General features: G+C 55.6%; 3 protein-coding genes across 6 annotated transcripts; 1 reads left to right on the forward strand and 2 right to left on the reverse strand.

Annotated features, from left to right (window-relative positions):
- Window positions 1–8,386: 8,386 nt before the first annotated feature.
- Window positions 8,387–55,005, reverse strand: ERI3 (ERI1 exoribonuclease family member 3). 2 transcript variants are annotated; one of them, XM_078867713.1, is made up of 9 exons: window positions 54,871–55,005; window positions 45,730–45,847; window positions 40,353–40,523; window positions 38,856–38,972; window positions 37,819–37,878; window positions 34,834–34,925; window positions 29,581–29,653; window positions 23,571–23,667; window positions 8,387–9,570 (listed from the first exon to the last, which is right to left on the reverse strand). In XM_078867713.1, the coding sequence occupies exons 2-9, from the start codon at window positions 45,799–45,801 to the stop codon at window positions 9,491–9,493; spliced, it is 762 nt and encodes a 253-aa protein (XP_078723839.1). In that variant the 5' UTR covers window positions 45,802–45,847; window positions 54,871–55,005; the 3' UTR covers window positions 8,387–9,490. The 2 variants fall into 2 exon arrangements, with proteins under 2 accessions (XP_078723839.1, XP_078723840.1); XM_078867714.1 differs by lacking the exons at window positions 8,387–9,570; window positions 23,571–23,667; window positions 29,581–29,653 and adding an exon at window positions 30,293–30,444.
- A 457-nt stretch (window positions 55,006–55,462) lies between these two features.
- On the forward strand, window positions 55,463–165,152 carry LOC144941162 (E3 ubiquitin-protein ligase RNF220-like). 2 transcript variants are annotated; one of them, XM_078867716.1, is made up of 13 exons: window positions 55,463–55,956; window positions 73,909–74,916; window positions 140,140–140,269; window positions 145,242–145,290; window positions 149,873–149,971; window positions 150,837–150,879; window positions 154,044–154,090; window positions 155,150–155,298; window positions 159,668–159,782; window positions 160,160–160,258; window positions 161,647–161,711; window positions 162,547–162,634; window positions 165,046–165,152. In XM_078867716.1, exons 2-13 carry the CDS (start codon window positions 74,097–74,099, stop codon window positions 165,058–165,060), a joined length of 1,719 nt encoding a protein of 572 aa, XP_078723842.1. In that variant the 5' UTR covers window positions 55,463–55,956; window positions 73,909–74,096; the 3' UTR covers window positions 165,061–165,152. The 2 variants fall into 2 exon arrangements, with proteins under 2 accessions (XP_078723842.1, XP_078723843.1); XM_078867717.1 differs by lacking the exon at window positions 55,463–55,956 and adding an exon at window positions 73,672–73,705.
- A 73,105-nt stretch (window positions 165,153–238,257) lies between these two features.
- Window positions 238,258–253,519, reverse strand: RPE65 (retinoid isomerohydrolase RPE65). Of its 2 annotated transcripts, none has more exons than XM_078867718.1 (14): window positions 253,456–253,519; window positions 251,141–251,223; window positions 248,739–248,889; window positions 247,319–247,426; window positions 246,700–246,841; window positions 245,772–245,919; window positions 244,012–244,093; window positions 243,739–243,871; window positions 243,164–243,303; window positions 242,063–242,192; window positions 241,419–241,533; window positions 240,678–240,772; window positions 240,152–240,263; window positions 238,258–238,429 (listed from the first exon to the last, which is right to left on the reverse strand). In XM_078867718.1, the coding sequence occupies exons 1-14, from the start codon at window positions 253,464–253,466 to the stop codon at window positions 238,269–238,271; spliced, it is 1,611 nt and encodes a 536-aa protein (XP_078723844.1). In that variant the 5' UTR covers window positions 253,467–253,519; the 3' UTR covers window positions 238,258–238,268. The 2 variants fall into 2 exon arrangements, with proteins under 2 accessions (XP_078723844.1, XP_078723845.1); XM_078867719.1 differs by having other exon boundaries at window positions 253,415–253,496.
- Window positions 253,520–286,921: the final 33,402 nt, after the last annotated feature.

The following is a 286,921-nucleotide window of genomic DNA, read 5'->3' on the forward strand; positions in this document are numbered from 1 at the left end:
CGTCCCAGGTGCGTGACGTCATTTATGGACGGCCCCTAACAACAACAACGTTCTGAGCGTAAACGCCTTCCTCTCGCGACCCGACGCCAATTGCGCAATTGGAATGTGATTGAAGAAACAAAAATGTTGTTATAATTTTTATTTTATTGTAATCCCACGGTGATCGCGTTTTCGGGATTACGATCCGATCCGCGGCTCCGTCCTCGCCGTTGGTCCCTTGAAGAGTTAAGCGAAGACCCAGCCTCGCGATTTTACATTCATTTATGTGAGATACTCAGTCGTAAAAAGAAGAAGCAGCAGCAGCAACAACAACAACAACAACATAAGGTAAAAGCTCGGCTCGTAAAATCGTGTGCAGGGCCGGACTGAGCGACACGGTTACGAGCGAGAATGTAAATGTGCAGCGGCAGTCAATTGTGCCCCACGTGTCACAGCGAACGTTTGTCTGCGGGGGGCATCGGAGGAGGAGGGGGGGGGCATGGGGGTGTCTACCCCCCCCCCCTACTCACCCACCACCAACAGCATCACAGAGCGGTGATAAGCCGATGACTAAAGAGACACGTGCTGTCGCGAAGTTCATTACAGACTGTAATGCGAGAGCACTTTTTTTTGGATTTGTTAATTTTTTTTTGTTGCGAGAAGATGAGGATGGGGAAAGTGATAATTCAGTGCATTCCGCACGATGATGACTTCATTATCGTGAGCAGCCAGCCACGGTTCGTCGTGCTCCACACATCATCGACGGTGGCTCTCAACACGACGCACAAGGGGCAGCATCAGCGGCGACGGGGGGCATGGGATTTAACAATTAAAAAAATATAAAAGCCACTCGAAAATGTAGTAACGCTCTCCTAATTAAGTTCAGTAACACGAAACACAGAACTTAATTTACTTTGAGCAAGTATGGGTCCCTAATCGCGGCGTGATGGTGAGATGTTTTGTGCAGAGATTAATGCCAGAGTTCACCTATGCCATTCTGATGATAATAATATATCATTATAATTGCGCCCTTTATTTGGCAAACAAGGACTCACCGAGTGTCAAGCCTCTGTTTCGGCATGCACCAGCATCGCTACGTTTGGCCAATTCCGCCACCTCTGATTAGCACGGTTGGATACGTACGGTGCGAAGGAAGTTCAACGTACACACATTTCCATAATTCCACGAGCGAGCGTTTGGAGTCGTGCGGAGTGCCCGGAGAAAGTCCACCGCGCACACGAAAGGATGGCACCGACAGCTCTGCATAGGCGGATTCAGCAGCTGATATTCATAGGCAGTCTCCCATCCAGGTACTAACAGGGCTCAACTCTGCCAAAGCCTCTAAGATCCTGCAAACTCAGGGCGATTGGGTGATAGGCAGCGTGACAGGAGAACTTGCGACAAGTCACAAAGCCAACGTTCTTGCTTGGATCCTACACCATCGCTATAGACAGATCCATTGCCCACCAACTTCCAGGAGACATGATCAACAACTTCAAGGAGACGTGACCAACAACTTCAAGGAGACATGCCGCTGTCGAGATGGTCCGTGCGTGCAGTTGCGATGGCCGTGGCTGGCGATATCCAGCCGGATTGGACATCTGAGAAAACTACTGGACATCTGTGAACAAAAAAGAGCTTCATAGCTCATCAGATTCCTCGCCGGATACATAAAGGCTCTGGATGTTGAACTTACAGACCGCAGAGATGTCCCCTGCCAGCCTCCCTGCGTGAGCCGGGCAGCGTGGCCCTTGGTACAGCAACTCACTCTGCAACTGGCGGAAGATAATGACACGCGAGTCCACAACTTTAAAGTTGTTGTTGTACTTTTATTAATTAACGGAGCCTGAAACGAAGTGGTGGGCAGCAGAGGGCAAATTCAGTGAAACGTTGTTGCGATCCCACGTCCAGCTCCCCACACCTTCACAAACGAGCGCTGACCCCGCGTGGTGAAGTATGGTCAAACATCCCCGCCCCCCACTCACGACGCGGAGGATCGTCGGAAGGCGTTGGGAGGGGGGGTATCGTCCAGCAGCGGACGGACAACACTTCTGTACATGTACACTGATAGTAATAATCATGTTTCACCTGAGGACGGCTGCTTGCATTGTGGCCGAAACGTCGTGAGAATTATTTTATAATGTTTTATTTTTATTATTTTATTACTTCCCTTCTACGTGACTTTACCGAAAGAACCAAGAAGGAGTAATAATCATAATCATCACAGCGACCCTTCGGTTGGCGGCTCACGTTATTCGTGGACTGCGACCCTCGAATGAACGCGCGGCGAGGCCGTGACCGCCCTGCCCAACGATCCGCGAGTCAAACAAAACCACACGAGAAACTGGTGTACGGCAGCCGAGAGCAGCCGTGGCGAACGCCGTCGCAGGAGCTCCAAGTCACATTTTTGGCGCAACGGGCACGTGGCCGACGACGACGCCGCGTGAGCGAACGAATGAACGAGGATCGCAAATCACGACGCGCGCTCGTCACGAAGAGTCTCGTCCGCGTTCCTGGCGCTCGACGTTTGGGGGCTCTCGGAGCGATTGAACAGAGTCACGTGGCCGCCACGCTCGCGTCATTTACTAAACACAACGGGGCGAGGAAATCGATGGGGGCATTGATCAGGCTGAAACTAATTAATTTTCAGTGAATTGGGTTGTTTCCATCAATTAATCTTAATTTGGAGTAAGGGCGCTGGGACGGAACGGCACGTGAGCGTAATAGGTCCGGTGACTGATGGCCAGTGCTTTTATATCTTAGTTAAAGCCATTTCCTCATAATATTGCGCGAATTAATCAATGCCTTTCATCGCAGAACAAAGCGAGCGATAAAAACACACACGGGCGCGAAGTGAGCAGGGGGAATCGCGTGCGGGACACCTCGCAGCAGCAGCACCGCCACCCTCGCTCGCTGCAGCGGTTCCATCCGAAATATCCGAGCAGAGCAGCTGGCGTGGGCCGTCGGAATTTAAACACGAGCCACGCGGTGCCCTTTCATCCCGGCAATAATAATGATGACGACGATGATCACGACCATTGTTTACACGGGAAAGCATCGGCAAACTTTTCGTGTTTGTTTCAGGAGTGTTATTACTGCTTCTCCATTTGGGCCTTCATTCAATCAATGCGGAGTTATGATTATTAAACGGAGTGATAAGAACCCGCAGAACACCCACGCGTGCGAGGAAGGCAACATTCCATCCGCGTACAGACGGAATCAACAGGTGAGAGATGAGTCCACTTGCTGTGCCGCCTTCTCCCGGCCAGCCAGGGCACGGGCTCCTCCCTCGACACCGATGCGAATGGAGTTTCACCAACAAGTGTTGCGAGGATCCACCAGCCGTCGCCTCCAGCGGCGCTGGGTTAAAGGCAGACACGTGCATAGCCACAGCCACCACCGCCACCACCACAGGCCGGGGAGCGAAGCTTCTGAGCTCCAATGAGCTCACTTGTCTGTAGTTGAAACTCCCTGGCGCCAGCGTCACATGCGGCGGTGCGTGACAGCTTGAGCTCGTTAAACTTTAATGTACAGCGATTGCGGCTAATAGCGTAATCGGAGGGGGGGGGGGGGAGAAACAACTCCCTCCGGAAAAGTTTCTCATTTGATTTCACTTCCAGACGAATATCCACGGAGTTTTGCCAACTTGACCGTGAACCCGCTGGTGAAAGTCAAACAGAAGAGGCGGCAGTAATGATCGCTGCCGTGTTCGATTGTTGAAGGTTGTTTTGCGGAATTGTGTCTTGCAGAGGGGGCTAAGTGGTAATGTTCTGGCCTGGTACCCATTACGCACCTATCAGCTATTGCCTCCCCCCCCCAACTCACCCCACCACCGTCAGTCAATAGCCTTTATCGGCTAAACAAAGACAACAGCGTTAAAGAATTTGAGATAATTTGCTTAGAGATTAAAAAAAAGACAAAAGGCAAAATACAGCCCTAAACTAATTAGGAGAACACGCATCGAATGAGCGCCCATTATCAGCGTCGTGGCGACCAAATCACACAGAGCGCGGTCGATCTCATCGGATCTCAAACGCTAAAGAGATCTGATCCCTGTTCGTGCTTCCATGGCGTGGTGGGGTGGGTGGGTGGCGTGGTGATGGAGGGTGATGGTGGGTGGATAGGTTGGGTGATGGTGGGTGGGGTGGGGGCTTGAGAGGAGTCGCGAGTTGGCGTTGAAGCATCGAGTTTGGTTTCGCGGACAGAGTCGAGGTTTGAATTTGACCGCGGACTGAATCCACCTGTGGAGTTGCGAGCGAGCGAGAATTCCCTGCCGGGCTCTCCTCGCTCCCATTGCCTCTCGCAGGCCGCTCCGAGCTTCGGCGCGGCGGCTCGCTCCCGACAAACATTCTTGGGACTCGGCGAGGCTCCCCACCCCCCCCCCCCCCTGGGGTGAGTGAATTGCCAGCGACACCTGCGGGATGAGCGCAGCGTGCGGAACACCCCGGGGTGGGGGGGGGGGGTCACAGTGGCCACGTGGCTGGGATGCTGTGGCCCACAACTTTCACTTTGGGGTGTGGTTCAGTGGCCGTCGTCGTGGGGCATTCATCACCCCCCACGTCCCCCCACGGAGTGAGTGAGCCGGTGTCAGAACCCAATGGGATCCCCCCCCCCCCCACAGTCAAGGCACGAATGTGCACCCTGAGCGGCGGCTCTCCACACCGAGCTGCCAGGGCTACGCTGAGTGGGACGCCGCGAGTCCCATCCTCCACCCCCCCCCCCCGTGGGCTCTGCATGGGATGCGATGCGAGCAACGGGAACGTCGGTCCATGGGCCCCAGGCGAGATGATTCTTCACCTGTTGGTGCTATCTATATAAAGTACCGCTGTGAGATCCGACAAGCTGGGGGGGGGGGGGTCATTGGGGTGAATTTGCTTGTAGTTGATCGGGGAGCGGTCGTTAGTTTTGCCAATGGTTTAGTTGATCCCGCTCGGCACGTGCGAGTATTTTTTTTTTACAAATGACGTTCCAAAGGAGTGGATAGCCCCGCGGATGCCGAGTTGTTTTAAAAAAAAATTCTTCAGTCTGGTGGAGATGGCACCGCGCAAACGAGCTCGTTACAGGAGCCAGGGATGGAGTTGACCGTCGCTCGCCACTTTGCTTTGTCGGATGCAATTCCATCGACTTTTCGAGCAGAACAAAAGCCTTTGGGAACGTGTTTACATCCCACCGAGAAACAACAACAACAACAACGAATAACGAGGCCCTGCTCGAGCGCGACAAATTAGAGCGGGCACGCGCGCTGGTGAAAATTAAAACGGCGGCGCGGAGTGTAACACACGAATTGTCATCGTTCGCGGCGCCAAATTCTCATCACGAGTTTCGTTTCCCCGGCAGCTCCCAGGCTACCAGCGCACGCAGAGGCAGCGACGGGCGGAAGGAAGTGTCGTTGTGGAGAATATGAATTAGAAAATACAGCCAAGACGATAAGTACCCTGCACATATCGGTCTCTGTATATAATTAAGCTTTTTATTGTTTGTTTGTTACACAAACGCATCGGTCCCACGGCCTTCTGGGAGTAATTCCAGTGACGTTGAGTCAGCCCAAGCAAAACTTGTTTTCGGCATACGATGTCTCAACAGCAGAGTTATGCTTGCTTGAATCATAGTGGGTGGACTGGAGAGACCAGGCATAACGGTTGGACAGATGTTATGTAACGATGTGAGATACCCAGGCGCACACGCGGACTGCAGAGAATGTCGATGTGGTTACATTCGTAACAGCTGCGGTGCTGTCACACATCGTGGCAATTCATCGAATCACGAGGGCGGAAACGTCACTGGCTTAGCACGGTGACGAGACATTAACGACCTCGCCTGGTATGCAGGAACGCGTGGGTTCGATCCCGACCCTGACGCCTGCTGCTGTATATTTGGAGTTAGCGGTGTGTATTTCTCTCCCCATGGTCGTGTGGATTTTTCTCCAGGTCCTCCGATTTTTCCCTCCGCATTTCGAAACACGCATTTAGAGTGTATGGCCGCTCTGCATTCACCACGCGGTGATGAGCCACTTCGTCGGGCTGTCATTTGTGATCGCCATGCCGCTTCCGAAAAAAGAGCTACACATACTCTTTGGTTCTTTCGGTAAAGTCACGTGGGTAGAAAATAAAACAAAGCACGACGTTTCGGGCGCAACACAAGCGTCCGTCACTCGCTTGTGTTGCGCCCGAAACGTCGTGATTTATTTTATTTTCTACCCACGTGACTTTACCGAAAGAACCAAAGAGTATGGATCCGTGCAGTCACGAAAGCTTCAAATCAGAAGAGCTATACAGCACGGGTGGGCCTGACCTGGTAAAATCTAAAATAGATTACAGTTGTTATAGTCACAGTAGCCTCAGTGTGGGTTGGGGTTGTTAGACGATAACCGCCGGTAAGATTGAAAACCGTTTTCAGAAACCGGTTCGGAAAGTTAGGGATCTCGGAAACCGATTTCAGCGGATTTTTTTTGTAACGCACCGATTGGCGCGTGTGATGGTACAAACCGCACGGCGGCAGGCTTCATGGTGAATCACGTAAGGGGGTGTAAGGGGGTGTAAGGGGGTAAAAACTCGAGGCAAAGGGGCAGCCCTAAAACAGCCTGTTCACGCCACTTCTGGCGGAAGGGGGGGGGGGGGCCTCCGCCAAGCTTTGCAGGATACTTGGTCTACTCTTCCACGCTGAATAGGCGACCGGCGGGCCGTGTCGATGCAACATCGACGCTGCCGGGTGGACGGCCGGAGGCTTGTCGAGGGCGACCCCGTTGGGACTTCTGAATAGGACCCTAAATGAAGTCAAATAAAATGAAAAGTTCTAAACTACATTTTTTTCCGGTAAACATCAACACATTATTTTTTTTACATTTTCGGAGACTCAACGGGAAGGGGTCACGAGGTGGGGTGGGAGAGCGATCGCCCCAAATGTCCCCCACCCCCCACCCTCTGGAATCCACCTCTGATGGTCAACACCACCACCCCGAGTTCGGCTCCCCGAGTCTCGGACATTTCCACGGAGCCGTGAGGTTCGCGCACGAGGAGTGGGGCGGGGGGTGCGAGGAGGAGGCGATGTCTCCGTAGCCGGCGCGGAGCTAACGAGGAGCTTCCCGCACCGACCTCGCCCCCACCCCCGCATCCACCTGCACGGCGCGGCCCGCGCGCGACTCAAATAATCAAACAATAATCAATTATTGAGTAGCGCCGAGGCCCCTGCAGCAGCCGCCGCAGCTGTTCTATCTCATGCATGGTGTAAAGTGCAATTTGTTCCAGCGACAATCTGTCGCCGTAGAACAAAAAAAAACCACACACACACGAGGCAGCGGTGATTATATAAAAATTTCTCTCTCTCCGCCTCGTCGCGATTTCTCATTATTGAGTCTCGCAGTCGGTGGCCGGCATGGATCGGGGGGGGGGGGGGGGGGGCGCGCCTCCACGAGACTTCATGAATTTTTCAACACTCGTTGAACATTTTCTTATTCTTACATCCACCATCGCCCCCCACCCCCTCCTTACCACACCCCCCCCCCTCCCTCCCAGAGCAGAGGCGACAGGATTTAGAACGCCGGCCACAGCACCTGAGTCGATTGAAAATTTAATGAAGCTGCGCAAATCGGCTGCTGGTGAAGTTTTGAGCGGAGAACTTTGGCACGTGACACACACGGGGCAGCGCTGCAGGGCGGAGGCGCGCCAACCATCGCACTGCAGGAAGAGAGAGTGGGGGGCGCATCCACCCCCCCCCCCACCTCACTCACTACCCCATAATAACCCGCGGGCAGCAGCTGCGTTAACAACAACAATGTTCTCTGTTTATCCAAGGAAACCATGCTCGTCTCAATGCTCTTTTCGATTGTTTTTCCACATTTCATTTGGCCCACAATCACTTTCTCACACCGAGCGATTCCTCTCGTTGTAAGCGCCGCATCTGTTCAGGTGCCTCGAGATTTACTCGCGAGACCGCCATGGTCTAAAATGAAGACGACGATAATTTTTGGGAGGGTACCTGCCCCCGGGATTGTGTGTGCCCAATTCCATTTTGCGGTCTGGCTTCATGTTGCGAAGAAACCCACACGTACAAAGGAACAGAACGAAGCTCCGCACAGAAGGAGGCAATCGCCTTGCTGCACCGCCATTGATGGCCACCTTGCAGGCCCAAGAGTTTTTGCAAATGTGTGTCACATCCACCAAGTCGCTCCTCCAAAGCGCCGGATTACAGGTTTGCGCCACCGTGCCTCGCACGAATATCTCTAAGGAGGGCACAGCCCCAGTTCTCACGGCATCGAAGAAGACTGCTTCAAAAAAAGGATTTAGCACGGCCCTAATTACCACAGTAGGAATGACAGCGAATATTACTGTGCCGATAACAAATGACACGCACACAGACACGCCGGCGAAACACCACACGGTGAAATAAAAGTTGATAATTACGGAAAAAATATCGCACCAGAAAATATTTAATGCCGCGATCAGCACTTGCACAAAAAAAAGGGATTACATTAGGGCTGTAAGCGAGGAGTCATTATTTCTTGTGAAGAGGCGCGTCTGTGATCAGCAGGCAGCACGGTGGTGACGAGCAGCGCAAGTGGCAAACCCACCATGTCCACTGGGTCCGTTTACAACCTCCGTAAATGGGGAGCCGCTGCGTGTTCTCGTTCTCGCGGTCTCGCGGCTCAAAGACGCGCCAGCGAGTTTCCGCTCACGCCGCTCCGGCGCGTGACCGTTTTTTTTGTTGGTTTACCCGGCGAGCGCTCTCGAAGCGCCGCATCACTGCGCTCCGCTCGCACGCCGCCGTCCGGCAAACTCGCCCCGGTATCGCTTTGCCGCGTTCGCTTTAGCGGCGTGTGACGGTCACCGCAGCCTCTGGCGGCTGGAGGGACCACGTGAAGCCGCGGTGCACGACAACAAAACGACAGCGCTTCCGACCCGACGCGATTCGATGCGACTATCTTGGGAATCGGCAATAAATCGATGCCACGTGGACACCGTCCGAGGTCGGGTCCCACGAGAATGGGCCGAGACCAACCGGGTGGGGGGATGCCTCCAGCCTCGTCCCCTCTCGGAAGCCCAAAGAGGTTCAATTAATTATTGGACAGGTACCCACCATGCAAGCCAGATGCTATAGGCTGCGGACCTACGCGTGGGGCAGCGGAGGAGAGTGCAGCAACATCGACTGGCGCACAGTGCTCCCTCGCTCTCACGGCTGCACTCAGAGCCGTCACCGACCCGCAAAATGACCAGCGTGGTGAAGCATGGCGCCCCCCACCCCCCACGACCCGCACAGCACGCGGGCACTCATCCAGCAGTGGATAGATACAAGAGCTATACATGTACACGCAGCATATAAAAGTGAGCCGCGGTGTCTGTGCGTGTGTTGTGTTTATTTTAATCTTCTGTGCATATCGCACTTTCGTTTTTTTCCGGGTGCGTGCGTGTGCGTGCGTGTTCCTGCGTGTGCCTGCGTGTGCGTGCGTGCCGCCGCAGTTGACCACGAACATTGCGGCCCAAGGTGCGCTGGGCGTCTGCGACGCTAAATGTGCGCGTCAGAGTTGAGCCGTCGCCTCCAGTGTCGCTCCGCGGCGCGCCAGCTCCTTCAGGATGGTGGCAATATTCTTGCAGTCGTCTGAAAGCAGAAAATAAAAACAACGCAGGGCGGGGGGGGGGGAGCGGGGGGGGGGGAGGACAGTGGGCCGGGGTGGGGGTTGGGGAGGGGGGAAAAAGCGAAAAAATATCACAAATTAAAAAAAGACGTGTTGCAGAGGCGCACAAAGTGAGTGGAATGTTGTGTTGGCGCTTAATCTCGCTCGTGTGTAAAGCATCCATTGGAGGGTATTGTGACAAGCCACACTGCCGCTGTTTTCATGAGCACTTGTAAAAGCCGCACTGCTTCGAGTGGAAAGTCTCTCATTAATTTGTCTTTGGATAATAATAATACATCCGAAACGTGCAATGTTGATAATTAGAATGTTGTTTTCATCTTCTCTCGCACAAATTAGACGAGACTCTCGCTGATGACGCGTAACGCCGAGCGAACAGTTCCCGAACATCTGCCGGTTATTAGACCGTTACGCGCTAAGCAAATAATACTCGGCAGCGCTAACGCGGTGGGCTGCGTGAGGTCCCAGAGCGGACCCTGGCCACGGCACCCCCCCTCCTCCTCCTTCCACCCCCCCCTCCGCCTTCCCCCACCGAGCCAGCAGCAACCAAATGAGGCCCCCCCCCCAACAAAAAAAAAATGATTGTGTTTTGGGAATAATCTCTGAAAGCTGAAAGCGAAACATCTCTGTCGAGCCGGAATTAAAACATCTGACCGAAGCGCGAGATAGCGGCGGTAAAACAGAAACCCGCGGGACACGGCAGGAGCTGTGCGCCGCGTTATCAATCGGGCGGGCCGTCTAGCGCCTGTTACCGGCGTTATTACAGCCGGGGCCGACCCAACACCCGATCTCCTCTTATCTTATCACTTTCTCTCTCTTTTTTTTTCTTTCAGAAAATTTCATCCACGGAAGAAGAAGAAGAGAAAAAAATGTAACTCGCTCCGGGGGAGAGGGCGGACGGATCAGCTGTAATCTGTTGATTTCGGCAAATTTTCTTTTGCCGTCTGTCAGTAATAAGGTGGGCCTGCTAAATTTGATCGGGTGGCGAGGGCCGCAGGGGGTAACGGCGGGGGGGGGGGGGGACCACCAAAGCCCCCGGACGGAAAACAAGCCATCGCAAAACGAAGGCATTTCACCCGCCGCCTCGATGCCGTGCGCACACACAGACGCGCACGCACGCACACGCGCGCCAGCGAGCAGAGTAAGAACACACAACGGCAGGAGAAATGAGATAATGTAATGTATCCAGATTGATTGTTGGGCTTTAATACACAAATAGCGTGATAATGTGATGGATGCGGTGTGCGGGCCCGGGCGCTAATCTTTCTGGGCACATCAAAAGGAATCATAAAAAAAAACTCTCCGTAATTATCGGCTTACTTTTACTCACCAACATTCCCAGTCAAGAGTGCACACAATGCCTGCCACCGCACGTCGCCCGCGAGTGATTACGCCGTCACTTACAAATGTATTTTTGTATCCATTGGCATCACTATTAATTAACGATTGAATGTTAAGCCTGATACCCCCCCCCCCCCGCCGTGCCGATTTCGGCCCCCCCGAACCTCCGCGCTTGGGCCGCGCACGCGTCCGGTCGGGTGATCGCCCGACGGAGCGCTCGCCGGCCCTCCGGCACTGCCGCGGGGGTACGGTGGGCGACCCCGGGGGGGGTGGCGGGGGGGGTCCCGGGGTCCAACCAACGGCCCCGGCCGCCGCCGCCCCCCCGCCCGCCACGGCACCGAGATCCGCCGCTTCGCACAAACATCTTGCACTAATTGGCGCCGTCATTTACGACAAAAAAACAAAAAGCCGCATCAACACGGAAACTTCTCGGCTTGGTTATTAACGCGCGCAGTTCTGAACGAGACGTTGCGTTTCTCTCCGTTTTAAATAGATTTTTTTTTGAATGATTACATTTTTTTCAGCAGTCACGAAGAAATTATCACACTGTTCAAACGTTAGTCATTAATTATAGAAATAAAGCGGGGCGCTATTAAATAGTTTAATTAAATACAAACACTGCGCATGTGCAGATACAGGGGCGTTTTGTGTAATTTACTTGATAAAGAATTACGTTTGGAAATGAGAGACAGTCGAAAACACACGCGCACAGGTCTGTGAAACCCGGTGGGTGCATTTTAAAACGCGGGCGCGCGTGTACGCAGCGCACGCCCCAGTAGCTTCGCCAACAGCACTGAAAGATTATGAATGTGCGTGCGTGAATCGGTGTGTGTGCACGTGCGTGCGTGTATGCTTGTGTGCGTGCGTGCGTGAAGCACTATTTCTTTGTGTTCCGCTCCGCATGGCGGTGCACACGGCGCGGCGCTTGGCAGCCGGCTCTGACAAGACAACCGCAAGACGATCACACGGCGTCGTAGCGGAGCCTGCCCCCTCCCGAGTCAGAGATCACGGCGAATATTTCGGAAGCTAAGGTCGCGGTAATCTCTGCTCGCTTCTCCGCAAACGTCATTTGCCGTCGCGGTGCTAATCCGATGAGGACGATAACTTATCAGCGGATTCGCAGCCCGGCCCCTGTCCTGCCTCTGTAATTTCTAGGGCTTCGGCGCAACGGTTGCGACCGCCACTCCATGAAAAGAAAAAAAAACGAACGACCTGCTCAACCGCACCTGCAGGAAACTTCAAAGGCGCCCAACATCAACAAATCACGCACCGAGCCCCCCTTTTGAAACGCACGCGGACGTGCGGATTATAAAAAATAAAACATTCATACCCAGGGCCAGAGCCGCGCGGCTGTCACGGCATCAAATTCTTAATTTTTCATAATCACGGCAGTAAAATCTCTCATTTGCTTTCATGAGCCCGAACGCTCGCTGGCGCCACGCGTCTCCGCAGCCTCCGCCGACGCTGCTAACGCGCACGGCGCGGAAAACTTTTTTGCGAGCGACAGTTTACGAATTAGCGCCAGGCGCCTCGCTTCTCTTGACAGACGCGACCAGAGGCCACGGGCTGCACTAATTGGAAATAAAAGTAATAAGGAGGGTGGCGGCACAGTCGTCATCGCGGCTCATCCTCCACGACGCTAAATTTGGTTAAAGGTTAGCGATTCCTTTATGAGAGGATGATAATTGGCCTCCAATCAGTTTGGCGGAAGAGGCTCGCTCCCTCCCCGGCACACCACTTTGCAATTATCTTCCTGTAATTGCCACCCGTGACTCGATTTGCTCGCCCAAGGCTTGATAGAAATTTCAGCACCTCTTCCGCGAATTTCTGACCGGCGGATATCTTCGCTGTCGCGAGAGTTTATTTCGAATCCCGAATTAGCGTTAATTACAACACACTGGAGCACAAGGCCATCTCCGATGCCCGTGCCGACAAGCCCCCCTGCTGATGGGGATGACTGGAGAAGACACTCGCTGCGCTCAAGCCGAGCAGCCAGGGCACCCACATTCTTGAATGTGAAACTAAGTGGACTTCTGTTTATTTTTTTTATAAATTACAATTTTTTATTTTTTTCAATTGGAGGCATTTAAAAATTCAAGTGATCGTACAACTACGTCAGGGCTAATAAGAGTGTTACACATTTTCATCTCTTAAGCACTTATTCGTCTTTGAAGCCATCACATTAAAGAAAACGAGCCTACATTTTTCGAACCATTTCTCCTGATGTTGCATTGCAGTAAGTAAGCGTGGCTTCATCGCCAGACCGTTATTGGTTTTTAATTTACAAACAAGCGCAGGGGATCTTTAAAGCGCCGCAAGGCCTGGGGGGGGGGAGGGGAGGGTAATCCACCGTAATGGGAACGTGGCTGCCCCCGACGCCCTTTAGCCGTGACAGCTCCGGCCTCCAGGCGCCGCCGTCACTCTGAGCGACCGCTCGCTCACGCGCCGTGTCACGTGTCACCCTGTCACGTGTCGTCACCGTGTCGTCACCGTGTCGCGTGCACACGCAGGTGCCACGCTCGCTCACATCTTGAGTGGCACCTCTCCACAAACGGTTCCCCCCCTCGTCCGGTGACCCCCCCCACCACCCCCCCGAGTCCGGACGGCGGACCGTCGGTTTGTCACGGTGCCGATGGAGGAGGCGGTCCGTGCCGAAAGGCCTGCGTGGACGCAGCAGCGCGCACGACGGGGTTAAGGGGAGCTCAGCGACGTGTCACGCCCCGCTCGTTTACAAAGAGATGCCGCGCACGCACGCACACGCTCCCCGAGCCGCTCAATAGCCGCCCGCCCGACCCACAATGCAAACTGACAAACAACCACGGCGTGAACAGATTGGCTAATGTAATTTATTTGTCAAGGCGCTTCTTAATGGGCCAAAAATAATATGAAGAAGTGAAATAAATTCGCTAAGCCGCGGTGATGGAAACAACAGCGGGACGCGCCTGATGTAGAAATTGCGTTTGGCCATTTGTCTTTATGAGCGGCGGTTATTAATGGCTCGGAGGTGAAGGCACGGCACCGCCGATAATGCAGGCTGCGCCATAATCACACCCCGCGCGGCGCGTGGCGCAAATAAATAAATAACAACAAACACGGAGGGAGACAGCAGCCGGCAACCCAATAAGAGGGCAGAGTGTGGCCGGGACGTGAGAGGTGCCGTCACTATTTATTAAGAGCTTCCCGCACCGGGCGGGAGCCGGGCGGGCATTAGGCCGGCAGGCGGTGGAGTATAATTCATCACGTAACGGTGCGTAATTGGCCACATTTCACACCACATTACTTCTCCACCGTATTTATAGTGGCAAAACGTGATTGCATTTTTTTTTCTCTCTCTCCTACCCAAGCCAAACGCCTCGCCGCCGACTCCTCACCGTGTCTTGCGCACCCCAACTACAGACTTGCCTCGGTACCCACCCCGCCCCCACAATCACCCCCCGCCGCCCCGACCAGCCCAGCAGCGCCGTAACTATCGATCCCGCGCAGGCAGCGGCTATGAACGCGTAAATCGGCGGCCACGAGCGTCGCCGAAAGTCCTCCCGCCACCGCCTTCGCCGCGTCCCGCGAGATGACGCTCGCTCGCACGCCGCGTCCGCACCGGCCCGGCACCCGGCTTGGAGAGGAGGCGGAAAAATTGGCGTTGGCGCGAGCGGGAAACGGCGTGGATGCCGTCGCAAGATCCGGCGGCCGGTCGAGGGGAGTGGGCGGAGCGCGGTTGGGACGGCGCTGGAATCGGACTCTTAAAAGATTCTCGCCGGGGGCGCCGCGCGCTCCGTTCGGCTTAAACGACGCGGCGCGGGAACCTGCAATCACCCGCGCGGGTCGGCCCCCCCCCCCCCTCCACCCTCTCGGCGACATCGGCAAATCAGCATTACGGAGCGAAGATAAGGCGCGTTTACCTAAATACGGTAATACGCGTATTGACGCGCCGCCACCACAGCCGGCGTAATAATCTGAATGCGCGCAGCCAATACGGGGGCGCGTCCGGTAAATGGAAATTTAATGCCGGCCGCGACGTGCCAATGCCTTCACGTGTCCGGCTAACAACTCTGTAGCGCACGCCCGCTCTGAGGTGGGGGAGAGAAAAAAAATCATTAGGGTTCCTCCGCAGAGGTGCCAAATCGTGATCTTCCAAACACCTTTCCAATCTACCCTGACATCTAAATCCATGACATTCCCCTTCAGTAAATGTTTGGTCTGATGAGATTTGTTCCTCATCAATAACTTATCAATCTGACCCATCAGCGCCACTGGATGATAACAGCATTATTTTCCAGTAATGGAATAAAGGGGCCGGGATTATTGCGTCGTCGGAATCGATGGCCAAAACCATTAATAAGCAGTCGTCAATAAGCCATCACGTTAAGAAGCAAATGATCTTTGACTCGCAGTAGATTACACTTGCAAAGGCCGCCCAGGTTTTTTTTTTTTTCCCCCCAACAATAAAGGCCGGGTCATCTCAGGGGCAGAAGCAACTCTTTCTTATCGGTGGTAACGGAGCCGTGGTAGGGACGGGGAAGGGTGGTGGCGGGGAGAGCTGCCGCGATTTGGAAGTCGCGTCTCAATTAGCCCCGGGTGAGCGGCGCCCGCGCAGCTCGACGGCTTCGCCGGCACCGCCGTTGAATCACCCCGCGGTTGAATCACCCCGCGGTTGAATCACCCCGCGGTTGAATCACCCCGCGGTTGAATCACCCCGCGGTTGAATCACCCCGCGGTTGAATCACCCCGCGGTTGAATCACCCCGCGGTTGAATCACCCCGCGGTTGAATCACCCCGCGGTTGAATCACCCCGCGGTTGAATCACCCCGCGGTTGAATCACCCCGCGGTTGAATCACCCCGCGGTTGAATCACCCCGCGGTTGAATCACCCCGCCGTTGAATCACCCCGCGGTTCAAGCCAGCAGCTCCCTCCGCCGCAGAGCAACGCAAACAAAACCTCCTCGCAAGTGGACGGCAACGGACGCTTGCCTCGCGCCGGCGAGCGACCCGTGATTACGAACGGGCGGGCGCGCAGGAGCGGGATTACTGGTACAACGTGCTTTTTGTGTTTAGTTTGTTGTCCTTCCCCGCGCCTCCAATTAGCACGGTTGGCCACGTACGGTGGAAAAGAAGGTCGACATGCATGTGTGTACACGAGCGATGTCGGTTGGTGTTGGGGCTCACGAAGCTCCTGTTTCAATTCAAAAGAAAAACCCCACGATGACCGAGGACTGCCCAGGGGAGGAGGGGTGGATCTTGAATCAGAGTCTGAAGGTCGCGAGTTCAAACAGCGGTCAGGGGTTGCTTCCCCAGCTCATCATTCCTCTGGGGTGGATAAATCAGGCACTACGAGCGCTGCGAGAGGTGCGGCGCGTGGTGGGCGGAGTTTGAACTTGGACGAGAGGTGCAGTCAAATTGGATAAAAGTGATCAATCACGGCGCTCGGTGACATTCCGCCAGACAGGAGACGTCGGGACGGTGGCAGCTCCGGCCAAAGCTGGGGAGGCAACGACGCCCGGCGGAGGGCGTGGGCCACGCCGTCGCTCGAACCCGACTCCCCGGACTTCATCAGCGAGTGCTCGTGATGCGAGCGAGTGACGATTCTACGTTGCTCCCGTCTGCCAGATAATGATTGCGCGGCGCCACGATGCACTGCCGCACGCAATTAAACTCCGGGCGCTCTCCCCGGTCACGGCCGCATTTACATAAACGACCGAAAGCCGCGCGACCGCCTCCCGATCACGCCGATCAGCGGCCAAGCCCAGTTTGCCCGGCGCAAAGTTTCGCATTTGGCGAACGTCGTGACGCGGGCATTGACCCACCCGCGAGGTGAAGGCCGCGATATCGATTAGGGAGCGGCAGCCGGAACCGTCAGCCGGTTCCCTCCTCCATCCCCGCCACCCTCGCGTCGCCGTCGCCGCTCCCGCGCGCGCGAGGAATGCCAATGTTTTCACCCAGACGGCGGGAGAAGCCATTTGTCTTATGAATAAAACACGAACACAAAGCTGGGACTGCAAATGAGCCCCGCGGCGGACACCACAAACTATCGCCGCGACGCGCAAGGCGCGTCAACCCGGGCGAGACCCAACGCCCGCCCGCCCGCCAGTCCCACCCCAGGTGACCCGTGACCTTGGCCAACTCCCTGCTCCGCCCTGACCTGCCGCCCAAAAGAGGGATGGAGCAAAAGTGTAAGGGAGCCAAGTGTGAGGGAGGGAGTCTGTGGCGGAAATAGCAAACAGAGGCCTCTGATCATCAGCCAAGAGGGTGAAACGTGTGTGGCTCCCACACCCCTCCCCAACCCCCATTATTTGTGGGAAGCCCGCGGGCAAAGTAGGCGCGGAGCGAGCCGCCGGCGCGCGCTGTAATTGCGCGCAAGTTTAGTGCCGCTCTGTGCGGGCGACACCTCTGGCTGCCTACGGAGTGCCAGCGCACAGCCAAAAAATGTCCTCTTTATAGACCCCGAGCCCTCCCCTGCATCTCGTCGCCCGTAATTAATCTGTCATCCGGTGCGGCCAGACTGCTTCATTAACTCTGACGACAAGCATCATCGTATGGCCTAAAGTGGGCGCGCTCTAATTAGTTTCAGTTCATTTGTCATTTTCTCGTTACTGCCGGAAAATAATAGGACGCCCAGTGCGCGCGCGTGCGCGCGGGCGCCACATTACGCGCGTAACACGCAGACCCCACGGCTCTCCGCTTGGCGCTCGCAGCCTCACCCGTCGCCCCCTTCCAATCTCGGCAGAAATTACGGCTTTATTCTGCGCGCGTGATTACGCCCAAATCGGTCGCGCAATTAAGACTTGACTGCCGTGCCGAAGCCGCTTAATTAGTTACAGAAGGGCTCGTTAGACAGCTCGGGTAGTTTAAAATATAACGATCTGTTTATGCTCGGAATCGGTGGCAGGGACATTGGCTTTTGAACTGGAACGGCGGCTAACAAGGAAAACACTTTTGTCTTTGGCGGAAGGGGGGGGGGGCGGCGATTGCCGCTACCGTGGTGGGGGGGGGGGGGGGTACCAACGGGGGCAGTGGAACACTTTAAATTGCAGGCGCACAAAGTAATTGGGAAATAATAGCGTTCGCAAGTTACCTGCATTCACGGGAACAAAGGGTGTTAATTTGAATCAGCGCCAGCCAAGTTGCATTTCTGACGACGGGGTAATTTTAATGAGTGTGTTTTACACACCGTTAATGCTAATCAGTCTCGCGGCAAAACGTGCAGGGGACGGCGGAGCCTGTGAACTCTGAAACATAGCGACACGCGGCGCCTAACGTGCGTTCAAAGGGAGGGAAAAAAACGGCAAATTAACATTTCAAATGTACAACAAATACGCAGCCCGCGACTATAAAGTATCTCGAGCCGCGTGAATGACTGATATAATATAATCCCACGGCAATATTTGCACTAAAATATGATTAATAAATAAAACGTAATATATTTTGCGCATGAATAAATGATGGGCATGCGAATGGTGCCGCTTCCCCGCCCCCCCCCCCCCCGTGACTACGGCGAGGACCCCGCGACTGAGACGGCGGGAAGCGACCGCGGACCGATCCCCCCCCCCCCCCTTCTCACACCCTCCGTTGTTTTTTCCACGTCCCTCGAATTTATTTCCGCTCCCCACCGCTCCCCTGCCGCTTTCTACGGAGTCGAGCGCGTCTGGCGCTCCTGCGGACGACGACACAAAACGACTGCGACCCCACTGCCTCCCCCCCAGGTGCACGACAAGTGGACGCGCGCACGCACACCGACCTCTACGACCCGACAAATGGGATACGGTTTTGTTTTTAACAAAAGTAAGGCAGGTTGTTTGTTTCTTTCTTCCTCTTCCTAACCGCAGCGGCGCTTGCCTCGAGACGCGAAGTAAAAGCGGCCGTGTTTGCACGGAGGGGGGCGCGGCACTCCGAGCGACGATGACTATCATCATCGCGCGCGCGAGTCCTCGGGCCGAGGAAACCGCAGAGGACAAACTCCGCAGTGCCACTCGGCGCGTGTCTCAAAGGGGCTCCGAAATCTTTTGGCCGTCCGCACCCAGCCACCGCGCACACGGCGGGTGGAGCCTTCCAGCGTGCAGGCGGTGCAACTGCACCGGGCGCCACGCCACCTACGCTCCAGCACTGGACCGCACAGACACTTGCGGAGAGACACGAGGAATGTGCTTGCACAGTGGCGTAGCTATCGAGGGTGCGGGCGGTGCGACTGCACCGGGGCCCAAGGGCCAGCGGGCCGCAGGTGCCGGGTTACGAAGATGCGGGAAGGTGAACAGGGCACCCCCCTCCCATCGTTTCATTCCTTGCACCGGTGCCCGTGTCAACCGCACTGTGCCATCGTCCGAGTCGACAGCGCCTGGGTGGAGCCTGCAGGCGTCGCCCTGTCTCGGGTGAACCCCACCCCCCCCCCCCCCCCGAACACCCCCGCCACCCTCTCGACCACGGAGTGACAGCGAGGAAGGCTGCAACGTTCCTAATCACCATTACTGCCGCTGTAAGTATTTGAAATCAGGGCCACACATTGGCGCACGAGGGCGCGGTGGAAAAGCAGACACTGGTCAGGAGTCTGGAAGGTCTGCGGAGTTTTGGGCTAGCCAGGCTGGAGGCTGTTACTTAGGCCTCAGGCTTGAGGGCGGAGCGCCGGTTTCATTTGACCGGTCTCGGCGGGGAGGGCGCTCCAAGGGGAGACGCCGCCAGGCGGCCCGCTGGCATTACCGAGCCACAGGCACACGGCAGCCTCGGCTCGTGCTGCACGGCCACGCTCGCACCGGCACGGCCAAGCAAATCGAGGTGCATAACGAAGCAAGGCGATTTTGTGCTTTTGGCGATAATTTCAACCCAATTCTGCTCTCGACATCACATCATGAGAAGAGGTGCCCATTCGGAGCCGTCGCAGTGAGCAGCGGGGCAATTTATTTATCAGCTTTCCACTCAGCGATCTCTGGCTGAACAGTGTTTTTAATGCACGGCAGGGTCTAACAGTCTTTGTGTTCTAAGCTGGGTGGCAGGTGAGCTGAATCACCCTTTTGTGTCTTAATTTATGAACGCTGACAAGAGAAACCGCTCTTTGAAAAAGAACTGGCCAAACATTCCAAGGCTGGACTATCCTGAATAGGGCTTAATATCCTGAGGATTTCCAGTGTAAATGAAGGACGTTTTGACTTCAAGCTTTCGTGACTGCAGGAATTCATATTCTTTGCATCTTTCTGTAAAGTCACGTAGATAGGTTTTCTTTTAACCTACCTACCGACGTGACTTTACCGAAAGACTCAAATAATATGAAGGACGTTTGTTTAATTAATGCTTGTTTTTCATTTATTTATTTGTTACCTACGTGACTTTACCGAAAAAACCAAAGAGTATGAATATTTTCCACCTCTTTAAATCAACGATTTGTCACGATTTGGGGTGGCGATGCGATTTAAGAATCGATTATATGTTTAAAATAACGTATCGACGCCTCGAGAGGCAATTACATAAAGCGTATACGGGCTGATAATGATCGCTGCACACGAGGAAGATTTGATGGTTGCATCATGCACGTTAGGAATTGATTTTAATTGCTATGGCAATGTATCGTTACACCTCTAATTATCATTACATTCGTTTGAAAACTGACGATTGGAGACACTGTGAGACGTACGTTGGTGTGGGCCTCTCCCCGCCCTCGAAATAATGAGGGCAACAGATCACGCGCACACACACACACACGCACACACTAGCTTGCATGCATACATGCACGCAATGCACGCGTCCCCTCTTCGTTCTTTTGTTTAGAGGCAATGCCACTCCCTGTTGTTTGGCAGTTTTTTGCTCCAAGTAGAGGACTGTCCACCCTCGTGGTGACTGGAGCCAGAACGAGCCCACCACAGAGGCCCAGGCGGTACCGGTCCATCTCCCGACCGAGGAATGGCAGCCTCTCCTCCGCAGCGAGAGTTCGAACATGCCACGTGGCCAACCGCAGGAGTCTCGCACCAACGCATGGATACAAACATCCCCGAATAGCTTTACCAGACTGTTGGTGTAAGTGCTGTTAGCGATCACCTATGAAGGCCAGTAAGGTACACGAGGGGGTGGGTGGCCAGCACCACGCCCGGCCGCCTTTGTCTCCCGAGTGGCGATGTTTACACACTGCACCAGGTAACTCATTTGAGGCTGAGTCAACCTAGGGGAGGCCCATGACCGGTACAGAGGTGTTGGCCCTAAGCGGGAATCGAACTTGGGTCACGGGGTTTGTAGCGCAGCGTGCCAACCGCGACACTATCGCTCTCCACAATATATGCATACACACGCACTAAGGCACTCACGCAGTCACTCACGCAGTCACTCACACGTGCACTCCAAACTCCCACGCACAGTCGCCCACGCGCGGGCGTGACACAACAACCGCCAGCCGCCACTAAGCGGCGGTAATGTCACCACAATGCTTGTGCCAGACTAGGTGCATCTTGAGGCGATCATCTCAAGTGTGGAAGACTGGCCCAGGTGTTACAGTTGCAGGTTATGACGCAAACACACACACGCTCTCCTGTCAATCTCATCACACGTGCGGCCCTGTGCTCTCCCTATGCAGTATTTGGGACAAATTCTGGCCTCTCTGTCCAAACGACACCAAAGCCGGCCGGGAGGAGTAGGTCCTCGATGGAACCCACGGTGCATCGCAGCTCTGTGATCACTCCCCGTGCCCTTGGCGCGATCTAGAACTCGCACGGAGGACGGTGCTGCGACTCCAAGCCTCGACGGCGGAGGCAATTGCGCGCAAAACTCTCGGCTGCGAATAAAAAAAAAAACACCCACTCGCGCACACACTCGCTAAACTACGGCAGCCCCGGCCTGAAAATCACAAGGGAATTAACAAAGAGACGCCGCACAATAGCGTTGCTTGCACAAGGGTTAAAAAAAAAAAACCCCAAACCCAATTTGTATGCCGAGGCTGCTGCCCCGCCGACAGCTTCATCATTAGCCGGCGCCGGAATTCCATTACACGTAATATTTGGGTGCGAGGGACGGTGGGACAGCGGCGAGTGGCGAACGGAGCCACCCCGCACCGGCGGGCACGCAGGCACGCGGCGGGTTATTTTTTTTACTACAATCCGTGCAAAAGAGCAAACGAGTTTAACAAGGCAATTACATCGGTGCTGATGAGTTACACGATAGGAACAGCACCCCGAGCCCGGCAAAGGATAATACGCTGTCAGTCATTAGCGTGGCGCGCGGGAGCCTTGTAGCGCCGCGACCGGCGCCCCGCGAGTGCGCCGGCAAGTGGCAGCCGCGGAATTCGAAAATAATATGGCGCCAATTAAAAAAACTTGGCCCCCGTGGTAATTGGCTGACCAGAGCATATGCATGAGTGGCAGCCGGGGCTGCCGGTGTCACGCCGCAAGCGCCGCGACGCCTCTCTATCACGCCGACGCTCGGTGAGAGAGAGAGGGAGGGAGAGCGGCGGGCTCGGCGTGCCCGGGCCCGCCGGGGTCGCGCGGCGACGGCGAGCGGCGCGTGCGGTCAGCGGTGCGCTCGCGGCCATTACCCGGAGAGCGTCCGGTGACAAATTGGCCGTTTAAGCCGCTCGCGCCGTCGCCCAAACAGCGGGTAGAGGTTACGGTGGCGCTGGGGGGGTGGGGTGGTGGGGGGAGCGGTGGTGGGAGGGGGGGGGTTTCCACCGAGCCCCCCACTCTGCGCTGGGAATGAACAACCTTGTGGTGACAGGGTGGACTGGCGTGGCAGTCTCCCGCGATCGTGGAACGCGGAGGATGATTTGCCCGATAGACGTGCCCCCGCTCCCCGATCGGAACCGCACGCTAGCAATCGCTGCGCTAGCAAAGATACAAAAACACTAAAAACTATATAGTTGTGAATTTAAATCCAGTTGCGTATAAACACAGAAGACGTTATTTAGAATAAACGTTATTTAGAATAAACGTTATTTACAAATAACGTCATTTAGAAACAACGTCTTCTGACGCGGCACCGTGATATCAGGAGAGGCCAAAGTTACAGCGAGCGTGCCTCAGTGCCGACTGCAGTTCAGCGGTGCGTCAGTCGGGGTCGTCTCGAGTGAGCAGGCTGGGCTCGGTGGGGGGGGGGGGCTGATGTGGAACCCACCAGGTGAAGATGGGAAACAAAACTCACGACGCATTACGAACCAGTGACAGATTGGGGGGGGAGGGGGGGGTGGAGGGAAAAAAATAAACCCAATATAAAGAAAATGAGTGGACATTAAGAAAAGTAAACAAAAGTGACAGCGTGCAGCATTGTTTATTCATCAAAGGGATTTTTTTATAGTGATTTATTTATATATTATTTATAGTGAGCGACTTGTTCTATTTCGCACTCCTATTGTTGTTTTTGTATTGCGTGCCGTCGCAACTCGCTGACCCGCCCCAAACTGGACATCTGTTCAAAAACGAAGCTTCACAGCTCAGCGGAATTCTTCCTGCAGCCTGAATGAAGACTCTCATCCGGATCGTGACGAGCGCGGACCCGCAGTTCGGCCGCCTTGCCAACAGGGGCCTCTCACGAGCCGCCTCCGGTGGCCGCCGCGGGCTCCAGCGGGCCGGCGGCCGCGATCCCCGACCCGGCAAACTCGAGCGGGACCTACGACGGCCTCGCCGTGTCGGCCGCTCTCGTCGGGGGGAGGGGCGACGATGGACAGACTCACCTATCCCGCTGTGCAGACGTCCCTCGTGCTGCAGGCTGAGCCCCGCCATCATGTCGGCGATGCCCTTGGCGTAGCGGCCGGCGGAGGCGGCGTACACCTGCCAGACGACGCGTGCCGGGGGGGGGGGGGGGGGGGCGTGTGGGGTGGGGGGGAAACGCCACTTAGGCACGGCCCTAATTCAAAACGAGCGGATCAGGGTACATTACAGACCAAATTTCTTTGCGGCTGAGAAAACCCTCCAATCCATTTCTCCCCCTGCTGCTTGTTTGAATTGCTTCGGGGCAGATTTTTATAAAATTCAAGCGGGCGGATAATAGGCTTAGCAAGCGCATAACGTGAATTGCACCGATGTAGAGCGTGCATCTCACGCTCTGACCCCGAGACAGAAAAATCGACCGCTGGATGCGAGGTGAGGGTGCGTGTGTGTGTGTGTGCGTGCGCATTGTGTACGTGCGCATGTGGCGGTGTGCATCTGTGCACGGGTGCATAATTGCGTGCGTGCGTATTGTGTGCGAGCATGCATTATGCGCGCACGATTGTGTTCGTGTGTGCGCACGCGTGCATTGTGTTGATGTGGGAAGCGGTAGCGTAGCGGTCAGCGCGCTGCGCTACGTACCCAGCGTCCCGATTCCCACTCACGGCCAACAACGGCGATGAATATCTGAACCGGCCCTGAACCGAGTAAAATGCGGAAAGTGAAGCGAGTTGCTGCCAGGTCGACTGCCGTACCGTCGCAGATACAGACCCCCCCCCCCAACCGCCGCTCGGCACTCTGGGAGGGAATTGTTTTTGCGTGGGCCGCGACGTCTCCTGACACCGCCGCTCGGTGGCCGCGGACAGCCCAAGCCGCGCCGAAGCATCACGGAGCCTTTCGCAATATTGTGACACCGCCCGCGCCTCACGGCACACTCCAAACACCGGCCCGCGCTCCCCGCCCTCTTGACGTCCCCGTGGTGTTGTGTCACATCCAGCCGTCTCGCCTCCACGGCCGGTGACTCATCCTCGTTCTCACTTTTTCTTCTGGAGTTGAAAGCGGCATGGTGAATAAACACCCCTCGCTTATTCGTCTTCTTCTTCTACGGTGCTGCGTGTCGCCGGGGCGAGCAAGTGGCTTCTGGGACGGCAAGAAAAGTTCCAAGTTTTCGACGGGGTCGGTTGCACGTCGACGAATTTTCTTTTCTCCAGGACAACCGATGCCTTCTCCAAGACGAACCGCAGCCTCTTGGTCGGAGCAGCGACCGATGAACGGAGAGCGAAGAGCACCGAGCCAAGAAGCAAATCTGTCATTGCATTGATAGTAGTATGATGATGATTTGAAAAATACTGTGATTTAGCCGTCCATCGATCAATGTATCTTGCGGACAATCATAACCCCCCAACCACTCCTTTCAACAGTTTCTGACCACTCTCCAAGGTCAGGTGATGCCACCTTAAAATAAATATCTATCATGTATTTTTTGCTTGTTACTTTGCTAATCCTGGACACACCTTCACCAAACCCACTCCGAGCGGTGTGGTGAAGTATGGTCACACAATCGCCACGACCCGGCACGGCATGGGGAGGGGGGGAAGAGCAGACCTTCATCCAGTAGTCGATTGACAACGGGCTGTAAAATGAGAGGAATGCTAATCCCTGGCGTTGCCTTCTGGTTTGCTCTCGAGCCCGTAAGTGGAATGACAAACATCTCCCGCCGATGCATCTGCAGCCACCACGGCGGCGGGGCGATTATTTCTCCCAGAAATTAATTCAGAAACACCCAAACTGCACGCGACCCCTTACAACGTTGGCAACGTTCGCAGGCGCGCGCAACTTTTCCTCCAAGGCCCCTCGCAACAACAACAGCAACAACAACAACAAAAAATCCCCACCACTCCCGGCAGTGCATTTCGTTTTTCAAAAAATCCGCTCGGCAGATGTGTTCACGCACGGCGGCAGAAGCGGGCATATGCATCATTAACGCGTGCAATCTGCTCCAGATGCATTCCTCAGTCATCATAATAATAAAAAAGCTGGCAAATCAAAGCAAAACTTGTCTGCGATCGTGAGCACCGTAAACAAAGACCCCTGCTCGCTCGCTCGCCACCCGCCAGCCCTCGCCGCCCCCGCAAGCTGCCGCGATGGCCCGGTCGGCTTGGCCCTCGGAGAGAGAGAGAGGGGGGGGGGCCAGGTGGCACCAATATCAGTCGGCTCGTTAAAGGGGACCCCTGCCCCCCTCCCTACCCCACCGCTCTCGGCCGGACAGCGACGACAAAAGCTTCCGCCTTTGGAGCGTCAAGAAGCCCATTTCCGATTCTGCACGGCTGTCTAAGTTCGCCGTCCCCGGGGGAGGGAACCTTTTAACACGGCGGTCAGCCTGGCGTGTCCAATGTTTATTAAAGGTGGTTAAAGCGGTTTACTGTATGCAGGCTCCACGCCCGCACACGCGGAGGGTCGGGGGGGGAGGGCCGCCAGGGAGCCCGGCACCCGCTCCCATTATCCATCACCCCCAGCGCCGCCTGGCCCAGCGCCGTCATCTCCTCATCAGTGCCAGCGCCACGGCCAGCCCGCCTGGCACGCTTACCGGGCTGCCCGGTAAGCGTGCGGCCCAGACGCTCGATGATTACCACACCCACTACCCCGGCCACAACCATCATTCCAGCCACAACCATCACCTCAGCCACAACCATCATCCCAGCCACAACACATCACCGCCACAACCATCATCCCAGCCACAACACATCACCGCCACAACCATTGCAACTACACCGTGCCCTTTCCACAGCCACTGCCGGTCCAGCGACCGCGTCAGGACACCCTGGACAAAAAAACCGCACCGGCCACGACCGTTGCCGCAGCCACACCACGGTAGCCTCACCACAACCACCGCTGAACCACAACACCTCACCAAGCCACCGCCCATCTTTGTGGAATGGACCCCCGATTCATTTATTTGTTTATCCATCAAGCAGCAGAATGGGAATTACGCGATCAACCACGAGGGGCCATTTCAGATTGGATATTCAGCAAGTGCAATTACAATAACAGCGATGGGTATACGAATTAAGTGGGGGGCCCACGGTGTCAGTGAGGCGGGGTGGGGGGGCCGCTGAGGAGCAAGACGCTGTGACACGAGGATGTGTCAGGGAGAAGGGGGGGCGTGTTTGTGGCCACGGGGGGGACGGTGGAATGAGCCCCTCCCCTCCCCCATGCCAACACCCGTGCCCTACACTTCCCCCCCCCCCCTCGCTCGATGCCACCGTGCCCTGCGGTCGCGTGTTCGGTTTGAACGTCTCGGTTTCCCCGGTAATAACAAGCACAATAAGCGTGGAGGTTATGGGCTTCAAACTGTGGTATTTTCAAACTGCCGCCGCGGCCGGAGGCAGCGTAACGATGCCGCGTTGTTTACAACAGAAATAAACGAATTCGGTGCAGAAAAATGTCGAAACTTTTACAAAGACACCTGAGAGTGAGAGAGAGAGCGAGAGAGAGCGAGAGAGAGAGCACCGACGCGGACGCACAAAGCCCACTCGGAGGCACTCGGAGGCGCTCGGGATAAACGCACGCGCAGACACGCGCGCAACACACCGCCGCCACGTTCACAGTTGGGCGACTCTGGCGAGGGCCGAGCGGATGATGGATAACAAAGAACGGATTTCTCCTGCACCTCTAAGCTCACTCATGTGCCTCCCGCGTGCCGGGTGGATGGATGGATTGGGATGGGATTTGGGAACAAGCGAGCTGTTTTTTTCCCCTCTCCCTCCCTCCCTCCCTCCTCCATCCGCGATTGCCTTCGGCCCTCGTATCTAAGGGCAAAATCCCCAAACCACGCACAGCTCCCTTCTGCCACGGCCGCCCAGACACAAGCGGGCATCAATATGGATCGATGGGGCCGGCGACCCGAGCCTTTGACCCCTGCCCAGGCCCTTGTGACGGATTTCTGTTTGACGTGACCGGAGAGAAAGGGCCGGGGGTGTGTGGCGGCGGCACAATGCCGTTAATCGGCAGGGCAAAGCTAATCGCGCAGCTGATAAATGATGGGAGCGTCAGGCGCGTTTTTAAATTCGCACGATCGACGCGGGCGCCCTGTCGCGCCCTCCCATCCCCCCGCACGGGGCGACCGGAGCGGGCGTCGCTGTGAAGTTGTGCGTATGTACGTTGAACTTCTTTCGCACCGTACGTAGCCATCCGTGCTAATCGGAGGTTAGCACTGTCCGTGGCAACACGGGGACACGAGACGCTCGCTGTGTTGCCCTTCTTGTGCCCGCCTCGATACCCGCCACCGAGTTTAGCCCCCCCTCCCCCCCACCCCTTGACCCGGTGTCTTCCACGGGGCCGGTGTGCAGGGCGCTCACAACGATGGCGATGTCACCTCGACACCTACGGCATGCCGGGATTCCAGTTTTGTTTCGACGTTGAAAGCGATGCCTTTTGGTTCGCGAGTTACTGTTGGTTTCAGGCCCGCACGTATTCGTCTTCGTGGCTGTGCATTTGCCACTTTGGCTCGGGGCGGATTTGGTGGTGAATGTCTCGTTAGTGTTGTGTTTTCCACGGCCTGATGCGTAGCGGCTGAGCAAGTCAATGTTGAGACGGAGGCGAGTTCAGGGTGGCATTTACTTGCGCGTGCAGCACACCACAACCAGAGATCATCCACGATTCAAAAGCTAAATAAAACAAATATTTTACAGCTCATTCCTGGAAGAATGGTACCCCCAAACTATGCTGGCTAGGGGTTTGTTGGACCATACTTCACCACGCTGGTGGTTAGTGTGCCTCGACATAATTCGCCGCCGACGCTAGCTGTGGCTGGTCGCTGGGCTCCGAGCACAGTGCGCTATCCGCTGCGCTACCACTCCATCTCAGTTTGGATATTTAACGTGAACAATTTACGGACCCACCACTTGTACGGTCGCCTTCACAACGGCTAACGCCGTGACATTTGTTGCCGGTGTAGCCAGAGCCGCGCTCCACCGTGATGATCACACGGCTCACGAGTCGATTAGGCCCAACGTTACTCGCAGCAGACTGCTACGGAATCAAGGGAGCCTAACAGCGGATGAAAGCGGACGCGTTCTCAACACCGCGGAATTCGACGGATTTTTAAAGAAGCTCGTGGCGCCGTGCCTGCGCGCGGTCGGGTCGAGCCGCGCTGCTCGTGCCGAGTGGAATTGCGTCGAGGAGCGTGCGGTGGGCGGCCCCGACGACCGCGAGCCGTTGCCGTACGCGCACACACGTATGCACGTACGCGCACACACACACGCGCGCTTTGTGACGCAACACCGGCTGCTTGAGAATGAAGAACAATAACCCCGGCACGATCCGCACGCCGGACTGCCCGCCGATCGCCAGCGAACGCGACTCGCGACAATGCCGCTCCCGCCGCCGTGTCCGGCGTTCATTTGAGGCACGGCGGGGAGGAGGGCGGCCCGCGCCAACGCTTCGGATTGCAACGTCGGCGTTGTCACGCCCCTCGTCGGCAAAGCCCCAATAAAGAAAGTGTTTAGTTAAAAAATAAAACCGCACCAAACACATATTACAAAGATCCCCCGTATACCCTTTAACAGACTGTTGGGGCAAGTGCGGTTAAGCGAGCACCTACAAAGGCCGGCACGGCACACGAGGGGGCGGGTGGCCAGCACCACGCCCCTCGTATAGCCTCTCCGATACTGATGTTAACAAACTGCGGCGGGTCCTCATTGGAGGCTTGGCCAACCTAGGGGAGGAACAGGACCGGTTCAGATACCCGTCGACGCCGTTGTCCGCAGGCAGGAATCAAACTCGCCGGGTTCATAGCGCAGCTCGCTAACCACTACGCCACCGCTTCCCATGCATGTACACACACACACACACAGAGATAGACACGCACGCAAGCGCGCGCGCACGCAAGCAGAAGGCGTGAATACGTGAATGTCGCGGGGCGGCACGCCGGCCGGCCGTGCAAGGATGGGAGAGCGCCGGCAACGCTGGCAGCGCGTTAAGCTGGACGCCGCGACACCCAGCACCCTTAATTGTCGTTCGCTCGTTCGCTCGTACCTTCTTAATGTTGATCCACGAGCGGTAGCAGTCCCTCGGCTGCAGATTTAAGTGGCTGCATTGTCCCGGCAGCCTGGATAATCCGGCCGACAAGAGATTGAAAGAGAGAGCGAGAATAATAAAAAAATAAAATTCAGAGCGGCGTTAGATGTTTAAACTCCCCCGTTAGAACGCGTCCAAATCAAAGTAACTGCACTAAGCTGCAAATGATATGTTTGCAAATAGCCCAGCACTCTGGCGTGTTATTAACCATAAACCAATTTGGAACGATAACATAAAAAAACACACAAGATGCAAAAGTGCTTAGTGTCCAGGTGCGATGAGGCAGTATTTATTTTATGACCTTTAAATTATGTTGCATTAAAAAAATAACAAGTACATTAGCAAAAGCCACAGTGCTTAAAAATGGTGTAATTATGCGGCATTCCTTAACCTCTATTTAGCTTAATTTACAGCCTGCTGCAGGAGGCCCGCTCTTTATAGCTCTGCTTAATAAACTATCGTGTCTCTTATTTATCCGCGTTGCTTCATCAATTTACAGCCGCATTTGATCAATTATTAATGGCGATGAGCGGAACATTAGCTGTGCCCTCAGCCTAGGTCACCTGTCTGCCCCCCCCCGCCCGCGCCCCCTCCTGTCCTGCGCTTTCCCGCCCACCCCCCCCCACCACCACCGAGTTCCCGAAAACAAACGGAGCCATTACGAGGAGCGTTCTTTAATCTGCGGCGAATAAATATTAAAAAAAATAGACGTGTCCACGCTCGACGGCGTAAAGAACTCGCCGGCGAGGTCTGCGACGGCCGTTTGCCGGGCCGTGCCGCGATCGCTCCTCCTCCTGCGCGGAGGCGGTGGCAGGTGCCGCGCTGCTACGGGAAGCGGCGATGGAGCCGCGGTCAGCGTGCGGCGGAGGGGGCATTGCCGTGATTGTCCCTAACGCTCGGCGCATACGACGGGCGCGCGCCTTGCCCGGCAGGGGACAACCACGCGCACGCGCGGCACTGATGATGGCGAGAAAGAGAGAATTCTGGTGTTGCCGTGGACGGCGGTGATGAAGGTGGTGATGAAATGGGAATGGTTTTCGTTGCAATTAATGCCGGTGATGGTGATGACGATGATATTTGATGATGAGATTTATTGAAATGGCGACAGATTATGACGATGATAATGGTAAAAAGAGAATTGTTGCAATTGCTGTAACTGAAAATAATGGTGACAATGATGATGATGATGAAGAAGGTGCTATGGCAATGAACTGCAACGATTCACTGTGACAATTTCTCTTTACTTTCTAACAAAAGACTTCGGACATCAGTCAGGAAAAAAAACTCCCAGCTCCTTCCATATCATATCTAATCTCCAGGTCCCTATTTAATTTTCTGTTTTCTATATCGGATTTCGAGTAATGTAACCCTTTTCCCACTCTCACTTCTATTAATTCCAGGAGTACCGCGGTTCACGGCTTCCGTGTTGGAGTGCTTGCGACGCGCCACAAAAACAATTTACTTTACGGGATTGCTTTCCCTTCCCCGACACAAAAGGAAGCCCGGGTTTCGCTCTGGACCGAGAGCGGATTTCTGAATTTCTGCGTTAACCCCTTATGAAACGCACTGACCCGTCCGGCTGAAAAAGGGGCAGGAAATGGACACCGTAATGCGGCGAGGTGGCGCCCACAAAGGCCGCGCAGATTAAAAGTGGCATTACGCCTGTTGGATTTGGACGGCCGCGGCTAGAGAGAGCGAGCGCGTGCGCGCGCGCTCGCGAAACGTTATCACGCGGCTTCGCCATTGTGGGCCCGAGCGTTCCACTGGCTGCCCGCTAACAGGGACCGCGGCCCCATCGCCGGGGGCTAAGCCGATTTTCATTTGCGCCGGTTTCAATTTATTAAACCCCCTCCTCCCACCGCCGCCACCGCCCGCGTGCTCCGTCGCGCGCACACACGACGCGCCGAGACGGGGGCATCGTCGGGGAGGAGGAGAGCGAGCCGGGATCCACCGGGGCATGAAAGCGCCCGACTTAAGACCCTAACACGTGTGCAATGAGATCAGACGGCTGGCAGCGATCTACCGCTGCCTGGGCCGTCGGCCGTGCGCGACCACAAAACGCCTCTCAGCCGCGCTTCGCCGCGCCCGCCACGCCGCCCGCCACGCCGCCCGCCACGCCGCCCGCCACGCCGCCCGCCACGCCGCCCGTCCGTCCGGACGGCCGGCCGGCGGGGGGGGAAAATGTTCATCTTAATCCGGCTCTCCCCGCCGCCAACCGCGCCGCTGACGGCTTAACAGATGGCAAAGCGGCACTGCCGTGACTTGAGGGGCACCGAGAGCTCCCGCCGGGCGCGCGTGGCCCCCCCCCCCCGACCGCCCTGTCCCCGGCACACGGCGATGGCCCGGCACCGGCCGTGACGGCGTTATTACAGTTAATGCCACTGCATGTTCATTTCGAAAGGGAATTAATTTGAGCCCCATGCAGCGACGGGGCTCACTAAAGGTTATTTCAAGCTGAAAGGAACGGGTTTGTGTATTTTATCTTACGACATAGCGCTAATTCCTAAAAGTCTGCACACTTCACAGCGTGTTTGTAGGGAATATGATGACGCAAAGATGCACGCACACACAATCTCACCTACAAAGACAAAGATCCCTCGTATAGCCTTAACAGACTGTTGGGCCAAGTGCTGATAGCGAGCACCTACGAAGGCCGGCACGGCACACGATGGGGTGGGTGGCCAGCACCACGCCCGGCCACCTTTGTCTTCCCATTGCTGATGTTTTCCATTTGCACCGGGTGTTCAATTAAGGCTGAATCGGCTTAGGGGAGGCATAGTCTGGGTTCAGATATGTCGCCGATGTTGGCCGTGAGCGGGAATCGAACTCTGGCCGCCGGATTGGTAACGCGATGCATTAACCACTAATCTACGGCACGCCACAACACACACACACACACGTATACTCACACAATGTCATTAACACCCTCTCCCACACCGCCTTCAAGTAAACAAAATGACTCATACACACACACACTCTCTCGAAAACACCACACTTACACTCTCCCGTCGCTCTCTCTCCTGGCTCTCTCCTCGCTCTCTATCGTGCTATCTCTCCTGGCTCTCTCTCTCTCCTGGCTCTCTCTCTCCTCCTCGCTCTCGTAAGGCGTGCGAGCCTCACGGCGAGCGGCTGTTATTCGCGAGCGCTAAGTGACAAAGGCCGCCGCCTCGTCACGACGGTACGGGGACGAGCGCGCGGGGACCCGGCCCGGTCCCCGGTAACCCCGCCCCCCCCTCCCTCCCAACCTCCCCCCTCCCGGCCCCCCCACAGAGACACTCATTGTACCCAGAATTAAACCAAGCAGAGCGGAACAACAAGACCACCCCCCCGCGCCCCCCCCCCCCTCTCCCGCCACCGCGGTGAACACGGTCGAGGTCCCCGGGAGATCCCGATTAAAGGATCCCCGTCTACCCGACGCACACCCTCCTTGTCTGTTTACACACTCTGGGCGATTACCGCGCCAAGCCCATTGCAATGTTTCTTTAACGATCGTTTTACTATGGAACGGTAGGGGATGTTTTATTACCTTTTAAAAAAAGAATTGCAATTTGTCCGCGCGGATTTTTCGCGAACCGGGAATGTATTTAAGCTTCGTGTTTATTCGTGTCTGCGCAAACTACGCGATCTTGCTTTCTGTAACGACGACGTGTTTCTGTGGGGGGTTTGGGCTCCGTTGGTGCCGTGAGTTGTTTTGTTCTCTCGCTCTCTCGACTTCTCCGTGACCCAGCTCGCCGCCCCCCCCGCCCCTGCCAGCGAGGGTCTCGAGGCCTCCCGGGGTGCTCGCCTGGTCAAACAAAATCAACTTGAAAAACCTGCGGTGGCAACCACCAAAACTGATTTCTACTGATCCACTAAAGGAGAAACAAAATCAATTGGCAGATAATTCACCTCCACCTCGAACACACACGCATTGTTGCACACATCCCATCAGCCACGCCGCCTTCCGGCACTGCCTATAATCAGCAGCATTGATTCAGTACACGCGAACCCTGCGCCCGTGTATCAACATCCAGTGTCTCATTAGCAGTGACGCCTGCCCGAACCAACGCTGGCAAAACTGCCAAAGGTTTATAGGCAAGAACACCGTCTCTCGACACATGGCATAAGCGTCGAGGAATACAAGTCGTGGGCCGTGTCACTTTTTAGTCTGCACGGCGACGCTAACGGTCGCTGAGAAGACTGGGGGGCTTGGGTCGGACGCGTCGCTCGAAAAACACTGCCCAGGGGCCGTTAACTTGAATTGCACTTCCCACCTTGGACCGCGCTGCCGCCGCACAAATTGTCCGGTCGCTCGCGCAGAGAGACAACGACCCGGGGGCACGAGGAGGATGTCACAGACGAGGAGGGAGCCACAGACGAGGAGGGAGCCACAGACAAGGGGGGAGCCACAGACGAGGAGGGAGACACAGACGAGGAGGGAGCCACAGACGAGGAGGATGTCACAGACGAGGGGGGAGCCACAGACGAGGGGGGAGCCACAGACGAGGGGGGAGCCACAGACGAGCGGGGAGCCACAGACGAGGAGGATGTCACAGACGAGGGGGGAGCCACAGACGAGGGGGGAGCCACAGACGAGGAGGATGTCACAGACGAGGGGGGAGCCACAGACGAGGGGGGAGCACAGACGAGGGGGGAGCCACAGACGAGGGGGGAGCCACAGACGAGGAGGATGTCACAGACGAGGGGGGAGCCACAGACGAGGAGGATGTCACAGACGAGGGGGGAGCCACAGACGAGGGGGGAGCCACAGACGAGGGGGGAGCCACAGACGAGGGGGGATCCACAGACGAGGGGGGAGACAGCAGCTAGGCGGTGAGCCAGTGCCAAATTCCGCCCCCCCCCCCGACGCAAAGCTCTGTGGTTCTCTATATATGAAGGTGTTTTGGGCCAATGAATGAGTGTTTACATGTGGAAGGAAGCAAGAGCGTCCAGAGAAAACCCACATTTGCCAGGGGGGGCGGAGGGCGGGGTTAGGTACTCTATCCCATACAGATGGAACAGGTGGAGTCCACATTTTGCTGGACTGCCTTCTCCTGGAAAGAAGGGGAGTTTCACAACAACATCCGTGCCGTGATCCACCAACCCTCGCTGCTGCTTCCACAGCGCTGGATCACAGCAGCGACGTGCAGCAGCAGCGACGTGCAGCACCGGCGCCCGGCACCAATAACACAGAGAAGGGGGTCGTCGTCGTCCCCCCCCCCCGTTGCTCACATCACTTTGAGGTCCCAGTCGCCACAGGTGACGAACACGGACTTTGTCTCCGGATCCAGGAGGCCCTCCTTCTCCATCCACTCGTCCACCATCTGCAGCGGGCGAGCGATAATATAATTATTAATTTACTGCACGGCCAACGGAGTCCCGCGCCTCGCACGCGTCACGAGCGTAAAAGAAAAAAAAAACGATTTTAATTGGCGAATCGAATGATCGTTACAGCCTCGTGGGGGGAGAGGAGGGAGGAGAAAAAAAAAGAGCTCGACAGAGAGAAAGAGAGTGGGAGAGAGAGCGCAGGAGAGAGCAGGAGGAGTAGGAAGAGAGAGGGCAGAGAGAGGGGGGGCAGAGAGGGGGGTAGAGAGGGGGGGGGGGGTTACGTAAAGCAAAGCATAAAAAATTAAAACAAAAAACTAAATGATGAACGAAGCAAAGTGCCGAATACACAGAGCATCTTCTTGTTTCCTCTGATCGTAAAAAAGGAGAGAGAGAGCAGGAGAGAGAGAGAGCAGGAGAGAGAGAGAGCAGGAGAGAGAGAGAGCAGGAGTGGGTATGTGGGGAGGCAAGAGAGCAAGCGTGAGGGTGAGTGTGCTGGGGCAGCTCCTCCTGCTGGCGCTGTGGAGCGGTGCAGTGTGGAGGGTGAGGAGCGGTGCAGTGTGGAGGGGTGAGGAGCGGTGCAGGGTGGAGGGGTGAGGAGCGGTGCAGGGTGGAGGGGTGAGGAGCGGTGCAGGGTGGAGGGGTGAGGAGCGGTGCAACGTGGAGGGTGAGGAGCGGTGCAGGGTGGAGGGGTGAGGAGCGGTGCAGTGTGGAGGGGTGAGGAGCGGTGCAGTGTGGAGGGGTGAGGAGCGGTGCAGGGTGGAGGGGTGAGGAGGGGTGCAGTGTGGAGGGGTGAGGAGCGGTGCAGGGTGGAGGGGTGAGGAGCGGTGCAGGGTGGAGGGTGAGGAGCGGTGCAGGGTGGAGGGTGAGGAGCGGTGCAACGTGGAGGGTGAGGAGCGGTGCAGGGTGGAGGGGTGAGGAGTGGTGCAGTGTGGAGGGTGAGGAGCGGTGCAGGGTGGAGGGGTGAGGAGTGGTGCAGTGTGGAGGGTGAGGAGCGGTGCAACGTGGAGGGGTGAGGAGCGGTGCAACGTGGAGGGTGAGGAGTGGTGCAGTGTGGAGGGTGAGGAGCGGTGCAACGTGGAGGGGTGAGGAGGGGTGCAGTGTGGAGGGTGAGGAGCGGTGCAGTGTGGAGGGGTGAGGAGCGGTGCAACGTGGAGGGTGAGGAGTGGTGCAGTGTGGAGGGTGAGGAGCGGTGCAACGTGGAGGGTGAGGAGTGGTGCAGTGTGGAGGGTGAGGAGTGGTGCAACGTGGAGGGTGAGGAGTGGTGCAGTGTGGAGGGTGAGGAGTGGTGCAGTGTGGAGGGGTGAGGAGCGGTGCAGGGTGGAGGGGTGAGGAGGGGTGCAGTGTGGAGGGTGAGGAGTGGTGCAGTGTGGAGGGTGAGGAGCGGTGCAGTGTGGAGGGGTGAGGAGGGGTGCAGTGTGGAGGGTGAGGAGCGGTGCAGTGTGGAGGGGTGAGGAGCGGTGCAGGGTGGAGGGTGAGGAGGGGTGCAGGGTGGAGGGGTGAGGAGCGGTGCAGTGTGGAGGGTGAGGAGGGGAGGCGGGTGACGTGTGGCCCTGGCGGTGACGCGTGCGGCGCTGTCCGTGGTGCTGGTGCCCGCGTGTGCCCGGCCCCCACGCTCCCCCCGCTGTTCCAGGCCTCCTTATTTATCGTTGCGACGCCTCTGCCTTTGAATCACTGAACGGTTTCTCAGAGGGTCATTTTAATTCATTTGATTTTTTCTCCACCCCCCCACCCCCAATCGTCCACCAGTTCCCCCCCCCAAACCCCCCTCCCCCCAACCCCCACGCGCAGTTAATTGAATGATTGATAAGTTCTCAGCGCGGAGAGCTTTGCGCCCATCCGTCACGCCAGACGTGGGCACTCGGAGAAGCCAGGTCTGGGCTCATTTGCTTAATCAAAGTGTGGTTTAATTAATCTCCCGTGCACGCCGCATCGCCGCGCTCCCGCGGCGGGCCGCTCGTGCTCACGGCGGGGTAATAACCCGGGGCCCGCCGCCAGTGCCGACGCAGTTGCGGCAACGGCCCCAATTAATCTATTACCACTGGGTGAGATGGGAAACGTGCCGGGGGGGGGGGGAGGGGGGCTGCTGCTGCTTTATTACTCCTTTTATTGTTATTATTTATAATTTAGGAATGCCGAGCTGTAAATGGGAACGGGGGAGGCCATCAACGGGGGCGTCGGAGACCACGCTGCTTGGGCGACGCGACGAGAGGGGACCGTGTGTGCCGACGCGCCGCTGAATCGGGGACACGCGCAGGCGGGCGGGGGATCTCCGTCGCGCGACCCTGACCGCCGACCTGACCTTTGCGCCGGGGAGATTCCACTGCCCTCGTCATCTTAACGGAACAAATGTCGCGAAAGTCGGGGAGAAGACGCCAGAGGGAGGGCGTCGAGTTCAACACCAAGTCGGGTCTTCAGAGCGCATAACTGCTGCCTCCCCCCAGCCGCCAGTGGTGTTGACTCCCTGCTCCAGGTTCAAGAGCGTCCTCTTCTCCAACTGACGGCTGTCTCGAACGACGACAGGCGTCAGAACAGGAGACTAAAAATCCAAACGGACCTCTCGCAGAGCAGCGAGTCCCTTTGTTTTGTAGAACGGCCATGGAAGAAGAGAACACAGAGCTACCTCTGAGATCCTTTTAAGTGACGAGTGGTCCACAGATGAGAACCCAAGTTTACTCAAGAGCAGCCACTGAAACCCTAATTCGAACCCAGGATCCTCAGCGTCCATGACCTCTGAGTCACCCGGCGGCAGCGGCGGCGGCGGCCACCTCTCACAGAAACCCGACTCGACGGACGGACAGGGAGGGAGACGTTGACGGGACAGAGTGAGGTTTCCGCACACGAGACAGCCGTGGCAGGTCTATCTCGTCCCCGTCGCAGCGGCGCGGTTACCTGTAGCACCTGGTCGAGCGTGGGGCGCCCATCCACCATGTCCTGAACGATCCCTGTGAGCTGCGGCGATCAATAGCCGGGGACAAAGCCATTACCGCCACCAATTCCGCCGCTACAACCACCACATAATTTCAGCAGATTCCCAAAGTCGGTATCTAAAAGGAATCGATGCATCACAACGACAGTGTTTATTGATATGTCGTAAATATGTGGTCGATTCCGTTGCATGTTATTATTACGCGGTTATAAAATTGGCCATGATAGATGAATGAAAAACATTACCTGCGTAAAAAAAAAGAGAGAAACTGCCGTCCAGAAAAATTACCCTCCCACTTCTAACGCCTCTTCACCCCGAAACATCTAACAAATAATATCTCGGCGTCGGCATAATTTTTGTGGCGAATAACGCACGCGCATCTTACAACACGTGCGCTTCCCCCCCCCACCCCCCTTTTAATAAAACATTCAAATCTCTGCATAATTTATCCTGGGTAAATTACGCTTCGTGTCCGATGTAAATTCCCTCTCCCTCCTCCCACGCCGCACTCACTACAACAAAGCGTCCGAGACACAAACTGCTCTCAATAACAATGACTCGGGCAGTAACAGTAAAAACAAACCGTGCGGGTTACCGCTGTAGGCTTGCTGCTCTCACAGATAAGCCACGGAAAGGCACGACCTGTTAATTTCCTGCCTGTTGCCCGTTCGACCTGACGCCTGCTGGTACATTTCGGTAATCGATATCCACTCTTTAGTGCCTTGCTCTGTGTACCTTTCGCAGCCCGCGCGGCATAAATCAATCCTCGCTCGCCGCGTCGGCAGCATCGCCGCGCCGGGCCGAGCGCAAACAAAGGCCCAGCTTGCAAATTGGTGTGGCGGCCAGTCCCCGCCACGGCACGCGCTCGCGCGCACTCGCACGCGAGCCAGAGAGCGAGCTTCTAAAGCCGTGCCGCGTTTGTTAAGATTTCAATTAGCGCGAAAGGTGCGATGGTGGCGGCGGCGCGACGGTGCCGGGGTTTCTTAATTCGCGCACCCACCTCGGTGCAGAAGGCAGAGAGCTGGGGGTGCGCGGTCGGCCGGACGTACGTGTGAAAGGTTGACTCGACTTCCATCGACTTCCCGTTCACTCTCAGGATGGGAAACTCAATGATCTCCTGCGCGGGGAGGGAGACCGTGAAACAATACAGCCTTCACAGCGTGAGCGATCGTGCGGGCGCTGGCGCCGGATCAACGCCCCGGGCTCGCGAGTGGCGGCGCTCCTGAAACAAGCGGAGAGGGCGCAGGCTGTCTTGTCGCGCCGCTCGACCGTGCGGGAAAACGGAAGCCGCTGGAGGGCCTCCCGATCGGCGCTTCACACCGAAGAACGCTTTCACGTTTAAAAAAATAACATGCACGATGGACACCAAGAGCGTTACGGCGATGAGCAATGCACTAAAAATCATCGCGTTAAATCTCTGCTTTAAAAAAAAAAAATTGCACAATGGACGCGCTTTGACCTCTGCCGGTGTGTCACCTCCGAGGTCGACACGTGGAGCCACCAATTATGTTTATTTATTTTATAATTTAGATTTACTTCTGCTTACCCTGCAACCTGGAATTGATTAAACTTAGCGTTGAATACGTTGCCTGCTGAACAACAATCGATGTGATAATAAACTGTTTATTGCCGTTTTTATTATTACCAACATCATCATCATCATCGTGGTGGTGGTGGTCGTCGCTTACACGGAATTTGTAAAACGCCTTGCGCGCCAAACACTGCATCTCAGAGCTCTAATTATTGCCGCTACGGCAATTTAATGCAGTCGGGGAAATCTTAAACGGCTCGCGCGAACCAGCCGCGCTGCCGCACACCGCCGACTCCCGTTGGCTCCCCCCCCACCACGCTCGCCGCTCAAGCCTTGGGCAGCGGTGCGAGTCGCGCGTTTAACGCGAACTTTGCTCCGCGCGCAGCTCCCATCGACCGACGCGAGCTGTGGCCACTGTTGGCGCACGTCTCTTAAGAAAACCAACACTGGAGGTGACTCAGAGCAGTATTAATGCGAAAATTCACATTAAACTTAATGGGCCGTGTTAGCAGTGCTGCATTTGCTCACGTGCACACACACATAACCATAATCACCATAACATAAACACAGAGAGAGCAGGCTAACCTTTAGGGCAACGTCACTTCCCCAGTGCAGACGGAACGGACAGCGCATATAAAATTACCCCTCCGGAGAACAGTGCTCTGCCAGAGTGCAACAACTCTATCCCCCCCCCCCCCGAGACGCACCGAGAGGAGCGGACGGATTCAGGGCGCACGAGCAAACCAGAAACAATCGCACTCATAATGACCGTCGTCAAAAGTCAAGACTCCAATTTAACCCGGGGCGTAATTTCTCACCGAATATTTTCTGGGTTCCTTGGTAAGCCGGTACACGTTAAGTGGCACGTGAGTTGTAGCCACGGCCAAAGCGTGAGGTGTACCGGTCGCGGTGTGCCGGATCCGGGGACATGTATCGGTGCAAGCCCGGCTGCCGGCGACCTCTGACCTGCGGCCGTGGCGGCGCGGCCTTGTCGCACGTCGCCTCGAAGTCGAGCACCAGGAAGTGGTGGAACCGGTGCACGGAGGGAGTCGGCGCGCGGGGGCCCCGGACCCTTGCCGCCTCGACCAGGTCGACCATCGTGGGCCCTCGGTGGACGCTGGCGGAGCCCAGCGGAGCCTGCCCGGCACACGCGCGACCACGCTCAGCACCGACCGGGACGCAGCCTCAACCAAAGCGCGAATCATTCCACTGGGCTTGTGACGATAAACCCCAAACTGCCGCTCCCCCAATAACGGGCGATTCAATTGTCACTCGACGAAGGCCTCCTGATGCTATATCAGTTGGGAGGGGGGGGGGGGAGATGTTTGGCCATACTTCACCACGCTGGTCAGAGCAGATTAGTAAAGCGGGAAGGGGAAGGCCCTTCAGTGGCGCCGATATCGGTTGCCACCGACGTTAGTCGTGGCCGGGAATCGAACTCGGGTGGCCGAAATCAGAACGCAGTGCGCCGCATCACCGCTCCACCCCGTGCTATACAAATTGAAAATAAGAGATTCTCTCGATGCAACGCACGCATCGCAAAGCAGGAGAACCGATTTTTAATTTTAAATCGATGAAAGGATCGTGACGTGTGTGTGGTTTCTACGGGGACGAGATTGTGAGATTTAGTGACCAGCACGCTAACAAACACTCGCGTACGTAGCAGATGTGTAACCAATGTCATGCCGGTCAGGTCGGACAATCAAGACACTATGAGTCTCTATTCTCATGGAGATCTGGGTGATGATAGCGGTACAGCACATGCATTACACAAGGTTATAAACAGCACCGTAATAGACACAAAACAACTCTAATATAGTACTTAACATCAACCGAGGTAAAACATTAAGCAGTACAAAGTAATAAATAGTATTTAGAATACGAGCAATAAGAGTCAAATTCGTATTTATGACATACATGTTAATGTCACATGCGAGCACCCCTTCACTGTCACGATGTCTCACCCCGTATTAATTTCTTGCACTTGGCACTCTGCGAGCCGTTACAATTTATCGATTTATGGCGACTCAGGTCTCCTTAAAAAAAAAACAGACAGACGTACGGCTTCAACAGCCTTCTTATCTGGCCCTCGACAGAGTTTAAATGTACGTCGAATTCCCACTCGTGCAAGACGCAAGCGGACACAGCCACCTCTCGCCCTTCACCCAGTCACGGCCGGGCGTGGAAACCCGGGCGCGTAGACAACGTAAGTGTGTAAACAACGCGCGGTACGATCACCAAACAGCGTATGCAACGCACGCGTGTGCCACGTACGCGCGTGCCACGCACGCACTCGCACCGTCTAGACCAGGGGGGTCCCCAACACCCGGGCCGCGGACCGGTACCGGTCCGTGGCCTGTTAGGAACCGGGCCGCACAGCAGCAGGAGGTGAGCGGTGAGTATGCGCGTGGCCCGCCCCCATTGTTTTATTATTCACCACTTCCGTCTGCGCCTCTTTCCCGCACTGCGCACTCGTCTCAGTCACAGTTTTGGTAAGCCCACAGTTTTGGCAAGCCAAAATGAGTAAAAAACAAACGTCGCTGGAGAGCTTCATCTGAAAATGGAGAAAGACCGAATGATGAACCCCCCCCCTCCCCGGTCCGTGAAACCGGTCCCTGGTGCCAGAAAGGTTGGGGAGCGCTGCTCTAGGCAGCTCAAGGGGACGGAGGCGGCGCGGGCGACGGTTGGGAGCGGCGGTTGGGAGCGGCGGTTGGGAGCGGCGGTTGGGAGCGATGGTTGGGAGCGGCGGTTGGGAGCGATGGTTGGGAGCGATGGTTGGGAGCGGCGGTTGGGAGCGGCGGTTGGGAGCGATGGTTGGGAGCGGCGGTTGGGAGCGGCGGTTGGGAGCGATGGTTGGGAGCGATGGTTGGGAGCGGCGGTTGGGAGCGACGGTTGGGAGCGGCGGTTGGGAGCGACGGTTGGGAGCGATGGTTGGGAGCGATGGTTGGGAGCGACGGTTGGGAGCGGCGGTTGGGAGCGGCGGTTGGGAGCGATGGTTGGGCGCGGCGGTTGGGAGCGATGGTTGGGAGCGACGGTTGGGAGCGGCGGTTGGGAGCGATGGTTGGGAGCGATGGTTGGGAGCGACGGTTGGGAGCGGCGGTTGGGAGCGGCGGTTGGGAGCGATGGTTGGGAGCGGCGGTTGGGAGCGACGGTTGGGAGCGACGGTTGGGAGCGGCGGTTGGGAGCGGCGGTTGGGAGCGATGGTTGGGAGCGGCGGTTGGGAGCGATGGTTGGGAGCGATGGTTGGGAGCGACGGTTGGGAGCGGCGGTTGGGAGCGATGGTTGGGAGCGGCGGTTGGGAGCGATGGTTGGGAGCGGCGGTTGGGAGCGACGGTTGGGAGCGACGGTTGGGAGCGGCGGTTGGGAGCGACGGTTGGGAGCGACGGTTGGGAGCGGCGGTTGGGAGCGATGGTTGGGAGCGGCGGTTGGGAGCGATGGTTGGGAGCGGCGGTTGGGAGCGATGGTTGGGAGCGACGGTTGGGAGCGGCGGTTGGGAGCGATGGTTGGGAGCGATGGTTGGGAGCGGCGGTTGGGAGCGATGGTTGGGAGCGATGGTTGGGAGCGACGGTTGGGAGCGGCGGTTGGGAGCGATGGTTGGGAGCGACGGTTGGGAGCGGCGGTTGGGAGCGATGGTTGGGAGCGATGGTTGGGAGCGGCGGTTGGGAGCGATGGTTGGGAGCGATGGTTGGGAGCGACGGTTGGGAGCGGCGGTTGGGAGCGATGGTTGGGAGCGATGGTTGGGAGCGATGGTTGGGAGCGATGGTTGGGAGCGATGGTTGGGAGCGATGGTTGGGAGCGATGGTTGGGAGCGGCGGTTGGGAGCGATGGTTGGGAGCGGCGGTTGGGAGCGATGGTTGGGAGCGGCGGTTGGGAGCGATGGTTGGGAGCGATGGTTGGGAGCGACGGTTGGGAGCGGCGGTTGGGAGCGATGGTTGGGAGCGGCGGTTGGGAGCGGCGGTTGGGAGCGATGGTTGGGAGCGGCGGTTGGGAGCGATGGTTGGGAGCGATGGTTGGGAGCGGCGGTTGGGAGCGGCGGTTGGGAGCGATGGTTGGGAGCGGCGGTTGGGAGCGGCGGTTGGGAGCGATGGTTGGGAGCGATGGTTGGGAGCGGCGGTTGGGAGCGACGGTTGGGAGCAGCGGTTGGGAGCGACGGTTGGGAGCGATGGTTGGGAGCGATGGTTGGGAGCGACGGTTGGGAGCGGCGGTTGGGAGCGGCGGTTGGGAGCGATGGTTGGGCGCGGCGGTTGGGAGCGATGGTTGGGAGCGACGGTTGGGAGCGGCGGTTGGGAGCGATGGTTGGGAGCGATGGTTGGGAGCGACGGTTGGGAGCGGCGGTTGGGAGCGGCGGTTGGGAGCGATGGTTGGGAGCGGCGGTTGGGAGCGACGGTTGGGAGCGACGGTTGGGAGCGGCGGTTGGGAGCGGCGGTTGGGAGCGATGGTTGGGAGCGGCGGTTGGGAGCGATGGTTGGGAGCGATGGTTGGGAGCGACGGTTGGGAGCGGCGGTTGGGAGCGATGGTTGGGAGCGGCGGTTGGGAGCGATGGTTGGGAGCGGCGGTTGGGAGCGACGGTTGGGAGCGACGGTTGGGAGCGGCGGTTGGGAGCGACGGTTGGGAGCGACGGTTGGGAGCGGCGGTTGGGAGCGATGGTTGGGAGCGGCGGTTGGGAGCGATGGTTGGGAGCGGCGGTTGGGAGCGATGGTTGGGAGCGACGGTTGGGAGCGGCGGTTGGGAGCGATGGTTGGGAGCGATGGTTGGGAGCGGCGGTTGGGAGCGATGGTTGGGAGCGATGGTTGGGAGCGACGGTTGGGAGCGGCGGTTGGGAGCGATGGTTGGGAGCGATGGTTGGGAGCGGCGGTTGGGAGCGATGGTTGGGAGCGGCGGTTGGGAGCGATGGTTGGGAGCGGCGGTTGGGAGCGATGGTTGGGAGCGATGGTTGGGAGCGACGGTTGGGAGCGGCGGTTGGGAGCGATGGTTGGGAGCGATGGTTGGGAGCGATGGTTGGGAGCGATGGTTGGGAGCGATGGTTGGGAGCGATGGTTGGGAGCGATGGTTGGGAGCGGCGGTTGGGAGCGATGGTTGGGAGCGGCGGTTGGGAGCGATGGTTGGGAGCGGCGGTTGGGAGCGATGGTTGGGAGCGATGGTTGGGAGCGACGGTTGGGAGCGGCGGTTGGGAGCGATGGTTGGGAGCGATGGTTGGGAGCGATGGTTGGGAGCGACGGTTGGGAGCGGCGGTTGGGAGCGATGGTTGGGAGCGATGGTTGGGAGCGGCGGTTGGGAGCGATGGTTGGGAGCGGCGGTTGGGAGCGATGGTTGGGAGCGGCGGTTGGGAGCGATGGTTGGGAGCGACGGTTGGGAGCGATGGTTGGGAGCGATGGTTGGGAGCGGCGGTTGGGAGCGGCGGTTGGGAGCGATGGAGGAACCGTGGAGGAGCGGACGGCGGCGGCAGATGCAGCGCAGGGCGAGGGCCAACGGGGGGCGCCAGATCCGGGCAGGAGAAGCCCGCGACGCCGCGGCGACAGTCGATCCGCGCACGGTGCACGGCGCGACACGATCGGGAGGCCACGAATTGAACACAAATAATACAAGGAAAGAAACTCGTTCCAGATGTGTACCGCATTTTAATTTGAGATGTGTTTAGTGTTATATGGTGGCGGCTTAACTTTACGCGCGATTGTAGACCAAGCCTGCTGCTGCTGCTGATGATATAAAATGAATGCGTTTGGATCACGGAAACTTCAGCGTGTGTTTGGGGAGATTTTGCAGCCGTTGTAGGTTTTTTCCTCAACAGATTTTTACATCGATAATGCGTGCTTCAAAAGCACATCGAGTCTCGCGCTGAATTATGATCACAGAATATAAATTATGCGCATGCGGCGATTCATCACGATTAAATAAAAAAATCGATTCTTGTTTGGTCTCGTTTTTACGGTCTTATTTGTATTGCTCCTTGATCTTTCCTGTTACCTTTGAGCAGTTTTGGTTGCTCCACAATTCTGAAATTAACATCAACAATCAATTTTCACACGCATGGATCGTGAGCGCAGTCACAATCGGTTTCAATTAGACGAGTTGATGAACCATTGCTTGCTTAGCAACCAGCATACCTGTCAACCCATACGGTTTACCCGTATTCTTGTACAGGGTTGTGACCAATAAGGTCTGAATTGGTCTGTAACAAGTCGGCACTGATGATAAGGTGTTGGACAGGTATGCAGACCAGTGGCGATTCCCAAAATCTGGGCTAATCATCGCGAGTCGCGCACGAACCACGCGCTCCCGCGCCCCGCGATCTCTTGACCCGAGCGACGATCGCTCCAGCAGGGGCTCTGGGGGACAAACCCACCGTGCGCGTGTGCAACAGTCGGCAGCAGAAGGCGGCGACGGCCCTGGATCGGAAGGCGGCTCCAACCAGCATCAGCGGTGGCGGCGGCGGCGCCTCTTGGCGTCGGCGCGAGTCACAACTGCCAACAACGAAAACGGAGAACTGAGGATCCTCGCAACGGACTCATCACTCGCTGCTGCCGCACCGGAGCACGGCGTGGAAATCTCAAGAGACAAACCGAGAAACTAGCGGCGATGCGCGAGCACGGAGGGAATAAACTCACCGTCGTGGGAGTGAGAAAACGAGAACTGCATTTTACATGGAAAAGAATTGTCCCAAAATTGTAGTTTGATATTTAGGTTATATAATTAGAATTTTAAATCAGTTCATGGGCACGCTCGTGTTTTTTACTTTCTTAGGCATCGTGTGATACGCGATGTCCACAATAGGGAACCGCTGGCACCGTTTGTCAACTTTTATTAAATGTCCCAGTTTTATGGATGTCCCAGTTTTATCAACGTCACGGTCAGTCTATCTGCTCTGAAAGAACAGTCGGTGCCCAAAAGGCGAGCCTATCACAGACTCTGGTTGCATACAGATGGCGGTGTTTTGTTTTATCGCCAAATAAAAATCAACATTTTAATCCATCGATCAATAAACCAGTGGAACACAATCCAGGTATTTGCGTAATTAAATATCTAGCAAATGGGATTAGATGTTTATTTATTCATATTTCATCCGGCTGGTGAAACTTTCAACCAGTTTATTTACAGCAACGTACGGCCTGCAGGCCGGACGTGACCCACAACTTACTTTCACGAAGCCCGCGGCCACACGGGGACCTACCGCCTCAAAATGGCCCGCAAACAATATTCATCTGTCGCTGCAAGCATCTTATCACCGATCGGCTACGAGAGAGGGCATATTTTCAACCGGGCGACAACACCAGGTTTAGGTCCCTTTTTGGTCCCTCTTGCAGTGACAGCAGTGGCCGAGGTGTTGTGTGTTGGCTTGCGGCGGCCCTTAAAAAGGCTGAAAAATGTTTCCAGTCAAAGGAAAGACGTTCCCCGGGCCCCGAACTAAAATGAGGGCGGGCGTGCGGACGAAACGGACGCGGCGAGAGAAGTAGGAACTCCACGTGACGGAGCCGCGGCGAGGCCCAGCGCTGTCCATCTCCGTGTCGGCGGTGATGCACGAGATTTCCACTCTGCCGCAGAGTTAATGGCAGCGAGTGCCGCACCACCTTTTATAGAGCAATCTCTCAGAGAGGTCCGGCGGGTGGAGGGGAGGCTCTCAACGGCCCATTACCGTAGAGGGGGTAATCACCGCCACACACCACGCCGTTCCAAAATATCACCGCCGCTCTTGGCGTCCTTGTCGCTTCCATTTGTAAAGACACAAGTGTGCGCGCGTGTCCGTGTTGACACCGGTTAACGTGGAACGCTCTTTAACATCGCCCATTTAAGCGGCTGGGTCAAGTGCTCGAGTGGTAGAGAGCGACGCTCACAATTATAAGGGTTGCAAGTTCAAATCGCGGCCAGGTTGGTCGCCTCGGCCCGTTCCGTTATTCCACGGTGGATAAAATGAGCGAGGTTTTGTGCGGAAATCAACGGTGGAAGTTCTTTGGAAATACCTGAACCCCATCGAATGAATGTGGAATTTCCACCACGCCGCACAACACCACGCTCGACCGCGCAAAAAACCACTCTGGATTTTGATCGCGGTCCAAAGGGCGACGTTTGCACATTATTCGGTTTTGTTTGTGTGTCGTCAGAAGGATTTGCGAGTACGAGGGAATCCCCACAGCCTGCTACCCTCCAACAGACCACGTGGTGGGTACCAGAGGGCAGTGCAGCAAAATCAGTCTTCCCCCCCCCCCACCGACCGGCGCTGACCCAGCGAGGTAAAGTACGGCTAAATAAATAGACCCCACGACTCGCACGGCGCGGGGATTCCCTCATCAAGCAGCGGAGTTACAAAAGGGACTGCACAATAACGCACAGCACGCATTGGTGGCCACCCATTGGCTGCGACCGTCGCGAAACCTCAGCCACCTCTGAGATCGTGGGGGTTAAGTTTGGGAGCGAGAAAAGAAAACAAATCTGAAAGACGAAACTAAAATTAACCAGGAAGGGGAAGAGCAGGGCGGCAGCAAGGCCTCGCCAGTGCCCATCGGTGTAATCAGGGCACAGCGCAAACAGCGAGACGAACGAGAGTCTGGCGATGAATTAAAATACGAGCGCAGTGACAGCGCTCGGAGGACACAATCCAGTGACATATTTTAGATCCACAAATCAATTCCAATTATGGCCACGGAGGAAGCAGAGTTTTCAAGAATAACGCGCTCTGTGCTGTCACCACATCGACCACATCAGCAGCCACATTCTGGCAACAGCGGCCAAACATTGAAAAGGTTCAGCCGGAACATTTTTCCCCCCGAGTTAAACACACAGGCAGATAAATCTGCAGCCCTGCAACTGCTTGCTCAGGCCACTGCTAGAAGACGGGCCTCCACTAGAGGCACCTTTATAGAGCCCCTGTAAAGATTATACGACCTCCTCTGCCATGTGGGGAGGGGGAGATGGAACCGAACCGGCGACCTCCGGATCACAAGTCCAGTGTACGAACCGTTACACCACGGTGGTGGCGGCGGTGGCGGTGGCTTCCTGTACACGCAGGCTCGAAAGTAAAAACAAAAAATCACACAGGGGTTAAACGAGGCGAGCTCTGTTACCCATTTAGCAGCTGCTCAGGAAGGCAACCGCAGATAACGTCGCGACGTCGCTTCCTTGGCGCAGGATCAGCGGCGACGTGGGACCCGGCTAGCGGGCGCACGCCGCCGCCCCAGCCATCGCGGGCACATCTTCAAGGTGCTTAACGGGAAAGGCTGGCCGATTATAGAAACCGTGCAATCACCGCTTCCGCTGAGCTCGCCGCACCGAGCGGGGAGAATGCTCCCGAGCGGAGAACGAACGCCGTCGGATTCGCCCGCGCGCATCTGTGCGTGCGTGCGTGCGTGCGCGAACGTCTGTATTTTCACGAGCGCAGGCACGCCCGCCCGTGTGATTAATTAGAAGTGCTGCGGGCAAGTGTTTGTTTTGAGCGTGCATAGGGGGAACGGCCGACTGTGTACGCACGTACATGCGTGTGTGTTCAAAAAAACTCCTTGGGCGACTCAGCCTCAAATGAGTACCTGGTGCGGTGAGTAAACATCATCACTGGGGAGACAAAGGCGGTCGGGCGTGGTGCTGGCCACCCATTCCCTCGTGTGCAATGTCGGCCTTAATAGGTGCTCGCTAACAGCACTTGCCCCAACAGTCTGTTCAGGCCATACGGGGGATATTTGTCTTTGTCTTGTTTACAAGCAACGGGAGTATGAACTGAATTAATCCCAATGGAAGCTGTTTCGTAGGGAAATCATCGCGAGCATAACTCTGTATACCATCTGAGCATGCAACGGCACGTAACGATGCAACGACTTATTAATTATTGAAACGATACATTCAAGATAAGAGCGACAAATCCTGCATGTAAGAATCTATTATTTACTGTTCGTGAAAATTACACGCAAACTATTTGCTCAGGTCAGTTTGAGGCTAACGGAGCAGACAATACCGTACAAATGAGGTCATCAAAAACACACGCAAATAAAATTTGACTCCAATCTCGACACTTGAATCGTGAGGATCGGTCAAATTTCCCGGCGAGGCTTTATAGTTGCAAGCCCGGCCTACAATAGGTCCGCTTTACAACGCACGCACACACAGCAGAGCCGGTGCACTCTGGCAAGAGCAGCACCACTAATGCACGTTGTCCTGCTGTTCGCGATGGATTCCCCTGGCGGTCAACGTTCTGCTTTTATCCGACCCGGCCTAACTCATCGTGAGACAGGCGGAGAGGAACCTCGACTCGTCACCCGGTGACAGCCCAGCGCGACTCCCAAGTATTTTTGGCAAGGGGAGATCGGCTGCAGCCACAGCAGGAAACAAACGGTGCAATGATCGCACAACAGAAACCCATCAAAAATTACATTATATCATATATATTACCGCTGAAAACATTTGTCGTAGGACACGATTAACAGAGATCGATAATGTAAACAAGATGAAGGCTGGCCGAGGAGAAGGGAGGCATCAAAGGGATTTACAATCGTCTCGTCTGAGTCGAGGCGGTCGTTACGTGCGAGCGCGTCGTCCGGGGTGTTGTGCACATCGCTCCGCACCCCAAGCCGCACGCGAGACGTACACACACACGCACACCGTGCGCTCCGTGCCAACGCCTTTCCTATCGTTGGATCTGTTGAGAGGACCACGCCGCCTAGCGCTCCTCCTCCGCGCTCCAAAATAACAATTTGAGAGGGGCCCAAAGCTGTTCCTGGACCGTGAGGGCGTTGCGGATCAAGGAAGGAAAAGTCCTTCGAGAAATCTGGAGATGCGGCCAAACACCACCAGGCGCGCGGCACAACCCGTACCGCTCAAAAACGAGCACGCGCGAAGGGTCGATGGTCGCATGTGTGTGTGTGTACAACCCAAACATGCTTTGCTTGTAAATAGGCTCATTATATTCCTTTTCCACGTAAATTTTCGGAGCGAGGAGGGCAGCCCGAACGATTAAGTAGATCGCACGGCGTACTGTAGAATAAAAAAATATTTAGAATATTAATGCTGCAATTAATGGTTTAAAATGCTAAGGATATAAAATACCTAACACGGATGCGGTAATAACCAGGAAGGGAATTCTTAGCTAAGCGCAACAAAGTGCCGGCTAAGCCCTAATATACGGCTCAAAGCCCAGCGCTCCCAACAGTGAAAGGGTGCCCGCGGATACTCTGCAATCCCCCTCCACCACCGCACGTCCTGCCCCACTCGCTCGCTCATTAACGAGCAGCCCATTTAATCGGCAGCTAATTTAAAACAGCCCGCGATAAATTGTGCATCAGGGTCCCTAATTGCTAACAAGCAATTACAGCGCACTGGTTATTACAGTTCATTAGGAGTGAAATAAGCCAGGAATGGATCCTGTATTCAGCGCACACGCGCGCGCACGCTGGAGTGCAATCGCGGGTGCGCGGTGAACGTCGATAGAGTCGGACGTGCGGACGCGCCCGCCAGCTCGCATACACACCGCCGCCACCACCGCCACCTCAAGCCACCACTGCCTCCGCCACTGCTGTCATCGCCACCACTACCACCGCCGTCACCGACGCCGCCGCCGCCACCACTACCGCCGCTGCCGCAGGCTTGACTTCAGAAATAAACCCCCTATAAGTGGTGACATACTTGAAGAAGGCGTTCATGAGTTATGAAAGTAAACACACACATTACTGCCGTTGTGTGGGGTGCGGTGTATTTTTACGCGACTCATATCGCTCATGGAACTTTGTGACAGCCAGCCTCCCCATCGGACGAGGATTCGCGCGCCCGCACACACACACACACACGCGCAATAACGAGGGCTGTCCAAGTCAGCCATCCGACAAACGATTTCTGCACCCGGCACACCACATCCAATGTACCTATTTACTCTGTACAGCTGGGGCTCCGAGTCATGGTGCTGTTGCCTCCCAAGCTGCTCAAGTATCAACAACGAGCTGGAAAATATTCTGTGACAAATAAAGCCCTGCTTGCAGGAATATTGATTGCGTTTTGTTAGCAAAAATATTTATTACGGTTTGCAAGTGAAACGAATGTTGCCTTTTTGTTGTTGGTAAGACACAAAAAAAACCAAATCGCGCGCCAGACTCCGTGAAGGAAATGTGCATTTACACCCAGCATTGTCACAATCATCAATGAAGAAAACGGAGCCCTCGGGGAGAAAAAGCCACCACGCATATCAGAGGGGGTCACCGAACAGTGCCAAATACCCAATCGCCTCGCAAGACCCATGCCTACAACACCGGGCATTCCCAGACAGGTTACAAACCCAATAACCAGGTTCAGTCCTATTCAGTTTTAAAGATCTCACAGACGGAGTTGCATTCAAGGGCCACGTGCTGATCGGAAATTACCCAGAATGCCTCTTACCGAGAGGTTCCCATCCCCAAATCACCTCCGCGGCTCCACCTTGCGTCGGGACCTCCTGGTGACTGACAGCTTGGATTAAAGCCATCACCAACCATACAAACACCAGCCCATCAATCTCGCGTCTCTTAGGCACCCCCCCCACCTTCCCCCATATTACTACGCCGCACGGCTAACAACATCTCATAACAGCGTCACTTACGGGTGGCGGCCACGCTGAGCTATAGTTGGAAACATTTAAATGTGACGCTGTTTGCTAGATAAGTGGCTTTCCGAAGCATAAATCAGTAAATCGATAAACGCAGCTAAATAGAAGGGCCTTCACCCACAATGCCGCCGCGTATTTTTCTTACATATGGATTGGCACTTTAACTTACAACTGACATTAGTCATAAGTGTGTGCGAGCAAATCAATAAAACAAGCCCTTTTTCACACCGCTTTTGCAGGTATCGCATTTCCGCGGGACGTTTGACGACTGATTTATAACGCACCGGAGAGGTCCCCTTTTCCTGATTACTCAAAAAACCTGAAGAATGATCGGATGCGGCCGACAATATAAAGGCTACTTACAAGCGCGTGGGAGGGAGAAGTGGCTCGCGCACTGCGCTACGATTCAACAAGCCACTACCGACAATAATTTCCGGCCACGGCCAGCATGAACGCTGTTTAACACGTAGTAAGCATTCGCGACCAATATCATCCATAAGTGGTTTTTTTTCTCGGGTTAGATCGTGTGAATATATAAATCTGGCTGTCGCCTGATGAAGCTAGTCGGAATTATTGGCGAAACGTCGTACTCAGATTGTAAATGTTGAGGCTTGGCTCTCCAACACACCGGTGTGCTGTGCCAGTGACGAATTGTCCACGTTCTGTTTACGTGCCAACCCTTACTAGTTGGCTGTGTCAGGTGGTGGCGGGTTTAACGACACATTTATATATTTACCCAATCTAACCCAAAAAAAACGAGCGATATCTGATCCACTACCACACAGGCCCGCCACTCTTCGCCAAGCTCACACTTGCCACCGTGGTGAAGTATGGTCAAACAACCCAAGGCTTACACGGGGTGGTGGAGAGGGCCTTCATCCAGCCGTGGGCTGTACATGATTAATTTAAATTGCACATTAACGAGTCCCTGCTCAAATGAGCAACGAAGATGGTGTTCATCTCCGGTTCACAACCCTGAGCGAATGGTGGAAATTCCACATTCCCACGGCGGGGGAGGGGGGGGCAAGTCTCTCCATAGGACAACCACTGTTGACTTCTCGACACATTTGTAGTAATGTTATGGATGATGGCCTGAGTCAACCCCGCAACCAAAATGAGATTGCTTTGACGTAGCAGGCAGCGCGTGTATAGCTTAGAGACATGACGAAGACACGCATAAATTTCGATTTAAAGCTTTCGTGACTGCAGGGATTCATCTTCTTGGTTCTTTCGGTAAAGTCACGTAGAACGCTTGCGTTGTGGCCGAAACGTCGTGAGAATAATTTTATTATGTTTTATTTTTATTATTTTATTATTTCCCTTCTACGTAACTTTACCGAAAGAACCAAGATGACACGCATCTGATGCACTCCGATTAAGTTGTTTATAGTCACGTGACAACTTGGTTGCAAGACCTCAAAACGCCAACACAAGTCGACCGTGGGGTATTTGTTCATCAGTGAGCAAGTCTCCGGGTCACCAGTGTGCGTGCTCTTGGGTGTTACATAATACCTCTTAGGTGACTATAAACTCAGCTTATACTGCTTAAATTTCAAGCTATGAAAAATATATACACTACCCTTAACATCTATATATATAAAAGAGAAATTTGTGAATGTGTCTGTGGGGCCGTCCATAAATGACGTCACGCACCTGGGGGGGGGGGAAGGGGGTCAGACATTTGTGACGATGTGTGACGAGGGGGGGTTTGAGAAATGTGACGTCACATCAAAATGCGCAACTTTAAATAAATATAAATTTAATAGAATTGTTACAACACTAATTTTCATTATTAACAATTTGATTATTTAAATTTACTAAGGTAACCTTTTATTTATTCCATGAAGCAGCATTTTGCTTCTCCATGGGAGAATGGAGAAGCATACATCTTGTAAATTTTACTAATGATTTTTATTAAACATTTTGATTCTAATGATTCAACCAGGGCTTTTATATTCTGTGGAGTGAATATGTGATTGTTATAATTGTACTCTCCATTTTGCTTCGTTCTACTACAAAGTTTCAAGTATTTTTTTATATTTATAATTACTTTTAATATTTTATAATTATTATAAGATAATTTCAATGTAATATTCTGAACATCTGCAGTTTTAGTTAGACGATGAATATTTACAAGTTAATGTTATGCTAAATTTCAGCTTTCCAACGCCTCCTTTTTAATACGTGTTTTCTCCTACATCAGAGTTCAGCGCCATATTAAATACGCACTACAATGACAATAGTTTAAAGCGACTTGAAGCATGTTTTATTTTCAAAATGGAAATATGGTTGGGGGGGGCAGAGCTTTGTAACGTCATATTTGAGGGGGGGGGGTCTGACTTTTTGTGACGCCGTGTAACGAGGGGGGGGGGGGTCAAAAATCGTCCAAAATCGCGTGACGTCATTTATGGACGGCCCCTAAAGCTAGTGTCCAATAAACAACACATTTCCATGAATATGCATATTATGCAGCTTACAGCACGTGACATGTAGCTTAGAGGACCGGACAGTATACATATCCTGTGTACGAACACACATGCTCTAAACAGTACACAGTTCCTGTCAGTACACATGCTCAGCAGTATACATCTCGTGTGGGTACACCGGCTCATAGCATTCCACAACTAGTGAGTATACGTGCTCATAGCATCACACATTTCCTGCGAGTACACATGCTCAGCAGCACACATGTTCCGAATATGCTCATAGCAGTACGCGGCTCGTGTGTTGAAGTACACCTGCCCGTAGCAGGCGTGGCGCTGGCCACCCACCCCCTCGTGTGCAGTGCCTGTCCTCATAGGTGCTGCTCGCTAACAGCGCTTGCCCCAACAGTCTAAGGCTATACGGGGGGGGGGGGTGGGAGACGTTATATCTTTTTACCAGTACCTATACGGGGGGGAGGTTATAGCGTTGTCTTTGTAACAGTACACAGACCTTGTACACACGCAGTAGCTGGCCACGTGTAGCGGCTGTGCGTGCTGGGGACCACGTGGCGCGCACGTGCGTCACCTGGGCCGCGCTCTTCTTCCGGCACGCGTCACCGCGGGCGCTCATCTCGGCCACCATCCGCCCCTCCCGATGGACGAGCGCGGCGACCAATCAGACGCGGTCTTGATTTCGCACCGTCACACGCCCTCGCCCAATGGGGACGCGCGGGGAGGAGCCCCCCGAGCGGTCGCGCGCTCCGCTTATCCGCGTTGGGAAATGCAGCGTCCAGGCTCCCCTAGATTCCATACAGCGCATACGCGAGGCCCCACGCCGCTCTCCGGCCGCTCCCATTGGCGAGAACGGGCACCGCCCCGCTCGGCTCCGCCAGCCAATAGCAGACGTCTCAACGGCATTGACTGGTGCGGGTGGGGGGGCTGTTCGTAGAGGGGGCGGTGCCACGAGACCCCCCGCGTGCCCCCCCCCTCTCAACGCAGGGGGTCTCGGTGGCCCCGCCCCCCGCTTCCCCCGGGGCCCCGCCTCCCGGGCCGCACATGCTCGAGACGAGCACGCGCCCGGCACGGGCACGAGACACGCGGGGAGACACGCGGGGAGACACGGGGCCGCTCGGGGGAGACACGGGGAGACACGCGGAGGAGACACATTGACCGAGACACACGGGGGTGGTAGTGGTGGTGGGGGGACACACACACAAAGGTACACAGATTCAGGGACGTAGACGCATAGACACGGGGGACAGATACACGAGATTGAAAGAGACATTTAGACACGGGGAGACAGACGGGGAAACTTGCCAGTGACACCTCTGCAGACCTGCAGAGTGCCGCCCAGACCCGGCACTTCTGAACTCATCCCTGCCCAGCGCAGCCGAGCAGTGCCCAGCTGCGCGCCCTGCCCCATTGCCCAGCTGAGCTGACAGCCATCGGCCCGGACTTCCCTGCATGCGGTGGCAGCAACGGCGAGCAGCAGCAGCAGCGGCAGCAGCAGCGGCAGCAGAAGAATAAGAAGAGGAGGAGGAGGAGCCCCAAGTCGGCGGATCAACTCTGTGCGGTGCAGCTCGGGACGCAGCGAGCGGTGAGTGGGGCCGCGCTCTCTCGGCACACAGCGAGTGAGTAGTGGATTCAGCGAGTGAGTGAATGATTCGGTGAGCGAGAGAGCGAGCGAGAAGAGTGAGTTTGTGTTTTGAGTGAGCGAGCGAAAGAGCGAGCAGCGATTCAGTTGACCGAGTGTGTGAAAGAGCAAACGAGTGAGTCGAGTTAGTGGCCAAGTGAGTGAGTGAGTGGTCGCCTGTGTGCGAATGAGTTAGTTATTGAGCAAATTATTGAATTGGTGAACGAGCGATTGAGTGAGTTGGAGAGCGAGTTGGTGAGCGAAATGGTGAGTGGTGAGTAGAACGAGTGGGTGAACGAGTGAGCGATCGAGTGAGTGAGTGAGTTGGAGAGCGAGTTGGTGGGCGAAAATGTGAGTGGTGAGTGAACGAGTGAGCGATTGAGTGAGTGAGTAATCGAGTGAGTGTGAACTTTGTAGAATGAGGGAGCGAGTGTGAAGCCAGCAAGCGAGTGAAAGAGCACACTTGGAAGAAGTGAGCGAGTAAGTGGGATGGAGCGAGCGAGCGTGGACTTGGTTTCGTGAGTGAGCCCGTCTTGTTTCAGCATTGAGTGAGCCACACAGATTGTGACATTGGTAGAGGAGGAGTGGGGGGGGGGTAAACGAGTGAATTTCGTAGAGCCAGTGTGAACTGGGTGCGAGTGAGTGAAAGAGTTGTACAACTTTGGCGAAGTGAGTGAGTAGGTGAGTGACGTGTCGGTGAGTGTGACTTTGGCGGAGTGGTGTTTTTGTTTGTGTAGATGTTTGCGATATTGAGTGAGCATGAACTTGATGGAGTGTCGGAAAATGTGTTGTCGAGTGAGTGTGAATGTGCCAGTGATGTTCAAGGACTTACATTAATGAGAGTGAATGCTGAGCGAGTGGGTGAGTGAATATGTACATGGACCTGTCAATCGAGTCAAAGTAAGTGTGAGTGTTGGTGAGTGATGAGCGAGTGTGGGTGGAGTGAGTTTGCGTGCTGCGTGAGTCAATGGGTAGTAGGTGAGAGCGTGAATAGGTGAGTGAGTGTGGGGTGAGAAGGCGTGTGTTGAGTGTGCGACTAAGCATGCAAGTGATTACACATGCTGGTTGAGTGAGTTTACGTGGAGGGAGTGAGTGAATATGTTGACTTGCTGGGTGGGTGAGTGCGTTTATACGTGATTCACTATGTTGGGTGAGTGAATGAGTGGTGTGTGGATTGAGTGGGGGAGTGAGTGAACTACGTTCTGGTTGAGTGAGTGAGGACGTGCTACTTGAGTGAGTGGATGAGTGAGTATGCCGTGCTGGATAAGTGAGTGTGTGAGTGAATGAGTGTGGAGTGAGTTGGTGAGTGAATTACGTGCTGGTTGAGTGAGTACGTGCTCCCTGAGTGAGTGAATGAGTGAGTACGGCGTGCCGGATGAGTGAGTGGGTGTGAATGAGTGTGGAGTGAGTTGGTGAGTGAATTACGTGCTGGTTGAGTGAGTACGTGCTCCCTGAGTGAGTGAATGAGTGAGTACGGCGTGCCGGATGAGTGAGTGGGTGTGAATGAGTGTGGAGTGAGTTGGTGAGTGAATTACGTGCTGGTTGAGTGAGTATGTGCGCCGTGAGTGAGTGAACGAAGGAGTGAGTGGGTGAGTGAATGAGTGTGGAGTGAGTTGGTGAGTGAATTACGTGCTGGTTGAGTAAGTACGTGAGTGAGTGAACGAAGGAGTGAGTACGGTGTGCTGGATGAGTGAGTGGGTGAGTGAATAAGTTTGGAATGAGTGGCTGAGTGAGTATTCGCTACGTGAGCGAGTAACAGAGTGAGTCCGGCGTGATGGATGGATGGATGAGTGAGTGGGTGGATGAGTGGGTAGGTGAGTGAGTGAGTTAGGAATGGGTGGCTGAGTGAGTATTGGCTACGTGAGCGAGTAACAGAGTGGATGGATGAGTGAGTGGGTGAGTGAGTGGGTAAGTGAGTGGGTGAGCGAGTGAGTGGGTGGTGAATTCACTGGGAGGGGTTGGTGGTCCCGCGCAAGAGTTGACTCGCAGTAGTTTCCCTACGCGTTTGAACCCGCGGTGGCCACTCAGCTCGCCCACTCTATAGACTTTATAGACTCATGATAGACCCACTGCTCACTCACCTACATGCTCACCACTCTATAGACAGCGCTGCGCTTACTCATCTGCATACAGCACTCGCCACTCAATCGACTCGCCGAACTGCGTTCGCTGCGGCCAAGTTGATTGTTGCAGCCCAGCGCCCTAATGCACTCACACCGCTAAAGAATCAGCACATCATATAAAGACCTGGGACTTCGCTACGCCCGCCACCCTACTATGCACGATGTGCATTAACACTTTGTCAAACTACAGCTCTGTACGCTGTTTCGTTTATGCTGCATCCCACTCAACGACCCAGATAAACTTACTCTCACCATGCCTTACGCGGTCCAACCTACTACCTTGGTGCCCTCTCGACCTGTCAATCTGTTGAGGTTGCTCCATCGCTTACGCGCTGTAAACATGTTACTCAACGCCATATACTCGCCCGCAGTGCACGATAGTCACCGCTCTACGCCTCTTAGTTAAACTCTACACATTATTAAAAGGAAATCTATATTATAGGCGACGTTTCGGGTAACGGCCCTTCTGAATGGCACACGAAGGGACATGTGCTATGGATAAGAGCCATTGCCCGAAACGTCGCCTATCATATATGTTTTTTCCCCACATTTTAAGACGAATGTATTTAGTTATATTTGATTTTGTTTGCGCTTGTGCGCTACTGCCAACACAGTTACACCAAATACTGGAGACCCGCGCGTGTGATTTACGTCGCTATAGACTACAGGGGCTGTGGCGTCTGTACGTGCACTCTCCTTTACCCGTGTACTCACACAGCACTAGTACATACATTGCAGCCGGAATACGTATACTAAGCACACAACCGTGTGTACGCAGTGATCCATTTGCAGATACCGCACTGATTTCTGTTGACCCCACCCCGCCTCTCTTGGCTTTTGTCTCAACGGGTGACTGCATGTCATGAAAGTGACGGCTCCGTGTCTTACAGAGGAGACTGTCAAACAATGGGATAGTAAGCGGCGTAATTAGATCGTCGGGAGGAGATACGTGGCGGCAGTGAAACAACGTGGTCGTTTTCCGCTTCCAGAGCGACGAGTCAATGCTATTGTAGTGGGGTATCTATAAATGGCTCACGCTCTGTAGTACACACAAACTTTACTGCGTTATACCATACGCGTGAGTCCCGCTGCAGTCTGAGTATTGTCGGTGTGTGTGTGTGTGCATGACGCACTGGGTATGCGCTGCAGTGCATGCTGTCCGCCTGTCTGCTGTACGCGTGAACGCACACGTGTGTGTGTGTGTGTTCTGTGTTTGCTATGCGTTGTGTGCATGCTATGTGTGTACGCTACGTGCGTTGTCTACGTGTGATATGATTACCATGAGTGTGTGTGCACGCTATGGACCATTTAGTACTATGTTAGGGGCATCACGCGTGAGATGTGTAGGACGCGTTCACAGTCATCGCGCAGTGCGAGCGTGTGACAGTGTTGGACACGGAATCATCCACGACCGAACCGGTCCAGATTTAATATTGAACGGCGTGGATCCCGTAAAAATGTAGGATTCTAATACAATTTACTCAAATATGTTAACCAACAAATTGGCAAATATGTCAGGCTTAATTATGAATGACATTTAAGTACACAAATTACCCCCCCGTATGTCACACTGTTGGTGGACGAGCTTCCTCCACTGCGTCCACGCAGCAGTGAGGTTTATTTGACCATACTTCACCACGCCGGTCAGTGTGGGTTGGTGATGTATACAAGCCGCAGAGATGTTGGCCGCATTCTCCTACTCGAGCCGCTGTAACAGTTGAGAGAGAGAGAAAGCTTCCGTGGCAGATGCCAACAAAGTATTTCGCCGTGAGATGAAGCGAAATAATTTCGGCGAATGTACGAATGCAGCGTAGGTTGTTTGCAATTTGTGTTTGAGATAGGAACCAGCGGTATTTGTAATAAAACAAAAATGTATCCTGAATCGTCATTCCAGATACAGAATATCACGTGGGTAAACACACACGCGAACATCATGGGCAATGTTCTTGGTTCAAGGTGCAGAATATTCATTGTTTTACGCAGTGGTTCTTGCACTGCCGCTGCCGATCCCGGCGACCACCCGAGTTCGATTCCCGGCCACGGTTCAGGTCAAGTGGGGGTACTACGGCCGCGGTCCGTAGCACCCCGAAAGCAGCAGCCCACGCTGACCAACACGAAGTGGTGGAGGCCTTCATCCAGCAGCGGATTGCATCGTAGAACATTGGGATATCTACCAATAACCTTTCCATCTTCATCACCACCCACATCCTCACCGGGATACATCCTCACCATGTGTCCAGTTACCTCCTCAAGTACATCTTTCAACAACTTCTTTGCCTCCTCAACTTCCTTCTTACATGAGCCACCTCGTCATCACTGTCATCGTCATCCTCCCAGCTACATTGTGACCATCTGCAGCCTCATCAGCACATTTTCTCGCACCTCCTCAACAGCTTCCAGCCACCTCCTTACGACCTTCCAGCTACTTCCTCATGACACCAACCCCACCACCACCACCTCCTCACGACCTCTCGCACCACTCTTCACCCCCTGCCAGCCAGAGCCCGCGGCTCAGGGAGACGCGGATGACGAGTCGCACAGAGGGAGTCGTGCGCTGCACGCGGCCACACACGCAGCAACCAGGGTCGATCCACTGCTGGATGAAGCCGTCACCAGTCCCGCGATGTGGCAGTCTGCCTAGCACCTGCACTCGAGCTGATTTAATCGCTCCATCTCCCCGTTGGATGTCCTCTCGGACGGTGACCCAACCTGTATATTCACGCACGCGGCGCAGCGCCGACACACGGTGAACGGGTGCGCCAGATTGCAACCGCTCTTCTTCACGTCTCTACTCTTAGCTTCGTGTATTTACACGCGCAACAAATGGCATCCGCATGTTTGCACTGCGCGTTTAATGCCTTAGTGTATATAGCTGATATGGTCGTGCACAAATGTACGATATTTTATTCATGCCGACAATTGCACGCTAAACGGGGTTTGCCCGGCTTTTAATCGGTTAAATTGTCACACTCTCCGGGAGACAAATTACTTTGTTCACCGACGACAGTGAGCGTGTGTATATATATACACTTAAATCACAAGTCGTTAGCGCAATTACTTAAAACAAAATGTATAACTCTATACTGACCCTGTCCTATTAGTGGACACACAATCAAACTCCGAGATCGTAATTTATGGGATCGACCCAAATTTCTTTCGCTTCTCCTCTTAAGTTGTAAGCGTGCGCTCGAGGGGAGAGGGTGGGTGTGCCGAGCCCTTCCAGAACACCATCATGAGAATTGACATCGGTCAGTCGCGATCGTCGGCGTGTTATCGGATGCGGTGCATGTACATATATTGCCAGCCCCGATGCGTGTGCGGCTAACGCATTATTAGTACGAATACAATTATCGGTGCCGTCGTGATTATCGACTCAATTACATCACAAGCTTGGCTTTTGCTATAACTGGGAGGAGCTGCGGATACCGACGTTTCGGCCGACTAGCCTGCTGCAGGAAGAAAATAAAAACCTCACCGGTGATATAGGATCAGCGAAGGGAGCGTTTTTCTTGCTCGAGTAACCATATATACTGCACATATGTTGCTGGCTCGCCGGGCGCTGAGTGATGTTTACATCCTTGTGATGTTCTCGAATGGCTTGAACGCGTTAATTGCTGGGCGCGTGGATCGCCTCGTCTCCGCTGTATAACCACGGTACATTTGTCCCTGTGCATGTCCAGTAAATGTGTCGATTTTTGGCCGCGGAAAACTACTACGGTTGGGGGGGGGGGTGGCGGGCGGCCGAGCGAGCGAGCGCACGCGCTTTCACGCCGTCGCCCGAAAGTTCTAACATTTCTTGCGGCGATTCACTTTGTAAAAAGTACGTGCGCGTCACAATCAGCGAACCGAGTAATTCGCCTCCCGTGGAGAGAGAGAGAGACGCTAAAGCTGATAGAAAGCTGAAAGGAGCCCGCTATCGATGACAAGTTACACAAACAAGACAACGATCACCCGTGCCGCCTCTACGATAGACTGTTGGACTCAAGCGCTGTTAGCGAGCACCTATTTAAGGCCGGCACGCTGCACGAGCGAGCTGTCTGAACGGCACCGCGCCCGACCGCCTTTGTCTCCCCAGTGCTGATATTTGCCCGCCGCATCGAGGTACCCACCGATGTGAGGCTAATTCGACCTCGAGAAGACCCCCCCCTCCCGTGGAGCGATTCAGATATTCGCCCGCCGATGTTAGCCGTGAGCGGCGATCGAACGCTCGTCGCCAGCTCGGTCGCCCCGTGCGCTGAACCACGAAACTGAAGCGCTCCCGCAGTTCTAGAGAGACACGCGCAGCGCAATAGGGAACGTGGCGAAGACGCGAGCAAGTGTGTAGTAGTGGGGATCGTGGGGAGCGGTGGCGTAGCGGTTAGCGCTACGCTGCGCTACGAACCCGGAGCCGACCCGAGTTCGATTCCCGCTCACAGCCAGACACCAGTGACGATTATCTGAACTCGTCCTTGTCCTCCCCCTAGGTCGACTCAACCTAAAATGAGTACCTGATGCGGTGTGCAAGTATCCCACCCCCCTCGTGTGCTACCGTGCCACGGCCATCGTAGGTGCTCGCTAACAGCACTTGCCCCAACAGTCGGTCAAGGCTATACGGGGGACCGCTGTATTTGTAGTAGATACGAGCACCGATAAGAGGTTATAAAGGGGCCCAGCTGATTGCAGTGAGGCTCATCAGGGTAATAATTGCAGCCGTTGCGACATGCTGCTCTGTTGAGCTCCCCGGATCTTCGGCGTCATTCTCGCGAACTCGCGAATTCAGTCAACGGGGTCTCGCGAGCTGAGCTAAATAACCGGACCGCACCGCATACACTCCTACATATTATTACATTGACGAAAGTTTAGCTGGCTGGCTGGCTGGGACGGACACAGTCCAAAGGACGTGCGCGTTGCTAGTACTATATATGCATAAAACACACACAGTACAATGACATGAAGTATTGTGCAATGGAGAAGTTATCCAATTGGCTGGACAAGTTGAGTGGGTGCACAAGCACAATTAACAATCACTCAAAACACCCCTCAATAACACTGCGCTGCTGCTGCTACACGGAGAAACGATATATTTGTATACATATAATAGGCGACGTTTCGGGCAATGATCCTTTTTAGCATCATGTGTCGTATAGTTCACCCAGTGTGCGTGAACAGCGTTGTAGTGCCTGTTCTGGGCCTCCCTTAGGTCGACTCAGCCTTAAATTAGTATCTGCTGCAATATGTAAATATCAGTGCTGGGGAGGCAAGGCCAGTGGGTTTTCGGGGGGAACTTCGTCTTTTTTTTGGTGTTGACGAGTAAAGTGTCCGTTTCATGTATTCGACACGCAGACAAATTACCCAGTTACACTAATTACTCAACACTAATTGACTAGCACCTAACAAAGACCCACACGTGCACCAACTATGTATACATTTGCTCACCAACTCCAGCCAACACAAGAATTTACAAATGTACTGCAAAACGAACTTCTTATGAGCCAACACTCAAATGAACCGAGTTAACCAGTTCTGACGCAGGCTTGCGAGGTGTCGCGTACCGCGTTACGAACCCGGTTACCTAAGTTCGATTCCCGGCCACAGCCGACACATTCAATCGTGAGTGATATCTGAACACCCCTTGGGATCCCCACCCCATACTTCCCCCAAACCCGTCATGACCAGAGTGGTGAAGTATGGTCAAACAACTCCCCAAGATTAACACGGCGTGGGGAGTGCCGTCATCCAGCAGTGGATTGACAAATGCCTTGAAAAAAAAACGCGATAACTCGCATCTGGGATCTACACGTTAATTATTCCGCCGTAAATGTCACACACCTATAACACCTGGGACAGATTCCCGTGGTGAGCCATGCCCATTCATGTCCCCTTTGTAGGAATAACGCGATCGTGTCTTCTCCATCGCCAATCGAGGCGATTCGCTAAACCCACACGCTATGCGTGTGTGATGTGAAGATGTGAATCGGGTCCTATGACACACACACACACACACGTAGTTTACACACGGAGTACATACACTCAACACATACATGGCAGACACAGCATACACACAGTGAACACACGTACCACACACATAGCACACCCACACAGTGTACACACAGCACACACTTGGCGTACGTTCACACATCGCATACCCACACAACGCACACACACACAGCTTACACGCGATCTGGTCCTAGAACTTTGCATAGTCGCCTGTACCGCTGTAGCAGCAAGTGTTGTGCCTGCTATGCCGGCGAATCGATTAACTTTCGTGATTTCAGTCGGTCGCGCATTCGATTTCAAAGTCGATTATATATTTGTGTTGGTCTCGGCCGTGTGAGATTCCCGTAATTGCTGATATGTGTGTAACGTTACGCGCGCTGCACTGTCACACAATGTGCACACATTTTCCATGAATTACCGTTAATCGTCGTTGTTATGATCGCGACCTCATCAACCCGTAATCTCGTTATCCTCGACTCCCGCCACTCATCGACAGGGATTCATTTCTGCCCGATCTGCCACCCCCCCACCCCCGGGACCGGCGACCGGAAAGAAATGTCCGCATTCGGCACACCACGTCGAGTATACAGTCCCTCCCGTGGCGACTGCGGTGCTAGCAACTTGTCAACAACGACTCGAGTTTACCGGCTAACCGGATAAGTAGTTCGAAATATATCTAAGCACCCGCTGATCGATGGCTCGACGCGTTGTGTGTATCGCCGGGTCCGCGAGACGGCGGTGTGTGCGCCGGCGACGTTTGCGGTGTGAGCAAAGTTCACAACCCGACCCGGGCCACAGCTTCGGAGGTCCGTGCCCAGTGCGACGCTGCGCGTGATTTATTGCGCGCCGTGTCGCCGCGTGTTGCACGCGTGAAACACGTGGACCACGCGTGTTGCACGTCGCTTCGTGGACACGCGGCTCCACGTCTTCGTGGACACGTGGAGCCGTGTACGCGTGGCTGTTGGCAGAACTAATTCACGTGGTGATCTAAAGGGTCATGTGTACACGTGTGTGTGTGTGTACACGAGTGTGTGTGTATGTGTGTGTACACGAGTGTGTGTGTATGTGTGTGTACACGAGTGTGTGTGTATGTGTACACGAGTGTGTGTGTGTACACGAGTGTGTATGTGTGTGTACACGAGTGTGTGTGTATGTGTGTGTACACGAGTGTGTGTGTATGTGTGTGTACACGAGTGTGTGTACACGTGTGTGTGTGTGTACACGAGAGTGTGTGTGTGTGTGTACATGTGTGTGTGTTATAATAGTGGGAGTAGCGTAGTGGTTAGCACCCTGCGCTTAGATTCCCAGCCACGGCCAACATCAGCGACCGACTTGAACCCGTTCCGGGCCTCACATAGGTCGACTCAGCCGTAAATGAGTATCCTACTCGTTGCGGTGTAGCAACATCAGCGTTCATGTACGTGCCTGTACGAGTACGTATACATGTGTTTGTAAGTGAATGTACTGCGTGGGCATATGAGCGTGCCTGTTTTTGAGTCGTGCGTGTATTGTGCACTTGTGTTACATATCGATACGAACCCGGCGCCGACCGAGTTCGATTCCCGCTCACGGCCAACACCAGTGACGCTTATCTGAACCGGTCCTGGGCGTCCCCTAGGTCGACTCAGCCTCAAATGAGTGCGATGCGTAAAAACGTTGCCACTGGGGAGACAAAGGCGGCCGGGCGTGGTGCTGGTCACCCACCCCCTCGTGTGCCGTTCCCGGCCTTCATAGGTGCTGCTCGCTAACAACACTTGCCCCAACAGTCCGTCTAGAATATCATAGTGGGGTATATGTGTCGTATGTACACATATACACACACATACATGTAGCGGGGAGCGGTAGCGCAGCGGTTAGCGCTAAGAACCTGACGACCTGAGTTCGATTCCAGTGACGATTATTTGAACCGGTGCTGGGCCTCCCCTAGGTCGACTCAGCCTCAAATGTGTACCTGGTGCTGCGTGTAAACATCGCCACTGGGGAGACAAAGGCGGCCTGGCGTGGTGCTGGTATGTTTAGGCTAATCGGGGGATATTTTTTCATCGTATGTGCGTGTTTTGTGAGTGTAGACATAGGTTTGGATTGTTAATTGATAACCGGTAAACCGGTAACCGTTTGCGGTGGAATTTCTTGTAATGCACCGATTTGCAAGGCAGGGCAACGCACAAACGTCACGGCGACACAAGTCACCGCGTGAGACGTTCCCTCGTTTCTCGCTGAGAAAATGAAGGCGCAGCCCTGCAACGGCTTTACCTGCTCATGCTGTCGGAAGAGCCTCCACTCGATGGGAGCTCTAGAGAGTACGCTTTTGGCCTACTCTTCCACGCTGACCAGATGCCTGGGAAGAGGTCGGAGTACCCACACTTTACCCCACCCGACAGGCGACCTGTTTTGTTCTCATTTATTTACACGCGGTTAGCGGTAAAGTAAAGAAAAAACAATTTTGAACAACTCTAATGTAAATGTTTTGTTGTATGCGTGTGTATACATGCGCTTGTGTTTATAACTATATATACAGGACGGTGTGTGTGTGTATTTCTCTACGTGTGTACGTGTAAGTTGTGTATTTATTATACTGTGTATGTGGATATACGTTGTGTCTATTCATTCTCATGAACGTGTGATGCTTTTATGTGTTTATACGCAATACCGCTTGTGTGAGGATTTGTGGGGAGCGGTGGCGCAGTGGTTTGCGCACTGCACCACGCCACCGGGTTTCGATTCCCGCACACAGCCTCCAAGGCTGGTGACGAATATCTGAACCGGTCCTGTCTCCCCCCCCTAGGTCGACTCAGCCTCAAATGAGTACCTGGCGCGGTCTGTAAACATGAGCATTGGGGGAGACAAAGGCGGTCGGTTGTGGTTCTGCCCGATCCATCGTGTGCCTTAATAAGAGTTGCTCGCCAACAGCACTCGCCCAACCAACAGCATGTCAGAGGCTATACGTGTGTGTGTGGGGAGGTCTTTGTACGTGTATATACTGTGTATATGTGTGTGTGTGTTTGTATGTCGTTATACGCACTCCGCGTTGGCTCCCGCGTCTGTTAATCGCGACAGACACTCGACAATTTGTCGAGAGCACCATTTCGGAGGCCACTCATTTCTACTTTAAGTCGACACACAACGCGGTCGTAAATCCGCTCGAACCCCCGCCGCATGCATCCATACAGCAACACGCGTGTGTGCTCTCCAGTGCACGCGGAATCAGCGCATTTGGAGCTTCCACGTCGTTCCCTTCTGGACATCCTCTTCGTATAAACATCGCTCTCATCTCTCGCGCGCGCGTGTTGCTGCTGCTGTTGTTGTTGCTGCTGTTGTTGTTGCTGTTGTTGTTGTTGCTGCTGTTGTTGTTGTTGTTGCTGTTGTTGTTGTTGCTGTTGTTGTTGTTGCTGCTGTTGTTGTTGTTGCTGTTGTTGTTGTTGCTGTTGTTGTTGCTGCTGTTGTTGTTCCCGGGTCGACCGATCTCTCCTCTTTCGAGATCCATCCCAAGGCGCGCGCGTACAACAACAACTACTAACACTGTCACAGTCTACACGGGTCCTGTGTGTACTGCATCGCGTACGTGGGGCTACACGTGGGGGTGGTGCTGCGTGTCGCCGGCAAGGGGATGGGAACTCGCACGTGGGAGGCTTTACAGAGGATCGACAAACTCGAAGAGAAGTTGGTGGTGCAGGGGGGGGCGGTGGGACGGTGGTTTGCGCACTGCGCTCCCACGTGGCATGTCAACCGGGATAAGTTAGATTCCCTGCCACGGCTGACATCGGTTTGCGAGTGATGTCTGAAACCAGTGCCCCCCACCACCCACTCACCAACCCATCGTGAACCAGCGTGGTGAAGTATGGTTGCAACATCCCTCATTACCGACGCGGCATGGGGAGGCCTTCATCCAACAGTGGAATAGCCAAATTACTGTAAATTATTATTTACAATCATTTTATCTAAATATATTTTAAAAGTTGTCGGTGTTGCAAAAGTTGTACAACTGCTGCGGGTGGGGGGGGGCATAGCAGCTCACCGAGTTCTCCCGTGTGCGCATGGCTCCTTGAAGCTCCTGCCCAGCGCTTGGGAGCGAAACGTCGGACTAAACGGCGGGACCCCCCGAACGCACATCGGGAGTTGCGCGATGGTGCGTTCTGCATCGACTTGCAGCATAGAAACATTCGCGATGCAAGTGAAGCAGTGGTGTTGCAGTGTTAGTAGTGGTGGTGTGTGAGTGTGTGATGTGGTAGTGTTAGTAGTAGTGGTGGTGTGTGAGTGTGTGATGTGACAGTGTTAGTAGTAGTAGTGTGTGAGTGTGTGATGTGGTAGTGTTAGTAGTAGTAGTAGTGGTGTGTGAGTGTGTGATGTGGCAGTGTTAGTAGTAGTAGTGGTGGTGTGTGTGTGTGTGATGTGGCAGTGTTAGTAGTAGTAGTGTGTGAGTGTGAGTGTGTGATGTGGTAGTGTTAGTAGTAGTAGTGGTGTGTGAGTGTGTGATGTGGTAGTGTTAGTAGTAGTAGTGTGTGAGTGTGTGATGTGGCAGTGTTAGTAGTAGTAGTGGTGGTGTGTGAGTGTGATGTGGAAGTGTTAGTAGTAGTAGTAGTGGTGTGTGAGTGTGTGATGTGGAAGTGTTAGTAGTAGTAGTAGTGGTGTGTGTGAGTGTGTGATGTGACAGTGTTAGTAGTAGTAGTGGTGGTGTGTGAGTGTGTGATGTGGAAGTGTTAGTAGTAGTAGTAGTGGTGTGTGAGTGTGTGATGTGGAAGTGTTAGTAGTAGTAGTAGTGGTGTGTGTGAGTGTGTGATGTGACAGTGTTAGTAGTAGTAGTGGTGTGTGTGAGTGTGTGATGTGACAGTGTTAGTAGTAGTAGTGGTGTGTGAGTGTGTGATGTGGTAGTGTTAGTAGTAGTGGTGTGTGTGAGTGTGTGATGTGACAGTGTTATTAGTAGTAGTGGTGGTGGTGTGTGATGTGGTAGTGTTAGTAGTAGTAGTGTGTGAGTGTGTGATGTGGTAGTGTTAGTAGTAGTAGTGGTGTGTGAGTGTGTGATGTGGTAGTGTTAGTAGTAGTAGTAGTGTGTGAGTGTGTGATGTGGTAGTGTTAGTAGTAGTAGTGTGTGAGTGTGTGATGTGGTAGTGTTAGTAGTAGTAGTAGTGTGTGAGTGTGTGATGTGACAGTGTTAGTAGTAGTAGTGGTGTGTGAGTGTGTGATGTGGTAGTGTTAGTAGTAGTAGTAGTGTGTGAGTGTGTGATGTGGTAGTGTTAGTAGTAGTGGTGGTGTGTGAGTGTGTGATGTGGTAGTGTTAGTAGTAGTAGTGGTGTGTGAGTGTGTGATGTGGAAGTGTTAGTAGTAGTAGTGTGTGAGTGTGTGAGTGTGTGATGTGACAGTGTTAGTAGTAGTAGTGGTGTGTGAGTGTGTGATGTGGTAGTGTTAGTAGTAGTAGTAGTGTGTGAGTGTGTGATGTGGTAGTGGTAGTAGTAGTAGTGGTGTGTGAGTGTATGATGTGGCAGTGTTAGTAGTAGTAGTGGTGTGTGAGTGTGTGATGTGGTAGTGTTAGTAGTAGTAGTGTGTGAGTGTGTGATGTGACAGTGTTAGTAGTAGTAGTGTGTGAGTGTGTGATGTGGCAGTGTTAGTAGTAGTGGTGGTGTGTGAGTGTGTGATGTGACAGTGTTAGTAGTAATAGTAGTGTGTGAGTGTGTGATGTGGCAGTGTTAGTAGTAATAGTAGTGTGTGAGTGTGTGATGTGGCAGTGTTAGTAGTAGTGGTGGTGTGTGAGTGTGTGATGTGACGGATCATCTCTGTGCCGGTCCTGGGCCAACTCAAGTGAGTTACCTGGGTGCGACGTGTCAACATCAGAACTGGGGGAGACAAAGGTGGCCGGGTGGGGGGGTGCAGACCACCCCCAACCCCCTCGTGTGCCACAGCAGCTCGCTAACAGCACTTGGCCCCAACAGTCTGCGAGGCTACACGGGGGCTTTTTGCCTTCGTCAACAAGATGTCCTGTACAGCTCCCCCCCTTTGTCGATCCACTGCTGGATGAGTGCCTCCCCAATCATTGTGGATTCGCGTGTGGCCGTACGACGTCTAATCAATGTGCGTGCACCTAGCCTGGCACAGGCACCGTGGTGGTTGTGGACTATATTCGGGTGTGTTCCATACACAGAACAGTACTTGTATGTGAGCTGTACACACGTGTAAATACACGTGCTCTTGTGTTTAATTAGTGAAATAAGTTTATATTGAACGGGTCTACACGTACACGACGCTGCATACGAACGTGTGATATGTTATATTTGCTGAAAATAACACATTTAATAATGAATGAAGAGTATTAATAGTAATCAGTCCACTGCTGGATAAAGGATGCTCCATCCCCTGTGAGTCATTGGGGATTCTGCTGATGATGTTGCTGACAGTGATAATTACGACGATGATGATGATGAAGCTGCTGCTGCTGCTGATCACGATACCGATGCTGCTGCTGATGATGATGATCATGATGATCATGATGTCTCAAATGATGATGTTGCTGATAGTGATAATTACGATGATGATGAAGCTGCTGCTGCTGATCACGATACCGATGCTGCTGATGATGATGTCCACACACACACTCCATACACTACACACACCCCACACACACCCCACACACTACACACACCACACTACACACCCCACACACTCCATACATTACACACACCCCACACACACCCCACACACTACACACACCACACTACACACCCCACACACACACTCCATACACTACATACACCACACAACACACCCCACACACACTCCATACACTACACACCCCACACACTCCATACACTACACACCACACTGCACACCCCACACACACACTCCATACACTACACACACCACACTGCACACCCCACACACACACACTCCATACACTACACACACCCCACACACACACACTCCATACACTACACACACACACACCCCACACACACTCCATACACTACACACACCACACTACACACCCCACACACACTCCATACACTATACACACCACACGCACACCTCACACACACTCCATACACTACACACCACACTACACACACTACACGCACTCCATACACTACACACACCCCACACACACACCCCACACACACACCCCACACACACACCCCACACACACACCCCACACACACACCACACGCACACCGCACACACCACACGCACACCCCACACGCACACCCCACATTACACACCCTACACACACACCACACACCCCACATTACACACCCCACACACACACACACACCCCACACACACACCACACACACACACCACACACCCCACATTACACACCCCACACACACACACCCCACACACACACCACACACACACACACACACACCACACACACACACCACACACCACACACACACACCACACACCACACACACACACCCCACATTACACACCCCACACACACACCCCACACACACACCCCACACACACACCCCACACACACACCCCACACACACACACCACACACACACACCACACACACACCCCACATTACACACCCCACATTACACACCCCACACACACACCCCACACACACACCCCACACACACACCCCACACACACACGCAGCCACACGGCCACGCTGCACGTGCCCAGCAGCGGCAGTGGCTGTCAAGTTACACGCGCGGGGTTGTTGTTGTTGTTGTGGGGAGCGGTGGCGGAGCGGTTAGCGCGCTGCGCTACGAACCCGGCGACCCGGGTTCGACTCCCGCTCGGGGCCACCAAAAACACCGGTGACGATTACTTGGGCCACCCCTAGGTCGACTCGGCCTCAAACGAGTACCTGGTGCAACGAGTAAACATCGCCACTGGGAGAGACAAAGGCGGCCGGGCGTGGTTGTTGGCCACCCACTACCCCCTCGCGTGCCGTGCCGGCCTTCAAAGGTGCTCGCTAACAGCACTTGCCCCCAACAGTCTGTGAAGGCTACACGGGGGATCTTTGTCTTTGACGGGCGATGCTGCTTCGACTTCTTCCTGAGCGTTTTTCGCGCATCGCGTCCACCCCCTCGCAGGTCCAGCAAGGCAGCACGGCTGTGGTTGGTGGTGGTTAGTGGTGGTGAGGGTGGTGGTGAGGGTGAGATGTGGTTAGCGAGAGGTGCGTGTGTGGTGAGAGTGAGAGTGTGGGTGAGAGGAGAGCTGTGGTCAGAGTGAGACCTTGGTTAGGCTGAGATGCGTGTCGCGTGTGCTGTGCTGAGTGCGGTTGGAGGGTGGTTGGAGGGTGGTTGGAGGGCGGTTGGAGAGCGGTTGGAGGGTTGTTGGAGAGTGGTTGGAGGGCGGTTGGAGGGTGGGTGGAGGGTGGTTGGAGTGTGGTTGGAGTGTGGTTGGAGAGTGGTTGGAGTGTGGTTGGAGTGTGGTTGGAGGGCGGTTGGAGTGTGGTTGGAGGGCGGTTGGAGTGCGGTTGGAGGGTGGGTGGAGGGTGGTTGGAGTGTGGTTGGAGAGTGGTTGGAGAGTGGTTGGAGTGTGGTTGAAGGGTGGTTGGAGTGTGGTTGGAGGGTGGTTGGAGTCTGGCTCACGTGCAGTGTTGGCTGCGGCCCCTGAGTGAGAGGTGACACACTCCTCCGCTCCATTCGTGACTGGCTCGTGACTGCACACCCGTTGAGACGAGTGTGCGTGGCTGTTCCTTAGCAAACACAGCGTGACTGTTGGTGTCATCGAACTGTGACTGTCCCATCAAGAGCGTGACTGATTAACACATGACGGTGTGACCACGCGTACATTTCCGATTAAACGTGACCAGACCTGTCGCTATCCCTGTAATCCAGATGTGACTATGAATGATACATGGCTCTCCGTGTGCGACTTTGTACGGTGTTCACGTTCTGTAAAATTACATAAACGCAGCGATCATTTCAGCCAGGAAATACATATTTCTGCGCCCGGCACACCACATCCATTGTGCCTCTCGGCTTATGGCCTCAGGCTACCAGTCACATGCCTACTCCAGTCTAGCAGTTGACCTGGAACATTTTCAGCAGGAAATGAATCCCCTGCATAAATGTAGACAAGCACTAGCCACGTGACCGTCCGTCCTTGCCAGCCAGCAAAACTTTTGTTTTATGGAATATAGTATGACGCGTGTACACACACGAATTCACACTTACTTACAAAATGCAGTATACATACACACCAATGTGCCTACGCATCACACAAGTACACAGATAACTTGGCCAAAATATATTCACACGCTCATGATCCACACGTTGTACCAGCTGAGTGTCTCCGCAGCGCGCGTGTACACATGTATGTATGTGCACACACACACACACACCAGTGTATCTGCGTTCATTCGCGCTCATTGTGGATGTTCTAACCTCGTCACGGCAGGGTCTGGTTTAAGCGACGGTCGGTGAAATCACCTTGCGCGACGACTCGTCACGGGTGACAGGAGCGAGGCTCGTGAGCGTGGCGCTGATGGATTCCGAGCAGATGTTTAGCCGCGTTGGAACCGCGCTCGTCTTAATTAAACCCCCGGCCCACGCCGCGGCGGGGGCTTCGGAGGAGCGCGCCGGTGATCGCCGGGATGGCTGTGCCCTCCCGGCGATCCCAGCCCCGGCGCGGGAAGGTGACTACGGAGGCGAATTACACCGGTAATGGCACGGTGGCAATTTTGGAAGGATCAATTTTCAACAAAACACTTCTGTCATATCTCGGGATATGGCTATAGATTTTAAATCATCAGCCAGCCTGCTTTACAACAAGATTTACAGATGCATTACAGGACGCGGTAATGAGTCGGACATCAGGAGCTGAATTTTCTCTCCCCTTTTCTCGCTCGTGTGTCAAAACACAGGACTCGGCGCCAGCGTAGGGGGCCGGCTCGGGCGATGGTTTCCGCGTGATCCACGGCAGCCCGTCCACCCCCCGTTCCCCCCCACCCGGGCGTCCACCCCCCACCCGCGCGCCAGCGTCCGCCGCCAGCACCGCCGTCGCGAGCCAGAAAGACGCGCGGACGGACGGACGGACGTGGGCGCGCGCTAAATGCGTGAGAGCGGCACGAGCGTGGGAGCGACGCGGGAGCCCAGCCCCGAGGAGACGTTCCGCATGGACCTGCAGCGCGGGGCGGCGGCGGCGGCCGCGTTCCGCATGGAGAACGCGGCCTACCTGCAGGGCCCGCTCACCTCCCCCACGGCGCTCATGGTGCTCGCCTCCACGGCCGACACGGGCCGCGCCGAGCAGCAGCAGCGCGCGTTCGCCGCGGTCGCCGCCGAGAAGGAGGCCGCCGCCGCCGCCGTGCACATCCCCTTCTCCAACGGCTCCTATGCTTTCGCCTCACTCTACCACCGGCCCGCCGTCGCCATGGCCGGCTACGGCACGCGCGAGTTCCCGCCCCCGGGCCTGCTCCACCTGCACCCGCAGTTCGCGACGGCGCCGCCGCCGGGCCTCGGCCTGCTCGGCCACGGCGGCGTCGGCGCCTTCCGGCCGTTCGCCTCGCCCGGCGACGACCGAGACGGCTCCAACGGGGCCTCCGGCGGCGGAGGCAACGGCGGCGGCGGGGGCTGCGGCTACCATCAGTCGGCGTTCACGCCCGCCAAGCGACTCAAGGGCGTGCTGGCGCAGGCCGAGGCGGACGGGGCAGCCGCGGCCGCGGCGGCCGCGGCGGCCGCGGCGGCGGCGCTGCACCTGCGCTTCTCGGAGCCGGAGGAGTACGGGCCGGCGCACCCGTCCCTGCCGCACCCTGCCCACAGCCGGCCCTCGGCGTCGCCCGGCAGCCTCAAGCTGGAGGAGCACAGCAAAATGGCGTTCACGGTGGCCGGCCTCGTCGCGTCCGACCGGGACGGCCTGCCCAGCCCCCAAGAAGGTGAGAGGTCGCGGTTGATGAGAGGCTGACGAGTGGCTGACGAGCGGCTGACGAGCGGCTGACGAGCGGCGTGAGTGCCTTGCTCCTGGAGGCCGTGCCAGGAGACTTGGCTGAGCACCGCACGAGTGGAAGTGGCGTTCGGCCGCTCGTGGAAGTTTAGCGTCGCGCGACAGTCGGCCCTTGGCTGCCTTTGGAGGCATCGATCGCCAACGAATATGAGAGGAGAGATTTGAGCTCATGGAAGCCATGGCTAATGGTGGTCGTCATCATGATGATGATGAGGAATAGAGCCTTTCACTTTAAAACACATTTGTAAAGTCCTTATTTCTGTACGAATGTGAAAAGTTTGTTTTCAAAGTTCATCTGGAATTGAAAAATGCAGCACAATTGGACGTTGATTTGTATTAAACTAGTAACCACCTTTTTTTGTCGAACGTATTGAAGCGCCGAGCATTTTATTTACGTTCATATAAATGTAGATTTTAGTGTCACCTGAAGAGTAAAAAAAATAAAAATCGGTGCCAATTTTATCCGACGTTTGTTGAGTGCGGGGAGAACTTGTTAAGGAAACGGATCATTCTGGCATCCGCTCGGCGTCGCGGCGCGTCATCGACCAAGGACTCGGCTGCCGCTTCCCACTGAGGGCCTTGAGTGCTTGTTCCTGTTTGTAAATCGAGGAAATCTATCTGGGCTAATCTTAGCCACTTCGCGCACACCGGCAGGAAAGCCGGAGCACGCGGGGGGTTCGCCCGCCTGTGGGAACGCGATCCCGCGCACCGTGCCGCGTGCCAGCCGCTCCGCTCCGCTCTGCTCCACTCCTCCTCCTCTCGCCGATTTTATCGGCGGATCGCGCACGACACGCGGCGCGACACCGCTAACCGCTTCGCGCTGTCAATCACCGCCGCCGTTCCCCGGCGTGGGTCGCGATCGATCGGGGCACCAAAGCGGCTTCGGGGTGTCGCGCGTTTTGCCTGCGACGGAGAGATCCATCCGGGTCGTGTTGCGCGCGACCGGTGGATTTCGAGTTTCTCTTCTCGCCGGCGAACTTCGGCCGACGCGGCAGGAAGCGCCGTCCGCCTCGGCCCCCTCGCGAGAGGGATGCGGAACTCGGCTGGAGAAGCGGGAGGCGCGGGGGTGGTGGGGGGCCGCACCCGCGCAACGAGACGGCTCCATTGATTGCGGCGCAGCGCCGACTCGGCAATTACAGCGGTGGCTCAGAGAAATCGCGGCACGGAGATTTTGTTTTCCAATTTGTTGGGCCGGGGAGCGGAACGGCGCAATTCGCTACGGGCGGCATTTTGCTGCTTGTGACGGTGGTGGGTGGGTGGGGGGGTGGGAGATGCGTTGGGTGACAGGACACGGGAGTTTGGCCGGTGGGGGGTGGGTGAGTGGGGGGTGTTTGGTTGTGTGTGTGTGTGGAGGGTGGTGGGGGAGAGGAAGACACGAACACTGAATTTGGTTCCCACTCAGCCATTTCCTCACTGCTTTCAGAATGTTGACTTCCAGCCCGCGGCCCCCAATCCTCCCCACTAGCTTCCCTTCCTTAGCACAGAGAAAGACAGAATCTCATGAAACCCAGTGGCTGGCAGCAGGAAAGACCATAGCCTTTGATCTAGCAGATGGTCGTGATGATTCTAAAACAAACCTTTTTTTAAAGCGTCTTCCTCGCTCACAAAACAGCCCTTTGTCCGGTTGCCAGGCCCCTTCCTTACGTGATGCTCTTCCTTTATCCACCAGCCGTGGCCGAGCGTGCCGTGTCCCATCCCCCAGACGCCACTTCCCCGTGAGCCGGAGGAAGTTCGTTACATCCCCGGTGCCCCTCGCGCTCGCTCGCTCACTCGCTCGCTCGAGCCTCCGCGATGCTTTATCCATACGGCGGAGGCACGCATCCCTCCTCTCGTTTTATTTAATCTATTTGTGGTTATTTATTTATTTATTCACAGTTCACCCCCCCCAAAGAAAACCTCCAGGCCGCCGGGCCGCGGTCTCGGTGGTGAGGACGGCTGCTGAACGCATCGTGTTTTGCTTTAATTTAAAACTCCGGCTCGCCACTTCCTTTCTTTTATATCTAAAAATATGGCCAACTTCAAAAGCACAGCAGTGGGCTCCGTTAAACTCATTATAAATGCCCGGGCCACGGCCGCTGCCACGTTTGGCCGCGCGGGGCCCGTGCCGAGACGTGCGACCGGAACCACGTCGTCGGCGAGGACCCACGACGTTGGCGAACGCGGCCAGGGAGACCCGGGGATGCGGGCGAGCTCGCCCCGCTGGCCGCACGGCCCGCGTCCGCTCCGTTGGGAGCCGGCCGGCCCCCTCTCCCGCCCCCATTTATAGGCGAGGGTCGGCCCGCACTCGGGTGGTTTTAAACGGCGAGTAAATATCGGGCCGCGCGGGAAAAAATGCACTTAAACGCGTTTACGGGACGTGTTAAAGTTGGGCGGCTCGGTTTTTCCATATTAATCGCTTGGTAACGACCACATTCTTACACCGCTTGTCCTCCAGCAAAAGGGTAGCGCGGCGGGACAAGGGAGCTGAGAAGGCAGCTAGGAGATGGAGACGTTGGGCTGGCGAGGGAGGTTGGAGAGAGCAATGGGTTGGAGGCCGGTGAACGTGGGCTATGGCCTGGGCAATGGGAGGCAGAGGCGAGGGACTTGAGGCTGGGAGTTGGGCGCTCGGAAGCTCCTGGCTGGAGACTCCGCAGCCAGGGGCTGCGGTCAGTGGGCGGTGGACTGGCTGTGCGCCTGAGAGAGCGTCCACCGCGGAGACGGAGCGACGGAATTGGCTCGCGTCCAGGTGCTCGGGTGGGTTGTCCGTCGGCGGACCGCGAAGGTGCCTTCATCCAGTGGTAGATTCATCACGGTGGATGATTACGATGGGGCTGGAATCCGGAAGCTGGAATGGGAACAGGGGGATAACCATTCATGCCAATTATTCATCCAGGAAAGCCCTCGCAGAGTCGTTTTTTCAGGAGGGTGCTGGCCACATCGGGAGGTTTGACCAAATCCATTTCACGAGTGTTTTGGCTTCGCGTTGGAAGAAAACCGGGGAACCCGGTGAACCCCCCCTTCCACACAAGCCCCGGCAGCCACCCTCCAAGTTGGTTACCAACCAGCCTCCAACCTGCTTCTTACACCTGAGATTTGGTCGCGGTGGGACGCACGCCACACCGGTTTGGTTGTAGGTGGGGGCCCTCGGTAGACGCCAGGCGACCCGCGGTGAGTTTGCACGAAGCGACCGAAGTGTTCCCCGAGCTCCAATTTGAATCTGGGTAAAGTTTAAGGGAGATTCTCACTCGAAGGCGTTTGCTGCGTTTGGGCCGCAGAGACGTGCAGAGGTCATGGCGGCCACAGGAGTCTGGGGGTGGGGGGGGAGCTAGCGAGCCCGGGCCTCGGAGGCCGGGAGGTGGCACGCCACGCCACGCATCGATTCGTCAAACAGTATCGACTCTTCAGCTCGCGCTTTGCACAAGCACGGAAGCGGCACGTGTCGGGGAATCAGATGTCCTTCCGTCCATCGGTGTAATGCTCGCCGACGTGACGGGTTAACGTGGCAAGCCGCTCGAGGCCTTAAACTAAATAGATCGATTCCCAAGCTCGCGAATGCGTGCACGCATGCACAATGTCGCCGTGTAGAGTGGAGATTCAGTGTATGCAGCGTCACGGCGTTCTATGCGGTAGACAGTATCTATATATACGGCCTGTGAAGTAGTGTTCGAGGCGCGCTCGTGGCTGGGGCGGCAACAGCAGCAGCAGGAGAAGCAGCAGCAGCAGCAGGAGGCTGTGTGGGCCAAGAGCCATAAGCTCCGTGCAGGGGTCTGGAGGCGCGTCCTGGGGGTCGCGGGGGTCGTGGGGAGGATGAGGAGGAGGGGGTGTCGGGGGGGGTGTCGGGGGGGGGGTGTAGGAATTCCGCACGTGCGCGCAGGTGGCCCCATTACCCCCCCAATGCGCTTCCCCCCCCCCCCCGCTTCTCCCATCCCCCCCACAGAGAGTGAACCGTGCCGCACCACCCACAAACAGCGCCGGGGTCCCCATCACCCCTCCCCCTCGCCCCTCCCCCTCCCTCCCCCCCTCCCCCCCTCCCTCCCCCTTCCCCCTCCCTCCCCTCTCCCTCCCCGCCCCCTCCCCTCCCTCCCCTCCCCCTCCCCTCCCTCCACTCCCCCTCCCCTCCCCCTCCCCTCCTCCCCTCCCCTCCCCCCTCCCCCCTCCCCCTCCCCCCTCCCCCCTCCTCCCCTCCCCTCCCCCCTCCTCCCCTCCCCTCCCCTCCCCCCTCCTCCCCCTCCACACGGGGAGGGGAGGTCCAAGTGTTCCACTGGTGTTACAGCGAGAGCGATCCGCGCTCCTGCTGCCACGCGAGGTGCTCCGTCTCCCCGCTCCGTGGCTCGACTTTACATGGCCATTGGCTCCCGCTGTGCGCGCTTCCTCCCCTCGTTCTGGTGAAACAATGGGGGCTTCGCTGGTCCTGCACCCCCACACACACACACCACCTTCCACCCCGGGGTTTTAAATATATCACCCCCTCCTCCTCCTGCCTCCACCACCACCAGCACCGCCACACCCCCCGAGTTGGTGACAAAGAGACACGGGGGCCGCAGCTGCGCTAATTGAATGATATTGCACCAATTCATGGGCTCTGCGGAAGAAGAGTGCGAGGCTGATGGATTGCGGCTGAGCGGGGAGGAGGACGTGGAGGGGGTGGAGGAGGTTGGGATACGTGCGGTCTCTATACACAACTAGAAAGTTATCTTCTTGGTTCTTTCGGTAAAGTCACGTAGAATGGAAATAATAAAATAATAAAAATAAAACATGATAAAATAATTATCGCGACGTTTTATTTTTATTATTTTATTATTTCCATTCTACGTGACTTTACCGAAAGAACCAAGAAGATGAATCCCTGCAGTCACGAAAGCTTTAAATCGAAATAGAAAGTTATCTTTCGTTTCACCAGGTAAGGCCCACTGAGCCGAGTAGCTCTATTTCAGAAGCGACCTGGCCACCACAGAATGATGATGGCCCGACGAAGTGGCTTATCGCGTGGAGATTTTGGGCAGCCAAAGTTCCTATATGTGGAGGGAAAAACCGGAGGACCCGGAGAAAAATCCACGCGACCATGGGGAGAGAGACACGCAAACTCCAAATATACAGCAGCAGGTGTCAAGGTCGCGATCGAACGAACCCACGACCACCTGTATACCAGGCGAGGTAGTTAACATCTCACCACAGTACCGTACTGTAAGCTGTAGTCTATGTATTACAGTATACACACCTGTAGTCCACGCAGTATCAATACAATCTATCGTTTCTACATATGATATGTGCAGTCTATGCAGTACCCATTGCACTGCAATTTATCTATATATATAAAAGAGAAATTTGTGAATATGTATGTTAGAAACGTTTAGCATACTTCCCAACATGCAAGAAACTTGAAATTTGGCATGTGGGTAGTTTCCAGACTGTACACAATGGAAAAAGTGTAAAAATAGACTTTTGCACGGCAAGTGAGCGGTGACGTCACATCTGTGATGTCACCCGCATGCGGAAGCGTCACGCAGTGTGCCTGATGACGTCACGCACCCCTCCCCCACCCTCCGCGTAGGCCGTGTGTTAATCCAAGACAATAATCCAAGTCTCGGACGAAGCCGGGTAGTAAAGCTAGTGTAGTATATGTAGCGTCTATGCTACATATACTACACAGTCTGTGCAGTATGAATTGAGTTGATTTGGTATAACCAGTATCTGGACAGTCTCTACAGAATACATATAGTCTACGTAGTATACTTAATTCGATTAAAGCATTGATGTTTTAACACTGATGCATGCAGCGTATGTGCGTGGCTGTCGGGGCCACGGGGCCACGTGAATCTATTACACAGCATAAGCAAATTGAAACGTATCAAATCAAGCTTACACGCGTGATTCAGAGCAGTTATCCTCAGCATAATAATCAATTTGTAATCGTTACATCCCTAAGATACTCACCGATGCAGTGTTGTCCCAGGCGGCTCCACACAAGTTTCAAACTTTGCTCATGAGAGTCGTAAAAATACTCTTAAAGTTACGGTCGAAAGCGCTACTTCTCGTTGCGCTGTAGGCACATCACTGCAATGATGTCTGACGTGCGGTTGCAGTTGCCCATTTGCTCGAGATGTTCACGGTGGAGGAAACCGGAGAAGATACACAGACGCACGAGGGGGCAATACGCTATCCCCGTACAGATGGAAACAGATGGAGAACAGTCCACTTGCCGCACCGCCTTCTCCTGGCGAGCCAGGGTACGGCACCTCCTCGGAGTTCATATTCTTAGGTTTTTTCGGTAAAGTCACGTAGGTAAAAAATTAAAATCTTCTATCATGTGCACCAACAGGTGCTTGTGCACAAACAGGTCCACGGACACGTACACCTCGTGTTCTCTTTTAGCTCCGCCCCCCCCCCCCAATGCGTTCCATTCATTGGCTACCACATTCTGATAAGCTCCCCCCCCCTCCCCCCCCAACTTGTATTTAAGAACTTGCATCTTGGAATCCCTGCCTCACTTGATACAGCAAATCTGGCTGTGACGGTCCCACCTGATGACGGAGACTTGTGTTGCCTCCGAAACGTCGTGATTTTTATTTTATTTTTATTTTACTTTTATTAATTTTAATTTTTTTACCTACGTGACTTTACCGAAAAAACCTAAGAATATGAATCGTTGCAGTCACGAAAGCTTCAAATCTAGAACCTCCTCGGAGCCCACTCGAGTGGAATTTGACAACATTTGTGCGGTGACCATCGTCCGGCCAAAAGGGAACCGACCGATGGTAGTGTCGAACCCGCCGAGCGGTGTCGGTGACGTGCCGACGCGGGCCTTGCTGTGATGCTTGGCGCGAGCGCGCCAGGCTGTCAACCGCACGACGACTGTCAATTTAGAGCGACGCGTGTTGACACCAACACAATAAGCCGACCTCCTAATTAATGACGTGCTCTGGGGACAAGCCAGACGGATAATTGAATTTCGCGTTAGATATGTTGCCTACGTAGCCATGTATATTTCGACACAGTATGCTGTGTAGAACGGCGGCACGGCTGTCGAGTGTGCAGGCGGTGCAACTGCGCTGGGACCCACGGTTGTCCCTTCGAACCGGTAACACGTGTGTTTCACAAACTGGTTTCTCAACTGTGTTCGTGTGTACAGGTGTGGTCGTGTGTTAGTGTGTACAGCTTTGGTAGTGTGTACAGGTGTGTTATACCGTGTACAATTGTGTTAGCATGGACAGATGTGTTCGGTGTGATGGTGTACAAGTTTTACTCGTAGGAACCTCCTGGTTACACCAGCCCACAGGGGATTATTGTGTCCGTCGTGCAGGGAGGGGCTGGGTGGGGAGGGAGGGGCTGGGTGGGGAGGGGAGGGTGGGGAGGGTCTGGGTGGGGAGGGGCTGGGTGGGGAGGGTGGGGCTGGGTGGGGGTGGGAGGGGTGGGGCTGGGTGGGGAGGGGCTGGTCACCCCGTTGTGCCCTTATAAAACTCAACGTTTAACCTACTCACGCCGGCTTGTGCCCGCCCTCACAGTCGGGCATATTTGCGGAATACACCACGCCGCCGTTGACCCTGGCCATTGACCTAGCAACCCAACGTTCCTACCAGCTCCCTCCGCAGGAATGTGTTGGTGATCTCGTTCATAAGGTTGCACAGGTGCGGTAGGTACCGTGAGCTAAGGGCGTGTTGATGCACTCACCTGCACTAGAGTGTACAAGTGTGTTAGAGTGTGCGGAGGTGCTCCAGAGATGATGCAGCGTCGAAATTAATGTTGGCCGATAACCAAGCTCGCTTGCACGAACAACAATTGAAATTTGTCAAACGACCACGAAAAAAAAGGCTTACGTTTAAATACGTGGCCGCAGAGAGCGTCCGATGCGTTTAGCTAAATCTTGGGGAACCGTCGCCTTTTGTGTAACCGCGCTTGTCGTGAGTTGCAACCGTAGGCGCGTCGACGCACGCGTGTTCGATGCGTCAGTCCGAAAACTTTTTTTAGTTGTTGATTCCGCAAAACACGCCGCGCTGTGCGTACTTAATCGATTCATGAGATTATTGCCTTGATAAGCGTTAAACGCTCATAAAGTTTAGTGAGCGCGAGTGAGTTTTCAAAATGAGCGTTCGGAGGAGCGGTGTGCGGTAGTTCTAACGGCCAATTAGTGCGCGGTTCTGCGAGCGCGAGCCGTAATAGCATCGTGCAGAATCCATCGTTGCGCAGTGAAACCAATTTAAAGGGTTGGGGGGCAGGCAGTGGGGAGGGAGTGGAGCGGTGGTGGGGGGGGGGGAGCGGCTCGCCTGTGAAATGTTAACGCCACAAATGGAATTATTAGGGGATAAAAATTGAAGGCGCATTTCAGAATGTTGGGGCGGTCCGATTTGACGCGACACATTTCACAAGGACCACTCTAATAAGCATCTGTCAAACTGCAGCCTTCAAAGCGTCCACGGACCCAAGCAGTACAAAGTGCAACATTTATCTTCAAATGGGGGGTGAAAAAAAAAAACCTCGTGCATTACATTTGTCAGAGTTGATAAAGACCGTGCTGTTGACACTGTGGCCTTGACACACACACACAAAAAAGGCTTGGGAGCCCCCCACCCTTTAAAAAAAAAATTTGGTAAAAAATGTTTCTGACAAATTGCCTAAAATCCCCCGGAGCCGTAACCGGCAACCGTGCCCATCCCCGGGGGGCTCGGTGCTGCCCTAACCTTCGCGGCGCGCTGGTGCCGAGCGCTACGCTTCCTCCTCCTCCGCGGGCCCGGCCGGCGCGTGTCTGCTTGCGGAACGCCGTTCAACGAGCCCCGCCGTGCTGGTGCCGGTGCCGCTTGCGCCGAGGCTCCGGGGCTGCGGGGGATGAGAGTGGAGGTGGTGCGGCGCTCCGGCTGGAGGTCGGTGTGTGTGCCGTGTGTGTGCACGTGTGTGTGCACGTGTGTGTGCACGTGTGTGTGTGTGCACGTGTGTGTGTGTCGTGTGTGTGTGCACGTGTGTGTGCACGTGTGTGTGTGTCGTGCTGTGTGTGCGTGCCGTGGCGTGTGTGTGTGCACGTGTGTGTGTGTCGTGCTGTGTGTGCGTCGTGCTGTGTGTGCGTGCCGTGGCGTGTGTGTGCACGTGTGTGTGCACGTGTGTGTGTGTGCACGTGTGTGTGTATCGTGCTGTGTGTGCGTGCCGTGGCGTGTGTGTGTGTGTGCACGTGTGTGCGTGCCGTGCTGTGTGTGCGTGCCGTGGCGTGTGTGTGTGTGCACGTGTGTGTCGTGTGTGTGTGCACGTGTGTGTGTGTCGTGTGTGTGTGCACGTGTGTGTGTGTGTGTGCACGTGTGTGCGCGCCGTGTGTGTGTGTGCACGTGTGTGCACGTGTGTGCGTGCCGTGGCGTGTGTGTGCACGTGTGTGCGTGCCGTGGCGTGTGTGTGCACGTGTGTGTGTGCCGTGGCGTGTGTGTGCACGCGTGTGTGTATGCACGTGTGTGTGTGCACGTGTGTGTGTGTCGTGTGTGTGCACGTGTGTGTGTGTGCACGTGTGTGTGTGCGCGCACGTGTACACATTGTGTGTGTTTGTATCGTGAGTTGATCAAATGAGTCGAATCTTTACGCTGTGGTTGGTGCACGGTGCTGCGAACTTCGATCATCGGTGCTTGATTCCATGACTAAGTGACGTCTTCGCTGACCCTGGGCCTCTGCAAGGTCGACTCGGCGTAAAATGATTGGTGTCGTGTGTAAGCATCAACATTGGGAATACAAATGTGACCTGGCCTAGTGCTGGCCACACAACCCCCCTAATGCACCGTCTTGGTCTCCGTCGGTGCTCGCCAACAGCACTTGCCCCAACAGCCTGTAAAAGGCTACACGGGGGATCTTTGTTTTCATATTGGTGTGTGTGTGTACATGCTTAGTGTACGTGCGTGCCTTGCGTCCGGACGTGCGTGAGTTCTCCAGTGCGCACGTAGTTACAGGAGGGTGCAACGGACGAAGCTAAACGCCTCTTACGTTGCAGCTACTCGCGCTGAGGGTTTGCACGCCGCCCACTCCGGCTTGAAGCATCGTCAGCGAGACACAGACTCTCAAGTGACTTTCAGGAGCGCTTCAGTGAGGTTGCTGTGGTGTCCACCCCTTACTTTTATTAACAACACGTATACACGAATCTCCTCCGCTCTGTCTCCACTTATGAATAAAATATTGTTTAGCCATCGGCCCTGTTTGCTTGCTTAAGCAAATGCTGCAGGATGATATTGGTCTGCGAAGCCAGCAGGCCGCTAATCAAAACACGACTTAAAGCTTTCGTGACTGCAGGAATTCATATGCTTTGGGTCTTTCGGTAAAGTCACGTAGATGGGTTCAAAGAAAATAACAAAAAACGAAAACTACGACGTTTCGATCGCAATACAAGCGGTCGAAACGTCGTAGTTTTTGTTATTTTCTTTGAACCTATCTACGTGACTTTACCTAAAGACCCAAAGAATGATTGAAACATGTTTTGTTTTTGTGTGGAGACACAACAGAGTTCTGTGCGTATGTATTTTGAACTTCTTTTGCACCGTACGTAGGCAACCGTGCTAATCGGAGGTGTGGGGGAAGGACGACACAAAAATCAGTAGACGCTGTTACCCACAATGCTGCAGTCATGTAAACGTGCGTATTTCGCGATCCGGACGCATCGTTCGATTGACGACCGGCAACTCGGAGGTGCGGAGCCGGCGAATGTGTACCGTGTCCTTGATTCGACGGGGAGCGGATGTGCCACGAGGCGCCGCCACGGAGCCCGCACGCCTTTCTCGAGGACGCGGTCGCCCAGTCGAGAATGTCGATCCCAAAGTGGCACCGAGCATTTTCAGATGATTTGAGAGACCCACGGCGGAGCTCGCGGCGAGAAGCGACGCCGTGGTTAATCCGCTGCCTGGTGCCAAGGAAAAAGAGCTGCAGATTTCGCCAACGTTTAACAGGAGGCGACCAATGCTGTTAGGTGGAGGTACAACTGGCCAGATTGAGTGGGCCGTGACAGGGGGGTTGGAGAGGAGTGCAATCGAGTCTCGTCAGTGTAGGAGTGCCAGATAACGCCGTGGCTTTCGGCGAGGTGAGCAATTGTGGAGATGTCGACAGAGCGTGCTCAAGGGCCCAGGATGTATCCCTGAGGTCACCTTGCAGTGGAGGTCATGACTGGGGTTGAGGCCTTATCGTGGGTTTTCGTACCTCTAACCTGTCATAGCAATCTTGTGACCGGTGCACGGTGGGTTTGCACCTGAATGTCACTGGATAGTCTTTCACTCACTAGCGCAGCGACAAACGCGTGTGGGACAGCCCAGGACACACGGGCTAGATGTTTATCTTCAAGACAAGATCTGTGTGCGTGAGGGTCTGCTCTTCCTTAATGGACATCATCATTTCCGCTCAGCCAATCGATGCTTGCCTGCGAGCTTGCACCTCTTTGTGGAGCACGTGTTGGCGTGTGTTGCGCTACGAACCCGGAGGCCCGCATTCGATTCCCGCTTACAGTCAACACCAGTGACAATTGTCTGAACTGGTCGACTCGGCCTTAAACGAGTTACCAAGCATCAGCACTGGTGGCAGGGGGCAAGCGTGGCGTTAGTCACACCGCTAACTGCCTCTTGTGTGGTTTCCACTTTAGGAGCTGCTTGCTAACGGCACTTGCCCTTATGGCCTGTAAGACTTAACGGGGGACCTTTGTCTTTTTTGTTTGTGGGCGAGTGAGTGGGTGTGTGTGCGCGTGTGTTGGGAATGCTTGTGTGTGTGAGAATTTATGTGGGTGTCTACATGTGCGTGTGTGTGTACATGTGTGCATGTGTCCATGTCAGTGTGTGCTCGCATGTGTGGTGGCGTGTGTGTGTGTGGGGAATGGCGGCGCAGTGATTAGCACACTGCATTACAAACCAGGCGATCTCAGTTTGATTCCTGCATATGAACTGGTCCTGGGCCTCCCCTATATCGACTCAGCCTTAAATGAGTACCCGGTGCGGTATATAAACACCAGCATTGGGGAAACAAAGATGGCCAGGAATGGTGCTGGCCAGACCATGCTGTCGTGCATTAATAGGTGCTCGCTAACAGCACTTTCCCCAACAGTTTGCTCAGGCTATAGGGCGATCTTTGTTTTGTTTCTGTGCGTGTGCGCATATACTCGTGTGCGCGCTCGCATTTGTTTGTGCGCGCATGCACATGTGTTAGGGTGTGTGTGTGCATGAATGCACGTGCGTGTGCACGTGTGCGCGAATGTTGCTTGCGTGCGCGTGTTTGTGTTGCTCGCTCGGAAAAAATGTCCTCCCAGGGAGGTGTGCTGGAAGGTGCCTCCCCGCGCTCATAAAAAGGAAGGCTCTGCTCTGTTCTGTTGGCTCTGGGGTAGGGGGCAGCGGGGTGGTGGGGGGGGGGGGCAGAAAGGTGGGGGGCTTTGGGGAGGGGAGGGAACCACGTAGGGAAAAAAAAGCGATCGTCTCCACGTCGCTCCGTGTGTGGGTTTCGTTTTCAGCCCCCTACAATTCTGGCAGTATTCGGCGAAAAAAAACCTCTGACAACAGATTTACAATTTGCTCCTCTGTGAAGTCGCGTTATTGAGGCCCTAAATTCGAACAAGAATTCCTTTATGCGGTCCCCGGTGAAATTTTACTGGAGCTGGCCGATCTGCCACCGCGCATTACGCTTACTTTGGTGCCTCTTTCATTAAATATAATCCAGATACACTCCTCCAAGTTTTGCGTTTCGCTTTTAATTAAATTAAATATTCTATTAGGGTAAATGTAAACCTGAAAATTTGAAAATGATTAAGGAAAACGTTTGAAAAGAAGTTATATGTATTTTCTTTTTTCCAGTTTGAAAGAAGCTGGCTTTTTCACTCGCCAGCTTCGGGGCAAAAACATTTTTACAAGGAAACAAAGCGAAACAAAACAAAATATCTCGCGCATGAAAACAATTACTCGTGTCCAAGTGCTTGCGGTGATCTGTCAAAACGATTCCATCGCTGCCACGTCTCCTGACTGTGTAATGGTTCGAATGTTTCATAACCCGTTTGGGCATCCCCAAGGGCTGTCGGGGGGGGAGTGTGTTGCAGTATTTCAAAGAGACCTCGATAATTTGGATGCAAATTGAATGTTCTTTTTTCCATCCACCATTGACCACATACACGGCCTCAATAGGATTCTCGAGAAAGACCAGTGAGTGTCAAATTCACACTTTTCCTGGCTTTCGTAGGCCACGGAAAGGCAAAATCTATTCGGTGGAAACCAGTGCAGTCGCTCGAACTCTCACGCACCGAACTGTTAAGTCGACGTTGTGAAAACCACTTTAAAGAGATGGAACCGTTTACACCGAGATTGCATGACGATAGCAACAAATTATAATTCGGAAAAGGAGATGCGATCTCGTTGAGGATATCCACGGCAACGTTCGAAGATATCTTCCCCAAAATTTGATCGCGGTGAGAGAAACATCACGAGCGTGGCACGAGAGGGAAAGGGTGCGCGGAGGAGAAGCGTGGGGACGAGGTCCACGCTGACAACGACACCGAGAAGTCAGGAAGGAGGAGCACACGGCTCGGAGGGTAAAACACAAATCGACACGTCACGCCGGAGAGACGCTGGCCAGTGGTTGAGGCTGGCGACGGAACGGCAGCGGAGGGGAGGGAACGGGTCCCGGGGGGACGACCACCGCGGAAATGTATGTACAGTGCGTTGACCTTTTGCACTGTACGTAGTCAGCCGTGCTAATTAGACGTGCGGGGGAAGGACGGCAAAATAAACACATAAAGGAGTTGTAAGGAAACTTAGTTTTTAATTTAGATTTAAAAGTGCGTAGCTCCAGTTGCCTTTCTAATATCGGAAGGAAGAGCATTCCAGACGGCCGCAGAAGCACGTAATGCAGTGACCGTCTTTGACCGTCTTTTGTTCGATGGTTAACCAAAATCCGCTGCGAGGGTAACCAGAGTTCAAGTGATGGAGCAATGAGATCAGCTCGTGCGCAGGGCTGCGTAACGGGTGGCGATGTCGTGGGGGGGGGGGGGGGAATTAGGCCTTCATCCAGCATTGGATAAAACATGACTGGTGATAGGAGCATCTAAATCACACTGTACAAAACAGTGGCGCTTACATCCTGGTAAAATCAGAGGCGTTTTTCGACTGTGTATACATACACATTTTTTTTTAATAAAAGGGACCATTGAAGTGCGGAGAAGAGGAAGATGTTTAGCCTGGACTTGAACAGGGCCAGCGAGCAGGTAACTTGTGTGAGTGGCGGGAGGGAGTTTCAGACAATAGGGTCAGCAGAGGAGAAGAAGCAACATCCTACAGAGCTCAAAGCTTGACTTGGGGCTTTGATCGCTTGGGTCTCATCGGCGGAGTGAGACTCACTCGTGCCGCAGGCAATTCTGTCGGAGTGCGGCCGCCGCGGGTGGCTGGCGGAGTTCCCGGCTATCGAAGGGAGTGTGCGGTGCGGGGAGAAGAACGGGACGAGCTATCGACAGCCAAAGCGGATTCGGCGAGGGTGGGCCACGTGGGTTGTCTGTGTCTCGCGGCGAGCGCTCCGTGCTGATTCATCGGTCGCTGTTCCTGCTCCGTGAGCAATAATTCGCCTGGATCAAAACGCAATCAGCCACCAACACAGCGTGAATAATTTATCAGCCTCGCGGCCGCCCGCTACCGCTGGGTGAAGGGGACGGCCCGTCACGGTGAGCCCTGCCGTGCGGGCGGGCGGTGCGGGGATCGGAGAGCCCAGAGGCTTTGCTCCGTGTGGCCGCGGTGCTCGTTTGTAGATCGACGGAGAAGCTCGCGACGCTGGCGCACCTCACGGCGCCGCGTACCCCGACGGTAACGTTCGCCGCTGACGTGGTGGCTGGGGGAGGTGTGGGAGCGGGGGGGGGGGGGGTGCGCAGTGGCGTTGGCGAAGTTGCGCTCCTCCTGATGCTGCTGCTGCTGGAACGGGACCCGCGCTGCGTGTCTCTCGCGTGTGGAACGTGTCGCGCCGTGCGCCCAGCGAGAGTGCGGTCCCAGTCGCTGCAGCTGTGGTGAAATATTCGTGCTTTTATGTAAAGGCATCGCGAAGTTTTAGAACGTGGACATACCAGACGTAGCAAGTCACGATTTGTAAAAATGTGATGATTCTCTCGTGGTGCGATTGTCACGAAGCTCTGCGGATACGCGGTCACCGGGTGCATCCCTGACCGTCTCGCATTGGCAACTTTGCGAGCGAGAAAACGGCTGAGACAAAAATTGGAATTTCAAGAAGAGGTGGCCGGTGAGTTACGGCCTTGAGGGGCATTGAATTGCGTGGTGACGGCTCAGTGGGTGCACCCGGGAGTCGCGGGACCACCCCGACGCATCGGCAGCGGCGGCCAGCCCTTCCCACCCTCCCCCGCTCGCCCTTTCAGCGCGGCTGCCCAAGATGGCTGGCATGCGGACTGCGCCCCCCACAGCGACCCCGCCCCCCAAACACGGGCGACAGAGCCATTGTGAGCTGTGTGAGGGCCTGCCCCCCTCCTCCCTGCCCCCCTCCTCCCTGACCCCCTCCTCCCTGCCCTCCTCCTCCCTGAGTGCCCCAGCACCTCCCAGCGTGTGCCTTTTTCCACCAACTGGTGTGAAATTCACGATCTCATGAGACCCGTGGGGTTCGCCCGCCACCCGACGGAACGCACGCCGCACCCCGCGCCGCGTGCCTGCCGCTCCGGTCCGCTCTGCTCCACTCCTCCTCCTCTCGCCGATTTTATCGGCGGATCGCGCACGACACGCGGCGCGACGCCGCTAACCGCTTCGCGCTGTCAATCACCGCCGCCGTTCCCCGGCGTGGGTCGCGATCGATCGGGGCACCAAAGCGGCTTCGGGGTGTCGCGCGTTTTGCCCGCGACGGAGAGATCCATCCGGGTCGTGTTGCGCGCGACCGGTGGATTTTGTGTTTCTCTTCTCGTCGGCGAACTTCGGCCGACGCGCCAGGAAGCGCCGCCCGCCTCGGCCCCCTCGCGAGAGGGATGCGGAACTCGGCTGGAGAAGCGGGAGGCGCGGGGGTGGTGGGGGGCCGCGCCCGCGCAACGAGACGGCTCCATTGATTGCGGCGCAGCGCCGACTCGGCAATTACAGCGGTGGCTCAGAGAAATCGCGGCACGGAGATTTTGTTTTCCAATTTGTTGGGCCCGGGAGCGGAACGGCGCAATTCGCTACGGGCGGCATTTTGCTGCTTGTGACGGTGGTGGGTGGGTGGGGTGGTGGGAGATGCGTTGGGTGACAGGACATTGGCTTGTTGGACACGGAGTGGGCGCGGGGAGGCGGGGGGCGGTGAGAGATTGTGTCTGGAGAACTGAACAGGCATGACATCCGATTGGTCACAGCAAGTCCTCATTAGGACTTTTGCCCTCTTTGCAGCGAGCGAGCGTAGCTGGCTCATGTCTCTAGACAGTTTTCTCACCGTCGTCGTCATCATAATTTTTGTGTTTGTTATTGGTGCCATCAGTTGTCATGACTGTTCCCTTTAAGGTCTTAACACTTCATCAAGGAATAGTCTACATTTGCGCTGTTATTTTATTCTCGTGCTAAACTGGCCGTTGTCCCCATTACGACGGCCATCAATCCCTGCAAGTTTCACACTCGCCAGGGCGAAATAATAAAATGACCAGCTGACGCGCACCAATATTTTTTTCAGATAAAAAAAAAAATGCCCTGTCCAAGTGCATCGCCCTCCGTGAGCTCCGCGCGGCAGATAACCGTGGCGAGGGGGGGGGCCCGCGTGAATAACCGCCGGCGAATTACGTGGCGGCGCGATCGCCGCTCTCATGCGCCACTCGCCGCTCTCTCACGCGCCACTCGCATTGTCCCTAAAACAAAAAGCTGGACGCGCAGGACACCGATAGCCGCGGCAGATGCGTCCGTTCGTGCGAACGCCGTCACCGCGCCGGTCGTGAGCGGCCACTCTCGCGTGGAAGCTGGATTCTACTCTGCCCGGATTCCACGGCCCGTCGCCGAGCGGCTCGTAGTCGGATTAGCGGTTTGCTGTCGAGCCGGCCGCATCGGAGAGCCCAGAGAGCCACCGCCGCCGCCAACTCCGCTGGAGTTCGCTTCTCTGTGCGGTCACCCGGCCCAGCCGCTCGGCTGACCCAGGCGCTGACCCAGAAGTTCCTGGGCTCACAGAAAAAAAAGAGAATTGACTTATTTTTTTTCTTCTTTCTGTTCCCTCTGCGCGCCTGAAAAGCGGCGGGCGGAGAGGGCGAGGGAGAGGGAAGGAGAGTTTGGATTTAAAGTGGGAGGGGTCCGAAGAGGGGGGGAGGCAGTGGAGGGGGCTGGGGGAGTCGGGGAGAAAATGCCCCTTTTGTGCCGTGTTTAACCAAGTGGGCTGCTCTTTTTGCTGAGGCCTTAAAAGACCATTGTTCTGCTCTCCATGTGCCATCTTGCACAGGCTGCTGCCATGGTCACATGACCTCGCGCTGGCTGGTGGTGCCAGGTCTGGCGGGGCTGCAGCGGAGGATCCGAGAGCCTCTCAAACGACCCCAACTCCCCACGCCCCCCGCCCCCCCTCCTCTCGGACGTAAAATTTACGGAAACGCTTTCAAATGCGTCACAGCCCTCTCGAGGAGCGTAGGTCACCCACGCGTTGAAACCCGCGTCCACTCCAAACTGACGCGCGGTGCCTCGTCTGAAGGCTTGCGAGAACTTCTGGCGGTCCCGGAAAACCGAACGCCCGCGGAGGGGTGGAAAACCCCCCGTGGCATTTCCCAGATCGCGGCGCGGAGCGGGCGACGCGGGTGGGGACCGCGCCGAGTCGGGGGGGCCGCGTGGCATGGCTCCGTCTCGGTTGTACGCCTGCCCTGGCCCTCCCCACGCCGCACCGCGGCGGTCGACCGCAGCTCGGACGCGGCTCCAGATGGATCCGTGTTCAGTCGCAGCGGGCGGCGTGGTGCAGGAATCCAAAAAATGCTGAAGTCGCCATCAGACTTCCAATAACACTGTCCGCTTGCCAGTAACGGGCGGGGGGGTGGGGGAGGTTGATGGTGGGGCTTGAACCGGCGATGGGAGGCGATTGCTGAGAGATATTACTTTTCTGTGGTCTTTTCTATTCGTTTTTTTTAGTCAACATGCAACAGTAACCCGAGCTGAGCAGAGCCTGGAGATTTCATGAATATAAAACTCCACGCTGGGAACCTTATCAGGAGTCTGGGCAAAAAGTTGCGAGTGACCTCGCCATGCGTGGATTCTCAAATTCTTATGAAGTCATGCCCGCACTGCCGGGCCACTCCACCACAACTTTCCCCCATCTTTCCTAGAACCGTGCTTCCGGACAAACCTGTGTTTTTCAAAAGAGCTCCCCCTCCACTTCTCCGCCCCCCACACAGCCCCCACACCCTCCGCCCCCACCCCCGGTAGACTTTACTCGCCGTGGCTTAATGCGCGGGAAGAATTGCGCACAATTGAAATGTTCCCTCCTCTCGCTCGCTAAATCTCCGTGCCATTTACTTTGATGAATCCTTGGCCGCTTCCCCACCTGCTAACCTCGGCTGTCTCCCTCGCCGTCCCGCGCGCCCGGCCTGCGTCCGCCGCTACTTTAGCGCCTGTCTGCCGACGGCTAATGGCCGTAATTGCACCGCGCTTGATGTGGCTGTCACCGCCACACCACAATCTGCGGGAATTTACCGCGGATTTACATTAAATTGCACCGCACTTTAATACGGCCCGATATTTATTGCGCCTGCCCGCTCCGGCTTAAATTGCAGCCTGTCAAAATGTATTTTGGCAAAAGGAAAGTGGGGGTGAATTTTTTTTTTTTTAGCGAAAGGGGAAAGGAGGCAGGGAAATAAGAAAGGCGAGAGCTCGGAGCAGCAGCAGACAGCCGATGTCTTTTGACAGGGAAAGTGCCATCAAGGCCATGATCAGTGTGTTCCGCCAAGCGGGGAAGGCTAGTTAAGCTTAATGCTAGGTTTCCATTCCTGGGATCAAGGGTTGTTCAAATTAAGTGCGCACTTTGTGAGGATTTTTTTTTATACAAATCAGGGGTGCGTGGAGATTATAAAGATTCCTGTCCACGGAGCAGAGGGTTTCACGCATTAACAAGCGGCAGACTCTGCGTGTTAGCAACCGTCACCCCCTCACTTTACAATTCTCCAGAAATTACAGCACGTGGCTCCATTCAGCGGCATTTAATTATACGGAAATATTGCCGTTTTATGATTAACGCATGAGCTTTAAAAGGCCTAGAAAATAGTATTTTCGGACTTTAATAAATCAAGCGTGACGCCATAACTCGTCGTTTTAGAGCGCTCTTTTTTAAGCGCTCAAATAAAATCAATAACTTATAATTTCCCCGCCGACCGACAATGAGAAACCTTCAAAGTGTCAGAAAGTATTAAGCGGGGCGGGTGGGCGGGTGGGCGGGTGGGCGATCGGCTTGCGCTCGCTCGCCGGGCATCTCGGCGAGCACCGGTGCCTCCCGGTCGCGGCGCGGCACCAGTCGTCCATCACGACACTGATCGCGCCTCGCGGCACCGATCGCCCCTCGCGGCACCGATCGCCCCTCGCGGCACCGATCGCCCCTCGCGGCACCGATCGCCCCTCGCGGCACCGATCGCCCCTCGCGGCACCGATCGCCCCTCGCGGCACCGATCGCCCCTCGCGGCACCGATCGCCCCTCGCGGCACCGATCGCCCCTCGCGGCACCGATCGCCCCTCGCGGCACCGATCGCGCCTCGCGGCACCGATCGCCCCTCGCGGCACCGATCGCGCCTCGCGGCACCGATCGCCCCTCGCGGCACCGATCGCGCCTCGCGGCACCGATCGCCCCTCGCGGCACCGATCGCGCTGGGCAGCGTGCCACTGACTGACGGATGGACGTGCTCGGCAAGGCCGCCCGCCGCTGAGTGCGCGAGCGGCGCAGGCCGACAAGTTTGGGAGACTTCCTGAGCGACGCCGCCCCGTCCAAGAGCGATTGGCGCACCCCACGATGCGTAATAATGAATAATCATGACAATGAATCTTTATTTATCCAGGAAAGGACTTTTTCAGGAGAATCGTCAGAGAGGACGCTTGACCGGTTCCTTCTTAAGGAGTCTCTCGTTTCATGCGGGGAGAGCCAGGGGCACCCAGCGAGAATCCACCACACGTCCGATGGGGAAGCTTTCGAAGGTCCGCGTGAACAGGTTGACAAACCTGCTTGCTGCGCTGTCGTCTCCTGTCCAACTCTCTCAACCCCCCCAAAGCACTGGACCGCGGCCGTGCTCGCTGGCAGAACGAAACGTAAAGCGAGCGCGGTCAGCCCGAACTCGCTGGCACCTCGGCGATCGGCGGGGGGGGGGGGGGCAGCCGGCAGCGCCATCGAGAGCCAAGCCGGCCCCGCGGGTGGGTTATACGCTGCCGCTTTAACGCGCTGGCGGGGGCGCGGGGAAGGCCGCCGGCGGGCGCGGGGTCAGCGTGGCACCCGAGCCACTGTGTGGTCGCGTCGCAGGAGGCCGCGCGCTCTGTTTGCACAACGCTGGCCCTTTGTAGTTGGTAGTTGAGTTTTTTTTCTACTTAAAAAAAAACGGGCTGCGGCGCGAAGACGATGAAAAGGAACGCGCGGCGGAAAAGCATCGCCGCGTTAAAGCCCCGCACTTGCGTCGGCAGCCACGGCTGCACGCGTGCTCACACTGCGCCACGGTCGCGCGCCGCGTCTGCCTGTCGCGCGTTAACAGCGGCAAACTCTGAACCGGCCGGTGGCTTACGCTGTCGAGTGTGGAGGCGGGGCATCTGCACCAGGGCCCAAGGGCCGGAGGGCCCCAAGCGCCGGCCTACGAAGATGGGGACTGACTTGTTGGACAGGGGCTAGCGAAGGGGGAGTGGGGGGGCGGTGAGGCATCTCCACTGGAACCGCCGATTCACTGCCCCTGAAAAGGCAACCCTGAGATCGTTTTGACATTCAGCGAGGCTCTCACGGACAGATAGCCGCGCCACGTCGCACCGCCCGGCACGGGTCCACAACGTCGGCGTCGCAACGACGTCGTGTAATGTCGCATAACGTCGCGACTCGAAGCGGTTGCCGCGCTTGAAGCGGGCGACGAGGGCCCAACGGCGGTGGCGGCAGCGCCGTGGCTTCCAGCGGCCGAGAGGGGCTCTGCCGCCGCGCGGGGGAGTAATCGACGTGGTTATCGTGCTTCGTGCGTTCGTTATTTAATTCGGGCTCGATCGAGCGTGGTCCCGTCGGAGAGAGGATTTTTGGGGAGCGGTGGTGGTGGTGGGGGGGTGGGCACGCGGGGGGAAGTGGGGGCGGCCGGCGGTTTCGTAACGACGTTTGAAACGAGTGGTTTGGGACGGAGGGATTGAGCCGCGCGGCGTGGAGATGAAGGCGATGTGGGGGGGGGGGTGCTTGATCTCGGGCTGAAAGAGAAGGGGGGAAAAAAAGCGCCACGCAATAGCACTTGAGGGTGGCGCGCTGACGAGATGATATCAGCGGCTTATTTCCTAGGTCCTTGTGGGTTAAAATAGCAGCAACCTCTGAGTGGGATGTAAGGAGCGGACATCCTGTACAGCTGTGAGTGCGGGTGCTCGTTCGCGCTCGGGCGTGCGTGTGTGCGTGCATGTGGGCTTACACGCGTGCGTGCGTGCGTACGTGTGTGTGTGTGGGCTCTAACGGGGGCGTGTGTGCGTGTGTGCGTGTGTGTGCGCGTGTGCGTGTGTGTGGGGAGTGCAGTGATGAGTGCTTTGCGCTCCTCACCTGGCAGACCCGAGTTTGATTCGCGCTCACGACCAATATCAGTGACGAATGTTTGAACCGGTCCTGGGCTTCCCCTATGTTGACTCAGCCTTAAATGAATATCCGGTGCAGTATGTAAAGATCAGCACTGGGGAAACAAAGGTGGGCTGGTGCTGCCCACACCACCCCTTCGTGTGCTCTCTCAGCCTTCATAAGTGCTACTCGCTTACAGGACTTGTCCCAAAAAGTCTGTTTAGGCTATACGGGGGTTCTTTGTCATTGTGTGCGCACGTGTCTGTGTGTGTGTCTGTGTGTGTGTGGGCGTACGTGAGCGCACACGCGTGAGTTTGTGTGTGCGTGGGCTAATTGGGCGCATGCGTGTAAGCACGGGGTTTCTAAGTGAATGCGTTTGTGTGCGCGTGTGTGCATTGTGCGTGTAAGTGCAATGTGTACGTGACGTCAGTGTGTAACTGCATGTGCGGGTGTGCGGTTAGTGTAAGTGCACGTGTTCTGCGTGTTGTTTGTGCGAGCGCAAAATTACGTGTGCGAGTGTGGCTTGCTTGAGAGCGCGCGCGTGCGTGCATGTGATTGCGATGTGTGTGGACGCGATGTGTATGTGTGTAATTGTGGCGCGTGTGTGTGTGTGCACGTGAATGCATTGTGTATGTAACTGCACGCGTGTGAGTGCATTGTGTACGCTTCCCAGATAACTCGCGCTTTCCTGGGTCAGCTTCCGCGATATTCCCGTAAATTTCTATTTTTACGACGCCACATGTTGTCGCGTAACACACGCGCGCGCGCGCGCGCAGAAACACACAAAATCACGATCGGCGCGGTCGCTGTTTTTATTTGTATTTTTCTCCCCTCCCCATTGTTCCTCGACCGTCCGTGTCTCCACGGCTGCCCCTGGCCGCCGGCTCTCGCCAACGTCGCCGGCCACGACGCGCCTGCGCGTCCCGTCGACGTCGCTCGCTCAAGGGTTTACGGTTGTAGGCGGACTTGCCACCGTCGCGGGAGTGTGGAATTTCTGTCACTGCTTCGCGGCTGCCAGTGACGATGATCCTTCCTCCCCCGCCTCCCCTCCACCCCGCTGGCTCTGAACGTCGAGGTTGTAGACTCAGACGGGGAGCAGAGAAAGGGCAGGGAGCCACTTGGAGCAGGAGAGAGGCTGTGAGCACGTAGACTACGCAGGCAGAAGGGAAGGGCTTGAGCTGAATTTTACTTCCCATTTATATATTTTTTTTCATACGGTAAAGTGATAATGAAATGGGACCGTGTGCTAATTGACACACGGGGGAAGGCAGTGGACATACACAAATACGTCATTGCAGCGCTCCTCCTTGCACGATCTTCCAGGTCTCCCTTGCAGCAGACATTGCGCCTCGGTGATTTCTCATTTGACTTGGGAGTAAAAAAAAAAGGAAATTAAATTAAATTGACTCAACTCACTTGAGCAGCGCGCATGGCAACTCATAAACGCGCGCCGCGCGCAAACGCATGCCGGCGGCCGCCGCGTTAAAGCTACGCAAAGTCATCGTAAGTCATCGGTCGCGTCGCTCGCCCGACGCTCTATTTACATGAGCGGGGCGTGAGTGGAGAAGTGCTTCTGGATTAAGGCGCATCCCCCCCACCACCACCCCCCTCCCACCGCGCCCTTCCCCCCCCCCCATCGCTTGTTTGTGTCTGATTGTGACATCGAGTCTCGTTTACAAACCATTTGGCGAGGCCGGAGGGAGCGCGCGGCGACTGCGGGCTGAGCGGGCTCGAGCGGGGTTAGACGCCGGGTTAGCCGCCGGGTTAGACGCGGGAGTCGCGTCGCAATCTGCTGCCTCTCGCGCGGCCGTGCCGGTAATTGGATTTGGAGTCCTGACCGAAGCTTGGGTCGTCTGCCGCCCGCGTTTGTAGCCTCCCCTCCTCCCCGTAGCGCGGGCGCATCTCTCTGCGTGCGCGGGAGACAGCCCTCCAAAAACACCTTCCTATTAAACTTGCAGTCCAAATGCGATTTAAATGACTTAAAAAATCAACTGCATTTGCTACCCCCCCCCGCCTCTACCGCCACGACGTGCCGGCGGTGTCTCCCGTGGACGTGCCGAGAAATAATTTCGCCGCACGCGGAGTAATGAAGTCTGGAGTTTTTGACGCTCACCTCCGCCGCTTGGCGTTGCGCAGCGGCGGCAGAGTCGGGGCTCCTCTCGTGTTGGTTTGGAGCGGAACGCCGGCGGGCTCGCGGCGCGTCGGGCGCTGTGAGGCCGCTGCTCGAGACAGAGCGACCGCTCTTAGACGCTTGTAAAGAAAGCTGTTAATTTCAAGCGGAGGGAAGGCATGGACCGGGGGAAAAGCATTTGTTCAAAAAGCGTTTAGCACCCTTTGGGTTCATACGGGCGTAATTTCAAGTATCTTTTTTTTTTTTCCCGCCAGGCGCCATTTGAATTGGAGAATTTACCGCGTGATGCCGGCTCGGTGTTTCGGCGTTGTCCGGGGAACGAGTCGGGGCGTCCGAGAGCCGCGCTGTCAGCCCGCCGGTGCGCGCTGGTGTGTGCGCGTGTGTCTGTGCGTGAGTTCCGTGTGTGTCCATGCGTGCGTGTGGCCTATCTGTCACGCAAACGTGGGAAATAAAAACACGCCTGGCTTATTTTCCGTTACGAGTTTATCACTGCTGCATTGATTTCTCTCCCGACGGATCCCGCCCTCCGCCTTTGTTAGGCAGGGCCATTTCCCTCCCTATTCAGCGCAGCCCACGCAGCCGATGTTCGATATTTCATTCGAGGGTGTTAATCTCATTACACGCCGTGACATTTCGCAGATATCGCATTATGGGCCGCAAATTTGGAGAATTATTGCGGCAATAACACGCGGCTCATCATTGTCGCTGGCAAGTCAAGTGAAACGGCTTATCGTGCGGCGGGAAACGGCAGGCAAGAGAGAGAGAGGGGAGAGAGGGGAGAGAGGGGAGAGAGGGGAGAGAAAAAAACAACGAGAAAGGGGGGTGGGGGGGGAGAGAGAAGAAGAGAAAGAGTGCCGGGGAAAGGAAAAAGAAAGAGAGAATCGCATCGCGCTGGCGAAGGCTTTCAAATAAGCCACCGGTTATTCCATTCACGGGCCGCGCTAAGCGATTAGGCATTGAGGGCACAGAGAAGGGAGGAAAAAAGTGGATTAGCAGAAATCAAAAGGAGCTTCAGTGCCACAGCTCCCGAGTCTTTCTCAGCCGCTGGAAGGGATATCGTGGGGAGGGAAGTTCGGGGGAGGGCGAGCCAACAACAAAGCCCTTGATTTTCTTTTTCCTCTAAACTCCTAAACCTGGGCTGTGCCACCCCTTTTCCCTTACTCGGAGAAATAAAGCCCACTTGGAAGTTGCAGTTTAGCATAAGAAGACGTGGCCGTTCCTACGCTCATTAAAATGCTATTGCGGTTTGCGTGGGGGGGCGGCGGCGGTGGTGGTGGCGGGGGTGGGGGGGTGTGGAGGGGGAGGCGCGAGCGGGATTTTTGGAGCTTGGGGGGTCCTCCAACGCCCTGCGGATCACAAGTACATTTTCGGCAGCCATTCTTATGGAAATGCGGCAATTTGTAAACGATGAACTGCTCGGCGGGGGCTTGTGTTCAGGGGGCAGGCGCTAGGTAATGTGAAACTGGCTCCCCACCGCTGACGCCTATTGAGGCAGATTTCTGTGGAATTTGCTCGTATTGTCACTACGGGAGGCCTTTCTCTAAGAAGAAGAAAAAAAACCAAACACCAAAATGGCCCGGCGTGCGTGGGCCTTTTTTTCTTTCTCTCTCCTCATTTGCGCGGCGCTCGGCGGCGCGATAGACTCGTCGGCGCTGGCTGTGCTCACACGCTGCCGTGGAGATTTGCCGCGGAGGACGCTCGTCACACTCGGAGGGAGCGTTTGCGCTCGCAGAGCCGAGAGACGGAGTGGCGGGGGCGAGGGGCGCGCGGACTGACCCCCCCCCCCGCCCGAGATGTTGTTGCGCACGTGCGCCGCAAGCTGCCGCCACTTCGTTTAAAAAAATGTCGAAAGCTGCGGAACACTCCGCGCCCGGCTCTCCCCGCGCGCCGTACCGGCAGCGACGACGGCGGCGGCGGCCTCTCTCTCTCCCGACGGTGTGAATCGCGCGATCGGCCGGCTGGCGTTCGTTCGTAATCGGCCGTGCGATAACTCGACGCGAGCTCCTGGACGCGCCAAGCCCAGAAGAAGAGAGGTTTTTTTTAACGTCGTCCGTGGCGCGCAGCCCGCCGGAGGAGCGCTTTCAATGGAGGGACGAGCGGTTTACTGCGTGCGCTCGCGCGAGGGAGAGAGTTTCCGGGAGGGCTCTTGAAAGCTGCGGTGGGTGCGGGGGGGGGGCGAGGGGGTAAGGGGAGGTTGTGGGGGGCGCGGTGGGGGAACTCTGCCCGCCCGCCCGCACGCATGCCGGCCGGCCGGGCGGCCTCCCCGCTGCGGCCCTGATATTTTCCGTGTGTCGGGGCCGTGTGAAGGCTGCCCCCCCCCCCCATCGTGCTCGCCATCAAACCTTGGTGGGGGGGGGGGGGGCCGCACGGCGTGCGGCGCCCTCCGTGTCGTGTTCCTCATGCAGCCCGCGTCTGATGGCTGCGGAGAAACATGCTCGGCGCGTTGGGACCATTTCATGCGTGGCATTATCATTCTAATGAGGAGCCATAGATCAGAACTAACTACGCTGGAGGCAGGCGGGGGCGATGGGGGCGCGGGGGGGGGGGGTGCGGGAGCTGGTGGGGGGACGGGGGGGGGGCTCGTGGCTGCTTGTGTAATGAGAACCGTGTGGCATTCGGGCTTAATTTGCGCGCGATAATTAACACGCTGGATAGGATGGGGGTGGGGGGGCAAAAAAAGAAAATGAATTTTAAAACAGCGTAGCCTGGCCACGGCGGCCATGAATTACGGCCGCTGTTTTATCTCCGGGATATTTGTTAAATTAATAAATAAGTAAATAAGTGCCATTAAAAATGTTGTTGTGCGCGGGTTTTTTTTTAGTGTCTGTGTGTTTCGCGGACTGTCAGGAATGAGAGAGTCGGCGTCCTAGCGTATGGTTCACATTTAGCATGCACCTTAGCTTTCATGCGCTCAATTAGGCTCCGCCGTGCCATCTGTGCCCCGCGCAAGCCATTAGGAGCGATCGCAGAGCCGCCAACGCCGCCACCGCCGCCGCCGCTTTGAACCGGAGCCGCGCGCCCGTGTCCGGTAGCCTCGGCGCTCTAATTCGGCGAGATCATCATTATCGCGGCAGACGGATCTTAATGACGCGCCGCTATTCCAGCCCCCCCACCTCCATCCCCCCCCCCCACCTTCCGCCCCTCCCCGTGGCCGCGTGCTTAATTGCCAAGTCTGTTCCAATCCCCTGGTGAGCCTGCGCGCTCTCCAAACCGATGCAGTTGTTGACATATGTGCGCCCGTGCCACTTAATCAGGCAATATGGTGCGAGGTATATACTCGGACCTGTTGAAATATTCCCAGAGAGCTCTTACAGCCATAATAACTGTCCCAGTACGGCACCACCGGGAACCCTTAGCGGAGGAATTATAAATATTAGTTTACGGTAATATTATTTATGGGCTGTAGGAAAGACAGCTTAATGGGGGCAGAAAAAAAAAACAACCTCAGCTACGCACCGCGAATATCTGACGCTCGAGTCCGCGAGAGCCGGGCAGCGTCGAGCGCGGGAGCCGCCAGGGCCGGGGGCGTGCGGTGCCCCCGCACGGGTTCCTACGAAACCACGTGACAGTTTTACGCATTGCTGCCGCTCGCTCAGAAGAGTACCGGGCAGTTTCGTGTTTCAGAAAAGAAATTGTAAACTCTGATGGTGTCGGCGGGTCGGTAATACGTTTTTTTTTTGACTGCTGAATCGGTGTGATTTTTATTTTATTTTGCGTGACGCTGAACCGGTTAGTTTATTTGAAATGTGTTTTGCTGGGATTTTAACTGCGACCCTGCTATTGCAGCCTACGACATGAATGGCGAAGCTGCTTTTAATGCATTAATTCACTGACGAAGGCAAAAAAAAAATGACATCTTTATAACCCGCGTTACAAATAAACATATTTGTGTGATCGAAGGTTGACAAAAAAAAGGGAAAAAAATGCAATGCCCATAAAAGTTTAATCCTAGCCCAGTTATAGGAGCGACTCAAGAGCAGCCCACATAAATATTGACACAGTTGCACGATCCAACGAGGGAAAACATTGCTGGACCCTAACCGCGGACCGAGAAGTAACTTCTTGGCTGGAACCAGCGCTTGTGTGCGCGCGCCCTCGCCTCTCCCCATCTCCCGGCCACGTGACGGCAGCATCAACCAGCGGTCGTAGCCGTGGGGAGCCGTCACATCTCGCCACACGGCGGCTGCTTCTCCCCCCCCCCTCTCCCTGCCGGCCTCTGGGGGTTTTCCGCCAGAGGCCGCGGCTTTGTAACGAGCGAGGTTGGCGGCGGCGTGGCCCGCGTGAGCGTTGTGGAGACCGTGGCGCCACGCGGCCGGAGGAACGTCGTTGTCGTCGTGGTCGTCGTCGTTGTCGTCGTCGTGGTCGTCATTGCGAGAACGCGCGCCGTCGCGGCCGGGATGGAAACCGTGGCCCGGAGCCGACGTGTGGCGCGGATCGCTTCAAATTCCGCCCCCGGTGTCTTGGCGACGGTCGGACGTCATGGAAACCCGGGGAGGCGCCGCGCGAGCTCGCGGAGTTGCGCACGTTGGCGGTGGGCACGAGCAATCGAGTGGCACCCAAACAATGGCCCCCGCGCGCGTTCTCCGAGCACGGGAAGGCGGCGGTGGGAATGCGCCCCCCCCCCATCCTGCCGGCCGCCGAGTTTCCCGGGAGGCACGAATCTATGCGCGCCTCACCGCCCCCGACCTTTTTGCGAGGCCCCCACCGGCCGCAATCCCTCTTCACCCGCCCGAGCCTCCCACTTGGCCCCCAGCTGGCAAGATCGCCATCTGCGGTGCTGCTTGATAAATCGCCCTGCCGGCTGCACTGTTTGCTGACTTTGGAGCGGCTGGGTCGTTCGGTATCTGAGATCTGTTTAAACAGATTTACGGCACGGGCGGCCGGGCCTGGCGTTGGCTTCTGTGGTCCAGAGCCTGAAACAAATTGTCGGCACGGTGCGGTCGTAATTTAAAATTTGGGGCGGCGGTGTTTAAACGCTTTGCGCCCATCGCTTGGCCCCCCTTGTGACCGCTGAATGCGATTCGGCGAGGATGATTTGAGTTACACTTCGGCAAACTTTGCACCAGACAAATGTAAAGCCACCCTACTGCCCCCCCCCCACACCTCACACACCACACCGTAACGTCTTCTACAACCGTTAGCACAAGGTTATAGGGACAAAATATTCCTTGTTTTTTTTATTTCAAGGGATGTGAAGGGCATTTACTCTTGTCGGTCGAACCTCGTTAAACTTTCTTAACGCGTATTTAGTTTTGTGGAGCTGATAAGTCGTAAAGGTGCGCCGCTGTGTCATGCGCCCAGCACCGTTTAGTAAAACCTTTATAAAAGGACAAAGCCACCTTTCAGAGAAAGCGTCCGGGACCTTTCTCCCCAATGCTAAATCTGAGCGCACCCGCGGCAATAAAAGCATCCTTCTTGGCATTCATAACCGATCGTTGAGAATGTCAATTCAGGACAAGTATTCTTTTTCACGAATTATGGTAAATGGTGGCCTCTGACTTGCTAAAAATGTAGACCAACTTCACGGTAACTCGATAAACATCAATGGAGGCGCGCGCCCGACGCGTTACCGAGTCGCAGCTTGAAGCGGGCTGCGTGCTTTTTGCAAAGCGTCGCACAAAAGCGAAGCCCCCGTTCCCGCGTGCGCGTGCGGCTTCGCTTTATTACCGTTGCCGTCGCGGAGTCACGGGGGCCACGGGCGCACAAACCCTGGCTGTCAAGAGAACGCTCGCGCGCGTCTCTCCATGCCGCCTGCCCGCCCGCCCGCCGCCACCGCTCCCCATTACGACCGTTTTGGGCCAATTTTCGTGGCGGAAAAACAGGAACCGTACAGAACGCTTTGACACGTCCCTCCCGATTTTCCAAAAAAAAAAACGCGCGAGCAAGGAAAACAAAAATCGAGGGCGTGCAGAGTGGGGGGGGAATAAAATAAAAACGCATGGAAGGGGGAAAAAAAATCCGAGTTTTTGGAGCCTGCATAGAGCGTGGGCCCTTGCCTCACGCTGAGGGCACATCCATCTCGCTGTCTCGAGGCAGCGGAGGCAGCGGCAGCGGCAGCAGCAGCAGCAGCAGCGCCGCTCAGAAACAACACAGAAAACACCGTGGAGCAGCGAAAAAACGTGGCTTTGAAGTGACGTGAGGGGGGGCGGCGAGGGGGAGGGAGGTGGACCCGTGTGCCCGAGAGGAGGATGGCGGGGCGGTGGAGTTGTGCAGCGCCGTCTCGCCACATTAACTGCGCCAAACGGAGCATTCCTGGACACGGCACTCACTGCGAGCGCCGGTGAGTGCACGTGCACTGCCTCTCGCGTTAATTATGGGCACGTAATGATTTAATGATTAAACCGCCCCCCCCCCCGTTGCAGCGATTCAATCACTTGTCATGATTTAGTTGTTGTGGGTTGGTTCGATAATCAGTTAATTTATTTGTCTCATTTTTACCGTATCATTTGTATTGTTTGTGCCTGCTCCCTGAGTCTAAACAGAACGTCGGCAAGTCTGTATCCATTTTTGCGTATTGGCGCATTATTCACATTTACGCTTCGTAAAAATCAAAGAGTCGCAGGCAAAATATAACGCGTGTGTCGTGAGTTCCGGAGTCGATTGTAATTGGCGATTCGGCGTGTCGTCACACGCCGGTCCGGTTAATTACCGGCAATTATTGCCCGTTAAATTATTTACGCATCCGCTGGTTTTTGTGGCCGTGTTGATCGAATCCCAGGCCTGTTGAGGGCTGCCGTCACGAGCCTCTATCGATTGGAAATCAACTCATTTGGATTTCCACTGCCCTCTGACCTCTGATTACGCAGCGAAGCACCCTCAAAGGGCTCCTCGAGCCTCCGTGTGTCGCGCAGCGGGAAGAGGGAGCGCGCCACTCATCCTACACCCCTAGACTCCAATTGCAACAGTCCACAAGGCGACGGACAACATCTGTGGGGCTGCCTGGGATGATCATGACGCATATTTATGGTGGGCCATTCCATTCCGGCACAGGGAACTACGTGTGTGTGTGTGGTAGATTTAATTAAAATCCCACGTTTCCCTTCTGCTAAGTCTTTCATACTCTCTGTGGATCGCTCCGTTCGCTGAGATTGAGTCCCGCACTCCACACTCGGTGACGTGAATAAGTTTGTGGTGAAATTACACTTGCGCTTACTTATCCTTATTTTACGAGACAGAGAAAAAGTACAAATAATTATTGGTAATTTGGAACACATGAACATCGTATCGTATTGCGTTGAGTAAGCATCGGGGGTGAACCAGAGCCCGTTGTTGGAATAACGAGTTTCGCCGTCTCGCCGGCACAAGGGGGAGCCGACCGAGCGGAGCTTCTCTCACGGCACGCGATGGATCACCCGCAGGAGTTTCGATGAACTCTCGCAGCTCGGAGACGCGATTCGATTGAACAATCGGTTGATTTTCGTCTGGTTTAGTGCTCGTGTTCGCTTCGTCAAGCCGAGGGTGACGATCGCGCGAGTTGGAAACGAGACGTTCTCACGCCGCGCGCGCTGTGGACGTGAGCGTCGCGATTACAAGAATCGATTTTAACCGGCGAGGAGTCTGCATCGTGGCGTCTGCACCACCTCTCCCCCCCACCCCCCTGTGTCCGCTCGCACACTTGGCCTCCTCGGCCGGCCCTCAAAAACACGAGCGACCTCTCGCCACTGCCGCCACCCCCTTCCCGTCGTCTCCACCCCCCCCCCCCGGCTGTCGTCAGCTCCGGGAACCGGAGAAATGGACGTGATGTCGGCGAGGAGGCCATCGCGGTTGGCAGCTTCGGTAAACGATCCGCCGCTGTGGGTCGGGGCCGCGGACCCTCACCGCACACCAATCACGGCCGAGATTGACAGTTTCAATTTTGAAGCTGACGTGCGCTCGCGGGTTTAAGTGTTACAGCAGTTCTGGCCCGCGACGCTTGTAATCTGCCCACGGGAAATGCTTAATAATTCCTGAGGTTTTTTTTTTTGCTTTATTCCGCGAGTGATTTTTAATTAAAGGCGGCCTACACCGCAGGGCCGTAATGAACGGGTGGCTCAAGCGCCCACCCCCTCCTCCCCCCCCCCCACTCACCTACTCCTCCTCTACCTCCTCCACCGCCGCGCTATCCTCCTGAATGCCACTCGCCGCAGGAAACGGCAGCGGAGCTACAATTACCGTCATCTCTCGCTCTCTGTCCGCGCGTCCGTGTGTGTGTGTGCGCGTGCGTGTGTGTGTGTGCGCGTGCGTGTGTGTGTGTGCGCGCGCGTGTGTGTGTGCGTGCGTGTGTGTGTGTGTGTGTGCGCGCGCGTGGGGTGGGTGGGTGGGTGGATTCTTCCGAGTTGAAGGAGAATTACGGCACAGACGGTTTTCTTTCATTCCCTTAATTGCATCAAAACACAAACACGACGATGTTGGACGTCGCGCGTCTCCCTCGCTCCCGGTGCGAGGCGTCGCGCGGTGAGCATCTCATCGCGACTGTTTGTCTGTCTGTCTGTCTTAAAAAAAGCCGTTCTGTGTTTTATTTACTACATTTTTATCACACTGCTATTAAAACAATTCTACGCCTCGAGTGTTCTGGCTGGCTGCTGACTGCTGGCTGGGCTCCTCTCCACCCCAAGCGGCTGCTGCGGCTCGTTGCCACCGAAGCTAGCTGGGTAGCTGGCTACGAGGGGATTTTCCGTGTTACAACATTCAATTGGATTGAAACGGCGGAGAAGGAGTTCAGAAGACGTACAAGAGGCAGCGATACCAAAGAGCTGGGCATAGCGAATACAGAAGACTGACCACGGTTCATTTAAAAGTGCTTTAACTTTTCAATCTGTGCTCCTATGAATGTAATTCTTTCGCCAGAATATTCTTAAAATTCTTGAGAATATAAAAAACACCTTACAATACATGTTATCTTAGCACTTTATTCCGTAAAAAAGCAAGTCTCTTTCAGCGCTCCAAGTATTATTTTATTTCTATTATTATTTCTATTATTTATTTTTATTATTTATTTTTACCTACGTGACTTTACCGAAAAAACCTAAGCGTATGAATCATTGCAGTCACGAAAGCTTCAAATCTAGAATTAATGATTGGAAGACCATGAAAATGACTGTTGCAGAGCAGCGCGTTCTCTACGAGTTGATATGAAGAATCACGCGATGTATTCCTGTAACAAGCGACAAACATTCATTGGGGTTTACGGGCGAGAGTGGCATCACAGGGAGAGACAGCGTGAGGACACGGTGGTCACCTGGCCCCGCCCCATAACACCCAACTCAAGGTCCACTTGACAAACGCCAGCGACGCACGGACACCAACACACGCGCGTATGCACGCGTGCGTGCGTGAGTGCTGTTCGTGAGTCACGGACCCCCCCCCCCACCACCACCACGCGGGGGCTCTCGTCAAACCCGAGAGCACTGAGCGCTCCATCGACGTCGGCGCGCTCGCCGGTAATTTCGCTCGCCGGCAAACCCCCTCGTCTCCGTTTAAGACGACACCGGCTTCCCGAGGCGCCGCTCGGGGTTCAGAGGACGAGTGACGGGCGGCGAGTGAAACATTTGTCACGTTTGAGACGAGCCGCGCCCCGACGCGTCGACGCGAGCCTCCGCGGCTATGTCAGCTGCCCAATTACTGATCAAAACAGCGGCTCCCACCACCACCACCGCCGCCGCGTAACGAGACTGGCACGCGATTGAGGCCGGGACATAACGAGGCTGAGACACGGTGGTCGCGTTCATTAGCGCTCCGGCATTATTCTACCCCCTGTGATGAACTTGGTGCAAAGGGTGGGGGGGGTGGACGCGATGTCTGGAACGCGCCCCCCCTCCCGCTCCTTCAAAACTAACGTGATGCACAATCCAGTGAAGCAATCATTTTTCGGCGCCGGGCCGCTAATAATCGTCGTCGGAAACTGTCGTGGCGTGAAACCGCGAGCCGTGCGGCCACGCAGGCCGGGGGCTTCATCACGAGCGCACGCGCGCGCGAACACGCACGCCACGATTACACGCACGCCGCAATTACACACGTGGACAGAGCAACACTTTTATTCGTCGTGGCAGTTGGCGCATGTTCCGTTGATCGATTCGTGTTCTAATTTGAGCGGTAACACAATTTAGCCAAATTAACATCACTCGGAGGTGGACGCACATCAATTTGCACGGGGGGGGGCGGGAGGGTAAGATTTCAGGAAATGGTGTCTGGATATTATGGTTACAGGGCACTTTGTAAAACAAATAGCAGCTTGGCATCACGTGAAAATAGGTTAACGGTGCGGCGTGCGGAATCGCGGATAATTGTTTCGGCGCAGCGTTGTCGTGGCGGCCCCGGGGGCGAGGGTGGGAGGGAGGAGAGAGGGAGGTGAGAGGCTGACGTGGCTATCTGCACACATCTGGGCGGCCGTGCTCACTCAAGCTCTCAGCCACAATCAGATTATGGTGAACAAATGGCAGCGTTAAATCATTTGTTTTTGCGGGAAGCCTCGCGATTCTCCCCCCCCCCACCTCCTCCTCCTCCCGGCCCGGTTTGATGTGACTGCTGCTGCGACACGGAAGCCGCTTCGAGCTTAATGGCCGTGCAAAGAAAAAAAAGAGCGAAGGGGAGAGATGGAAAAACAGGCCCCGGGATGATCTGTGTGTTCGGAGGGCGACCCAGCTCGTCGATCGACGGGCTCGAGATTTCATCTCATCTCTGCCCATCGCACGTTTATGAAATGCTCACGCTGTGAGGGCGGTAATTTTGAGATTGAGTATCGCGAACACTTTGGGAACGGCGTCAGCTTTGCTGATTTCATTACTGGGGGGGGAGGAGGGGGGATGTAACGATAGACGCCGTGGAATGCTGTCCGGATCGAGTTTTCACGAGATCGGAGAAATATCGTACCACGGAAATTTTAACGCGTAACCTCGTGCTTAAAACACGCGTTCCTTTCAGTGACACTGAGTTGCACTGGGCAGCACTGGGCAGCATGGGCAGCAGGGCCGCTGAGTGCAGTTCGAGGCTCTGCTTGGATCTGCTGTTTGGCGCCCAGGTAGTTCACGTGGTAGAGTCCCCACCAGTTGCAGGTCACAGGAGCCGTCTCTGGACCCCAAATCGAGGGGGGCAGCTTTCCCGTCACGTGACGCACGCCCTGCCCCATCCCCTCGGGAGGGGGGGAGGGCTCGTGTGAGGGCGCCCACTCCGCACCCCCCACCTTGCGGGGAGAGTTACCGGGGGGGGGGGGGGGGGTGGTCCTTCCCGCACCTGGCGGCGGGCTGGTGCCGGTGCACCCTTGCCGCCTCCTCACTCACCGTGCCCGAGTAGAGAAAAGTATTTTTCAAAGGGGTCATTGTAAGGTTTTTTGGGGGTAGATTTCTGCCGTTCCTTCGGGTTTGTTTAGATGGCAGTAAACCCGTCTGTGCGCTGACAAATTGTTATTAAATTGCTGTAAATATTACGACGCATCACATCATGAGAAAACCCAACGCAGGCTTTCACACGATCCTTTATTTTAAATTCCATAAATGTCAAAACTCGGGAGTTTAGTTAAATATTTTAGCCGTATTGTATATCCCCCCCTAAACGTATACTTGTTTACGTTTAGGGGGGGATACGTTTCGGGTGGCATATAGCCTGCACCATTTATTCATTTATTAAGTGAGTTTTTCTCTCCTCCACGCACATTTTCTCCTGTTTATATAAACGCCCGCGTGATGAATGCCACCAAAACCCTCCCGCACCTCTCTGGAAGTCACGCTGACCACAGGTGAAACTCCCCGTGCCGCCAACAAGGGGGCTCTGTTTGCGCGGCCTCTCCAAATCTCACGGGACCCGGGTCCCCGAGGCTCACACCGCGGCAATCGCTGCCCGCCGGGGGTCCACTTGCCACTGTCCTCTCTCTCCCCGCGGGGATGGGGGCTGCCCCGTGCCGCCCCCCCAAGGCTCGCAGGCGCCCCCTAGATTATTTAGAAACGCGACAGCCGACGTGATAAACACGATTTAGAGTTCGGTTCAAAGCTTTCGCGACCGCAGGAATTACTCTTTGGTTTCTTTCGGTAAAGTCACGTAGAAAGAAATAAAACGAAACAATTTATTTCTACGTGACTTTACCGAAAGAACCAAAGAGAGCTTATTTCGAGTATTTGGCTGCGACGAATCGCCACGCAGTAAGCCCACTTTGTTGAGCTGTCATTATTTATGGCCACGTCGCTGCTGACAAATGAGCGAATACCTCATTTGGTACCTCACCTGGCAAGATAAACAATTGTTTAGTTTTTTTTAAAAGTGATTTGTTTACCTTTCCTGTACTTTGCACTCTTGTCGTATTTTTGTTTTGTTTGTTGTTGTAACGTTCTGACCCCGTGGCCCCCTACTGGACATCTGGAGGAATCCGAAGAGCTATGAAGCTCTTTATCTCACAGTGTCAATAAATATTCTGATTCTCTGGCCTGGAGCGGCGTCCGCGTTAACCTCCGCCGTGCGGGGTGAGGCGCTAAATGGTCCCTGGGCCAGCCGCCGCTGGCGCCGTCGCCGCCGCCGCGTTAAACGGAGAGACTCGAGGAGCAGCGGAGGAGCGATGGTGACGCTGGCGGCGTGGCGCTAATTGATGGAGCAACGTGTGCGGCCCGGGTGGAATCAAGCGGCGGTGGCGGGCGAGGCGCGGCCATTAGAGAGAAACCCAAGCCAAAAGGGTAATTGGACTTTCAGCCTCGCGGAGCGTGAAGCCGCTAATTATGCTTTAAAGGCATTGTCTCTCGTTCCCGGTTTGGCCGTTAAAGAGCCGACCCTGGCGACTGCGGCGTAATTACGGCGCCGCTCGCGCGATCGCCCTGGCCGGAAAAAAAGAATCGTATAATTACAAATTACAGTACAAAGAAAGACACGTGTAAGTGTATTATTGTTTACAGGAAAGGCTGCTGAGCCAGTGTACGCAGATGTCGCCGGAGCGTCCAGGGTGGCCCTGTTGGTAAACACGCGGGAGTGCATTGAGACGACCCGCAGTCGTTTAGTTTGCTGTGTGTGGACTGCGGCCTGAGACCCCGCACATCACCCGATCAACTCCACAGCCACACACGGATAGGAGAGGCGGTGAAGGGGGGGGGGCTCTTGCCGTACCCCCCGCTCTCTCGGCAAGCTACACCCCCGTCTGGTCCGTCACTGTCTGCTGCTAAGAGCCACACTTTGGAGCTGGCTAATGCAATTACCGTGACGAGGATTTCCCAGCAATCCCAGAGAGCGCGGGTTAGCTGCCACTTCCAGGTGAGCCGAGTTGGTAACGGTCCAGCCTACGTTAAGGGTGGGATGCAGTCGGCAGTGCCCCCCGCCCCTCATCACAACTGCTGCTCGGTATGGAATAACGGGAGCCTTCCAAACACAGCCGCACCGCCCGCTGTGTGACCGTTTGTGCGCCCTCTTGGACTCAAGGTGCCCGCTCTCCGCGCGTGCACGTGGCGGACACGATGTCCTGCGTGCACCCCCCCCCCCCCCCGCCATGTAATTCACTGGTGCCCCCCGCAAGACAAGACTGCCCGAGCCAGCGCTAACGACCACTGCAGGCCACGGGCAGCCCGGCCTAACCCTCGCTCTAACGATGGTGACGAGCCACCGCTGGCGCGGTGTAACTGTCGCGTTTATGAGCTTCCTTCCCCACGTGCGGCTCTGGGGATGTAAGTGCATTAAGGAGGGGTCAGCGACCTGCCGACCGGACGTTAGCAGGCGCTCATTTTCATTCATCAGGCATTAATTGGTGCTGTATTGCACGGGAGCAGATGAAGGCTCATCGCTAAGACAAGGGACATATTACGGAAATCTCATTACTTTAACAGCCGGGCTGCGATTTAGACATCTCGACCTCCGCTGTGATGTAACGTATACGTCTACGCTCGCAAATAAAAAAAAAAGTCTTCTTCACAACAAGTTTTAAATTGCAATCACAACATTTGGCATTGCCGGTATCCGTGTCCCACTTCACGTAATTGGGGGCAGAGGACGGCTTTAGTCGTCGATGCGCTTGTGTTTTTGTTCCCCGCCCGCCCGCCCGCTCGTCACCCATCCCGCCCTTCCCGTTGTCTTTCATATTTAGCGTGTCGTCGGGGATTTCTGGGAAGCCAGTGTGGTCCTAAGTTAATAAATCATTACATCGTTTAGGGTCGTTACGGCTAATCGTTCATTTCCGCGCGACTTCCTTCATTCGCCGCAGACGCCAAAACGGGGTGGGGGGGGGTGGTGGTTGAGGGGCGGCATTTCGGTGCCGGGGCTCGGACCGACGTTGCACGCGCCAAGGCACCGGCGCTGCCGGCGAAGCGGCAGCTGCTGCTTTCCCCGGGAATAATCGTCGCCACTTTCCGGATCGGATCTCGCTCGCGCACGGTCGGAGGGGGCGGGGGCACCCAGACGCCCCGCCGGGGTCGCGCAGGGGTCACCGAGCGGGAGAAGTCCTGAGACTTTTTCAAATGTCGCGATCACGAAGCCTAATTTGAGAGCCGTAATGAGTTTGTGTAGTTGTGGAGAGGTTACAGGGCAGAGGCCGCGGTGTCGCGCGGACCGTTAGGAGAAAATCGTGTAAATTAGTGGCCCGCATTATCCGGCGATGTTCAAATTAGAGCGCTGGGTGTTCTCTGCCCTTTCATTCGTCACTGACGTCGCCGGCGCCTGAGTGCTGGACGCCGGGAGCCAGGCAGGTGAGCGGTGCACCTTAGGGAGGCACATCGAGAAAAACAAAAACTGAAAAGTGTGCAAAGAGATGCACGCCTGGAATTACGCTGAGAGGCAGGAAGAGGAACGAATGTGGTTCAAAGAACAAAGGCAAATTGGAAAGGAAAGTAACACAAAAGAGTAATTTGCATCGTTGTTGAGAATACAAGTCATAAAATACATCATCAGACAATATATCTCTTTCATATATCTGTCCCTGCACATGAAGAACAAAAACTAGTTTTTTTTTTAAACTTCCAATCAACCACAAGGCCTTCTGGGAGTATGTAATTTCACCAGCATTGGTTCAACCCGAGCGAACTTGGTAAGTGGGCTCCTCAGGCTGGACGCATCACGGCTATAAGGAAGATGGCCTGTGGATGAGTCCGTTGACAGAATGGCAGCCAGTGGCATAACGGACGAATTGCTGTGGAGATGGAGCAACGAAATCGACTCGTGAGGAGTACGAGGGATCGTGGCCTCGCACGGCTGTGAGGGTTGGCGGCGATGCCTGGAGGCATTTTTCCAGCAGTGGATAGACCACGGCTCGTGAAAACGTTTGGCCAAGTCTGTCGTGACCAAAGTCCATTCAGGTCTCAACACAAATGTTTAACGCGTCGGCTTTCGCGACCAATATTATTCATAATAAACGTTTTTGGGTTAGATCGCGTTATTTATAAATGTGTCGTAATCCTCCACCACCCGACACGGCCAAACAGTAAAAAATGTGGCCTCGCACGGCTGTGGACAGCTCACAGAATAATACGCTGGTGCCGTGTCGGGTGGTGGAGGGTTACGACACATTTATAAATAACGCAATCTAACCCAAAAACGTTTATTATGAATCTCAACAAAAATGTCTGCTTTCCCGATGCCCAGCGCAACATCCCACTCACGCTCCCTTCTGTCCGGATCATCGGGGACTCTCTGAGCTTCACGGCACAAGCGTATCATTCCGTTAGCTGTTCTGTCGATGGCAACGTTGTCCAAATGCGCGGTTGTCAATAAGAACGAAGCCCAACTGAATTTGAAAACTAAGAGCTGCCGTAAAATATGTTTTATTGATTACGTTTCCACTTTGCGAGCTGACCAAAAGAGTCCAGTCCCGTTATCGGCCCAACGAGTCCCCGGGCCGTTCAGGACGACGGGGGGAACGCCGCGGCCGCCTCTCGGCGTTCGCAAACTCGAGCGATGGATGGGTTTAGGGCTCGGGCCCTGCGGAGTCTGTTTTAACTCATTAAACTGGATTTACATTCTCACGGTGAAATGGGAATGTCACAGTTTATGCGGGATGTAGTGTGCACTGCGCGTGGGGAAATTCTCGCCCTCGCTCTGCACGCGCACTCCCCGTGCACAATTACGCACAAATATGTTCCCCGCTGCCGCTGCGGCGGCGCATATAAACTTAATTTAAGAGAGAGGTGGAAGATAAAAGCGAGTTTTTTATTTGCCGAGTAGAAATGACAAAGGGTGACCGGCCGAGACTTTCACTCCATAACGGTGACGGTGCGAGGGTCTGCACTGCGTGCCGATGCTCGTGGTGTGCCGGCTCGCACGCGTGCCGTGTGTGTGGATTTGCTGGTGCGCCGTTGTGTGCCGTGCGTGTATGTGTGCCGTGCGTGTATGTGTGCTGGTGTGCATGTATGGATTTTCCTGTGTATGTATGTGTGCTGCTATGAAGTGCCTGAATGGTGTTGTGCAATGTGCTCGTGCTGGCTGATGTTCGTGGGTGCGCACGGTGCACTCCTGAGTATGGTGTGACGGTGCACGTGCAGCGCCGGGCATGGTGCGGGTCACGTTCACGGTGTTCTGTATATGCACGGCGCGCACGGTGCGGTACACGTGCGCGGTGTGCACGGCGTGCTGCGTGCGTACGCAGCGCGCGGAGTGCACGTTGCGGGGCACGCACGCGCGTGGCGCTGCGGAGGTGTGTGCCGGTGTGTGCGGCGTGCGCGTTCCCGACCCAGAGGTTAACGCGCACGGGGCAAACCTGCACTCCGGGGAGTGGGGGGGGTGGTTGGGGGGGGGGGTGGCGGCCGCCGGGGGGGGGGGAGGGCCGCCCTGTAGTTTGTGGCCGTGATTTTTTTTTCTTGGCAGGCACACAAGCCCTCGGCTTTCTCTCTTTTATAGCCCGTGGACAGATGCTTTTATATACTGTGCACGGCCGTAACTCTCCGCGGCTCGGGCGGTAGCAGAAAAAAAGGCGGAGTCGTATGTCAGGGCAGGAGTGGGCTACTGCGATCCACCTCATTGCTACCCGAGCACACTCCGACAACGCTTTCGCAAATAATTTGTTTGCTATTTATTGCGACTTTGCTTCGCCGCTCGGTACTTTAGCAGAGGCCCGCCGTTGCCTCCGCCGTTGCCACCGCCGCGCGCCGTCGCGGTTATTGCCGGCGCTTGGGACGCGGGCCCTCCGGGGGGGGAGGCGGTGGGAGGGGAGTGCGGGGTGCGATTCTAGCCGCGTGCGCGACGGTGACGCCGCCGGCCGTGGGGTGGTGCCGCTCGGAGCGAGAGCCGAGCCGGGCAGCGAGCGAGCGGTGTCGGCACGCGGCGCAATCTTCCGCGTCGCAAATTGTCGTCTAATTTGAAACGGACGCGCAATTTTCACGTCATCCGTAGAAGGGAAGTAAAAAGCCGGAGGGAATTTATAGAGCGCCGGGCCGCGTAAACATCGACGCGGCCGCTGCCGTGTTGACGGCGGAGAAGGTGCGGAGGCGAGAGAAAGCGGCCTCTCTCCTCTCTCCTCTCGCCTTTCGCCCATTGTGCCGAGCGCTCGTAAATCGCCGGGCCGCCCGGCGCGGGTTATCTCCTGCTCACCAGGAGGGCTCTTTGTGGGGCTCCTCGCGGGCACGCGCACACACACACACACGGCCTCCGTTGCCAGGCTGTGTTTGAGTTGTGGGTTTGGAATGGAGGGGATTGAACGGTGTTTGAGGGTGGCATGGCATTTGAGATGGTGTTTGAGGGTGGGGGGGAAGGTGTTTGGTGTTTGAGGATTTTGTGTGCGCGGTGCGCGGGACAGCATTTGCCGGTCGAGCTGTTTCAACCGACCTTTGATATTGAGATGACGGGGAATTTGCGAATGGAATTTTGAGATTGGCGGAGAGGTTTTTTTGGAACGGGAGCGACCGGGAACGGGGAGATTTTATTGCTCAACGAGAGCCACCCGCGGCGCGACTGCGGTGACGCACCTCGGAGACTCGCTCCCTCGGTCGCACCGGGCAGCAGGCGACGGCTCGATCGCCACGCACGGCATCGGGGGGGGGGGGGGGGGCACGAGTGGGGGAGCACGCTCGCGAGTTCCCTCGTCGTGGCTCCACGTCGGTTTTCTTCGTCACGGGGGGGGGGGGGGGGGGGGGCCATGGGCGGCAGGGTTGACGTGTCGCGACAGCCGCGGCCGCTAGCGAGATAACGTCGGAGGGTAATTAGAAAACGAGCGGCCGCTGTCGCGCTTGTAGCCCGGCGATAAGCGCACCGTCGTTCCAGGGAGGAGGAGAAAGGGGTGGGGGGGCGGAACGATGCCGCAACGCGCCCCCCGCCGATTTGTAACCGCCGGGGCTCCCGTGTTTACCTGCCGCCGAGAGGCGCTCCGCGTTTCAGGAGGCGCCTCGCCGGTCCTTCGCCGGGCTGATTTGGCCGGAGCGCGTGGCTCTGTCATTTGTGGCAGAAACAAGCGGACACGTCGCTGTCTTGCCAAAGTGCTCGAGGCTTTACGCGTTTTTCGCGTCGGCGGAACGCCTCGCAAACACGACGGGCGCTGTTGATCTGCGTCTGCGGTAACTCACGGAAGGCGTCGGCGTTGGGGAGGGGTTGACCGAGGGAGCTGAAGGTAATTGCAGAGCTAAACGCCGGATAGATCTCAGCGCCGTGTCTAATTTGGTGTTCGCCGGTGCCGGCTGAGGTGCCCGGCACTGGGAGGGCCGGCGCAGCAGCGGCTGCAGCGGAGTGCAGATCTGCCGTGCGCCCTTCACGCTCGTCGTGCGCTGCTGTTGGCAGCGTCGCCACCTCTCCCGCTTTTCCCAGCATCATCCTCTCTTTGAGGAGGCAGCCGCTGTCACGTGAAAAACTTTGAGTCTTGCCGGGACATTAAAAGCTCCGGTTTTTTGTCGGTTGTGTGACAATCCACCGCTCAGGACAGCGCGTTCACACCGAGTTCTTCCCCCCTTCCGCTACAGTGAGACGTTCCTCTTCCCGCGATGGGTCCCGCTTCTTTTGTCCCTCCGGGTTTGCAACCCCGGTTTGTCGTCCGCATCGACGCGGTGGGCAAGCTCACCGACAGTTCGAGCATCGCTTTCCTCCGCCGTCGCTCCGGGGCGCGACGCCAATCCCCGTTCACGGCCTCGCGCGGTGGAGGAGGACGGGCGAAAGGGGGTGAGAGGGGGTGAGGGGGGGGGGGCTCGGCGTGCGTGGCGTCAGAGGATGGGGAGTGGGGCAGTCGCGTTGACCTCCGGGGTCGCTCCCAGCTCGGTTGCCCCCCGGTTGGGAAGAGGGCAGCAGCAGCAGCCTCGCCGGCTCCACTAGGTGGCATAGCAGAGGCCGGAGTGGTGATTCCAAGGGGTGGCATCAGTCACGGCACATCGAGAGCTTGTAGCGTTAACGTGACCGACCACTCCTCCCCGTTTTATGGGAGCCGCGTTCTGCTCCGACACCCCCCCCCCCCCCATAGCCCCCTCACGCTGCTCACTGACTCCCTGAAGCGCCCCACCCAGTGCGTGCGACTTGTTCACGGACCCCCCCCCCCCCCGATGTACAACCCGAGGTGCAAACGCTTGGGCAGGCGCATGTAGGATATGCAAGCGAGTGCAACTAGTAGTATACACACACACACGGGGTTAACACGAGGATGCGTACACGCGTGCAGTGTATACATACACACCCGTGGGTCAATGGCTTGTTGTGATCCGGGGGTCGTGATTTGATTCAAAAATCAATTGTGTTTTGTTCCGTTATTCCAAGATTGTTTGCAATGTTTGCCTGGATATTTTGACCTCTCTTGCACAGTTTTGTTGACTCCATTAGCCCTGCGTGTAACATTGGCACACAATCTGCATGGATCACGAATAATCAGCGCTTTACGTGCACGCATAATGAGCGGAACAATTGACTTGAATCAATGAATCAAGGCATCGTCGCATGCCCGGTACCAGAACGCATTTGTAAAATCGGCCGTTACCAGGAAAACACGGACGCGCACTTAACGCTGTGGCGCAATCACTGCCAACCGTTCTCGACGCCGAGTACGGACGTCTCTCGCACCTCTGCCGGCCGTCGCCGCCGCCCGAGTGCTTGCCGTGCGGCGCTCGCACAGATCCTTGGCTGGGCTGCGGCGAATCCACTGAGCGAGCGAGCGGCTGTGAGTGCCGCTGCCCGCCCGCCCGCTCGCCCGCCCGATAAGTGTGTCGCCTCTGTGCCTGCCCAGACGATCCAACTGCCCGTTAACAGGTCTCCGTGGAAATTGTGTCATTGACCTTTGACCGTTTCACTTAAGCACACTCCCGGGCCAAAGTTGCGCGAGTCGTAGTGGGAAAATTGTCGATTTTTGTTGGTTTGTTTTCGTTAAAAAGGGGTTCTGGCTTTCTCTCGCTCGCTCTCTCGCTCGCCCTCTCGCCTTCTCGTTTAGCTGGCGCCTCCGCAGGCAAGCACGTTTGCTGAACACGGTGACCCAGGCCTTTGACCTCCCGTCGGTTTGTTTAAGTGATCTCTGTAGAATGCCCCCCCCTGTTATTGTTGTTATTGTTGTTGTTCGTGGGGATGTGTGCCGGGCAGATAACGTGTCGCGCTATCGCTGCCACAGAAGGGCGGTCACCCCTTCCGACCCTCGCTCGCTGACCCGGCCGCGATTGATGTGCTGTTGTGGTAATTGATTCGTAAAAGAAGTTTAAATCAATTAATTGAACAATGGTTATGGCACTGATACCCGTATTGATTGGTATCAGCAGCACAATAAATTCAGCGCTAAATAGCGCGACGTCCACCCGTTTACACACACATTAGAGGCCGTAAAATAATGCGGTTCATGTCAGTGCTGGAAATGGTTTAGAGCTCACGCCAATGCGGCGGTAAATGAGCGAAACAGACTCGGACGCACAGATTCACACGAATGAATTTGTGATACCGCATTGGCAGTGGTTGTGCACGCGCACAGATAACGAAAAACACGCGGGTCAATAACACCGCCTTCAAAAGAAAGAATATATAATAGGCACACGGATTCAGACACAGATTCAGACACGCGAGTTTAGACACACAGATTCAAACACACAGAGTCAGACACACAGGTTCAGACACACAGATTCAGATACAGAGATTCAGACACACAGATTTAGATACACAGATTCAGACACACAGATTCAGACACATGTTCAGACACACAGATTCAGACACACAGATTCAGACACAGATTCAGACACACAGGTTCAGACACACAGAGTCAGACACACAGATTCAGACACACAGATTCAGACACAGGTTCAGACACACAGATTCAGACACACAGATTCAGACACACAGATTCAGCCACGTGAGCTGTCGGCTGTGCTGCCTGTTACTCAGACTCCCCCAACTCTTCTATTCCCGCATTTCCCGCTCTCGGCCCCGGATGTCGGGGTCGCCGTCCCTACTTCTGGATCGACCCTGCCCCCGGTACCGCCCCCCAGTCAGCGAGAGTGGCCGAGAGAGATTCCCCGGTCAAATTTCGGTCACCCCCCCCCCCGCCCGCCCGCCAGGACCGCGCGGTGCCTCTCTCTCGGCCCATGAGCTCACCAGCAGACCCCCTCATCTCCGCCCGTTCTACTCGAGACGCGAAACACTCCGTTTCATGGGCCAACGGTAGCGATTTTTGCAAAGACCTTTTCAAACGCGTCTGCTATCGCGACACGCAGGTGGTACCGGTTCCCGCCGCCGCCCGTGTTGACGACGTGAGTCAACGGCGCCCGTGACCTCCTGCCCGACGATTGACGCTCGCTCGGTGCTTTACCCCCCCCCCCGTGCTCCCTAAAGGGTCCACGCGCACGGCCGCTGCGCGCACGCCGAGACGACGCGGCAGAGCGGCGGACGACGGGGGAGGGGGGGAAGGTGGGCCGCGCGCTCGCGCCAACAAAGCCACCTGCGTTATCTCTTAGGAGCCACTTCGCAGCTTTGATCCGCTCTTCTTCTCTCGCTTGCGTCGCGGACACGAGAGCCCGTACGGAGACGATGTCTGATTCATGAAACGAGTTGCCGAGAGGCTGCACGCGAGCGAGCGAGCGCAGCCAGCGTAACCAGGCACCGAGTTTAGGCGGATCGAGATCAGAGCCTTCCAAATTACACCGGGAGGCTTTAGTTTGAAAAAAAAAAATCAAACGTATTTGTGTGCTGTTTGTTGTGTTTATGCCGCCTGCAAGCCATGATACCAGAGCTTTGCTAAAGTGTCCTCCGCTTGCACGGCGACGAAATGTCAAAGCAGGCTCCGAGCGCTTTCCCCGGCGAGCGACTGCGGACGTCTCGCCGCGCTAGGAGACGTCGCCGCCGTGGGTTCGGCGAACGCGCCGCCGGTGTCGCCGGAGCCGCGAGTCGCTAGCGGCGGCGGCGGCGGTGGTAGTCGTGTGGAGCTGGGGTCGCCGCGGCCAGGTTGGGCACGGCGAGGCCTCCGTGGCGATGGTGCCGGGCGGTCCATAGGTGGGCCGCCCTCACTCCCGCCCGCCCGCCCGCCACCATTTTTATCCTGCGCGGTCTCCGCTCCGCGGAGGCGATTTGCTTCGTGGCGTGAGGCGGTCACCGACGGCATTGCGTTGTTTGTGCTCGCGGCGCCTCGTGCACTCACGTGGAGTCATTCTACGTGGGAATCGGTTGTTTAACTTGCATGTGAATGATATGCTGATGTTACATTTAGGCTAATGGGGTGAACAAGACTTTACAAACGACACAAACAAAAACAAGAAACAATGTAAACAAGATGGAAAAACAATACGAAAAATCACCAATATTCGTATAAAATCACAAGCCCCAATCGTGAATATTCATCACATTTCTGTGGGGGGGGGGGGCGTGGGGGGCGGTGAATTGTTCATTGATAATTATTAGGGGTGGCACGATAGTGCAGCAGTTAGTGCACTGCGCTATGAATCCAGAAAGCTGATTTCGATTCCCAGCCACGGATAACTTGTGATATCTGAAATAGTCCTGGGCCCTCTGTCTCCTTCGCCAACCTGCCCCGACCAGTGCGGTGAGAAGTGTCATCAAACAGCTCCCACGGCCACCAGCTTGGCTATGGAGAAGCCCTCATCCTTAGGTGGATTGACAAGAGGGAGGCTGTAAAATCGTTTTATTTTTTATCGTTTCATTCGCAAGGTGAATATTGATATGGGCGCTTTGCTGTGCAGGAGGACGGAGACGCGAGGGAGGCCGTTGTGGGCTCACAAACTCCGCGGCCTCCCGCGTCAGCGCTCCAAACACTTAGCAGGGGCAGAGCGGCGAGGATAAAAAAAAAATCGGAGAGGCTGATTTTAAAAAACTGTTTCTATTTGAATCAAATTTATGCAGGACACCGAGATTTAATCTCCAAGCAGCACGAAATCCCACAGAGGGAGAGGAACGAGGGATTATTTATGACACGGCAAAACAGTTGAGCGAAAAATTGAAAAATCTGCCGCAAAAAAAAAGTTAAATGCACATGCATAAATAATGAGATCATCCCCGGCGGAAAATGGAATGGCACGGGGATGGCTGGTTTCAGTGTCTCTCCGCGTGTTTTCACCGAGCCCATTTGCCGGGGGCAGCGGCTGGGGGAATCTTTGGGCGCTAGCGCTAAGAGGCGACCGCCGGCGTGACCTCCACGCGTCGCGGTGATCTTCCCGGGGAATTTTATTGCGATCGCCCGGCATAACAAGGCGGTGACGGCCGCTGAAAGACGCCCATCACCTCCACCGCCGCCAGATCAACCGCCGCCGCCACCAAGGCCACGTTCACCTCCAATCGTCACCACAACCGTCACTGCCACCACCACCGCCACAACCGACAACACTGCCCGCCTTTGTGCTCAAAGGATTTCTGTTCCGCGGGGTTTTTCTGCCGTGACCCCACGGGGACCCGCCGCACTCATCGCGCCGTCTCCCGCTCGAGTCAGCCGCTGACATCGCCGAGACGCTAAGCACCTGAGATGGTGCGGCTCGCGACGGCGCGCTCGCTCAATCCGCCGTGCGCCACCCTGGGCTGTCTCCGGCGGGGGCCCCTGGGAGCGTTTGAGCGCCGGCGCATATGACAGCGTGATGGGATTAGGGGCGAAATTAAACGTTGGCGGTTATCTGCGCCCCCCCCCCCCCACCTTGTTGGTTATGTTTCTGCATCGTTTTGACTCTGGCCGACTGGGATCCCCACGTTTTGTGGCCACAGCCGATTCAGCGTTTGCCTGTCCGTACGTCCCTCCGCCCCCCCCCCCGTCCATAACGTCCGCACTGTTTGTTTATTTCCACGCACGCACACGCGTGCGCGCACACACACACGGAAACAAACTTTCCTCCTCCTAATTTCCCCTCTGAGACACAGAGGCCTTGCTCTCACACTCTGCGGGGGAAATGATGCACGGCCACGGCTAACTCGGGACTTCCGGCGAGCCGGTGGAGCGCCGCGGGGCGCACGGAGTCGCGAGTTCATTAGCGCAGCGCGGCGCGCCCGCTCAGCGGCAGCTGCCGTGTGCCGGGCGGAACGCGGCAAAAATGTAACTCGGCGGTCAAACCGCGCCGCCCACAAACAAAGTTTGCGCAAAGCGAGATCGGCGCTGCGGACTGCGAGAGAGAGAGGGGGGGGGGGACATTGTTCTCGAATGATTCGTGCTCCTCCGTGCGTCTCTGCGTCATGGGAGCGTCCCCACCGCCTCCTCCTCCTCTCCCCTTCCACTGTTTTCGCCCCAGCGCCCCGTCCCCTTGCGGAGGGAACAGGCGAATCTTTTGAATGAATTGCGCCGTTTTTGTTTGCGGCTCTGCTGCGCGCGCGTGTGTCTGTGGGAAGTCGAATGCTCTCCCGCCGCCCGTGAATGGCTTTGTTTGACACAAACACAATGACGCGCTCTGTTCGCCACGCCGAGCGCAAACCCCTAATTAGCACAGCCGTCGGCGCGGTCACCCCCATTCAAAAAATCAAGCGTAATTATATTAAGCTGCTGGGAGCGCGGGTGTCACGTCCTCTGTTCGTGGTCACAGCTGATGGGGATTAACACAATTCGGCCGCCGCTCTAATTCTTTTCAATTACTCCCGCGTTACAAATCGTGCGTGGAATGACACCATTGGCCTCGGAATGGAACACTGCGCTGCCTTTAATTATTATTTGCCGCAAAGAGAGCGAGCGAGAGCGGAAGACGCTCTCTCGGGGGGGGGGGGGGGGGGAGTTAGCCAAAGCCAGAGGGGCCAGACCCAACCAAACAACGACCCGGAGCGCGGGCGCGTTACGAGCGCGGGGGTCGAGGGGGCCAGCCCCACCCGGCAAGGGGGGCCGTCGTGTCAACACGCGGCACCTGCCGCTGTTGGCTCCCCACCTGACGGCGAGCCGCAGGCACCGCTGGCGCGAGAGGTCACCTCGTTGCTTGTCTGGCCAGCCGAGGAACCTCGAGAGATTAAAAACGTCTCTCTTTTTTTGAATTTCAAAAAAAGGTAAGGCCTGACCCACGAAAGCGAATGCGTGTAACAGCCGTAGCCAGGGACCATTGCGGCCATGCCGAGAGAGCGAAGGTTGCAAACAAACACAACGGCCGTGCGTTCTCTCTTTTACCATCCCTGGGTGCGGCGGTGGAAATTCCTCTGGCGAGGCGCGAGTCATCCCATGGGACCGATCCGCTGTTGACTTCTCCACAAAGTGTGGGTGGGGGGAGGGAGGGAGGGGTGATTGGGGAATTGTGGGATGAGTGGAAATGCATCAACGTGCTAAAGGCGAGGCGAGGGCTGGCGGGGAGTAAAATCCGGCACGAGCATCGCGGGCCGCGGAATCGGCCGCACGCGGCGGTGGGGAGGAGGAGGGGGGGGGGGTCCTCCTGCCCCCCCCCCTCCTCCTGCCCCCCCCTCCTCCTGCCCCCCCTCCTCCCCATGCCGACACCTGGAAGGGAGCGATGGCGCGGAGTCGGCAGCTCGTGCACTGAGTGGGGCTGGGCACGCACCGCGCGTCCTATCCGCACCCCCCACTTCTCCTGCACCCTCGGGGCAGCCACCCTCATTTTGTGGGTCAGTGGTTGGGTAATGGCCTATTAATTTACACTGTCCCTTTCCTCAACCTCTCCCTGCACCCCCCCCTCTCCCGTCTTCTGCCCCCCCCCTCGACTACCCCCCCCCTCGACTACCCCCCACCCACCCAGCCCCACATATCCCTGCCACCCTGGAGGCAAACTCAATTTCGGGCTGTGGCGTCACTGTCCGACGCTAACCGCTGACACCGCGTGATTGATTCCACTCACGGCAGATGCTTCCCGCGTGGCTCGGTGTGCGAGTGTGTGTGTGTGCGCGTGTGTATAATGAATGTGTGTGTGTGTGAGTGGGTGCGTGTGTAATGAATGCGTGCGTGTGTGTGTGCAACGAGTGTGTGTGAGTGTGTGTGTGCGTGTGTGGGTGAATGAGTGCGTGAGTGGGTGCGTGTGTCATGAATGCGTGTGTGCGTGCGTGTGTGAGTGAACGAGTGCGTGAGTGGGTGAGTGTGTAATGAATGCGTGTGTGTGCAACGAGTGTGTATGAGTGTGTGCGTGCGTGTGTGAGTGAACGAGTGCGTGAGTGGGTGCGTGTGTCATGAATGCGTGTGTGTGTGCAACGAATATGTGTGTGCGTGTGTGTGTGAGTGGATGCGTGCGTGAGTGGGTGCGTGTGTAATGAGTGCGTGTGTGAGTGAACGAGTGTGTGTGAGTGAACGAGTGTGTGTGTGAGTGAACGAGTGTGTGTGCGTGTGTAATGAATGCGCGCGTGTGTGAGTGCGTGTGTGTGTGCGTGTGAGTGAACGAGTGCGTGAGTGAACGAGTGTGTGTGTGCGTGTGTAATGAGCATGCGTGTGTGATTGCGGTGACAAATATTTGAACCGGTCATGATCATTCCCTATGTCGACTCAGTCTTAAATGAGTACCTGATGCAGTGCGTAAACATCAGAATTGGCAAGACAAAGGCGGCCGGGTGTGATGTTGGTAACCAACCCCTTCCGTTCTATGCCGGCCAAAATAGGTGCTCGCTAAGAGCACTTGCCCCTATAGTCTGTAAAAGGCTATTGGGGAGGATCTTTATCTTTTTTGTGGTTTAGGTGTGTGTGCGCTGTAGGCGTGTGTGCTGTAGGTGTGTGTGTGCTGTAGGTGTGTGTGCGCTGTAGGTGTGTAAGCTGTAGGTGTGTGTGTATGTTTTATGTGTGTATGCTGTATGTGTGTGCTGTAAGGGTGTGTGTGTGTCCTGCAGGTGTGTGTATGCTGCAAGTGTGTGTGCTGTAGTAGTGTGTGCGTGTGCTGTAGGTGTGTGTGTGTGCTGTAGGTGTGTGTGTGTGTGCTGTAGGAGTGTGTGTGTGTGTGCTGTAGGTGTGTGTGTGTGCTGTAGATGAGTGCGTGCTCTAGGTGTGTGTATGCTGCAGGTGTGTGTGCTCTGTAGGTGTGTGTGCGCTAGGTGTGTGTGTGCTGTAGGCGTGTGTGTGTGCTGTAGGCGTGTGTGTGTGCTGTAGGTGTGTGTGTGAGCTGCAGGGGTGTGTGTGTGTATGCTGTAGGTGTGTGTGTGTGTGCTGTAGGTGTGTGTGTGTGTGCTGCAGGTGTGTGTGTGTGCTGTAGGTGTGTGTATGCTGCAGGTGTGTGTGCTGTAGGTGTGTGTATGCTGCAGGTGTGTGTGTGTGCTGTAGGTGTGTGTATGCTGTAGGTGTGTGTGTATGCTGTAGGTGTGTGTGTATGCTGTAGGTGTGTGTGTATGCTGTAGGTGTGTGTGTATGCTGTAGGTGTGTGTATGCTGTAGGTGTGTGTGTGTATGCTGTAGGTGTGTGTGTGTATGCTGTAGGTGTGTGTGTGTGTGCTGTAGGTGTGTGTGTGCTGCAGGTGTGTGTGTGTGCTGTGTGTGTGTGTGCTGCAGGTGTGTGTGTGTGTGCTGTAGGTGTGTGTATGCTGTAGGTGTGTGTGTGCTGTAGGTGTGTGTGTGTGTGTGCTGCAGGTGTGTGTGTGTGCTGTAGGTGTGTGTATGCTGCAGGTGTGTGTGTGTGCTGTAGGTGTGTGTGTGTGCTGTAGGTGTGTGTGTGCTGTAGGTGTGTGTGTGCTGTAGGTGTGTGTGTGCTGTAGGTGTGTGTGTATGCTGTAGGTGTGTGTGTGTGCTGTAGGTGTGTGTGTGCTGTAGGTGTGTGTGTATGCTGTAGGTGTGTGTGTGTGCTGTAGGTGTGTGTGTGCTGTAGGTGTGTGTGTGTGTGCTGTAGGTGTGTGTGTGTACTGTAGGTGTGTGTGTGCTGTAGGTGTGTGTGTGTGCTGTAGGTGTGTGTGTGCTGTAGGTGTGTGTGTGTGCTGTAGGTGTGTGTGTATGCTGTAGGTGTGTGTGTGTGCTGTAGGTGTGTGTGTGCTGTAGGTGTGTGTGTATGCTGTAGGTGTGTGTGTGTGCCTTGTGCTTCCGTCCCTGCCCATTACTCCTCAGACAGCCCCACCACTCAGCCTGAGAAATGGCGCTGCGAGCTGAAAGGATAAGTAAGATTTTGACCAGGCCGATCCGTGACACCGCGTACGTACAAGTGGCTACGCTTGAGCCACGCCGGGTGGGTGGGGGGGGGATCCCGGAGCAGCCCAGGGGCACGAAGCTGTCAAAACAGCATCAGTCATGGACGCGTCGGCCTCGCGGGGAATGGTGAGCGACCGTGCCGTCATCCCGCACCGCCGCCACGGCAAGGGGGGGGGGAGGGGGGGTCCGCGTTTCCGACCGCGGCGATCGTGGCGATCGTCCCGCCGTAAATATTATTCCTGTGTTTGTTTGTGAGCAAACGCCGGCTCGGACGAAGGGCGAGCGGGCCCTCCAGCCGCAGGGGCCGCTGGACTCTCTGCGGCGTCGAGCGGAGCGCCGGGAGGAGAGGAGCCTCTCGAAGGCACCGCGCGGCCACACGGAGATGAAACGGGCTGCGCGTGACGTGCAATTAAATCAAATTGATCCGGCCGGCTCACGGAGTTATGCTAACCCGAGCAACACAAAGATCGCCGCGGTCTCTGTGTAAGCGGCCACGCACACGCGCGTGCGTGCGCTCCGATGTCCCGGGGACTGTGCAGTGCGAGAGAGGGGAAGGCTTGGCGAGGCACTCTGCATGCTGAACTTCTTTCGCATCGTGCGTTACCGAACGGGAGGATCGTGGGAAGGACAACAAACCAAACAAATAAACAGTTAATAAAGAAATGAGTTTTCCATCTAGGTGATTTAAAAGTGCACGGCTCTCGTGGCTGGAGCTATGTACAGCATTGTACACAACGCTGTAACCCGAACCCTAACCTGTGTCAGACGCTTGAGCTTACGCGTTACCGCCCGGCTGATTGTTCACGCACACGAACGAGTGCTGATCAATCGCTCAGAAATGCCTCGCTGCTCCGCAAGAGATCCGGATGGACGCTGTGTCTCGTGACGCGACGCGGAGAGCACGGCCAGAGGAACATTGGGTGGGAGGACGCAACGCAACATACAGATGTCAGCAATTGCATTGATTATAATATTGCCCTTTATTTACCCAGGAAAGCACCCTCCTTTTCCGGAGGGTGCTGCTGCATTGGAACGTTTGGCCCAATTCCAGTATCGAGAGTTTGGCTTCGTCTGAGAAGAAACCGAAGAACCCGGAGAAAACCCAGCACCGCGCCTGTAACACCCAGCGCCACCACCCCCTGGCCACGCCTTGCGGCCCCACACCTCCAACACCTGGCAAGCTCGAGTTGCCGTCGCCAATCCAAGTACACGAACCGGGCTCTCAGACCTTAGCTTCCGAGATGCGATGAGATCGGGCGCATTCGGGGAGATCTGCCCATCGGCGTGGGGCCCGTCATCACAAAAAGCGCAATCTCTCAATTTTGGCAATGAATGTGAACGCAAAGCAGACAAGCGGCCTCCGCTTGAGGTGGCGGCATCTTGCGTGCACGCTCAGGGGCCCCTCTCGCCGGCAGAAGCCGAACTTTCGGTGGCCGAGATATGAACTCCCTGGCCTGGTATACAGGAAGCGTCCGGAGCAGGGAAGTTTAATGTCTCCTGCTTCTTTGTGGATCGGGCATTGCGATCATGATGGGTGCCATGGTGGCGATATGTTAACTGACGCCTGTATATTTGGAGTTTGGATGTCTCTCTCTCCCCGTAGTCGCGTGCTCCTCCGATTGTTCCCTTGACATTGAGAATTGACGTGCGCTTAGAGTTTTTGGCTGCTGTAAATTCCCACGTGATAAGCCACTTCGTTGAACTATCATCTGGGGCCAGGTCGCTTCTGATAGGATCTACACTGCTGAGTGGGCCTTACCTGGTAAAATAGAAAAAACAATGTAGTTTATTTTGCTTCCAGAGTTGCGCGACCTCTCCCCCTCACGCGGCAACTCCTTGCTGGGGTTGGGGGGGGGGCTTTACGGCACCGCTCGCTCCGCCGGCGAGGAGTCGCTCCCCTGCTCTCTCTCGCTCTGTCACGACGGAGCGTGTTGACACAGCGCGATCGCGTCGACGCGAGCGTGGCGCTCGCGTCTCTCCGCAGGTTAACGTCGCGGAGCGCGTCGCGGCAAACAAAGTGGAGCTTTGGGAAGCGGCCGCGGCCTTTGGAGGAGCGCGTTCCGCACTCGAGCAGATGCGGCGTAATCTGTTACAAAGCCGCGGTGCGGCGGCGCGCAGATGTTAAAGCCGGCTGTGCGTTCCGCGCGCGCTCACGCGCCCGACAGGGTTTTGTCGAGTGAGGGGAAAAAAAATGTCTCCTCCTCTGCCGCCTTCGCCTCCGCCCCGGAGAAAGATGCTCGCTGTCATAACGCGCCGGGGCAATTTAACAAACTGTCATCGTGAAGAATGCGGCCCCGTAGTAACAAACATAATCGTTTACATCTGCGGCAGAGCTACATATATCACTTAGTGCGCTCCCGCGCCTCCCCGCGGAACCCCGGCAGTGGAGGCCGCGCGAAAATGCGAATCTCCTCCCAAAAAATAGTTTGTAGCGGCGAGCGCGGTTTACCGCACGGCGGCCACGGCGGCCCCGGCGGCCCCGTGCCGACGCTCCGGCGCGGCCTCGCGGAAACTTCGCGTCACTTAAAGAGGCGTCGGGTGAGAGCCGGAGCTCCCCTCTCCGTGAAAATTGCTTTGGCGTCGTTCATTCGAAATTGGTTGCGACGCGACACGACGCTCTTGCCCGTCAAGGCGCCGGTGGCTGAGAGACGATTTCTGGCCGCGCGCCGACGGCCGTTATTGGCGCGGCACTAACCGGTAAGCTCGGAGCGGATCGCGGGCCGCCTTAATTAAGTGGGGGTTTGCCACGACGCGGTGACGGGCACGGGAACGCGGCGTAGGAAGCGTTGATGACGTTAAAAAAAAAAGAATGAAGGGACGAGTTATGATCGGTTAGCGCCGAGGCCCCGCGGCTCATCCATCAGCGGCGCCGGGGCCACCTCTGCTTAACGACGTATTACCGCGTGTGCCGTGCAAATTATCTCCCCTCGGTTCCGCCCTATCAATTCCCAGCTCGCAACCCGAGAGGAGCTCTCCCGCCGATTGAACGAGGGCGGCCTTCGCGATCGCAGTCACGTGCCGCCGCAGACAACGCTGCCGGCGAATACCTGCGCTCGCCGCGCGCGCTGCTCGCGACCGCAAAATCTGCGCACTCGAGGGGCTCTTAATTAATGGGTTTCAAAGGCGACGCTAATTAGCGATGCCGCCCAGGTGTTTGCCTTTGACTCGGGTGCCGCAGAGTAATGAACGGTGCGGCGGATAGAGCAATATTGACCGCGGATATTTACATCTGCACTTAATTTAACAAACACCTCTTCACTTAAGGACGCAGAATGATGTGGCAGTAAAACGTCTCTCCAGTAAAGGACAATTTATTAAGGCTCCCCCCCCGCCCCCCGCTTCGGCATCTCTAATGGAGAGACGCCGTTATTTTGCTCGCGAACGCCATCGCAATTATCTTCCATAACTTGCACCGGCGATGGGAGCGCTGGCTCCGCGTTTTGACGCTCGCCTGCCCGCCCGCCCGCCTCCTCCTCCTCGCCGCGGTTAAGTACGCGAGAGCACGCAGCTGGCTCCTGTAACCAAACATTTTGTGGGGAGGCTGCTTTGTGTCTGATGGATACAGGGGAACACGACTTTTATTGGATCACAAATATTCATTCCGTTCTGTGCTGCTGGATCTGGGGACATCATTGGATCTTTTTTTTTTGCTCGCCCCGTCGCTGGCCTCGGCCCGCGGCTCCTAGATGAGATTTTGCCCGTTTCACGCCGACTAATGCGCCATTCCGCCCAAATATGCATATCGCTGCCGGTGTGCGGATCATCCCATTTCGGCCGCACTATTTATCATCTTTAGCACTGACAGCCGCACGGGCGCATTAGAATTTATCTTCGAGGCTGCGACAGGCGGGGACCCATCCGTCAAGAGCGTGGGGGGCAGGGGGGCGTGGGGGGGGGGGGGCGGGGGAGGTGCCGGCAGGGAGGGGGTGGGGGGGCTCTCTGACTTTTGCGGTGCGGGTGGCGCTGCCGAGTCGGAGGTTACGGGGTCCGGCCGGGCGAGCCGGACTGGGCCCAGTTGTGCCGGGCGCTCGGGTTGGGGCACGGGGTGGGGGCAGGGGGGCGACGGAGTTAGGGCCGCCGGAAGATCGCAGCAAGATGCGCAATTAATCACAACTCTGGGCATCAATTTGGCTGATTTACTCCCCAGCTGGGCAGCCGGCATAAACACGGCGAGGCGCTCCACGCTCAAACATAATGTATCTGTCTATAGGAAAGGCATTAAGGCCCAGCCTGCCCGCTGATTGATGGCCGCCGCTGAGAGGCAGTACTCTGTCTCCGGCCCTCGGTGCACTCAATAGCGTTTATCCGCCATTAGGACACTTTCTTTGTGTGAACGGCGCGATTTGGATCGATCCGATTTTTTTCGTCTCCCTAAAACTTTGCGCGAGGAACGGCCGTGTCGGCAGACGCGTCCGAAAACCCGCCAAGTGTCTTCCTTCACGCGGTTTGTTTTGCCTTTTTCCGAAAAGTATCTCAATCGGCACACGCCGCGAGCCCCGCCGATCGCTGGTGGGGGGCGGTCGGTGCGTCGCTGCGAATTGTCGAGCCGGTGGTGTCGCGGGGGGGGGGGGGGGCTGCGCGTGGGGGGCTCCTCGTAGGGGGCTGTGCGTGGGGGGCTACGCAGCGTAACCTGCAGAGCGACGCCCGTGTGTGTTTGTGTGCTTAGGTGTTTTTTATTGAGCTGTGCAGTGAGCGGCGCAGCTACCGAGGGTCATAACCTGTGGCAGATCTTTTACAGCTCCCAGCCCCTTGTCGTGTCTCGCGAGTGTGTGAATCTGCGTGTGTGCGAGCGAGCGCGCGTGTACATGGGATGAGCGTATAGTGCTACGGTTAGCGTGTTGCTCTACGAACCCGGCGATCCGATCCGAGTTCGAATCCTGCTCGCGGCCAACAACTGAGCACATGTCACGGTGTATAAACATCGCCACTTGTCAGACGAGGGCGGTCGGGCGTGCTGTTGGCCACTCACCCCCTCGTGTGCTGTGCCGGCCTTCATAGGCGTTCGCTTAACGGCGCTTGCCCCAACAGCCTGCTAATAGGCTTACGTGGGGGGAATCTTTGTCTCTGTGACGACGTAGAAACGTCACGGCGAATTGGCGAGACGAAGCTCGGAGCGTGGCTTTGGCCGGACGGGGGAATCGCCGGCGTGTGAGCGGCGGCCCGCTGCCGCCGCTCACCGCCGCGACACCGCGAACCCACGGGGCGCTCCGCACGGTGGCGGCGGCCCTCGCCGAGCATTAGAATATAAATTAAAAGCGTTTGATTGTAAGTGATCACATTAACATCCATGCATTATTAATACGTCAAAATCCAGAAATGATTTTGCTTTTGCTAGAAATTAATTTCTGGGCGGGGGGAGGGGTCCCGTGGAGTTGGCTGCAGGGGGTGGGTGGGGGGCTGGGGCGGTGGGGGGCTGGGGTGGTGGGGGGAGGTGGGCGGTCAATTAGTGGCACTACCACGCCGCTGCTGTGCTACTGCTGCTGCTGCTGCCCGTGCAGCCCCGGCGACTCGTGGTCACAGCTGTGGCAACAGGCAATTACGCCTCGCCAGTGAGTGCGTTTAGCATCGAATTAAATATTAATTAGTCCGCGACACTGGCCACTCATCTTTTAATGTGTCCGTGGGGGGTTAGCGGAGACAAGGGGCTGCGTGCGGGCTGGGGGGCCGGGGGCGAGTGGGGGGCGGGCGGGTGGGGGGCTCTTCGCTCACGGGGAAGCAGAGCCGAGCGTGGCAGCGGTCGCGTTTGGTGATGATGATGACGGCGATGCGTTCATTGATTTCCATCTGGGGCAGAGCCGCGCGTATGAAGGCCGTCCTCAGGCGGCGACGGAATGGCGAGGCGAGTAGCGGCGCACGGGGCAGTGGCACTGCACCGGCACGGTGGAGTGGGACGGTGGAGCAGTGGTCCGGCGCACTGAACTCCGAAAATCCAGAGGTTCCGGTCGATCTCCCGGCGCGGCAGTTTAAACAACGGCGCAAGTTTTCTCAAATCCCTCCCACCCGCCTTTCTGTCCACCCAGCAGTATAAACGGCAGCTCGCATGTGGTGGGGTAAAGTGTGGATAACTCCCACCTCTTTGTTTGCTCTCGCGTGAGCAAGCGATTGCAGGGCTGCACCTTTACCTTGCTGACTAGTAACGAGCAGGCTCGCGGGCCCGGTGCCGCTGTGTCTGCTGCACCGCCACTGCGGCGGCGGTAGCGCAGATTTCGCCGGACTCGGCGGGAGCCGCGAGCGAGCTGCCTCGTCCCCCTCCTCGCGAGGGGGGGGACGATCGATCGGCGTGACCCCGTCGCTGCCCGACACGTGTCGGGGCCTGCCCGGCTCCAGAGGCCTCCCGCTCCTCCACCGTGAAGGCGGCGGTGGCGGCCGGCGGGAGGGAGGGAGGGGTGGGGAGGGAGGGTGGGATTGAGAGAGGTGACTAGTGGTCGATAACTGGAGCCATTGACTTGGAATCATGACAGTGGGCTCTTGTTCCTGGGCAGAGGCAGGAAAAAAAAAATTCCACGGTTGCGTGGGCCCGAGTGATTTAGCGATGAAATGACACAAGTTGTGGGAGGAGAAAAAAAAAGACTTGTTAATTTTGAAGGCTGCTCGGAGACAATGTAGTTAGCCGGCCCACGCGCGGTGGTGGCTGTGCGCGGCTGACACGAAGCTTTTACACGAATTGCGTCCGATCGCTCCGTTTCTCAGCGCCGTTGAGGCGGCTCCGTCGAGCGAAGCACACAAGGGGTGCGGTGATTTAAAAAAAAAAATTCACCTTGCTCCGACTTGATATGCGGAATCACGGCGGAGGCGACGGACGGCGCGCCGCGGCCCCATTTAGTGGGCAGGGCTGAGGCATAAAAAAAAAAGGGATGAATTCATTTTGTGAGGGGAAATAGTTTTGACAATCCAATATCTCAGTTTGGGCGGCCGTGCCCTCGGCGCGTGGGGGCCCCGCTTCTCCACGATCCCTCCTCGTACTCCTCGAAATTGCGCGTCCTTCCGCAAGGGCGCCAGTGAGCGGCGCCGCCATCATTTCACTAATGAAGGCGCTCACGGCTCCCCGCCGCCGTGCCGTGCCTCCTCCGTGAATCCGCGCTTCCTCGCTCGCTTCTTGGCATCGCTCGGCGTCCTTCCCCGTCCTCTGCGCGTCTTGTCACCACGCGCACGGCCGTTCCGCCGCACGTATCTGGATGATTAAATCCCGAGTAGGAGGCACCACACCTTGAATTTTTATCTGTGCGGGCGCCGCGTCTTTTTCCGGAGCGTTCGGTTGGCATCCCCGCCGCGGGGTCTCGCCGCAGCGTTGCTGTCGTTAGATTTTTTTGGGAGTTTTTGTCGTCAACATTTTGTTCCAGTCGCGTCGTCAAAGGCACGCGCCCGAATCCACAAGTGTCCATTTGGAACGGTCGCGATAAGAGAACGGCGCCATCGAAAGAAACGTCACAGAACACCTCCCGAGATCCCTCCAAGTCACCTTGAGGAATCCCACTTTCCCCACGCACCCCGCTACAGACAAACGCTTGTCGCGTCACGGAAACAAAACCGACGCATTTGAATCCGACAGCTGTAATTTACCCAAAGTTAGTAGAATTTTTTTTGGTAAGGTGATGTTTGTATTTACACAGTCATAGTCAAATCAACTGACTGCATTTGAGAACTCGTTACTCCTCGTGGGGTTTGACCCCAAGTTTCAGCCACGCCTGACCTCGGCATCGCTGCCTTTGTCCCCGACTCCTGGGCCACCTGGCCACCCTTGTTTTTGTGACCACAGTGACTCGAGAATCGACGTGAACCGTAAATATAAACAAACCACCACCGAGTTCTGCTGGTACCGGGATCGCGATGACGACCAATAGGATCGGCCCGGCACAAGCTAAACCGTTTTAAGCCTGGCCGTGATTGGGCGAGAGCTTGTGTCAAGAGCAAGTGCTCTCATACTTTGAGCGCCGACCTCCGAACCCGGAGCTTACCCCGATGGGATGTGGTGCCGGCCACTGTGATCTCATAGCCCCCCCAGACACCCCTCCCGCCCCGCTCCCTCGTCCTGTCCTGGGCTTCCCATCTCCTCTGCGTGGGGGGGGGCGGGTCACCGCCCCCCCCCGGTGACCACGATGACCCCGCCGTAGTTGGCAATCGAATTCGGGTTGCTGGATTCGTAGGGCAGTGCCGTGGGGTGCCACGCCACCGCTTCCCCAGCGGCATCATCGACTGTCACTGAATAACTCACTCTCGCGCGAACACGTGATTATGATTTGTACACAGCTGCCTATTTAAGTTGTCTGCCTAACAACTGGCTTGCTCCGAGTTGATATGCTTACAGCTGCTTTGCTTCAAGCTGCTCAACAACAGCTGACTAGTCAACAAGCAGACTTGCTAACAGCTGACTTACCAACAGCCAGCTTACCAACAGCTGACTGACCAACAGCTGACTTACCAACAGTCAGCTTACCAGCAGCTGACGTACCAAAATCTGGTTCATCAACAGCTGACTTACCAACAGCTGACTTACCAACAGCTAACTTACCAACAGCTGACTTACCAACAGCTGACTTACCAGCAGCTGACTTACCAACAGCTGACTTACCAACAGCTGACTTACCAACAGCTGACTTACCAACAGCTGACTTACCAACAGCTGACTTACCAGCAGCTGACTTACCAACAGCTGACTTACCAACAGCTTACCAACAGCTGACTTACCAACAGCTGACTTACCAGCAACCAGCTTGATAGCAGCTGACTTCCCAACGGCCAGCTTGCCAACAAGCAGCAGCCGACTTACAACCAAGCAGCTCACAAACAGCCGACACGGTGGCCGCGGACGGCGTCTAACCTTGATAATTACGAATTGACGAGGAGTACAAAGTTGGCGCCAAACCGTCTCAGCTCGGGATTGCTCACCTAACGATTGCTCCCGTCGGTGGCGGCGATATTAGAAAACGCGGAGACGGGACGATCAAACGGGGGGGGTGGGGGGGCGAGACGCGATGAGCCGTGATAAATAATTTATCGCGGCTCTGCGCCTCCACGCGCCAAAACTTTTTAGAAACCCCGTAATTATGACAGGCGTGGTAATTGACGAAGCAGCCGATGAGCGTGCCGTTAATAAGGTAAGCAACAGGGATGGCTTTGCCAGTTGCTGTTTAATATCCAGGCGATGTGCAATTGATTTTCCTGGAAATTAATCATCCTGCCGCCGTGGGTGCTGCCTTGCGGCTGACAGCGCCCGCACGCCCGCCGATGCGTGCATATATTGCATCCCTCAACAAGTTTTGCCCGTTATTTGTTTGTGCGTCGCAGTTTAAATTAAACCATAACCGTAATATATTACACATCAAAACAATCACCGCTGATGCGAAATTGTTGATTCGAGATGATTTTTGGTTTGTAATTCGCGCCCATTTTTATTTTTTTTGTTAACGGAAACGCCTCTTCTCCGCGCGCACGTCTGCGCGTGGAGTTTGTTCGAGAAGTTGCTTTTTTTCCGATTGAGAGGAAAACTTCAATTAGCAGCGTTCCGCGGCAATAGCCTAAATCCCGGGCCTTTAAAACGAATGAAACGCGAAGACGTTACCGGAGCGGCAACGTGCCAGAGCCTCATCAGAGGTGACGTTTGCTGCCGGCGTCGGACCGCCATGCTCGGCGTGCTGCCACGCTGGGGCCGACGTTGTCGCAAGGGTCGCCCGGCATCCACCGCCACGCCCCTGCCCACCGTGTGCCACTCCTAGGGCATCGCTCGCATCCCAGCGAACCGCGTAAGATTTGCTCCGAAATCGTGACCCCTGACCCCCTCTCCCCATACGAGTGGCCGTGTCGCGTGCGCCCCCCTGGGTGGCGGGGGGGGGAGGAGGTGGCCCGACCGTCGAGACCCCCCCCCCTCCAAGGCACGCGTTGGCGCCCCCCCTACCCCCCAGATGACGCCATCAGCAGCGCCACCAAATTCGAAGCGGCAGGCAACGCGGGACGGTACGGCGCAGGCGCGCGTGCCAAGCCGCGTCTTAATTACGCCGTTACAACGAAAGCGCGCGCACGCTCGCATGCCTTCCCCTTTGTGCCGCGGCGGTGCGGAGGGTAGTGAGCGAGGCTGGGCGCCGCAGGGGATGGGGAGCCGCGCGTGCGTGCGGACGGTGCCATTTTGCGCGAGCTCATCATTAACGGCGGAGCCGAGGGGCCTGACCTTATTCGGAAGGCACACTAATTTTCACTCGGCTAATAAACGAGGTTTTAATCAGGAGTGCCTAAATGTCAAAGGCGCAGACACAAAATGCCACCACATTTCTTACTATCATTTTCCAAACCCTACTTTTACCTCTCGCCCTCTCTCACTCTCTCTCTCGTTCCTGCTCCCCCACTTAGAGCTGAATGTTGAGATGTGCGCTGCGCGTGGTTAGGCGTGCACGCCGAGCAGCCGATGCCTGCACCGGTCAACCCGGCGCTGCGGGGAAGCGGAGCGGAGGTTATCCTCCTAGAGCCACCGTTCTATTTCGGGATTTCCTTCCGGTGTCCGAACGAGGCCCTCGCCCGTGTGGGACGAGCGCCGCGTTCGGCCCGAACCGCGGTGCCGCCTTGCGCGATGACGTTCGCCTCCATCGTACGTTGAACTTCTTTCACACCGTACGTAGCCAACCGTGCGAACGACAAGCAGTTCTGAAGAAACATTGCTACTCGTGAAACACAAACGTGCCTGTTCGTTCGTTTCCTTACCGAGGCTCTAATCGAGACGGCCGCGAGCGATCGAATGCGCCGGGCGCGCTGGCATCGCCCCGTGGCCCGGCGAAGCGCCGCACCTGGCCATGCCACGCCTGGCGCCTCGCCACGCGGGGCTCGTGATGCCTGTGGGGCCCCCGGCCACGCGACCAGTTTGCTCCTGGGGGTATTGTGCCTAATCGCGAGCGAGCGCGCTGCAAATAGCCGACATAGGATGCCTCTCAATCTCCTTCTCTGAGAAGGGGCAGTAAATGGATGATCTTTTTTGAAAAAAAAAAGTGCTGAATGACAAGAGTCAGGAATCGACCAGGAATTGCTCTGGATTGGCCGCAGCTGTCAGTGGCGTTGACACGAGTGCATTTGCGGGGGCCTCATCCTGCCCACCTCCCAGCCGTCAACAAAACCTCATTTCATCCTTCAAGGTTTCTCCCGAAACTAACCTCCGCAGCACCACCTCCTCCAATGGCGCAAGATCAGATAAAGAAAGATTGCCCCGTATTAATCTTTTTGTGTCTTAAGTGCCAGTGATAAAAAGCCGCTAAAAGCCTGTCAAGTGCAGCGCGTATTGATTCGCGGCTGATTTAATTGACCTGCGAATTGACGTATTTAGGAGCTCAATGCGCCGCTCCTCTCCGACGGAGCTCAAGGCAAAGCGAGCGGCGCGTCTCGCGCTGAGGTCAGGGACGCTCGCGACGGACGGGCATTGTCTCGTTTCTCCGGTTGCGTCTGAAGCTTCTGTTTTTTTTATTGTTATTTTCTGTTACGGGACCTCATGAACTCGCTCTCTCGCGCTCCCGTCGCGCCGAAAGTGCTTTTTTGTCGTGCACACTGAAGGACGGAATTCAAAGGCGTGCGTACGTGCGACGCGTGTTCCAGCACGTCGCGTCCTGGGTCACGCTGCATTCCGGCAGGCCCTCCGAGGGAACGCCGCTTAAAAGCCGTCTTTTTGATCCGCCCAGGTGTGGGGTGGGGAGAGCGGCGCTTCGACCGAAAGACCCTCGGCCAGCGCGAACGCTCGTCGCTCATTTATCAATCTCACCTCTAACCACCGACGATCGGAAAACTAAAATAATCACCGGACACCTTCAGGGTGACCGGGCCACCAAGTGGTGATCAGGTCACCTGGTGAAGGCGCTCGATCTCACCGGCCCTCACAAGCCGAGCTTGATCGGCGCTTCAGTCGTACGCTCGGTGCAACGTAGCCAACTCGCGGCACTGAGGTGGATTTTTCGAATCGGTCTGTTCGGAGCTTCGAGTGATGTCCCCTTCCATGCATGGTGGGTTTTCTCCGGTCCCCCATGAATGGGAATGCCCAAACATTGCAAAGCACCCCCGATTAACACGGCTGGCTACGTACGGTGCAAAATAAGTTCAACATTCAAGTTTCAAGTTTAATTTATTAGGTAGAGCCTTGTGAGCCATGCGGCTCTTGAGTCGGGTGCAACCGCAACAAACAAAATATGAACAGAGAACATCTTAAAGCGACGACGCGCAACAGAAACATCCTGGATAAACCAGCAAATCTTCCAGAAAAAAAAAACCCACCGTATTACAACGCTGTGTGCAAAAAAACCCAGTGTGATGCAAGACAAACAATAACAACCATAAGACAATTTAGATTCAAGTTATCAGGCCAACTCCGCACTTCCGCAAGAAGCATGGCTTAACCATATGTTTTCGAAATCAGCAAAAAAAAGCTAAAAAATACAATGTAACAACAGTGATCATAGGAACTTTGATTCAACGTAGATACATACGGAGCATGGCACTCTTGACAGAGGATCTTGAGACTCGGTGAACCTAGGTAGATAAAGGGCAATGTAATGATTGTTGTCTTTGTAAGTGAATGACTTAATTGCATATTTTGTTGTGTTTATTTTTCGCAATGTTATTTTGATTGTGTAATTGGCAAAGTGTTATTCTGATAGTGTCATCCATGTGGATCTCTCGTACAGCAGTGTGACTCTTCATGTTAGAGAATGGCCCACGGAAGTAGCTTCCACAGAGCTAGATCTCAGATCCCTTTTGAATGCCCTCTGTCTCACCAGATGAACGGCAGCACTTTCCTACCCATCTTGTAATCGGGGAAAATGGCAGTCAAACTCACATGTGTTTATTAGCAGAGCTGGACAGTAGCCAAGTTAAGTGCAGAACCAAATATGATGCAATTGGGATTTTGAGGCATTCATTTTGTAGCCACGCTTGAGAACTGTTTGAATCGCATGTGGCTGAAACCCGGATTCGAACTCAGAATCCCCGGGGTGCCAGCTCGGAGGGTAACCGAGCGTCGCGGTCTGTGCGTGACTCCCACAGGGCTCTTCTTCTGGCCGGGCCACGCGATGTCCGGGAGCGTGCGCCGCCACGTTGTGACGTCTCACTCGGTGTGCTGTGCATCCGCGCTGCTGCGTGCAGGACGGAAGAAGGCGAGCCTCTTCGACGGACTCAGCCCCACCAGCTGCCCCGTGTGCGGCGTGACGCTGCGGCCCGGGGAGCTGCGTGAGCACCTGGAGCAGGAGCTCAACACCCTGCGGCAGCTCTTCAGGTGAGGGCACCCTGACGGTCCGCCGTTCCACCGCCCCACTGCCCCAGCACCCCACTGCCCCAGCGCCCCACCGCTCTACTGCCCCACCGCACCACCGTCGCACCGTTCCCCTGTTCCACCACCCGACACGGATACCCTGTTTCACCGCCGTGCCCCACCATCCATTGCGCCACTGTGCCGCAGCGCCGTGCTAAACCACCGTGTCCCACCGTCACATCCCGCAAGAACCGTCCCTGCACTCTGCTCCACTCCCCCCCCCCCCTCCTTCCCCACCCTCCACGACACAGTCCCATCGTCCCGTGCCCCCTATCAGAAGCGTGACAGATCCATTTATTCCTCGCTTAACTTTCTTCCTCGAGTCTTCCTCCTTCGCTTCATCGCCGAGGCCAAGAATCAACACTGCACGGGATTTAAACACAATTTAGAATTTGCATGCGGCGCGTGCACTTTGCTGGGCTGCACGCGATCACGGCGCCACGGGCAGACAATCTAAATGGAGGGTTCTACGAGGAGGCACTTTGAACGTAACAAGTTTCCGTCGCGGGATAGTGAAGGGTGCATTACGGAGGCGGCCGGTCGCTCGCCGCCGGTCGCAGAGAGACATCAAAGGGGCGATGAGTGGGCGCGTGGCGGCGGTGGCGGCTCGCATAAACAAGTTCATGGATGCGCATAATTTATTGGGCGGCATTTGCGCGCACGCCAACCTCGGCGGAGGACGGCGCGGGGACACAGAAGTCAGGTTTGCTCATCGATCACCCGTCGGAGCGTCCGCGCTGATTGAATGCGTTGGCGGTCATTTGCCCTTCATTAGTATGGCAGCGGCGCCGCAGAGATAAACCGGGCCCCCCCTCCCCCCCCCATTCGCCCCCCCTTTACCCCTCCCCCCCCTTCGCCTTCCACGCCGTGCTTTGCCGCGTTGGCCGGTCAGCTGGCCGGCTGGTGGGACGCGTGCGGCGGCGGCGTGCCGGGGCCGTGCCGCCCCCGTGGTGTCTCCCGCAGGAGACAAAAGACCCGCGGAGCTGCCGCGGCGAGATAAGGAGGCCCGCCGAGTCGGACCGTCGTGATTAGCGACAATTTCTGAGTGGGGGGGGGGGCGGTGTCGGGTGGGGGCTCTGGGGCAGCGATAATGTGGCTGATTAAGCCTCGGTCAAAAAAAAGACACAGCAAGTCACAATCTTATCGGCTCGCAGCTACAAAGGAACGCGATTATCAGGCAATTAATAACCACGCCTGGGTAGTGCGGTGGTGGCCTCGTGCCGATAGTCATCGCGAGAGGGACGGGCCGGGATGTTTCCCCGCGGTCGACGATTTAACCCAAAGACAAAGGCGCTCGCCACACGGGCTAAACGCAAGATCTACCCCCCCCACCCAGATATCATCGCCACCCGCCGTCTCCTCTCTCGTTCCGTCTCGCACGGAGTCATTCACCGGCGCGGAGCGGCCCGCCTGTGTGCGTTGTACAAAAGGCATTGTAGCGCGTTCAATGGGTGGCTTAGGACTATATTACTGCTCTGCGCTAGACAAGTGAATCTGAATGCGCCGAGGAGGCAGAGTTAAGGGTGCGCTCCACCGACACTTTCGCACGTGGGATGGGCAATGTGTTCAGCGGATGGTGTTCACAGTCCGTGTGTGTGTTGTGGATGTAGTCGGCACAGCGTCTGTTGCACAAATGTATATCGAAGCGGTTTCCCGCTCGAGTGAGTTTGGAGGTAGTGGCCATCTTCTGCCCACAGCTCTGAGCTGGTTGTGGAAATTCCACGAGTCGGGGTCCACATTCTATTGATCCCTGAGGGACGATGAGCCGAATTCAAACTCTCCCCCTCTCCACCCCAAACCTGGGATTGAACTCGCAACCTCCCGATTGCGAGCGGCTCGCTGCCTACCACTGAGCTGCCACCTGGCCACCCCATGCCAGGTGGCACGACCATTTATATATTTATATTTAGTATCCGGTCTGCATTTTGGATGCATTTAGTATATGGTAACCATGCACGTTGTGCGTATTCAATATTGTATAGTATGTGCGACGAGCGGTTTGTGCACGGTGCTATGAACCTGGCCACCTGAGTTAAATGCCATCATTTGGCGAGTGATGTCAGAACCGGCGCTTCAATCCGCACTGACTTGTGTGGTGAAGTATGGTCAAACGACCCCCACCCCCCATTACTGATACGGTGTGTGGGAGGCCCTTATTCAGGAGTGGATTGACAATGGGTCGTAAATCATTAATATTATATCGTACCCATTTAGCATATGTACGCACATTATATATCTATATTGTCGTGTGCATGCTTAAAAAAAATGTAATATAGGTCCAATATTATTTTTTCTCCGACATCATTTTAAATTCCATTATATTTTTGGGCCCCCCACCCACCGCCACCAAAAAAAATAATAATACACGTTTCAACGTCTGATCACAAAAGTGATATTGTAAAAAAAAACCATGGAGAGTAGAGAGAAGAGATGAGCGCGCATTTAAAATTGCGAGCGGTACGTGTTGGCAATGTAGATCTCCCGTAATGCGCACGGCGAGTGTGGGCTGTGCGGGCGGCGCGGCGCGCTAGACCCCTTTCAGACGGCGCTCGCCAGCGAGGTGAGGCCGCTCGCGGAGCTCTAATCACGGGTTAGCGCCATTAGCCGGGTGTCGCGCCGTCTCCCCGGGGGCCGCGCCGCCGTGATTGATGGACGGGGGGGGGGGGGGGGAGAGCGCCGGCGTTTCCCCCCCCCCCCAATCCCAAACCGCCATCGCCCCCTCGCCCCCCCCTCGCGCCCCGCCGCCCCGGCCGACGACGCTCGCCGCTTTCGACCGGTGACCGGCGCGGTGACCGGCGCGTGCTGGACGCTGCCCCCTCCCCCGCCCCCGTCGCCGGGTTTGTTTATTTGCGCGGGCGGTGGCGGTGGCGGTCGGCGCGTTATCGAGTTTAAACGTGGAGGCCCCCCCCCCCCCCCCCGTGCCTCTCTCTGTCGCGCGCAGATCCCGGAGCGAGCCACCGCTAATGGTGCTTAAGAAATCAATGGCAGCCCGCAGAGCGAGTGCCCGCCGTGTTTTAAAGCCAGATAAAATGAGCTAAATTTTTTTTGACGCGCGAGATTGAAAGGAATTTGCTTTGCGCCATTCGTTTCTGGCCACCCGGTGGCCACAAAAAAATTTATTTTACACCTCCCCACCCCCCACCAATCCACCCCCAACCCCCACCGCCGTCGCTGCCACGGAGCTATGAATTTTAATAAAGGGCTGCGCGTAACGTGCGGCCCGTGGAATCTCCCGCTTACCACGGGCCCTATCCATCTTGATGGGTGTCTGTCGGGGGGGGGGGGGTGGGGGGGTGGAGGGGGTGTCCGGGCAGGGGAGTGAGCACCGCCCGTCGTTGAGCGGTCCTCTGGCGGCGAGCGCTCCGCCCGGGTGAATCGATGGCCACCGAACGGGGGGGGGGGGGGGGGGGGATGGGGGGGTGGTCCCTGGTGGTGGCGGCGCTTGATAAATCTGATCGAATAAAGCGGAATCGGATTTATCGCCGTACGTCGAGGGGCTCTCTCCGTGGACGGGGCGGCCGGCCGACTTTGCCGGGGGTGAGGCGGCGCTCGCCGGTCGGCAAACGGAGCCCTAACGAGACGAAGGTGACAGTGCCCGGGCCTTCGTTCTTCACATCTGGTTTGCGGGACGCAGGGAATTCTTTTAACGTCTGTTATATATTTATATACTTAATGTTTGCGCCGGCCACGGCCGCCTTATTCTTTTGCACGTGTTGCCATAACTTTTTTTAACGGCCAATATCTGCATTTGGGAAGGGTGGGGGGTGGCAATAAACTTTCCCCGTTTCCCGTATAATCATATCGCTCCCGCACACACACGGGCACCTCCCGCACGCACGTGCGTGGCGGCGTGTCCTACCAGCCCTCCGCACGTTGCGTTACTCGGTACTCTGCGTTCTAAGGCGCTTAAAACAAAACATTTTAAATAAAACTGGACCTTCACGACCCCCTGCAAGCGCGCCAAGCGCCCGCAAATGATCGGGCTGCGTTTAGCCACCGCCGGATCTGAGCTCGCTCGCGAGGGGCCTGCGACCGTCCCTCCGTCCGTCACCCGCCCCCCGGAGGTGGCGCCAGCGGACGACGGCCACCGTGCTCGCCGTGCCCCTACCAGCCGGACGGCGGCGACGGAGGCATCGCGTTCGTAACCTCGCGGCGCCGGCGGGCAAGCGCGCCGAACCGCGGCCATCTCGTGTTTAGCCACGCGGCCAGCGCAAGTCTGAATCGAGTCCACTGATTCGCGCCGGCAAGAGTGGCACCGGCGGAAAGTGGCAAGGTTGGGCCACTTCCACCCTTCCGCCATCCTGGGCCTTCGGCCTGCTTAGCGTGTGCGGCGCGCGCAGCCCTTTAATCCGCGTTCAGGAACGAGGGCACCTGGGAATTTTCCGTAACTTGCATGCTACCAGAGAGGGATGGCTCTGAATTACGAAGGCCGTGGAGAGAAAGGGAACGTGTTGTTTTTGGCCACGCTTGTTTAACGCTTGGCGAGAGAGGGAGAGAGGAGTCGGGGTGTCACCTGGTCTCGTAGTCTTAGTCGATGCTCGAGTCTCCCGTAAAAGTGATTGCGTGTGAGTTGGTCACGTGACCTCTGCGTCGGAGCACTGAGCCGGCACCACTGAGAGCCTGGTTTATCAGACAATTTGGCTAAATTCAAGCTGTCAGAATTTAAAGAGATGCCTTGATTTACATCAGCCGGTGAACTGTGATTCCAGAAGTAGTTCTGTGACGTCAACTTTCACGGACTCTGTTTGACACAGGGTGATGCGCTGCTAGCTCGAAATGTCTTCATTTAATGACGTGACACGGATGGCACAATTGGGGAAAAGAAGAGATCATGAAAGCAACGTTTGAAGCGAGTAGAGTCATGCGCCCCGCTGTGGAGGTGACTTGCGAATGCCGAGGTGATGGCGCTAATGTTCCGTTCCCCTGTGCCCCCCAGCGCGAAGAAGCCTCTGTCCAGGGACCCCCTGCTGCTCGGCCACAGCAAGGTATGGCGAGCCGAGCGAGGGCGTGCACACGACGCACACACACACACATCACTCGCATCACTTACACCATACGAACGACAGCACGTTCACACACACACACACGACACACACACCTTCAATCATACGCAGCATCTACATGATACACACTGCAATCGGTACACACGACTCACGCCATACACACCGCAACGCACACATGTGTACACCGTACACACCTCCGCGCGTGCACACACACGCACACCAGTCCCACTGCCGCACGCTGTGAAGGTCGCCCTCCCTCTCCACCTGCGTGACCCTGACTGCGCCGTGACCCTTCCGTCTGCGTCCGCGTGGCCCGGCCCGCAGGCGCGTCGGTGGCGGCCGTAGTAGTAGTAGCGTCCAGCTGACTCAGCGGCTGCGGGAGGGCAACAGAATCCCAGTGAGCGGAGATCGCCCGCTGCACATCGCCCCGGCGTTCTGGTTCTCTTTAAGCTCTCGCACTTTTAACGGTCGAAAACTGGAATCCGTTAAACGAGGCTTTTTGCAACATCTTGAAAATGTTTAGCGACCGAGCCGTTAAAGCGGAGGTGAAATCGCAGCGGTGGCTGCGTTTTCGTGGGCGCTTCACGCGGAGGAGGAGGGCGCCCCCGAGGAGTTTTGGCGTCGAGCGCGACCCCGCGGCGAAGTCGCGATGCCACCTCCCGTTGGGATGCCGCCATCCCCGGCGGCACGACGCTCGTTTCCCCCAGTTCTAGAAAATCAGACGCTCGAAATCGCAACCGCCTCGCCTTGCCCCGCTTGAATTCCCTCCGCGGTGGAATTCCCATCTGCCCGACGAGCAACGCCCGAACGCCGCCAACGTGGAAACCATCTGCTAACGGACTAGCCGGGGACGGGGCGCGGCGGTGTGATGTTCGGCCAGGTGGACTGCGCCGCGGCCGAGTGGGGTGGGTGGGTGGCCCGCCCGCCCGCCGCTCGCTCGCACGCACGGTCAGCGTCGCATTAAAAACATTCCTCGCCTCGTGCGCCTCGCCCCGTTAGTGGTCTCCAAAGTGGCGCAGTAAAGGCCCTCTCCGCCGGCGTGGCCGCATGTGCGGTTGATTTTGCGCGGCCGTACCCGGAGATTTTTCTTCACACTCCTAATTGAGCCAAAAATTTCAACAAAATGCCGCGTCCCCTGCCACCGCCATCGGAAAATTAATAGGAAAGTATTTGTTTTTCATTTTTTTTTAATTCGTCTTCTTTACCCGGATGATGTAATGGCCCTGCCTTGAGCTGAGTGTGCGCTGTGTGTTCTTTGTCAAAGTGTAATTAGAAAATAGCGTTGGTTATTAATCCGCCTCCGCTGGGGATTTACAGCCCCACCCCCCACCTTTCCAAGACACGATTCCAACTGAGAATTATTCCAGATTTTTGTAATCCAATTTTTGTAATATGCAATCAAATTTATGATACATTTATTTATTTATTGAAACCCGTTCACCACCGCCCGCACCCCTACACCCCCCCTCCCCCGCCCGCCCACCCACGTTACACAATATTACACGTTAGGCGGAGTTGCAAGTTCAGACGCTGCTCTCCCGCCGTGCGACGAACGCTCTCTCCGTTGTCAGGGGGAAGCTTCGAGTGCCCCTCGTTTGATCACAAAGTTCGAGCGGGGATTGGAGCCCGCCAATGAAAGGGGGTTCGCACTGAGGGCCTCTCAGACGACCGGAGCCCGCGGGCGGATCAAAGGCGCCGTTGCGTGAGTGCGCTATCTTGGCGCAAAGTGAGTTTGGGTAAAATGCTAAATTTGGAAAAAGAATAAAAACAAAAGATCTTTTTGCAAATCCTGATGGATGAGTGAAGCGGGCTTTTTGGAATGCTTTAATATTGCGGCGTAGCGGCTCTGCCTATAAAACATCTCGACGCAGGAAAAGCATTCCTGCTCTCCCTCCTCCTCGCCGCTGCTGGTGCATCATTTGTTCCATCGGTCGAGCCGGGACGAGCTCCGGGCTTTCTGTCGAATCAACGGGGAGTCGTTCCCCCACCCCCCCACCCCCCCCAGGAGAGTGTGTTGGCTTAACACGACGGCCAACTTCCGGAAATTCAGCAAAAACTCTGGAGGAGCTCGACCCGAGTTCCCGTGTTTACACGATCCCACGCCTCCGCCTAATCCCCGTGAAAGCCTTTTGTTAAAACCCCACCACCCCACCGCTCCTCCCCCGCCCCACGGTGGGATAACGGGAGACTTCCTACCTGGGAAATTAGACGTTCGACGCGCTCGCGTCCAGATGTCCCGGCGCGGTGCGCGCGAAGGGCCCGGTAAGTGTGTTTAGTCTCCGTCACCCCGAGAACGTAAACAGGCGCGGTGGGCGCGAACGGCCCGCGCCTGCGAGCGCGTGTCCGCGCCCGCCCGCCCCGAGTCCCGCTGTTTAGCTTTGGCTTTGGCGCGGCCGGGCGAGGGCGGCGAGCAGGTGTGGCCGGGCCTGTGGGTGGCCACGTGAGAGGGCTCCGGGAAACACGCGGACGTGGTGGGGGGGAGGGGGCGGGGGGTTAAACGCTCGCCGCTCGCTTGCGGAGGCGACGGTGGGGGGGAGCGGGGCGGGGGGGCACTTGGGTGTGGGGGGGGGGCGCGACCCGCGCAGGTTTAGGGGATTTTCTCCGTGGGCTGTAAGTGGAGGAGGGATTAAGGGGCGATGATGCCGCCCGGCTGGAGGGTCACGGCTGTCAAAGTGACCGCTGCAGCTGTGACTTTCTTGACAAATTCCCGCTAAGTGCTGAGATTTCACCGGGGCAGGCACGTGCGTCCCCAACCGGACGTGCGATGGTCCCGAAGCATTTGGAGACTGGCTGCAACAATAATAATAATAGCGTTGTTATTACAACAATAATGTCGTTTGTTTCCCCATTAGAGGCTCGCCGAGTCTCGAGGCATGCTCTCGCTCGGTCGCGCCGTGCACTGGGTGGGTGGGATGTTTGTCCAGTCCCCCTCGTAAGTGTTTGGCTTGTGGGAGGAAATTGGAGTACGCGGTGAAAACCCACCACTCGTACAAGGGATTAACACTCAAAGCTCCACACAGATAGATCGCTCTTTCGCAAGGAGGGGGGGGAGGGGAGAGGAGGGGGGGGGGCGTGCTTTGGCGCAGCCAGCAGCGTTGCCGCTGAGGCTGAACGATGTTGAGTGGGAAGGAGGCGGGGGGGGGAGCGGCGCTCATCGCGTGCGAATTAGCGGCCCACCTGGCGCGCGGAGTGGAGGGACACTTGGCCGTGCTCGATGGAACGAGCGAGGAGAGCGCACGCGGGGGCCTCCGACTCTATCAGCCGTCTTAATTACCGAACTTAATTAGCGACGCTCTAAATGATGTTGAAGCGGTCCCCCGCGCGGCGAGTCCGAATTTAATTTGCATGAGGAGGCCGGCGCGGCGTGCGGATTTAAAAATAATGTCGTCATTATTAGCGAGTGTCAAGGGGCCAAGACAGGAGCTCTTGCCTCGACTTATGTTCAAAACGGTAATTTTGTTCTATCCCCCCCGCACCTCGGCTCTCAACATTAACATGCGCCCTGCGCATGTCGCTCGCTCGGTAGCCACGGCTGAGCGCGGCAGTCTTTTAGGAAAATTGTGTTCGCGCATCGCAAGCAGCTTCCCGACGATTCCCATCACAACCGCTGCCCCCCCCCCCTGCCGCCCCCGCGCCCCCCGCCGCTCACTCAGACGCTCCGGTTTCCGTGGCCGTTGCTGCTGCTCGGCGGGATGAGTCTCATCATCGCGGGTCGTGCTCAGCCTCACCCTAATCTTCCGGGGTCGTTCCGCCCCCCCCAACCCCCGCCCCCCCCTCCGGCCGCGTCGTGCCCGGCCGCCCATGACGCCGGTGAAGGCCGAGAGCCCGCCCGGCCTTCACCGTGGCTGCCCTCTTTTCGACCGACGACTCGGTGATTAGGGGGTGCTGTTATCACGATAGGACGTGTGTCCTCTATGCGCGGTGACGCGTGTTCGCGATCGTGCTCCATCTCTCCGGTGCTGCCAATCAATGGTTGATGACAGCATTGTGCCCAAGCGTTAACCCTGATGCACGTGCCATAAATTAATTCACTTCTCATCAGTGAGGTCCAGAGTGTGTGTGCGTATGCGCGTGCTGGTGCCTGTGCGTGCGGCTTTACAGCGGGCGGTCGCACACGAGGCACAATGCCGCACGACCTGGCCCTTGGCTTCTGACCCGCCCAGTGGTCATTCATTCATTGATTTGTCAACTTTATTTAAAAAAGGCCGCAACCTATTGGAAATAAAAGACTCTCGCTTGAGGGAGACCCGCGATCACAAAGTATTACAGTGCACATGTAGAGTCAGAGTCGCATCACGCCTGGACTTCCCCCGTGGTGTCGGCGATGGTGAAGGGGTCGCACCGTTCGGCATTGGTCATCAACGCGCGGAGACCCTCGCGCCGGGCAGGGTGCGGCGGTGACGCGCTCACCATCATCTCCGCTTTGCCGGAGTTCGACGGCTCTCGCTCGTCAGAATGCGTCGTGTCCGGCCTTGACGCTGGCACGGACGCCCCCGGCGCCCACGAGCTCAGGAGGAAGAGCCGTCGGAGATGGACGCTGAACTGAGCGCGTGTCCCCCCGCAGCTGTCTCCGTGCTCGTCGTCGGACAGGAGGCGAGAGGGGGACATCCCGTCGCTGTCTCCCATCTCGTCCGAGGATCTTCAGCTGTCGGATCGTTACCAGGTGCCCCCCCCACCCACCCCCGCCCCCAACTCGAACCCCTGGAACGGAGACTCACGTTTACTGGCTTTTGTAGTCAATCACCACTGCGATGCCGCACGCCGTTATTAATTATGGATGTTTGCAGAGGCGCACCAACAATCGTTTTCATCCTCCGCCCCCTCCGCCCCACCCACCCCCCCGAACCCCCCCCCCGAACCCTCCCCCCCCATAATAATCGCGCGCAACCACAGCAAAGGGTGGCCGCTTAAACAGGGCCTCGACGCACGGCATCGATCGTTCTCGGCAACTGCAAACAAAAACCACGGAGCTCTGTTATTATTTTTAATTAACCACTTATTGAGAGATGGCGCACCGCTGGGCCGTACGACGCCACCTCCGACTGCAGCCTCAGTCCGCGCGCACGCATGCAAAACAAATTAATTGAATAAATCGCATTTCGTAAAAACACCAGTTTTATAAACAGCGGTGAACCGTCAAGAGCTTCCTGCGAAACGAGCCGCGCAGTTATTACGATCTCGAAGCGTTGTGCACTGGGTTAATTTTAAACTCCCGGACTTCACGCTGACTCGGTTATACGAGGCTACGTCCCGCGGCTCGCAAGGGACGTCACTTATTACCGAACAATTATCTCTCCAAACGCGTCTAACGAAGCGGAAATAAATTGCCGGCGCCCTCCCGCCGCTTTCCGCGGTGCCGCGTGATTCGTGATCGCCGCCACCGCCCCTCGTTCGCTCGCTCGATGAGAATTTGTCAGAAACTTGCGCTGGGAGTAACGCGATTAGGCGCCGTGTCATTAACGAGCACACGGGGCGGGAGGACCGGCTCTTGACGCTGCTGCCCTGTTGCGTGTGTGTTCTGTCTCCAGACCTTCCTGCGCGTCAGATCCAACCGCCAGTCAAGACTCAACGGTGAGCGGCGGCGTCGGCGTCGGCCCCAGTTTGTTTTGTTGTTTGTGATTCTCACCCCGGTCGTGCGATAGATACACCCTCGAGAGCAGTGCATCGCCCCCTGCGTGAGAAAGGTCCGCTGAAGGAGGTGTTATGGAACTACTGCTGAGGTCTACAGACTAGGGGCTATCCCACGTGCCCTGCTCAGGAAAAAGTAGTCGCTTGAAAATATAATTAGCAGAGCTGTAATTTGGCCTAATTAAGTGAAATATTAAATTGAACACGGGAGGGTTGTTTGTGCAGTTATTGGTGACCTGGCTGAGACCATTATCTCGCTGCAGAACCACACGCAGTTGATCCCACACATGAAACCGAGGATCTCGGCATTGCTGGCCCAGCGTTTCTGAGCCCGAAGTCGCACGGCCACCTCTGGCGTGTGGGTCCCCGGTGCCGACACCATCAGGGACACCAGCCTCTCTCCGCTTGTCGCGCGCTGTCCGGGCGCCGCGTCCGACGTTCCGTCGTGCGCACCCAGGGGCCGAGCGTCGGTGGGATGGGGGGGGGTGCGAAACGTCGGACGTCGCGCCGAAGGACTCGCGGTGCAAAACCCGGATGTCGCGTTCCCTCTGTCCCCTCCCTCGTCGCTGTTGGCGCCCGCCACCCGTCGGGCGAGTCCGTCGGAGCGTGCGGCCGAGCCGTAATCCCTCACACCTGGCACGGCCGTTCATCCCGCGAGGCAGAGGCAGCGGCGCGCGCAGCCGGTGGGCCCCGTACCCCCCTCCCCCGCCCCAGCCCGGCTCCGTGGGCCGGGTCCTCTGTTCGCTCGGGACAGGTGGAGGTGTGGAGCGGCGCCTCGCGTGCCCGGCAGCTCGCGAAGGCGCCACGGCGCGGCTCCTTTGCCGAGGGTGCCACTGGCCGAAGGTCGGCGGCGGAGCCGGTTGAGCCGGGGCGTTTTACGGCCGCCCTCATGCCCCATTACCGCCGGCACCGTGACCACGTTAACGAGATGCAGGTCCACATTAAAGTTGCGGTCCTCTTTATACTTCACTTTATTCATTTAAAAAAAACAAGTTCCAATGCAGCTGTTGTTGCCCGGCGGTTTACCGTTTCTGGGCCGAGGTAACGGCCGTGGCGAATAATCAAAAACCGATTTGGCTGTCGGCGTGGACAAAAAAACAACAACCTGCTCCTTGGCCGTCAGCTGCAGCCGCCGCAGCAACAGCCTGGACTCGATTCCTCACAGACGCGCCTCGAATCCCCACGCGGCTGACGCTGAACTCTCCCAGATGTCGATACGGGCAACAGCGCGGGCTAGGGAACGGAACGCGCGGAAACCGCGAAAGCACAAAACAAGATCGTCGCAGGTCGCCAAAGCGACCGTTACCTGCCCAATTTAAATACAAAAATAACAAAAGTTGCTCCCGTGGCCGCCCCCCTTCCCCCCCCCCCAGCGCGCGCCAAACGCACCGCGGAGTTCACGGCGACGCCGCGTCACCGACGCTTATCAACGTCGGTGCCGCGAGGTGCTCCGGAGGAGATGTATCGACACCGCCTAATGAGCCGCCTTAAACTTTCCGCGGGGCAGGCGCGACGCAGTTCATATTGCCTATTGATCGCGTCGGCGACAGCGCCCCTCACCCCCCCAAAAAGGACTGGAAATCTGCCGGAAAGCAACTTAGTATCGATCTCCCTGCCCCTCATCATGAGGGGGGGGGGGCAATCTGTAGGGAAATAACCGACTTTGAATCATTTATGCACTGCCCAGGCAGCGAACGGTCACGGCGGCCGTTTACATCGGGGTAGCCGGCAGTCGCCGACCCGCCCGTTAAGTCGGTGAGGATTTAATGGCGTGTCGCTCGCTCCCTCCCCCACCCCCCCGGCTCGTTGAGGTTTTGGCGGCGGTGGCAGCGGCGGTGGCTCACGGGTTCGGCGCAAATGAGCAACGAGGGCAAGAAGGGGGCCTTCTGTGTCGTTAGTCCCCTAACTAAGCCCAGGCCGCTCGAATAAAAGCGGAGGGCCCCCCCCACCCAGCATGCCCCCACCCCCCCGTCTGGCACCGCCGGGCGCGGGGATCACGGAGAGCGGAGACCGCGGGTGAGGGGAGGGGCGTGGGGGACGGGGTGAGGGATGAGGGGAGGGGCGTGGGGGACGGGGCGAGGGATGAGGGGAGGGGCGTGGGGGACGGGGTGAGGGATGAGGGGAGGGGCGTGGGGGACGGGGCGAGGGATGAGGGGAGGGGCGTGGGGGACGGGGTGAGGGATGAGGGGAGGGGCGTGGGGGACGGGGCGAGGGATGAGGGGAGGGGCGTGGGGGACGGGGTGAGGGATGAGGGGAGGGGCGTGGGGGACGGGGCGAGGGATGAGGGGAGGGGCGTGGGGGACGGGGTGAGGGATGAGGGGAGGGGCGTGGGGGACGGGGTGAGGGATGAGGGGAGGGGCGTGGGGGACGGGGTGAGGGATGAGGGGAGGGGCGTGGGGGACGGGGTGAGGGATGAGGGGAGGGGCGTGGGGGACGGGGCGAGGGATGAGGGGAGGGGCGTGGGGGACGGGGCGAGGGATGAGGGGAGGGGCGTGGGGGACGGGGCGAGGGATGAGGGGAGGGGCGTGGGGGACGGGGCGAGGGATGAGGGGAGGGGGCGTGGGGGACGGGGTGAGGGATGAGGGGAGGGGGCTCACGGGGGCAGCAGCCCAAAGCCGAGTGACACCTCCAGCATCCCCGTCACTGCCACTGCATTTCCCTTTCTGTGTGTGTCTGTGTGTGTGTCTGTGTGTGTGTGTCTGTGTGTGTGTCTGTGTGTGTGTCTGTGTGTGTGTGTGTGAGTCTGTGTGTGCGTGTCTATGTGTGTGTGCGTGTGAGTCTGTGTGACTGTGTGTCTGTGTGTGACTGTGTGTGTGTCTGTGTGTTCGGCCTTCATAGGTGCTCACTAACGGCACTTGCCCCAAAAGTCTGTCAAGGCTATGCGGAGGATCTTTGCCTTTGTGTGTGTTTGCGTGCGCGCCTGAATATGTAAACACGTGCGATCATTATACACCTTGGGAGAGTTGTATTTGTGTAAGCGCCACAAACCGCCTTGCACTCTGTCTCATGTCTCCGTGCCGACTCATCACGTCTCGCGTCTCCAAGGGGCGCCGCCGGTGGCTTGAGGCGCCGAGTAACTCTGCCGCTCTGCTGCGTGTCGCCCCCAGCTCGCATCGGGAAGAACAAGAGGAAGAAGCCGCTGGAGGAAGGGCAGGTACAACGAGCGGGGGAGGGGGGCGGGGTGGTGGGAGGGGTGGTTGGTGGGGGGGTGGTGAGTGGGGGGGGGGTCTCGCTTGGAGCCTTGCAGGCGGTGCCGACTGCTGCACAAAGTTTTCCCTCTCCGACCGCTACGCGGAGTTAGAGGGAACGTGCGTCTCTGTGTGTGTGGAGCGGTGGTGTAGTGGTTAGCGCACTGTGTGTGTGTGTGTGTGGAGCGGTGGTGTAGTGGTTAGCGCACTGTGTGTGTGTGTGTGGGGAGCGGTGGTGTAGTGGTTAGCGCACTGTGTGTGTGTGTGGGGAGCGGTGGTATAGTAGTTGGCGCACTCTTAATTTTGGAGCTTTCGTGACTGCAGGAATTATTCTTTGGTTCTTTCGGTAAAGTCACGTATAAAGATAAAATAATGAATTAAATAATAGCACTGTGTGTGTGTGTGTGTGGGGAGCGGTGGTGTAGTGGTTAGCGCACTGTGTCTGTGTGTGGGGAGCGGTGGTGTAGTGGTTAGCGCACTGTGTGTGTGTGTGGGGAGCGGTGGTGCAGTGTTTAGCGCACTGTGTGTGGGGAGTGGTGGTGTAGTGGTTAGCGCACTGTGCTGCGAACCGAGCAGAGACCCGGGTTCTATCTCCGCTCACGACCAATGAGAGTGCCGAATATTTGAACCGGTTCATGGGCTTCCCCAAAGTGCAGCACAGGGGAGACAAAGGTGGCCGTGCGTGGTGCTGGCCATCCACCCCGCTCGCCTGCCACATGCACGCCTTCGTAGCTGCTCGTTAACATCATGTGCACCAAGAGGTGGTTAAGGATGAATTGGAGATCTTTGTGTGTGCGTGCGTACGTGGCTGTGCGTGCGTGTGTACACGGCAAAGCACTGGGCACAGCTCCCAGAAGCCCCGAGCGGCGGCATGAGAGGCATTTCATTCGGCCGCGTGCGGTCCCTCGACTTTAGCCTGACCCCGTGCGTCACCGTTTGCCGTGTCTGTGCCGGCATTAACGCGAACTCCGTTTGTGTCCGGACTGCCGGCTACGCTGTCATCGCCGCCGCCGCCGCCGGAGCAGTACGATGGCTCGTTCGCCAACGAGGACGAGGAGATGGAGACGGAGGGGCGAGCGGAGGGTGGGAGGAGGCCACCATCGTTACGACGAGTTCGAGTGGTGCCGGCCCCCGCGACTGCCCGCGCCGCCACTGCTCGACGGCGCCGCCAAAGGTGAGTCCAGAGTGCGGTGCTCGCGACCACGGTGCTTGTGCCAGGCTAGGTGCACCTTGAGGCCACGTGAAGCGTCGGAGGTTCGCTGGCAGGAGTTCACGGGACAGGCCCAGGTGTTACGGGTTGACGGGCCGAGATGACTGACAGATGCACCAGCTGCGCTCCCCACCGTGCCACCCCGCTGTATTTAGCCGCCCGGCGCTCCGCTCGTTGTTGTGAGTGCCACTCCTCCGCCCGGTAGCGCTCACGCTCGCACGCTCGCTCACTCACTCGGCGTCACAAACGCCACGGCCACCGCGAGGGCAATAACCGTAATGTGCACCCTCTCCGTCTTGCGCGTCCTAATTACAGTGGCAGGATTTCGTGCCGTTTCATTTAGGCCGCTCATCAAATATTTAAGCGCGTGTCACTTATTGTCAATTCCTGCTCCACCACGGCTGTCGCCCGAGGGGTATCGGTGGAGGTGGGGGAGGAGGGCGGGGGGTGTGGCTCTGTCAGCAGCCCGAACCCCCCCCCCCTCAGTGTCCCCCGTTGGACTCCTGAAGGCGGTGCCCCCTCCGTGCAGTCTCCACGGAGCGGGGTGTCAGGCCGGGGCGAGCGACACCTATTGGGGGGGGGCCGTGCCCCCCCCCCCCCCAATTCCCCCCCCCCCCCCCCCCCCGAGCCTCCCTCTCCGGGCCTCGCCGTCTTGGGAGCCTCTGCCCGGCGAGCAGCGTTAATTGGCCGCGATTAATTACGCGCAGAGGCGTTAATTGACCGATTGGTAATTGATTGATAGACTTTATTTGACCAGGTGGGATTCCCGGCGAGGCTTCTGTCGCCTCTGACGCGACAGCGGAACTGGCACAAAGCGAGTGACAGCCGATAACAGTGCAGCGCAGAGCCTCGTGCCCCGAGCTGTCAATCGTCCAGCGGAGCGAAACGCTCGCGTCCTGAGCGCAGGTCTCGGACGCGCGGCCGCCTGGGGTCTGGTCTCGCTCGTGCTACCACGATAGCCATCGCATCTCAGGGGGAAGCCGAGACGCAGCGTACGCTGTCGGAAGTGCGTGATGCAATCTCCTCGTCATCGCCTGGGCATCTGTGAAAAAAGAGCTTTGTAGCGCAACGGATTCCTCCAGTATCAATCAATATTCTGATTCTGCGTACGACGGCGTCATCGCCTGCCGTGTTTGAGTGCTCCGAGTTCTCCACTCCCAGGGCTATGCCGCTCCTCCTGAGTTGTTTGTGCCCCAGGTAATTTACACGAGACGTGTTCACGTTGGAAGTCCTGGACATTTCCCGTGAAGGCTCTCAAGTTTTCCTCCGCTTGTTATGTTTTATTTTTATTATTTTATTATTTCCATTCTATGTGACTTTACCGAAAGAACCAAGAAGATGAATCCCTGCAGTCACGAAAGCTTTAAATCGAAATTGTTGCCTAGAGTTTGCCGCATTTTGCCAACCGCTTCTTGACTATCGACTCGAACTCAGAGGAATGGCCGGAGAGTTTTTGTACGTACGTAAAAACCCCCATTAATGAATCATGGTGAAATATTTCCACCGTTTGTTTTTACCTCGGTCAAAGGTTAGAGGTTGTTTAAAGGTCATCTTAATAAAGGTAGGTCACTGGTTTCTTCCAGACATAATGAGGCCTCGCTCAACTTAGTCGGCCGACGTTTATTCAAATGCTGTGACCGCCGGACACGCAACTCTCCTCTCACAGTAATTTCTCCTGACACCGCACAGTTCCCATAACCGTAGAACAAACAGGACCAACTCCACTCCACTCCGCTAACTTGTACCATTATACCTTAACGGGAATGCCTGTAGCATTCGTAGCTGTGCATTAAAATTGAGAGCTCCGGTAGCGGGTAGGGGCAGCCGATGGGGGGGAGGAGAGGGATTTCTGGCCGTGTAATTTGCCGGCTGCCTTCCCGCGGCTCGATGCGCCAACGTCGGGGATAATCGCAAAGTTTGGCGGCGAGTGCCGCCAACACGGCCGCCGACACGGCCGCTCTTGGCCGCGCTCGGCGAAAGGGGATTACGAGGCAGCGCGGGCGCTCGGCCGAGTTCAGTGCCCGGGGTCCGCGGTTGTAAATAGCGAGGCCCCGGGTCACCGCGCGGCGGGTGTCACCGCTATCGGCACACTTACACACGCACGCACGTGCGCGCCTCCCTGCCCCCCCCGCTCCCTCGCCCGCCCGCTCACGAGTCTTCGCTAGTCCCCACTCCGCGAGCGGCGGCATCGATTTGTCGTGGGAGGGCGCGGGGCGTGAGCGCGCACACTACGCGCGCTCGCCAGCACCGTCGCCGCCGCCGCCACCGCCGCCGCCTTCGCTCACTCTTGCCCCCCGCTCGCTCGCTCGCTCACTCGCTCCCCGGGCGGTGATTGAAAGGCATTTAAAGCGCTGCTGACCTTTTCCTGTGGGGATTGGATTACCTGTCAGCTCCTCTTTAGGCGGAGCGGTGGACGTGGCTTAGAGTGGGGCTGACAGCAAGGTGAAAGCCACCGCTCTGGGCCTCCTTATATATTTATTTGCGCCACGATTTTCGGTGCAAGGGCGATGCGCGGACACCAGATTTAATTTTATTTAATTCCGTTTTTTTTTACTAATGTGGCCTAAGTCCCGTGCGAAAGGGCGCGTCGCAGGCAAGCGGCCGCGAATCCCCGTTCGCGGGCGGATCCCAATATTTCGCGAAGATGTTAAATGTGTCTCGAGTCGCGGCGTGTTTGTATAGACTTATTTCATCACGAGTCGGGAGAATGATTAGATTACAGTCGGAACAATCTCCGTCGTGCCGCCAGTGCAGACGGCAATTTGTCTAAAACACGGCCACCCTCCAAATATGATTGCCGCTCAGCAGGTCACTTACGGCATAAATACTCCCCCGAGTGACACGTTTAGCATTTACACGATTTCCGTTTAATGCCCCGAGTCACGTGCCGCTCCTGATTACCGATGGCGGTGTTTTGAGAGCGCGCCGCGTCTCCCGCCCGGGCGCTAAATCCCCGCTGCGGCCGTGCCGGGCGGAGGGGAGAAAAGGGAAAGAGGAAAAAAAAACCCAAGAAAATCTCCCCTTGCGGTTTTGCTGCCGCCGCCCCCGGCGAGACTGGGATCCGAGCGGCACGCCCGGCAGAATCCGCACGGTGAGGACAGCCACGTCCTCGCCGTCGCGGGGGGAGAACGTTATTTTCGCCACCCGCGCGATCGATGCAAAGTCACCTCCCCACATCGCACGCGGTGCGCTAACAGCCTCGTGATCCATGAACGCTTTGGGGCAGCGGCGGCGGCGGTCGAAAAGCCGCTGATGCATTGATCAAATTAGCAGCGATTCGGGCCGGGAAGGAGCGGTTTTCGGCAGGCCCTCTTGACCGGGCAGTGCCGCACACCGCCTCCCCGCCCTGGGCCGTCCCATTTAAATACGACCGTGAATTAGTGTCGCCGTTTGTCAGGATGGCCGCGGGGCCCAGGGGCGTGTGTAATTGGACCTCGGGCCACAACGAGGGGTGCGATCCCTCACCATAATGGTCCGAGATGGAGCTCGCCCGCCCGTCTGCCCGCCCGCCCGCTCGCTCATGGAACGAGCGTGTGCTCGCGGCCCACTCCGCTGTCAATCTGTCGGCTCCCACGCGGTCCCGTCGCCGGGGCCCAGCCGCCTCGCAGAGTTGCACTTGCCGATTTGTGTCCCGTGTAATATGCGTCTGTGTGTGTGTCTTTCTTTGTCTTTGTGCATGCGTGTGTGTCTGTGCGTGCTCGTTAACAGCACTTGCCCCAACACGTGTGTGTACGTGTGTGCGTTTGTGTCCGTGTATGTGTGTACGTGCATGCGTGTGTGTGTGTTGGGCGCGCTAGTGAAATGTTGTGATTTTGCTGGACGGGGGGAGGGGGGGGCGTGGAGGAGGCACAGATTTATGGTACGCAGTGGATTAAGGGAAGTTAAATATTTTAGTTTTGCATGACGCTATGGTGTTCACCATATGGTCGTATGATGGGGTCGCTCCCTTGTTTGTTTCTCAGTGTGTATGTGCACGTGTGCGGACGCACATATGACGTGTGTGTGTGTGTGCGAATGGTGGTGGTAGAGTGGTTCACACACTGCACTATAAACCTGGCAACTTGAGTTTGATTGCCGGCCATGGGACACAGCAGTGGCAAGTGCCACCTGAGCCTTTCCTGCACCCTTCCTTTAACGTTGACTCGGCCTTAAACTACCACCCAGATGCAGTGTGTAAACAAATATCGGCATTGGGGAGACAAAGGCGGCCGGGCCGTGGTTCTGGCCAGTCCGCCCCCCCCCCCCCTTGCGCACCGCGCCGGTCTTCGCAGGCGCTCGCACTTGCCCCAAAAGTCTGTGTCTGAGGCTACCTGGGGGACGTTTGTCTTGGCAGGCGCTCACCCGATGCTGGCGCTGTCCGCGCTGCACGGCGCTCGCCTCGACGGCCACGACAGCGACGCGGACCTGGATGTGGACGGGGACGACACGCTGGACTACGGCAAGCCACAGTATCCTCCACCCCCCTCCGCTGACGGCGCACCCCCACCAGCACCAGCAGCAGCACTGTCGCTGCCGCCAACACCAGCGGCACCACCACCACCAGCATCACTAGCAGCACCACCAGCTCTACCTGCACCAGTACACCCACCAACACCAACCCCGTCACCACCAGCACCACCACCAGCAACATCAACTCCACCAGCAGCACCACCGCCAACACCACCCCCACCAGCACCACCACCACCAATACCACAAGCATCAACACCACCAGCATCAACACCACCGCCAGCACCACCGCCAGCACCACCAGCACTAGCAGGCCCTGCAGAGTTCGGTGGGGAGAGCCAGTGTTTGGAGAGGCTTCCTTGACAACGCGACGCTCCAGGTACTCGGAATCGGACATCATCCCGTGCAGCACGGGGGACAGAGGCGGCGGCGGCGGGGAGCAGCTGGCGCGCGAGAGCCCTCGCCCCGCCGGTGCCAGGTGAGCGGCGCGCCGCCGGCGTCACTCCCGAGTCATCCCACGCAGGCCGCTCTATGCCATCCTTACACTCAGATACATATATCCGTATATATATTGCATCGTTAGCTACAATGCCTGCTCAGCAAGAAGTATCGATAAACTCTTTTCGGTATTTTATTTTCGAACAGTTGTTAGCACGCTGAGATCAGAGGTCTCCTCTTGGCAAGGGGGTTGCGGCGTGCGACGCGGGGTCGGAAGGGAACGCAGGGCGGTCCGAACGCTCAGCGGTGCGGACGAGAGGAGTCGCCGTGGCCACGCGGGGGGGGGGGGGGGGGGGGGCGGTGACTTTGGGCGACTTTGAGACGGCTTGTCGAAGCCACGGTGTCTCTCTTCGCGACGGTCTACGCTCTCGTGAATTTGTAGCTCTATTGCCTTCCGACACCAGTTAAATTTTAATATTAAATGAGTTGGTGCGGGCGGGCGGGGTGGGGGGGGGGTTTCGGAAATTGCTGCTCATCAAAAATCCGAGCTGCCTATTGAAATTTAATTTAAAAGTGTGCCCGAATGAGCGCTCCATTCAGAGGGAGGGATTCCCTCGGCTCATGTGGTTCGGTGGTAAATCCCGCCGTTAAATAAAGTAACGCGGAACATAAAAGTTTTAAATCGCAAAACGGCTCGGCCAAAGGCTCTCCTCGAGGCTCGTCTCCGCGTCTGTGAGAGAGACGCGGGCCCCCCCCCCCCCCACCTCCCCACCTCCCACGTGCGGCGCGCTCCACGCTTCTCCGAGCGTTGTTGACGGGAGCCGCGGATCGGCGGCATGCGGGCGCGACACTCGCACCGCAGCGCCGCCCATGCCGCCACCCGCATCGCCGGCCGACCGTGCCGTGGGAGCGGTCTCCCGGCTCCGACCGGCCGGCCGTCATGCGTGTCCCCGGCAGGTGTTAATGCGTCCCGGCGGCGGCGACGGCGAGCGCGGGACGGCGCTGAACGAGTCGCCCGTCCTGCGGATGATTGGGCGCGAGGGGTGGGGGGGAGGGGGAGCGATCAAGGAGCCCGCCGAAAGTCGCCGACGAAACTCGAGCCCGCGGTCCAATCCCAGGGCGAATCTGAAATAAAAACACGCGGTGGAGGAACTTTGTTTACGGCACGCGCCGACAGCTCTGAACAATGGCGGCCCTGATGCGGGCCGCCGGGCCGCCGCGCCGCGTCGCGCGCGTGAGCGACGGGACGCGATCGCGGCGGCGGCGGCGCAAGGCGGGCGACCGCACCTGTAGCGCCGTCCGTCTCGGCCACGCGCACTCGACACCTATGTTTCCGTACGCGCCCGCAGAGCCCGGCGTTATCCCGCGCGCCCCCCCCCCTTCCCCTCCCCCCCGCGCCGTGACTCACGCGCGCTCGTCTCCCCGCAGTGCGGACGGCTCGCCAGCTCCCTCCGCGCGCCCCGGCTCCGAGGCCGCTACGTGGCCCAGCGACGGTACGGAATGCTCCGTCTCACCTCCGTCTCACCTCCGTCTCACCTCCGTCTCACCTGCACCACCAGCCAACACCTCCGGCTCCCCCCCACCCCCGCACCATACCATCATCGCAGCCTGAAATCCAGCGCTGTTTATCGGCACTCACAAACATTATTTTGCAACTCAGCGCTCGTTCCTTCATTCATTCATTGTCTCACCCCAGCACGCAACTGTAACATATGTATAAGAATTAAAAGCACATGGACCACATTCATCATGAATAATGCTTTTGGACAGTGATCAGTGTGCACGCTATGGAGGAGATCAAGCAGTGAGGAGTGCGATATCCGTCTGCAAGGCATTCTCTCTGCTCTGAGACAGGGCTCAGTCTGTGCCATTCCCTGCCGCTGTGAGGCCTGGATAACGATGAACCTGGGAAGCGGGTGAAATTCAAGCTTGCGCGCTACTGCCAACAATGGCCCCTAGCTGTTTAGTTTACCGAGGATGCAATTAAGGGAGTCTTGTGCAGTGACCGCGTCTTTAACCTGCGATGTGCCCTGGCAGCACTCGTTGGGAGCTTGTGGTCCCCCGTTCGGGCCAGGAGCATTCAGGAAATTACAGTTTGTACGTTGAACTTCTTTCGCACCGTACCAACCCAACCGTGCTAATCGGAGGTGCGGGGGGGGGCGAACAACAAACCAGATTCAACAACAACAAGCAGTTTTGAAGAAATTAGTTTTCAATCTCGATTTAAAAGTGCACGGCTCCAGCGGTTTGGCTCTGCTCTGCCGCCAGCGGCCCCGGGGCGGCCTCGTGAATTAACCACCGTGGCCTCGTCCTCCTGCGTGACCGCAGAGACCCCGTCCACGAGCGCCGGCGAGGGAGACGGCGCCACCGCCGCCTCGCAGGAGCAGCACAAGTCGGCGGAGGGGGACGGCGACAAGTAAGCGAAGCGGCTCGTCGGGCGCGGGGAGGGGAGGAAGAGGGGGGGGGGGCGCGGCGTGATGGCGAGAGATGCGTCGGAGGGGGACGGGGACGGGGTGGCCCCTCCGCTGACGGAGAGCGATGGGCGGGAACCGTCGCGGCGGGCGGAGAGCCACGGTGTGAGATGCAGCTGAGCTGGAGAGGAGGTGTCGCGAAGTGATATCGGGTTCCTCCAGTCTAAATAAATATTCTGATTCCGAAGTCGTGGCCGTCGCCCGATGTCGCGAGCGGGAAGAGCTCTGGCATTGCAACCGGTGCGCGATTCCACTGTTCAGTTCACTCCCGCGACCAAACCGCTCCCCGAATGTGCCCAGTCTGGTAGGATTTTGGAAGCTGAGCAGGGTTTAACCTGGTCAGCGCTTGGTGGGATGCCGCTTGGAAATAATAGAAATTGGGTTTTCCACTCGTTAATGGAGTTGGTCAAACATCCAATGCAGGAGCGATGTCCGAAAAAGGGGTCCTGAATCTCGGCGAAGCCTTGCTGCATCAATGCATGCCATTACTATTATTATACTATTATTATCTGTGCGAATTGAATTGCTTTATTTCGCTTCGATCTTTCAACTTTAATTCCGGTTCCTAAATGTGCCCTTGTGTCCGCGTAGCAGGTCAGTTGCTGACCCGGCGAATGAAACTCATCCCGGTCTCTCTTGAGTTCTTACCGAGTTAAACAAATAAACTTGACTTGTCCTGGCCGGGCGTGTCGGTGGCGTCACGTAGCCGCCTTCCGCTGGAGTGCGCGACCCTGGGGGAGGGCAGGGGCGGGGGAGGTCAGTCTGGCAGCTGGGCCCTGAGCCCACGGCCATCGTCACCACCGGCACATGATTTGGCCCGTGGCCTCTATCCCGGGCCGGCGCAATTAGACGGGAACCGTGATCGTGCGGAAAGAGCGCGCGTGGAGGGGTTTCAGGATTTACCTAATTGTTGCTCATTAGCGGTAATCAAGCAGCGCGTGTGAGTGCCGTGCACATTACCGGGAAGCCGTGCCAGTACCGATCGCGACGAGCGGCGCGCGGCTCAGCGGCGCAGAATAACGAAACATTAAACATCTGAAATTAGGGAAATCCAGTTACGTTCTGTTTATTTTTTGGTACGAAAAAAAAAACCATTGTAATTATTCACAGGCCGCTTTCCGTACAGCTGCGGAGTCGAGGGGATTATTTAGATTTTGTTGTTGTTGTAATTTAATTATTTGTTTGTAATATTTAATTTAACTTGCATAAGCTGTTTGTCACCGCTTGATGAACGGCGGCTGCGGCGGTGGCTTTATTAAAGTGCAGGCTTCCGCTCGCGCTGACAGCCCCACGTCGGGCCAGCGAGGTGACTGATTTATTAAGAACCACGCGCTGCCTCCTCCTCCTCCTCCTGCTGCTGCTGCTCCGCAGGACTTTCCGCACCGCGCGGCCGCGTGATGTATCGCGCCGTGAAATGTTACGCAGCGCGTATAAATCAATTTTGATAAATTCCGTCTGCCTCGCAACCCGACCTGTCTTTTAAAAACTCAGTCGCGGTAAAGAAAAGGACTGTTACTCATCGCGAGGTGTCATTTTTCAAAAAGGGATATCTCGCCAAAAAAAGGGGGCTTTGATTCCTTGAACCACTAGAGCGCGGCGCTGTAAAGTAAAAACAACAAAAAGCGTGACCGGTAAAACATCGCGGCGCCGTGTTTTGGAACGTCCCGGCATGATGGAGGTGAGGCCTTGATGGAGGCGGCGCCGTCTGTTGTTTACTAGGACGTGCGAAACATTTTTTTTTCGTGAAATTTCGGGAAATGTAGTTGGAAATAAAGCGAGTGGGAGAGCAGGCATCCGCCATAGTTAGCCCTCCCATTCGCACTCGGGAGCCACGGCACTGGCGGGGAAGCGTTGCCAGGCCCATCCTGGCGAAGGTGCCGACCTCGTCGACGCCAGCCGGCAGCGTTCTCACGCAACCACGAGAGTCCGTGGCAGAGCTGTGGTGACTGCCATTCAGAGACGGTGGAAGGAGCGGTGGTGTAGTGGTTCGCGCACAGTGGCACAGTGCTAAGAACCCGGCCACCCTGGTTTGATTCCCAGCCTGGACCCCTGCCCCCCCTCCTCTCCAACTACACCGACCCACACTGAACAAAGTGGCGGAGTACGGTCAGACAATGCCCACGCCGCACACAGCAAGCCCCTCAACCTGCGGCGGATGGACATGACTGCCGTACGGCAGATGAACAATATTCGCCGGCGAATCGATGCATCGTCACGCACCGGGCGGGGAGCGAGCGTGGCGGTCACGTGGGGAGGCCCGGGGCCGGTCTCTCCGCCGAGAGCGACCGTGTCTGAGCGTCTCTCCGCCGACCCCCCCCCCGCCCTCTTGACCGCCACCCCCCCCCCCCACTCCCAGGACGGGTCGCGGTGACGAAGTGTCGGGGGCCGTCGTGGCCGCCCTGAAAACTCGCATCCACGACCTGGAGCGGCAGGTGAAACGAGGAGACAAACACAAGTGTCTGATCTGCATGGTGAGTTCCACCGCCACTCCGCATGCCACCCCCCCCCCCCCCCCATCGGGACCCTTCCCAGATTTATCGATGCCCCGGCGTATACGGCGCTGTATTGAACACAAATCATTATCGTGATTATGGTCTCCGGACGAGCCCTCTACGTCTCTCTCTCTGCGTCTCTCTCTGCATGTCTCTCTCTCTCTGCGTGTCTCTCTCTCTGCGTCTCTCTCTCTGCGTGTCTCTCTCTTTGCGTGTCTCTCTCTCTGCGTGTCTCTCTCTGCGTGTCTCTCTCTGCGTGTCTCTCTCTGCGCGTCTCTCTCTCTACGTGTCTCTGTGGCGGGCTGTGCGCGTGCCGCACTCACGATGGGGCTTGTGTGCGTTGCAGGACTCGTACGCGCTGCCGCTCACCTCAATCCAGTGCTGGCACGTCCACTGCGAGGAATGCTGGCTCCGCACCCTGGTAATTGATTCATTACAGCAGCTTGCCCCCGAAACCCCACGCTACACAAACAACATCGAAATCACAAACGCGCACTCCACGCCGCCGCTCACTGGAAACCAGAGTCAAGCCGGCGCAAAAATGCAGAACCGGTGGCAACTCCAATTATGTTAATTCGTTTATAAAGTTTTTTTTTTTTTAAAGCTCGGCGCTCAGTTTAGGAGGCTACGGGGCACGCTGAAAATGAACCCCGCACCCCGCGGGCTGCTGGCTTGTCAGCCGGTGATCCCCGGGCGGGAGGGCGGACGGGTAGGGTGTGTTTACCCTCAGCAGATACCGGAGCAGAACGGCGGTGGTGGAGATTACCGCCGTGTTGTGATTCACAACCCGAGCGCCGCGTCGCCAAATTCTCCGTCCCTCCGCCGCCGCGACCGCCGGGCAATCAATCGCGTGAACAAACACCGTGGGTGGGTGGTCGGGTGGGTCAGGGGTCAGGGGTCAGGGCACGGAACGACCCTCACCTCGACGCACTTTCAACTTGAGCACGACTCGTTCAGCTGTTAGCCCAAAAGTTTACTCCCTTTGTGTAAGGGCACAGGAGACACGACGTCTGGATTTAACTGAGGCCGGTTTTGTCGCACGTGGCGGCCGGCTTTGGTAACGACCCTGGGACACCGTGATGAGTCGCTCGGCAGCGCGGCGACGCTCCCTTCGCTCGGCCGCCCCCTTCGGGGTTCGTCCGTTTGACTCCAAAAAACATAAACGATGGAGGGCCCTCCTCTCACCGCTGTTGCGGCGCGTCTTCTCGTTTCTTTCCCCCCTGATTGTTGCAGGGCGCGAAGAAGCTGTGTCCCCAGTGCAACACCATCACCTCCCCCGGAGACCTCCGACGCGTGTTCCTGTAGTGGCGGGGCCGGGCCGGGCCCCCCCCCCAACTCCCCCCGCCGCCGCCGCCGGCTCCCGTCCGGAGCGACGGGGACACTTCCGCCGAAATGTCACGCGCCGCGGCGCCGATCGGTGAGCGGCGGCGCTGACGGGGGCGCCGCGAGAAGGGACCGCCGGTGTGAGCGATGGCAGCGGAGGCGGAGGAGGAGGCGCCCAAATTGTACGCGTTTTTCCGTGCGTGTCGTTTTTTTTCTTCCCCGTTTGCGTTTTTCGTCTGTTGGTGGGGGGGGGGGCTTCCCTGTTCAAGGCCCCGTCCGCCGAGGCCACGGCGGCGGCACGGGTGGTGGGTGTTTTTTTTCGGGGGGCGGGCGAGCGAAGGGGTTTGTGGCCCCCCTTCTCTCGCAGTCCCCGCCAATGACAAAGATGATGATGATGCTGCTGCTGCTATCGCCGCCTCTCGGTTCCTGCAAAGTTTTTGTTTTTCAAGTTCTCACTTCCCCCCCCCCCCTGTCGTTTCCATTAAACGTGAGGACGGCGGCGGCACGCACAGCTGCACGGGCGCCGGAAACTTCTCAGTAACGGAGCGTATATTTCTTGCCGCTTATTTAAGTAAATAAAGACAACAAAACAAACGCTCAAATAATAATGGTGAATAGGAATCTGCTGGCAATGCATTGGCTTGTTATTTAAATGTCATGTCCAAAAAGTTTTTTTTTTCTTTCTCTGAACAGAAGTGTATTAAAATCGGGCCAAAACTGTATGCATAGGCTGCCCGTTTAGCTTTCTTCCGGAAGATATTTTGTCGTTCATGTAAAGTCGTGATGTCGTGATGTTGTACAGAGGAAATTCTATAAAATCGGCGAAGCGCCGCCCGCGCGTGAACCCTGTGGACACGGGGGGCGAGGCGCGAGACCTCTCCCCATAACCCCGCCACCCCCGCCCCCCCCCTTCACCCCCCGCCACGAACGCACACTCGGGACACGGAGGAAATCGCGTCGACGAAGCGACCGTGGAACGGCCAACCGAGGCGTGCGCCCGCCTAGCAGCCGGTGTCGCCGTCTCCGCGAGCGGCGGGGCCGCCGCCGTCACGCGGGGGGGGGGCTCGCGCGGATCCCGCATCTCGCACGCAACTCGCACGCAACTCGCACGCAACTCGCACGCGCGTGCGATTCGCAGCAACGTTTTAAAAGCACAACCGCAACGAGGAGGCCACGTGCTCTCTTTCTCACCGGTCTCGTGGCGTGACGAACGCCGGTGCCGTAGCAGCGCCGGCGCGATCCCGGTGTCGTCGCCCCCCCCCCCCCCCCGGCCGACATTCTCACCGCTCGCCAAAGGATGCAAATCCCTGCCGCTCGCCCAAAACGCCCCCACCGGGAAGAGTTTCGGACGAAATGAGTTGTTCCTTGCAAGTCCCAGTCTCCTGACCTGTCTGAACGATCCAGACCAATCAGTGTGTGTGTACGGAGTGTGCGTGTGTAGAGTGTGTGCTGTGTGATGCTGTGTCTCGATGTGTGTGGCGCGTGCCATGTGCGATTCTGTGTGTGTGATGCTGTGTGTGTGTGCTGCTGTGTGTGTATGATGCTGTGTGTGCGCTGTGTGTGTGCTGCTGTGTGTGTGGCGCTGTGTGTGTGGCGCTGTGTGTGTGACGCTGTGTGTGTGACGCTGTGTGTGTGACGCTGTGTGTGTGACGCTGTGTGTGTGACGCTGTGTGTGTGACGCTGTGTGTGTGACGCTGTGTGTGTGACGCTGTGTGTGTGACGCTGTGTGTGTGGTTCTGTGTGTGTGACGCGGTGTGTGTGGTGCTGTGTGTGACGCTGTGTGTGTGGTTCTGTGTGTGTGATGCTGTGTATGTGATGCTGTGTGTGTGGTGCTGTGTGTGTGACGCTGTGTGTGTGGTTCTGTGTGTGTGATGCTGTGTGTGTGATGCGGTGTGTATGACGCTGTGTGTGTGGTTCTGTGTGTGACGCTGTGTGTGTGGTTCTGTGTGTGTGATGCTGTGTATGTGATGCTGTGTGTGTGGTGCTGTGTGTGTGACGCTGTGTGTGTGGTTCTGTGTGTGTGATGCTGTGTGTGTGATGCGGTGTGTATGACGCTGTGTGTGGTTCTGTGTGTGTGATGCTGTGTGTGTGATGCTGTGTGTATGGTGTGTGTGTGATGCTGTGTGTGTGATGCTGTGTGTGTGGTTCTGTGTGTGTGATGCTGTGTGTATGGTGTGTGTGTGTGTGTCATGCTGTGTGTGGTGCTGTGTGTGTGACGCTGCGTGTGTGATGCGGTGTGTGTGCTGCTGTGCGTGCGGCCGACTTCTGCTCCGAGTGCCGCTTCACCCTCTTAGAGTAGCTCTCGACGTGACCTGGCGGATTGAACGCCAACCAGCCATGGAGCACGTGGAATTATCACCCAGTCCCTTATATTATAAATATTAACAGGCAGCCAATTCCAGCCGGCCACTGACCCCTGACCTTCAGTGCAGCGTGTGTGATATAGGGGGATCATGATGACCACGATGAATCGTCGATAAAATATCGACGCTTACATCTCACGACGGCGCGCTGTCGGATTGCCGCGCGTCATAATCGACGTTTCTCGATTTGTATATATGTTGTACGTAACGGGGTTCGCGTGACCCCTGCAGCCAATAGAGGGGCTACCATTCACTGCAATGTTAAATAATAGATTATTATTGAATCGAATCGCCGTGGTGAGGGTGCGGGTGGGGGGGGGTCAGTGGGGTGGTGAATCGTTACACCTCCGGTGTGATGTATCTGGGTGTGCGGTGTGAGCGTCTCTCTCTACCGCAGCGTCTGCCAGATGTCTCTGTTAGCTTGGAGGGGAGTGACTGCTCGCTCAGCGCACTTGATGGACCATGGCAGGGGAATCCTCTCTCTCTCTCTGTGTGTCTCTCTCTCTGTCTCTTTCTGTGTCTCTCTCTCTCTCTGTCTCTCTCTCTGTCTCCCTCTCTTTGTGTGTGTCTCTCTGTCTCTCTCTGTCTCCCTCTCTCTGTGTGTGTCTCTCTGTCTCTCTGTCTCTCTCTGTCTTTCTGTCTCTCTCTCTGTGTGTCTCTCTCTCTGTGTGTCTCTCTCTCTCTGTCTTGAGTCCAGCTCCAAGCCGAGCAGCGACACTAGCCCGCTCCGTTTTTTTTTTAAATCGCGGGACTCCGTGCGATATCGGTTGCGTCTGTGTGACGCGTGACATAACCGCCATCACGTAATGCTCATCGGATGAGACCACGCTCATCGGATCTCGGGAGCGAAGCCCGTGTGAGCCTGCGTAGCGCCTGGACGCGTTGCCATCAGGGCTTTGCCATCTGCGGTAGACACACGAGTGGGCGAGGTTGCCACGTGATGGCAGTGCCAAGTGACCACCCCCTCTCGAGTTCTGGGTTTTCTCCGCGGTCTCCATTTCCTCCCCGCACGAAGCCAAATCTCTCGTCGATGTGATTGGCCACACATCCCATGGTGTGAGGGACGAAGGCGACTGAGACTCATCGGGATTTCCGCCATGAATAATTGACACGCATCATGATTATCAGTATTATGATAACAACAATAATGGAACCAGACTGGTCCGTTCACAGCACCTCGAAGACGAAGCCGTGCAGCTTTAGTCAAAACACAATTCGATTCCAGAAATGTGCAAAATTTAACCCACGGGGAGACCGGTGGTGTGAGATTTGGGTGACTACTGCACTGCCTAAGAAGCACGTTGACTCATCGTTCACGCCTCGCCATGCTCTGACATCGGCAAAGTCCAGGGCCGCGGGACTCCCTCAAGAGCTCCCCGTGCCGGGCAATGTTGGGTAGAGCGGGAGCCACTGGAGCAGACTCGCGGAGTCCGAGGGAGACCCGCGCGTGACGGTTTGTGTGGTGGTGGTGGTAGTCGGGGGGTGGGGGGGGTGAAAGGTGTCACCGTATTATCCGGATTCTAAGACGCACCCGAAATGTCAGTACCGTACTACCGTCACACGCGCGCCTACCGGATTATAAGACGCATCCGCGACTCCCCCCCCCCCATTCACATCCACGGAGTTGCGTGGGGGGGGGGGTCCCGTAGTGCGTCATTACCTGGAGAATACGGTCACCAAACACACACGCAGCTCTTAACCTCGCAGCCACACGACCCAGCGCAAGGCCGTTGTGTCTTTTTGTTTTGTATCCCTCGTTAGTGACAACAACAACAACAAAGAGACGCGGACTTTAAAGTTACGGTCCAGGCGCACAGTCGTATCGCTCGTGACGTCACAGCGGGTCACGTGTCACCCATCGTCACAAGGGGGATGGCCGCCCCACGTGACTTGAGAGTATTTTTTTTAATGTAATTTAAAATAAATCTAATTTTTTAAATGTCATTAAATAATAACGCATCTGTCAGATAGCCCGGGACACACACACACACACAGAGACAAGGTAGGCGCGTGTGTCTGTGTGTGTGTGTCTCACAAGTTCAGTGTTGAGATCTGCCTGTCGATTGAGGCTCGCGTCTCTTTAAACAAATGGATATCGGAGATAGCAACAACGACAATGACACATGGCGCGGGCTAACGAGTTGAGCTCCCGTCGCAAGACCGTGACGAGAGGTGACTGCGGCGATGGCGGCATGGCGAGCGCTTCATCCAGCGGTGGATTGACCATGGCCCTCCTGATGACGACGGCGAGGGGTCAAGGAGCTCGGGTTCGTCCCGGGGTCGCTCGCTCGCACGGACGTTGGGGACTTCTTTCGCACCGTACGACGTAGCCAACAGTCCTGACCGGTGCAAGGCGTTGGGTTCGCAGTGGCATCGGAGAGCGCGCCTCCACCTCCCCCCCACCCCTAGCCCCCCCCCCTGCACCATCCGCCCCCCACTCCCCGACCCGCACGTGTTGATTCTGTAGGGGCCCCACGGGCGCCGCGGCCGCCGCGGGGGGCGGGGGGGGGGGTTTGGTTGGCCCCGAGGGCCGACCGAGGCGACCGAGTGTACATTTCGGTCAAGGTATATAACAATGTCGCTGTTTGTAACACGAATACATAATTAAAGTGAGCAAGTGTGTGTTTATTATGTGTACGGTTGGAGCTGTCGTATACTAACAGCCCTTCCTCCCCATCGCAAGTCTTACCTACGAGTCGTGCCGCTTCTGTAGCCGAGTGTCTTGGTGTCGCTGTGAGTGATGACGACGGCTGTACATAGGCTAGCGAGCCACCACGCGTGTGTACAGTCCCGGTTCCGTGATGATTCATGTGGTTGGTGGTGGTGGTGCTGGTGGTGCTGGTGGTCTCTTTTTTTGTAGCGAGAGCTTTCCGAAAAAGGTTTAATAAAATTAAATTTGATGGTGTGTGATGGCGTAACAAGCACGGAATCGTTTGTTTGTTCCGAACGCGAAAGATGTTCACTTCTCAGCCGAATACATGAACTGTGTTTTTGCCCCCCGGGGGGGGGGGGGGGTTCTCTGCTGGATATTGCAGATCAAGTGGCACGTGAGTGGCAAGCCACAGCCGTAGGCGAGAGGCACACGGACTGCGTGTGCCGTGCCGTGCCGCTGACCCTCGGATAGTCCCGGCTGAAGTGTAAGCACCCCCCCCCCCCCCCGTTGTCGCTCGTGCGAAACCAGATAACGCGCAGACACACACGGGTGGGACACGTGACACAAACACCGACCAAGAGCAGATCCCATTGATGTGGGGTGCACCGTTGGGAGAGATCTTATCTAGGATTGTATGTGCGGCAGCGCACAACAACCCCCGTCTGTGCGCCGTGCCGGCCTTAATAGGTGCTCACGAACAGCACTTGCCCCAGCAATCTGTGCTGTGCGATTGCACGGGCATCTTTAGCTTGGTACACAAAGACACGGGCACCCATATGTGCGCTGCCTGTGTTCTCGCACCCACTAATCCACCACCATCACCTTCACATGGCGCACCATCACCTGCCGTCAACAAACATTCCACACCATCGGCTCCACCTTCCATTCCGTAGCTATCAGCAGCATCCCACACCATATCACCTTCCACGCCATCATTTTCACATTCCCATAGCCGTTCAATCAGCATCAATAATCCACTCCATCACCATCGCGTTCGCATGACCATCGCCTTCCCACGCCCGTGCCGGGGTTATGGGTCATCGGGTGGCCGTCTGGAAGCCTCCCTGTGTGGCAGTGGCGATCGGCCTCCCGTTGAAATGACTCGCCGAGCCAGGGGGGCAGTCGTATGACCTCCCCGTGTGAGATCGTGGAACGCGCAGCCCCAAGACATACACACATCTCACGTATACACACACACAGTACTCACACACTGGGCGTGTCAATGTGTTGGGAGCGGTGGCGCAGTGGTTAGCACGCCGCGCAACGATTCACGCTCACGGCCAACGACACTGACGAATATCTGAACCTGGTCCTGGGCCTCCCCTAGGTCGTCTCAGCCTTAATTGATTATCTGACGCGGTGTGCAAAAGTGGGCCTGCACCCACCCCCCACGTGTGCCTTCATAGGTGCTCGACAACCACACTTGCTTTTTTTTTGCTACCGAAAAAACCAAGAAGAAGATGAACGACACTTGCACCAACAGTCCGCTCGGGCAATAGGGGGGCGGGGGATCATTGTCTGTGGGAGCGGTGTCGGCACGGTGGTTGTCACATCGCGTTCTGAACCCGGCAAGGTCCGGGTAGAAGGGAGCGAGTGACCTTTCGTGAGACATCAACGCCGAGAGGCTACAACGGGAACTCATCAATCGCGGCCGGCGCCAAGTTTCCCCGCTTTGCGAACATCGACCCCCTGTCCGTGACTGAACCCCACGGGACCCCGAGTCGAACCTTGACCGTGGCGATGCTGCCGGCGAGTGCGAGCGGACAGCAGCAGCAGCAGCAGCGAAGAAGTGTGCGAGACGGCGGCTGGGTCTGCCCACAGTCAACAGCTGAGCCCCACGTCACCGCCGCCACCTGCACCCGGCCGCGCTGGTTAATTGGTTAATTAGTTAATGACTGCGCTGTTTGTTTAAACGCGGACGGGGGGGGGGGGGTTAAGTCACGGGTGGTCAAACGAGGGCTGCCGCGAGACGCCCTCTCACTCCCTCTCCTCTCTTTCTCTCGGGCGCGCGCGGCTGTTGATGCGTAATTACTAATTAGCGGGGAGAGGGATCCGCGTGGAGCGCTAATGAGGACCTGGGGGGGGGGGGGGGGGGGTTATCGCCCCCCCCCACCACCCCTCCACGTGCGCCCACAGATGTTGCGCGAGTGTGGAGCGGCTCCATCACGTGACGCTTCATTAAACACATAGACGGTGCCCCCACCCCACCCTCCACCTACTTAATGCTTCTATAGCGGGTATCGCCCACCAGCCCCCCCGCCACCTTTTAACAAAAAAGTTGCCCCCCTTTAAGGGGTTCACCAGGTAGGCATGCAATTAGTGGGGGGTAGGGGGGGGGCTGTGAGGAATCGTCGATTAAAATCAATTCGAACGCCGGATGATTCCTGCAGCAGCGTAAGGCGCGGTCAAAGATCGCTCGGCTTCGATTCCCCGCTGCCGCTCGTGGCCGCTACGTTGAGCGCAACAACAACGACAACAACAACAGCCAATCGACGCTGTTTTGTTGTTGTTGGTATTTTGAAGCGAGACGCGCGATACTCGGATCGTGACGATTCATCGACTCGCCCGGGCGTGGGGTGACCGGTTCCACCCGGCGTGGACGCCATCAAGCCGTGGGATATTCTTGACGCGCTCCCCGCAGGAGTTGTAATCGCCCCTGATTAATGAATCAGGGGTGAAACTCGTCCCGGGTTCACGCTGGGAGGCGAGTGGGCAGGGGAGGGGGGCCAGCCCCCCATTGTTGGACCGGGTCCAGCACCGAAGCCTCGACAGAGCGGCCGAGTCTCACCGCGGATCAACACGAAAGGTGAACTCCGACTCATCCTGCGGATAACCTCGACACGAGTTCGTGTCGAGTTCATCCAGAGGGGTGGGGTAAGTGGGTGGGGGGGTGTTGGTAGTGGGGGAGTGTTGGTGGGGGGGGGTGTTGGTGGGGGGGGGGTGTTGGTGGGGGGAGGTTGGGGGGGGTATTGGTGGGGGTGAGATTGGGGGGGGTTGAGGGGTGGACTCCATCACTATCATCACCACACGATGGACTACGATTCATCACCACCATCCAGGGTAGACTCCTCACGGCGCTGCTGAGTTCATGCGCTCAGTGTCCACCCCGCCCCGTTGCGGCGCGCGGGGGGGGGGCCGCGTGAGAAACTCCGCGCGGAGGCCGCGTGCCCGCGAGTGATCGCGAAATGTGGTTCCTATTTGGAGCCAGACTCGCTGTTTCCGAGGGGCTGAGGAAGCGGCATCATGAACAAGAGCCCTCGGCAGCTGCGGCTCGTGGTGGTGGTGCTGCTGGTGGTGGTGGTGCTGCTGGTGCTGGTGGTGCTGCTGGTGGTGGTGATGGTGGTGGTGGTGCTGCTGCTGGTGGTGGTACTGCTGCTGGTGGTGGTGGTGCTGGTGGTGCTGTTGGTGCTGGTGGTGGTGCTGCTGCTGGTGGTGGTGCTGGTGATGGTGCTGCTGGTGGTGGTGCTGCTGCTGGTGGTGGTGGTGGTGCTGCTGCTGGTGCTGGTGGTGGTGCTGCTGGTGGTGCTGCTGCTGGTGGTGGTGGTGCTGGTGCTGCTGGTGGTGGTGGTGGTGCTGCTGGTGGTGGTGGTGGTGGTGCTGGTGCTGCTGGTGGTGGTGGTGGTGCTGGTGCTGCTGGTGGTGGTGGTGGTGCTGCTGCTGGTGGTGGTGGTGGTGGTGCTGGTGCTGCTGGTGGTGGTGGTGCTGCTGCTGGTGCTGGTGGTGGTGCTGCTGGTGGTGCTGCTGCTGGTGCTGGTGGTGGTGCTGGTGGTGGTGCTGCTGCTGGTGGTGGTGGTGCTGCTGCTGGTGCTGGTGGTGGTGCTGCTGCTGCTGGTGGTGCTGCTGCTGGTGGTGGTGGTGGTGCTGCTGCTGGTGCTGGTGGTGGTGCTGCTTCTGGTGGTGCTGCTGCTGGTGGTGCTGCTGGTGGTGCTGCTGCTGGTGGTGCTGCTGCTGGTGGTGGTGGTGGTGCTGCTGGTGGTGGTGCTGCTGGTGGTGCTGCTGCTGGTGGTGCTGCTGCTGGTGGTGGTGGTGCTGCTGGTGGTGGTGGTGGTGCTGCTGGTGCTGCTGGTGGTGGTGGTGGTGCTGGTGGTGCTGCTGGTGGTGGTGGTGGTGCTGCTGGTGGTGGTGGTGGTGCTGCTGGTGGTGCTGCTGCTGGTGGTGGTGGTGGTGCTGCTGGTGGTGCTGCTGCTGCTGGTGGTGCTGGTGCTGCTGGTGGTGCTAGTGGTGCTGCTGGTGGTGGTGCTGCTGGTGGTGGTGCTGCTGCTGGTGGTGGTGGTGCTGCTGGTGGTGGTGCCGGGCGCTGTTGTGTGCGCTGGCAAGCGTCCGTGGGCTGCAGCAAGCCACTGCGCGCTCTGAACATTTATTAGGAGTGATTGCAAAGAAATATTGTATATAAATAAATTAATGGTTCACTTACAATTACTTGGAAATTGCAAAAAATATCTAATTATACTGCCAGCGGTGTCATGCGCCTCTTTTTTTTATTTTGTTTGCTGCGTGGGTCTGGAAGGGTGGGGGGGGTCTAGAGGGGGGAGGGGCGGATGGGGGGTGGGAAGGGGGAGGCGGATGGGGGGGGGCTCAGACTTGAGTGTAAGAGATGAGGAATTGTGGAGTAGGGAGAGGTGGGAGAGCGAGACGGTGACCGAGAGAACGCGGAGCGAGAGGGAAGATGCGGGGAGGTTGAGTGAGGAGTGAGAGGGAGAGGTGTGAACGGTGAGGACGGAGCGAGGGGAGAAATGAATGTGAGAGAGAGAGAGACGACGACGAGAACGTGAAGAGAGTTAGGGGAGAGCAGAGAGCCCAACGTAAAAGGGTGAGATCGATGGCCGAACAGAAGGACAGTGGGGGGAGAGGAGAAGAGATATCGGAGAAAACAGGGAGAGAGGGCAGAGTGATGAGGGGGAGGATTGATATGGGCGACCATAAGGGGAGAGTGGAGAGGGGAGGATGAAGAGACATGCGCGGCTGACTCACGCTGTACCGGCCTTCAAGGAGCAGTGGGCGATGGAGGAGGCCGTGTGCTCGGTGGCAGATGACGGGGACATCTGCATGCTGATATGAGCTAGCCGTCGGGGGCCGTTGGACTGCGAGAAGGGCTGCGTGCAGAACGAGAGAGAGCGAGAGAGACCGGGAGAGTGAGCGAGAGGTGGGGGTTTACATAAAGCAAAGTTTAATAAATTTACGAAATGATTAACGAAGCAAAGTGCCGACTACACCGAGCATCTTCTTGTTTCCACTGATCGTAAAAAAAGAGAGCGAGAGAGCGAGACCGAGATGGAGACGTCGCGTGATTTCTGTGTGCGCCCAGCAGCGTGGTAGCCACGCTGCTCCTCCTCCTCGTCACCGATGGCCACACACGGACACGAGCGGTAGCCGATGCCCGGCCGTACCGGAGGGGTGACGGATGAAGCCATTGTGAGTTCCTTTCCACTGCTACTCTCATCTCCGGCGACGTGGGTGCACTTAACGCTGTGGCTCTGGGGGGGGGGGGGCGGGGGCTGAGAAGGTGGTCACGAGATGCCAAGTACAGCCACGTGGCTGCGGTTCTCAGATGGATTGCGACACCGGCTTGGAGTGAGTCTGTGGATCGCAAACGCCTCTCACTGCGGGGGCTTTGAGTGTTTCTCTCCCCCTCGGCATGCGCCGTGGAGTCTCTCCGGGTTCCCAGGTTCCACTCCTCGCCCCCACACGAAGGCAGAGAAGCAGAACGGAACAAACATCCCAATGCAGCAGGGCCCTTCGGGAACAGAGTCTTGAGACTCGGGTAAATAATTGCCATTTTTATACATTCGCTGCTGGGAGCAGATTTACTTTTTTTATTTGTATAAAAATTTCGTTGTTAATTAGCAAGGAGAAAGGTGTGGATACTGCTGAGCAACGACCCCAACCTCCCCCCCCCCCATGCTCACACGAAACAAAGAGAAAGAGCCCCCGTATAGCCTTAATCGACTGTTGGTGCAAGTGCTGTTATCGAGCACCTATGAAGGCCGGAACGGGACACAGGGGATGAGTGGCCAGCACAACTCCCGGACGCCTTTGTCTCCCTACTTATTTGAGGCTGAGTCGACCTAGGGGAGGCCCGGTTCAGGGATATTTGTCAACTGGTGTTGGCCGTGAGCGGGAATCGAACTCTGCTCGCCGAGTTCATAGCGCAGCGCACCAATCGCTACACGACCGCTGCCCACCCACACACCTACCCACTCACGCTCACCTATCCACACACCCACCCACCCGCCCCCACCTATCCACACACCCTCCCACCCGCCCCCACCTATCCACACACCCCCACCTATCCACACACCCCCACCTATCCACACACCCACCCACCCGCCCCCACCTATCCACACACCCACCCACCCGCCCCCACCTATCCACACACCCCCACCTATCCACACACCCACCCACACCTATCCACACACCCTCCCACCCGCCCCCACCTATCCACACACCCCCACCTATCCACACACCCACCCACCCGCCCCCACCTATCCACACACCCACCCACCCGCCCCCACCTATCCACACACCCCCACCTATCCACACACACACCCACCCACCCGCCCCCACCTATCCACACACCCCCACCTATCCACACACCCCCACCTATCCACACACCCACCCACCCGCCCCCACCTATCCACACACCCCCACCTATCCACACACCCACCCACCCACCCACACCTATCCACACACCCCCACCTATCCACACACCCACCCACCCGCCCCCACCTATCCACACACCCCCACCTATCCACACACCCACCCACACCTATCCACACACCCACCCACCCGCCCCCACCTATCCACACACCCCCACCTATCCACACACCCACCCACCCGCCCCCACCTATCCACACACCCCCACCTATCCACACACCCACCCACCCGCCCCCACCTATCCACACACCCACCCACACCTATCCACACACCCCCACCTATCCACACACCCACCCACCCGCCCCCACCTATCCACACACCCACCCACATCTATCCACACACCCACACCTATCCACACACCCATCCACACAACCAATCAACACACCCACTCACCCAAACACCCACACACCAACACACCCACCCCAATCCACAAACACGGACCCACACCCAACCCCCAGACGTGAAGCCACAGGGGTCACTGGGAGAGCGGACACGAATTCCCGTTGTCCGCGATCGGGGCAGATTTATGTTCGATCGATCGCGCGCGCCCGGCTACTGCGCTGGCACAGCAGGGCCTGGTCCCGCGTTTGTCGGGGTCGTGGGCGCTGTCCGTGGTGGCTATGGGGTTCTCTGGGCGACTTTGGCTACTGGTGCTGTGTGTGTGTGTGGTTGCTGGGAGTGTTAGGGGAGTTGTGGGTGATGTTGGTCCTCGGGTACAGACGCATGGGACACTGGTGATGGTAATAGTGTCCTCGACAAAATAGGGAGTGATGATGATGTGGTGTTAATGATAATAGAGTGGTGTCTTGGTATATGCGGCGATGGTGAGGGCGACGACTGCGGTGGGCCACTGCAAGTACATATTGATGATGACGACAGTGGCTATGATGATGATCGATGACGCGCACCACACACGGCGCGATGATGTAGATGTCCTCGTGGAAGCATTGAGCGACGATGATCATGATGAATGGCCATGGGCATCACGGTTGATGATCATGATGATTATTATTGATGTCGACGATAAGTTGTTTCTGATCCTGTTGGTACTATTGTTGTAGTCCTGGCTCCACGTGACGGCTGGAGTTGTCGCTCGCATCCACTCCTGGACAGGTACATCCATCCACCCTGCCTCCCACCGCCCCTCCGCCGATGATTATCTGCGCCACGCGCACGAGTGCCACGCAGGCGTGGTTATTAATTGTCCGATAATAGTTTTCCCCTTGTAGCTGCGAGCCGATAAGATTGGACTGCTCTACTGTGCTGCGGATGAACAAATTGACGCGTTATCTTTCCACCCACCTCTAAGGAGCCTGGCGTTGGGGGGGGAGGGGAGAAGTGTAGGGGAGGGGCTCGTTCACCAGAGCTACCCCCCCCCCACCTCACCCCCCCACCCCCCCACCCCCCCACTTATCTGCCCTCAGCAGCGGCCTGCCGTCTTTGTCTCCCGCGGGACGCCGTGGCCGCGACGGAGGGAGGCGCGTGCCCGCAGCTCGCGTTTATCTCCGTGAGCCGCTCCATACCGCTGCCGCTGCCGCCATCGCTAATGAACCCTAATGATCGCAAACAACTTCAATTGTTCAGCAGCATAAAGAGGGACAACACAATCAAAGTCAGGCGTGGGTGGGAGGGAGGGAGAGAGGGAGTGGGGAAGGGCGAGAGAGAGAGAGACTGAGACGGGGCTTTTAGTCACAAGCAGCACCCGTGGGTTTTCCGATGTGGTTGTATTTCAAGGGTGTTACCGCGGTGTTTGGTCTGCGTGGTGTCCGACGTTTCGTTCCAAGCAGCTGTGGATTTCAATCTCCCGACCAGCTAAAGGCGGCACCCCTAGTGGCTTCACGCGCGGATGGGGCTCAAAGGAGGCAAGGTTATGGTGGCATCTCTTGGGACAGGAGCACACAAACACAATCGGGCCATCAGGCACCGTCACGACTCTGTCCCTCGCACAGTGGAGAAAACAAACACCGGGTTCACTACTCATCTCGACAGTCGCGCTGTCAATCTGCGAGTGCATACTGTCAGCAGGATTGATTCAACGCAAGCAAGCCCCATGACCGGGTTCGGCAATCGGTGTCCCATCGGCAGAGTCGGGCTCGCTCTAATCCCTTCGCCGAGTGGAAACAAATCGATGCCCTAACCCGGTGGCTCTTATAAACATTCACTGCAGCCTTGTTGCCCTTTGGTTCTCAATCGTAAAAAAGTAGAATGTCAATAAATACGTGGGGATTGAGGAAACACAGAAGTTGGACTTGCGTGCCCGTGCTTCGATGATTTACCTTCTCAAAAAATCTCGCCATGTCTCACAGCCCCAGAGAGGGCATCTCGCACCCCCAGGGAGTGCAGCGTGCACTCCCAGGTTAGGAACCTCTGCCCTAACCCCCCCCCCCGGCCAGCCACCACCTTCCCCGACCACTCGATGCATTTCTTCGTTTCGGATTCGCGACTCAATTTAAGAATCTAGCGGCCTCTAGTGGCTGCGGAAGGCCGCGGCGAACGTGTGCCAGGGAAAATAAGCGCAAGAGCAGCGTCTTGCAGTGTAAGTGTTCTTATGTACAGACACAGATCTTCTCCCCCCGTATAGCCTCAACAGACTTGTGGGGCAAGTGCTGTTAGCGAGCACTTGATGAAGATCGGAACGGCGCTCCGCGGATTTGAGTGGGCAGCGCCACGCCCGGCCGCCTTGGTGCTGAGGTTCACGCAGCGCACCAGGTCCTCATTTGAGGCTGAGTCGACTTAGGGGAGGCCCCAGGACTGGTTCGCATAATCGTCATTTGGTGTTGGTGGTGAGCGGGAATTGAACTCGAGTGGCCTGGTGAGGTAAGCGCATCGCGCTCCCCACGTGTAGGGACTCACACACGGGCACCTCGGCGCGTCCTGCACACACAGCGGTACATCAGACATGTACAGCCCCGCTTAATCTACAGCTGATTGAAGGCCTCCTCACGCCGTGTCGGTAATGGGGGTTGTTTTACCATACTTCACCACGCCGTGTCCGCCCCTCTCGCCAGTCACGGGAAGGGCGGTTCGATACCCCGCTAATACAAACCGGTTCGATACCCCGCTAATACAAACCGGTTCGATACCCCGCTAATACAAACCGGTTCGATACGCCGCTAATACAAACCGGTTCCATTTGTGTTCGCAGATTAATTGTTGTTGCACAGAGCCAATTAGTTTGAATGGTGATAATAAAACGCGAGGTGCCACACATTCCGTATCGTTAATCAACAATTAGCAAGGAAATTAAAGAGAATGAAACATCGCATTCGTGTATCAGCAATTGTTCATTAACATTAAAAAACGATTCTTATCCATTCTAACCGATTTGTCAGTATACTGAGACATGAATACCCTCCCCTGCCCACACCGTGTGAGTCGTGGGGATCGTTTGACCATACTTCACCACGCTGGTCAGTACGGGGAAGGCGAGGGGTGGGTGGGGGAGGGGCTGTCCAGGCCGCTGGGGTAGAGGTTTTAGAGGTGTACTCGATGTGGTGCGCATTTTGCGTAAACGTAAAGTCCATGCTCGTGATGATCTATGCCGTGGTGGTGATTGGTGGTGGTTGGTGGTGGTGTTGGTCTCTTGTACCGAGAGCTCTCCAATAAGGTTTAGTTCAATGAATGCGATGGTGTGGATGCTGTCAGTCGTGGAGCGGGGTCTGATGGTGTGTCCGGTGTAGTGGAGCGGTGTGGAGGAGCGGTGTGGTGCGTGGTGGTGGTGCCCGTTCGGAGCAGGCTGGCCGGGCGGTGTGCAGGTGGTGAATGAAACCGTGGCTGAGATGATGATGCACTCAGAAATTAAATTGCGTGCGAGGAGTCGGCGACGAGAAAATTCATTATTAAAATTCGCCCCGGCCGACTGTCCTTGAGAAGATGGGAAAAAATGGGATAACATGAAGACAAAATGATGCGCATGTAATTTCAAAGATGGGGAGGTGAGAGGGGAGGGGGGAGTGGTGAGAAATCTCTGGGCTCGATCCGTTTGTGTGGGTCTCTGATGCGGTGAGACGAGGGGGGGGGGGTAAGAGAGCAGAGGGAGTGCAATGGAAACAAGAATTGGAGGGAGGGAGGGAGGAGGGTGGGGGTGGGGGTGGAGGGGGCGAGGTGGAAGCCACCCAAACTGAGATATTGGATTGTCAAAACTATTTCCTTGAGAAAATGGATTCATCACGTCGCCTCGCGAGCAGTGTCAGCCGGGCTGTGGCCATGCTGCGCGCAGCCGTGACATCGCATAAAGGATGCTGGAAAGCTCCCTCGCCCTACCCCCCCTCTTCTCGCCCCCCCCCCATCCACCACCCACTCCTCTGCCCGTCCACGTCCAACGCGCCTAAAGTGACATTGAGAAATGGCCGATCGATCATAATTCTAGGGCAGCGTCTGGGCAGGCGGGGAGTTGTGGAGGAGGGAGGTGGGGGAGGTGGGGATGGTGGCGGGGGGGGGGCTGCAGGGGGGGTAGTCAACGCCAAACCAAATGATCCGCTCTTCCTAAACAAGGCACCCTCCGCGCAGACAAATCCCCTAACCCCCTCCACCTCCCCCCGTGTCTCCACCGCCTCCTGCAGTCGATGAGCAAAGGGACTCGTACATTTACCTGCATTCCAATGAGCCCCCCACCCCCCCATCGTCCTCCCTCCCCCGGCCCCTCCCGCAATCAATCAATAGCCTCTGTAATCACGTGTACCCCCACTTAACGCCTCTGGATGCAGATGCGAGAGCGTGGGCATCGGAGGCTGTCGGCAGCGAGGAGGAGGCGGCGGCGCTGCTGCCTTTGTCTCCCTGCTGCTGCTCCACCTCTTACAGCTCATTTCTCTCCAGAGTCTCACTCCACCTCGCACCTGCCACGTGGCGGATGCCCCCCACAACTCGGCGGGCAGGGCTTTCGTCGGTCAATGCGGATAACGCGTCTACGAGGGTTGGGTTAAAATATGTTTGTTTGCATTAGCGGTAACCGCATGGTGTAAAAAAGAACCCGCTATAAAACCGGTTTTCCGTAAATATCGAAATGTCCAACAAACGAACGGGTTTACCCGATAAGAATCCACAAAGTGCTGGTTCGACTCCTGGCACGGTAGGGAACACAGTGGAGACCGTGTTCAATCAGTACTGTACATGAAATCATGGAGTCGGTTACCGCCTCCTAACTTCTTAAACCGTTAATCGAATAAATAAAAAAAGGCTGCAGGTTTACCGTTTATCCTGTAACAACCCGAGTGTTCACCCAACAAGACTCCGCATCCAGCAGTGGCAGACTGATGATGATGATGGCTGGTGCCAAGCGTGTCGATTTAGCCGCGATACTCTCGCCAAAGAGCCCCCCCCCCACTGCAATTTGGGATTTTGTCCAATTTCATTGACGCGACTTTGGCGTCGCGTGGGAGGGAACAGGAGAGCCCGGAGAAAACCACACACACACACAACAACAACCGCCATTCGCCACTAAGTGGCGGTGACGTCACCACGACGCTTGTGCCAGGCTTTGTGCACCTTGAGGCCACGTGAAGTGTCGAACGCCCGCTGGCAGGAGGTCACGGGGCAGACCCAGATGCCACAGGTCGACTGACGACTGGCTGATGCACCACCTTCAATAAATTACCACTAAACCACACACACACACGCACACACGCACACACACACACACGCACACACGCACACACACACACACGAGGGAGAGAGATGCTCAGCACTGCCATCTCCGAGCCGACAGCACCTGGCAAGCCCTGACCGTCATCCGTTTCAACACTAACCAGGCTCAAAACTCGGTCAATCTCATAGACGTGTACAACTCACAACGGTGTTTATTAGTCCGGGAAAGCTTCAATGAGTCTCACGACCCTTTATCAGGAGGGGGGGGGGGGTGATTGAGTGACCGGCTCCGCGTAGGAGGGGGAGCCCGAGGGGGGAGGGGGGGGGCATCGTCGGCCCACGCCACCGCGTGGGGCCACCCAGGATCCAAGTGGCGTGACCAGCGCTCCAGGAGATCTCACAGAGGAGCCGTGATGAACGAGGCCGTGCCACCCCGAGGGGTCGCGGTTGGGGTTTTTAGTCGGCGTCGTTTTTTACTCCGGCTCGCATCGGGACACCCACCTCGCTGCCTCGGGACAGCCGCGCGCCGTGAGGACATCCTCTGCGCGCTACGGGCAGCTGTGTTTGTGTAGCGATATCCGTGCCCTGTCGGTATAACTCTGTGTGCTGCTGCTGTAGGGGACAGCCGTCTGCGTGCTGTAGGGGAGATGGCTGTGTGGTGGGTGCCTTAGGGGGTAGCGGCGCGTGTCCCGTGGCTCGGTGCAGTGGGGAAGACGAATGTTCCCCCGTGCGCGTCTCCCGTCCACGAACGCGGGTGGGTGGCTCCCAGCTGCCAGCGCCGCGTTACGGGGAGCGCAACCCGGAAAATAAACATCGCTTAATCTCGCATCTCCTCTCCTCTCCCTCCCCCTCACTCCCTCCCCCTCCCTCCCCTCCCCCTGTCTCTCTCACGGACGCAATCACCGGACACAATGCACGCCTCTTAGCCATGGGTGGCTTTAATTAAAACAAAACCAAAAGCCCAGGATGAGAAGACAATAGCCGAGTGATTCTGTCCTCATCGAGGAGTGGGGCGGGCGCGCGACACCCCGCGCTCGTGATCGTGCCTGGGATCGTGAATCTTCTGGGGGCGGTCGGAGTCGTCACGCGGGGATTTGCACGCTGCGTGCCCCCCCCCCAACTTCCCCTCCATCGTGGAGGTGGCGGACTGTGCAGCGCTTTGTGAGGTGTGCAGCGCCTAGTGCAGCAAGAGTATGACCTGGGTTCGACTCAGGACTCGTGCGCGTTGGAGTGTCTGTGTGTGTGTCTGTGTGTCTGTGGGGGAGCGGTATTTTAGCGGTTAGCGTGATGCGCTATGAACCCGGCGACCCGGGTTCGATTCCCGCTCACGGCCAACACCAGTGACGATTATCTGGACCAGTCCCGAGCCTGCCCTAGGTCGACTCAGCCTCAAATAAGTACCTGGTGCGGTGTGTAAGCATTGCCACTAGGGAGACAAAGGCGGTCGGGCGTGGTGCTGGCCACCCACCCCCTCGTGTACCTTTCCGCCCTTCATAGGTGCTCGCTAACAGCACTTGCCCCTACAGTCTGTTAAGGCTATATGGGGGATCTGTGTGTGTCTGTGTTGCGTGTCTGCGTTGCGTGTCTGCGTTGCGTGTCTGCGTTGTGTGTCTGCGTTCTTCTCGCCGCTGTTCTAGATGGGGTTCCCTCCGGGTTCTCCGGTGTTCTGCCCATAGCTAAAAGTCTCACGATGTCATTGTGGGTCGGCCAAACATCACAATGTAGCGGGACCTTCCTGAAAAAAAGAGTATTGGAACACAGTGCGGCTTTCCTTGGTCTATTAACAATAGCATTGATTGTTATTATCTGAAAAGCAGCGGTGTTTTTGTATTGTATTTTTACGAAATTACCTTTTCAGTGGTCACTATGGCGACACGTGGTTTGTGCGTTGATGTCTTGCAATGTTCAATCGCCACTGCCGACTGCCTTGGGCTGCTATCAATGTCCACCATGATGACAAGCCACTTTGTTGTTGTTGACCTATCATTTGTGGGCAGGTCGCTTCTGAAAAATAAATTAATACCTCGGTGGCCCTTACCTGGTAAGATAACAATTAGTTTATTATAATTGTATATTTCTAAGTGATTTGTTCATTTCGCGCTCCTATCCCGCCCGTATTGTGGACATCTGTGAAAAAAGAGCTTTATAGCTCGTCGGATTCCTCCAGTATAAATCAAATATTCGGATTCTGTAACTGAGCTGCTTGCCAGCTGTGGGCCTCGCCAGCTGAAAGAAAGGTGGTCCGAGTCACGAGACGAATGTCGACACGGAGGCCTCTGCAGAGGCCACGTGCCAGCACCGCGTGGATGGAGAACGGCCTCTGTATGCGGACATCGCAAGAATTCGCGCCGAGGGCCCAGCGATTTGCCTCCTGTCCACCCACCGCATGCAATGTCATCTTCTCACACGCCCGGCTACAGAGATTGTGTCCATCGCATATCGATACAGCTGAAAATGTGCTATTCCTCCGAGCGGGAAAAAGCTAAATTGAGTGGAAACCAAATATAATTATGGGTGTGTGTGTGTGTGTATGTGCGCGCGCAGTAATTAATATCCGGAGCTCAGATCATCAACTTGCCACACACGCGTGACAAACCCGGTTTGATCGCCCGATTGGAACCCAGAGCTTCAACGATACCGGCTCAATGCCACCGAGGACATTGCATTTTACGAACCCCCCCTCCCCCCGCTACGTCCCTCCCTCCGCCTTCTCCGGGCCGCCACAGTCGCACCTTTTGTATCTTTGGACATCGGTAACAAAACAAGCGAATCGTGCCGGATCGCTCGGCCCCCTGAGCAGGAATGCGGGCCGTGCGGAGTGAATCTATGGGCAGCTTTGTGCTCCGGGAGAGGTGGGAGAGAAATGCGCAGAGTGCATCGCTGGCCTTGTCACTTTTCAAGACGTAAAGTGCTATTATTACGGCACTAAAGCGAGCTTGCATGGGAAACAGATGTATATGGATTTTGTATCTTATTTAGGCTCCTGCGCTCGTGTGCTGGGCCGTAAAGACGATTTTACAAGTGAAAGACGTCGAGCCGAAGCAAGGTTGATATGGGGATGCTACGCTCACCGCAGACACCGTGACCACACACTCGCCACACACTCACCACAGACACCGCTAAACCCTGCACGGAGACTGTCACTTTCACTAACGCAGCTCTCCGCACTCACCCCACACCCGGCCACACACGCCGCAATCACTGCCAAAGTCGCCATCCAGCCCACCACATTCGATAGGAATCCCATCGCACGTACCGCGCATCATCATCATCATCATCACCACACCACCACGCTCGCCATAAACCCTCTGCCACACTCACCACGAATCTAACCGTGTTCGCCGCGCTCACCCGCAGACCGCCTCCACACACTCACACCGCGATCCCCACCACGCTCACTCCCCTCCCCCTCCACCGCTCCACCGCTCCACGCTCACCACCACCACGACACCCTCGGTGACCCCGAGTCGACTGCCGCCCGGGCGGCGCTGCGCATTAACAATGGGATGTTTAGCAGGCAGCGCGGGGTGCCCCTAACCTTTGGGACGCTCGCCGGACGTGCTAATGAGCTAGGCAAGCCGTGGCGAGGGCTAGGGACGGAGCGCCAGCCATCAATCAGCGGCCAGGCAGGGGCCTTAATGTCTTTCCTATAGACAGATACATTATGTTTGAGCGTGAAATCCGGGCGCCGTGTTTGTGCCGCCCGTCGCCGCGCCGCGTAAATCACCGGCACGGAACCGCCGGGCGCTGTGACTATAATTGCTCATCGCCACCTCGTCCTCCTCTCTCTCTCGCCCCTTCCGCTCCGCTCCGCCGTCTTAGCGGTCGCGACTGAAGGCCCCTTCTCGCAAGCGCCGACACCGCCGCCGGTAAAGTCGGACGGCTCGGAACGATCCCATGGCGGAGAAATCCCCCCAGCAGCTCCCCCCCCCCCACCCCCTCCGCCCACCCCGGACGAAGCGTGATAGATGGGGTCTCGCGCGAGATAAATTCTAATGCGGGCCCCCGTTCGTTGGAGGGCACTGAACATGATGAATAGGGCGCCTGTAATGGGACCGTCCCGACCACTGTATCTGCACGCTGCTAAATCCATTACGGTTCTAGCAGTTAAAAATCCAATTCAGTCCTTGGTTGCTGTTGCAAATCTGCTCCGTGTTGCCCTGATCGTGCTTTTTAATAAAACGTTTGCCATTTGCAAGTGTAGGTCATGATGTGTAAAATTCGGCAATTAATAATTTATGGTGCGTGGTGTCGTCTCGTTTGTGTGGCGAGCGTGAGAGTGCGGGCTGGCACAGGAGGGTGGTGTCAGAGACAGCGAGAGACGCGAGAGAGCGAGCGAGAGAGACGCGAGATTCCGTGCTCCAGATGCGCGCGAGGAGCGTTTAACGGAGCAGAACGCGCTGCCTTTCCAACAGCCTCCACCACCTCCTCCACCTCCACCACACCGAGAGTCAGATCCACACTTAAATCACGCGGTGCCACCATCCGCCGCGGTGAATTTACATGCGGCCGCTGAAAGTGCATAACGTTTCGCAAAGTTCACGATGAGCTTCCCCTTTCATCATTTTGGCAAACGTGCCCTGTCCCGCAGCGTCCCTCGTGTCGGGGGTGGGGGGGCAGGTGGGGTGGGTGGTGGGGGAGTTACAGCCGGGATGGGACGGAGGGCGCGAGAGGAGTGAGAGGGAGATAAAGGGGAGAGAGAGCGCACGAGATAGATAAAGGGGAGAGAGAGAGAGAGAGAGGGGAGCTGCTTTGAGGTATTGGTGAGAATTTACGTGCAAAGGCTCCGGAAGGCGCAAAGTTGGGACTTTAAATGAATGCCCTCTGGGCGTCATTGTTGAGACGACTTTGTTGTCGTGCGGTACTTACCAGTCATCGTTTTCATCATCACCGTCATCATCGTCGTCGTCGTTCCTCTGGCGAGGCGAGGCGATCTTCATCACAACTGCAACTTGTAGCCGAGAGCCCACTGCGGCAAGACATTCTCGCCGGCAATCGAGACCGGTGATCTAAACAAAAGGCAATTGCTGTAAACATTAAAACGACGCATTGGGTAGCGACACCACAACTCCACAGAGCGCTGTCGACGGCTCCACTTGCCCACAGCACCGAACGGACAGGGGGCGCAATGCACAGGCCGGCGAATTCACAGTCAACACGGGCGGAGGCTGTCGGTGCCAGGCTAGGTGCTGCACGGGTGGGTCTGTGGGGGTGGGGGGTACAGCCCCGCAGTGAGCGGGGGTGGGGGGAGGGGGGCAGCTGTCATTGTCGAGGAACTCTGTGCTGCGCCGCGGTCTCGCCGCTGGCTTTGTTTGTTCACTTGACCAGCAGTGACAGCCGAGTGCATCACGTGTGTGTGTGTGTACCTGGTGGGATCGTCCCGTGTGTGTGTGTGTACCTGGTGGGATCGTCACGTGTGTGTGTGTACCTGGTGGGATGGGTCACGTGTGTGTGTGTGTACCTGATGAGATGTGTCACATGTGTGTGTGTGTACCTGGTGGTATGTGTCACGTGTGTGTGTACCTGGTGGTATGTGTCACGTGTGTGTGTGTGTACCTGGTGGTATGTCACGTGTGTGTGTACCTGATGAGATGTGTCACGTGTGTGTGTGTGTGTGCCTGGTGGGATCGTCACGTGTGTGTGTGTGTGTTCCTGGTGGGATGTGTCACGTGTGTGTGTGTGTGTACCCGGTGGGATCGTCACGTGTGTGTGTGTGTGCCTGGTGGGATGTGTCACGTGTGTGTGTGTACCCGGTGGGATCGTCACGTGTGTGTGTGTGTACCTGGTGGGATGTGTCACGTGTGTGTGTGTACCTGGTGGGATGTGTCACGTGTGTGTGTGTACCTGGTGGGATGGGATGACTTAATAATTCGTCGTGCCAACGTGAATAGGCGCTCGCTAACCGTACTTGACCCCCTCTTCAGCCGTTGCGACTCAATGGGTGATCTATCTCTCTCTGTCGGTGCGTACGGGCCGTTGTAAATCTACTGTCACAAAGAAGGCCTGCCCATGCCACGCCGGTGATGAAGGGTTGTTTGACCATACTTCACCACGCTGGTCGGCGCGGCTTGCCGATGGAGGCGCACCGCCGGTTCGCATATCGCTCGCCACCGATGTTCGTGGCCCTGGCCGGGAAACAAACTTGGGCTGGCCGAATTGCAATCAGGCAGTGCGCTAACCACAGCGCCACCGCTCCCTTGGCATTGGAAGGCGCGAGCTTTGGCGAACTTAGAGGTCCGGGTCTGTCCCTCCCGCCGCGGCTGCGCAGGGGCCGGGCGCGTGCCCTCTGGATGTATCAAATTAAACTGGACCCCCATAAAGTTATGAATAATTCGAGGCCCGATATGAACTGAAATTTGTAAAAAATTGCCTCACCTTAAGCCAGCTAAGGCCGTTACAAGAATTACACAAAAAGCCTACCAGCAAAGTCCGTGACTTTTAAATGTGTGAAATTTATTCTATTCAGGACAGAAACTGGCCACGTTTTTTTTTTATATATTCCAGTTTTTTTTACTTTTTCTGCGCCCCGAGATGCTTTTGTGCAAAATGAGTGTCTGTGACGAATTGCTGTTAATTTCCCACCGCCGCCAGGAAGACAGGAACTGATAACAAGGGGGATGGAATGACAACAGCTTTTTGTTCAATGATTTCTCAGGCTGAGGGGGTCCGGGCTCGATCCGTCCTCCCTGATTGATTGGACCTCCGGCTGCAGCTGAGCTGAGTGATGAATCGCTTAAGGTTTCAACACAGGGATGAGCTCGATTGGAAATGGTTTGTGCTAATTTATATTTCACCGCTATTTTCTATATATTTTTTTCTCTCTCTCTCTTCCCACTCTCTCTCTCATCCTCTCCCTTTTCCCTGTCTCCGCTGCCTCCCGACAACATACCGCCATGTCTACTCCGCCGAGGTCAAGCGCTGGGAATCGGCATGATCTGTCGCTCTTCTCTCGCCGCACGCTGGAAGCTCGTCCGCCAGCTCGCGTATTCCTCGCGAGGAGCCGTGGCGTCGTCTCTCTCTGGCATCGGGAAGCTTCCACTTGTGACGGCTGGCAGGCGTAGTGGTTAGCGCACAGAGTTTAGGAATCTAGCACCCGCCACCCCAACCCACGGTTAGATTCCCAGCCACGGCTAAAATCAGTGGCGTGTGGTGTCAGAATGAGTCGTGGGTCACACCTCGGTTCGCTCAGCACCGGGGGAAACAAAGGCGGTCGGGCGTGGTGCTGGCCACACCCTCCCGCTTTCTCGTCTCAGGCAAGTGATGCTGTGTTTCGAGGATACGGAGTTCCTGGGTTCGAGTCTGTGTGAGTAAACCGGTTCTTTCGGTAAAGTCACGTAGGTGAAAATAATAATAATAATAAAATAGAAATGAAATGAAAATTAATTAATTAAATAAAAATAGTGAAAACAACTAAATTTAAACACCTTTTATTTTAATTTTTAATGTTTATTTTATTATTATTGTATTGTTATTTTCACCTACGTCACTTTACCGAAAGAACCAGAGTATGGATCCTTGCAGTCACGACAACTTCAAATCTAGAAAGTAAACCGGTTGTCGCGTTTAGAGAGTTGATCAACTGCAGCCTGGTCGCCAATTACTGCGAAAAACTAATTCCATAACCATTTTTTTTGTCACCGAATTAAACTTTTTCCGGCTCCTGAGAATGTAAAATATTGGGTTTGAATGGCGCATAACAGCTGCAGTTATTCCGCACGTGTGAATGGGTGTTTGCGATTGTGGGATTGATTTAATGCAGATTGCCTCTCTTATCTGACCCAGACCCTGACTTCAACCCCACGACCACATCTCCCGAGAGATATCAGAGCCAGTGCGTGCAATACGCAACGCTGTTTCGTCTGCACATCGCATTTGTATATTGCGGCTGTGTTTGTTTTGCCAATTGCCAAAATTACTTTAGCACATTTAATATATCAAGCGTAGAAGGAAGGGAAAAGATTAATTACGAAAATTTGGAGGCATAATGAGCAGGGCATTCGATTAATGCAACTTTTAAGAAGACCACACACACTTGCTCCCTCATCTCCGAAACAAAGACAAAGCCTCAATAGGCTGTTGGGGCAAGTGCTGTTAGCGAGCACCTATGAAGGCCGGCACGGCACACGATGGGGTGTGTGGCCAACACCACGCCCGACCGCCTTTGTATCCCTAGTGGCGATATTTACACATCGTACCAGATACTCATTTGAGGCTGAGTCGACCTAGCGGAGGCCCAGGACCGGTTCAAATAATCGTCACTGGTGTTGGCCGTGAACTCGGGTCGCCGGGTTCGTAGCACAGAACAGCGCACTAACCGCTACACTACTGCTCCCCATATATATACAGACACACTAATACACATACACTAACATATATATATACCCACACACATACACACCTCCACACACACTCGCATATATATATCCCACGGAAACCAGGGCAATTACTATATTTACGGCCGCACTTGGCCCAGGGACGGCTTTGAACCTGCGTCTTTGATGAATGTGGCTCTGCCGCAGATGTAAACGATTATGTTTGTTACTGGGGGACCGCATTCTTCACGATGACAGTTTGTTAAATTGCCCCGGCGCGTTATGACAGCGAGCATCTTTCTCCGGGGCGGCAAAGGGAGGAAGAACCGGCGGGAGTGAGTGAGCGAGGCAGCGTCGATGCCTCTTCTTCCCACACTCGTGCCACGGCGCCGCGACCGCCGCCCACAGCCACTCCTCCTCCCTCCCTCCCTCCGTCAAGAACCCAGAGAACTCCATTGTGTGGGGGGAGGGAGGTTGGGATTGTGGTGAGGGTATGAATCGTGGCGCGCCTTGTGGATGCGTGGGGATTCTAGATTTGAAGCTTTCGTGACTGCAAGGATTCATACTCTTAGTTCTTTCGGAAAAGTCACGTAGGTAAAAAAATGAAATAAAAATTCCTAAAAATAAAACAATAGAATCACGATGTTTCGGAGGCAACACAAGTCTCCGTCATCAGGTGGGACCGTCACAGCCAGATTTGCTGCATCAAGTGATGGCTGTGACGGTCCCACCTGAAGACGGAGACTTGTGTTGCCTCCGAAACGTCGTGATTTAATTGTTTCATTTTTATTAATTTTTATTTCATTTTTTTACCTACGTGACTTTACCGAAAGAACTAAGAGTATGGATGCGTGGGGAGTTTAAACAACCACGGCAAACGCCACTCGCACAATACCCGTGTAACGCCACGGCGAAGCCTCTTACTGGTGAGTTGCATCATCCCATGATCTGGGTTTGACTGTCATCACTTCGTGATCCGGCATGTAACTTCGCACTGGGGAGAGCCCGAGAAGACGAGGATTCGAAAATATAGATCAGGCGACTACACACACAAACAGCTCCTCGCTCGATCTCTCTCTCTCTCTCTCGTTCTCTCTCCGGTCCGCTCCCTCGCGAAGACAACACTCGTGAATGGAACTGGTCAAACATCGCATCGTAGCGGGACCCTCCTGAAGTAGACGTACTGATTGTTTCCATCGTCAGCTTAGTCGAGTCTGGTTGAGGTTACTTGAGATGAAGGGCAACTCGAGTTGGTGACAAGTTGGGTGTCCTTGAATGTGCATGTTTGCCCGAGTTACCACACGAGCGAGCTGGGCAGATACTTCCATAAGCACTCTCCAAGTAAGACCTTCCCATAAATACTTACGAGTCAAAGGTCAAGACCGTGTTGCTGACAAGTGTAGATTTTGCCCACCATCTACTCCAACATTTTTCATTTGAAAGGGGCCGCTTTGAGCTCTGCAGCCCAAATTCTTAGGCAGGGAATTCACGCCAAAGCACACGAATTCGTGACCAACTCGAGTTGATTGGAACCATGGAAACGCAGTTCCAGAGAGGGCATCTGAAGTTGTGGCTCATGGAAAAGCGGCCATAGTCACGGACCACATTTTTCCTTTTTTTTTATTTTCCATTAAACCACAAATGTATTCTACTGGGATTCCACGTGGCCATCACCTTCTGCGAAAAACTTGGCAGGACCCTCCTGAAAAATATTCATGAGCCTCGGCGAAGTTTTCCAAGGTAGTCAAATTTAAGAATAATAGAAAACCCCCAATAATGAATAGTGAGGCTGTCCTAGGTAAATAATGATTATAATTATACCCACGGGTGCTTTAGGTCGGAAGCCCTGCCTGTCACGTCTGTGCTGGAGTCTGCAAAGTTTGCAGTTGTCTGCCATTCCACATTGGCACTGCCACTCATGTAGCGAGTCAAACACTTCAACAGCGCGGCCCTGCTGACGGCTCACTCGCGCCATCGCTGGCCGACAGGCCTCCACTCGGTATTTGGTCTACTCTTCCACGTATTCGAAGAGCAATATGCGAGGATATTGCTCCTGTCTCTCATCCCACTTGGCAGACTCGTGGGGCAAACAATTGGCTTCAGCCCCCCACTAACATCCCGATGGAGAAGGGGATGCGGTGTATAGCCCCCCTCCTTTGCAAACGTATGGGGTGGGGGTCGATTGTCCCCCCACCCTCTGTGTTGTCTATGCCCGCGATTCGCCTGCCCCGCTCTGTGACTCCTCCCCCCTCCTCCCCCTCCCCCCTCCTCCCCCCTCCGCCCCCTCCTCCCCCTCCTCATCCCCCCCCGTTCCCCCTCCCCCCCCGTTCCCCCTCCTCCCCCCTCCTGCGTGCGTCGAGCAGTCCCTCCGACCTCAACCTCTGACCTCTGCGTTGTGAAAACACGCCCAGCCTGAGATAGTGTGACAGCGGGAGACGCGTGGAGACACAGTGGAGACACAGTGGCGTAGCCCCTTGAATGCGCAGGCGGTGCCACTGCACCGGAGCCCACGGTCCAGAGGAGCCCAGGTATCGAGCTGGGAGGGAGCAGAAATTTAACACGGGGGGGGGGGGGGCTATTCAATTGCTTGGAACTAGGGATAGTGCCAACCACACAGCCGCTGGCGATATGCGTGGAGACACGGGACACGTGGAGACACGTGGAGACACGTGGGCACATGGAGACACGTGGAGACACGGGGACACATGGAGACACGTGGAGACACGGGGACACGTGGAGACACGTGGAGACACGGGGACACGTGGAGACACGGGGGGACACGTGGAGACACGGGGAGACACGTGGAGACACGGGGAGACACGTGGGCACATGGAGACACGTGGAGACACGGGGACACGTGGAGACGCGGGGACACGTGGAGACACGGGGGTACGTGGAGGCACGGGGACACGTGGAGACACGGGGACACGTGGAGACACGTGGAGACACGTGGAGACACGGGGGCACGTGGAGACACGGGGACACGTGGAGACACGGGGACACGTGGAGACACGGGGGCACGTGGATGCGCCGCTGATGTGAGACACGCTCGCGGCTCCGGGTGTCTCGTGACCCCCATCCTTCACTGACGCCCGTGGATGGAGATCTTCTCCCTGTGTGGGCTGCATCGCGCCTATCAGTGCTCATTGAAGAATGCGGAGCCGTGATTGATTCACAGCGGGTGACCGCTTATTTAGCCTTCACGGGCAGTCAAGAGTGTGCGCGCGTGCGAGCGTGCGGGGTGTAAACATCAGCACTTGGGGGGAGACAAAGGTGGCCGAGTGTGGTGTTGGTTACCCACGCCCTCGTGTGCCTTGCCGGCCTTTATAGGTTCTCGCTAACAGAGTACTTGCCCCAGCAGTCTGTTAGAGGCTATACGGGGGATCTTTGTCTTTTGTGTGTGTTTTTTTGTGTGCACGTCAGAACACGAGTGAAGGCTGACTGGAATAATCTAAACACCACCAGAGCGCCGCCCCGCCTGGCTCTCCAATTCAGTGGCTTTTGTTTAAGAGCAGGAGGGAGACAACGGAGATCAGAGGTCTTTTGTTTTCGTCGAGTGGAGACCTGGAAGGTGGACTAAGTTACATTGCAGCAGCAAGCAGTGAAGCACATCACCACACCACGGCATCACGACAGCGAGCCGCGATTTAAAATTCCGAATTAAACAGTTGAATAGTTACAACTCAATTAGGCTGGAAATTAATTATTTTCAAAGGTGTAATGATAGCTGTAATTTAATTAAAACTAAGCCGCATTCTAATTGTGCTCTCATCGAGATGAAGAGCGGCGCTGGGACATCGCCTCTGCGGCATCACCCTGGTTGCACTTGATCCAGTCGCGCCACGGAAGCTAAGCAGGTCTTGAGCCTGGTTCGGTGTCTGGATGGGATGCCACGTGGTGTGGGCTTGGGCTATAAGGTGACCAGGAAGTGGCAGTGTGGCGATGGATTATTGCATCTATCTGTCATCCCATTGTGTTTTTTTCTTCTGTGACTCAAGTTTCCTCTCCTCCTACCCTCAGCCGTTATGAAATTGGTCCAAAACCCTCAATGCAGGAGGATCGGTATGAACAACACGAAAATGACAACGTTCAGCACCACTTCGCGAGGGTCTCCTGGGTTAATAATGAAACATTATAATAACAAAAAACCTGACCCTACAGCCTACAGTCTACACCGTACCGCACGGCGCGAGAGTGAAGGGCTAGCCAGCCGGCGTATATTTGCGTCAACAATGCACGCCGGGCAGGTGCGTGTTCCACTCAGCGCCCCTGCACCACGCGGCCACAGCGCGACACTAAATCAGCCGGGACGCATGGGCTCGCCCCCCCCCCCCCCAACGCTGCCTGACCCCCCCCGACCCCCCCCCCCGTCCAGTCGTGATGGCTAATCTGCTCGTGTCTCGCAGCCCCGGCAATTACGTAACTACGAGACCTTCCCCCTGCCCCTCCGATCTTTTTCTCTCCACTATCTCGGAGCTCCTCCGACGACGCCGCCGCCGCCGCCGTCAACAATCTCGCAGCCTCCGCGCGCGTTTGTTTGCTGTCATCGGGGCCAATAAAGGAAGAGGATGAGGGGGGGGTGGATGTTTTGGTTTGTGTTTTTTTTGTGTGTGTGCGCGTGTACACGTTGGGGGTGTGCGGGTGGCGGAGTTGGGTGGTGGGGCGGGCAGGTGGGGGAGGTGGGGAGGGGTGAGTGTACAAATTAAATTTATCACGGAGCAGATTGCTTTCATTGCCATTCATTGTGCCGGCGAGTGACAGCCTCTGCCGCGAGAGGGAGGAAATCTCGTGTCTGCTGATTAGGGGCGTCGCTCCGCGTGCGCGCTCGCAGCCACTGCCGCTCCCCTCTGTCCGCGATGCGCGCGGTGCTGTAATCATTCAGAATTGGCTCCGCGAAATCCTATTTATTCCTGGGATTGTTTTCCACCTGCCCCCCCCCGCCGCTCCACCGTTGTTATTTATTTATTCTCTCTCTCTCTCTTTCCTCTCGTCATTTTTCACGTCGCTACGCTCTCTGGTGAATCACCTGCAGCATCGCGACGGTGGGTGGACGAGTTTGTGGTGGGGGACGGGACACGTGGTGGTGGAGGAGGAGGAGGTGTTGAATCAATCACACAGGGGTCTGGGGGATGCCCCCCCCCCCAAAACTCCTCGCTGCCCCCCACCAACTCCGACCCCTCCCCAGCCCACAACTCCTCCCTCCTGCCCGCCCGCAAATTGAGTTTGCCTCGCGGGAGGGAAGAGAAGGGCCCGCGAATTAATAGGTCATTACACAGGCGCTGACCCACAAAATGAGGGTGACCGCGTGAGCGTTGGGCAGGGCTGGGAGGGCGAGCGTGAGGGTCATTTCTCAGCCCCCCCCCCCATCTCGTGTTTCCATTGCGAAGCTTCCTAGGGGTCGCCTCTACGTCCACGTGGAGCAGAAGCTACGGACAGGCGAGAAAGAGAGAGATGAGTCAGGCGCACGCGTGCGGATGGGAGGCTGCCCAGAGTTGTGAGTCTTCGCCTAGGAGAGCCGCCCTACAACTAATTTTCAATTTACATGCGGATGGGAATATCGGCTTTAGAAGGTCAGATCCTGCGTGACATTTAACCTGCCGATCGAGTGCACGCGATGTGTCAATATCCCAGGCGGCCTGGCGGTGGCCCCGGATTGTGACGCTCACACGCGACAATGTTACGCACTCGCAGCACACGCCGGGAGACTCCTCGTGCGGCAGCGTTCACACTCGCACACACACAGTCACACACACACACACTGTCACACACACAGTCATACACACACACACACACCGTCACACACACAGTCACACACACACACACCGTCACACACACACCGTCACACATACCGTCACACAGTCAGACACACACAGTCACGCACACACAGTCACACACACACTGTCACACACACACACAGTCACACACACACACTCACACACAGTCACACACACACAGTCACACACACACAGTCACACACACACACAGTCACACACACCGTCATACTCACACCGTCACACACAGTCACACACTCACACTGTCACTCTGACACAGTAGCATCCACACACGGCTACTCGCACAATAACATTCACAGCTTTGCACTCGCACGCACCGACACATACACCTCGTGACAATCACACACGCACAGTGACACTCACACTCAAACACAACGACACTCACACACACGTTAACACTCACTGTCACAGTCACGCTTAGGTTGTACCGATTTCTACCCCCTCCCACTCGCCCCCCCCGCCCCCCGCCTCCTGCTCCCCTGTGATTGCTTGTAACACTTGTGGTGAATGGAGCAGCCTTGCGTTGAGGTTTCGGACTCGAGTGGACCCAGTGCGCGCCGCGGCACGCGTGCGAATTGAGCTGTACACGCGCTTCCAGGAGGGTTCTTTGCGAAGTTGTCGCAGGGTTAGGGAGCGTCCGCCGCTTGTCGTTGCGGGTGGGTTTTACCGCGGTTCGAATCCCCAGGGGCGCGCTGGTTATTGCCGCGCTGCGAAAATCTGCACGTGTGTACGTTGAACTTCTTTCGCGCGCCGTGCGTAGCCAACGGCGCTAATCGGCAACAAACTGAACGCAAAAATAACTTTAAAAAATTTAGTTTGTCAATCTAAATGTACGATTTAAAAGTGCACAGCTCCCAGTTGCTTCCTAATAATCGGAATGAAGAGCCTTGCTGGCGGCCGCCGAAGCGCACCCGGAAGCACGCGAAGCGGTGACCGCCGCCTTTGTTCTATTGGCCGAGCCGAGATCCGCCGACTGCGAGGATGACCGCAGTTCACGCGTGGTGGTGGCTGACGTGCCTCGCGCGTGACAACCGCGACAATGCCACCACGCGCCGTCTGCTTCACTCGCGCATCGCGCGACGTCTTGCACAGGGGTAGGGGGCCCTTGTGTGTCGGGGTGAAATGTTGCCAAATTTGAAAGAAATAAATGAATACAGCGGAGACGACTCGAGTGGGAGGATCTGCAGATCAATCGTCGCCCGCGACTGCGAACACTTGGCAGGACCCCCGTGAACCCAAAACAAATAGTCGAAAATCTTCTCCTGCGTACACGAGCGTAATAAAAATAACATTTGGATTAGCATGGTTGGATGCGCACTGTGCGAAATAAGTTCAACGTACATGCATATATATTAACAAAAAAAAATCTAACGGCCAGAAATAAACCCCTTCATTTATTCGTGACCAGCTGCTGGACATTTTTCTCACCCGGGTCTCCCTTCCTCCCCCCCGCCCCGTCCCTTCTAACACCCCCACAACCGCGGACTCTCCACTTCACCTCTCATGGCCACAAGCAGCCCGTGATTGCAGTCGGGCGCGTCAAGGGCTCTGTGCGCTCGAGCAGCGAGACACGAGGACAAGTCCTCCTTATCTAAAGCGAGCTGACTTGTCGCGCGCTTGGGGGATAGAGCGAACGAGAGAGAGAGAGAGAGGAGACACACACACAGAGAGAGAGAAAAAAAAATCTCAAAATTGAAAGGCAGAAGCCGCGGCCCGGCTAAGGGCTATCATCACCTCGTTACAGGCGGGCAGCCCTTTCCTCAGATTGCATTATCTGCTGGGAGATTGCTCGGAGACCCTGGCCATCCCATCGCCCAGACGCGCGCCCGCTATGCGCGAAGCTTCGGCTGCGTGCAGAATCTCAGTAGCCGGGAGATCGCGCGAAGACTGAGAGGTGGGGGTGGGATGAGGGAGTGCCGTGGTGGTGGTGGTGGTGTGTCTGGACATCACGAGGGATCCGGAGATCGTGATCACGAACGGGGCGAGAGATTTGAGAGATCGGGAGAGGTCGAGGATTCGTGGGGAATCGCGAGACATCGCGAGGTCGTGATCACAAAGGTCAGGCAAATAAGTCAAGGTCATACGGAGTCGGCGGATTACGACGCGTCTGCAAGGTCATGCGCGGGGAGATCATGAACCGTCGTGAGATCGTGTGTAGGCGAACTGAGGGGCGGGGGATCACGAGGGATCGGCATGGAGGCCCACAGAGACATAGGGGATGGGTGGGAAGGCAGCAGGGAAGGTGTGACGGAGATACAGCTGCACAGAATTGTGTGATGGAGATACACCTGTGTGTGTGCTGTGTGTGTGCTGTGTGCTGTGTGTGTGCTGTGTGTGTGTGTGCTGTGTGTATGCTGTATATGTGCTGTGTGTGTGCTGTGTGTGTGTATGTATGCTGTGTGTGCTGTGTGTGTGCTGTGTGTGTGTGTGCTGTGTGTGTGCTGTGTGTGTGCTGTGTGTGTGCTGTGTGTGTGTACTGTGTGTGTGCTGTGTGTGTGCTGTGTGTGTGCTGTGTGTGTGCTGTGTGCGTGCTGTGTGTGTGCTGTGTGTGTGTGTGCTGTGTGTGAGTGCTGTGTGTGTGTTGTGTGCGTGCTGTGCCCGGCGAGGCGACTCCTGTCTGTGCGCCGCGCGGCTGTCTCGTCGCGACGACTCTAATTGAATTGTCGCTGTTACTGCCGAGTGCAGCTCGGAGGCAGTTAAAGTGCTCCGTGCATATCCTCATAATAGTATTAACAATCATCATGCCCTTGATTTACCCGGGGAAGCTTCTACGAGGCCCAAGGCACCCCTGTTTCATCCTCGAACACAAGAAAGGGCTGTTTGGCCAAATCCATGAGTTTGAAACAAGACCTCAAGTGTGGTGAGTTGGTAGCCTCAGTCCGCTCACCGATAACCAAAGACAAACACACACACACGTTTCTCGATAGCAGAGTGTGTGCTGAAGTGCATTGCCGAGCCTGGATATGAATGTCACCTGAAGGGACCTCAGACGTAGTTCCGTGAATCTCGTTCCGCGGGCTATTCCCTAACACGGGGTTAATGAATCGCCCCGGTGTCGGTGGCGATGGAAGCCGCGACGTGGCAGGCACGAGGGGTCACGTCGCGGAGCCGCGCCTGGACACGGAAGTTCAGTCTCGTGTCTCCGCTCAAGAGGAGATGGGGGGGGGCAGTCCTCATCCCTCCAATCCTTTCCTCCCTCCAACATCTAATTCCCTCCTCTCCCTCCTCCTCCACCAACCCGCTCCCCCACAGAACCCCCACCCCCAACTCGTCCCCAGCTCCGGCTCACAAATCAAACGTGGCACGGACCCGCTTGTTTATTTTGCCGCGAACGAGTCCCCGACGGAGCGAAATTAAAACGTGATTACAGCGCTAAGAGCGCCTGGCGCAGCGGCGCGTACGGCGTCGAGCGCGGTGCGGCGCCGTCTAATTACGGCGCCACGCGACTCGCATCCCTAATGAGCCCCCCGATTGAGCCGAGCCCCTCCCCCCCACCACAATCTCAACTCCAAAGGGCCCGGTGCGGGAGGAGGGGGGCGGAGGCGCTGGCAGCAGCGAGGCCCTATTAAAGCCCATCTGCATGCCAGAGGTGCGCGTAATGATGATGCCATTCCAACCCGGACTAAAACCAACATCGTAACGATAACTGTGACAATGAGAGCAATAACAGCGCAGCCCGCCCAGCCGCCCGCCTCCACCGCCATCATCATCATCACCACCACCAGCAGTGTAACAATAACTGGACCAGTATTCCGGGGTCGTGATGAGTTGTGAACGCGGCTCCACGAGACTCCACGTGACACGCTTACTCGCATCCCCACCAGGCACTGGAACTCGGTGGTTCCACGTGGTACCACACGGCATCCGAATTCGAGACACTACATGGCACCACGAAGTACAAAAACCTACAGCACCGCGTGGCATCGTAGCCAAGTGGCTCCACCTGGCATTCAAACACCGCGGCCCGCGAGTTGAGCCCAAAAGTAGCGGAGTCAACTCCGCCTGGCCCGGCCCGCGACGGAGCGCCACTCTTAGAGTCACGACGCTAAATGTCCCGATCACTCCCTCCCCTCACCAACGAGCAACCAGCCACTACGAACTACTACTGCTGCCGCTAGTTCGATCCCCAAGCCGAGCCAAATCGCCACGAGCACGAACTGACCTGAGTCCATGACCCTCATTAATAAACCAGCCAGCCACTTGCACTGAGCTTACCCTTAACTCGAATCAACTGGACAACCGGCCAATACAGATACCCCTCCCACTGAGCCCCATCCACCCCCCCCCAACTCACACCCCCATCCCCACACCCTCCGGGCGCTTCTTCGTGACCCCCTCCTCCCCACCCTCGTCACTTTTCGCTCTTCACTTCTTGGTTTTGTGCAATCTCGCCGCGGCCGCGCGCACGGCGAAGAGGGACGTCGCAATCGCTCAATGACACCGGGCTTCCCCTGCCGTGGCGCAAGAGCCCCGTCTCCCACACACGGTCGCCACCCTCGCCGCGCTCGCTTTAATCTGCGCCGCGCTAATTACAAAGAGCGAGTGAAATGTGTTGCTGCTGCTGCTGCTGCTACTGCTGCTGCTGCAGGGGCGAGGCGAGAGGTGGCGGGCGTGATCGCCCTAACAAGCTAATCTCGCCGCCGTGATATAGGGGGCCTCATTAGAATGATAATGAAGTGCAGGACGAGGGCTGTAAAATGTTATGCACTCGGCGGGGTGAATCTGCGCCAATCAGTGCGGCGACCGAGGCGCGAGAGTGAAGCCCCCCCCCCGTCATCCTCGCCACCCACCGTGCCGAGTCTCGTCGAGGCTGCGGTGTCATCAGCCGGCGCGTCCTGTCGTAGTGACACCTGGCTTGTTGTTGTTGTTGCTCTCGTTTGTTGTTCCGCTTTCGAGGCGACCACAAAGTGCGCCTGTGTTGTGTGGAGGGGTAGTGGCCATGGGCCTGTCTGTGTGTGCGTGGGTTTCTCTGTGTGTGTGGGTCTCTCTGTGTGTGTGGGTCTCTCTGTGTGTGTGGAGTGGTAGTGGCCATGGGCCTGTCTCTGTGTGTGTGTCTCTCTGTGTGTGTGGGTCTCTCTGTGTGTGGGTCTCTGTGTGTGTGTGGGTCTCTCTGTGTATGTGGGTCTCTGTGTGTGTGTGGGTCTCTCTGTGTGTGTGTGTCTCTCTGTGTGTGTGGGTCTCTCTGTGTGTGTGGGTCTCTCTGTGTGTGTGGAGTGGTAGTGGCCATGGGCCTGTCTCTGTGTGTGTGTCTCTCTGTGTGCGTGGGTCTCTCTGTGTGTGTGGGTCTCTCTGTGTGCGTGGGTCTCTGTGTGTGTGTGGGTCTCTCTGTGTGCGTGGGTCTCTGTGTGTGTGGGTCTCTGTGTGTGTGTGGGTCTCTCTGTGTGTGTGAGTCTCTCTGTGTGCGTGGGTCTCTGTGTGTGTGTGGGTCTCTCTGTGTGCGTGGGTTTCTCTGTGTGTGTGGGTCTCTCTGTGTACGTGAGTGTGTGTGTTCGTGTGTGTACGTGGGTGTTCGTGTGGGTACGTGTGTCTAAGGACCGATGGTGCAACGGTTAGCACACTTGGCTATGAACCCGGCGGCGACGACTGATAATAGTGGCGAGTGGTATCTCGATCGGGCCTGGCCCTCCCCTAGGTCAACTCAGCATTAAATAAGTACACGGCGCGATGTGTAAACATCGCCACTGGGGAGACAAAGGCGGCCAGGTGTGCTGTTGCCCACCCACCCCCTCGTGAGCCGTGCCGGCCTTCATAGGTGCTCGCTAACAGCACTTGCCCCAACAGTCTGTTAAGGCTACACGGGGGAGGGTCTTTGTCTCTTTTGTGTCAATAGTAAATGTCCCTACAGTTTGCAAGGCTTAACGGGCATCTCTGTGTATGTCTACGTGTGTGTTTGCGTGTTTAAATCATCTATTCAAATTAAAGCAATACGTGTAATAAGGGAAATTGCATTCTGACAATAAACACTGGAAGTCAAGTGCTTTGACAGGAAATTGCGTGTGAGGCAGTGAAACCGCAGCCTGTTCGGGTCAGACTCGTGCAGAGGAAGTCTCTCATTTGCATAGATTCATCACCTCGAGTTGCACTGGCGTCTCTGGTGCTGTCCAGTGTAGGCGCGTGTCTCGAATTGTCTCTTTGTCCGCGTCTTTGTGTATGTGCGTAGGGTGAAGAGAAGGTAGTGGCTCGTGAAGGCAGTGGCAAGTGCTACAAAGCCGGTAACCTCGGTTAAATACCCTCCTGTGGCTAACATCAGTGATAACAGAACCTGTCGACTCAGCCTTAAATTAGTACCTGGTGCGGTGTGTAAGAATCAGAACTGGGGAGACAAAGGCGGTCGGGCGTGGTACTGGCCACACGACCCACCCATGCACCGTGCCGGCCTTCATAGGTGCTCGCTAACAGCACTTGCCTCAACAGTCTGTTAAAGGCTGCACGGGGGATCTTTGTCACCGTGTCTTTGGGGCGTGTGCTGAATCTGTAAGCAGCGATGTCTGTAATTATGTGTGGGAACAGCTGCTGTAAGTGCGTCGCGTCTATAACGACGGCATCAACGCGATGGGGCGCTGGGGATACGGCCCCGCGCATAGCGACCGCGCCTCCGTCCGCGGTTATGAAAAAAATCAGCACCACGGACAGCGCAGGCGCTCGCCAAAGAGCAAACAGTGCTCAATGCGCCCCATCTCGCCGGATCTTAGAAGCTAAGCAAAGTTGAGCCTGGTTAGAATTTGGATGGAAAACTGGCTGTGAATGCCAGGCGTTGTACTCTGGGTATGCGATGTGACCAGGAGATGGCAGTACAGCAATTAATTATTGAATTCATCTGTGCAAAGCTGTGCATGTCACCTCCTCCCCTCGTAGGCTTGGGTGTCTCCCTGTGCTCCCTCTATCTTCACGTATCAATGCGCCGTTACATTGCCTTCATTTCGCAAAGGAAAGAGGCTGAGGATAGGAAAAGACACTGAGACAAAAGCCTTGCTTCTCAAGGGGAATTTCTGTTGCTGCTGTCCAAGGTTCTGATCTGGCAGGTCACGGTACGATCACTCGATTACTGTGACTTCAATCCCTGCACTTGCTAAATGCGAATTGAGCAATGCGTGTATAAATGTAGTATTTTAGATGGATGCAAGCGGTATGCAAATGAGGTGCAATCTTGACAAACAGAACAGAACGGGACCGCAAATAGAATCCAGACAGTAGGAACGAGACAAAACGTAAAGGCAAAACTATTTTTGAATGGATTCGTGACCGTGAATTGTGACTCATTCGCTCGCGCTGGGGGTGTCTGTGCCCGCGGGGCGCGGTGCCCGCGCGCTGATGATGATCGCCGGCGCTGTCCGTGTTGCTGATCTCTTTGGAGGCGCAGCAGCGGCCCAATGTGGTGGCAGCGTTTCTGTTTTATTAACCCAGCCGACAAGTTAAAAATATAGCTGATTTGCTGATATAGGCGCGAAATTTGTCACATTTAGAGCGTGATCTACTGAACGTTTTAACGTGTGAACAGAATTTCTCGATGATGCCAAGGGAATGGGCCCATATGTTCCAGCATTCGACAAATCAAACTTTTAAGGGGGCCCGATTTCAGTGCTGTTACACATTCACGTTTGCGCTTCATGTTTTTGTTGTTTGTCGTTGCGAGTTCGTGCGCAATGTCTCCATTATCGCCGCGTTGATTTGTTGCGGCCGTTTATCCGCCACTCCGGCCTATACGGTCTACGTACGCTATGTGTGTATATATATACTGCATATACGGCGTGCGAAGTTGAGGTCGGCGGGCGTTGCAATCGCTTCACGCGGGTTCAAGCGGCGCTGCGTGTGAACCTCCGGACAGAGCGCGACTCTGGACTCGCCAAAAGTCCCTTCACCTACGGAGTTTTACACCGAGGGCGTGAATATTCATCCGGACACCGAACATTTACACGACCTCAATAGATGTATTATCGTTCTTAAAATAAAAAAAATCACGCTACCCAAAGGACAAGCGACCAGCAACAACCAGCAACAACCAGCCCTATCTCTGACCCCTTAAGTCTCTGGCAAATGTCACGCTTGTATTGACGAAAGGCACACTTGCCTTAGGTAACGTCCACCTGGCTACGCGCAGCTGTGCTGACGCCCCCTCCGCCCCCCCACCTCGCTCCATTCATAAAGTCGCGATCCCACGCCTCGGGTCCGGCACGGAAGGCCGCCGTGAGGGGCAATGAGTGCGGTGCGTGAGCGAAGCCGGAGCCGGGGCGCTCAATACACGGCGCTCAGAGGCTGCCCGCTCGCTCGCTCGCTCTGCGTGGTGCGGACACTGTCACGGATGAGCAGAGATCAATTGAGCACGAATAACCGCGTCAGATTTCTTCGCCCCGATCATTGCGGCGTCTCCGAGCGCGGGCCGCATCGGCCGCTGCTCCCCTTCGTCTGTGCTTTTATTTATATATATTTTTTATTTTATTTCTCTAGCCCGTTCGTCCGCCCGCTCGCTTTTGTTTCGTTTTCCACGTGGAACGCCTCATGGAGTCGATGGGTTTTCGCCGCTGGGAGGAGAGAGTGGGGTGGGGATGCAGCCTTCAGGGGTCGGGGTCCGGGACTCGATCTGCAGCCCCGCTCGGCAGGGGTCTCTTTTCGCATTATCTCCGTGCCGGGCCTCCTTGCCGCGACAGCATCCCCGCACCGCGCAAAGTGGCCGCGCTCTCATTTTCATGACAATGGCCGTGCGACCCGGCGACAGCGGACGGGGGAGAGGCGGCCCCCTCCTCCCCCTGGTTCCCCCTCCTTCCTCCTCGCCACCCCCGCCCCCCCTCAATGGGTCCCGCGGAGCCTGGAGAGTCGCGCTAATGACAACACGTGCCCTCCCACCCACCTCGCCGCCCCTGCTCATTCAAGCACCGCAGTCGGGATTGTAATATTTTATTTTGGAAACCACTTTCGCGGCAGATATGAAAGGCGTGAGTTGAAAGCTTTTAAATCCAGCGCAGAAAGGGAGGCGCAAAATAAAGGGAAGTAATGCCGCCCTTTATACGGTTCCCCCCCCCCCCCCCATCGCTAATCCTGGCTTTTGACACGAGGGGATTGAAAAGCACAGATTTTAAATTGAAGATCCGGCCACGGCTGCCATGGAGAGCGGCGCTGCCGTCTCATCTTTGTTGTTGTGGTCGTGGAGGCGGCGAGAGTGGTGGGTCCCGAGTGGTGGGCCCCGAGGTGGTGGGCCCCGAGGTGGTGGGCCCCGTGTGGTGGTGACCCCCGAGGTGGTGATCCCGTGTGGTGGTGACCCCCGAGGTGGTGACCCCGTGTGGTGGTGACCCCGTGTGGTGGTGACCCCCGTGTGGTGGTGACCCCGTGTGGTGGTGACCCGCCGAGGTGGTGATCCCGTGTGGTGGTGACCCCCGAGGTGGTGACCCCGTGTGGTGGTGACTCCCGAGGTGGTGACCCCCGTGTGGTCGCGCGGCCCTCTGCGTTTCCTCCCCACGCTCCACTTGCAGCGGTACGTGGGGAGGAAGCGCGTGGGCGCTTTGGGATGGCTCACGCGGCAGGACTCGGGTGGTGCACGTGGCAGGCTTTGTTGGCGAGGCGCGTGGCGGGCTCGGGGTGGCGGGGTGAGGGCGTGCGGGTCTCTGCGAGGCTCTCTGTGTGTGGGTGCGCGTGCCTACGTGCGATACGTGTGTTTAGTGCGCAGCGCGGGTGTGTGTGTGTGTGCGCTGTGTCTGTGTGTGCGCTGTGTGGACTATGTACGTGCGTCTGCGTGTATTCAAGCACATGTGTAATTCATGCTGTATGCTTGTGCCTCCGTGTATCTATCTGTGTTGATGCTGTAGGTGTATGTGCGATGTCTGTATGCTCTATGTATGTATGATGTAGTTTATGCTCTACGTGTATGTACGCTACATGATGCATCATCTGTGTATGATGTAATATATGCTGTATGTATGGCCTTAAAGTGCACATGGCCTGGCACAAAGCGCCGTGACGACGTCACCGACACTTAGTGGCGAATGGCGGTTGCTGTACGTGTGCTGCATGCTCTGTGTCTGTGTGATGCATCCTGTTATGTATGCTGCATGTATGCTGTCTATTATGCTGCACGTATGCTTCGTGCGCGTGCCCCCCACCGCCCCCCCCCTTTCCCCCGCCCCCCCCCGCGGCGCGCGGGCACCCGGAGGGGGGGGGTAATCTCCGCTTGACAGCGATCCTAGCGCATTCAAATGGAAGGCGATGAAACGCATCAATACCAGCAGCAAATAAGCCTCGTGGTTATTGCCTGTGAGTAACGATACTTGAAGAGCGCCGCGTGTTTGTTATGTTAAATGATTCGCACCACAGCGAATCATCCTCCTCCATCCACCCCCTCCATCCACCCCCTCCTGCACCCCACCCCCAACAACCTCCCACCCACCCCGCATACTCCCATGCATCATATTCACAGGGCGTCAGAAACAGACGCGCGGGGTTAGATGTATATTTAATACAAACACTCGCGCTCGTTTGTTTCTTACTTCGGGGACGTGGTAGAAGTTGAAACGAGGCGGCGGAGACCGCCGGCTGCGGGCTTGCGGGGGGGGGGGGGGTGTGGGGGGGCCGAGGCCGTTACTCGCGCCGCTTAGCGAGAGCGATGGAGGTGGCCCCGTCGCTGTGTAGCAGCGGTCCAGCAGATCCGGTTCGCGGGGCCCGAAGTCGGCAGCTCCGTCACGCGCGGTGCGAGCGATGGTGCCTCTCTCAATGCCCCCGCCTCAATGCCCCCGTCTCGATGCCCCCGTCTCGATACCCGAGTCTCAATGCCCCCATCTTAATGCCCGAGTCTCAATGCCCGAGTCTCAATGCCCGAGTCTCAATGCCCCCGTCTCAATGCCCCCATTTAATGCTCAATCTCAATGCCCCCATCTCAATGCCCGAGTTTCAATGCCCCCATCTCAATGCCCCCATCTCAATGCCCGAGTCTCAATGCCCGAGTCTCAAATCCCTCCTCTCAATGTCCCGTCTCCACCACCGTGGTTAATTCACGGACACTCATGACCACGGGCTGTGGAGCGCGGGCCTGTGATGATTTATTTGTTTAATTATCAAGCGACGGCAGAGGAAGCTGTGACACCTCGTTTGCGATGGCACGGCAGAGGTGGCACGGAAGAGGTGGCACGGAAGAGGTGGCACGGAAGAGGTGGCACGGAAGAGGTGGCACGGCTGTCGGGCGGTAACCACCTCACTTCGCTTAGAGGCTTCACAAAAACAACAATAACAACAACAACACACATTTGCAAAATCTCTCAGCCGTATCGAGACCACCAGCCCAAGAGAACTGACTGTTGACCACCTCACTCGCTGATGACTACTGTTCTATTCCTGCGTACGATGGCAGCAATATATTTAGCAGATAAATACCGACGTCGATGTCTGCTGCTGGCCACGACGGGAGGGCTGCAGGCGAGAGAGTTCGTGTCGTTTTCCTCCTCCGTTGAGGGGGTGCAGACCCCCGTAGGGTTTACTGTACGGTGACTACTTAAGCCATCGGATGGATCTTAGATTACTGATGACTGCGTTCTGCGGTCTCGCTCGTTTACCGACACACGAGATATTATATATACATGACAAATTGAGGATGAATGGGGGCTTTTCTCTGCCGTCATTGGGGAGCGGCCTGAGGATATGGACCTGCTGCACCTGAAAGTCTGAGATTCAAACTCGGGATCTCAGCTGTGCCGGCAAAACACATTGCCCCGACCTCTGAGATGCCACCTGGCCACCTTCTGAAATATTCTGCGAGTGAAGACAGTGACACGTGAGTGGGTAGACAATCCAAACAAACTCACCACCTTCATCATCAACATTGTCTGCTAACAGAAATATATACAGTAATACTTATAATAATGATTATAATTGTGTAATGCAGCTTAAACCGCTGTAAAACAATGTATGTTTAACTGCTTTCACACGGTACGTAGCCAACCGTGCTGATCGGAGAATAACTCAATTTACATCAAGGAACAAAGGGCCGGACCCTATAGGAGGAACCCAAGGGTATTCGCTCGGTGCAGAAACCAACAAAATTTTGAAACAAAAAACAAAGAAACTAAATAAGCGGTGTTACCAATGAGGATCTGCTCGGTCAAAACTCCGCGCTCATCCCAGCAGCCACGGGCATCGCCACCGCTCGCCACCACCCCCAGGATGCCCCTCCTCCTCGCACCAGTCAAAATTCTTCCTTAGGCCGACGTTTGAGGCGATGCCCCTTCCGCAGTTCTCCCAGATCCGTGCCAGCGACGGGAGCGATCAGTTGTTTCTGCTATTTGTTGACTTTCTAATGGGAAGTGTCACCGTTAATGATCGATGGCGAGTCGCGTGAACCGAATTAAGTGGGATCTTCCCTGTGCCGTACTATTGATTTAGATTGAAGCCCAGGGAAATGTTCAGTCGGATTGTATGCAACACATCTCCCACGCATGTGCCTCCACTGCTGGTAATACAACACAACACAATGCGACGCAATGGGACACAATGCAACACAGTGCAACACAATGCAACACGATAGAACAAAATGCTACGCAATGCAACACAATACCACACAATGCAGCAAAATGCCACAATAAACCCATTGCGACACAATGCGACACGGCGCGACTCAATGCGACATAATACCACACGATGCAACACGACACAACTCAATGTGACACAATACGATGCCACACGCGGTGCTACGCAATACAACACAATGCGACTCAACGCGGCACGATGCAACGCGACAGTGAGCACTCGTCGTCTGAAACATCTTCGCCTGAGCGCGCCTCCGTGTGACGTCACGGATTGCGAAGCGCGGTGTGGTGCAGTGGCACGGATGACGCTCGGACCCAACACGCTGAGCGTCACCATTGTCACAAGCGTCACCATTGTCACAAGCGTCGCCATTGTCACAAGCGTCGCCGTTGTCACAAGCGTCGCCGTTGTCACAATCGTCACCATTGTCACAATCGTCACCATTGTCACAAGCGTCACCATTGTCACAAGCGTCGCCGTTGTCACAAGCGTCGCCGTTGTCACAAGCGTCGCCGTTGTCACAATCGTCACCATTGTCACAATCGTCACCATTGTCACAATCGTCACCATTGTCACAAGCGTCGCCGTTGTCACAAGCGTCACCATTGTCACAAGCGTCGCCGTTGTCACAAGCGTCGCCGTTGTCACAAGCGTCGCCGTTGTCACAATCGTCACCATTGTCACAATCGTCACCATTGTCACAAGCGTCGCCATTGTCACAAGCGTCGCCGTTGTCACAATCGTCACCATTGTCACAATCGTCACCATTGTCACAATCGTCACCGTTGTCACAATCGTCACCATTGTCACAATCGTCACCGTTGTCACAATCGTCACCGTTGTCACAATCGTCACCATTGTCACAATCGTCACCATTGTCACAAGCGTCGCCGTTGTCACAAGCGTCACCATTGTCACAAGCGTCGCCGTTGTCACAAGCGTCGCCGTTGTCACAAGCGTCGCCGTTGTCACAATCGTCACCATTGTCACAATCGTCACCATTGTCACAAGCGTCGCCATTGTCACAAGCGTCGCCGTTGTCACAATCGTCACCATTGTCACAATCGTCACCATTGTCACAATCGTCACCGTTGTCACAATCGTCACCATTGTCACAATCGTCACCGTTGTCACAATCGTCACCATTGTCACAATCGTCACCGTTGTCACAATCGTCACCATTGTCACAATCGTCACCATTGTCACAATCGTCACCGTTGTCACAATCGTCACCATTGTCACAATCGTCACCGTTGTCACAATCGTCACCGTTGTCACAATCGTCACCGTTGTCACAATCGTCACCGTTGTCACAATCGTCACCGTTGTCACAATCGTCACCATTGTCACAATCGTCACCATTGTCACAAGCGTCACCGTTGTCACAATCGTCACCATTGTCACAATCGTCACCGTTGTCACAATCGTCACCGTTGTCACAATCGTCACCATTGTCACAATCGTCACCATTGTCACAATCGTCACCGTTGTCACAATCGTCACCATTGTCACAATCGTCACCATTGTCACAATCGTCACCATTGTCACAATCGTCACCATTGTCACAATCGTCACCATTGTCACAATCGTCACCATTGTCACAAGCGTCACCATTGTCACAATCGTCACCATTGTCACAATCGTCACCGTTGTCACAATCGTCACCATTGTCACAATCGTCACCATTGTCACAATCGTCACCATTGTCACAATCGTCACCATTGTCACAATCGTCACCATTGTCACAAGCGTCACCGTTGTCACAATCGTCACCATTGTCACAATCGTCACCATTGTCACAATCGTCACCGTTGTCACAATCGTCACCATTAAATTTCGATTTAAAGCTTTCGTGACTGCAGGGATTCATCTTCTTGGTTTTTTCGGTAAAGTCACGTAGAAGGGAAGTAATAAAATAATAAAAATAAAACATAATAAAATTAAACAATTCTCACGAAGGATCCTGTTGAGGAGCCTTTCAAGACCATCACCTTACCTTACATTGCTGGGGTCACAAAAAAGATCTCCAAAATCCTGATTAAACACAAGATCCATGTCCGATTCAACACAGTACATAAAATCCGTGATCTGGTACCGTCTGTAAAAGATGTGGTTCCAGACATACAGCACCCTGGTGTCTACAAACTAAGTTGCCTCTGTGGTAGCAGTTACATTGGACAAACCAAACGACATGTCTCGGACCGCATCCGTGAACATAAAGCTGACCTGAAACACGGTAGGACAAACACCTCAGCCGTGGCAGATCACTGTTACAACTCAGTGGGCTCACATGACATTGACTTCTCCAAGACAGAGGTTCTCTGCAAGCCACCTGGCTATCATGAGAGATTCGTTCATGAGGCGATCCACATATACAAACACAGAGACAATTTTGGAACGGCTGCTTGCGTTGTGGCCGAAACGTCGTGAGAATTGTTTAATTTTATTATGTTTTATTTTTATTATTTTATTACTTCCCTTCTACGTGACTTTACCGAAAAAAACCAAGAAGATGAATCGTCACCATTGTCACAATCGTCACCATTGTCACAATCGTCACCGTTGTCACAATCGTCACCATTGTCACAATCGTCACCATTGTCACAATCGTCACCATTGTCACAATCGTCACCGTTGTCACAATCGTCACCGTTGTCACCATTGTCACCATTGTCACACGCAGGAAAAGTGGAAGCTCTTTGAGCCTCGACTTGAACATGGACGCAGGCGTCCGTGGCGCTGATGGCTGCGGGAAGGGGAATTCACGATTTTGTGGGGGCAGCAGCGGAGAAGAAGCGACCCCCCACTGAGCGGAGGTTGACTGGGGGCCTCGTCGGAGAGTCCTGTGGCGCGGAGAGCGCCAAGAGTGGAGTGGGGGGGGGGATGAGAGGGGCGAGGCAGGCCGTGGTGGCGGGCGAGTCCCTGGAGGATCGACACGACTGTGAATGTGCGGTGATCCACACTTGACTTGGTTAAGTGTGGATCATACGGGATCGGGAGGCCCTCATCCAGCAGTGGATTGACCAAGGGAGCCAATAGCGGACCCGGGCACTGCAGCGATGTCGCCTCACACCCTCGTGCAGGTGGAGTGGGGGGGGGTGTCTGGCGGCGGCGTGTTGGATACATTTGGAGTTTGGAGGCGAGGGATTTTTGCAGTGACGGCACCGCTAACGTCCTGTCGCGGTGGCTATGAGATGTGAACTACCTCGTCTGGTATACAGTAAGTTGTGGGTTCGATCCCGAGCCTGACGATGCCTGCTGCTCTATATGTGAAGTTTGCGTCTCTCTCGCTCCCCTCGTGGTCGCGTGGACAATGCTCCGTGCACTCATGTTTGTCCTACCACATCTGGAATCAACGTCACGCGTTCGGAGTATTTGGCTCCTCCTATAAGTGTCCACGTGATGAGCAACTTCGTTCGAGCTATTCTAATTTGTGACCAGGTCGCTTCTGCAAGAAAAAAAATAAAAACATAGTTGAACAGCAACAACACGAGGCATGGGTCTCGCGTCGCGGTCTCACGTCCATCTCCATCTCAGCTCCCCCACCACCTGCGATGACTTCCTCTCAACCTGCCACTGCTTCGCAGCTGTTCTCCACTGCCAATCGCCCGCGGCCACGTGGAGCGCCTGGCCCTGATGTCCACTTTGCAGGGAGGCGTTGGTGCGTGACCTTGCACAGCGCAGGGACAGCTGCCGCCTTTGGGGGGGTCCCCCTAGGCCAAGTAGCTGCCCTCTGCAATGTTTGTCACCTTACGGGCGCAATGTAATTGCAAATCGTTCACAGTAAACATGCAACGTTGAGTTAACGATGGCTCAATGTTGGGGCCAACGTTGGGTCAACGATAGCTCAACGTTGGGTCAACGTTGGGTCAACGATGGGTCAATGTTGGGTCAACGTTGGGTCAACGATGGCTCAACGTTGGGTCAACGTTGGGCCAACGATGGCTCAACGTTGGGTCAACGTTGGGCCAACGTTGCAAGTGTACTGGGCTGTTGTCGGAGAGACCTCAGCCGTGCCGACGCACGACGGCGTCCCACGCTCGGGACGTTTCCCAGCAGTGGATTTGAGCGGCGCTCGCCGTCGTTCTGCGCCGCTCCCTTAACCGCTAAAGCCGCACGCGCGATGGGGCCGCGCGATAGCGGAGCCTCAGCGCTTGCTGACAGACGTGGAGCGGCGGGTGGGGGGTAGGAAAGGGTGGTGGATGGGGGGGGAGAGAAATGTCGAGATAGTGAGATATTGAGAAATATCGCGATCGGACTCCCTCGGCTGCCTTTCAGGGCTGAGTGCCATCCTCGCGGCACTGGAGGGCCCCTCGGGGAGACGGCGTTTTGATTTGTTTACTCAAAAATGAATGAGCGGCGGGGCGATAACTTCCTCGCCAACGGCAGAAGCGTCGTGGTGGGAACCGAGTCCCAAATCTCAGCGGCCTTGCGAACTCCCCCCACCCCCTGCTGCCCACTCCACACCCCATGCACGCATCTGGCTTATTTAAATCCACCCGGGTTACACAGCCCCCATCCCTCAATCCCCCCCCTCAACCCCCCCCCCTCAATCCCCTCCAATCCCCTCACCTCAATCCCCCCCTTCGACCCCCCCCCTCGGTTCCCCCCCTCAATCGCCCCCCTCAATCCCGCCCTCAATCCCCCCCTCAACCCCCCCCCCCTCAATCCCGCCCTCAATCCCCCCCTCAACCCCCCCCCCCTCTATCCCCCCCTCAACCCCCCCCTCAGTCCCCCCTCAATCCCCCCTCAAACCCCCCCTCAACCCCCCCTCAATCCCCCCCCCTCAATCCCCCCCCTCAATCCCCCCCCCTCAATCCCCCTCCATCAATCCCGCCCTCAATCCCCCCCCCCCTGAGTCCCCCTTCTCCCGTCTCCCTGTGGCCCGGCGGTGAGGGGTGTCCAGGCGTGGCGACGTTTTGCCGCTTGAGCCGGGCCCGAGTTGAGGCCTCGGCACAGCTCGGAAGCCAAAAGGGGGCGACGGTGCCTCGACTCGCGGCCACGTCCATTTGAAGGGTGACGTTGTGAGCTGACAGAGGGCAGCGCAGAAGCAACGATTGTTGGACTGTACTTGTGCGCGTTCGCACACACACACACACGTGCACACACGTGCGTACACGTGCACACACACGCACGCACACATGCACACGCACGCACACATGCACACGCACGCACACATGCACACGCACGCACACATGCACACGCACACACACGCACACACACGCACGCACACACACGCGAGCGTACGTTGCAGCAATGCGCCTACAGCGCTCCGCATTGACCCGCGTGGTGAAGTATGGTCCAATAACCGCCTACGGGCCCGCACGGCATCGGGAGGCGCTCATTCAGCACTGGATCGACCAAGGGACTTTACGTGCGCATTAGGATTAAACATATATATTAATACACATATGAAACATATATGGATGTATTATATACATGCATATAATTAACATAGAGCCAGCCAGCTCGCGGGCTCTGGCGACCCACGGGGGGTAACTGTTGAAAGCGCCCATCTCGATGAGAATTCATTATTCCCAGAGACACGGGAGAGGTAAATTACGGGCGAATGCGACACCATTAAAACCAGCCCCCCCCCCACCGCCTCCCCCGCCCCCCATCTGCAGGCTGCTGCTGTGGCTGCTTGCTCACAGCTCCCCGTGCGGGTTGTGTCGTTTGCGCCCCATTCAGGGCCGCTTTAATTGCTGCGCAGAGCCACTTAATTAAGGAGGGGGGGGGGGGGGGCGCAGAGCGACCGACGGATTCGCGGTCGAGTCCCGGCATGTGAACGTCTCTTGAATTCCCTGTGCAGAGCGAGACGGAAGGTGAGCGAGCTGCCATCGGGAGCGGTGATGGGCGCTGCCACGCCGTGGGATGGGAGCCACGCGGCGCCGAGTGGCGATGGCAGTTTTGTGCGGTGATGGGAGCTACGTGGTGATGGGATATTATGATGGGAACCACGTGGTGACGGGAGTCGTGTTGTGATGACAGTTGTGTTGTGAGCCACGTGGTGATGGGAGTGACGTGGCGATGGGAGCCAGGGATGAAGAGGGTGATGCCAAAACATTTAAGTCGGGCAGATAATATCATCTGTCGAACGAGTAGACATCCCCAAACACTGCAAGTGCAGCGCCCACGTGACACACAGTCACGAGAATAGCGGGGCGACTGAACACAGAGATGATGCGATGGACCCCGAAAATCACGCAGTGAAATCTCAGTTAGAGAAGGCGCGGGCCAGATCGAGTGAAGGGGCAGGCCGCCAACTCGACGTGGTGGCGTTATCTGACGCAGAGGGTTTCTGGTTGAGTCGGGGACGATGAACTTGTTGTATGTGCAGGGTGAGTGCTGGGAGTGTAGGGTGTGTGTGCAGAGTTAGTGCCTGTGTGTGTGCAGGGTCAGTTGTTTTGTGTGTGTGTGCAGGGTAAGTGTCAGTGTGTCGTGGTGACGCAAAGTGTTTAGTGTACTGTGCGACAAAACCCGATTCCCGTTCACAGCCAACACCGGTAACGAGGATTTGAACCAATTCTGGGCCTTCCCTAGGTCTACTGAGCCTTAATGAGTACCTGGTGCAGTAGACAAAGGCGTTGGAGGGTGGTCCTGGTCACCCACCTCCTCGTGTGCCGTGACGGCCTTAATTGGTGTTCGCTCACACCACTTCCCCGAGCCAGTCTGCTCAAGGCTATACGGGGGGGGGGGGGGGAGGGGCTGGCATTGTCTTCGCTCTCTCTTGCTGGCAGATGGGAGCTGCTTTAGTCATTAACGAGGCTCGGAAGACGGCCCTCGGCTTGCGTTGGTAGCGGGCCTTGCGCTAATTGTTCCTGACATTATTGGCCAGAAGATGAAAATGTTTTGGCACGGAAACAAACAACCGCAACAACGAACAAGCAGCCCACGCCGTACGCACACGAACGCGCGCGTCTTTGCGCTCCCGATTGCGCGCACTTCGACTGCGGCCGGAGAGGGCCTCTGCGTTCTCGACGCCGTGGCGGCGGTGGCGTGGGGGGGGGCTCTGCCGCGCGCGCCGCAATGCCCAGCGGATGTTTTAATTACGCGATGTTATATATGCATCTCTCCTGTCTAATTAAGACATCATAACGGGGGTTGTTGGGGGGGTGTTTGTGGAGAGGGGTAGAGGATGCCGAGGGAGGGGAGTGGAGTAAATCCGTGCGTAAATTCAAGATAATTTGACGACCACAACCGTTCCCTCTGCCGCCACCCCCCGCCCTTCCCTACCTTCCAATCCTTCCTCGCAGCCCCCATCCCTCCCCCGCCTCTCATCCCCCTCTCGCCAACCCCCACGGGGGGTCCCGTGCGCCTCACCCTCTCTTGCGCGCTCGCATGAAATTGTTAGCGCTGATGAAGGGAGGCTGCGCGCTGATTGTTTGCGTTGGCAGAATGAGATATCGCCCGGGCAGATTGACTGCTCCGTGCCTTCCCCCTTTATTACCGTACATTATTGGGCTCGCGATATCATCTTCTGGAAAGAGTTATTGCCTTAATACGGCGCTTGTAGCTTTCAATAAGGGCACAGCTTGATAAGTCTTTTGTGGGCAGCGCTCGGAATAACGCCACCGCGACGAGGCGCGCTTCGCGGATTGTTGTCTCGCGTAATTTGGGCACGGGAGGGCAATGGGAGCGGTTGACCCATGCGATGGGTGCGGGATTCGGGGTGGCGTGGGGGGGTGGTTTGATGGTGGGGGTCTCATGCAAGAACCCGGGGCTCCACTCGTTCGCATCCCTCCTACGGTTAAGACGCCGCATTTGAACAAAAACCCATAAATTACGGCCGGGGGCCCTGTACTTGACTTCCCCGAGCATTTACAGCGAGGTATGTATTTTAAGCAAATAGGGAACAATTTATCTCTCCCGGGGAATGAGATGTGACTTCTCGCCAGATTGGTTCTACTCTCACAAGTCTGCAATTTTGCCGACAAAGTATTACTTGTATGTGTGTGTGTGTGCTTATGTGTGTGCTGGTGTGTGCGTGCTTGTGTATGTGAATGTGTGTTCGTGTGTGGATGTATGTGTGTGGATGTATGTGTGTGTGTTTTCGTGTGTGTGCTGTCACGGTTAGCGCGGCACTATGAACCCGTCTTTCCGAGTTAGATTCCCGCTCACGGCCTACAATAGCGGCAAATATCTGAACCGGTACCTGGGACTCGCCTAGGTCGACTCGGCCTCCAATGAGCGCCTGCGATATGTGAACGATATCCCTGCGGAGACGAAGGCGGCCGAGCGTGGTGCTTGCCACCCACTGCCGACCTTCATAGGTGCTCGCGAGAAGCACTTGCTCCCAATCGCCTGTTCGGGCTAGATGGAGGGAGGGGATATTTTTTTGCGCGCGTGCTGTTTTTCGTGTTTTTAGGACGCCAAGTTTGCGCGTGGAATGAATCTTTGCGTCCACGTGAATGCAGCCTCGCATTCACGTGGATGTCTCAGGAAGGCGTAAACAGCACACACACAAATGGCTTTACAAAAGGAAAGGACAAAATCAATGAATGGCGGTGATACATGAAGCCCCGTTACGCGTGCACGATGCGCGCGCTCGTGTGTGTGTGCACACGCGTGTGTGTGTGGGCACGCGTGTGTGTGTATGCCGGGCGATGCGACGTTGAGCGCCCCGTCAGTCAAGATGAGAAGAGGCTTTCTCCCCCCAAGCCTTGAGCCCTGCGTGCGCGTGCAGAGTGCAAGCCGCGCGCTAACACCGCCGGCGTCTCGTGCCTCCGCGTATTCTCCATGGGCACGGCGTGTTCGAGAGGGCGAGCGGCGTGTGTCGATAGCCCCTTCGACTGCCGGACAGAAATGAAGCCCCTTCGCAGTGAGGCATGAGTTCGACATTTCACAGCAGCAACCGGGCGCTTGCTAGCCGGGCTCACTCCTCGGCCGAGCTTGCTAGATCTGACGAGATCGCGCGCATTCAGGATCGCCTTACTGGTCGTAGGTCTTGCAAGCTATGTCCGTGTGAGGTCTCGTCTACTGCAGGCCTACCCATGGGAGTTTGTTTGACCATACTTCACCATGATGGTCAACGCTGAAGGGTGGCATGGTGGGTGGGTGGCGGGGTGGGGGAGCGTGATTTTAACTTAGATCGCCGCGTGTATTTTATGGCACGGTGCGCCAACGAGTGACCCACCGCTCCACACCCGCTGACGATCGTCGCAAAAAACAATCATCCCCGTCGCCCTTGTCACTGAGCGGCATCTCCTGGCCGCGTTTGCCCCTTTCGAGCGCGAAAACACATTGGGGTTGTGGAGGTGGGAGGGAGGGGGGGGGGGGGTCGGTGTGGGTTGGGGGGATGGGGGGCAGGAGGGGGGTTGTGTGTGTGGTGGGGGGGGGGGCACTAAGTTTATTATCGCAGAGAGGGGCGTTGGCAGTGTCACGTGTGTAGTCGGGGCGAGTCTTCACGGCCGCGTTATCGGCACAGTCTAATGAGGTTCTGCAAAATTTACCTGTTCCTTAACAGTTCATATTGCTTATCGATCCCACAGAGGCAGACAGAAAGGACCTAAAATCAGCTGGAAAGCAACTGGGTATGGATTTTGTCTTCGTGCGACCGATCTGTGGGGAAATAAGTGACGGAATAATTTGCATCCGAAAGTAAATTTACTGACAAATCTGTAAAAACCCCGCAAATGGACTTAAGGAGAGCGGAGCAATGGGTGGCTCAGGGGTAATGGAGCGATCCCAAATCTGCTGAAATTTGGAGAAGCCGTGTCACGGGCTGTTAATTTTGTAAGTGCGCGTGGGAGCGCTACTAATGAAGCCCGTAGCGCGAGCCTGAGAGATCGAGGCAAGAGACGCAGATGGGCTGGATGGGGGGAGGGGGGGTTCATTGCCCCCCCCCCCCATACACAAATAGCGGTGGCCCTGTGGTTAGCGCATCGCGCTAAGAGCCCGCCAGGATAACCGCCCACCCCCCACCTTCAAATTAAATTGAATTCCCGGCCACGGCTAACCTCAGTGCTGAATGACAGGTGAACGGGTCCTGTTTCTCTTTCTCTTTAAGATGTTAAGCCCCATGACCAACACGGCGTGGGGTGTTCTTCATCCAGCGTGCGCGTCGCTCCCCTCGTATCCACACGGCCCCTGTGCTCCCCCCGTATCCACGTGGGCCTGCACCCCCCCCCCCCTTCCCCGTATCCACGAGGCTCCTGAACTCCCCCCGTATCCACCTGCTCCCGTGCGCTCCCTCCCGTATCCACGCGGGCCCTGCGCTCCTCTCGTTTCCGTCCTAATTATCACGGCAACGCGCCTCATCCCCTTTTCATTTTCGCGCTCATGCAATATTGAGGAGGGTTCCGCAGTGTCCGTTCCCGTGCGTGTGCCGCTCCACGGGTCGATAATTCCTCGTCCACATTGAACCCGCGGCCCGCGCCGGCGGCAGATAACAACAGGGAGCGCGCCCGCAGTGAAGGGGGTCAGCCTGGCACCCCTTTGTGCCCCCCACCCCCACCCCCCCCTACCCACCACCCACCCCTCCACGCCTCCGGTAACGCGGCGGTGGCCTGGCCCGGCGGTTGGTAGCGCGTTCGCCGTTTGTTGCGGAGGTTCGCGGTCGGAATCCAGAAGGCGGCCCTGGTTAACTCCGTGGTGGGGAATAAGGGCAATAAGATCAACTACGCGACGTCTCTTTCGCATCGGACGTTCAATATCTTGTGGCGTCGTTCGAAGAAGCGTTGCCGGCGTGATGGTCCAAATAAAATAAAAAAATAAAAATCCTCGCAAATTACTGAACGCGTAGCATTCGTCGCCCTCTACTGCGAACACCGAGCAGGACCCTCCCGAACAAGAGGCGAAACTCGGGCTCTCTTAATCATAACAATCACAATCACCATAATAACAATAACGTAAACAAACTAGAGGAGGCTCCAACTCCCCTCTCCATTCGTTAAAACAATTGCGAGGTTCAGGATGGTGGCTGACGGTCAGAAATAATAACGACGCCGTGGCAACCAATGAATGGAACCCGTCCCACAGGAGGTCCTCCAAAGAGATGGAGCCATGAAATCCGTTTGCGTGTAGGTTGATCATCACATAACCTTCATCCAGCAGTGAATTGACCGTGGCTGATGATGATGATGACGATGACACGGATTTTGAATTTAGAGGGCATCGCTTAAATACATTGGCAACTCAAAGCGCCTTACATCATCTAATCTCAACCATTCAATGGCCCTGCGGATGTCTGTAGCCTAGGGGAGACCCCCCCCCCCCCCCAGAGGACACGATTCCTATGCGGTACAAAGTGTGAACAGCACGTGGGCACAGTCCGTAAGCGGCGGGGGGCGATCTCGCCACGTGGTTTCCCCCAACGGAGTCGTTGGCGGGTAAAGTTTCTCAAATTCGGCTCAAACAAATAAACAATTGGGCCCACCACGCCGTACACGCAGAACGCGTGGCCTCCGCATCGAGTGTGCAGGCGGTGCTACTGCGCCGGGGCACCACGGCTCAGAGGAGCTCGTGCGCTGTGCTCCGAAGCGGGGGGGGGGGGGGGGTAATGTAGCGTCCACGCCAGGCCACCCTAGGCTACTGGGGCGGGTGGGTGGAGGGCAAAGATTGACTGCGGCAGGGATGGGGATTGGGGTGGGGTGGGGGGCAGTTGGGGGGAAAGGTGGGGTGAGGCTTGGGGGGGTGAGGCTTGGGGGGGTGTGTGGGGGGGGTCTGGGTGGCCCCGTGTAAAGGCCCCGCTGATATCGGCAACTGTGCTGAGACGTCCCGAGGCGCGCTGTGATGTGATCAAGACGCGCTGCGAATGTCTCTGACCTTTTATTTTAACTGCGCAATTAAAATCTCCTGCCTGCGCTTGTTTGGGGTTCTCGGTTAAGAGCGGAGCGGCGTGGTGCGAGGGGTTTCCAGCTGCTTACACTGACACCGGAGAATTTCGCGGTGGAGCTTCGTGTGACTGATCTCAGAAGCTCCGCATCTTCTCCTGCTTGTAGACCCAGGGCTGTCCCACGGCTCAACTCACAACCCCAACACTCGGCACGCGGCGGGGGGCCCTTCCTTGAGCCATAACCAGGGAGACAGGGTGGTTGAGGTGGCTTCTGCTCCCCTTCCTCAACAGTGTTATTGGCCGATCTCATGGCTGGACGTAGTTTAATGTCATTCCCAGAACAACGGCGCCGCGAGATGTTAATTATCTCGCCTGGTAAGCAGGAGATCGTGGGTTCGATCCTGACCTTGATGCTTGTATATTTGGAGTTTGCGTGTCTCTTTTCACGTGGTCGCGCGGATTTTTATTCGGATCCTCCGGTTTTTCCCTCCGCATTTGGAATCAAAATCACCACGCGTTTAGAGTATTTGCCTGCTATACACTTTCACGTGATCAGCCGCTTCGTTGAACTAGGCATTTGTGGCCAGGTCGCTTCTGAAAACGAGCTATAGAGGAATAGGGCCTCTATGTAAGTCTATGGATCTGTGCGGAGGGTCTCTGCATGCCTATGGGTTTCTATGGTAGTGTACGCGTCTCTATGTTACTCTGTGGGTCTCCATATCGTATTCCTATCTAGTTCTCTGCCACGGTGCAGGTCAATGGCTCAAACCGCTGACTCCCTCTCCTCGCCTTCCTCAGCAGTGGTGTTCCGGTGGTCACCGTCCCAGGGTAAAGGTCACACCCAGGACGACGACGCTGGAAGTCGAGAAGTTCCTGTGTCTGTACGTACTATGTTGAACTTCTTTCGCACCGTACGTAGCCAACCGTGCTCATCGGAGGCGTCTGCCTCATCGCTCTGGCGCAGAGTCCGTCGCGACTCGCTCCCGTCACAAAGTTTGACCCTCACGATCCACACGCCGTGGCATCCCGTGGCCGTACGTGAAACCTCCGTTACGCGTAAGGTAGACGACTCGAAACAAATTTCAAGCGCACGAATCGATGTTACTCGATGAGTCGATGATGTATGGTCACTTATTTTGATTATAGTTTGTAATGTGTGTATGTGTGATGCCCTTGTATGTAGACGCTGTGTCAATTGAAACTCGTGCTGTTGTTTGTGTTTTTTCGCGAAGCGCGGACGCAGGATCTAGTGACCGTTTACGGAGTTCCTTTCTTAACTCTCTCTCTCTCTCTCTCGCGTGCACACGCAGCCGGCACGCTCAGTGGGAATCGGTCGTCTTGCGGCCCTGACGGCTGCGCGACAGCTTCGTCCGTAACTCCACCGCGTCGCAAGTTGGTCGCTCGACATCGTCGTCGAGAAAGGAGAGAGACGCGGCGATGACGGAGACGGCCAAGCACGGCTGTAAGGAACGGCCCGCCAGGAGGAGAATGACCGAGCTGTGGCCCCTCGTCCAGAAATCCAATAGCCAAGCAGTTAGTGTGTTTACAAATATTTAATCACCGCAAACCGCTCACCCCTGACACCCAGCCCAGGCCGGCGTGCTCACCTCGGCCCACATTAGCACACCACCAACAGCACCACCACCACCAGCACCACCAACAACACCACCACCTTTGATTGGCGGCGCCGTTATTTGGAGGGAATGTCAGGACCCAAACCCACCCGTGCCGCCCCCCTTGAGTCCCGATCGATGAAGCTGCGGCCAGACCTCGGTTCCTCCCTCCCTCCCCAGGGGCCCTGCTCCGTCATCGCGTTCGCGGAGGCCCTGCCGCGAGCAGGCAGCGACGAGAAGGGGGTGGAGGATGAGGTTAGTGGCGGGGGTGGGTTGGTGGTGCGCCGATCGATGGGTCCCCACCCAAGGGGGGAACGGGGCCACGGCCCCTCGGTTTAAACGGTTAGCGGCATGCCTGCCATCCGCGCGTCCCATCAATTGATTAAATCAGACGCGATTCATCTCGCTAAAATTGAGCCCCTTGGCTGAAGAGAGAGAGAGAGAGCGGGGGGGGGGGGAAGAAAGAATAAAGACAAGCGCGCTCCCGTCCCGCTGCCTCTATCTGCGTTCATAACGTGTGACCGCGTGCGTTGTGCGGTCACTGCCTGGGGGGCGGTGGTGTTAAGTGGGGTCCGCCTCTCGTGATGCCCGGGGACTTTCCCGCACCCCGCGACCCCCCCACCCCCGCTCCCCCAGGGTGGAGGATGAGGATTATTAAACACGTGGGACCACGGAGGCTGCCAGTCTCCCCGAGACGACGCTCGGCCCTTGGCAGCCCCGCAGGCTCGCGTTTGGCAGTGAGTGGATGTCAAACTCAGGAGAAGAGCCCCTTCACTGAAGATAGTGGCTTTCGAAAGCGTGGCTGGTGGGTTGGGGGGTGGGGTCATTGATTGGTGCTCATTTTCAGCCGGAGGAGTGTGCTTTGCAAAAAGTATGCCAAATAAAGAATACAAATCCCATAATCAAGGCCGCTATTTTAAAATCAATATATGGCACGGGGAGACTCACACGGTTCAATGTTTATGTTAATTATTATTAATGAAACCGTGCTTTAAGAATGTTTAGGCTGAATGAACGAGAGTCAGCACGGTCACTGTCTTGCCCATGTCAGCCAGGGGCAATGTGTTACTGTCGCTGGTACGTGTCTGGCTGGGTTTGCTGAAGATCGGGGTGCCACGGTGGCGAGATGTTGTATCCCTCGCCTGGTATGCAGGAGGCGTGGGTTCGATTCCTAGTTGCATGTTCTTCCTGTGGTCGCATTCATTTTATCCGGGTTCTGGTTTTCCTTCCGCATTTCGAAATATGCGTTTTGGGTTTTTTGGCTGCTTTACATTTACACATGAAAAGCTACCTCAGATATAATTTGTGACCAGGTCGCTTATGAAATAGGGCTAATATGGGATGTACCTGGTAAAGTAAATAAAAAAGAGCAAAAACACTGTTGGATCTCGCTGGCTTCTGGCAGGGGTCTCACTGTGTTTGTTTCTGACCTCTGGCTGAGCCTGAATGAGTCTGGGTCTGGTTGGATTCAGATGGCCTCTGTCTTGGGCTGTATGGCCCTTATTCTTTGATTTTTTTCGGTAAAATCACGTAGGTAAAAAAAATAAAATTAATAAAAAGTAAAATAAAAATCACGACGTTTCGGAGGCAACACAAGCTTCCGTCTTCAGGTGGAACCGTCACAGCACGATTGCTGTATCAAGTAAGATAAATTACAAGAGACCTGTCCTTGTATATATACTGGTTGAGGGTGGGAGGAGCCAAGGCAGGCCCATGGATCTGAGTTTTGTATTATTATTATTGTGAGGTTGGTGCGGCTGAAGCCGCTGCTAGGAATGAGCCTTTGTTGTGTAGACTGGTTGAACTGGGAGGTGCCACAGTTGTTAAGGTGCGGCTGCTGTAAAGGTGGGGCTGCTAGGTTTTCCGAGACCTTAGCGGCATCTGCTTGGGTTTGGCTAGGTTTTTGTTGGGATTCGCTGGGTTTGGCTCAGTCTGTGTGAGTCTGGTTTTTACTGGGTCTGGATGGCTTTGGTCCTCTCCCTGAGTCTGGCTGGGTTTCCCTGAGTCTCGGTCTGCCTCTCTGGGTCTGGATGGTTTTTGTCAGCGTTTTGGCTGCATGAGGTTGAGCTTGGCTGGATTTGGCTGGCGTGCTGCTTCTGCTTGCTGAATCTGTCCGGTCCGCTGGCTGCTGCCGGGCGGTTGAGGAACAGCGTCGCAGCGTCCCCGGGGCATCTTTTTTGGCTCCGGCGCGAGTTAAGCCACAGAACGGCGCGCCGTCACAATTGATGCTTCATTTGCCAGCGCTGCTCCTGAGTGATGAGCGCTCCCAGATGGCAGAGAGACGGCGGCGGTCGCTCCGCTCGGCCACGGCAAACGGCGCCGCCGCTGTCTTCGGGGATCGGCGCGTCGGGAGCGGGCGGTGTTTGGGGGGGGGCGGGGGTCGGTGGGGGGGGTACGCAAATAAATCTTCATTACGAGCGGCCCCGGCGGGCACCGGGCCGACACCGCCGCCTCCACGCCCTCCCGGAGAGGGCCGCCGCTCTTGACGCGTCTCGTGAAATGTGGGGCGCGATGAGGCGTTGCTGCCACCTTTTATTGTTTTATTTTATGTAAAAACCAGCGGCCGGGAAGTGGTGGAATGGTACCGACAAATATTTATTCTTCTCGGAGGTGGGAGTTTTTTTTTATATTTTATTATTGCGGTTTGGTGACAGCTTTAAGTGTCTCGCGCGGTGCCGCGGATGGTCCCCGTGCGACGCTCCTCCTCGCACGAGAACGGATCGGACGCGCACGTTGCACGGACGTCGGGCCCATTGCCGCGGCGCTTGCGTTAATTGTCGTGCAGTCACGGGCCACCTCCGTAGGGCTTGTTGTTGTTGATGTTTTTAGGATGAGAAGAAGTGGACTGTGCAATTTCGACAGCAGCGCGGGCGCGCTGTCGTGTCCCAGGCGTAGCGCCCCGCTCACTGCCCCATCCCGCCCGGGCCGTGTTGTGGTTTTCTTGTTTTCGTTTTAGCGCTTGGATTTGTTGTTTTCTTGCTCTGCGCGTTGCTGTTTACGATGCGACGATTGCCCTGCACATCGTCTCGGGGTGTCTTTAGGAGTGTTTAGAGGCTATATAAATTCAAATTATTTAGTTTTATTATAGGGGCGAGGAAGGAGGGGGAGGGGATGACAGGGCGTGGCACCGCGGTTGAATTGAGAGTGACCGTGCCGTGGGAATGCGGCCAAGTGCCGCAATGTGGTGACACGTGGGGCCGGGGGGGGGCAGTGTGGGAGGTGGGGGGGGCTCTCACCAGGGACTCACGGCATCTGTGAAACAAACAAACAAACACGCAAACTTTTTCCCCCGTTGCGTTCCGGGAGAGGCTGATAAACAAAACGGTCACTTCCGTCCACCACTTCACCTCGATGTGAATGCGACTGCGCTCCTGAGTCACCCACACCACCACCACCACCACAACCACCACGACAACCACCACCACCACCCGCGGTTTGCAGCGCTATCGTCTGTTATTCACTCGGAAGAGAGCCACTTGGCGAGGGCGGGAGTTTGAGGGACTGCACTCGGGAACGGTCCCCGCGTTGAGATGCAAGCAGGGGATGGTGAGTGGGTGAAGCGGGGTACCTCGAGAGAAACGCACGACGCGTAGCGAGGGGAACTACGCGCTGAGGTCCGCACGCACGGGTTCACGAGCCCACTGCTGGCTCTGACATCTCCAGGCAACTTCGCGCCCCCCCCCCCCTTATCAAGAAAGGACGATGTTGACATTTTCGCCGACCGGCCATCAGAGCTCGTTGGAGTTTACAGAGGGCGCCTCCGTAATGTGGAGTCGGTTGCGGGTGGTGGAGGTTGAGCCACGTGCCGTGACCGCTCCACCGACCTGCCACGAGTCATCAGCGATCGCCTTCGCGATCGGAGGTGGGAGCCCTAAACCGCATCCACTGCACAAACCATGTGGGCGGCGGATGCGGATTCCTCCAAGTCGCGCGCGACTGTGGCCACCCAGGACAGCACGTGCGGCACTGAACGACTCGATGCCCGATCCACAAAATGCGACGGAGACATCGCAGCGACGCACTCCGCTCGTCTGGCGCGGCCACCTGAATGTGACATTGTAAGTCGTTGTGCTGCATCCACATCAGCGGCCGGACGGAAGAAGAAGAAGAAGGAGGAAGAGGAGTAGGGGTGAAAGAATCAGAGCCCGGCCCGCGACTTCAGTTGAAGGTGTACGCGGCTTGCTTGAAGCCCGGCCCACCGCTTCGATGTGGCCCTCCTCACGACGCTTAACCGTCGCTTCAAGCATAGTGGCCGCACTAATCGGGTACCGGGAGGGGAGATAATTGTTTTGCTGTTAACAGAGTGCGCTCAGCCACGTCGAACCACTTTTGCAAGGGCCTCTTGCAGTGGCTAAAGCGTTGACTATGTGCCCCCTCTAAATGTCGTGAAAGGACGAATCGCCCCTCAGCACGGAAGAATTCCCCACCTGTGACATGACCACCAGGAGAGGTGCACCGAACTTATCACTGAACGGGTCAATAATTTAAACAAAGGAAATCTGCGTGCTGCGGTTGACTTCTCTGAGTCTCGTCGGCACGGCGTGCCAGGCACGTGACAACAACAACCACAGCCGGGGGGGCTGTCTGCGGTTGCAGGACAACGACGCCGCGTCCCTCTGCGCAAACACCGTCCGTGGAGCGGTCGCGGGTCCCAAAGGCGACTGTCGCTGGCGCGGGGGGAGCGGGGAGGGGATGTGGTGGCACGGACCCTCGCGTCGGTAGCGGGGCGAGCGGGCGGGCGAGCGAGCGGGTGAGAGGGCGAGCGAGAGGGCGAGCGAGAGGGCGGGCGAGCGGGCTGAGCGAGCGGGCGAGAGGGCGAGCGAGCGGGCGGGCGGGCGAGCGAGAGGGCGAGCGAGCAGGTGAGAGGTCGAGCGAGCGGGTGAGAGGGCGAGCGAGCAGGCTGAGCGAGCGGGCGAGAGGGCGAGCGAGCGGGCGGGCGAGCGAGAGGGCGAGCGAGCGGGTGAGAGGGCGAGCGAGCGGGTGAGAGGGCGAGCGAGCAGGCGAGAGGGCGAGCGAGTGAGCGAGCGGGCGAGCGAGCGGCCGAGCGAGAGGGTGAGCGGGCGAGCGAGCGAGCGAGCGGGCGGCCAGCTGGCCCGGGGGGCGGGCGGGCAGGGGAGGCACACGGGCTGCGGGGAGGCGGCCCCCTCGCAAAGTGTGATGTATGCGAGCCGGAGCACTGGGCGGACAATGAGCAATGGGAATCGAGAGGAACGCAGAGGCGCACGGATGTTGAAGCAAGCAGCATCTGCCTCTCTTCCTCCCCTCCATCCCTAACTCCCCCCCACCACCCACCGTTTTTACATCTCTACATTGTTTTTAAATTATTTTGTTAGGTGTTGTCACTTGGAAAATTAATGTTCATTTTATAGAGCTATGTTACACGAAACACTGTAAATTAATAAAGAACACTGCCTTAAAAAAAATGTTTTGTGTAGTTGAAATTTGTAAAAATGACACGCATTTATTTATTTATTTCGCTATGCTGTGAGCGTGTGACTGCTGGCGGACTAATTATTATGAATGCCTCAACAGCAGTTTGCTCAATATGCCATATCTTGCGTAATAAACTGCGCCACAGCGTTTGCTTTACCAATTGTGAACACGCGTGTGCCGCCCCACCACTACGCTGGGGCTTTTAGTAATCTCCTTTAATGAGCAAACCGGCGGAAATTAACAATGTTCGTACAATTAACGCTCGCAAATAGATGGTGCAACTTCACAACATGTTTTTGTTTTGTTGTCCCACCACCCACCCCCCGCCCCCTCCTCCCGCGGAACATATTTACACCACTTTTCACAATCAGAATATTTTTACTGGAGGAATCCGATGAGCAATAAAGCTCTTTTTTCGCAGATTTCCGGGGGGGGGGGGGGTACATAACGTTACAAAAACAAACAATAAAAAATCACGATAGGAGTGCAAAGTATAGGAGCAAATCATGAAAGAAGGTGAATAAATTTACAATTTTATTTGACCAGGTGTACGGCCCACTGAGCTAAGAGCTTCTTTTCCAGAAGCGACCTGGCCACAAATGATACCTCAACGAAGTTGCTTAGCATGTGGACATTTATAGCAGCTAATTAATCTGAGTAATCGAAACGCTTCTTTCTAAATGTGGATCGGAACAATTGGAGGGCCCAGCGGAATTTAAAGAAAATCCACGTTGAGTCATTCACTCGGTCAGCTGGTACATGGAAGACGCTCAACTTAGGAGTCTGACTTTTGTTGCTTTCCTCCAGGAATCTCGAGTATTAGTGACTAATTACAGAGCTGTTCGGTGCAACAAAACCGCCCTGGGTGATGAAATTCAGGCACGGGTCTCGCCCGAGCGGATTAGCGTCTATTAGCTCGTCACGTTCTGCTCGAAACGAAACCTCGCGCCTGCTCGCAGTTCCTCTTCAAGGAGCGCCAACCATCATCACGCGAACTCCCCCGGTCATTCGCGCAGCAGCAGCAGCTTTTGGCTGGTGGACATCGAACAAACGACGATCACCGCATCGCGCACTTTCAGATGCGCTTCTGCGGCCGTCTGGAACGCTCTTCCTTCCAAAATTAGGGAGTCACTTTTAAATATAAATTGAAAACGAATTTCTTCAGAATTGCTTTTTGTGTTTTAGTTTGCTGACCTTTTCCCGCACCTCCGATTAACACGGTTTGCTACGTACGGTACGAAAGAAGTTCACCATACATACTAAAATTAACACATTAAATGAATACGTCCCAAAAAAAATATCCGTAACCTCCCCCTCGAGACAATGCAGATGCGAAGGCTCTGTCGTTCACGCGAGGTTCTCCCCATTCCACAATGACGGATACAAGTTGCCAACGATGACCTAAGAAGGGTTCGGCGCTATCAAATGTTCACCGCGATGTAGTTCAGTAACGAGACGAATATTGATCGCAAGTTTTTTTTGTCAATTTCAAAGCCCCCTAAAAGTCGGAGGCCCTGCAGAACTGAACAAACACCTCGGCGCGGTTTTCTTGACAAAAAAGGTATCATTATTATTGTGTAATAATAAATATAACAACAGCGTGCTTATGTTGCCCAAGCATATGCTCCAAAAAGAGCTCACACGTGGAACGCACGGGGGACCTAAGCGCTTGTGAAATGTGACACGGGCGCGGTTGTGTTTTCACGTGCGGGGGCGGGGATCGAGGGTGGGGGGGTCGAGGGAATGACCTGTGGGGTCACGGGGGGGGGGGGGGCAAGGACACGATGCAGTGCGCGAACCTGACATTGGTGACACTCGTGGTCAGTTCACTCGCCGCCGTCCTCCTCTCCGTCACCTGAGAGTTCAGACAAACCGCGAAGCTCTCCGAGAATCACGCCGTGCCGAGGGAAGATCAATTGTGGTGGCACGCGCGAGAGAACCTGTGAATGGGTGCTACTCTGAAGGATGTAGATTGGTCAGCACGCATGTGCGGGCAGGCGTGAGGAGTAAATGTGAGTGAGTGTATTCGGTGTGTGTTCAGGTGCGAGTGGGTGTGAGCAGGAGTGGATGGTTGTGTGTGTGCGTAAGTGGTCGACTCAGCCTCAAATGAGAACCTGGTGCGGTGTGTAAACATCTTCCATGGGGAGACAAAGGTGGCCGCGCGTGGTGCTAGCCACCCACTCCCTTGTGTGCCGTGGCGGCTGCCCAAAAGTGCTCGCTAACAGCACTTGCCCCAACAGTCTGTAAAGGCTATACGGGGGGGGGGGGGTCGTTGTCTTTGTGTGCAAGTGTACTCACGTCTAATCCTGACGCGCTTGTGTTTGCAGTGTGATAAAGTTGCGAGCGCCTGTGTGCAGGTGTAGGCAGGTGCATGCGGGGAGTGGGCACGAGCAGACGTGAGCACGTGTGCCCAGCGGTCCGGCGACCCCCAGTGACGCGGCCGCGCTCAGACGCCCTTTAACTCCAAACGGAGTTTGTAATTGCATTGTATCGACGGGTCGGCGTGCGTGCTCTCCGCTCGCCGGTGCATGCAGTAGCTCTAAAACCAATCACATCCGTCCTTGCCACCGGCCGCGATCACCGCAAGGAGAAGAACCGCGCACGAAACCACCCACCCCCGTGCACGCCACCAAGCCGCGCGTCCCGCGCAGGGAGAGCAGCAGCAGCCCGGGGTTGCTGCGCGCCGCGAACGATGGCAGTGATGGAGTTTGTCCCTCGGGCGGCAAACTGGAGCGGTGGCAAGTGGGCGCGTGCCACCGGCGCAAACAAACGGAAAAACTTCGCATATGGCGGGGCATATTGCGGGGAGCGAGAAGTCACGACGAGGCATCTATTAATTACCGGAATTTACGAAACGGGCAACGGCAACAAAAAACAACACATTAAATTAAACCGACGCGAGCGAACGCGACGAAATGAATCTCATTCCGACGTCGGCTTCTCGTTGTTTATTTCACTGTCGGCCACCGCCTCCGCCGCCACGGCCACCGCCTCCGCCGCCACGCGTCTCCTTCCACGCTCGCAGCTGTCATCGCCGACAGGCGGCAGCTGGGAGATGTCACGGCCGCGATTGATTTATCGGGAGCTCCGTGCACTTTATCCGCGCCGCGTGCCGCCGCCTGCCGCGTGATGTATGGGGCTCCGGGAGGGCCCCCCCCCGCCCGACGCGAATCGCACACATCTGTCCCGTTACGAATCATACACGGAACGCGAAACCTGGCTCGTAAATAAGGAACCCACGGGTGGCTCACACGGAAGGCGCCCACACCCCTCCCCCCAACTCGGGGTGGATTCGCAGAGTTCATGTTTGCCTCCCCCCACCACCCGCACCAGCCCACCCAGAAGAAGGGCAAAACAAACCGCGTGTTAGGAAGGAGGGCCCATCGCGAGATGTCATTTCGGCGAAATTAATGGACTCCTAATGGCGTGTTGCAGGAGAAGCGCGCCGCACGTCGCAGTCAATTTGGACAAAATAAGTTGAATCCGCCGTGGAAAAGATCGATTCGTCATCTCGCGGCGTGCTGCTTGGGGTGCCACGGGGCGATCGCCGCTTCCAAGTGACGCGCCACTCAAGGGAGGGGCCCTCTGAGTGGGATCCCATATTTGGGAATCATCTTGAATGAGTTATTATTTATTGGCGCAAAAAAATACAAATAAAAACAAAGTGAAAATATGTGCTGGTGAGGTTAGAAACCCAAGAGGGTTTATATGAAAACCATACCAAAAAATAATAACATTGCTATGTACGAAACAGATTGTTCAATCAATTAAACAAAGCATACTAATGAGAATTAAATATGGTAAACTCAGTCGTAGTAATAATATATATGCTGAAATAATAGCAATGATTTATACTTAAAAGTCTCATTGAACATTTACGACTTGTTCAGGCGGGTCCTGCTCAACGGGGATGTTTGGCCGATTCCGTTCGTGACAGCCGAGCTTCAACGCGGGAGGAAAGTGGAGCATCTGGAGAAAAGCAATCGCAGTTGAGAGTGGAAGACACTCGACTCCCCGCACGGATAGATTCAAGAGTGCACTGTTGCAATGCCGTCTCCTGATCAGCCTCGAAGCATCGCGTCTAACACACCTTGGTGGCCACACACCCAAGTTCAAGCCAGGGTCAAAGCTTCTGAGATTCTGAGATCCGACGAGATCGGAGCGAGAAGTCACAACGGGACGTGAGTTGCGGCGGGGAGCGGTGGTGCAGCAGTTAGCACGCTGCGCTACGAACCTGGGGAGACAAAGGTGGCCGTGCAAGTTCGATTCACGTTCACGGCCACCGACACGAGTGACGCTTATATAATTAGTTCTGGGCCTCCCCTAGGTTGGCTCAGCCTCAAATTAGTACCAGGTGCGATCTGTAAACATCGCAACTAGGGAGACAAAGGCGGCCGGTCGTGGTTCTGGCAACCTCACCCCGTTGCGTGCCGTGCCGGCCTTCATAGGTGCTCGCTAACAGAACTTGCCCCAACTGTCTGTTAAGGCTATACGGGGGATCTTTGTCTTTTTGTGCTCCACGCGCCTTCATGCACAGACAATACAAAGACAAAGATCCCCCGTGTAGCCTTAAGAGACTTGGGGCAAGTGCTGTTATCGAGCACCTAATAAAGGCCGACACGGCACACGAGGGAGTTGGGTGGCCAGCACCACGCCCATCCGCCTTTGTCTTCCTCGTGGCGATGTTCACACACCGCACCAGGTACTCATTTGAGGCTGAGTCGACCTCGCGGAGGCCCACAACCGGTTCAAGTATTCGTCACCGATGTCGGCCGTGAGCGCGAATCGAACTCGGGTCACCGGGTTCGTAGCGCAGTGCGTTAACCACGACACTACCGCTCCCCGCAGACACAAAGACACACTCAGTTGCTCTGTTCACACCCTGAGCGCCCCCCCAACCCCCACCCAATGGCGCCGTACACGCTCCGACTTGGAATCTCTCTCTTCTCCTTTAGAGCCGCAGGACCAATTAGATTACTTAACAGATGACCTTTCCCCGCTGGCTGGAGGACAGGAATTGAGATGCAGGGCCATCTGCATGCCTCCGTGTGCCACCGTTACGGTAATTGGACACTTGGCCCAGCGCCGACGACCCACGGCGCTCTCCGCATGTCACCCGCTTGTAATCTCTCAATCAGACCAACCTTGGCACCGCGGCGCGCATTACGGTATAGCGCGCTCATTCCACGGTGCCGGCCAGATTTGGGAAGTGAGGATGAGATATTGTACTGCCCCCCCCCATCACCCCCCCCCCCACAGCCCCCCCCTGCCCCCATCCCCTCTCAGCCACGTTCCAGAGGACGATGCTGCAGAGCCGTTCGTTATACGGTCGCCTGAAACGTTGTGGTTTAAAAAAAAATTGAGAGAAAGAGATGCCACCGGGCGAGGTTTGTTTATCTCGGAGGTGATCTTAGCGAGGCGTGGAAATTTAAACTCGATTGGGGAACGCAACGGCAGCGATCGGCGCCTCCTACTGGGAACAAAACTTGGCAGGACCCTCCTCCTGAACTCGAGTCTTGAGACTCTCAGTGAAGCTTTGCTGGGTGATCAAGCGGAATAATAACAATACTAACTCTCAAACAACAAACACACACGACGTTCATCGTGATATACAATAGAAGTGAAAAGGTTTGGGGAAATGGCCCTTCTTCAGGGTGAATAGAGTGGGGAGGGTAGAGAGAGAGACTGACTGATTTTTCGTTGGAGGTCATACACTTTGCACTGTGGGGAGCATCCTGAGAAAACCGTGATATATTCTTGTTAAGGTTGACAAATGCCCAATTTTGAAATGACACGTGAGCGGTTTTCTATTTTCAGCAGCAGAGTATAAATAAAGCATTTGAAAAGTCATAGGTACGTGCAATATGAGAATTTAGATTCAAACGTTGAAATCGTCAATTGCGAAGTGCGCGGCTGCAACCATTGCTGGAACTGAGTCACTGCCGCGCCCTGGCAGGTACATCACGGACCCCCCTCGCAACGGCCCGGCGTGTCGGCGTGCGTCCGCAAAACTATGAAAACGTTCCTGCAAAGCCGCATCACGGGAAGGGCCACGTTCATCCAGGGGCTATCGTTATGCTCAATGAACTGTTGTCTGCAACGTGAAATGACTCCACTCGCCACTGGTGGGTCGCTGAGGCCTGGAATTGAACTCAGGCGATCGGGTTCACGGCGCGGTGCGCTAACCGCTGCGCCACCGCTCCAAAAGTTACATTTAAGAGGCAGAAGTTTCACAGTGGCTCAGGGGCACTGAGCCAACACTGCCGAGTTCCTGGGTTAGAATCCCGGGTTCAGCCACCGATGATTAATCCGTCTTCTCACTGTGCAGTGAGTTGATTGTCTCGGCCCAATCATCAACAACTCCCGCAACCAACAGTGATTACATTTGGAATAAAACGCTCCTGAAATCACTCTCTATGTGGGGCTGCAGGCGATTTTTCTGACAGTTGCCCCACATGACCAGAGGTCCCAGTGTCCCAGGGTGTCCGAGTCGCCCCCCAAGATCCCCGATTTCTCAAATCCCAGAAATCCCCGATTCGCTGAACATCCCAAAGCAAGCCTCCGAGTGTCCGCATCCTCTGAGTTTAGACTCTCATTCGGAGCCCGAGAGCCACGTGGCCTGCAATGCGGTGCGGGTCGGTGGCACCAAACGCCGCGACGTGGCCTCCTCACGCTCGAGACGCGTTGCGACCGAAACACAAAGCGCACACACACAGCCAGCGACACAGCCAGATGGTTTATTTAGAGGATCACATCTCCATCTCAACCTTGGAGTGATCACGGTGAGATGAGGAGCGAGAGCCTCCTCTGCCCCCACCCCAACCGCACTGGGGAATTGCGCTCTCAAACGTGGTCAGGCATGGCACGGGGACACCTGCACGCCTCCGCGTGTTCGCACGGAGGAGTGTGGAGGCCCCAGATTGCGACAAAACGCGAGCTTATTCCGCCATCTGGTGGGTGAGGAGGAGGAACGCGGTGGATTTTCATATCCGGCGATTTTCGTGCACACCACCAGGCGCGTGCGTGTGTGTGCGCGTGCGTGTCTGCGCGTGCGTGTGTGTGTGTCTGTGCGTGCGTGCGTGTGTGTGCGTGCGTGTCTGCGCGTGTGTGTGTGTCTGTGCGTGCGTGCGTGTGTGTGCGCGCGGCACGAGGTTCTAGTGGAGGTACAAAACCGTGCCAAGGGCAGCAAACCCCACCTCCACTAAAACCGCTGCAAATTATCACGGTGGCTGCTACTATTTCCACCGCAGACGAAACGCGGGCAGGCAGTATTTCTCAGGTTAGCCTCGCTTTATTTGCGCTGCGCAGTAAAGTTTGCCGAAATGAAGTTCAACGCTACAAATCAATTCTCGCGAGGCGACACACAGGATGCCAATTCTGTGTCCCGTCCGGATGAAGCCCAAGTCTCACGTCGTGGTGACGGAGAGACGTCACGAGCAGCCCAACGATCGCTGCTGTGGCAAGACCTTGCCGTGTCCCCCCAACCCCCAGTGGTGTAGTAACGACATTATCAGTGGCGTAGTAACTACATTATCAGTGGTGTAGTGACTACATTATCAGTGGCATAGTAACTACATTATCAGTGGTGTAGTAACTACATTATCAGTGGTGTAGTAACTACATTATCAGTGGCGTAGTAACGACATTATCAGTGGCATAGTAACTACATTATCAGTGGTGTAGTGACTACATTATCAGTGGCGTAGTAACTACATTATCAGTGGTGTAGTAACTACATTATCAGTAGCGTAGTAACTACATTATCAGTGGTGTAGTAACTACATTATCAGTGGCGAAGTAACTACATTATCAGTGGTGTAGTAACTACATTATCAGTGGTGTAGTGACTACATTATCATTGGTGTAGTAACTACATTATCAGTGGTGTAGTGACTACATTATCAGTGGTGTAGTAACTACATTATCAGTGGTGTAGTAACTAAATTATCAGTGGCGTAGTAACTACATTATCATTGGCGTAGTAACTACATTATCAGTGGCGTAGTAACTACATTATCAGTGGAATAGTAACTACATTATCAGTGGCGTAGTAACGATAGTATCAGTGGCGTAGTGACTACATTATCAGTGGCGTAGTAACTACATTATCAATGGCGTAGTTACTACATTATCAGTGGCATAGTAACTACATTATCAGTGGCGTAGTGACTACATTATCAGTGGCATAGTAACTACATTATCAGTGGTGTAGTAACTACATTATCAGTGGCGTAGTGACTACATTATCAGTGGTGTAGTGACTACATTATCAGTGGCGTAGTAACTACATTATCAGTGACGTAGTGACTACATTACCAGTGGCGTAGTAACGACATTATCAGTGGTGTAGTAACTACATTATCAGTGACGTAGTGACTACATTACCAGTGGTGTAGTGACTACATTATCAGTGGCGTAGTAACTACATTATGAGTGGCATAGTAACTACATTATCATTGGCATAGTAACTACATTATCATTAGCGTAGTAACTACATTATTAGTGGTGTAGTAACTACATTATCAGTGGCGTAGTAACTACATTATCAGTTGTGTAGTAACTACATTATCAGTGACGTAGTAACGACATTATCAGTGACGTAGTAACTACATTATCAGTGACGTAGTAACGACATTATCAGTGGCGTAGTAACGCCATTATCAGTGGTGTAGTAACTACATTATCAGTGGCGTAGTAACTACATTATCAGTTGTGTAGTAACTACATTATGAGTGACGTAGTAACGACATTATCAGTGACGTAGTAACTACATTATCAGTGACGTAGTAACGACATTACCAGTGACGTAGTAACGACATTGTCAGCTGAGTGGATGCGGCAATCGGTCACGGTCGCACCGAGGCCATTATACATCCCGCCTCCTCTTGCCTAGTCACATCGTTACATAAGTGTTTGTGTTCTATTCACGCCGTTGTTGAAGACAAATCTCATGGTGGTTGTCAAGGATGGGGGAGCCCCAACTCGTAGCTGTGACCACCAGGGGGGGCGGTGGGCTAGGCCCCCCACACCAGCCACACTATTCCTACCCCCCCCCCGTCCGTGCCCCCTACCAGCCCCCTGTCACTTTGAGCTCTCCTTGAACATTCCGTGGAAGGACACGGGGATGTTGACGTCAACCTCCGCGCGAGCGACCTCCGTGAGGTCCTTGGCGTTGAGGATGAGCAGGAAGGCCGGGGTGCGTCCCGCGGGCCCGGGGCTCACCACCGTCGTCAGCAGGACCCCTAAGGAGCAGGGTTATGGGTGGGAGGGGGTCACACGTCAGCGGTGAGGTCATGAGGGGGGGGGGTTGGGGGAGGCTCCCGGTGTCGTCTAGAGGGGCCCTGGGGTCATCATCAGGTCGGGCCATCTCGTGGTGAAGAGGAGGCGGCGATATGGTGGTAGGCAGACTCATTGAGAAGCGAAACTGATCGGATGAGTACTTCTTTAACCAAGAAAGTCTCACTGATTCTCAAGACTCGTTTTTTTTTCAGGAGGGTCTTGCCAAGTTTGCGCAGTAGGTGGCGATGTTGCCGCAGTGATGTTAATCCCAATTGAGTTATTTGCAGGAAATAATTCAACGTTGGGATTTTTGGCCATTGCCGTCTACGCTGTATTTACACTTTTTGAAAACAAACAAAAATAGCTATGGGAGGAACTGGAGAACCTGGAGAACACCCATGCAGAACCGGGGTAGAGAACACAAACTCCACTAGAGAAAGGTGTATTAGTGGGGAATCGAACCCAGGTCCTTCGTGCTGTGAGACACGAGTGTAACCACTGTGCCACCCGTTGAGAAAATGGACACAACACACGCAATGTTCTTTATTCAAACGACGTGAGAACTCACTGAGAGCAAGGCTTCTTGTGCATGGTGAGCACAGAGCCCCCGCTGCTTCTCAGAGCTGGTCTGGTGGACCCCTTAACTGGCGCATCATCAGTCATCATGATCTATCATCCTCATCCATCTTCATCTTCATCCACCATCAACGCTCATCGTGGGGGCGGAGACATCGCCAAGCGTGAGCGCGTTCGCCGCTTGTTGCAGAGGTACGTAGTTCAGAAACCCAGCAGGCCGACGCGGTTAATACTGCGCTGTGTGTATGATTCATGCAACACTCGGCCCCGTGATGCTTTCGCAGTGGACCTCAGAGATCCCGTGACGTCGTTCGAAGAGGAGGAGGGCACTGCGTGCCGGCGGCACGGTCCAAATATGCGAAATTTCAAATATTTCTCGCAAATTTCATGCGTGCGATTGAGATCATTTAAGTTTAACACGGAGGCTTTCGCGAACAATATCATCCATAATATAGGTTCCTTGCGTTTTAGGTTAGATCGGGTTAATATAAACGTGTCGTTAAACTCGCCACCACCGACAGCCAATTAGTAAGGTTTGTTATGTTAACAGAACTTGCTGTACTAGTGACGAAACGGGTGTGCTGTACTAGTGACGAATTGGCATGTTCTGTTTACGTGACAAACCTTAATCATTGGCTGTGTCGGGTGGTGGCGGGTTTAACGACACATTTATATTTACGCGATCTAACCCAAAAAAACCGAGATCAATTCAGATTACAGATAGGAATCATTGCCAGCTGCTGCCACAAACTTAGAGTCTCGAGACTCAGTGAGGCTTTCCTGGGTAAACAAATGTAAAACTAATAATTATTATCCATCATCTTCATCATCATCATCAATTATTACCATCATCATCAACAACAATCATGGCACACTGCCGCCGCATTCCAGTCATCTGAACTGAATTTTTATCTCGTTGTCCTTCCCCCGGAACCTCCGATTAGCACGGTTGGCTGTGTACGGTGCGAAAGAAGTTCAGCGTGCGTCATCACACAGTCACCACCGAGTCCACCCACGTGCTCAGAGCGGCCCTGGGAGCCACGCTCCGCCACGCTCCGACCGCTCCGTGCTCGGAGCGTGGCGTCGAGGTTATTTATTTGTCTGTTTACCGTCGTCCTCATCCTTGGCATCCGGCCGGGCTATGAAGATGGGCTCAGAAGGGTAGGTGCCCGGGATCTGCCACACCCAGTGCTCCTTAGTCTTCACGTTCAGCTTGTAGATCTGCGGGTGAGACCCACGGCACATTGCGCTCACGAACCCGCGGCCTTAGAAGTGCGGCTGCCTGCGGTGGCGGTGGTGGTGGTGGTGGTACGGGCAGCGGTTAGCTCACTGAGCTACGAACTCACCGACCCGAGTTCGATTCCCGCTCATGGACAACATCGGCGACGATTACCAGAACTGGTCCTGGGCCTCCCCTAAATGAGAACCTGGTGCGCGACGTGTAAACATCGGCACGTGGTGCTTCCCCCCTCCCCACCCCCTCGTGTGCCTTGGCGGTCTTCGTAGATTATATCGCAAACAGCACTTGCCTCAACAGTCTGCTGAAGCTATACGGGGGGTCACTTTGTCTTTGTAATCGGTGGTGGTGGCGGTGGCTGTCGCGGGATGCTCAGCCCGCGAGGTCTCTGCGCTCACCTTGTCCGGCACGAAGTGGTTGAGGCCCAGGCCGTAGGCGAACGTGTAGTCACGTCCGTTATGCTTCTCGTAATTAATCCGCGGGAATTCGAACGCTGCAACAGTGCACACGCAGCTCGTTAGCATCTCCGCCTGTCCCCCTCTCAATCCTGTGTGCCTGTCTGCCCGTCTGCCTGTCAACCCGTCAACTTGTCAACCTGCCGACCTGTCATTCTCTCCGTGCCGTCCTCTCTTCCAACGCTGACTGCCTGTCCGCCTCTCGACCTGGTCACCTCTCAGCTCATCTGCCTGTTAAGCCCCGAGTCTTTCCACCGCGAGCGCGTCCATCTGTGAGCCTCTTGGCGCATCCCCCGCAGCTGTCATTGAAGGTGTCAGCGTTTGGCTCCGATGCAATCCCCACACCTTTGGAATACCTCGCCCCGGTTGGGCATTTTAGGGTAGAACGTCGGCTACGGACGGGGAGCCCTGCTTTCTTGTAGGGTAACGACCATCGATCGTGGGGCTTCGTGTGGCCCCGCGTCAGCGCACAAGGCGCCTGGCGCCTCCGTGATTCAGCATGCTCAGGCTAACACTCCACGCCGTGTTTAAAATCAACAAACCCTGTTCTCGCAAACAAGGTGATATCAACAGCGGTTGTACGGGGGGGGGGGGGGGGGGGGTAAAAAGAGCAGTGTGCGGTTATCGGGGGTGACAGGAGCGGTGGCGGTTATCGGGGGCGAGGGGAGCGGCGTGCGTTGTCACCCTGGCGCGGTCCAGAGAAGAGCACCTCGGGCTCCAGCCAGATGGTGCCGTCGTTGCGGAGTGTCGCCGTCGCCGTGGTGTCTCCGAGGCGCACCAGGTTCTTGCCGTACTCCTCCTGGGGGGCGAGAACATTCCCCGCGCTCGGCACACCACGTCGAGTACACCTCTGACCTCTCTCGCTGTGACCATGGCCACCGCTCGTCACGTGCCTGCCCCAGGGGTCTACCGGCGATCCGCAAGAGAGTGAGATGTCTCTGAGAGTCTCCGTCGAAGTGTCGCGGCTCCTTGATGAGGAGGCCTGCGTGGGGACGTGTGGGCGAGTCTGTGATGGATGTTTGGCTCCGTGACGGAGGGATAGCCGAGTGGCCGGGGAATCATCTTCAGCAAACTGCCAGCCCGAGTCCTCCCCATGATGGTCATTATGGTGATGATGACCATGATGGTGATGATGGTGATGATGTTGATGATGACCATCATAATGATGATGACGACCATGATGATGATGGTGGTGTCGATGGTGATGATGACAATGATGCTGATGATGGTGGTGGTGATGGTGTTGTCGATGGTGATGATTATGATGATGATGGTGATGATGACCATGATGGTGATGATGATGATGATGAGCAGGAGGAAGAGTTTACCTCGTCGAAGTTGATGGGCAGCACGTATCGCCGCACTTCCGGCTGGGGAGCCTTGTACGCGTTCCGCTTCACCTCTTCCCAGTTCTCCCTCATGTTGGCGAGGTACAGGTAGTTGTAGATGAACTCAAACCTGCACGTGCAAGCACACAAAGACAAAGATCCCCCGTGCGGACTTCACAAAGTGTTGCGGCAAGTGCTGGTCACGAGCGGCGCCTACGAAGGCCGGCAAGGTGCATGAGGGGGTGGGTGGCCAGCCCCACGCCCGGCCGCCTTTGTCTCCCTCGTGGCAATATTTACACATCACACCACAGTTCTCGTTTCAGGCAATGTCAACCTAGGGCCGGTTCCAATATTCGCCGCAGTACAATGATCCCTGCGCCACCACTGTGCCTGAAGGACTCTTTGCGGTGCTGTGGTTCGCAAGGAGCTCGTGGGGTGCGCGTGGCGTGCGGTGAGATGCAAGCGCCAGGGAGAGACAGAGGGCACGGGCCGTGGACGACTCATGCGGCGACTACACGGGCTGCTGTACGGGTGGAGACGGTGGTTGTGGTGGTGGTTGTTTACCGTGGTGGAGATGGTGTGGTTCTGCTGGTGGTGATCGTTACCGTGGTGGAGATGGTGCGGTTCTGGTGGTGGTGTTTGTGGTCGTGCTGTTTGCTATCGTGGTGGAGATGGTGTGGTTCTGGTTGTGGTGTTTGTGGTCGTGCTGTTTGCTATCGTGGTAGAGATGGTGTGGTTCTGGTTGTGGTGTTTGTGGTCGTGCTGTTCGTTATCGTGGTGGAGATGGTGTGGTTCTGTTGCTGGTGTTTGTGGTCGTGCTGTTCGCTACCGCGGTGGAGACGGTGGTTCTGGTTGGCGCTAGCTACGGAGCTTTATTCGACACTCGGGAACAAAGTTGACGTGGCAAGTTCCCAGCGAGGACCGTGTCAGGTAGCCACGGTAGCGTCTGACCACTCGTGGTTTGGCATGGACCCCGGTGCAATAAATATAGTGCCCCCCATGTCCTTCAGCCCCCCCCCCCCAACTCCCGGCCGGCGGGCCCCGGGTGCAGTTGCACCGCCTGCGCACTCGACGGGCACGCCGACGGGGGTGCCCGCTCACCCCTTCCAGCAGCAGACGTCCATGACGATGTGGCCCTCCTTCTCGAACGTGTTGATGTGGTGGAAGATGTTGAAGGCCGCCGCGCGGAACCGGATGTCCAGGTACTCGCCCCGGCGCTTGTCGGCCACGTGCACCCACACCTGCACGTGCACGCGCGGGCGCGCGCACGGGGAGGGATAGAGGAATGGGGAGGGGGGAGTGGGGGGTGGGGGGGGGCAGAGGGAGGGGGGAGTTCGAGGGGGAGTTATGGTAGAGTCAGTGAGAGGGTTATTGTCTAGTTAGCTAGTTATGGTAGGGTCTAGTTAGCTAGTTGAGTGGGTTGGTGCGAGTGGCTGCTGCTGCTGCTGGGAGGTCAGGGTCAGGGCAAGAGGCACGGCGCGTGTTTGATTGTCTCGCGCGCCCCGCCTACAAACCGCTCCTCCTCAAGGCCACGTGCTGCGTGACCACGTCCCGCGCGTCAACACAACTGGCCACCGCCCCCTCCAGTGACCCCAGGATACCCCCCCCCCCACCATCAACCATAACCGTGACCCCCTCCCCAACTCCCCACGCTCGGGTGACGCGCCCCCGTGTACCCCCATCGTGTGGTGGCTCTCGAAGCAGTCCATGTAGGTGGCGCCACGGGGCCCCCATGCGCTCAGGAACTTCCACAGGTTGATCTTCACGGGCTGCTCCACGAACACGAAGTAGTTCTCCGTCATGCCAAAGCTGGGAGAAAGGCGGGGGGATGGGTGAGTGGGCTGGGGGGTCACATGGGGGTCTCACCCCAAGACGCTCTCCCTCCCTCCCTGCCCTGTTGAATATCGCCACCTCCCCCGTGCTCAAGCTCACCCCGCGCTGTGTCTCACCTGTGCACGTAGGACGGCTTGAATCGTTCGCTGCACGGAAGCTGCACGGCCACCGACATTTTATTCAAGGGGTTCACCTTGTCTGGAACACAGAGCAAACGGGACGTCTCGCCGTGGTGCGGTGACGTGTGTCTGTTGTCTGTCGATCAACCACGCCCGTGGCCCCTTGGCCCCGTGGTGCCATGGCCCCGTGTCCCCGCCGTGGCCTCGTTGCGCCATCGTGTTCGTAGCGGGCGCCGGCGGAGTCTCCGCTCTCGTCGCCGATGTCCGGTCACCCCCGACACGGTTTAGCCGTGGCTAAGAGGCACCCACAACATCTCCGACGACATTCATGGTAATTCTTTGGTGCCTTGGGCGGGACACACACGTGGCTGAACGAACACTCTCCAGGTCAATTGACGCCGGCCAAACCGCGGCGGAAAACGATGGCAGCAGTCTGCCAGCGACGGGGAATTTCGCTTTCGCACAGGGCCAGGGGCCGGCCTGCCCGAGCTGTGCGGTGTGCGCGTTCTACATCTGGCCGTCATTTCCATCTCTCCGGCATTGCCTCGGCTCGGCTATCAACGAGCGTGCCGATGCATAAACAAAGGAGACAGTGTAATGGGGGAGGCTTGTTTATAACGCGTCGCGAGTCAATGACGCCCCGCGCGAGCTTATAACTCACGCGGGGGAGACGGCGCGCTTGCTGAGGACTCTACAATTACGCAATTACGGCACCGTAATTGCCGGAGGGGGTGACCGCGTCGGCCGTGCTGATGCGGCGACCGAGGGGGACGTGAACGCAGCGGTCGCAAATCACGGCGAAGGCCACGCAGGCCCCACCGCCGCCGCCGGTTCTTGCTGAGACGATCACCTCCTGCTGCTCGGCGGGCGTCTGCAGCGATCTCCACTCGTCATGCGGTGGCGTTTGTGGCAATCTGGCAGCGCGAGAGTTCGTGCGCGATCGCGTGTGCCGGTGTGAGTGTGTGTGCGGGCGTGGTGTTGGCCACCCACCCCCTCGTGTGCCGTGGCGGCCTTCATAGGTGCTCGCTAACAGCACTTGCCCCAACGGTCTGTTGAGGCTAGACGGGAGATCTTTGTCTTTGTGGAGGTGTGGTACGGGGGAGGTGGCCCACTTTGATCGCGCGTGGGGTGGTGCTGTGTGCCACTGTGATCACAGTGGTGTCGTGTGGTGTGCAGTGTGGTGATATGTGACACTCTCAGCACAGTGGTGTAGTGTGGTGTGCAGTGTGGTGATGTGTGCCGCTATTATCACAGTGATGTGATGTGGTGTGCCACTTTCAGTTCAGTCTGGTGCTGGGTACCACTGTCATCACAGTGGTTCGCCGCTTGTTGTAGAGATTCACGGTTCTAAACCGAGCGGGCGCCCTGGTTATTCACCACGGCGCGTGACCACCACAGTGCCACGACGCGCCGTCTGCTTCACCAGTGGCCGCTAAATGTCTCCTGCACGTCGTTCGCACGAGTGGGGTCATCGTGCGCGGGCGTCGCGGTCCAACTTTGGTTACCTTCGAAAACCCGCACACCGCAAACAACTCCCAATAGCCTGGGACCAAACTACGCACGGCGGCACGGCGATCGTTCGCCTGCTACTGGCAGCGGCGAGACGCCCCCGAGGTCACCCTTGCAGACGAGGACCCCTGACCCCGGTTCCCCCCGAGTTTTCTACCTGGGTTCGACAAAATCAAATCCCGAGCGCTCAACGCGATTGGCGAGCGCGGAAGGGGTGTGGGGTGGGGGTGGGGGGGTTACGCGTCCACCTTTCTGCAGCGGGGGGATCTTGATGATGTTGTAGGCGAAGGACAGCCCCTTGCCAAAGCAGTTGCCGATGTTGTAGACGGTGCCGTCCTGTTCGATGTGCGGGTGCGCCGTCGCCCCGTTGATGGAGATGTATTTGCACAGGTCAACCTTTGGGCGGAGGCGGGCGATATTTACGATTTGTTGTTGAAATATCTTTCACGCGCTCTGAACAACGTCCTTAGACTACTTTTAGTTTAGTGGGCAAGGCCCCACTGAGCCGTGTGGCTCTCTTTCAGAAGTGGCTATGACAAATGATAGCCCAACGAAGTGGCTTATCACGTGGACATTTATAGAAATCAAATACTCTGAGCGCGTGATGTTGATTCTTAATGTGGAGGGGAAACCCGGAGGACCCGGAGAAAAATCCACACGACTACGGAGAGAGAGAGAGACACGCACACTCCAAATATACAGCAGGTGTCAGGGTCGCGATCGAACCCACAACCTTCTGTATACCAGGCGAGGTAGTTAACATCTCCGAGCCACCGCGGCGCTCTACTCCACCCGCCACAGCTGCTTTTAATAAAGTTGTCACGTGATGGACAAACGTGGCACAATTTATCATCACGTGACAGATTTTGTCATTGGCCATGTCGAGTGGAGTAGGGTCTACGACACACATGTTGACTGTGGTTGAGGCATGGACGCTGACCATTGGTGTTGCTACGCGTGAAGGCCGATGTCGTGACATTGCTGTGGGTGGCGCTGCGGCCGAATGTTCTCTGCTTGGGGCACGTGGTCAGAGTTGTGGGCCTCGTGTTGTTGTGACTACTTTGGCTGTGGTCGCGATTGGCGTCGTTTCTGTTACGGGCGGTGCCACAGGCGGGCCCGTGTGGTCGAGGTGATTGACGCTGTGGCCGTGGCCCAAGGTGCGATCTCAGCGCGCACCTTGGCGACGGTCTCCAGCGTCTCGGGGTTGATCTTGGTGATGAAGTTCGTCTCTGTGCAGGCGTAGAAGTCCTCACCCACGGGGTAGACGTTGACCAGCGCGTTGTCGGTGATCTCGATTTTCTGGAAGTACGAGAAGAACCTGCGTTCGTGCGGATGGGGGGCGGGGGGTTCCACCCGCGGGGTGATTGCAGCGCCATTCCAAGTCAGATCGTCGTCGCCGGGAGTTGAGAATGCTCGCTGAGACCCAAGGACATTCTCACTCCGAACGTGAGAATAATGTCGCGTACCCGATAGCTGCCCAATGGGGTTGTGAGATAAAATGTCTCTTAAACTCTCCCGGTGAATGGGCGTTTGAGTGTGCGTGGTGTCTTTGCTCATTGGAGCGGTAACAGCACTTGCCCCAAAAAGTCTGCCAAGGCTATACGGGGAACCTTTGTCTTTGGGTGAGTGATAGACGTTCGTGATGGGTGGGCAGACATTCGAGGCGAGCAGATTTGCGTTGTCAACTGAAAGTTGGGGAAACAGGCAAGCAGCCCCGCTGGCAGGGATGCAGGCTCACTGAAAGGTAGGCGGGCAGGCGAGCAGGCAGGCGGACAGGTACACAGGTGTGACTCACCTGGAGAAGATGTTCTTGCAGGGGTCGGGGTAGGCGACGGTTCCGAACTCGGTGATCGCGACCCGGTTTTCGGTCATGGCGCGCATGTACGTGTCCGTTTTAAGGAAACTTTCGGTGGGGAAAACGCACAGGGTTCCACGCGTTACCGTTGCAACTGCATCAACGTCGCCATGGTAAGTATTAATACGGTTGCGTTAAAAAAAAACATGCGTTTGAGTTGTGGCCGATGCGTGGAGCCTGCCGACGCAAGAATTTGCAAACTGCGACATACGTGAGCATCTCGGTGTGTGTACGTGTCTCGGTGTGTGTCTTGGTGTGTCTCGGTGTGTCTCGGTGTGTCTCTTGGTGTGTCTCGGTGTGTCTCGGTGTGTGTGTGTGTCTCGGTGTGTGTCTTGGTGTGTCTTGGTATGTCTCGGTGTGTCTCTTGGTGTGTCTCGGTGTGTCTCGGTGTGTCTCGGTGTGTCTTGGTGTGTCAAGGAATTGCATATCAGTGGCGAAATGCGTAATTCACAATTACGGAGGAGGGATCGTCATCATCATCACAGCGATGCTCCACTGCGCTACTCCTGACGCAATCATATGGCTCATTAGGCAGCTCGATGTAATATTATAGCTGCTGCTCTTTATCAACATCATTCATACGACAGAGTGTGTGTATATATATAGTGGGGGGCGGTTGTGCAGCGGTTAGCGCACTGCGCTATGAACCCGGCGACACGGGTTCGATTCCCGCTCACGGTCAACACCATTGACGATTCTGAACCGGTCCTGGGCCTCCCCTAAGTCGACTCAGTCTCAAATGAGAACGCGGTGTGTGAACATCGCCACTGGGGAAACAAAGGCGGCCGGTTGTGGTGTTGGCCACCCACCGCCTCGTGTGCCGTTCTGGCCTTCATAGGTGCTCGCTAACAGCACTTTCCCCAACAGCCTGCGAATGCTATACGGGGTACCTTTGTCTTTTTGTGTGTGTCTTTGGGACGCGATAGCATAGCGGTTTGCGCGCTGCGCTACGAACCCGTCATAACCGAGTTTGATTCCCGCTCGCGGTCACTTGCCCCAACAGCCTGTGAAGACTATACGGGTGGGGGCGGGGAATCTTTGTGTGTGTGTGTGTCTGCGTGTGTGTGTCTGTGTGTGTGTGTGTCTGCGTGTGTGTGTGTGTGCCTGTGTGTCTGCGTGTGTGTGTCTGCGTGTGTGTGTCTGTGTGTGTCTGTGTGTGCCTGTGTCTGCGTGTGTGTGTCTGTCTGCGTGTGTGTGTCTGCGTGTGTGTGTCTGCGTGTGTTTGTGCGTGTGTCTGTGCGTGTGTCTCTGTGTGTCTGCGTGTGTGTGCGTGTCTGTGTGTGCCTGTGTCTGTGTGTGTGTCTGCGTGTGTGTCTGCGTGTGTGCGTGTGTGGCTCGTGCGCCACGGACTCGCGCGCACCGGCACGCGTAGGTGACGGCGCCGTTGCTGATCTCAAACTTGTGCAGCAGGGCTTGCCCGTCGAACAGGTGCAGGAACTCCTCGGAGCCCACCTCGAAGAGGCCGGGCCCCAACCGCATGAGGCTGCCGCTCAGCCACGACGGGATGCGGCCTGCACCGACCCGCGGGGGGGAGTTGGGGGGCGAGGGGGGGCGGCACCGTGACGCGTCTTGGCAGAAGCAGCCGCGGCGGCTGTTACCATTCAGCAGACCCTCGCTGGGGGGTTTAGCCACCTTTTTCACCGGACACATCACTCAGCCGGCCCCGGTCGATGTGACCTCTTGAGAGAATGCCGCGGTGAAGTTCACCACAATAGGAGCGGTACCGGATCTTGACAGAAAACAAATCCCTGCCACGCGAACACAAACTGTCCGATTCTAGCCACCTGTCCAGGTTTTATCCGGACAGGTGGCAACCGCGGCGGATTCCTACCTCCACATGCAAGTGCACGCGTACAGCCGCGTTGTTAATCCACTGCTGGATGAGGGCCTCCCCACGCCGTTGTGGGCCGTGGTGGCGGGGGGGGGGTGACCAAACTTTATGGTCAGCGCGTGCTGGCGAAGGCGCGGAGCATGGAAGTTGGACCACAGTAGAGTACAACAATGCACGTTGGTGCCCTCTGCTGACATTGCAGCCCCACGTAGCATTCGCAACATTTGGAAGGTTGGGAAATTAAATTAGTTTTCTCGCCTTTGTTGAACGAAATCAGGGCGTAGTTGCAGTCGGAGCTGCCCCGTTTGGATATTTGACCAAGTCCACCATCGGCTGTAAACAGGGGGCCCCACTCTCCGCCTCGGCGGGTGTGGTGCCCCCCGCCGCCCCCCCCCCACGAGCTGGACTGAGGGTGGCGCTGGAGGAGAGGAGTTGAGGAGGCTCCGGGTTTGTGTGCAATGCGCAGGGGGTGAGAGCGAGGGTGGTTCCGACAGCGAGGGCAGAGCCGCGGTGGGAGTCACTCCCAGCCACAGACAGCGAGAGTCTGAGTTACTCCCCGTGTCTGCTGCGGCCTCGCCACTCCACGACTCCCTAACAGCCCTTGTCGCGATCCACTGCTGGATGAGTAGCGTCAGACACGTGTCCCCGGGATTTGATCCGGACAGTTCGCGAATTGGGCATCAGTGTTTGAGTTACAGGGGGTTCGTTCGTACCGAGATCTGGTTGTCGGTATTGTGCTGAACCTCATCGCAGGAGGTCGCCGTTAGACTTGGGCCAGGGGTCGGCAGCCAAGCTAACAAGAATAGCCATTACTTTCAAATTTGATTAAAAAAAAGAAAGACCCTCAATTATATCCTGAGTCGCAACGCAGTGCCAATAACATCACGAAGCAGTCCATTAAAGAGCCGCGCGCAGCTCCGCAGCCGCATGCTGTGTGTACGAATGTATGTTGTGTGTGTCGTATGTTGCATGGACGTTAAACTCATGTCGCGCCGTACGTAGCCAGAACGTGCGAATTGTGGAGGTTGTCGTCCCCCTGACCTCGGGAGACTGAGAAGTCTGTCCGGGTTTTGGTGGCGAGTAGAAAAAAGTGGCACCCCCCCCCCCTGAAAGAGGACCTCCTTGTGAGTTGCGTGATAACGCCAAAGCACCCAAGACAGCGCAGTTACACGCAGGTCTCCGGTCTCACGGTGGCCTGAGATATTGTCATGCCCATGGTAGGTCGCAGCTTTTGTCGTTGTTGTTGTTGTACCTCTGAGATGGTACCGTGTGGGTCGTGGGGGTCATTTGACCATACTTCACCAATCTGGTCAGTGTGGGTTGGTGAATTCACCACTAAAATGTGACTTCAATGTTTATCTTGCGTTTTCCAAATGTATAACAATTGCGCTATCGGCGTTGGAAACTCTCACAGAGCCGTGCATCATCATCCCATGTTAGGTAACAGCCCACGGACGCAGACATCACTTAACTGCTTGTGAAATGTCTTCAATCCATGCTCGGTGGCTCACTTTGCAACACCGCCTCGCTTCAGGCAGATCGGCGCAATGTTATGAAGCTCACCATTGGCATTTATCCACTTTAATTGAAAACCCGATTTAAATTTGATGCATTTGTCGTGTGTTGGTGTGGGCAGTCACCAACAAAGCCATCGACTCGTGGCCGCTCGCGAACGCCGCACCTCTGATTAGCTCGGTTGGCTACGTACGGTGCGAAAGAAGTTCAACATTCATACACACATGCAGCTCGATTTGACCGCGGGCGACTGAGACATAGATTCGAACCCAGGCTCTCAGCGGTACGGCTCGGTGTCTCTGAGCCACGAGGAGGCGGCTTCCCCCGCCCCCCCTCACCCCCGCCCCCGCCCCCTCCCCCCCGCCCCCATCATCGGCGCAAACGACTACCACCTCCGACGCGGCGACGAGACTCACCTTGCACTTGCGTGGGCATGGGGGTCTTCACCTCTTGCGCCGTCTCGTACAGAGCCGTGTAGCCCTTGGCAGGGTGCTCCACACTAGAGCAGGAGGAGGCACACCGTGACTCACACTAGGGTAGACACGTGACACCGTGACCCACACTGGAGTAGACACGTCACACAACGGTCATAACACACCGTTGGATCCTCTCTGGCGAAGATACACACATAACGAAGTTGAGATTCACACGAGATTACACAGATGTGTGTATGCTGAACTTCTGTCGGCGTTTCAAATCGTGGCCGCGAGGCTCACACATGCAGCGGGCGTGCCGGCGGGCTCGCTCGCCAACCTCCACACGGACACACTGCTGAGATGAGCTCTCACGGACACAGGCATGATGCTCACGGTAGAGGCACCCACAGCACGATCATAACCCAACTTAAGATCAGCTGGAGACCAGATGCATTGAACAATTACGAAGTCCATTTTTACTTTTTTATTTTAGCCCAGACACAAACCCGTAATGGATCCATAATCGTCTCTTAACATCAAGACCATCACAAAATCCACGATTTGCGTTCGATCAGACACACGATGACCGTCACACACTCCCATTCATCACATTCTCTTGTGAGCGACCGACAAGGGAAAGAGTGGGAGGGAATGAGTGAGTGAATGAGTGAGTGAATGAAAGCGTGAGTGAATGAGTGAATGAGTGAGTGCATGAGTGAGTGAATGAGTGAGTGAGTGAGTGAATGAGTGAGTGAATGAACGAGTGAGTGAACGAGTGAGTGAATGAGTGAGTGAATGAGTGTGTGAATGAGTGAGTGAGTGAATGAATGAGTGAGTGAATGACTGAGTGAGTGAATGAATGAGTGAACGAGTGAGTGAACGAGTGAATGAGTGAGTGAATGAATGAGTGAATGAGTGAGTGAGTGAATGAGTGAATGAGTGAGTGAGTGAATGAGTGAGTGAATGAGTGAATGAGTGAATGAGTGAGTGAGTGAATGAGTGAATGAATGAATGAGTGAGTGAATGAGTGAGTGAATGAGTGAGTGAGGTCGCTGACTCCATCGCTTCTCGCATCTCGCCATTGTCGGCAGCGACCACCGGACATCAGAGTTGTTTTCCAGCGGCAATCAGCAAGCAGTAAGGGCCCTTTCTATGGATCTGTCTCCTAATAGCAGGAGGTCCTCGCTAACACAAACGCGGACTTGGCACGGCAGTGCACAGAGGAACGTAGCTAATGGAGGCACCGTTTGGTTCACGAAAGTGAGTCAGGACATTTGTTATTGCGCACTCGTTATGGTCCAGTCCATCACGAGTGCGCATCGACCACACGTTGAAGCGCTCTCTCTCTGAAACAGCAAAACCGTGTTGAGTCTCTCGCAGAACTGGCTCAGACTCACGAGGGATGGATCCCCAACATGAGCCGGTTGCGCGCTCCAGGTTTTTGCGCCGGAGACGCCGACACTGCGTTGGCCGCGTCGCGCGTGAGGTTCACGTGCGGCGGGCGAAGCGGAAAGTCGCCGCGAGGCTGTGGATCGTAGCCGGAGTCGATTTGTTGTCTGTTGAAGCTGGCACACACTGATCGGCGAGAGTGGACGGAGCTGATTGGTGGAGACTCTTGAAGAGGAGTAGGCAAGTTTCAGAATCTATCAGGCACACGCGCGCGCTCGCTTTGTCTCCCTTGAGATCGAGGCGTTTGGTGTCACGGGGCCCGCATCTGCCTGTTGCTGAGTGTAACGGCGACACTGCTCGGTGCTTTAGCCGGGAACGTCTCAACCTGCATAGTTTTGAGTGTTTTCTGCCTCTCCCGTCTCGCGAGAGATGGGCTTCGCGCGAGAGGACGCGGGAGGACCCGGAGAAAACATCGGCACGCGTACGATGAGGGCACGAAGCTCAAGGCTCCACACAGATGGATTCAATAATCCATGGAATGCACTGCCGTATCCCGGCCAAGTCGCAGCTCAAGCCTACCACCCCTGGTGTTTCCAGGCAGTCTGCCCATACCAAGTACTAACCAGCTCACACCTGCTCACCTTCCGAGATATGGTGAAGTCAGTTGACCTTGTGCTTGTAAAAAGGCAGAACGGCACCCCACTGGCAACCCATCACTCACCAGGTGATGTCACTCACACCCACTGGGCCCCCATCACTCACCAGGCGAGGTGACATCACTCACTAGGTTACCCATCACTCACCAGGTGACGTCACTCACACCCACTGGCAACCCATCACTCACCAGGTGAGGTCACTCACACCCACTGGGCGCCCATCACTCACCAGGCGAGGTGACGTCACTCACTAGGTTACCCATCACTCACCAAGTAGCCATCTCGGGGCGTCTGTCCGACAGGCCGGCGCGTGGAGTGGCGAGTTCGTGCGCCGTGCGTCTGGAACAGCCTCTTTATGCCGCTTGTCAAGGCCCCCCGCCCGCCCGCCCGCCCCCGTTACCGGGCGGCCCCTCCCACGCGGGCCGTGGGTCGTCATTATCCCCGGGGAACAGGGCCCCGCTTTGTACCCCATTGGTCACGGGACCGCAGGAATAAGAAGGGGATTTCGGCCTCAAACGGGATTAGGCCGTCATGTGCGTTCCGCAGGAGTCGTAGAAAATACGTGTAATTGGTGGGGGGGGGGGGGGGTTGAGATTTGTAGACTTACATTAGGATTTTGTTTTTTGCGGAGAGAGCGATTTTGCGCCTGGTTTTCACCGTGGTGTTTTGCACACAAATCGGCTTTTGTGGACTCGGGACAACGTGGGAGATGTCACACGAATACTATTATCAATAATCATGATAGTCGTGGCAGTTGCCTAACAAGAGGCGCCTCTCTCTCGAGACTCTTTTCCACGAGGGTGTTGCAGTCGGGATGATTGACCAGTTCCCCTCTCATCGGCGTGTGGCTTCACGTGGCAGGAAACTGGAGAACCGAGAGAAAAGGCAACAAAAATGCGTCAACTCTCATTTGTTTTCGCACCAACATTTTTCTTATCTTTTCTTTTCTTTTTTCATTTATTTTATATTTTTACCTACGCGACTTTACCGAAAAAAACCAAAGAGTATATATGCGTGAGCACCTCTGGAAATCTGCAATGCGGTAAGAGTTTTTGTACGTCCGCCGAGAAGATGGAGCGATGAAATCAGTTTGTGTGCAGGTGCCGTGCGAGTGGTTGCGGTGCAGGATCGTTGGAGGGTGGCCTTCGTCCATCAGTGGATTGACCATCGCTGACAACGACGATCCATCATCAAAGGGTTTAAACATCGGCAGCCGACGGCTTAAGTCGTTAAGGTTGACAGCTACGTGGCCGTGCCCTGGCTAGAAACTATCGCCGGCAAAGCTCTCGGGCTCCCCAGGCCCCGCTACTTGAGCAGCTCTGTCGCCGCCGATGGCACGGGGAGCTCGTTACCAGCCAGATGCGGATCAGATGGATGGATGCCAACGGGAGCTCTAAGCAACAACACACCCATTAGCGTGTCAGTTTGCACAGTGAATAGCTTCTTACTGGACACCGACAGGCAGAATGCGGATCATACCAATCAGTAGTGCACCCAGGGGGCGGGGCGGGGGGCAAAAGGGGCAGTTGAACGCCCTCCCTTCTCCCTCCACTCCAGCCGCAGATATTTGAGACATTTGAGATGGAGATAATGTTATGGCCATCTTGACCAGGTCGATCCCATAAAATAACCCATGTAGGTTCAAGGTTTTTTGACTCTGTCATAGACTATGTTTCATGTATTCACTTTTTTTCTAAATATAAATCTGCAAATAAACGAAAAGAAGATGCCCCTTACGAAATGTTTTAGCCTGGAGCGCCAGTGAGGCCCACTGCTCGTGCTGGTGGCATCGCCATCACCCCCCACCCCCAGTCCTAACTGGTGCCCTCAGTGGCACCGAAATTATCCTTCTTGAGGCGCCGCTTCGCTAATCATGAGCTCGGAAAAATGCAAATCCCTGCCCTCGGCCGGACACCCAACAACGAGAGCGATTACAGCATCACAAGACCGTGACGAACGACGGTTGCGTGGGGAGGAGGTCTTCATCCAGCAGTGGGTTGATCCTGGCCTTTGTGATGATGATGATTAGTTATCTAGGAAAGTCTCCTTAAGACTTCCTTCAGGGGGGTGCTGCAGCATTGGGATGCTTGTTGAGTCCCATGAGCGAGTGTTTGGATTCGCGTGGGAATGGAACCGGAGAACCCAGAGATAACCCACGAGGCATTAGACCGAGAGGGCGACACTGAACCCATGCCATCTCCTGGCCACACCTCACAGCGCCATTCCTACAAAACACCTGGCAAGCCCTGGTGGTGGTGGTGGTCACTTTCCCAAGTATTGACTAGACGCTGGATCCTGAGACTCTGATCCCTGGACCCTGGACACTAGGACCCAGGGATGGGGCCCCAATCCCAGGACACCGAGAAACCTGTAGAGGCGGGGGGGGGGGGGTCGCCTGAGAACATAGCTGGAGAATCACCGGTGAAGGTTATCAATATGACTGTTCCTTTTCGAATTACTACTACAACAACAACATCGTAATTTTTCTCTCTCGGCTGGTGCCAACAAGCGAGATGCGTGGCCTGAGGGCCATGGGCCGTGGCGGAGCAGAGCAATGAATTCGCCTGCCAGTCGCGTCGCAGGCAGATCGCTCCATCAATCTGGCACTGAACGTGCCACGGCTTGCTGGTAGGCTGGAGTCGGTGGCGCATGTCTGGGAGTAGCCGCACAATCGAGGGTGAGGGTATACTCAGAATCACAATATTTATTCATACTGGAGGAGTCCAATGAGCTATGTAGATTTTTTTCACAGATGTCCAGTCGGGGCAAGTCAGAACTTTACAACAGCAAACAAGACAAACGCACGATAGGAGCGCTAAATATAGGAAATGTAAAGAAATCATAAAAAAAATATATACAATTGAAACTATTTTTTTTGTTATCTTACCAGGTAAAGTCCACTGTGATATTATCTTCTTTTGCAGAAACTACCTGCTCATGGATGATAGCTCAGCGAAGTGGCGTATCACGTGGAAATGTATAGCAGCCAAAATACTCAGTGGCTCTTAAAATGTACTGCAGCCTTGCACCCCATTGGTTCTTAATCGTAAAAAAAGTATAATGTCAATAAACACGTAAGTTTGATGAAACAAAGTAGTTGTACTTACGTGCCCGTGATTAGTTTGTGTTTCGATGATTTACCTTCTAAAACATCTGGCCATATCTCGCACCCCCAGAAAGAGCATCTGGCACCCACAGGGGCTGCGTGCACTCCAGGCTAAGAAACACTGCGCTTAATAATCTAAACGCGCGTTTCTAACGCGTGTAGGTAATTGGACGTAGTGTACTCGACGGCCACCCGGAGAGACACGTTTTTTCATTTATTTGTTTCATTTATTAGGTATAGCTCTGTGAGCCATGCGGCTCTTAAGTCGGGTGCAACCGCAACAAATAAAATATGAACACGGAACATCTTAAAGCGACGACGCGTAACGGAAACATCGTGGAATAAACCAGCAAATTTAAAAAAACGTATTTAAACGCTGTGTGCCAAAATCCCAATGTGGTGCAAGTCAACAATGGTGTGAAACCCTGGGCTCATGCGAACACGCAGGAGGTCCTCCTGAGCTGCAGCGGATTGAAGGAAGAATGAAGGACGGAGGGCTCAAGAAAAAACAAACAAGAGGAAGGAAAAAAGACGAAGAATTTAATTTATTTTATAACGAAGCTCGCTTGACCCACAAAAGCCTCGTCGCGTCTCGTGATTCTTTTTCAGGAAGGTCTCGGCACGTTTTCGCAGTAGGGGGGAGTGGGGGAGTAGGAGGGGGGATAGTTGGTATGAGTTGAATCCCAGTTGAGGAGTTTGCAGGGTGATTTCTCAAACTTGACAGATTTCGTACCTTGACGCTGGTACACGATGGCCTGCTCTTGGCGAATTACGTCACGGGATCTCTTCAATAGCCGCTTTGAGCGAAGCGGACATCAACGCGCTATGTTAACGACTCATTAACCCGCAGTATTAATCGGGGCGGCCGCCGGAATTCTCACCGCAACGAGCGGCGAATGCACGGCCACTGGGCCATGAAGACGAAGCCGATGGGCTCGGCAATCAGCAGCAATCTCCGCATCGGCAAACAGCCGAGGCCAAGCGGAGTGGGCGATGACCTCGGTGTGTGTTTGGCGATGTGGGGAGCGGTGGTGCAGTGGTTAGCGCGCGGCGCTACGAACCCGGCCACCCGAGTTCGACTCCCGATCATTTGCCACGCACACCAGTGGAGATTATCTGAACCGATCCGGGGCCTCCCCTAGGTCGACTCGGCCTCAAATGAGTACCTGGTGCGTGTGTAAACATCGCCACTCGGGGAATAAAGGTGTGGTGTTACTGCTCCCCCAACCCCCCTCCCACTCCCTCGTGTGCCCTGCCGGCCTTCATAGGTGCTCGCTAACAGCATTTGCCGCAAAATTCAGCGAAGGCTATACGGGGCATCTTTGTATTTTTTTTTGGGGGGGGGGGGGGGCGTCGAGGGTGGCTCCACAATGTCGCACTGTGCCCGGGGAGGCTCTGAGAGCCTCCTTTGTCTTGCCGGCGCCTCTGGAGTGGATGGCGGCGGCCTCTTCACTGATTTCACAACCGCTGCTTTTGTGGTGGCTCCGTTCCCTGGAATTCCGACGTCCCCCTCTCTCCCCCCCCCCCCCCCGAGTAAAAGGCGACAAATATCCCAGAACACTTCAGAGCAGAGTCAGAGATTTATTTCCCCATAAAGCGTCTGGAGTTATACCAGTGAAAGATCAGCATCGACTCGAATGCTAAATGCTAAACTATGATCATAAATTTAAACTTAAAGAGAAACCCAACTATAACTCGATATCCCTCACCGTAACTCTAATCCTGACCCTAACTCATAGCCCGGACACTTGAACTAACTTCAACCCCTAACTTTAACGCTAACCGTAATCCTGACTCTAAGCCTAGACCAGGCGTCTGCAACCGCGACTCTGTAGCCGCAGGCGGTGGCTCTTTAAGGGCTGCTGCGTGACGTCATTCATCAAGAACCACCGTCTCGTATTCACCACAATGCATTGCGGCGCTTGAAGTATAGAGAGGTTTTTTTTTACTACCGACAAAAAAGTCTCTTCTTGTTATTAGCCATAGACTAACACTAACCCCATAAGTTTAACCCGACAAATAACCCCAACTCTAACCCTAAATTGTACCTGATCTCTAAACCTATGATTAAAACTAGCCATAACTCTAACCCTACCTTCTAACCATTAAGTCTCACCCTTTATTCTAGATTTGAAGCTAAGTAAGTCTCACCGTAACTCGGACGTTAACCCTGCGCAAATAACTCCAACCTTAACCATCAAGGCCCTGGCCCTTTAGGCATGGCTTGGGGTGGCACGATTCTAGAAGGCCCCGTGACTCTGGGGAAGCGATCATTGATAATAATATAACTAACATATATAGTTATCATGGTACTGTAGTTCATAGTTAGCGTGGTGCGGCGCTGGCATTGATCGCGTGGGGCGTGCGGCAGGAGCGAGTTTCCTGACCTCTGCAAGTGACTTCATCATCTGTGTCAAACTCAAGGCCGTATCTTAACATTGATTTCGGATGATCGCTGCAAAGTATGATCTGTGTTTTGATTTAGTGTGCTGATCTTAAAGGTGCATTGAAAAATGTTGATACTCCGACTGATGCTCCTACTGTTGTGGAGTGAATCATGCAGCCAGCTATGGCAGCAGGGTTTGGTGGTACATCTTGTTTATGTCGTTTATTGTGAAAATTCGGTCACAGTTCCTATGATCACTGTTGCATTGCTTTAATGGCTTTATTTTGGTGATTTCTAAACGTTTTTTTGGTTTGGCCATGTTTGTTTGTTGTAGTACGGAGTAAGACTGATGGGCTTAATCTAAGTTGTGTGCCCTGTCGGCCTTCACAGGTGCTCGCTAACAGCACTTGCCGCAAAATTCTGCGAAGGCTATACGGGGAATCTTTGATGGTCTACAATGCAGTCTCCAACCCTCACCATCCACTCTCTCTCTCTGTAGCCTCTCCGTTTACGTGGTACGAAGAAGGACCATTGCCCGAAACGTTGTCTATTACAGTAAATACGAGCTATTTAATTCATCTGCACTGTTGGCAGCGCACATGCGATGAGACAGTGTGCGGCGCGTTCCACGTGAATTGGTCGGTGATGCGCAATCTCCATCCGCTCAGAGAACGAGGCCCAGAGGCGCTGATTTAATTTGCATTTTGATAGATGTGCCCATTAACTCTGATTACGCCCGTTGAGCGTTATTTTGGAGCAATTTGGGTGTTGACTGCAACATTCAAATGAAGCTTTTAAACGTGGCAAATTCGTCTGTGATCATTTTTTAGGTTGACATGACACATGCGTGTAACTCCTAGCGCCGGTCGATTTGCGCGAATCCAATTGCCATCTGCATATAAATTGTTAACTTTGCTACGGTCGCCGTGCGGATTAGACCGTGGCTAAAAGTGGAAGATCCGAGACATTTCAATTTCCCCGACCACATCGAGTCACGGTGCTCCTTCTGCTGCCTCTGCTGACGTCGGAGGAATCGGTGTGGCACTTATGCTGCTGCAGTAGCAACGAAATCAACAACAGCAGCAGCGGCGGCTTTGTTGTGGAAGTGGCCCCACTGCCTCCGTGCACTGGAATTACACAGCAGTGCGGCAGCACTCCCGTGAGCGACTCGGCAGCTGGCCTGCCAGTAGGGGGGGGGGCGATGATTGCTACGTGGTCTAGCCTAGGGCACCCCCAGCGGCAGCTGTCCCTGTACGGCACAAGGTGGCTCTGTATCTGGCCTGCAAACGGGCGTTTAGACTGCCAGTAGGGGGGCGATGATTGCTACGTGGTCTACCCTAGCGCACCCCCAGCGGCAGCTGTCCCTGTACAGCACAAGGTGACTCAACAGCTGGCCTGCAAACGGGCGTTCAGACTGCCAGTAGGGGGGCGATGATTGCTGCAGACGCAAAGAGGCTCCTGCCGGTTCAAATGAACCGCTTTGTTTGGCTACCCAGCAACACCCTCGCCGCTGTATTTCGCTGATTGGTTGGACGTGTACGGTTCGGTGGATGCATGACGCTGAGCCCAATGGAGCTGAGCAAGAGTGATTCCATCCCAAACGCAGTTGTTATATATTCATATTTTTTGTATTATTCCACGTGTTTACGCAGCAGATCCTCGATGAGTTTCGCGACTCGTTTTCAGGAGGGGTTCTGCCAAAGTTCCCGCAGTAGGGGGCGGTAGCTGTGCGCGGCTGGCTGCTGCTGCTGCTGTTGCTGCTGTGATTGTGGCTTTCAAAGAGAATGGGGTGAACACCGGCATGTGACTTCGAGAAAAGCTTGTTCCACCTTGGAAATCAGCTCAAGGAGGCCTACCTGCTGACTAGACGCTGTTTGAGGAAACCGGGCCAGGGTTTTGCTTGTATTGAAGCAATGCTGCTGAAATGACGCACTCCCAGAAGCCCTCGCGGTTCACTGGTTGTGTAAATGATGTAATTTTGTTTCATCATCTTGGAAAGCGTCTTGCTGGAATTTAAACAGTTTAGTCATGCATGGTGTTGTGTTAAACTGCGAGGCTTACGTGGTTGTTATTGTTGGTGTTGTTTAGACGTGAAAATGCAACATTCTGCACTATCTGACCAACAACAACAACTCACAATTGTAATACACCCATCGTGTAACGGTCGTTTCAGAACCGGGAAACACAGAGGGTGGAGTGCAAGAGAGCGAGTAAAGAAAGTAGAGAAGATATGTAACTCACTCGTCCACTTACTCAATCACTCACCCACTCACTCATCCACCCGCCCAATCACTCATCCATCCGCCCACTCACTCATCCATCCATCCACCCGCCCACTCACTCATCCATCCATCCACTCATCCGCACACTCACGGACTCACCCACGAGCGCACCCGCTTCATCCACTCGCATACCGATCTGAGAATTTACATCGCGGAATGTTCTACGGGAAATTGCCGAGACCGCTTGCGCCCGCGGTTGTTGGGACGAATTCGCTGACTCGGTGATGGCAACTCCGAGTGCCGGTCAATCCGAGCAAGATGGACGATGCGCTACCGAGGCAATCTCTCTTTCTTTCTCTCTCTCTCTTTCTTTCTCTCTCTCTCTTTCTTTCTCTCTCTCTCTTTCTTTCTCTCTCTCTCTTTGGGGCCGTCCATAAATGACGTCACGCGATTTTGGACGATTTTTGACCCCCCCCCTCGTCACACGGCGTCACAAAAAGTCAGACCCCCTCCTCAAATATGACGTCACAAAGCTCTGCCCCTCCCCCCCCAAAAAAAATAAAACATGCTTCAAATCGCTTTAAACTATTGTCATTGTAGTGCGTATTTAATGTGGCGCTGCACTCTGATGTTGTAGGAGAAAACATTTATTTATAAGTCTATTTAATTAAGTAGAACGTGTTGCCTATATTTATTTAAAGTTGCGCATTTTTACGTGACGTCACACTTCTCAAACCCCTCCCCCCTCGTCACACATCGTCACAAATATCTGACCCCCCCCCCTCCAAGGTGCGTGACGTCATTTATGGACGGCCCCTTTCTCTCTCTCTTTCTCCCCGCTAAGTGGCTCCGCCGGTGCCAATCCTCGCCACTGACACCGAGCACGTGGAAGGGACGAGACGCGTCCAGCTTTGTGAGTTTCTGTCCCCCAAACTCCGCGAATCGCTCACGAGCCGCATCCCACCCACCGCTCGAGTGGGGACGTGGGCGGCAAGGGGAGTGAGTGACTCACGCCGATCATCGGTGTCGCTCGCCCCCCCCCCGGCAGTGTGAGCGCGAGAGAAATATTGGAGCGTTGCACGGCGCGAGATCTTCCCCGGGCGCACAAATCGCTCCGTCCTTTGCCCGTGGGTGGCATCACTCACGCGGCCTCCCACCAGCCGCAACGCGCGACCTCTCGCCCGCCCGCCCTCCCGCCCGTGGCTCGCGACGGAAGCTTCACTCATCAACGCGGGTGATGGAGGCGACGTCTCTCACACGCCACGGGACCTTCTTGACGCGTCGAGGCAGCCGGCGGCTTGAGCGATGGGCGCCGGGCTGTTTCGACGCGTGCTGCGCGTGTCCCCATCTTGGGGTTGCCACGTTGGCCGTGGACCAAACGAGCACGCGAAGTGCGTCTCAGTCGGCCGCGGTCTATTCATACGTTGGGGGGTGCACGTGTGAAAGACGGACTTGAGATCGTTTCTTGTATTAAGAAACCACGTGCTCTCATTGGTTTTTTAGGTACATTTTATTTTATTTCTACATACGTGACTTTACCGAAAAAAACAATGAGTATAATTTCTGCAGTCACGAAAGCTTAAATTCTAGATTAGCCACGTGCTCGTTGACTCTACCGTCATTGCACGTGGACCAAGTTCAACGCAATAGCGGTTACCGGCTCTCGCTAAACGATCAATTCCGAGGCACCCGAATGTACAGGCAGCGACCCCAGCCGCGTCTCCCGACCAGAGAGAACGGCGTCAAAGGCGTGGCTCCGGAACGTCGAGAAGGCGGGAGGAGGATCGCATCACGCAGCACCGAACAGCCCTGCGTGAGTCCACTGCTCGGCGCGGCCTCTGCGCGCCGAGCGAGTCGCGGCGGCTGCTTGAGGACACTTCACCAATTCTAGATTTGAAGCTTTCGTGACTGCAAGGAATCATATTCTTAGGTTTTTTCGGTAAAGTCACGTAGGAAAAACATCTTCGTGATTTTTGTTTTATTTTATTTTATTTTCATTAATTTTGATGTTTTACCTACGTGACTTTACCGAAAAAACCTAAGAATATGACACTTCACCACGCCACTCCGCGCGAGTTGGTAAATGCCGTGGAGCATAGATGTGGGAGAAGTGTACAATACAACAGTGGACGTTGCTGCACTGACTCCTGCTGCCACGCCGCGTTGCCCCGCACCCATCGAAGCGATGTCCAGGGTCAATCCTGCTGAATACAAATAAGAATGACCACATTAATACTGTCATGTCAAACTGTAACGCGTCGCCACCGCACAGCATTTGCTCGCTCTTGTCGAGAGGGAACGACTCGGGAGGCGCGAGGAGGAGCCACAGATGAGCGGGAAAGCAGCCACGCGATGAGACGGCGGCAACAATTGCCCGAGCTCTGCGATCCTCTATATACGAAGGTGTTCATAATGTTTACGTGCGGGAGAAAGCCCGAGCACTCGGAGAAAACCCCACGCATGCGACGGGGAAACACTCTATCCCATACGGACGGAACACATGTTTGCTCTATCGCCGCCTCGTGGCGAGCCAGGGTATGACTCCACCTGGACAGCCACGCGAAGGGAGTTCCACAGCACTTTGGTGCGGTGATCCACCGACCCTCGCTGCTGGCTCCACACGCAGTGCTGGATCGCAGGCAGCCACGTGCAGCGTAGCCACCGCCACTCGGCTACTGGGGCGCTTGAGTCATGGCGAGGGAAGGGCGGTGGAGGTGCCTTGCCCCTCGCTTCCCTCAACGGCGTTGTTCAGGTGGCACCATCGCTGGAGGCAGATGCCCGTCGCAGCCAGGAAGCAATGCTAACGATGCCATATATATATTTATATCCAGGGAAGTGTCACTTGGGAGGTATTGGCCATTTCCATGAACTGCAAACTATTTTTAAACTTTTTCTCTTAAAAAGTAAGGCGCACTGAGCTATATAGCTCATTTTCAGAAGCATCCTGGCCAAAATGATAGCAGCCAAATATCCTAATCGCACGTTTCTAAATGTGGAGGAAAAAACCCGAAGGAACCCAAGGAAAATCAATGCAACCACGGGGAGAGAGAGATACGCAAACTCCAAATATACAGCAGGTGTCAGGGTCGGGATCGAACCCACGACCTCCTGTATACCAGTCGAGGTAGTTAACATCTTCTAACCACCGTGGCGATGATGAGAGAGAGAGAGATACGCAAACTCCAAATATACAGCAGGTGTCAGGGTCGGGATCGAACCCACGACCTCCTGTATATCAGGCGAGGTAGTTAACATCTCCGAACCACCGTGGCGATGATGATAATGATGAGAGAGAGAGATACGCAAACTCCAAATATACAGCAGGTGTCAGGGTCGGGATCGAACCCACGACCTCCTGTATACCAGGCGAGGTAGTTAACATCTCCTAACCACCGTGGCGATGATGAGAGAGAGAGAGATACGCAAACTCCAAATATACAGCAGGTGTCAGGGTCGGGATCGAACCCACGACCTCCTGTATACCAGGCGAGGTAGTTAACATCTCCAAGCCACCGTGGCGATGATACAGGAGCATACCGAGACAGCCCAGCACGCTTGCGAGAGGGCGATGCTCGACGTTCCGCACTCGTACATTCATGAGTCGAGGGGTCCTCTTAAAAAAATAAGTAGAAAATTTGTTAACCGGTTTGCATCGGTTTCTTTTGAAACCACTTGAATTCTGGTGATTGTTGTTTTTATTTTGTATTGGATCATCTCCCCCACGGACAGGGCCACCTCATTCATCCACCTCCACCCAACAAACTCGTGCTCTCTTGACAACGAGCCCTGTGTGGGTTTATCGAGTGTTGCCAGGACATGACTCATTGCCTCCCTCTGACTCCCCCCCCCCCCCTGCTGCTCCCCCCTCCTCCCACCCAGCTCATTGTCACCTCCGATTAGCACGGTTGGCTACGTACGGTGCGAAAGAAGTGCAACATACAACTCAACCTCACGCTGCTCCCACCACCACCACCAGCAGCAGCAGCTCGCTTGCTCCCCACAAATCTCCGCTCATCAGCGCCGCAGGATGATGTTATCCACAAATAATTGACACACAAAAAAACCCACGCGCGTGGCTAACGAATGGCATAGAGAATGTCGCCTCTCGTCATGAAGGGGGACGAATGGGATAGAGAATAATCGAGATTTTAAGTTTTCGTGACTGCAGGGATCCATACTCTTTGGTTCTTTCGGTAAAGTCAACTGATGACGGGCGCTTGTGTTGCGCCCGAAACGTCGTGATTTAATTTAATTTATACGTTCGCGACTTTACCGAAGGACAGATAATGTCGCCTCTTGTCTTGACGGGGAACTCTGGAGACAGCAGCTGGGCAGAGCCACGAATTCGCACTCTGAGGGAGGTAATCGCCCCCCCCCTCCCCGGTGATTTTAAATCTCCGCGTTTCTTTCGCTTTCGAATTCGATGGCGATAACTCAGACTCGACCTCTCTCCCTCTCTTTCTTTTTTTTACGATCAGTGGAAACAAGAAGATGATGCTCGGTGTATTCGGCACTTTGATTCGTTCATCATTTCGTAATTTTTTTAAAATTAAATTTACATTTTTAAAACTCTGCTTTATGCAAAGCCCCACCTCTCGCTCGCTCTCTCACTCGCTCGCTCTCTCGCTCGCTCTCTCTCCCCGTCTCTCGTCGACAGGAACGCGCCGCCACATGTTGCCCGCGCGCCCGTCGAGCGGCCTCCGTGCGTCCCGCGCGCGTCGCTTTCGATTGACGAAGTTCAAAATCGCGTCGCGCTTTTTCGCCGTTTGTTTTTCCACCACCACCCCCCCCCCCCATTGTTCCGACGTTCATTTGAGACCGTTTTAGTTGATGTGGTAAATCGACGTGTTTCTACTGCCGCTCCGTTACCCGAGCACGCTGATTTGTTACCAATGTGGGCGCGCGGTGCGCGTGGCGCGTTGCTGCAATGCGTTGTTGTAATTCGTTGCTGCAATCCGTTGTTGCAATGCGTTGTTGCAATGCGTTGCTGCAATGCGTTGTTGCAATGCGTTGCTGCAATGCGTTGTTGCAATGCGTTGTTGCAATTCGTTGCTGCAATGCGTTGTTGCAATGCGTTGTTGCAATTCGTTGTTGCAATGCGTTGTTGCAATTCGTTGTTGCAATGCGTTGTTGCAATGCGTTGCTGCAATGCGTTGCTGCAATTCGTTGTTGCAATGCGTTGTTGCAATTCGTTGTTGCAATGCGTTGCTGCAATCCGTTGCTGCAATGCGTTGTTGCAATGCGTTGCTGCAATGCGCGTTGCGCAATGCGCCCCGTGTGGCGGCCGAGCCTCGGGCGTTGGCGTGCGAGGTGGACGTCTGTGAAAAAATGAGATTTGTAGCTCATCGCACTCCTCCAGTCTAAATATGATTACGATTCTGAGGTGACCCGCCGTTTCACTGTCGTACGGGAGAGGCCCTACTTTCTGGACGGCGGATAGGGGGCAGGGGAGGGTGGCGTGCACGTACAGATGTTGCTGTCTGCGTTTGGCGAAACTGTCCACGTGTCACAGATGCGCACCGTTTGCATAAAACAACACGCAGAGACACGTCCACAACAAACGCAAATTCCGTCACTCGACGGAAGACAGACGTTGGGATAACATCCTGTGGTTCAAATCCAGGGATGTCCACTGCGAACAGATGCAGCCGGATTCATCGCTGGCAAGCAACTTCCACGAGGAGTGGCTTTTGTTTGCACTGATTGAAAATGTTCCCCTAGGGGTCGCGTGGTGAACGTGGCTGTGTTTAGTGAAGGTCGGTGTTTCGCTGAACGCTCCAACGCACTTCATCTCGCCCCCTTTCCATCGCCGTGATCCCGGTTCGCCTTCAATAATTGTTCCTCTGAATTTGAAACTCCGATGTGGTGAGTGCCGGCGAGTTCTCTCCAGCAAGTATCCTGCATCCTCGTGTTGTCCGCGATTGTTGTGTTACTCCGGGTTGCATGGGTTCAAAGCCTCGCTTAGTAAGTTGTAGTTGTAACACTGTATATTGACGTCTATCAATAACACAAGTGAGATTGCTATAACGTGTTAGGGGCTGTCCGTAAATGACGTCACGCTATTTTGGACGATTTTGACCCCCCACCCCCCTCGTCACACGGCGTCACAAAAAGTCAGACCTCCCTCAAATATGACGTCACACAGCTCTACCCCTCCCCCCAAACCATATTTGCATTTTTAAAATAAAACATGCTTCAAATCGCTTTAAACTATTGTCATTGAAGTGCGTATTTAATGTGGCGCTGCACTCTGATGTTGTAGGAGTGTTGTTATAACAATAAGTGTTGTTATAACAATTCTATATTTATTTAAAGTTGCGCATTTTGAAGTGACGTCACATTTCTCACCCCCCCCCCCCGTCACACATCGTCACAAAAATCTGACCCCCCCCCCCCCCTAGGTACGTGACGTCATTTATGGACGGCCCCTTAGCCGTGTATACGTTCATGGCGTTATCAATAGCGTATCCCTCTGCTACTTCTTGTCCGCATCCTTAAAACCTTAACAATCCCCCCCTTCTCCTTCCTCACCTCGCCCCTCCCTCTCCCTACCATCTCCCTTCCTTGCCACCCTCCCCAACACTCACACCCCATCCCTTTTCCCCATCAGCCAAAACTCATGTTCCATTTGCAATTCTTGTGAAGCGCTTTAACAAAAGTCCTAGATGAGATGAATCTTCGTAAAACGTATCCTCGTGTTGCTGCGACATATCATCGCAGCCATTCAATCCTTGCCAACATTTATTCATGTTTTTTTTAAATCTTGGCCCTTGGTTTGTGAGTAAGATAGAGATATTCAAATTTACACCGAGTCAAATGTATGTTGTGTGCATGTTGAACTTCTTTCGCACCGTGCGTAGTCAACCGTGCGAATCGGAGGTGTGGAAATGCCATTTCACAGCCTTCCAAAGTCATTGTCAACGGTGCCTGGTTGTTCAGCCGTCTTTTCCAGAATCTACTTGAAAGTGTGGCCAGTGGTAGAGAAACCTTTCCGAAATCTCTATAATTTCCTATAATTTCCTCACCTGGGCACTCTATTTGTTTTCTGGCTATTGTACTTGAATTATACATTGTTAATTTCACTCTTCCTAATAAATCTTCGTTAACAACTTTATTTATATATATATAAAGTGTGATAGGAGCCTGAAGGGTCGGTAGTTTTTTTACGTAACACAAAACAATCAGGGATTTTCAGAAGGCCGCGTGTTGCCCATTGTGTGTATGTAAAAAACAACTCTTTAAATTCGTTAAGTAGAGGAACAGATATGGTGCTTTGTAAACACGGTGCTTAAAAAATGTTAACACTTATATGGGACTATCTTTAACGGAAAAAGAACGTAAGATGATAACAAATGTATGTTAATAGCTTCAAAAAGTCATCAATAGGTCTCCACTTGTTCTCCACCGTTGTCAACGCACGCCTGGAATCTTCTCCAGGTGGAAGCACCCTGTATGTTTGTAACCGTCTTTTGAATAGAAGAGCGATTGAGGCATCGTAAAGGATTGCTCTTTAAACGCTTTGGTTTACGGCTCGGCTAATATCGTCCCAACAGATGCTACCTGCCTCTTTCAATGATCTCCATGGGTTTTCCACGTTGTCCGCGGGACTTTGATTTCTTTCTTTCACACTGCGGATGGGCAGCAAAGGGGGCAGTGTTTACGTCTCTAAGTGTTGCCATGGTACTTTGTATGACGGCACACGGACGCGTGACCTGCCTTTTGTCTTTTGTTTGTCGACCTTCTCCCCACCTCCGATTAGCACGTTTGGCTATACGCACGGTGCGAAAAAAGTTCAACATACACACAAACAATAGTATAGTCAAATGTATGTGGGTGCACGGGACACGTAAAGAGGAATCGTAGTTGAACGCAAGGGGACTTGCCTTTGAATAGCAGGTGTTGTAGGCTTGGCCTGCGAGGTGATCGGGCGACGGTGGAACAAACACTCTGTATTCATAGATCTATCTGTGCGGAGCTTGAAGTGTCTTCTACTCGCGTGTACGATTTGACGTCTTCAAGTGCTCCACTTTCCTCCCACACTGATCAGTGGAATTGGCCAAGCATCTCAATGTAGCAGGACCTCTCAGTGAGTAGCTGGTGAAACGAATTAGTATCCTTGAGCGAGTCTGTAATGATCCATAATAACAGTTTTTTGTTGGGTTATATCACGTAAATATGAATGCGTCGTTAAACCCGCCACCACCCGACACAACCAATTCGTGAGGTTTGTCACGTGAACAATGATGATGCTTAGGTGATGATGTCTGCAATGATGTTGCAGAGCCACGCACAGGATACAGAACTGCGATCCCAGTTCGTGGAGTCATTGGATCACGTTCACAAATGAGAAGGCAATGGTGCTTGACGTTAACCTGGAACCAATTCCCCAGTGGTCAGTCTTCTCCTGGTTAAATAGCTGGCATTGCTATTGTTTACACAACGACAGCAACAACAACCGCTCACCACTAAGTGGCGGTGACGTCACCACGGCGTGTGTTGCATGCTTCGGTGCACTTTGAGGCCACGTGAAGTGTCGAAGGCCCGCTGGCAGGAGGTCACGGAACAGACCCAGCAGGTGCCGTCGGTTGATTTGACTAAGATGACAGGCAGATGCACCATCTGTGCTCCCCACTGTGTCAACTTGTCGCGTTTTAGCCGCCTGGTTATTGTTTTACACGCGCGTTATCTGATCGCCAAGCCAATTTACACTGCGGCTTTACTGGCTAACTAAAGAACGTTTGTTTTTATGTTCACTAAATTGTGGGGGAGGAACAGGAAAAAGATGAAAGAATCGACCAGCAGGCGTCATCCACTGCGGCTAAGGAATAGATGACGAGAATAACAGCGACGATGACGATTGTGGTGATTGTTATTATTATTGAGAGACCACAGTGGCCACTCCGTGGCCCTGGCTCAGTCTGGCCAAGTCCCCCGTTGACCCCCCTCCCGCCCGCATGACTCACAGCGCAACTCCCACCCATCGTGCCAGTGGGTGGGGGTATTTATAGAGCGCATTATTTAATTATGACCTTACTTCATGCCGGGTTTCATGAGCCCAGCGGCCACCGTGGAATTTGTCTTTCATTAAAACATTTCTCCGGCTTTGATTCGGCGCGCCGCCGCGACTTGCGCCGTTTAGCCGCGGCTGTCTGGCCTCTCCATCTCGCTCTCTCGCCATCTCACCCCTCTCCATCTCGCTCCATCCCGCACGCTGGGCGCAGCTCCTGCGAGAGAGCGAGCTAGCGGTGTTTTAGACCCCGAGGCAGCCACTCGCCGCCGTGCACTCAGCCGGCAGCCGGTCACCCACACCGAGGGGATGTTGACGAGAGAGCGGCCTGAGCCCGCTCCACCACAGAGCACGGTGGCTCTAAACCTCCCTGTCATCTCTCTCTCTCTTTGTGCTGTGAACAAGGATCATTTCCCGAAACGTTACCTATTATATACTGGCTGTTATTTTTTTTTATAGCCATGGTGTTATTGACGAATGTGAGTGTGTTGTTATTAGTTGTGACTGTTGACAGCAGCGGCTGTGGGACAATTGACATACTTGTTGTTGTTAACATAATTGTTAACAACAACAATTATGTATTATCAATAGTCAAACAATTAGAGCGATTCCCTGCTCACAGGAACATTCAGGCAGTTTTCATCTCTTGTTTACAGCCCTGGGCCAGTGGTGGCCATTGCACGTTCACATGGCGGGGGCCAGTCTATCCACAGGGTAACCACCATTGACTTCCCTACAAAGCGATACAAATTTTATCGACCCCGGATGGATGATGGATTTGAAGTCGCAGCCGTTTGATTTGCGAGCTGCTCACTCTACCGCTGAGCGGCCCTCTGGCTCATTACCGTTGAAATTAAAATCATGATCTGCAGTGCTTTACAAATGTGCTAATTGCCGTCCATCGCGTCTCTCGCTCGGCCCAGAGACGCGATGGAGCCTGGGGAGGGGACGAAGCTCTGGATCCTCGTAAGCGGCACGTGACGACGCGTCGACTCGAATCGATCCTTGCACGCGCGACGCACCCACCCATTCGTGTGCGCCGCATGTAAGACACGTATTGTCCTTCAAGGGCTCACGTTACCGTGGCAGCCACTGGAGGCGCTACAAACGTCGATATACCTGATGCGAACCACGACCCGCGGGCGGAGTCGTGACGATTCTTCCAACGTATTTACATATGGACGTTTAATTTATTTCGCACCGTACGTCGCCGACCGCGCGAATCCGGGTTGCGGTTGGAAGGACGAGAAACTGAAAGCGCGTAGAAACACCACGAGGGTGTTGAGTGGTTACAGGGCTGCTCTGTGATCCGAGGCGAGAGATCGAAGCTCGTGCCAAACGGAGCTTGCTAGGCTACAGCTCCTCCACGCGGAACACGATGATTTGATCCACCCCCCTCTTCCCCCCCCTCCCATTATTTATACATCACTGAAAAACGCACGGCCTCGCGTTTATACATTTCGTCTGGCCCCCCTTTCTTCTCATGCTCCCCCCCCACCACCCACTTACACTTGTACACGGACTACACCCACCGCCTCCGTCACGTGGCACCCATGGGTAGAGGTCGTGGTGTGGTTTTGGACCCTGGAGGCTGAGCTGGGGCACAGGCCACATTCATGTCGCATGGCCGAGGCGTCCGTCACGAGGGCATTTCATGTTCTTCGTCGCGGTTCGTGTTTCCCGTGACTCGGCGTCCGCTCCGATCCGCGCGATATGCGGCATTGTTAACGAGTTATGTTGGGAATTGTAATTAATCTATTAATCTATTACTTTAACGAGACGTACGGTACCATCCGCCCGAGCATGCGGGCGAGGCTTGCGCCCAGCGGATTGAACAGCGGCGGCATTGCTGCTTTGCGGATGCATTGTGAGTGACTCAGGAACAATTTGACACGAATACGCACGTCAATGGAAACCCATTTGCGGCAGTGAACTTGCATGCCAGGCGTAAAAAGGCTCCGAGGAATCTCAAGGCTGGGACCGCTCGGGTGGAAGAGCCCCGAGCGACGTCGCTTTGTGCCGTGAGGCTGAGCGCGGGGAGCACGAGACGCTGACGAGCGGAGAGGAACGCGACAGAGTCATCGCCTGGCAATGGCGTGGGTGAGAGGGACAGACTTGCAGGGGATGCACCCCGATCTGTTCACCAGACACTTGTCCGAACACTCAGAGACGAGCCGACCAATTCTAGCGTCAACCTCGATCGCAGCGCTGACAATCCGGCCAGCCAGGACCATGACTCTACTCCTGTATGTACGTACGATTGGGTTTTGAACTTCTTTCGCACAGGACGTAGCCGACCGTGCTTTTCGGATGTGCGGGGGAAGGACAAGAAGACCGAAACAGGAGGCTTTCTCCACAACTCTGGCTGTCGCCTGATGTGGCTGGTTGTACTTACCGGCAAAACGTCGTGCTCGCATTGTAAACGTTGTGGGTTTACTCTCCAACACACCGGCGTGCTGTACTCGTAACGATTTTGCACGTTCTGTTTACGTGACAAACCTTGCTAATTAACTGTGTCGAGTAGGGGTCGGGTATAACGAAGCATTTATATATTTACGCGATTTAACTCAAAAACCTCTATTAATGATAATATTGTTCGCGAAGCTCTATATGTTAGGCAGAAGGACGAGAAATTAAACACACGAAAAAAAAGCAGTTTTAAATCTTGTAACCCTAATGAACGAACCAGACCCTGACCCAGTGGCTATCAACATTTTTGGAATGCCCCCCCCCCACGTCCCCCCTCGCCAGTCGTTTGCGAGTGTGTGCGTCACCGCGTCATCGACCCACATTGCTGTGACGTCAGTGGCACGGGCTCGCCCACTGCAGTGGAAAAACACAACCTGGCGCGCCCCCCGGATTTGCAGACGACCGAGTGGGATTTGTGTTTTGCCGTTGCACCGTGGCGCTCACGTTCTCGCGGTGGCTCGGAGATGTTAACTACCTCGCCTGGTGTACAGGACGTCGTGGGTTCGACCCTGCCCCTGACGCCTGCTGCTGTAGATTTGGAGTTTGCGTGTCTCTCTCTTTCTCCCGTGGTCGGGTGTATTTTTCTTTGGATCCTCCGGTTTGTTTTCTCCCTCCACATTTAGAAACACGCATTTCAAATATTTGGCTGCTTTAAATGTCCATGTGATAAGCCACTTCGTTGAGCTACCATTTGTGGCCAGGTCACTTCTGAAAAAGAGCTACATAGCTCAATAGACCTTACAGGTAAAAAAAATAGTTTAGTATGTTTGAGATTTCTCCTGCACGTGAATCATGCCGCAGCCTGCACTCACCCCCCCCCTACCGCACCCCCCTCAGGATGGAAGGGCTTTCCCTTCCACCAGTTTAGAACCGCCGCTACCCAACTAGCCACCCAGCCGCAGCCCCAGCTTCCACCCCTCTACGCGTTGAGAAGCTCGGAGCAGCTGCAAGGCGCAGCAGCAGCAGGGCATTGCCGTGGAAACGCATCGCCTCCTCATCGCCCCCGCGGCAAACTCAGCTCCTCGGCACGGCACCAACAAACGCGCAAATTCAACACGATAATTATATTTTTTTGACAAAGGAGGCGCTCAGCGGGCGTCAAGCTTTTCCGCTCGCTGCCGTGCTGACGACGCAATCAGAGGTCCGTGCTCGAGCGGCCGTGGGCCAGAGGCAACGTGTCTCCACGGCAGGGGGGGGGGGGTGGCGATTACCACGGCGGTATCATCAGCGCTTATTACGCCATCGCGATTACGGTGAGCGGGAGCAAAGGGGAGGAGGAGGAGGAGGCACGCGTTTCATCCGACGGGGGGTCACGGCCACCCTCGATCAGAGCTCTCCATGAACAGCTGTGATTGTCACATCAAAGGACTCGCTCCCTTTTTTTTGTCCCACCGCTCCCTCTGCGGGCCGCACCGAGCCCCTCCCCCATGGCAAGGGTTGCCACTTCTGAGATACGAGAAACAGGGACATATCATGGGGAGAAGAATATCTGAGGAATACTGGAAGAGGGGTGAACTACTTGGAAACGAATTGTATTCACTAATGCATCATTATTATTATTACACAACCGCCAAAATTAGGGCCTTATAATTTCCCGGGAAGTCAGACAGAATACCCAAGGAGAGCTGACTGACAAAGATGACGTCCCTGGGAAATCCTGGATAGGTGGCAAGTCTCGCCTGGCCCACAGTCACTACTTCAGCACGTGAGCGTGGCCGGGCCGGCTTTGAGCTTGCAATGAGATAGCTATGAGATTGCGATGGGATTGCAATGAGATATGAGATTGATTCTAGATTTGAAGTTTTCGTGACTGCAAGGGTCCATACTCGTTGGTTCTTTCGGTAAAGTCACATAGATGAAAAATAATAAAAATAATAAAATGAAAATATCCAAATTAAATCACGACGTTTCGGAGGCAACACAAGCTTCCGTCATCAGCTGTGGCTGTTCCACCTGATGACGGAAGCTTGCGTTGCCTCTGAAACGTCGTGATTTAATATAATTATTTTAATTGTTTTATTTTTATTTTTTTTCACCGAAAGAACCAAAGAGTATGAGATAGCTCTTGGATGTCTATGAGTGAGATTGATATGATACTACAATGCCGTGAGATGATTGTGTCCCGGGCGTCAATGTTTGCGTGCATTCTCGCGGCCGTGATTTAGTGCTGATGATGGGAGAGGGGGGCCGGCGAGGGGGCGGCTGGCACGAGAGCTATCGTGGCCCAGCAGGGAACCCGCTCGGGATATTTTTGGAACTCGACGTCGGGCGAGCGATAAATCCAACGCAGCTCAGAGATAATTAGGGTCACGCCAAGGATTAGAGCAGTGATTCTCCTGTGACAGTACATTTTTTCACGTTAAAATTTGCCCGGTAACAGATATCGTAATTACTTTGCATATAAATCTCATTAAGCGCGAGTATATATATTATCGCGTCTTGGTTGTGAACAGGGCCACGTCCTATAGGATGTAGATGGAGTGTTATTGCCAATAATTTCTAGCAAATCGGGTCGTGTTTGGTTGGTTTTCCGAAAGCCTACCATGTTACATCTACCGGCGGTGTTTGTTGAATCAGTCCGGCTGCTGATGAGACGCAGGTTGCAGCCAGGTGAGCGATCGCTTGCTGAGACAAAACCTTGCTGAGTAATATTGGTCCCGAGGACACGGAGGGTGATGTCGTATGGCCAAGGGAACCTGACCACAACAGCATCCACAAACGCACCCTCGTCTCATCGTTTTGGCTAAGCAGACTTGAGCCTTCATTCTAGATTTGAAGTTTAACATTTCTTGCTGTGGTGTTCACACCTGATGATGATTGTTTGTGTTGCAATCGAAACGTCGTGATTTAATTTATTTTATTTTTTTAATCTTTTATTTTCTTTTAATTTATTATTTTCTTTACCTACGTGACTTTACCGAAAGAACCAAGAGTATGGAGACTTGAGCCTGGCTAGTTCTAGGGATGGGCGACCACGAGGGCTTGCCAGCTGTTGTCCAGGAGACGGTACACGTGGTGGCGTGTCTCCACGTTTTCCGGTGTGTTACCACAATATGCCAAACTTTCACTTCATGGAACTGCCCAAATATCCCAATCCCTGCAACACACTCTTGAGACTCGGTGAGACTTTGCGGAGTAAATAATTAGCATTGTTATGACCAATGTTCTATTTTTACATGGAGAGGCCAATGGAGGCCTTTTCAATTATGAGTCATCTCATTGTTACCCCGGGCTGTGAACGCGGTGGCTCCGAATCCTCTCTTTCCCACGCCCTGACCCCCACCACCACCACCTTTCCACCCGAAACGTGGTTTTCATCGAATTTCCGAAAATTGTATTAGGACGCGATTGGACGCGATAGGCCACGGAACGTTGACATCGCTATTGGTTGTTCATATTTTCAAGAAACAAACACTTATATCAATTTCAATACATTCACGCTGATCGCTGCAGGCAGTGACGCTGAAGGAAGAAGGTGGGGGCGGGCGAGGGGAGGTGGGGGGTGGGGGGCGAAGGAGGCTGAGGGACCCCCCCCCTCCCCCTGTAGACACCACGATGACGGCTGCTGCTATAATTGGAATTGATTCCACGTGATTTTTTTTTCGCCACAGATAAGATTCCGCGATTGCTCATCCGCAGCTGCCTCTCCTCCCGCTGCAGCATCGCTCTTTCAGCCCCCCGATCCTTGGGGAAATAATCACCGTCGTTAGGTTTCAGGGCTAACTTCACACCGGCACGCAGTTTTTTGTGGGTCTCTTGCGGGGGCTGCGTGGTTGATGTGAACGCGCAGGGAAGGATGGCTGCGTGAGTCCCCGGGGGGATTTGAGTTACCCCCTCCCCTGGCCGAAACGTTCATTCCTCGAGGAGCACGCAGCTCTCCCGATACAGCACGTCGCGGTGGCTAGGAGATGTTAACTACCTCGCCTGGTGTACAGGAGGTCGTGGGTTCGGTACCAACCCTGACGCCTGCTGCTGTATATTTGGAGTTTGCGTGTCTCTCTCTCATCAGATGTTGACTACCTCGCCTGGTACGCAGGAGGTCGTGGGTTTGACCCTGACGCCTGCTGCTGTATATTTCGAGTTTTCGTATCTCTCTCTCATCATCATCACGGTGGCTAGGAGAAGTTAACTACCTCGCCTGGTTTACAGGAGGTCGTGGGTTCGATCCCGACCCTGACGCCTGCCGCTGTATATTTGTAGTTTGCATGTTTGCCCCCTGTCGCATGGATTTTTTCCCTACACATTTAGAATCAACATCACGCGTTTCGAGTATTTGACTGCTATACATTTCCCCATGATAAGCCACTTCATTTGGGCGATTCTTTGTGGCCAGGTCGCTTCTGAAAAGAGCTATATAACTAAGTGGAACTTACCTGGTAAAATAAAAAAAATGTTAAATACTTTTAATAGATACTGAGGGAACATCGTCTGTCATCGCGAGACTCGGTTCTTCTCTCTCACGGTGACCCAATCCGCATTGCGAGACGTGGATTTAAAATCGAGATGAAATCACACGAGTTCAGAGGCCACTACTGGACAGGAAGGAATAGACGGAGGCGGTGGGAAGTCAGAGGCTGTCAACAACGACCACCACCACCCAGACTGGTGTCGCCATTCCATAACAATTTGAAACCAGACGCGAGCCGCGCTGGAACGGCTTCTGGAAGCAATGCCCTGGAGCCAAGTGAGAACCATCCGTGAGAATTTGGACGAACCCAAGCTGCCCGGTTTTGCGAACCATGCCGGCATGCGATGCAGTAGTCGCGTGGACGCAGTGATAATCACAAGCGCGCTCTCTATCTCTCTCCTCCCCAGGTATCCCTCCGTGTCCCTATCACTCGAGGTTCCTGCTTCGAGTCGATTTGGCTAATCGGGAAGAAATCAATTCCATTCACACCCACCTACTTTTCCAGGGCAGTGAGCGTGAAGACGGCAGTCACGCCGCATTCTGCGAACCCAAGGCTTCTCGGCCTTGTTGTGCTCCTGCAACCCTTTTTGAATGTTGTTTCGACAGAGTAGTGACCCCCTTGCCTGACCCACCTCCGCGTGAACCCCACGTGACCATCAACTCGCCGTTACGGCTCTCTGTACGTCCGTCGTTGTTGTTGTTGTTGATGTTGCTGATGTTGTTGCTGTTCACGTCACCGAGTGTGGTTCACGGATGGGTTCACGCGCTGTGCCCGCGCTGCGCACCTGTAAAGCAGCAGCAGCAGCGGCGCCGCCGGAGCGAATCTCTTGACTCTAATCACGGGTGACGTCGCGGGCACGCCTGCAATCATTGCAGCCGCCCAAGGTTACGTCAGGGCACGGGCGGGGTGACGCTCCACTCGGAGAGCTGATATCGCTTGTGTGCTCTCTCTCTCAGCTGAGACCGCGCAAGAGATATATTTGGAGATAATCCGTGCACCACCCCCCACCCCACTCAGCGTCGTGTACGGCCTTATGGAATGTTGGGAAAAGTGCTGTCAGCGAGCACCTATGAAGGGCGATGCGGTCCACGAAGTGCAGCATTGATTCAGACATCGCTCGCTACAGACGATGTAATGATTCACACATCTCACGATTATTTTGGTCATGGATCGTTCTCAATATTCGATCGTTAATTTAAATTGTGTTGTAAATGTAATGGCCTCTAGTGGTTTGGGTGGTCACTTGAAGTCATTGCAAGGTATACACATTTAAACAAATCCATGAAAAAAATGAACGTTATTTTTTTTTCTCCCTTAATTTCACCTCTATCATGCTACGGACGTCATGTCACGACACCAATAATTAATTTTGGAATCTCACGTAGCAGAACAACCATTCGTGTGGAATAACAGCCCACGGAAGTAGGTATCACAGGACTACTTCCGAAAATCTCAATTGACCTCTTACTGACACTCTAGAGGGCAGCACTTTGCCATCCTCTCGCTGCAGATATAATGAATTATTCGTCGCATTACGACCACGCTGATATTTGAATACCCAGAGCTGGAATTTGGCTGAAGTAAGCGCGTGAGCGAATTGTATGTGACGGGGGTATTTTTTTTTACTGACTAAAGCCCAGAGTTGAACCTAAGGGCTCTCAGCAGTGCCGGCCGAACCCTCGGATGTCTAAACTATATCGAGCCCCCTTGAACAAAACACTCACACTAACCGTTATAATACAGAGCCATTTGTCGCCTCTCTCTTGTTTTTATTTTATTTTTCTTCCATTGATTAATTAATGAATAATTGCATCGTTTATTCGTTTATATTGATGTCAACAGCAGCCGCAGGATCAAAGTCAAGTTGCCATTTTCCGTAGCGTGGTGCGCGCGTGCGTGTTGTGTTATACAAGACGTCACGTCTCGCGCGCTCCGAGCCACACTCTGCGTCCCCTGTGTGTGTGTGTGCGTGCGGTTTAGGCTACATATATATTTGAACCCTGTCTGCGTTTGTGGTCCTGCCAGAACCACTGTTTTTACAGCTGAGGTTGGTAGTGGTGGTGGTGGAGAGGAGGGGGGGGGTTTGAAATCGCGACTGTTTATTTTGTATTTCTCTCACAGCCGAGCTTGAGTCAGCCAATATCACCGCAGCACTTATCAGAAACGTCGTTCGTCCTCTTATCAAAACAAATGTATTTCTTCAGAGCATAACGAACATTTGAAAGTCCTCAGTTAGGGCTTTCTAAGTGCAAGGAGAGATTATTTTTTCAAATTAAAATGTCGCCAGTAAACACATTACCGGCCCTTTGAGACGTTATATTAATGAGTAGTGGAGACATGTGTGTGTGTGTGTTTACAAGCTCCGGGGCAAATAAATCAACTCGTGGTATCTCGTCAATTTCCTGCCCTTGGCCGTTATTTATCGAGGTGAATCTCAACACTGAAGCACTCACCGCTCGTCTTTGTAAACGGGTGGTCGGAGATCACGTGTATTACACACACGTGATCACGTGTATTACACACACGTGATCACGTGTATTACACACACGTGATCACTGGCAGTGCCGGATTAAGTGTAATGGAGGGCTCAGGGCTGTAATTGTTTTCTTTTGCGGGGGTGGCTGTTTATATATTCAGTAAATTTTTTCACCACCCACCCCCTACGATGCCGAAACGTCCCATTGTTATTCACCGTGGTTACTTCAGGAACTATCATTTTTTATGTGGTTCACGCATCTCCAACCTGAATCACAGTTACAACTAACAAAACCGTTCACAATTTCGCGCATTATTTTCAGTTAGTGCACAGCGATGCTGTGGCTTCAATCATTAAATAACCCGCAGAAGCTACAGCATTACATTTCAAGCACTAAAAAGCAGTCTGTAAGATACATTTTTTTGTCGCCCTAAAATCCAAAGACCTCACCCCCACAGGACCCTGAAGCCCCTTGCGGCATCGGCCGCGTCTGTAAACTCCTCGTCGCAGGTTCCTTCCTCGCGCAGACCTCCCGTGAGGCCCTGGAGTTGATGACACACACCGAGAGGGGGAACTTTGCTCGAGTTGTTGAGTCGGTGGATATTTTCGTGGGCGGGAGTTGGCGCCTCTCAGACGGACAACACCGTGTCGGGTAGCGGTCAGAGGTAGCGCCATGATAACATTCGGGCTCCTGTCGGGAAATGGGGGAGAGTTTTTGTGTTGTTCTTTCTGGGGTTTAAAATCACGAGGGGGCCTCGTCGGCACCATTGCAGCACGTGGTATTCTTTTTTGTTCCGTTGATGCTGAGCACAACCCCCTTGTACACCGTCCACACGCAGGGGACCCACGAATGCTCCGTTTCGGTTTATCGGAAAGCATGGCGTTGTGCGGGGAAGTCGTACATCAAGGCAAGATGTGATTTATGAAACTCGTGTAGATCATTAGGGCAGAGGGAGCGGAGGCGCAGTGGTTAGCACGCTGCACTGACACCCAACAAGTACCTGAACTTGTATGGGTGTTGAACTTCTTTCAATTTAGATTTAAAAGTGCGTAGCTCGAGTGGCTACCTACTATCGTAAGGAAGAGCGTTCCAGACGGCCCCAGAAGCGCATCTGAAAGCGCGGATAGCCAAACAAACTTGGCTCCCAGCTGCTGCTAATATCAGTGGCGAGTGAACTCTGCGCCAGGCCTACCTGCCCCTCTCTCGGTGGCCTTCCCCATCACCAACTTGCATTGACCAAAGTGGCGAAGTATGTTAGAACGACCCCCATCACCGAGTCGCCACGGGGAGCCCTGCAACAGTGGCTTGACGCTGACACATTATAGAGCGCGAATAGTTGGAATCACGATTGCACCGCTTTCAGTTTTGTAATCGACGTACAGACGAATGCGTGCGGTGGGTTTGTGCTACGGTCGTACCGCGCGATGTTGGGCATGATGTCCGACGTTTCGCGGCCGACGTGCCGGGAGCCTCGTCAGCTTCTGGGTCACACAACGAGGAGTTGCGAGCGACGCCGAGCTGCTCGCCCGGCTAACCCAATAACGCATCGAGCCGGAGCACGCGGCTGCGGAGAGCTATTAGCGGTCCTTCACAATCAGCGCTGTCTCATGAAAAATTTACGTCGTTAAGCGCCGGGCTGCTGTCCAAGTGGTTGCTGCCTTCTCCCTGCTGCGTTCCCACGGCCGCTTTAGTAGCGAGCTGGCACCGGGTTTGCGAAGAGAGCGAGCGGGCCCTTCCTCGACTGGCGTGATGGTAGCTTCACCGGCCAGCCGGGTGGGCTGTGCCGAGGTCGCTGCTCACTCGCACTCGTAAAGGAACTTGCATCACCCGAATATCCCAAATTTTTTCACTGGCGCCCAATCCAGCGCACGAGTGTTGACAAGATCGCACTTGCTGACTGGGAGGTCATACACACACTCGCCAGTCAGCTTAACACGTAGGCTTTCGCGACGAATATCATCCATAATCGAGGTTTTTTTGGGTTAGATCGCGAGTGCTTACCTCTCCCCTCTCATCTCGTTGCAGTCCCATTCACGTGGTCGCTGTTGAAGCAATTGATAACATCCCTCTACTCCTCGAGTCAACCTCCACCCAGTGGGACGTCGTTCTTTTAATGTTGCTGGATCTGTGCTCTGGAGGTCCCTTCTCCCCGTCCACCCATGCTGTTGGCTCCCTGCCTCTGTCCTAATTCAATCTGAGGACACGCATCTTCTCCTCTCCCTACGGCTGTATTCTCGATAAAGTTGTCCCGTTGCATAAGCCCCTCCTGCTCCCCTTAACGCACGTCCCACCAGTTTGTACATAGTCTTGAAATGCAATATCTACGAATACAAACCATATTGCACAGAGGTAATCATACTTACTGTTACAATTGTTTCCAAAGAGCGCATTACTGGCCCTGAAGATATTTTTTTTTTCAGGAACGTCCTGCATTTACAGGGTAGGCCACCTCCATTGATGGTCGTTTGGCTTTGTGCGGGTGGCCAACGGAGGGACCCCTCCACTCATGCCAGGGGGGTCGGGGGAGGGGGGGGGGATGACACTCAGCCCTGCCGCCTCCTGGCCACACCTCGCAGCCCCACACCTACAACATCTGCCAAGCACTGGCGGTGGTTACCCATTCATAGACTAACCATGCCCAAATCCCACTTGACTTTCAACATCTGCTAAAATGGTGTGCGTCGTCCATCCAGCGCCGGTGTCCGTGGGCTCTTCTGCAGCTCGCAGTGTCTGCTGGAACAGGTGGTGGTCGGTGGTGACGGTGGCGGTGACGGTGGCGGCTCGGAATCGACCCTTGACGTCTGTCGGAATATCGCGCTCGAGTGGCTTTCACCGTTGCCGCCCTCGTGCCGGACAAACGCGCGCCTTGTCACGGCGGCCTTGTCAGAGGCTCCCGAGGGGGGTCCAAGCAGCGGCGCGGCCTCTCCGTGCACCATCGAGTCTCGCGATGCACGCGCCAATCGTCCACCGCATGGAGCAGCAGGCGGTGATCGCCCGCGACTGCTTCTCTGCCAGAAGGGCAATGATCACATTGTGCGGTCGGCTGGCCGCATTTCCTTACCCCCCCCCCCCCCCCGTGTACTCCTGTTCCTACACAGGGAGCCGCAGACTCGCATACGTTTACACGATCCGTAGGCTCACATTAAAATAATAATTCTAAACAATATAACAAATAAATGTGTGAATCTCCACATGCCCTTCGGGCTGTGAAGTGGCCAGCACTTGGCAGTACTACACACCAAGTGCATGGGATGCCCTCACTATGCGTGTGCGCTTTCCCTGGGTGATCTCGTTTTCTCCCGTGAGCCAAACTTTCATTACTCTAATTGGACAAACACTTCGAAAAAAAACCAGTCCTGAGACTCAGTGAGGCTTTGCTTGTTAAAATAAACGGCACTATCATTGTGTTGTGTTGTCTAGCCGCCTGGAAGGAGCAGTGAATGAGATTTTAGCCTCAAGTGAGCTACGGCGCGTGATGGATTTCATCCAAACACAGTTGTAATTACAATTGTGAAATCCTTCGGTTATTTAACTTACTGGAATATAAGAAGTTGAGCGCCGAGCGCGATGTTAACCTCCATCTGGTGACGGTGTCACCTTACAAAAACAAACGACTTCTGAGCAAGGCAAATCGAAGCCAACTCAACTACTGCCCTTCTCTCGGCACGGCTCTCAAACATGAGTGTGCAGTATGGCGATGTGACGTGGGAGACGGAGTGGGCGAGCGGCTTCTGATGCGATAGAGAGATCATCAGCCATGGACCTGCCCTTGGGCAGAGCACGTGAGAAGCGGCGAGTTGAGTGATGTATGTTCTTCTTCTTGGTTCTTTCGGTAAAGTCACGTAGAATGGAAATAATGAAATAATAAAAATAATACAATATTATGTTTTATTTTTATTATTTCCATTCTACGTGACTTTACCGAAAGAACCAAGAAGATTAATCCCTGCAGTCACGAAAGCTTTAAATCGAAATGTGATGTATGTTGTTGAACTACGTAAGCCAACCGTGCTAATCGCAGGTGCAGATTATGTCGCCTCCCCCTTCACCATGGGAACCCAGGGGGCAATGTGAGCTCGGGGCGTTTGGGGGGGGCACAATCTGGGTCGTGGTGGCACACATTCGGTCTTGACCCTCGTTAACTCCGCCCGCACTCCAACCCCCTCCCCCCCCCAAAGACTTTCTGAATCTGGACTAAAGATCAATTCTTCGGCCAAACTCTGAGAACTGCCAGACTTCTTCCATGGAAACTGAAGCGCCCCTCGGAGCCCTGTGGGCCACCCATCGATTCTGTGGGCCTGGAACATTCCATCGGTGTGAACGCGACGGTGAGCCTGCAGGGCCTGCGGCGGTGACCGAGGAATACAAATAAACAAGAGTGGCCCAGGCGCCTCGACGGCCTTCACAGGAATTAAATGCCCACCGCTAAAGCCACCTAAACTAAATGTTGGAAAAATGCGGCGAAAAATATATTCCTTGCGGAATTTTCGCGAATGTTTGCACGTTCCTCGGCACAGCTAGTTATAAATGCATAACATTTTTTTCAAATCCTGAGATCAATTATTCCATTGTTATGCAGAGCAAGCTTTCCTCGGCCCTCGAAGCATTAAATATTTCATGGACTAAGCCAGACGTTTAGCGCCGGTATCGTTACACCATGTTCATTAGCTCATTGGAAGTGGTACACACTGTTTTTACATTTTCAACAACTGTAGATAATATATAAATATAATTTTTTCTCATTGTATATAAATAATTGTCTATCTTTACGTGGCATTAATGTGATGATGGCACATTGAGTGGCAGATTCGTGCCAGAAAGGCGTCACCTTTATATAAGCAAAAACAAATTTTGACTCAACTTGAAAGCCACGGTTGTTGCACCGAGATGAGTGGCGCGGTGCGCTGGGGAGGTGAGCAGAGAGCCACTGCGCAAGGTTTGGCCAAAACCGGGCGTGCGTATGTGGTTTTGACGCGCGTGCGTATGTGGTTTTAGCGCGTGCGTGTTCTCCGAGCAACAACAAAAAAAAGAACCATTACCCGTGAACATTTTGCAAAATGTCCCCAGTGTTATCATCGGCCACTGGCGTCAGCAATAATTTATTGAAGTGGGTGTCTCGCTCAACAGCAAGAGAGGCTGAGTCACGCTGCATATGTAAATGTTAATTTCGTTACTTGCCAAATCGCATTTCTCACCCGTGCTTCTCTATACTCTGCAGAGATGGGTCACTTTATGGTGGGGGGAGAAGTTGGTGGGGGGGGGGGGGTGCAGAATGTGAGAAGGATGATGCAGATGAGCAGGACGATGTCGCGTTAGCTCTCCCGATGTGTGTCCCCCGTGGTGTCCCAACGATTCGTTCCACCTTCTTCTGGAACTGAATTCAATTCAGAATCAGAATATTTGGGGTCGTGGGTGATGTTGTTATTTGACCACGCCGGCGCGTGTTGGTGAAGGCAGGTAAAGAAGCTTCCCAGCACGTGGAGAGAAACGTCGGACATCGTGGCGCGAACAACGCGTCTCGAGATCCGCTCAGCAGCTGCGCCGCGAACGCTTCACGCATCGAGACGTAGTAGCAGCAGCAGCAGCGGCGGCAGCAGCCGCGAGCCGCCCGCACTGATGAACACTTCTCTCTCTGTTTCTGCCCCCCCCCCTCCGCATTCACCGCCCCCCCCCCCCCCAAGGACGAGGCCTTTGTAACTTCGCGAGGAGAGTGTTGAAAATAATCAGCCGCTTCGCGCGGCCGTCTCCCATTAGAGGCACAGAGACCGATGATTTTTCCAGAAGCGCTGCTCTCCAAAGTGCCGGCCCTCTACGCTTCCCTTTGGTTCCTGGCACGACGATGATTCATGTTTTTGCGAGCAGACATGGAGCCTCGGAATAATATATACTTATATTGATTTCGTTTTCCTCTCGGTTGTTAGCTGTGACACTCGCTATCGTGTTAATTCCTTTCTTAAAACAGCAAACTTCGACTTTCCCGCGTACCCACCATGTGCTCAGGGCCGGTCGCGCGTCGTTGGAGTTGTATTGTGACGTCAGCACGTCTCGTGTGACGTCAGCGCCGTTCATTGGTGCAACGGCCTCGTCGAGCGACCCTCGGCAAGTTCAGCGGTTCAGCAGCTCCACTGCTGGATTATGTTTTCCGCCTGAGGACGACCGCTTGTGTTGCGATCGAAACGTCGTAATGTATTACACTGGTCAACACACTTTTTCTGGCATAATATATTCCAACGGTTCTAAGGTAATTTTGGGGTGCTGATTTCAAATCTGGCATCAGTTTTTCACTATCACATCAGGTTTTTGAGATACCAAATATTGCATTTTCAATAAAAACTGCAGAAGAAAAATATTAAATAAATGTGGATATCTACATACAATTATATTATAAACACACTATCCTAAAAATACAGCACCATATTTTAACACTAAAGCAGTCACTGACTCGCAACAACTTTCAATCATAAGTGACAGAGTTAATTTCGGGTAAAATCAATGAAAATGGGGTATGCCGATAGCATAAAAATGGATGTGATAGAGCAAATCTGAGATCAGATTTGGAATCAACACCCTGAAATTAGTCTAGAACAGCTGCAAAAGTCCAGGCCAGAATGTTTTTGTTGACCAGTGTTATTTTTTATTTTATTTTTCTATCTACACGTGAATTTACCGAAAGAACCAAAGAGTAAGTCGATAGACCTTTTAAGTCGTCAATAATGTCAAGAGGCAATTCACTTAGTATCCCACATAATGAACGGATACCAGGGTCCTTAATACGCACCTGCAATCATGATGTCAGCTCGATAACCTTGCCAAGTATTGTCCTTATGATGAACAATCTTTAGCATCGTTGTGGAGGATTTAAGTAACAATAAATAAATAGGCACTACGCGCCCTTCGCATAGCTGTCCCTCCACGTGAGAAAGAAAATGTTTTTTGGAGGCATTCAAATACTGTAGTTTGTTTTCACATCCCATCAGCCACACGGCGACATGGGAGTGCGTGTAATCTCAGCAGCATCGGTTCAACGCGAGCCAATCTCTGCAGAGCCAGGCTTACATGATCCTGAATACAAACATTGTCTGGAATCGCTCCTAAGTCGGGGTATGTCCTCACCCCCTGGACAGTTGCTCGATTTGTCACTTGAGCATGCATCTTATACGTCTCTAGGGAAACCCCGGCAATAACTCGATCCGGCGACAAAACCGCTGATTTGGCGTCACCGCTTACTACAAAGACAAAGCTGCCGCATATAGCCTTTAACAGACTGTCGGGGAAAGTGCTGTTAACGAGCATCTGTGAAGATTTGGGCACAGCGTACGTGTAAAATGGCCGAAACCACGCCCGACCGCCTTTGTCTCCCCAGTGCTAATATTACTGTAGTGGCAAAGCGCTGGCTGCTGGCGAAAAAGGGGAACTGCGGTGTACGGCAGTACTCACGTCAGCAGGCCACGATAGACACGAGAGGGGACATCGCGGGGAAAGGTCACAGAGGGGCCCATCAGGAAGCCCTGGGAACCCGCTGGTAGGTCCCAGAAGGGGGGCGTGGCCTGGCGGAGAGGGGGCGTGGTCAGGGCGGAGCGGGGCCACGCTGGGAGTATAAAAGGAGCCCCTGTGGGGGGCCTCGTGGCTGTTGCTGGAAGTGGGATCCCCGTCGTGCTAC

Source organism: Lampetra fluviatilis, chromosome 24 (genome assembly GCF_964198595.1).
Source record: "Lampetra fluviatilis chromosome 24, kcLamFluv1.1, whole genome shotgun sequence".
Classification (NCBI taxonomy): domain Eukaryota; kingdom Metazoa; phylum Chordata; class Hyperoartia; order Petromyzontiformes; family Petromyzontidae; genus Lampetra; species Lampetra fluviatilis.

Bases quoted from the DNA above. Each gene is read 5' to 3' on its own strand.
- ERI3 (XM_078867713.1), bottom strand. From the start codon at position 45,801: ATGCTGGTTGGAGCCGCCTTCCGATCCAGGGCCGTCGCCGCCTTCTGC. The intron at 40,524-45,729 runs GTGGGTTTGTCC...TGTGCCGGGCAG, and splicing joins GACTGTTGCACACGCGCACG to GCTCCGCTGGGCTCCGCCAG. The intron at 38,973-40,352 runs GTCAGAGGTCGC...CTCCCCGCGCAG, and splicing joins CCGCGCCGCCACGGCCGCAG to GAGATCATTGAGTTTCCCAT.
- LOC144941162 (XM_078867716.1), top strand. From the start codon at position 74,097: ATGCGTGAGAGCGGCACGAGCGTGGGAGCGACGCGGGAGCCCAGCCCC. The intron at 74,917-140,139 runs GTGAGAGGTCGC...TGCTGCGTGCAG, and splicing joins CCTGCCCAGCCCCCAAGAAG to GACGGAAGAAGGCGAGCCTC. The intron at 159,783-160,159 runs GTATCCTCCACC...GCGACGCTCCAG, and splicing joins CTGGACTACGGCAAGCCACA to GTACTCGGAATCGGACATCA.
- RPE65 (XM_078867718.1), bottom strand. The intron at 245,920-246,699 runs GTGCGCGCTGAG...CTCCGCCCAAAG, and splicing joins CGCTGGAGACCGTCGCCAAG to GTTGACCTGTGCAAATACAT. The intron at 241,534-242,062 runs GTAAACTCTTCC...CTCGCCCCCCAG, and splicing joins TGCCCATCAACTTCGACGAG to GAGGAGTACGGCAAGAACCT.